This window comes from Carettochelys insculpta, chromosome 17 (genome assembly GCF_033958435.1).
Source record: "Carettochelys insculpta isolate YL-2023 chromosome 17, ASM3395843v1, whole genome shotgun sequence".
NCBI lineage: Eukaryota > Metazoa > Chordata > Testudines > Carettochelyidae > Carettochelys > Carettochelys insculpta.
Genome location: NC_134153.1, coordinates 31,033,989 through 31,306,896, shown reverse-complemented (window position 1 = coordinate 31,306,896; position 272,908 = coordinate 31,033,989). Strand labels below are relative to the sequence as shown.

The 272,908-nt window shown below is 52.3% G+C and overlaps 6 protein-coding genes and 2 long non-coding RNA genes across 18 annotated transcripts; 4 read left to right on the top strand and 4 right to left on the bottom strand.

Moving 5' to 3' along the window:
* Positions 1–17,088: 17,088 nt before the first annotated feature.
* Positions 17,089–79,359, top strand: ACSS2 (acyl-CoA synthetase short chain family member 2). 6 transcript variants are annotated; one of them, XM_075011721.1, is made up of 20 exons: positions 17,089–17,268; positions 19,595–19,790; positions 20,378–20,464; positions 61,267–61,358; positions 62,341–62,444; positions 62,824–62,896; positions 63,697–63,772; positions 65,023–65,140; positions 67,695–67,733; positions 70,914–71,051; positions 71,441–71,611; positions 72,587–72,720; positions 73,479–73,611; positions 73,915–73,971; positions 74,319–74,399; positions 75,285–75,393; positions 75,587–75,655; positions 75,955–76,131; positions 76,854–76,928; positions 77,145–79,358. In XM_075011721.1, exons 1-20 carry the CDS (start codon positions 17,142–17,144, stop codon positions 77,270–77,272), a joined length of 2,184 nt encoding a protein of 727 aa, XP_074867822.1. In that variant the 5' UTR covers positions 17,089–17,141; the 3' UTR covers positions 77,273–79,358. The 6 variants fall into 6 exon arrangements, with proteins under 6 accessions (XP_074867822.1, XP_074867824.1, XP_074867823.1 ...); XM_075011723.1 differs by lacking the exon at positions 75,587–75,655 and having other exon boundaries at positions 77,145–79,359; XM_075011722.1 differs by lacking the exon at positions 67,695–67,733.
* A 2,773-nt stretch (positions 79,360–82,132) lies between these two features.
* GSS (glutathione synthetase) lies at positions 82,133–100,234 on the bottom strand. 2 transcript variants are annotated; one of them, XM_075012079.1, is made up of 13 exons: positions 99,948–100,234; positions 95,303–95,455; positions 93,257–93,402; positions 92,578–92,653; positions 91,645–91,784; positions 91,319–91,435; positions 90,005–90,085; positions 88,878–88,955; positions 86,979–87,045; positions 86,201–86,395; positions 85,837–85,918; positions 84,951–85,140; positions 82,133–83,566 (listed from the first exon to the last, which is right to left on the bottom strand). In XM_075012079.1, the coding sequence occupies exons 2-13, from the start codon at positions 95,438–95,440 to the stop codon at positions 83,443–83,445; spliced, it is 1,434 nt and encodes a 477-aa protein (XP_074868180.1). In that variant the 5' UTR covers positions 95,441–95,455; positions 99,948–100,234; the 3' UTR covers positions 82,133–83,442. The 2 variants fall into 2 exon arrangements, with proteins under 2 accessions (XP_074868180.1, XP_074868179.1); XM_075012078.1 differs by lacking the exon at positions 99,948–100,234 and adding an exon at positions 96,637–96,703.
* Positions 100,235–100,533: 299 nt separating this feature from the next.
* Positions 100,534–110,023, top strand: LOC142022336 (uncharacterized). Its single transcript, XR_012647930.1, has 3 exons — positions 100,534–100,792; positions 103,714–106,496; positions 109,827–110,023. It is a non-coding gene; the product is annotated as an uncharacterized LOC142022336 (long non-coding RNA).
* A 3,264-nt stretch (positions 110,024–113,287) lies between these two features.
* On the bottom strand, positions 113,288–125,587 carry LOC142022337 (uncharacterized). The gene is made up of 3 exons (XR_012647931.1): positions 125,440–125,587; positions 124,911–124,969; positions 113,288–114,060 (listed from the first exon to the last, which is right to left on the bottom strand). It is a non-coding gene; the product is annotated as an uncharacterized LOC142022337 (long non-coding RNA).
* Positions 125,588–128,041: 2,454 nt separating this feature from the next.
* LOC142022335 (myosin-7B-like) lies at positions 128,042–136,789 on the top strand. Its single transcript, XM_075012080.1, has 6 exons — positions 128,042–128,089; positions 128,409–128,568; positions 129,416–129,519; positions 134,068–134,211; positions 134,937–135,093; positions 136,758–136,789. The coding sequence occupies exons 1-6, from the start codon at positions 128,057–128,059 to the stop codon at positions 136,787–136,789; spliced, it is 630 nt and encodes a 209-aa protein (XP_074868181.1). The 5' UTR covers positions 128,042–128,056.
* Positions 136,790–137,781: 992 nt separating this feature from the next.
* On the top strand, positions 137,782–174,554 carry MYH7B (myosin heavy chain 7B). Of its 2 annotated transcripts, XM_075012072.1 has the most exons (37): positions 137,784–138,394; positions 139,176–139,199; positions 143,196–143,288; positions 144,762–144,825; positions 144,943–145,041; positions 146,325–146,428; positions 147,968–148,106; positions 149,569–149,687; positions 150,682–150,831; positions 151,043–151,213; positions 151,764–151,943; positions 152,033–152,165; positions 152,916–152,992; positions 154,323–154,410; positions 154,832–154,949; positions 155,469–155,592; positions 156,125–156,261; positions 157,410–157,665; positions 158,439–158,681; positions 159,198–159,374; positions 159,537–159,682; positions 160,189–160,279; positions 161,143–161,532; positions 163,953–164,079; positions 166,459–166,577; positions 167,091–167,287; positions 167,669–168,018; positions 168,526–168,650; positions 168,934–169,049; positions 169,201–169,393; positions 169,578–169,781; positions 170,660–170,785; positions 172,157–172,327; positions 172,783–172,887; positions 173,628–173,723; positions 174,011–174,148; positions 174,435–174,554. In XM_075012072.1, the coding sequence occupies exons 1-37, from the start codon at positions 137,855–137,857 to the stop codon at positions 174,444–174,446; spliced, it is 5,742 nt and encodes a 1,913-aa protein (XP_074868173.1). In that variant the 5' UTR covers positions 137,784–137,854; the 3' UTR covers positions 174,447–174,554. The 2 variants fall into 2 exon arrangements, with proteins under 2 accessions (XP_074868172.1, XP_074868173.1); XM_075012071.1 differs by lacking the exon at positions 174,435–174,554 and having other exon boundaries at positions 137,782–138,394; positions 174,011–174,428.
* Positions 174,555–178,173: 3,619 nt separating this feature from the next.
* On the bottom strand, positions 178,174–239,728 carry TRPC4AP (transient receptor potential cation channel subfamily C member 4 associated protein). Of its 4 annotated transcripts, none has more exons than XM_075012073.1 (20): positions 239,597–239,728; positions 224,127–224,255; positions 223,760–223,879; positions 218,325–218,382; positions 211,245–211,300; positions 206,636–206,764; positions 204,850–205,051; positions 203,745–203,933; positions 198,409–198,462; positions 197,806–197,948; positions 194,410–194,541; positions 193,944–194,002; positions 184,152–184,253; positions 182,438–182,521; positions 182,062–182,152; positions 181,408–181,548; positions 180,518–180,626; positions 180,279–180,391; positions 179,846–180,052; positions 178,174–179,066 (listed from the first exon to the last, which is right to left on the bottom strand). In XM_075012073.1, the coding sequence occupies exons 1-20, from the start codon at positions 239,723–239,725 to the stop codon at positions 178,929–178,931; spliced, it is 2,385 nt and encodes a 794-aa protein (XP_074868174.1). In that variant the 5' UTR covers positions 239,726–239,728; the 3' UTR covers positions 178,174–178,928. The 4 variants fall into 4 exon arrangements, with proteins under 4 accessions (XP_074868174.1, XP_074868178.1, XP_074868175.1 ...); XM_075012077.1 differs by lacking the exon at positions 239,597–239,728 and adding an exon at positions 238,920–238,938; XM_075012074.1 differs by lacking the exon at positions 198,409–198,462.
* A 3,966-nt stretch (positions 239,729–243,694) lies between these two features.
* On the bottom strand, positions 243,695–259,627 carry EDEM2 (ER degradation enhancing alpha-mannosidase like protein 2). Its single transcript, XM_075011818.1, has 11 exons — positions 259,487–259,627; positions 259,202–259,312; positions 257,945–257,984; positions 257,360–257,465; positions 256,202–256,327; positions 255,017–255,228; positions 253,704–253,845; positions 253,082–253,206; positions 250,409–250,553; positions 247,893–248,014; positions 243,695–246,973 (listed from the first exon to the last, which is right to left on the bottom strand). Exons 1-11 carry the CDS (start codon positions 259,594–259,596, stop codon positions 246,473–246,475), a joined length of 1,740 nt encoding a protein of 579 aa, XP_074867919.1. The 5' UTR covers positions 259,597–259,627; the 3' UTR covers positions 243,695–246,472.
* Positions 259,628–272,908: the final 13,281 nt, after the last annotated feature.

Below are 272,908 nucleotides of genomic sequence, written 5' to 3'. Positions count from 1 at the left end.
TACCCCATTGCACCCCACAGCTCCCTCCTTTTACCCCATCTCCCCGTCACACCTTACAGCCCTCTCCTGCTACGCCATTGCACCCCACAGCCCCCTCCTTTTACCCCATCTCCCCGTCACACCTTACAGCCCTCTCCTGCTACGCCATTGCACCCCACAGCCCCCTCCTTTTACCCCATCTCCCCGTCACACCTTACAGCCCTCTCCTGCTACCCCATTGCACCCCACAGCCCTCTCCTGCTACCCCATCTCCTTGTCACACCTTACAGCCCTCTCTTGCTACCCCATCGCACCCCACAGCCCCCTCCTTTTACCCCATCTCCCCGTCACACCTTACAGCCCCCTCCTGCTTCCCCATCGCACCCTACAGCCCCCTCCTTTTACCCCATCTCCCCGTCACACCTTACAGCCCTCTCCTGCTACCCCATCACACCCCACAGCCCCCTCCTGCTACCATCTCCCCGTCACACCTTACAGCCCTCTCCTGCTACCCCATCACACCCCACAGCCCCCTCCTGCTACCATCTCCCCGTCACACCCCACAGCCCCCTCTGCTTCCCCATCTCCCCATTGCACCCCACAGGCCCTTCTTGCTACCCCATCTCCCTGTCACACCTTACAGCCCCCTCCTGCTACCCCATCGCACCCCACAGCCCCCTCCTTTTACCACATCTCCCCGTCACACCTTACAGCCTTCTCCTGCTTCCCCATCGCACCCCACAGCCCCCTCTGCTTCCCCATCTCCCCATTGCACCCCACAGCCCCTTCTCGCTACCCCATCTCCCTGTCACACCTTACAGCCCCCTCCTGCTTCCCCATCACACCGTACAGCCCTCTCCTGCTACCCCAGCTCCCCATCACACCTTACAGCCCTCTCCTGCTACCCCATTGCACCCCACAGCCCTCTCCTGCTACCCCATCTCCTTGTCACACCTTACAGCCCTCTCCTGCTACCCCATCGCACCCCACAGCCCCCTCCTTTTACCCCATCTCCCCGTCACACCTTACAGCCCCCTCCTGCTTCCCCATCGCACCCTACAGCCCCCTCCTTTTACCCCATCTCCCCGTCACACCTTACAGCCCTCTCCTGCTACCCCATCACACCCCACAGCCCCCTCCTGCTACCATCTCCCCGTCACACCTTACAGCCCTCTCCTGCTACCCCATCACACCCCACAGCCCCCTCCTGCTACCATCTCCCCGTCACACCCCACAGCCCCCTCTGCTTCCCCATCTCCCCATTGCACCCCACAGGCCCTTCTTGCTACCCCATCTCCCTGTCACACCTTACAGCCCCCTCCTGCTACCCCATCGCACCCCACAGCCCCCTCCTTTTACCACATCTCCCCGTCACACCTTACAGCCTTCTCCTGCTTCCCCATCGCACCCCACAGCCCCCTCTGCTTCCCCATCTCCCCATTGCACCCCACAGCCCCTTCTCGCTACCCCATCTCCCTGTCACACCTTACAGCCCCCTCCTGCTTCCCCATCACACCGTACAGCCCTCTCCTGCTACCCCAGCTCCCCATCACACCTTACAGCCCTCTCCTGCTTCCCCATCGCACCCCACAGCCCCCTCTGCTTCCCCATCTCCCCATTGCACCCCACAGGCCCTTCTCGCTACCCCATCTCCCTGTCACACCTTACAGCCCCCTCCTGCTTCCCCATCACACCTTACAGCCCTCTCCTGCTACCCCAGCTCCCCATCACACCTTACAGCCCTCTCCTGCTACCCCATCACACCCCACAGCCCTCTCCTGCTACCCCATCTCCCCATCACACCTTACAGCCCTCTCCCACTACCCCATCACACCCCACAGCCCTCTCCCGCTTCCCCATCTCCCCATTGCACCCCACAGCCCCTTCTTGCTACTGCATCTCCCTGTCACATCTTACAGCCCCCTCCTGCATCTCCCTGTCACACCTTACAGCCCTCTCATGCTACCCCTTCTCCCCATCACACCTTACAGCCCTCTCCCACTACCCCGTCACACCCCACAGCCCCCTCCTGCTTCCCCATCTCCCCGTCACACCCCACAGCCCTCTCCCGCTACCCCATTTCACCGTCTCACCTTACAGCCCCCTCCCCCATCTCCCCATCACACCCTACAGCCCCCTCCTGCTTCCCCATCTCCCCACCATACCCCACAGCCCCCTTCTACTACCCCATCTCCCCATCACACCTCACAGCCCTCTCCCGCTACCCCATCACACCCCTCTCCCGCTTCCCCATCTCCCCGTTGCACCCCACAGCCCTCTCCTGCTACCCCATCACACCCCTCTCCCGCTTCCCCATCTCCCCATTGCACTCCACAGCCCCTTCTCACTACCCCATCTCCCCGTCACACCCCACAGCCCTCTCCCGCCACCCCATCTCACCGTCACACCTTACAGCCCCCTCCCCCTACTCCATTGCACACCACAGACCCTTCCCCCTACCCCATCTCCCCATCACACCTCACAGCCCTCCCCTGCTACCCCATCTCTCCGTCACACCTTACAGCCCTCTCCCGCTATCCCATCACACCCCTCTCCTGCTTCCCCATCTCCCCATTGCACTCCACAGCCCCTTCTCACTAGCCCATCTCCCCATCACACCTTACAGCCCTCTCCCACTACCCCATCACACCCCACAGCCACCTCCCGCTACCCCATCTCAGCGTCACACCTTACAGCCCCCTCCCCCTACTCCATCGCATACCACAGACCCTTCCCCCTACCCCATCTCCCCATCACACCCTACAGCCCTGTCTCCTACCCCATCTCCCTGCATTACACCCTAGAGCCCTCTCCCGCTACTCCATCTCCCCACTGCACCCTACAGCCCTCTCCTAGTCCATCTCCCCATTGCACTTTACGGCCCTGTCTCCTACCCCATCTCCCTCCGTTACATCCCACAGCCCCCCCCCACTACCCCATCTCCCCATTGCACTCCACAGCCCTCTCCTGCTTCCCCATCACACCCTACAGCCCCCTCCCACTACCCCATCTCTCTCCATTACACACCACAGCCCCCTCCTGCTACCCCATCGCACCTTACAGCCCTCCCCCACTTCCCCATCACAACCCACAGCCCCCTCCTGCTACCCCATCTCCCTCCATCACACCCTACAGCCCTTCCCCATCACACCTCACAGCCCTGTTGCCTACTCCATCTCCCTGCATTACACCTAAGAGCCCTCTCCTGATACTCCATCTCCCCATTGCACCCTACAGCCCTCTCTCCTATCCCATCTCCCTCCATTACACCCCACGGCCCCCTCCCATTTCCCCATTGCACCCCACAGCCCTCTCCCACTTCCCCATCTCCCCTGCACACCTACAGCTCTCTCTCCTACCCCATCTCCCTCCATCGCACCCCAGGGCCCTCTCCTGCCACCATTGTCTCATTCTCGCCTTGTGCTTCCCCGTCTCCCACCATTGTCTCACTCTTGCCTCGTGCTTCCCCGTCTCCCACCATCACCTCACTCCTGCCTCGTGCTTCCCCGTCTCCCACCATCGCCTCACTCCTGCCTCGTGCTTCCCCGTCTCCCACCATTGCCTCATGCTTCCCCACCTCCCACCATCGCCTCACTCCTGCCTTGTGCTTCCCCACCTCCCACCATCACCTCACTCTTGCCTCGTGCTTCCCCGTCTCCCACCATCGCCTCATTCCCTCTTCGTGCTTCCCCGTCTCCCACCATTGCCTCATGCTTCCCCGTCTCCCACCATCACCTCACTCCTGCCTCATGCTTCCCCGTCTCCCACCATCGCCTCACTCCTGCCTCGTGCTTCCCTGTCTCCCACCATCATTTCACTCTTGCCTCGTGCTTCCCCGTCTCCCACCATCGCCTCATTCCCTCTTCGTGCTTCCCCGTCTCCCACCATTGCCTCGTGCTTCCCCATCTCCCACCATCGCCTCACTCCTGCCTCGTGCTTCCCTGTCTCCCACCATTGCCTCATGCTTCCCCACCTCCCACCATCGCCTCACTCCTGCCTCGTGCTTCCCCACCTCCCACCATCGCCTCACTCCTGCCTCGTGCTTCCCCACCTCCCACCATCACCTCACTCTTGCCTCGTGCTTCCCCGTCTCCCACCATCACCTCATTCCCTCTTCGTGCTTCCTCGTCTCCCACCATTGCCTCATGCTTCCCCGTCTCCCACCATCGCCTCACTCCTGCCTCGTGCTTCCCCATCTCCCACCATCGCCTCACTCCTGCCTCGTGCTTCCCCATCTCCCACCATCACCTCATTCCTGCCTCGTGCTTCCCCGTCTCCCACCATTGCCTCATGCTTCCCCACCTCCCACCATCGCCTCACTCCTGCCTCGTGCTTCCCCGTCTCCCACCATCGCCTCACTCTTGCCTCGTGCTTCCCCGTCTCCCACCATCGCCTCATTCCCTCTTCGTGCTTCCCTGTCTCCCACCATTGCCTCATGCTTCCCTGTCTCCCACCATCATCTCATTCCCAGCTTGTGCTTCCTCATCTCCCACCATTGTCTCATTCCCACCTCGTGCTTCCCCATCTCCCATCATTGCCTCCTGCTTCCCCGTCTCCCACCATCATCTCATTCCTGCCTCGTGCTTCCCCATCTCCCCTCATTGCCTCCTGCTTCCCCGTCTCATTCCTGCCTCGTGCTTCCCCATCTTCCCCCATTGCCTCATGCTTCTCTGCCTCCCACCACCGCCTCACTCCTGCCTCGTGCTTCCCCATCTTCCACCATCGCCTCCTGCTTCCCCGTCTCCCACCATCGCCTCACTCCTGCCTTGTGCTTCCCCATCTTCCACCATCGCCTCACTCTTGCCTCGTGCTTCCCCGTCTCCCACCATCACCTCATTCCCTCTTCGTGCTTCCCCGTCTCCCACCATTGCCTCATGCTTCCCCATCTCCCACCATTGCCTCGTGCTTCCCCGTCTCCCACCATCGCCTCCTGCTTCCCCGTCTCCCACCATCGCCTCACTCCTGCCTTGTGCTTCCCCATCTTCCACCATCGCCTCACTCTTGCCTCGTGCTTCCCCGTCTCCCACCATCACCTCATTCCCTCTTCGTGCTTCCCCGTCTCCCACCATTGCCTCGTGCTTCCCCGTCTCCCACCATCGCCTCCTGCTTCCCTGTCTCCCACCATCATCTCATTCCCACCTCGTGCTTCCCTGTCTCCCACCATTGTCTCATTGCCACCTCGTGCTTCCCCGTCTCCCACCATTGTCTCATTCCCACCTCGTGCTTCCCCATCTCCCATCATTGCCTCCTGCTTCCCCGTCTCCCACCATCATCTCATTCCTGCCTCGTGCTTCCCCATCTCCCCCCATTGCCTCCTGCTTCCCCGTCTCATTCCTGCCTCGTGCTTCCCCATCTCCCCCCATTGCCTCATGCTTCTCTGCCTCCCACCACCGCCTCACTCCTGCCTCGTGCTTCCCCATCTTCCACCATCGCCTCCTGCTTCCCCATCTCCCACCGTCTCACTCCTGCCTCGTGCTTCCCCGTCTCCCACCACATCTCATTCCCACCTCATGCTTCCCTGTCTCTCACCATTGCCTTACGCTTCCCCATCTCCCACCATCGCCTCATTCCCGCCTCGTGCTTCCCCATCGCCCACCATTGCCTCACTCCCGCCTCGTGCTTCCCCGTCTCCCACCATCACCTCGTGCTTCCCCGTCTCGTGCTTCTGTGTCTCCCACCATCACCCTATCCGATCATGACACCCCCACTTGCTGCTTCATCCGTCAGCAGCCTTCACCCTTATTCATTTCCCTTCTGTGCCTCCCCAGCCTTCCCCCCCGCCCCGCATCCCCACTCCCAACAGCCCCTCGTGCTATTTCTGCTGCTCATCCCCAGGGCTTCCTGGCCTCAGCTCGGCCCATTTCCTCATCTGCTGCACTTGCTCCTGGGGCTCCCTTAATACAGCCCCATTGCACCTGCTGAGTAAGCCTGTGTCATGGCATTGCTCTCCATGTGTCCTCTGCACCCACAGCTGCCCACCTACTCATGTCACACATCATGGCCTCCTGCTCCCATGTGCCGCCGGCTGTGCTGCCTTCACACCTTGCTTGCCAGCCCCCGACTGCCTCAGTGCCACCTCCACCCGCTGGCTGTGGCTGCAGCCATCCCTCCTCTGTGTCTCTTCCCTGCCCTCCCCTTTGCTGTCTATTGCTCCTGCCTGCCTCGCCCTCAAACACCCTCATTCCCCAGCCAGACCTCTGCCCACCCGGCTCAGCCCTGCCACATGCTTCGTCCCGTCCCTCTCCAGGGACTCTCAGACCACCAGGACCGGAAGGGCCCTTGGGAGGTCACCGAGTCCAGTCCCTGCCCTCACAGCAGGACCAGGTACCACCGCTGTTACCCTGAGCAGCATCTGTCCAAGCTGCTCTGAAATCTCGCCAGTAATGGAGACTGCGCCCCTCTGCTGCTACCGCTTCTCGTTCATCTTTAAGTTCCCTGACACCAACCCTCCCCCTCAGTCCCAAGAGGGCTGCTCACAAGCCAACACCTTAAGGCTTCCTCAGCTCCCCTCAGTGCCAGCAGCCCCTTGACCCTTGGTTGTCTTGTAAGCCGTTCCCCCAGCGTTCCCCACTTCAGGTGTCTGACTGCCAACCTGGCCCCTTAGCCTTCCTCATCTCCTCACTCGACCCCCCATTTCCTCTCTCGTACCTTCGCACGCTACCGGCCCCTGCCCTTCTGTTAACTCTTCTTCCACCTCCCACAGCCGCCAGAGCCCAAGGCCGAGGCCAGAGTCTGCAGCCAGTGGGGCTGAATGAAGTGTGGCTGTAGTGAGTGGCTGGAAGCACTTCGCTCCTGCTTGGGAAGTGAGTGCGCGGCCTCTCCCTGCAGCTTAGTGGCCCCAACAGCATCTCCTCAGCCTGGCCTGGGCTGTGCCCTTATCAATTACCCTGTTGACACACTAATTGGCAGGATCGCACTTTTCCCCTGGCTTGAAGATTGGTACCACATTCCTATTGTCAAGCGTCCCAGACATCCCTTTTCTCCATGATGCACCAGGTTAGGCTGGGTCAGTCCCTGACTTCCTTCCCCTGCTGTGTCCCAGCTGGTGCTCCCCTGAACCCCCAGTGTTTCTCCTCTGCCTCTGCTCCCCTCATGCTCCGGCACAGCCACACCCCCCGTCCCAGTTCCAGTCCCTAGCGCTCAGCGTGAGCACTGCCTGTGAGCTGCACCTCTCATGGCGCGAGCTGTCAGGCCGGGGTTCCTCGCCTGCATTTCACCTCAGGCACACTTTCAGTGCCAGCCCCCCAGGGAGTGGCTGGCCCACAAGGGGCTTTGTGCCAAGAACTCCCCCTCAGCCAAAGCAGCACAGTGACAAGTCCTGCCTCTCAAAGCCATGCACCTGTACAGCAGCTGCCCTGCCGAACCTGCTCACTCGCTGGGGTGCCTCAGCCGCCTGCCCAGGGCTGCGTGACAAGCTGCCCGGGACAATCTCGCCAACGTGAGGCCTGGGCAGCGAGAGGCAGCTGGGGCTCATCTGATTGCAGAGGCGTGCGCTTGATTCTCGGGCCCTGCTGTGGCACCCCTAGCAGGGAGCAGCTCCGAGCTGGTGCCAGGAGAGACAAGGGGCGTGGGGACACCTGCCAGCCGGCACACGTAGGTATAGCCCCCAGCTGGGGCAATGGTGCTGTAACTAACCCCCCGCCCCTGGTGGTGGCCTTGCTCTGCTGCAGCCAGTGTTACAGCAGCTGCCAAGCCCTTCATGCCCATTCTGTGCCAGTGCCTGGGGTGTGGGGATTCGCTGTGGGCGCAGTGCGGGGCGGGCGCCCCAGGGGAACAAGGCTCTCCCCGCCCGGCTGTGATCTGCCTCCTGCTGGGCCATAGGCCACCCCTCGGCTGCTCTCCTTCTTGCTGCTCCCGGGAAGGCCACGCTGAGCAAGTGCCAGCTGAGCCCAGGCCAGGAAGCCAGTCGTGTGCCAAGTGCAGCTTTGGGCACAAGGCCCTGCGCAGGTAAAGCCCTTTCTGGGGGGAGGTACCCGCTTGCTTATTGCCCTGGGGCTGTTTCACCACACGTAGCAGATGGCACCCACCTGGCGATGGCAGGTAAGTCTGATGACAAGTTTACGAGGCTACCTGCAATCCTGGGGCCTTTCGGGAGAAGGGAGAATGCTTGTGGAACCAGTAACAGGCTGGGGGAGCAGCCGGCTGTCCGGCCCCCTTCCCCTGCCCTGGGGATGTGTCCCAAGAGAGGAGCCTGCTGTAAATATGTACTGGAGGTGGCTGGACTCTGGCGGGGGCTCCCCGGCTGGTGTGGCGCTTGTTGCTTTCCGGGTTAGTTCTTATGGGTTTCTCCACCAGTGGTGTTAGGCAATGACCCTGGGCACCACGCGGTCGCCCTGAGCTGGATTTCTTATTCCAAATTGTCAAACCGCTGTGTACAGAACGGGGACTTTTTACACCGCATTTCTGTAGAAAAGACAAAGCTAAACAAAGGCTGTTACAAGAGCCATTAAAAATTACTTTCAAAGCTCTGGCTCCTCGTCCCCTTCTTCCCACAGTGCCAGCGCACAGCAGGGCCTCTGACACGCACGCCTCCCTGGCACACTGGTGCCCACTGGCCCTGGGGCACTGCAGTATCTGCAGGGGTTGGGTTTGCATGTCCTCCAAGACCCCCAGGGAGAAGGAGTCAATGTTCCTGCCCTGATACTGGCTTGTCTGCCAAGCACTGGAGCCCGCTCTGTGAGGTGTGGTGCCCCTGCAGCTCCCCAGGCTCTTGGGCTGGCCTAATGCTGGCTCCGTAAACAGCCAGCAGGGCAGGGCAGCTGTTCCCACCAGCGCGGGGCAGCACACGCCCTGGCTCGCGGGGAGGGCGAAGCTGACAGTCGCTCTCTTCGGTTCCCAGGTGTCTCTGCCTTGGCAGGCCAGCCTGAGGCCGTTTGGCGGGACGGCGAGGCTGTGGCAGCTGGGAGGTGGGGCCGGGGGGTGAGCGTGCCCTGATGTGCCAGTGCCAGCCTGGGCTGTGGCTGGAGCGAGGGCTCAGGCTCCTAGTCTAGCAGTAATGGCATGCCAAGTCCTGGGCCCAGCAGGAAGGGGGCATCAGGCCCAGTGCCCCCCAGTGCTGGGTAGAGTCAGTGGGAGGGCTGCAGGATGCTCACAGCTCTTCTAGGACTGCCTGGAGGGGTTGATGCAGCATGGGGCGCTGAGGGGCTAGGCCAGGGGCCAGCAGTGTCAGTAAGCAGGGCCCCAGTGCCCCATGCTGGGCTGCTCTGGTCAGAGCTGCCTGGGCTGCTTGGCTGCAGGAGGAGAGGGGGCCGCCTTGGCTGGGCCCTGGGGCTCTCCTGCAGGCCGCCAGGCAGGGCAAAGGGGGCTGGCTGGGTCCCTCCCATCTGTCCAGGATGGCCCCAGCCCCCACCTGGGCTGGAGCCACCCTCCGCCATGCCTGTTAGGATGCTGCACCAGATGGGTGATGCCTCAGCCCCAGAAGGTGAACTGCTCGGGTCTCAGTGCCCCTGGGGAACTCACAGCCAAGAGCCTGGCTCCCACGGGCCGAGCGCCGCTCAGCCCCAGCTCCAGCTGTGGGTGCACTGCGGGGTGGCCATGCTGGCGCGCCCTACGCCCCGGGGCAGTCCCTGGGCCGCGAGGGAGGGCAGTGCTGGGCCAGCTCCCGCAAGGGTCTGCTCTGCGCCTCGGCGGGGCACAGCCTGGCAAGAGAGGCTCTGCTTTGCTCCTGCAAAGTTGGCCGGTCACCCGTAGAGGGCAGGCGATGCCATGGGTTCTGCTGCAGCTGCCGGCCCCAGCCCATGGCACCGCCCGCGCTGGGGCTGGGTGCGTGCCCAGGCGCTGGCACCTGGCCGTGGCCCATGGGGAATGCTGGCAAGGAGCTGGGGGGGGGGGGGGCGGGGCTGGGCACGTCTCAGGCTGCAACGTGAGCCCATCAGCTGGGGTCAGCCTGAGCCACAGGGCACAGCTGCAGCACCGTTACTCCCAGCCAGCCCCACACCTGCCCGCTGCAGGGCGCGCGGGTAGCTCACTGGCAGGCCGTGGAGGGGCCTCAGGCTCCACAGGAGCAAGCCGGCCTCACCTGGCTGACGGCAGCAGCTACCGCTGGTCACCGGCACTCAGGTGCTGCCTCCTGCCTCACTGGGAGACTAGTTCTCAGGCTTCCACTCTCCGGCCGTGTGTGTGCCGCTTTCCCAGGGCAGGCAGGGCCCCAGGCCTGCCCACAACACCCCCTCCTGTCCAGGGACCTGTGCCTAGCAGCCACTGCCAGCTCTTGCACCAGCTCTGACCCCCAGACCCTGGCCCACCTCGCGGCCTTCTCCTCTGGGTTACTATGGGCGCTTCCGTCCACACCCCAGTTACTACCTGCTCTGTGGCCTGCCAAGGGCCAACCCCAGGGACTGCTGTTCCCCACTAGAGCCCTCTTTGTACTCTGTCAACTGTCCGCCGGGTGTGGGTGTGTATGTTGCTCACCTGGAGGCCACACCATCTGGCCTGGAGACACGTCCACCCTGGCCCTCGAGCTGCCACTGGGCAGTGGTGGGAGACTGGTCTGCCCTGCCCTGCCCTCCTCTGCTCTGCACGTACAGCGGCTTTGCACGGCGCCTGGAAGCAGGCCCACCAGGGGGGCGCTGCACACTGCCCCACCCCACAAGCTGGCTCTGCAGTGCGCACTGTCTGGGAACCTTGGCCAATGGAAGCTGCAGGGGCCGTGCCTATGGACAGGGCAGCTGCAGGGCCACAGCAGGGACAGGCCACTGCTTCTAGGACCAGCTGCAGGTAAGTGCCACCTGGACAATATGCCCAGAGGCCCACCTGCAGCCCATCCCCCTTCCCCACCCTAAATCCCAACCCCCCCCAGCATACCCTCCTGCACCCCAATACCCTCCTCCCCAGCCTAATCCCAGAGCCTGCACCCGCAGCACCCCAACTCCTTGGTCCCAGCGTGGCACCCCTGCCCCTGAACGCCTCATTGCTGGCCCCACTCTGGAGCCTGCCCCCCCCCCCCCCCCCCCCGGCCAGAGCCCTCCTCCCCGATTCTGAGCATTTGTCTGTTACCGTTGCCTGCGCTAGGGACAGAACAGGTTTGCAAGGCCCTGCCTGGGGGCTCCAAAACGCTGTTGTCTGAATAGCAAGACCCTGTGGAAGGGGAACTCAAACCCCTTCCGCAGGAGCGTCGGCTTCGGCCAAGAAGTGGGGACGCCATCCGCTGGGTGGTCCTCCCTGAACTGAGAGAGGAGCCCCGCAGCTGCGCTTCGCTGCACACCCCTTTGTGCTGCATGGTGGAAGCTCTCACCTGGAAATGGCTGAGCATCTAGCTCATATGCTGGGGGGAGAAACATCCTGACCTGACACGCGGCACCTGCAGGCAGGCACCCTCGAGCGGGGAGGTGTGGTAGGCACCCTCAGGGGAGGGCTGGCTCTGGGTGCTGATAATGAGACTTGGCTGCTGTCAGGGACCACTGCCTCCCAGGAAGTGATGCCTTTTAACTGCCCAATGACCTGTACAGGTGCTGAACAGCAGCTATGGCCCCTCCCCCAGAGATGCGTTGAGAGCTACATGGGAACGCGGCCCAGGGCCCCCAAAGGATTCTGCACTGTACTGTTGTGACTTGTTAAACCCAAGTCAGTCCTGGGAGACCTGCTGGCTCAGACGACATTGGTACCAGCTGTCATCTGGCTCGGAAGAGCCATTAATACCCGTCAGTTCTAAGAAGCGAGCAGGCTTTTATAAGCTTAATGGTCCCAATCCAGGGAAAAGGTTGTTCCTGGTCTGGATCATGTGTAATGTGGCCGCTCAGCTTGATGATTTGCATGTATATCTGTGACACCTTTACTAGCCCAGCTGGCTGGTAAATGATTATGCACACATCGCTTTTCCTGGGCAGAGGGATAAGGTGACAGCCCCTGATATTTACTGCCATTTTCACTGTCAGATGAACCACAGCCAAGTTCTGTGGTCTTCCTCATGGCAGCAGCAAAGCCCAGGAGGCCACCCTGACCCCCGAGGGGCTGAGCGCCTTTATCACATGGCTGTATTTTCATTCCTTCCAGGTCTTAGCTGCCAGGTGCTGCTGTGGGGGAGCAGGCTAGCAGAGGTGAAGCGCTCACGCTGGGGTGCAGCTGGCTGGTGGGGTGAAGAGCTGGGATGAGCTCTTTAAGGGAAGGAAAGCACAACAGGGTCATAGATGCTGCTGCTCAGGGCTGGCCGTCAGGTGGAGTAGTTGTGTTTGCAAACAAGGGAGTGACGGAACTGCCAGCAGGAACGGTGCAGCCTTTGGTCGAGTACAAGGCTGACAATTCCTCTGAAGCGCCCAGGACTGGCTGCGGTTGGAGCCAGGGCTGCCTGGCAGGCTGGAGCAGAGGATTGCTTCCCTGATGGCGGGTGGGTATGTCATGCTCACGCCATCGAATTGAGTTGACACGTTTGGGGTCAGGAAGTTGTCAGCAGTGGACAGCTGCTAGCAGCAGCAGGGAATAGCCTGTCTAATCAGTGCCCCGCAATGGTAGGGGGTCTCAGGCCCTGGGGCAGCAGAGGTGCTTGGCCTTTGTGGCCCACAGTTTGGTCTCAAGGGGACTTACATGCTTCAGTCTTACAAAACCTGTGGGGTCCCTGGGTGAAAACTAGTGGCCGTTGGTACACAGAGCCCTGCAAATCTACTTCTAGCCACAGGTCTCTGCGGCCACAGCTGTCAGTGTGGACATCCACCACTCAAGTTTGCAGCTACAGATGTGGATGCAGAACACACTTTGTAGCTGCCCAAGGCTCTAGATGTACAGGAAGTCGGCACACATGCTGTAATGGGCCCTTCTGGCCTCCAGTTTCCAAAGCACACTTCCCTGCCACTCATCCTAGGAAACTCTCCTTTATTTGTAAGAGTATAGGGCCTGTGACCCACAGCATATGTCTGCACTGCAGTGCTAACTGAGCCAGTGTCGGGGTGGCCACAGCACAAAGGTCGGATGGGAGGATGTCGGGTGCTGCACTCTCTGAGAGTTGCGGGGGACACAGCCCTTCGTCCTTTGTGCTGCAATGACCTGGGCTGCTCTGAGTCTTTCACGGGGTATTGAGGGAGAACGTCAGGTGAGGGAGGGAATCATGGGAAGGCACTGGAGGACTATCACCCCTCCAGAGGCTTAGTCTACAGCCTCCCTCTAAGGCGGGAGGGTTTCTGGCCTGAGGGCCAGCAGCCACAAGCAGCCTGTGTGTGCAGCAGCACCACACTGGGACAGGTGGTTGTGTTTGGATGGGAGCTGGGGTAAGGGCAATACCTGCGTCAAGGGTGGGGGGAAGAGAGGGGCCCAGCTGAGCAATGGTGACAGAGGGAACTGCTGTGCATGCGGGTGCACACGCACACCACACAAGCACCCTGGTTTTCCAGGCGTCTCCAGCTCACCAGCAGTGGGACTTGTCACCAGCCCCCAGGATGCACCAGGGCACCTTGTAGCAAGGGAGTGCGGCTGACGTGCCTTGTGCAGAACTGCTTCTCTCTCCCTCTGCCTTTCCCTGGACACCCACCTTGTGTGTGCTCGCTGGGCATGGCTCTCCCTGTGCCCATTAGCTACCCGGCTTGTGCACTCAATGGCATCACAGAATCTTCCTCTGCAGCTGGGGCTTGTCTGCATGGGCCGTTGATCAGCAGAGTTATTCGGGAATAACCACGATGGGATAATTCTGGAATAACTCCTGTGTGGACAGAACAGCCCAGAATAAAAGGGATGCTCAGAAACAGAGTCATTAGTTCAGAGTAAAAGGGACTTAATGGCAGAACAAAGTGTCCACACGGTACAATCCTGCAGTATTTATTGCAGACAAATTACTGCAAAATAGTTCCGCTGATGAATTGTCCCCCGTAGATAAGCCCTCACTTCTTGTCAGTAGAAATGGCTTACCTCTCACATAAGCCACGTGCAGAATGCACCAGAAGCCGCACACTACACTCTGAGCTGGCTCCCAGCTAAAATCCAGGATGTGCCCAGGCCTGGGGAGATCCACTCGGCCCATGGCAGGCCTGCGGAAAGCCCTCCGCTCAGACACTTTCTGATATGGCAGGTGGCCAGCGTCGGGGGGACCTGCCAGGGGGGAACTGGCAAGGCAAGTGCATTCTAACCTAACTAACCTTGACAGCGTCCTTTTAGCTGCGCTCTCCAAGCGGTAAAGTAACACTGTCTCCCAGAGACTTGCACCATGGTGCCTGGAGCTTCCTGGCCAGCAGCCGTCTGCAGCATTTGTTGTTGTCATTCCGAGTTTCTTCCAGTTCCCTTGTTCTTTTGTGCCTCATCTCCGTTCTGTCCTATTTCCTGCTTCTCTTCAAGCCTCCACTGGGGGGTGGGGGCATCCCTCCTCTTGCTCTGAGATGCTCTAAGAAAGTCCCGCAGATGCTGCTGGTAGGGCAGTGCAGTCCCTGTGGGCGTTTGCTTTGGAGAGATGCTCATCAAAGCCCATAGCCGCAGTCCCAATTCCCCCCCACCGAATGTGCCCGTAACCATAGAAACGGACCGGGGGCTGACCCTAGGGCTTCCTGCCTGTGATGTTACCAAGCCAGCGTCTCGGCCTGGCCCGGCCTGGCCCGGCCCAGCCCAGCTCAGCAGCTCTGCTAGGACAGTTTGCAGAGGAGGGTCTGTGCTCTGCACGCACACACAGCATAACCTTCCGCCCTGGGCTGCCTGTGAGCTCAGTGTGCAGCAGGGAGGCCTCGCTTGCTGCTGTTCTTGCCCTCCTCTGGGTCACTCAGTGAGCTGCTCAACTGGCGGCCTGCAAACAGGCCCAGGCTACCTCTGAGCTGCACAGTGGCCGTCTGCGTTGATTAGCAGTGTGAAGGACCCCGGGTGGGCGCAGCTGAGCTGACAGAAGAGAGCTTCTGCCAGCCTGGGCAGCCTGCTGGGAGCATCTGCGTGTGAACTGCAGGTGCACAGCAATGCAGTGGGGGGCGGTCAGTGCCCAGCGCTTGTGGCAGCACAGCGAGTAAGGGCTGCTCTCAGACCAGCTCACTCCCTGCATGCTGGGGCTACTCTAGGGGCAGTGCCGGGGCATAGTTCATGGGCAGACTTAGCAAGAAAACGCTTTCCATTAAACAAAATTAACAGGGGGTGGCTCACCCAGCTGCCGCCAAGTGGCTCAGCATGGCACCTCCTACCCCGGGTCCCTCGCCCACTCCAAACCGCTGGTTCCACCTCCCTGCACACAGTGTTCCTGCCACTGCCCAGGTCCACAAGCAGCTCTTACACTCACGTACCTATTCCAGGGACAGGTGCTCTTCCCTCCCAGGGGCGCTAGCCTGCTCCAGTGCCTGGTGGAGACGCAGTGGTACCAGCTGACAGTTACTTCAGGGCTCGACTGGCTGTGAAAGTTGCACAGCTGTAACGCTGCATGCGGACACCGCCCACACTGACAGCCGGGGGTCTCCTGCCACTGTCATCCACTGGAGTTGTGAACGGCTTACCTACCACGCTTCGGGCTTCATCTAGGTTTCCAGTGCAGACACTGCCCCATCCAGTTGGGACCAAGGGTACTCTGCACTGGGAAGTCACAGTGGCCTATACCTGTGTGCTGTACAACTGAGTCTGGACTGGAGAGTCTCTAGAGCTGAAGCAGGGGTCTCCATGAAAGCTTATCACCTGCTAAGTCGTGGTGTTGGTCTCGGAAGCGCTGCAGGACTGCTGGCTTGGTTTGCCTGGTTAGAATACAGACTGGCAGGGCGACCTCGGTTAGTGGCATACGCCCTGTCACTCAGGCTTGTCAACCCTCTGGGATCGTCCCAGAGTCGCCCCCTTTACTTCTGTCAGGTGATGAGACTTCCCGGAACACAGGCAGCCAGCGGGACCGGCAAGCCCGGAGGTGGCAATACCGCCTCTCCATTGCGGGTTTCACCCCGCCACACTGCAGAGCGTCAGGTCCGGCCACCCCCAGGGCCATGCTGTGCACGCAGCCAGGAACCCCACTCGCAAGCGGGGCGCGCTCCTGCTGTAACGACGAGTTCCCCTCCTTTCCCCTCCTTTCCCGGGCAGGTCCGCGGGGGGCTGCAGCGCGCCCCGCGTGCCGGGGGACAGCGGGGTTGTACAGAAGCCGGAGGCAGACGCTGCCCGGGATCTCATGCTCGCTGCAGAGGAGTGAGACGTTTGGCTCTTTCCCGAGGCCTGGGGTGAGTCAGCAGCGAGCCGCACTCCCTGGCGCCGAGCCCCGGGCCTGCGCTCAGCGGCCAGGTGGCACGCGAGCCGGCTCAGGGCAGCCGCGTGCACGGGGCCACCCGGGGCCAAGGGCCGAGGTTCGCACGGGGGCTCCGGGAAGCCGCTCACGGGCTGGGCACGGGGCTCTGCCCTGCCGCTGGCCAGGCACACCGCGGCCGCGCTCGCTGCCGGGGCTCCGCGTGGCGGGGGCTGTGCGGACGTTGCTGGCCCCGAGAGCTGGAGCGACAGCTCCGCACGCAGGCGGGGCCCTGGGGCGCGAGTACCGAGTCGGCTCCCGAGGGCCGTGACCGCCGGGGGGCAGCAGGGCCGAGGCCTGGAGTGGGTTGGCGGTGGCGCGGGGCGGTGCTGGGGCAGGCGGGCGGTGGCGGCGCGGGGCGGGGCCTGGAGCGGGCGGGGGGGGCGGCGCTGGGTCAGGCGGGCGGTGGCGGCGCGGGGCGGGGCCTGGAGCGGGCGGGGGGGGCGGTGCTGGGGCGGGGCCTGGAGCGGGTGGGGGCGGGGCGGCGCTGGGGCAGGCGGGCGGCGGCGGCGGCGCGGGGCGGGGCCTGGAGCGGGTGGGGGCGGGGCGGCGCTGGGTCAGGCGGGCGGCGGCCGCGGCGCGGGGCGGGGCCTGGAGCGGGCGGGGGGGGCGGCGCTGGGTCAGGCGGGCGGCGGCGGCGCCTGGAGCTGGCGGGGGGGTCGGCGCTGGGGCGGGGCCTGGAGCGGGTGGGGGCGGGCGGCGGCGGCGCGGGGCGGGGCCTGGAGCGGGCGGGGGGGGCGGTGCTGGGGCGTGGCCTGGAGCGGGTGGGGGCGGGGCGGCGCTGGGGCAGGCGGGCGGTGGCGGCGGCGCGGGGCGGGGCCTGGAGCGGGTGGGGGCGGGGCGGCGCTGGGTCAGGCGGGCGGCGGCGGCGCGGGGCGGGGCCTGGAGCGGGTGGGGGCGGGGCGGCGCTGGGGCAGGCGGGCGGCGGCGGCGGCGCGGGGCGGGGCCTGGAGCGGGTGGGGGCGGGGCGGCGCTGGGGCAGGCGGGCGGCGGCGGCGCGGGCCGCGCAGTGCCGCGGAGGATGGCGCTGCCGGGAGCCGAGGGCCAGGGGCTGTTCTTGCCGCCGCCGAGCCTGGCGCGCGAGGCCCACGTGCCCAGCCTGGCCGCCTACCGGGAGCGCTACCGCCGCTCGGTGGAGGAGCCGCAGGGTGAGCGCCCGGCGGGGGACGGGGCTGGAGCGAAGGACGCGCCGCGCTGCGGCCCCGAGCGGCGCTGGGGGGACCGGGAAGCCGGGCGGGGCGCGGCTGCCAGCGGGTCCCCTGAGTTACCTCGCCTCGCTCGCCCCCCGCGGGGGTCGGGCCGGGCCGGCTCCCCGGGGTGGCAGCGCCGTTCCCTGGACCGGCGCGGAGCTCGCGCGCTCCCCCGTGCTGCGGGCGGGGAGCGCGCTCGGCACACGGCCCGGCCCCGCGGCGGAGCACAGCTGCGGGCGGGTGCACGGAGAGGGCGGCCCGCTGCCTTCCGCCCTCCCCGGCCCCAGCCGAGCCCGGCGGCCCCCGAGGAGGGGTCCGGCCCCGGGGCGCCGCGCCCAGGACATGCGGTGGTCCCCAGGGCATCCAGGCCGCTCGTTGTCGGGCGGCGACAGGGACCCGGCTGGGGGCAGCTGCGGCCCGTCCCGCGCGCCAGGGGCTGTCCCGGGAGGGTCTGGGCCGGGCTGGGGTGCGGGGTCAGGGTGGCCGCCGAGCCCCTGGGGCCGATGGTCTCGGCCGCCGGGAGGCGGGGCTGCGGCGGTGTTTGCTGGCAGAGCTAGGCTGGCTCCCAGTGCCTCTGCGGGCCACTTCTCCCCGGCCCCCAGGCGGGCGGCCCTGCCGCCGGGCTGGTTCTGTGTGAGCGCCGCAAGGTGCAGAGGGGTTTTGTCATCAGATCTGCGCGCCTTGTGTCCGTGCGTCCGCGCCTGTGCGCCAGGGCACTGCCAGCCAGTCCCCAGTAAGGGCGCCTTTTCCGAAGGCACAGGGACCCCTCATGTTCCCAAGAACTACTTCTGGGTGGCTGGACGCTCGGAGTGGGACAGTGGAAAAATCTGCTGCTTGAGAGAGGCAGGTTGTATTTAGGCTGCCAGGGCATGGTACAAAATCAGCATGGCGTGTGCATACAGCTGGCGAGGGAGCTCTGGAACATTAGAGGAAGCTGGAAGGCTGAAAGATAACTACTCTGCCCAGATTTTGGAAGGCGATGCAGCACTTTCACTCACTTGAGGAATAGGTTAGTGGCAGCTGCTCTATGTCCTTTAATCTCAGTTGAACCAGTTTTGCACAAGGTGGGTGGTGCAGCACTGGAATGCGTTGCCTAGAGAGGTGGTGGCTTCTCCATCCCTTGAAGTTTAAGTCCCAGCTGGACAAGGTCCTGGCTGGGATGACTTAGTGGGGGTTGATCCTGCTTGAAGCAGGGGGCTGGACTCGATGACCTCCTGAGGTCCCTTCCAGCCCTGTGATTCCGTGAAGTGTGAGTGTTAATTCTTCCACTCTGCTCTGTGCTGATTAGGCCTCAGCTGGAGATCTGTATCCAGTTCAGGTCCCCATGTTTCAGGAAAGATGTGGAGAAATTGGGAAAAGTTCAGAGAAGAGCAACAAAACCGGTTAAAGGTGCAGAGAACGTGAGCTGTGAGCGAGGAGTGAACAAATTAGGGTTAGTCTGGAAAAGAGAAGACTGAGAAGGGGCATAACACTGTTCACTCACCTAAAGGGGTGTTACAAGGAGGAGAGAGAAAAAATTCTCCTTAACTTCTGATGGTAAGAAGCAATGGGCTTAAACTGCAGCAAGGGAGGTTTAGGCTGGACGTTGGGAAAAACTTCCTAACAGTCAGGGTGGTTAAACACTGGAATGAATTGCCTAGGGAGGTTGTGGAATCTCCATCATTAGAGATGTCCAAGAACAGGTTAGACAAGCACCTCTCAGTGATGGCTTAGAGCAGGGTGAGCAAACTTTTTGCATCAGGTCCCATTTTCCATCCCTGCAATTAGCAGGGCCCTTACAACCAGTCTAATGTAATTGAAACTGACAGAAATGTCAGGTATGTTCATATGGGAAAAAACCCTTTCAGCAGGTGCAAGACAATAAGCACGTAGAATGTATCGGTGTGAATACACACACAAAGCTGATAACATATTTCAACACGTTTAGTGAGATGGATGAGCTTGAGGACCAGCTTCCAGTTGTGTTGCACCCATGCTTACAATATTTCACCATCCCCCACTTCCTACACCCCGGTCTAGATGGTGCTTTGTCCTGCCATGAGCTCAGGGGACTGGACTGGATGAACTTTCAAGGTTCTTTGCAGTTCTCGGGCTCTGTTATTAGAGGGGCACTTGCTGGGGGTGGTAAAAGTTTCTTTTAAAAGATGCCTTAGCCCATACGAACTTTCATTGTGTGAAATGTAGCAGGTTTGCAGCTGCCACTGAATATGAGTCTGTTTCCAAGCTGGGGACGTTGCATTTATCCATTTTGGTCACTTAAAGTTTGACTGTGTTGCTTTTGCAGAATTTTGGGGTGACATTGCTAAGGAGTTTTACTGGAGGAGCCAGCACCCTGGACTGTTTCTGAAATACAACTTTGATGTGACAAAAGGGAAAATCTTTACTGAATGCATGAAAGGGGCTACAACCAACATCTGCTACAACCTGTTGGATAGGAATGTCAATGAAAAGAAACTTGGGGACAAAATTGCTTTTTACTGGTAATTATCTGCTTTTATTATAATGTAGAAAATGTTGGCATGTAATCCTGGAGAAGTGGTTCTCAACCTGTGGTCCATGGACCTGTGGGAGTCTGCAGACTGTCCAAGGGGTCTCTAGAAGTTGACAGAGAAAATAAACTGTGAGATCCCAGAAAAGTCTTTTAGTTTTTCTGATCAATCAAAAGTATGTGAATATCCCCACCTTCAAATCCCAGACATGCAGAAGGCCACGATTTTAGTGTTTTTTCTTGCACAACCCACACAATTGCATTCTTTTCCATTTTCAGTCTAAGACTTCTATGGTGGGGGTCTGCAGACATCAGTTTGAATTTCCAGGGGCTCTGCTCCTCTACTGAAAATTTGTAGGGGTCTGCAGATGATGAAAGGTTGAAAGCCATGGTCCTGGAGTAAAGCGTATAACTGACACTGACTTCTGTTAAGGTACATATTAAGCACTCAGTCCTGGAGGAATCTGCAATTTTAGTGTGGCTCCAAATGCCACAATTGCAGAATTCCCCAGGACACACCCCTAATGTCCTGAGTGGTAAATGATGGGGCGATTCCTCTCTTGCCATGGTTACCTTTAGCGTTAGCTTCCCAACTGAAGCTGGCTGTGAAACCTCCTCTGACTTCTTCAAAGTCCCAGGAGATAAAACAAGCAAAACCAAGAACTGGTGAGACGCACACCACATGTTTTAACTTTAACTGTTGGCTTGTGAGAATTGCAAAATAGCCTGGCCTGAACTGAGCATGTCTTCTAGGGCGCTTGCAGGCAGCAGATGCAGATTTTTGAGCTAACGTCAAAGCTGTGTGAAGAAAGTGGTGCATTTCTAGATGCCTTATGGTCTATAGGAAAAAGTGTTGGGGTGTTATGCAGGGCTGCCTACCTCTGTCCCATGTCAGTCACTGACTGATAGCACCTGCGTACCCTTGTGAGGCAGGTAAATATAACTTTACCAATGAGGATATGGAGGGTTGGATATAAGCTTCTGTGAAGTCGCAAAGCTCAGAAGTGTCAGAATGAGTTACGCCCCGTTCCCAGTTCTGGTCTTGGACAGTTTGACAAGGCTTTAGGCTCCAGGTGAGAACATCTGAATTTCATTGCAAACACAGAATCATACGTGGATATGCCTGTGCAGTTGACTCCACCTGACTTCTGTGCCTTCTTATTAAAGGGTTGGCTGGTTTGCTTTTATTCCATTTAGGGGAAAGTCAGAAAGCAGAGGCCAGTAACAGTTCTGAAAACGCCTTTAGTAAAGTCATTTACTCCTGGAGTCCCATCCTGAACCACAGTACTAATTGCTGGAAACCCTAACTGCAGAATACTCCCTCTGGGAGTCCCAGAATGTAGTACTTTGCCTTCCTTGCTTGTATTGAAGGTGTCGCCTACTGTTGTATGGCTTGAACTGAACCGTATCTGTTCTCCGCACCTGTTCCCAGGGCTCCTGGTTTCTTTAGGGTCACATACAGTCCACTGAAAAACATGTACTTTGCTTTACAAAAGCCGGGCGTGGTCATTCCACACTGCCTGTCAAGACACCACCAACAGATACGGGACACCACCAACAGGTCTTCAAGCACAGTGTCTTTAATTATGGGGCTTATCTGATAAAACCAGTGATAGCCCTGGATGGCAGCTGCACGGCTGTGAGTGTCCTGCTGTAGTTGAGTGGTAGAGCCCTCCAGGCTGCAGGCAGTTCTGTCAGCATCAGGCCATGTCCACCTCCCCCCCCACTTCCCCCGGAGTGCTTTGCAGAGTAGAGTCTGCTGAGAAGGGTGTGCATTTCTTACACACCTCTGAACACAAGAGAGCTCTACTGGTATAACTATGTCCTTACTAGGAGCTTCTGCTGGCATAGCTAAGCCAATTGGTGAATCACATTTCTTCATATAGACCGATAGACCTATGCTGTAGAACTCTGTAGTGTAGAGGTGGCCCCAGTAGAAAGGCACATAACTGGTATAACTGCTCCTGCATGGAGAGGAGACTGGTGTAACAGCTGTAGCCACACACAAGCTTTAAAGGACGTAACTTCATGAAAAAGCACTGCTCTAAGGAAGTTGGGTAAATTCTTGTGCATTTAGACAGGCCTATATGTTGGTGAAAAGTATTTGTCCACGTGCACACTGAATAAATTCTGCAGCTTTCCTGAATTTAAGATGACTCTCTGAATTCCACGTGTAAACTTTTGTAACTCTGCACCTTATAACCTCTGTCTGGCAGGCTGGCGTTTGTGCCAGGAGTTCGGTGTGCATGTGCGCACAGAGGTGCTGGAACGAGGGCCCCTGAGGGGGTGACAGCTTGTTGTGATGGTCACTGTATACAGGGTTTACATTTTTCCCCAGTGTTCTCAGCACTCCTAGAAAAGTTGTTCCATCCCCCATCAGTGCATATTTTGTTTATTCAGACAGGATAGCTGGACTTGCCTCTAGAAGTCTGACAGTCAGTCAGTGAGTTACAGTTACAACCCCCAGTCAGTGTAAGCTGTTGGCTGCCTAAAATTCTTTACATTTGATTTGACAGGATTTGTAAGAGTGTTTGTGATACTGGAGAAATCCATGGTGGTGGGTGTGAGAGGGGTAAATATTTGTTCTGGACAGAGTTGGCAGTGGGGTTTGTTGCAGGGGTAGGTTAGTGTTCTGTGGTGTGGTGTGTGGCTGGTCGGTGAGTGTTTGCTTCAGACTGAGGGGATGTCTTTAGGCGAGGCCTGGCCTGTCTCCCAGGGTCTGTGGGAGAGGGGGATTGTTTTCCACGATAGACTGTAGATGGTCGGTGATGCTCTGGACTAGCGGTGTTTTAGCTGGGTTAGGTAGAAGCCAGTGGCGCGCTCTCTACATAACCATACAAGTGACTGCATCACAGGACATAACCACATCAGCCACACCATCAGGGGCTTATCTGCATGCATATCTACGAATGTGATATGTGCAGCCGTGTGCCTGCAGTGCCCTTCTGCCATGGACTTTGGACAAACCGGACAGTCTCTGTGCCAAAGGAGAAGCAGACACAGATCAGGCATCAAGAAAGATAACATTAAACAGTAGGAGACCACTTCAACCTCCCTGCACACTCAGGAGCCTCTGTAAAAGTAGCCAGCCTTTTAGGAAAAATGTCAAAATCAGACTACAGGGAGAAGCAGATTTAACACAGTCCAGTTAGGATGGACTAAGGCTTTAGAAAGGTATTCTCACTACACAGGCAATTTTCCCTGGCTTGGTAGTCGCACTTCCCCACCAGGTGGTGGGGGAGAGCCACCTTCACCCTGACTGAATTGACCTGTTAACGCTGGTCCTACGCTTGCCAAGGAGCTCCTGTCCTACCTCTGCGATTTCCATGCCAGGCATCTGGCAGTGGGCTTTTGCCCAGAAAAGCTAGTGCCCAGTAAATAAATCTGCCAGTCTTTAAGGTACTACAGGGTTCCTTGTTTCTGCAGATACAGGCTAACACAACTACTCCTCTGAGACTTGTAATGGTAGACAGAATGGTTCAGGAAATGTGTGTTAACAAATAGGTTCCTTGCTAGGCCTGTTAGCACACAACTCTGAGGATTAATGCATTTAAACTGCTGCACAGGACTGCGTTTCTCTCATGCCCAGAAGCAGTTGTAAAGGTCTGGGGGTGTCGGGGGTAATGGAGGAGCTCAGAGGGAGGGACTCTGGGCAGCAGCTGGCGGGTGATCATAGGGCGTTGGTGGGTGTGGATGAGAGAAGTACAAACGGAGGGGACAGAGGAGGTGTTAGGGAGTTGGAAAGCTCGTGGTCCCATGCGGACCCTGGCTCTCCCATTCCGTCGGCACATCTGCCCTCTGAGGCACACGTAGGCCAGCTGAGAAAGTTCACTGGTTAAAGGATTAAAACGTTTAGCTGGTCAACTGTGAGCCACGGCTGCTCTGGCTGAGTCCCACTGGCCGCCAGGCCTAATGGTTCAGGTCTGGTTATCGGTGAACCTAATGCTTACTGGGTAACCGTTCAGCCTTTACATCCTGGTCCCCTGTTCCCATGTGCACCCCCATCCCCTGTGGCCCTGCAGCTGCACCTCAGCCCTGTGTAACCCCAGTCTGTGACCCCGAGCAGCTGTGTGCTCTGCTCTGTCTGTCCCCTGCTCCTTCGCACCTGGCCCCATGGGCTGTGGAGAATGCAGCCTCTCCTCCCCCTCTCTGCAGCTGGCTGCGGTGGCTGGCAAACCAGCTGGCCTCTGTTCTGCTGCGACAGCAGCCTTGGGCAGGCGAGCCGGGGCCTCTGGCAGAATGTTTTCAGAGGGGCACACGCAGCCTGCGGGAAACCTGAATCCCGCAAATGTGCAGTGGGCCGAATTCCCTCAGCAGCAAATGGTGCAATGACCAGGAGGCACATCCGGCTACCGGCGGGGGGAGAGTAGGGCGCAGCAGGAGGCTGGGGGTGTCGCATGGAGGGCTCTGTCGTTGGGAGCATGTGCACAACTTCAAGTACTTTACGGTGACTGTTCCCTGTGCTGGCTCCACCCCCCTGCGCTACAGGTGTGAACGGGTGGAGCCACTTCTGGGCTATGGCGCCAAAAGACACCCTCCTGTGGGTCCACCCCGGGCGGAGCTGGGCGGTGTGGTGGGGCATTGCCTTCCAAGCTGTGCACATTAGCCAAGTGGCGACGGCCCTGCCCAAGGCCAGAGGAGCCACTACGGGTGGGAAGAGTGGCAGCGTCTCCCATGGCAGCCATAGGAGGCTGGAAGGTTTGTGGCCGCCCCACACCCCAGCGGCTGCAGCCTGTGATGTGTGGCTGTGAGCCCCCGAACGTCAGCTCGCAGCCTTCCAGGGATCATGGCTTTGGGTTGGGTGATTTGCACTGTCCAGGCAATGGCTGGGCCCCACCGGGGCGCCTGTCTCCACACAGCTCTGATGTGTCTCAGGCAGGTGGTACCTGTGAGATGCACCTGAGTGCTGGGCAGGTCATTGGGTCAGGCTGCCACGTGAGCAGCTCCTGGCACTCAGCAAGCTGTACCGGGGAGGGTGTCAGCAGTCCCTGGTGTGGCATCTGCCTGGCTCCCTGGTGCTCCAGCTGGCCCCTGTTCCTGGTGAGGGGCCACGTACATCCTTAACGGAAACGTGTTAATAGTAGGCCACCCTGCCTATTGCAGCTGCACAGCTGGGCCACAGGGAGGAAGTTTGGGGAAGTCGCACACAATCACAGAATCCTGGGGCTGGAAGGGACCTCAGGAGGTCATCTAGTCCAGCCCCCTGACTAAAGCAGGACCAACCCCCACTAAGTCATCCTAGCCAGGACCTTGTCAAGCCGGGACTTAAAAACCTCTAGGGTTGGCGAATCCACCACCTCTCTAGGCAATACGTTCCAATGCTTCACCACCCTTCTGGTGAAGTAGTTTTTCCTAATATCTAACCTACACCTCTCCCTCTTCAACTTCAGACCATTACTCCTTGTTCTGCCATCTGACACCACTGAGAACAGTTTCTCACCCTCCTCTTCAGAGCTCCCCTTCAGGAAGTTGAAGGCTGCTATTAAATCACCCCTCAGTCTTCTGTTCTGTAAACTAAGCAAGCCCAAATCCCTCAGCCTCTCCTCATAAGTCTTGTGTTCCAGGCCCTTAATCATTTTTTTTGCCCTCCGCTGAACCTGCTCCAGCAAATCCACATCCTTTTTATACTGGGGGGCCCAAAACTGGACACAATATTCAAGATATGGCTTCACCAGTGCCAAATAGAGGGGAATAACTACTTCTCTAGATCTGCTAGAAGTGCTCCTCCTAATGCACCCTAGTATGCTCTTAGCCTTCTTGGCTACAAGGGCACACTGTTTACTTATATCCAGCCTTTCATCCGCCATAACCCCTAGGTCCCTTTCCATTGTACTGCTGCTGAGCCAGTCGGTCCCCAGCCTATAACAATGTTTGGGATTCTTCCACCCCAGGTGCAGGGCTCTACAATTCTCCTTATTGAACCGCATCAGATTTCTTTTGGCCCAGTCCTCCAGTTTCTCCAGATCACTCTGGATTCTCGCTCTACCCTCCAACATATCTTCCTCTCCCCCTAGTTTTGTGTCATCCGCAAACTTGTGGAGGGTGCAATCCAGGTCATTAATAAAGATGTTGAATAACACCAGCCCCAGAACCGAGCCTTGCAGCACTCCACTTGAAACAAACCACCATCCAGATATTGAGCCATTGACCACTACCCGTTGGGCCCAACCCTCAAGCCAGCTTTCTATCCATCTTATAGTCCAAGGATCCAATCCATATTTTCTTAACTTATGGACAAGAATGTTGTGGGAGACTGTATCAAAAGCTTTGCTGAAGTCAAGGTATATCACATCCACTGACTTCGCCATGTCCACAGAGCTTGTTACCTCATCAAAGAAGCTAATCGGATTGGTCAGGCAGAACGTGCCCCTGGTGAATCCATGTTGGCTACTTTTGATCACTCTCCTCTCTTCCAAGTGCTCCAAAATGGATTCCTTGAGGAGTCCCTCCATTATTTTCCCAGGGATTGAGGTAAGGCTGACGGGTCTATAGTTCCCTGGATTGTCCTTCCATCCTTTTATAAAGATGAGCACTATGTTTGCCTTTTTCCAGTCATCTGGTATCTCCCCCGATCTCGAAGAGTCTTCAAAGATAATGGCCAAAGGCTCAGCAATGACCTCTGCCAATTCCCTCAGTACCCTCGGGTGCATTAAATCCAGACCCATGGATTTGTGTACATCTAGTTTTTCTAGATAGCTTAGAACTTGTTCCTTCCCCACCAAGGTCTGCCCTCCACCTTCCCCTACTGCATTGTTTAGGACCGTCATGTGGAACTTAACTTTGTCTGTGAAGACTGAGGCAAAAAAGCATTGAGTACTTCAGCTTTTTATACATCATCTGTCACTAGGTTACCTCCCTCATCCAGTAACAGCCCCACACCTTCTCTGATAACCTGTTTATTGTTAATATGCCTGTAGAAACCCTTCTCGTTACCCTTCACATCCCTTGCCAGCTGCAGTTCCAGTTGTGCTTTCACTTTCCTGATTACTGCCCATTCTCCAGCCGTATGTTTATACTCCTCCTTAGTCAACTGTCCACATTTCCATTTCTTGTATGCATCCTTTCTGAATTTAAGCTGACTAAGGATTTCCCCATTAAGGCAAGCTGATTGCCTACCATGTTTGCATTCCTTACTCTGCAACAGGATGGTTTGTTCCTGTGCCTTCAGTAAGACTTCTTTTTAAATACTGCCAGTTCTCTTGAACTCTTTTCCCCTTCATCTTCGTTTCCCAAGGGATCCTGCTCATCTATTCTCTCATGGAGTTGAAGTTTGCTCTTTTGAAATCAAGGGCCTGTATGTTACTGCTCACCTTTCTTCCTTTTGTCCGGATCCTGAAATCTACCATCTCCTGGTCACTGCAGCCCAGGTTGCCACCAACTTCTATTTCTCCTACTAGTTCTTCCCTGTTTGTGAACAGCAGGTCAAGTTGCGCACGGCCCCTGATTGGTTCCTTCAGCACTTGTACCAAGAAGTTATCGCCAACATTCTGCAAAAACTTCCTGGATTGTCTGTGTGCCGATATATTGGTCTCCCAGCAAATGTCCAGATGGTTAAAGTCTCCCATAAGAACCAGGGCCTGTGATTTGGAAGCTTCACTTAGCTGCCTGAAGAAATCCTCATCTATCTCATCTCCGTGATGTGGTGGTCTATAATAGACACCAACTACAACATCACCTCTGTTACTTCCACCCCTAAGCTTAACCCAAAGACACTCAACTGGATTTTCTCCTTGCTCATACTGGAGCTTTGAGCAGTCGTACTGGCCCCTCACACGGATCGCAACTCCTCCTCCTTTTCTCCCGTCTGTCCTTCCTGAACAATTTATAACCTTCCATGTCCGTGCTCCAGTTATGTGAATTGTCCCACCAAGTCTCCGTTATTCCAACCACCTCATACTTTGACTGTGCCAGGGCCTCCAATTCTTCCTGTTTGTTCCCCAGGCTTCTGGCCTTAGTGTACAAGCATCTTAGAGAAGGGGCCGATTGGCCCACTTTCTCCTCTTCTCCCAGGAAACCTGCTTGATTGTTCCCTCCTCCTTCTCCACTTACCTCCAGGCTTGTGTCACCGTCCCCCGATGAACCCAGTTTAAAGCCCTCCTCCCTAGGTTTGCAAGCCTGCCTGCAAAAATGCTCTTTCCTCTCTGTGTGAGATGGATTCCATCTCTTCCCAGCAATCCCTGTTCACGTGAGAGAATCCCATGGTCAAAGAAACCAAATCCTTCCCTGCTACACCACCTACGCAACCACGTGTTCACCTCTGCGATTTGACGATCCCTACCCGGCCCCTTCCTCCCCCAGGGAGCATAGACGAGAACACCACTTGTGCTCCGTATTCCTTGAAGTCTAGTGCCCCTAGATGGGGAACCACCTTGGCTAATGTCCTGCACACTTGCCATCGATCTCCTGAGCTGGGAAGGCTCTTTTCAGGCGCATTTGCAGGCAGGTGGTTATGTTCGGACAAGTTGCCTGGAGGAGGGTTACAGCTCATGGTGGAATCTAGGTGACCAGTTTGGGAAGAGTGGTTAGCTCCAGAAGGTGGTGCAGAGCCGTAGCCTGGGTGAGTGGGTCCATTCTCGAAAGCAGCTGTTGGCAGGGAGGTCTTGAGCCTGATTTCCTTCCCGGGTCTGGCTGAGAGTGCTGCTGCGCCCTGGATGCACCGGCATGAAAGAGAGGAGGGCCATGTCTCCTTGCATCACTCAGAGCCTGCTGGTGGGGTGACATGGCACAGTTCATTGTCCCCCCCCAGAGGGACCCTGTGCAGTTGACTCCCACTGAAGTTTGTAACAGGTAGTTGTAAAGTGGGCAGAGCTGCTGGGGGTGGCAATGGAAGACCAGAGCAGAGCTGCTGGCGTGGTGGTGTGACCCGTTCAGAACCGCTGGCAACAGCGTGACTGTTGCCTGCATGGGTTTGCTTTTTCATCGTGTAAGGCAGCAGATTTCTTCTGATCTCCAGAGTCAGTCAAGAAGTTTCCGGTTTCTTCTTGGGCATTTCCCATGCAGGATCATTTGAAAGTACTTTTCTCTGCTGTCCCTACCACTTCTGAGTCCCCTTCCTGCAACTGGTGTTGCTGCCACCATCTAATAAGCAACAGTAGACCATGAAATGTGCCCTGCGTAATTCCATCTGTCTGCAGTAAAAGTCCTTTGTCTTAACCACAGCATTGCAGTTAGTTACCTGGTGCTGAGGCTTCTGTTATGTCCAGGGTTACGTCACTGCCCTGGTATTTCGAGGCATTAAAACAGTAAACCATTTAGGAGGGTTAAAAGGCAAAACTGTAGTTACCTGACACTGGCCTGACCTCTAAATCCAGAGGCAGACGGGTGCCCTTCCACCCATTGCACAAGTCTGCTTTGCTGCAGGTGTGTGACACCAAATGCACTGGGAGCAGATTCATCTTGACCAGTAGCAGTTGATGCAGTGTGGGGAAGTAACTTTTTTAAAACCCTGGTCTGGGTGTAGCAGAGCCTCTTGCACATCGCTGGGTGACAGAGAACTCCTGCCCGTTACACAGTTGCAGCGATGGCCATGGGGAGTCTGGGGACGTGTTCGGGGAGTTTGGGATTGCAGCCCATGAGGACCAAGGGTGGTAAGCTGAGCAAGGAGGCGTGCCGAGGGCTGGCGGCGTTTGCATGCTGCTGGCAGTGGGGCAGTGGCAGAGTTCAGAGGGCGCCTAGCGCCTGCTGGCTCTGCTCATTGTAAGACAGTTTGGTTACTCACGTTCTAGAGCACTGGATATGAATCATCTATAAAAAAGGGAAGTGAAGATTGTAACACATTCTGGCGGTTTTACTGTAGCTCTTTTTTTTTTTTAAAGCGGATATGAGAGCTAATGGGCTTGCCAAGTCTGAGTCTGGGGTAAACATACAGTGCTGTGTTAAGAAGCAGCAAATATGAGGATGAATTGTAGAGGGAGAAAAAGCATCTGGTATGATTGCTGCTGCTTCAGCTGATAGTGAGTGTCTGGGCTTTTATTCCCGAATGTTTCAAATGTGTCTGTCTGGGAGAGAGGCAGTAAAATGGATTGGATTTAGAAATTGCTGCTAGGTGGTGGCAATAGGGATTGGACCAGGAGGTAGTTATTTAGTTATTTAACACAGCCTGGCGCAGTAGAAGACCCTGGATGTGGGCATATACAAAGTGGGAGGACTTAGGGCTTTCTGCATGTTCCAAAGTTCTCCAGAATCTGAGCTTGAATTGAAACCCAGCATTTGGCCCAGCTGAGGGCCACAGTGGCAAATTGTCAGGAGCGTAAACTGGAATATATTGTCAGCTGGTTGAGTTGTCCCTGGAAACCACGAGCACATTTCACGCTGGTGGGCATCTCTGTCTGAGCAGCCTGGTGTACAGCCTAGGTGGAGAGCTGCAGGTGGTCTCCAGGGCCTGTGTCGCCATACGAATATGATGGCAGCTGTAGACTGGGTTTTTGGCATCCCAGTGTCTTTAAAATTCTTGCCCTGTCTAACTTCAGAACACCTCCATCCTGTCCACTGCCGAAGAGCTTTTGCCTTTGCTTCTGGGCATGCTTCCCCCGCTCTCCCATCAGGGGTGTTTGTGAGCTGAGTTTGAGCCCAAGTCATGGCAGCTGTGTCTCTGCCGCCAGTTCCAGGCAGGCTTTGGGCAAGGTGTCGCTGTGGGTTTACAGAGCACACTTACCTTTGCTCTCGCTATGGGCTGTTGCAATGCCCGTTTGTCTTCAGTGGGGCAGAGGTGCTAGGCCATTGGTGGGCCCCTTTGCAACTCCCCTTTGGTCTCCCTTTGGCAGGTGGTGAATTCTGGTTCCTTATGGCTTCACTTTAATATCTCCAACTGCTCAGCCTCGCTAGACATGCCTGTCTTGGTGCAGGCCCAGCCCAGCTGACCCGGTGCTTGTTAAGAGAAATAATGCCCCTTGGGCATTGGGAAGAGTTTCGTGTTTAGTAAGAGCTCTGTTGGAATAAACGACATCTCTTTCTGCCTGCGAGGCTCTAGCGAGCACAGCAACTGTGGCCAACTAGCTTGTACCAAACCGGTGTGCACTGTGCTGCTGTTTCTGCCTGCAGCCCCGTTACCATTCCTGTGCTCCCCACCCTGCCAGAACCAGCCCGCTACTGTGCTGCCGAGTGGCTGGGCAAGAGCTTCAGGCAGTAAAACACATGAGACGCATTTGAGTAACTCAGACATTTGTGGCGCTTGTTTCCACCAAACAGACAGGGTGGTAGCCTGGCAGTGCAGCCTCAGGCCCACTCTCCAGGGGTTTCTGTGAAGCTCGGCACAGCTGCATTGCAAGCCTGACAGTCCCTGAATTTTGCTAGACTACTTCCCTGCCTCACAGCTGGGGAGGGAGGGTGAACCCATTAATGTGTGCGAGCTGCTGGGTATGACATGGGTGGGAGCCCCAGGACACAGCTGGGTGTTAACCACGAAGCTGAGGGAAGCCTTTATGTTGTTGAAACAAAAAAGCAGTCAAGTAGCACTTTAAAGGCTAACAAAATAATTTATTAGGTGAGCTTTCGCGGGACAGACCCACTTCTTCAGGCCATAGCCAGACCAGAACAGACTCAATATTTAAGGCACAGAGAACCAAAAACAGTAATCAAGGCTGACAAATCAGAAAAAGATGATCAAGGTGAGCAAATCAGAGAGCGGAGGGGAGGCAAGAATTAGATGAAGACAAGTATGCAAAAGAGCCCCTGCAGTGTCCCAGAAAATTTGCATCCCGGTTCAAACCACGTGTTAATGTGTCGAATTTGAATATGAAAGAGAGTTCAGCAGCCTCTCTTTCCAAAGCAGAGTGAAAATTCTTCTTCAAGAAGATGCAAACTCTTAAGTCATTAACAGAATGGCCCACTCCATTACAATGTAGACTAACTGGTTTGTGGATCGGGACTGTTTTGATGTCTGTTTTGTGCCCATTAACTCTTTTGTCTTAGAGAGTTTGAAGTCTGTCCAATATACAAAGCATCTGGGCATTGTTGGCGCATGATGGCATGTATGATGTTAGTTGAGGAACATGAGAATGTGCCTGTGATTCTGTGACTGACCTGGTTAGGTCCAGTGATGGTATTTCCAGAGAAGATATGTGGACAAAGCTGGCAGCGGGCTTTGTTGCAGGGAAAGGTTCCAGGACTGGTGTTCCTGGGGTATAGACTGTGGCTGTTAGTAAGGATCCTCATGAGGTTGGGAGGTTGTCTGTAGGAGAGAACAGGCATGTCACCCAGGGCCTTCTGGAGTGTGGCATCCTGATTAAGAATAGGTTGTAGGTCTTTAATAATTCGCTGCAGTGGTCTGAGTTGGGGCTGTAGGTGATGACCAGTGGTGTTCTGTTCTTGGCTTTTTTAGGCCTATCTTGGAGTAGCTGGTCTCTGGGTATGCGTCTGGCCCTGTCGATTTGTTTTTTTACTTCTCCTGGTGGGTAATTCAGGTTTATGAATATCTGGTAAAGATCTTGTAGTTTTCGCTCTCTGTCAGTAGGATCAGAGCAAATGCGACTGTACCTAAGGGCCTGACTGTTGTTGGTGAGACTTCGTTGCCATCTGGGTGGGGCTGGTTTCCGGCAGTCACTCTTAACAACTGGGCGCCTTTTGAAGAGGGACAAGCAGGAAATAAGAAAATGTTCAGCCTCTTGAGGATCCTGAAAGAAAATGACTCTCCAGGCTGTGACCAAGCAAACGGGGCAAATGGAGCATGTGAGGGAGGCAGCTGAGAGGGCCCAGCCCTGGGGAGTCCCTCAGCATGTCCCTGCCTGGGTCTCCGAGCATGGGGTTTGCAGACATGTTGTGTGCCTGGAAGACGCTCCTAGCTTGCTTTCCAAGAGGCCAGTTTCCTGTGTGCTCTTACTGAAAAGCCTTCTGCACTCTGAGGTGAACAGGAAAGGGATCTTGGAGTTATAGTGGATAGTTCTCTGAAGACATCCACGCAGTGTGCAGCGGCAGTTAGTAAAGCAAATAGGATGTTAGGAATTATTAAAAAAGGGATAGATAATAAGACAAAAGATATCATACTTCCCCTATATAAAACTATGGTACGCCCACATCTTGAGTACTGTGTGCAGATGTGGTCTCCTCACCTCAAAAAAGATATATTGGCATTAGAAAAGGTTCAGAAAAGGGCGACCAAGATGATTAGGGGTTTGGAACGGGTCCCATATGGGGAGAGGCTAGAGAGACTGGGACTTTTCAGTTTGGAAAAGAGGCGATTGAGGGGCGATATGATAGAGGTATATAAAATCATGAATGGTGTGGAGAAAGTGAATATAGAAAAATTATTTACCTTTTCCCATAGTACAAGAACTAGGGGACACCAAATGAAATTGATGGGTAGTAGGTTCAAAACTAATAAAAGGAAATTTTTCTTCACACAGCGCACAGTCAACCTGTGGAACTCCTTGCCCGAGGAGGCTGTGAAGGCCAGGACTCTATTAGGGTTTAAAAAAGAGCTTGATAAATTTTTGCAGGTTAGGTCCATAAATGGCTATTAGCCAGGGGTAAAGTATGGTGCCCTAGCCTTCAGTACAAGGGCAGGAGATGGATGGCAGGAGATAAATCACTTGATCATTGTCTTCTGTTCTCCTTCTCTGGGGCACCCGGCATTGGCCACTGTTGGCAGACGGGATACTGGGCTGGATGGACCTTTGGTCTGACCCAGTATGGCCATTCTTATGTTCTTATGTAACACCCTCGGCACAGGAAATGTCCCAGGAGGGAGAGCATCCGTGCCAGCCAGACTCCCAAGGCACTCAGTGCATGCTGCCAGCTGAGAAGCCCACGAGCTGCCTGAGCCTGGGGCAAGCCTACATTTGCGGCGTGTCCCAGCCAGTGCACAGACGCTGGCCTTAAAATCTAGCGTGGACACCTGGGTGTGACTGGCCCCGTGGCCCTGTACGGTAGAGCCCAGGAGTAGGGGGATTGGGAGTGTCCGCCTGAGGTCAGGCTCTGGAGCGACAGCGCTTTCGCTGCGTTGGGATGCTGCACCTCAGCTGGGTTTGCCCTCGGCCGTGCAGTGCTCATGCACGTCTCGCTCTGTGGAGAGGCCTCATTTCGTATCATGCCAGCATCATGCGCTCGCTCTGAGGGGCTTCCGCTCTTGGACACTGAGTAAAGCCAGATGCAGGAGGGCAGGGGACTAGGCGTGGTGGTCCCTTCCAGTGCTGGTATTCTGAGTCTAGGCTGAACTTTTTGTGGTCCTGGTGCCCATCCCTGCATGGCATGACTGTTGTCTCCTAGCTGAGTCCCAGGAGGCCTTCAGCCTTGGCAGCTGTAAGGTTGCAAGAGGGCTCTTCCCCACTTTGGGCTCTGAGGTGCCACTGGTTAATGGGGGGGAGTGGGGTGTAAAATTTGGGGGATGGCTTCCCAGCTGTCTTTGGATGCTGCAGAGGCGGAGAACTGCTGTTTGTGTTGGATATTTATACTACAAGCTGAAAGGACTGGAGGAGAGCTTGAAGCGAATGTGGTGTGTGTTCTTGGAGTGAAGGTCTCTGGTTAGATCCACTGCAGGGAGCTGTTAGCCAGTAGGGTGTGGGAGCTAATCTGTTTGCAATTTAAAGCTAGCGTAAGAAAAGGAGATTAGCTTTTGATAAATGCTGCTGCTGTGGAGATGGGAACTAGGCGAGGCTCTTGGCTGCAGGACTCTGCATTGTGTAATGGTTCCAGACCCTGTTGGTTTGGTCTAAGGGGGATGATGGGTAGGCCCAGAACAGTTGCTAGTGTCTGAAAATGGTTTCCAGGGGCACTTTTCCAGATCGGGTTGGGGTCTGGTGCCCACTGAACTCCCTCCAGCCCAGGAGTGAGACATAGAACTCGGCTGCCTTGAGACATGTTCATGTTTGAAGCGTCAGAATTCTGGCTGATATTGAAGGAATGGCTTGTGACAATCCAGTCTGGGGCTGAATCGTCAACTCTACTGCATTTCTGGGGAGGTGGCTGGGCAGTGTGTGTGACAGCTCAGAACTGCATCAGACCAGTACGACTGCCTGGCCAGTTCAGCACAGTCTGTAGCAGCCCAGATGATGGTGTAGGTGACCTGTGCTCCACACGGAGTACAGGGGTTGAAGTCGAGTAGCAGCCCAGTGACAGGCGTGATTCATTATGATCCTCAGAGCAGAGCACTTCAGAGGCAGATTTATGGGGTTTAGGACGCCCTGGCTCACTTGCCCAACCAGACCAGACTCTGGGACCCAGACGGACGACCAGCAGTGTCGTTGGTTCCGGGAAATTGCGTTTTTTTGCTTCTGAAGTGGAGTGACGTCTGTGCACTAGGAGTTGGCTGCAAGGGCACAGAGGCGTGCCAGGAAGGGCTTCTCTTGGGTCTGCAGCACTGAGGAGCGAGTGTGCTGAACATGCACGTTGGCCACCAGCGCGCTTGTTGCTGGGACTCTAGTGTCTGTCAGACTGAGATGTCCCTGGCATCAGTGCTGAGGAACACGTGCAGACAATAGCTGGCACCAGGACAGCAAGCTTCTTGCTTTAATGGAGAGGAAGGGTGGGCTTGGATGTGAACCAGAGCATCTCCATGTAGAAGTGAACTCCTGACCAGGATGCTTGTCCACAGAACTGTCTCCGGGCTTCTCACAAGGCAGTGACCACTCCTTGGTCACCGCTCCTCAGTGACCTTGGATAATGCGGAACTGGCTGGCAACGGGTATGGAGACCTGCAGAGCTCGCCATATGCCAAGACTCAAGGCTGGGACAACTTTGTCTGCAAACGGTTGGCTTCTCGAACATCTAGAAGTGTGGCAAGGAATCCTGACGCTGCTTCGAAATGTTAGTGGGGCCACCGGCTGTAGCCAGCAAAGTCCAGGCACTTGGCGGGAAAGAGAGGGAGGAGAATTTCTCAAACTTATGAAACCAGGAGAGAGACAGTACAGTCTAAGCCAGTGAGTCTGAACAAATGGGCAGCAGTTCCTTCATCTTCATAGAATCCTAGGGCTGGAAGAGACCTCAGGAGGCCACTGAGCCCAGCCCCCTTCCCAAAGCAGGATCAACTCAAATAAATCTTCTCAGCCAGGGCTTTGTCAAGCCAGGACTTAATAACCTCTTGGGATGGAGATTCCACCACCTGTCTAGGTAACGCATTCCAGTGCTTCACCACCCTCCGGGTGAAATAGTTCTTTCTAATATCCAACCTACACCTCTTCCTCTGTAACTTCAGACCATTGCTCCTTGTTCGGTCATCTGTCACCACTGAGAACAGCCTCTTTCCATCCTCTTTAGAACTCCCACCCTTAAAGTAGTTGAAGGTTGCTTCAGATCCTCCTCCGCTCTTCTGTAGACTAAATAAACCTAAATCCCTCAGCCTCTCCCATAAATCGAGTGCTTCAGTCCCCTAACCATTTTTGTTGCTCTCCACTGGTCTCTCTCCAGTGCGTTCACATCTTTTCTGTAATGGGGGGTCCAGAATTAGATGCAATTCTGGTCTCCCCGTTTTAAAAATATTGTCCTGTTTGTTGAACAATAGCTGAAACTTTACCCCAGGCAAGGATGGAGCCCACAGATTCAGAGCCTCTGTGGCACCAGGTTGAGACGCAAGAGCTGCCCCGGCATGGAAGCTGAATGCAAGATGGCCTCTGCACGGAATTAACGGAGGCTCCACTCCTTTCCTAGGATGCAGGCACCCTGGGAGCTGGGAGCCTACATGGGCATGTTCTTCTTCGAGTGTCCCCGTGGGTGCTCCACATTAGGTGTCGGGCTCGCCCGGCGCCGCAGATCGGATCTTCCAAGCAGTTTCTGCCGGACCGCGCATGCGCCGGCGCGCGCCGCTCCCTTGCGCGCTCCTGGCCACGTGCGCGATCCGGTCCCCGCCAGTTCCTCTTAACCGCCGTCGGCTGCAGACGGAATCCGACTAGGCTACGGCCAAGTTAACGTATTCAATGGTTTTAACTGTTTTTCTTTAAAGTTTTCAAGTTCTTAGGCTACTGTTAAGTTAGCCAGTTGTTATTTTCAAAAAAAAAGAAACAACAAGCGGGACGGCATTCAGTCCAGTCCTAGTAACAAGCGGAGCACGGGAGGCCAGGAGCCTAGGGCCATTAGCCCTCCTGCTGCGGCAGGCTATCGGAGAGGGGGAAAACAGCACAGAGAAGGTGCTAAGTACCCCATTAACAACTGAAAGACTCACCAACAATGTCCTCTTCAGGATTCAAGAAATGTGAGTCTTGCCGAGAGGCAATGCCAGCATCTGATGGGCACAGGCACTGCATAAGGTGCCTGGGGGAGTCCCATGTCACGCAGAAATGCTCCTTCTATGCAAAATTAACAGCCAGAGCAAGGAAGGACAGGGAGATGTGGCTTAAAATGCTGCTATTCGACAAGGCCCTCCAGCCAGACGTGCCGGAGCGGCCGCAGCAGGAGGGACCCTCCAGGGCCCATAAAAGGAAAGCTGCCTCCCTCACCCCATCAGCGCAAAAACGGAGGAAAGTCTCCCCAGCCCGATCCCTGCCGGCAGCAACAGCGAGCGGGACGGGAGGAGCGCACAGCCCCCAGCTGCAGCAACAGCTGATCGGCGGAGGCACGGAGAGCCACGTGGAGGCGGCTCAGCCTCTGATAATCAAACAGCCGCCCCACACCACAGGCAGGGCAGCGGCTAAACAAGCGCTGGTACCGGCAGCACCGCAAGCAGCGGCACCGACCCCCGGGGAACCGGTGGTGCACAGCGCGCAGGCACGCAGCCTGCAGGCACTGGAGGACACCGCCCGTGCGGCACCGCCCATAAGGGTGCCGAGCACGGCGCGGACGGGGCCAAGATCCCCTACACGTCAGGGGGCGGAGCTACCCCCTCAAGGGAGGGGGAAGGCTGCACACAAAACAAGGCACCGCAGCCCCTCTCCAGACAGGGCTGCAGAGTTGCTTTCTCTCAGCCCTCCGCTCATGCTGCAGACTCCAACTAGGAGGCAGGGTCCCCCCCTAGCCTACCCGGAGCCCCTGCCTCCATTTTTACAACCAGTCTCGCCCTGGCTGGGACCACCTTCACCCTTACTGGGGTTTGAGCTGCTGGAGTACTACCACAAATCGCTCTCTCCAGTGTCCCAGGTCTCTCGACGATCTCGCTTCCCCAGACGCAGAGGGTACGCACCAAGGGAGTGGTCCAGGTCACCTTCCCAAGAACAGTGCCCATGCTGCCATGGTCGTCCCTATCACATGGGGCATAGACACCACCGGCAGTCTACCAGGGAAAGATCCCCACAGACGGTCCCGTATCCCCGAGGGCAATCGCGAATGGGGACAGAGACTCAAGTATCTCAGGGGGGACTGGTTATGGAACCCCGAGATTTTCCCTTGCAAGCTTCCAGCGAGCGGATGTACCATCACCAACAGGAACCGGAAGGGTCCAGAGAGGCGTATCCTAGTGGTTCCTCGCTCTCCTCCCCGGACGAGGCTACGGCCCGGGGGGACGTCCATCCTCCGGACGATCTCAAACAGTTTCAAGAGCTGTTTAAGAGGGTGGCCTTCACGCAAGGCATCCAGACAGCAGAGGTGCAAGAGAAACACCATAAGCTCCTCAAAAATCTGAGACCTCCGGCCTCCTCCAAAATAGCAATACCGCTTGATGAAGCAATCTTGGAGTCCGCCACTATGATATGGCAGACCCCTGCGACTATTCCGCCTGTCCACAAGAGAGCAGATAAGAAATACTTCGTGCCGGCGAAGGGCATGGAGTTCCTGTTCAGCCACCCACAACCAAATTCCTTGGCGGTGGAGTCGTCGCAACAAAGATCAAAGACATCTCAATTCAAGACGGGGGAACAGACAAAGATGCCAAGAAGCTAGAGCTGTTCGGCAGAAAGGTCTACTCCTCTTCCACTCTACTGTTGCGAATGGCAAATTACGCAGCGCATCTAGCGAACCATAATTTCGACAACTACACTAGGCTAACCTCCCTCATGGACTCGCTTCCAGAGGACAAGAAACCGGTGCTCAAGGCCATCGTGCAAGAAGGCTACATGGCCTCGAGGACGGGAGTTCAGATCGCCCTGGATGTTGCGGACACAGCAGCACGCTCCAGAGCTACGGCAGTGGTGATACGAAGGGAGTCCTGGTTCCAGACTTCGGGTATACCGAGGGACCTGCAGGCAAAGATCGTCGATCTTCCCTTCGACACGCAGAAGCTGTTTGCTGAATCAACTGACTCGGTCCTTCATTCCAGTAAAGATTCAAGAGCCACACTTAGGACCCTGGGGATTTACACCCCTCCATACAGAAAGAAAAAGTACTACCCTCAACAAAGACGGTACCAGTACCAGCAACAGCGCCCCCAGTACCACAGGGGTTACGAGCAAGGGCGACATCAACGGCACCAGAAGTACAGAACTCCCAGGCGACGTTCCCAACAGAGCCGTGCGTCCTCGGGGCAGCGCCAAAGGCCACAAGTTTGACACACAGATCCAGGGCTGCGCCATCACTACCATCGCACAAGGTCATCCGAAGCGGTTATTCCACCATCGCCTCCGACCATTCTACGACCAGTGGCAAAGGATCACCACAGACAAATGGGTGCTGGAGATCATAGCCACGGGTACGCCATCCCCTTCCAGTCTCTCCCACCGCCACGACCTCCACCCAGGCCCCACCTCCAGGAGGCCTCCCACGTAGCGAGGCTCAAGCAGGAGGTAGACCATCTCATGCTCATAGGGGCAGTGGAAAGAGTGCCGGAGCAACTGCAAGGGAAAGGGTTCTACTCGAGGTACTTCCTCACGGAGAAAAAGACAGGAGGCTGGAGGCCCATCTTAGATCTTGGAGGCCTCAACCGATACCTGCGCAAGCAATGCTTTCGGATGATCACAATTGCCTCCATCCTTACGGCACTGGATGATGGAGATTGGTTCGCAGCCCTCGACTTACAAGACGTGTATTTTCACATAACTATCCATCTGGCTCACCGACGATTCCTCCGGTTCATGGTAGGCAAAGAACATTTTCAATACAAGGTCCTACCGTTTGGCCTCTCCTCGGCCCCCAGAGTCTTCACCAAGACCTTGGCAGTGGTGTCAGCCTACCTGCACAGACAGGGGGTATTTATATTCCCGTATCTGGACGACTGCCTACTCAAAGGGGCCTCGAAGGAGGAGGTACTACGCATGATACGCGTCACAGCAGGCACGTTCTCTTCGCTCGGCCTGGTTATCAATCTGGCAAAATCAAAGATAGACCCCACACAGGACATAGAGTTCATAGGGGCACGCATAAATTCTATTACAGCGAGAGTGTATCTACCAGAGACTTGCTTTCGGGCCATCGGCTCCCTCGTGCAAGTCATCACCTTCAGCCCTACAGTGCCGGTCCTGACGTGCTTACAGCTGCTGGGCCACATGGCAGCGGCGACGTTCGTAGTACAGAACGCCAGGTTACACATGCGCAGCATGCAGCACTGGCTGGCGAGCGTATACAAACCGGCAGCACACACCGTTCACAGGGTGGTGTCGCCCACAGCAGAGGTGCGCAAATCCCTGCAATGGTGGGTAAACCCCAAGAACTTGCCAACGGGGTACCCTTCCACCAACCACAAATATCGGTTTTTCTTAGTACAGATGCCTCCCTCATAGGGTGGGGAGCACACATGGGCGAAGAGGTGACGCAAGAGCTGTGGTCCTCCACGGAGCAGTCACTGCACATAAATATACTGGAGCTCAGAGCAGTGTTCAATGCCTGCAGACACATTCGAGACCATATACAAGGCAAAGTAGTCGGGATCAGTACAGACAATATCTCTACCATGTTTTATATAAATCGGCAAGGAGGAGCTCGGTCCCGTGCCTTATGTGCGGAAGCAGTCCGGTTATGGAACTGGTGCATCGCCAACAATATAATCTTGAAAGCCTCATACTTACCAGGCGCTCACAACGTGAAGGCAGACCAGCTGAGCAGGCGTTTCGCACTCACGCACGAGTGGCAGATCCGTCCCGATCTGCTACGACCGATTTTCCACGCATGGGGTTTTCCCCAGATAGACCTGTTTGCCACTCAACACAACAAGAAGTGCGCACGATTCTGCTCCAGGGCAGGACTGGGACGGGGGTCCCTGGGAGACGCATTCGCGATCTCGTGGAGGGGCCCCCTGCTTTACGCTTTTCCTCCCACAGTGCTGATCCACAAAGTCTTGCAGAAAGCCAGGATGGAAGGAGCCCGAATGATCCTGATAGTCCCAATGTGGGATCGACAGCAATGGTTCCCCCTACTCCTGCGCATGTCGGGACGTCCACCGATGCCCCTTCCGGTGGCGCCGGATCTGCTCACGCAAGCCCAGGGGTCCATAGTGCATCCGCACCCCCAAGGCCTGCGACTACAAGCGTGGTTAATCCATGGCTCAGCTCCCTAGAGAGCATATGTACGGAGGAAGTGCAACAAGTCCTAGAAAGTAGCAGGAGGACTTCCACCAGGAAGACCTACAAGCAGAAATAGACTCGCTTCACAGCATGGTGTTCTACCAAACAGCTGGCCCCCCTTTCGGTGCCTATACCTGTAATATTAGAGTATTTACTGGACCTCAAGAGAGGAGGACTCTCACTATCCTCGTTAAAGGTCCACCTTGCCGCCATTTCGGCGTTCAGACACGAAGAGGAAGGGCACACGGTGTTCACCCACCCCATGGTTACCAGGTTCCTCAAAGGGTTGGTACACCTATACCCCCCTCGGAAACCGCTTCCACCTTCGTGGAACTTGGACCTGGTGCTTAATGTGCTAACGGGACCACCGTTCGAGCCTTTGGCCACGGTTTCCCTCCGCCTCCTTACGATAAAGACGACCTTTCTTCTCGCAATCACGTCAGCTCGCAGGGTGAGCGAGCTTGCGGCAGTTATGGCAACGCCCCCCTGCACTGTTTTTTCCAAGGAGGCGGTAACCATACGGCTGCATCCAGCCTTTGTTCCTAAAGTTTCTTCTGAGTTTCACGTTAACGAACCTATTGTTTTACCCTCGTTTTATCCAAAGCCTCATAACTCTAACAAAGAGGCGCGCCTACACCTCTTGGACGTGAGGAGGGTGCTAGCCTTCTATATAGACAGGACCAAGTCCTTGCGGAAAACGGATAGACTCCTACTCTCTCTCGCTCCCAAATTGAAAGGAGAAGGTCTCTCTTCGCAGAGAATCTCGAAGCACATCGTATCCTGCATAAAAATGTGCTACGAACTCAAAAAGACTCCTTTGCTGGCCACGCCCAGGGCTCACTCCACTAGGGCGGTGGCGGCATCAACAGCCTTTTTCAAGGGCGTTGCGCTAAAAGACATTTGCAGAGCGGCGACCTGGTCATCCTATGATACCTTCGCCAAACATTACGCCCTTCACAGGGTATTCCAAGAGGATACCCGTCTCTCGACAGCGGTCCTCTCGGGGACAAGCTGCACATAATCCGATTACCCACCTCCTATCTTGGGTTACTGCTGGGTAGTCACCTAATGTGGAGCACCCACGGGGACACTCGAAGAAGAAAGAAAGGTTACTCACCGTAGTAACGGTGGTTCTTCGAGATGTGTCCCCGTGGGTGCTCCACTACCCACCCATCCTCCCCGCTTCGGATCTCTGTTTAGTGTTTTTCAGAGCATCCGAGGCGGTTGGTCAAGGAACTGGCGGGGACCGGATCGCGCACGTGGCCGGGAGCGCGCGGGGGAGCGGCGCGCACCGGCGCATGCGCGGTCCGGCAGAAACTGCTTGGAAGATCCGATCTGCGGCGCCGGGCGAGCCTGACACCTAATGTGGAGCACCCACGGGGACACATCTCGAAGAACCACTGTTACTACGGTGAGTAACCTTTCTTTTCCCTCCATTGCTCCCCAGTGCTGTTTGTCTTCCTTCTCTGTGTCTGGAAGTGGCTTGGGATGGTGCTGCCCCCAGATGCTGAGTACACAGGACCACGTAGGAGGAGGCCAGAAGGGAACAGGCAGGGGCTGCTCCATCTCTTTTTGCCTGCGTGTTCCTTTCACTCAAGGTTTGAATACACATGCAGCTGTTCAGAAAGAGCTGGCCGTGAACAGCTCCATGGAGAGATAGTCCCCAAACACTCACCGAAGAACAGAGCTGGGTCCTCACCTGATGGTCCCCTTTTAGCAAAAGGTCCCTGAGGTAACATTCACCCATGTTCACTGGCAGCACAGTTGACTGGGAACTCCCACGCACAAGGCATAAACTAACAGCTCAGCAAACTACCTGAGTTTGGGCAGGAGCTCCCTGGTTGGGTTACTCCAAAGGTGATCCCTCAGAGTCCTTTTTCACCCTCTCCTTGAAGCATTGTGTTATCTTGGGCGGGGATTCAGGAGACTGGAGCTGAGTGAGTTTAAGCTGCTGCACCAGTTTTTCTTTCCTAAATCTGATTACAATCTGCAGGGTTTGGTTTATGTGCCTTGCTTGGCATCCATTCACTCTGTCCCGGTTGGGTGCGTCAAACATATGGGCTTTTGCAAGATTTCTTTCATGAAATTGCGATGCAGGAGCAGTGACATATCTCTTGGGATAGTAGCTGAGTAAGAAGCCAGACTGCTTAATGCAATATGGTCGGGAAACCAGATTACGGGTGCTGTGATTCAGTTTGGTGGACCAGCTCAATTAATGGAGGCTTAGATGAGGGAAACCACTTCTCTATTAGGAGAGACCTTTTGATAGTTAGTGTTAGAATATGACATTGCAGACACCTGTGGAAATAAAACTAGCTTGTTTTGTTGTGCTGAATGGACATCAGAATCCAAGAGCTACAGGTGGAGCTGTGGTAGGGAGGGAGTTGGGGTTCTGTCTGATGGTTATGAAGGCTGGGAAGAGTGGTGTATTCTTTACACCTTTAGGGGTCAGCAACTGGTTCTTGTAACTCAGGCAAAATCATAGAACACTAGCACACTTCCCATTCTGTATGTGTGCAAATGATTGTTCCTCCTTAAGTGGAGCACTTTGCAATTGTCCTTATTGAACTGCATCCTGTTTGCCTCAAACCATTTCTCCAGTTTGTCCAGATCATTTTAAATTCTGACCCTCTCCTTCAGAGCACTTGCAACCCCTCCCAGCTTGGCATCATCCACAACCTTGATAAGCGCACTCTCTGTGCCATTACCTAACTTATTGATGAAAATATTGAAGAGAACTGGCCCAAAACTGCCCCCTGCAGGACTCCTCTTGTTGTTCCCTTCCAGCATGACTGTGAACCGTTAACTACTTCTCTCCATGAATGGTTATCCAACCAGTTCCACACCTGCCTCAGAGTAGCCCCATCTCCATTGCATATTCCTCGTTTACTAATAAGGAGGTCATGCAGTACTGTATCAAATGCTTTAAAGTCTGGGAATATCACATTCACTGCTTCTCCTTTGTCCACAGTGCTTGTTATCCTAGCAAAGAAGGCTGTCAGATTGGTTCAAGATGATCTGCTCTTGATAAGTCTGTGCTGACTGTTACCTGTCACCTTATCTTCCAGATGTTTGCAGAGGGATTTCTTAATTATTTGCTCCATCTTTCCTGGCACTGAAGTTTAGCAGACTGGTCTGTAATTTCCTGGATTGTTCCTACTTCCCTTTGTATAGATAGGAACTATATTGACTCTTTTCCATTCTTCTGGATGTGGAGAAATTGGAGAAGGTCCAGAGAAGAGCAACAAGAGTGATTAAACGTCTGGAGAATGTGGCTACGAGAGAAGACTGAAAGAACTGGGTTTGTTTAGTTTAGAAAAGAGAAGACTTGGAGGGGACATGATAGTGGTTTTCAAGTACCTTAAAGAGGGTTACAGATGGGAGGGAGAAAAATTGTTCTCCTTGGCCTGTGAGGATAGGACAAGAAGCAATGGGAGTAAGGGAGGTTTAGGTTGGACATTAGGAAAAACTTCCTAACTATCAGGGTGGTCAAACACTGGAACGAATTACCTAGGGAGGCTGTGGAATCTCCATCCCTGGAGATTTTTAAGAGCAGGTTAGATGGGCTCCTATTGAGGATGGTCTAGATGGTGTTTGGTCCTGCCAAGAGGGCAGGGAACCAGACTCGATGACCTCTCGATGTCCCTTCCAGTTCCAGTGTTCAGGGATTATTCTTGCGTTTTATGAAGGGTACATAACACTTCCATACTCGCTTTCTCCAGACTTTCTATGATTTTATAGCAGTGATTCACGTGCCCATGGAGTTTTTTCCCTTTAATCTCTCCGTGTATGGAAGCTGTTCCAAACAGCTCATCGTTTTTGTTCTCCTTCTTGGTTGCTCTTTTGCAATTGTAGTGTGTCTTTGAACGTGGGTAGAGCAGAACTGCACACAGTGGGGAAGGTATTCGTCGTTTTACACGGCAGCGTTGTATCTGTCTGTTTACTATCGCTCTTTTCTAATGGCTGCTAACATTGTTAGCTTTTTTGATGGCTGCTGCACATGGTGTGTGCGAAGAAGGGTACTGAAGTTCTACTCATTGTGACTTCCATTCCTGTTGATTTCAGTGGCTTCAAGGGTGCTCATCACAACCGTAGCATCAGGGCTGTGACAGGTGTCCCCCACCATCCCCGCCTGGAACTGGGGCACTAATGAGCCTCCCTGACCCTCCAACATGGGCTCTGTATTGCTGTGACCAGACTGCCTGCGCTTTGCCAGCACATGCACAGCAGGGATGTACCCAGATGCTGTGATCAGCTCTGCACAGGGAGGCACAGGTAGGGCACCACCCAGTTCCTAAGGTGCTCGCCTCCCTCTTGCGTGTAAACCCAAAATTATACTGCCTTGCACTGCACAGCGTGAGCTCGTTAAGTTCCTGCCCCTCCCCCCGACATGGAGAGGAACATACGCAGCTTTCTGCCCCAAGGTAGCACTTCACACAATGGCTCTGGGCAAAACAAAATCAAGTTTATTAACTCCAAACGAGAGATTTGAGTGATTATAAGAGATTGCCTGGCAAATAAAATGAGCACTCGGTCTAAGGTTAATATGCTAAAGAGATTGGGATAGAGTTACATGGGCAACCAAAGTGTTCAGCCAAGAGCCTTTTGTTGTCCCTATGCAAAAAATAGAGTTTGGAGGTGGGAAATAACCTCCTGGAGAGGGAAGGAGAGTCCCTGTATGACCTTCTGGGGGCTTGGAGATCATGGGGAGGAGGCCGTTCTCTTTGGAGTACTGGCCTCAATCCCACGGAAATAGGTGGAAGATTCAGAGTGAACTGTCAGTTTGCCAAACCAGCTGTTTTAATAATGGCGGAGTACTGACGAAGCCCTTCATTTTCCCACCTCCGCTGTGCTTACTCAGAAACTCCCAGAAAGCTGGGGTGAATGAGGTTAGTGGCTCAGACCTCCAGGGCGGAGCTGATGGAAATCCAGCGATGCAGAAACAGCCTGTCTCACTAGCCGTCTGTGTTCTCACTTGGGACAGACACGTGTCTGTGGGTCCTGACGTTTGGGTGTACTGCACTGTAGCAGCCAGTGTCCATTAGTGGCTATACAAGCATCAGTGGGGAGGGTAGGGCTGGACTCAGTGTCCCAGTGTGTTGGTGGTGCAGTGAGTAGCTCAGAGAATGCAGGTCTTATAACTAAATTGGTTGGACTGCTACCTCTGATGGTGTCTTTCTCAGAGCACCAAGGGAGGAGAGCAGGGGCCAGAGAGCGAGCCAGAGAAGTCCGGTGCTTGAGAACTGGAAGCCTGTAAGGTAATCCTGAGGCAGCGAGAAGGAATTCCTACTCTCTGCATGATTCTGCTTTGGAAGGTGTTTGGTTATCCACAACTCACTGTTTGTCGTTTGGCTGTCGTGATAACACCGCAGTAGATTATATTGTTTATCGAAGATTTTTTTAAAAGTTGGGTGAAAGTAGAAGCGCAGCCACTGGATGAGCAGCCAGAGTGCGTCTGACAGGCACACGCAGATGTGGCTGACTTTCTCTCTTGCTTTCAAGGAGTTTTTCTGTGGCAAGGATAGACGTGAATTGCCTCTCTGCTGTCGGCATGGATTTTTGCCAGGCTTTTAAGTGATTAAACTCTATTTCTGTGGCTGGCTAAAGCTCATTCCAATTACTCTTTGTCCTCATTATGAAATTAACCTTGGACAGAAAACAGATACAGATCTCTCAGATGAAATTATTCTGGGCAGACGAGAGCCATAAGTTAATATACTTACTAAGAGAGGAAAGGCATATGTACCACCTTAGCTACTGCAATGCAGTCTAGATTCTTGTAATGTCACAAATATGCCTGCAAAGTGAGCAGTACATTTTAGTGCGGTGGGTTTCTGTTGGGTATTGTCGGAAAAAAAAATCTGCAGCAAATCCCCAGTGACACAATAATGGCTACATCAGGATTTTTGCTTCGCATCCTTGGAGCGCTTCCCTTCCTGCGTTTTGGATGTCTCAGTGAGAAAATTGTGTGGCGGCTGGTGACAGTTATGTCAGTAGCATTTTCCTGGTGCCAGCAGAATGAAAAGGGTTCCATATTCGAATACACATCATTTTTTTGCTGGTACTGCCCCAGGAGCCTAGTTATGCAAAATATAAAGCTGCTGTAATGACCATCATCCTTTGCTGGGCATGCACCTTGGGAAGTAAGGAGGGGAGCGTGGGGTGGGGCTGGAGCCTGGGAACAGTGAAAACGCCCCAAACAGGGCTTAAAAATATAAGCAAACATTTTCATCTCCTGCAGGGCAGCTGTGTTTGTATAGGAAGACTTTAAACCAGGAGCAAATAGTCACCGATGGACAGGAGTTGAAAAATGCCCATTACCCCTAATTGTCCTAGGAATAAACCTGCTGTTCTTGACAAAAGCTTACCTGCACTGCCATGTTCCTGACATTTGAACAGTTCTTGCTACTCGCTGTGTAAGTGTGTAGTATTTCATTGATTGTGCGAAGGGCGTCCGTTCCCCACCCTAACGTACTACCAGGACTGGTCAGAGAGCAGGAGAGATGATGTCATTGGCTGTATCTGAGCAATTTCACTTCTCCTGTGCTCATCTCTTTCCTTTCGGCATCCCAGGATTTTGCCTTTAACAGAACATGATACAGCCCTTCCTGGGTTGCCTTCACCCTCTGATGTTTTCCAAAATTTTTCCCACCTTCTGTTGCCAATTTTTTTTCTTTTGCTTTCCCCTAAATCTTTCCAACTGCTGTATTTCTCCTCTCCGACCCTTCCAGCCTCCCCCATTCAGGTAGTCACCCAGATCTTGGGAACTTTACCAGACATGCAGTAGCCAAAGGACTAAACCTACTAGCCACAGCAGTGTGGATGCCTCACCAAACGGACAGAGCATTGGCAAGATGGCATCTCCTGACCCCCCGCTGCCTGTGGTGATCAAGCCACTGCTGCCAATCTTCCTGCACTCTGGGGTTGCCCGCCACCCAGTCCTGCAGGGCCAGACCCTCTGGTCTCCCCCATTCACCACACAGGGGTGGGCTTACTGCCCCTCTGCAGAACAAAACCAACACTGAATCAGCTGCGCCCTGGAGGGACTCAGTTCTAAAGGCTGTTGGCAGCACCCAAGTTCTCAGCCCCCAAAAGGGACCAAACCCCCAAATAAATCCACCTTACCCCAGGGACAGCTTTTACACAGAGAGCGCTGTTGAAGATGCTCACCCCCTTCGTCAATGAAAGAGAGCTGCAGATTGGCTGCTTCCACAGATAAGTTATTTGCACTGGGCTTGATAATGAACAAAAGTGGTTTTGTTAAGTGTAAAAAGTGGGATTTAAGTAGTTGCAAGTGAAAGTGGATAGATGAAAGTAAGTTACTGACCCAAACCATGTCAGCTAATTCCAATGCACTAACAAACTTGTTACACGCAAATTCTTACCCTAAACAGCATCTGAAGAAGTGAGTCTGTGCTCACGAAAGCTCATGCTCAAAACTTTTCTGTTAGTCTATAAGGTGCCACAGGACCCTTCGTTGCTGTTACCCTAAACAGTTACTCTTATTTCAGACTGGAGTTGATCATCTTCTGGCCTGGGCTTTGTTTTCACCATTTTGTAACAGATTTTTGTTTTTAGCTTTCTCCATATGTATTCTCTTATGGTGGGGGGTCAGTTTCAAAAGCCAGCTGAAGACAAAGGCTTGATTGCTTTTCATTCCTTAAATGACTTTCCTCTAGGATGGGAACCCTTTGTTCAGTCTCCCCATCCCCATCCAAAAATACCAGATTCAAGATGGATTCTAGCACCAGGTGGCGTGGTTGCATGTCTTTCTAGGACAAACCACAGTCTGGGTTTACAGGAAAAAATGAAACCATTCATGAGGGTTATTGGTTAGCGTACTGAGCCATTAAGTTCGCAGCATATCAGTAATGGCCCTCATTAGCACATTTAGAATTATAAACAGAGCCACACTTGATATCTCTAATTTCACATTCAAGAGTGATACACATACAAGAATAGGATGTAAACATTCAGCTGATCATACCTTTCAAAAATCACAGGTTCGGTGCCCCATTTTATATAAAGCACCTGAGTGATGCATATTTGTAAGTCAGTTTTCATAAAGCCCGGGGGGATGACAGACTTTCTCGTACGTTATCTTGGTGTTTGATGAGCATCAAGGTCCATTTCTTTATCCATCTCAATATCGTACCCTGCTTATTTTCTCTCAGCTTCTGGTTTCTGTGCAGGTGCTACACCTCACCTCCCTCAGCCTCCTGGTGGCTGCAAGGGGGTAGGGGGAGGAAAGTGGTCCTCCAGCTTGAGTTTTGGGCTCCAATTTTGATTCCTTTCCCCGGAGAAGAGTTGCCAGACCTGCCTCTGCTGCTGTTCGGAATGTTGTTATGTTTGGATGAAACTGACCTGACGTGTCAACTTCAGGGCTGCCCGCCTGCACCTGAAAAGCCCATTGTTAACTTGACAAGAGCGGCTGGTTTTTGCTCATGTGGCTTGTGGAATGAGTGGCACTGGAGCAATCTGCCTGCAGTGCAGGCTGAACAGTTGCATTGGTTTAATATGGGTTTGTGGCTGGAGCGTTATCTTTGTAACTGTAAAGGCTGGAAGCTTTTGTACAGAATTTGAACTTATTTTAAAGTTAGCACTTCCCTTCCTATAGGTTCTGGGCAAGAGGCTTCTAAATCCTGCAGTGAATGGCTCCAAAGCACAAAAGAGACAAATAAAATCCTCTTTTTGTGGCCCTCCACGCTCGTCATTTGTACATACTAGGCCTTGGACTGATACCTTGTCACAGGGTGTACCTGCTGCTGGAAGCTATGTAAATAATGCAAAAAGTAACACAGGCATCAGGGAGACCATCATTTGTGTAGCACACAGTGCTAAGGAGACAATTCTTTTGGAGCAGGTGCTTGGCTGTACCTGGACCTTACTGCAAAGATTCCCGGGTTCTGGGAGAAAATTACAGACACTCTGGTAGATCAGTCCTTTCTAATTTCACTCCCGTGTGTAAGGACTGTGCAATATTCTGGGTGGTGCACAGATCACGTGCTATTCCAGGGTTGATGTGAGGCTCAGGCCTAGTTAAGAACATTCTTAGAGAGACGTCTCCTGCTCTTTAGTGCTCTGGGGACACAGCAGGGAAAGGAGTGTGTTGCCTGCCGAATCTCGAGTGTCCCACTGCTGCTGTGGTGGGGGTTTTACATCGTCCTCTAAAGACGTCAACTCAGACCTCAGTGGTTCAGGAGCCAGATGGTTGAACTTGGCCAGAGAGAGCCCCAGCGGTGTGAATTCAGTGTTGAATTTACTGCAGCACTGTATATCCATCACTGAGGCTATGTCTACACTAGCCCCCCCTTCGAAAGGGGGATGCTAATGAGACACTTCATGGTCAGAAGTTGAAGAGGGAAAGGTGTAGGTTAGATATTAGGAAAAACTTCTTCACCAGGTGGGTGGTGAGGCATTGGAACGCGTTGCCTAGAGAGGTGGTGGATTCTCCATCCCCTGAGGTTAAGTCCCTGCTGGACAAAGTCCTGGCTGGGATGACTTAGTAGGGGTTGATCCTGCTTGAAGCAGGGGGCTGGACTAGATGAGCTGCTGAGGTCCCTTCCAGCCCTGTGATTCTGTATGCTAATGAGGCGCTGCAATGAATATGCACCTCATTAGCATAAATGCAGCCGCAGTACTTCAAAAGTGATGCTTTCGATCGTGTGCGGTTTGTCTACATGGGATCCTTTTTGAAAGCACCCTGCACATGTTGAAATCACCTTATTCGTATGACTGTTTTTTTTCCTGTAAACCCAAACTGTGGTTGGTCCTAGAAAGACATGTGACCACGCCACCTGGTGCTAGAATCCATCTTGAATGTAACCTATAACTGAATAAGGAATAATGCTGGGTAATGGAAGTTATCAGACGAGCGTTCCGGATTAGAGAGGTTGAACTGGTATCCTTTTGCTTGTCCATTTGTAAAATACCTAATCCAAAAGTATTGGCTGCTTGATTTTGACTAATCCAAGGAGCATTTTTCTTATGTTACATGAAAACTGGTAATACACTGGCAGTTCAAATCAATGTGAAAATGTGCCTATAAACACAGTATGAAGAATTGCTAATGCTTTACTGATGTGCTTTCAAATTTGTAACCAAAAAAGGAGAAACCAGTGTTCTTTCAGACAGGAGAGATCATTTTGTATCTCCCTGCTGCTTATGTAAATTAAGCATTTTGAAATCAACGTGCAGGAGACAGCCTGCTGGGCAGCGTCTGTGAGTGTCTTCGTCAAATGCATCTGAGGAAGCGGGTCTTTGCCCACAAAAGCTTACGGTCCAAAAAATCTGTTAGTCTGTAAGGTGCCACAGGACTTCTCTTTTTGGTTTTGTGTGTACAGACTAACATGGCCACCCCTGCTGATACTTGTCACTCAGAGTTATGAAAGTGGGAGACAGAAACTTGTATATAGAAGCAAAACTGTGAAACTGTTTTATGACTGCAGAGCAGTTTGCAAGTGGTTTGTTGACTTAAACATTTTTCACCTGCACACGTGTTCTTTGCTGGACGAAATACAGAAGTGTAGCAGGAAGGATTCCTGTCAGGGGTCTTTAATGGATATCTCACCCTTAGAGAAGGTAGAACTTAACTGAGCCTCCCCCCTGTCTCTGGAGGAAAAGGCGGTGAAGCAAAACATGTGTCAGTTTGCGGCACTAATGTGTGTGTGTCGGCTGCTTGCTGGGGTGTGCAGATTGACCGTGCAGTCACTAATTGAGCTGTGTTCACTGGGGAGAAGACTGTGTGTGATGACTGCATCGGAGGTGACCAGGCAGAGGTACACAGTCCAGCAAAATGGGATGATTGCAGGTGCAATGATTTCACACAGCTGGAAGCTCGTTAGGCAATCTGTTCATTTTGCAGGGGGTGGATTCTGGGCTGCAGAGCAGTGAGCAATGTCTGGTCTGAAAAGAACAAGTGTAATTTGCTTCAAAGTGCCTGGCGGCAGTTCCTCAGGTTCTGAGAGGTTGTGAGTAAGGTGAGTTGCTCGCAGTGTACCGCCTTGCTTTAATCCTTAGACTGAATGTCCAGAAGGCACCATAGTGATGCGGGGCTGAATGTGGCACAGGAGGTGAGAGCTGCCTGCTTGGTTTGTCTGGGCACAGACAGGTCCTGCTTGTTGCTGATGACTGTCGCTTGCATTTAACACGGGGGGAAGTGTTACGCCTAAAGGCAGCACCAAGGGCCTTTGCAAGTGATAGAAATTGTCGCAGCTTTAGAGAGGAGATGGAAACATTTAAAAAATTCCTGGCTGAGGTTTATCCAGGGGGCTCTGCATGGGCTTGAGTGAGTCTGTGCAGATCTGATCACGGAGCTGGGCCAAGATTTTAAAAAACCAAACGTGCTTTTGACGTTTAACGCAAGCCCACGAAGCCCTGTTTGAACAGCGCCGAGCCGGGCAGAATGGAACAGGCCATGGGAATGGAAGGCAGTGTGGACTCAAGGGTAGCCTGGGACTCAAGAGACCCTGTTTGGGTCCCAGCTCTGCCACTGGCCTTCTGGGTAACGGACGACAAAACTGCTCAGGGCCCCCATCTGCAAACGGGGGCTAATGGTCATGAGCACCCTGTGAAGCACTTTGAGATCTGCTGCTGAAGTGTGCCCTGTTGAGCAGCGAGTCCGTATGGGTCTCTCTCATCCCCTGTTTGTCATAACTGCTCAGACACCTGGGAAGCCCATATCCTGCCCTGGGTCGGGTAACCGGGTTCTTGGCTCTGGGACGATTGGAAAGGAGTGAAACCCCACCACTGGCCTGGCTAACGCGTGGTTGATGCACAGTGTCACCCGTGGCTGCAGCTCCCAGGCAGAGCAGGGTTTGGTGGGTCAGTTTGTGCTCCCAGTGCAGCTGCAGGCTACACAGAGGCTGCGCGTCAGCGGGAGGGTCTTGGCTTGTTACAGGTCAGGGTGAGCTGGACCTTGGTCCTCTCTGTGTCTGTAGTTGCTTTTCCTGTCCCCCGAGTGCAGCCCTGTGCCTGGCCCCACCTCTGGCCTGGATTGACCAGGTGAGCAGCTGTGTCCCTGCAGCTGCTCAAAGGTGCCTCTTCGGGAGCTTGTGAAGTCTCAGTGACTCGGCAGCTGTGGACGCGTTGTCTGAGGAAGACAGCGTTTCTCAGTCTGGGCCTGGGCTGGGGGAGTAGACCTGGGCAGCTTCTGCCTCCACCGGCCTGGCCCCTCAGCCACGTGGGTCGCAGCTCAGCCACGTGGGTCACAGCTCGCAAGAGGTCTCCTATCCTTGTCAAAGTCTGTCCTGCAGCACTTGTACCTGCTCAGCCTGCAGCTTGGGCCAGCCAGGCCACTGGTCCAGGAGAGTGCTGGGTTGCTGCTGTTAAAGGAGCTGATTGGGGGTTAACTGTCTGTCTTCCTGCAACCCTACAGGGCCCACCAGGGCCGAGTTCTCCCTGGGTCTTCCACAGGGCGTCACCCACCCCGACCTGAGCAAATAACAGGGCTCCCACATTCTCATCTTTGCCTTGCTCACCCAGAGTTGGAGGAAAGAGGCTCTGTCCGTATTACTGTGCAACCCTTCTGGGGGGCCAGGGAGAGGCTGTCACTTGGAGTCCCAGCACTTTGGGCTGGAGGTCTGGAAATATGGAGCTATACCTGTGTCATTCGTAGAGCTGAAAGGGACCTACGTGGTCCCCTCGAGAATTGAGCTTGCAACCTTTGGTTTAGCAGGACAGTGCTCTAACCACTGAGCTATCCCTCTCCTGTCCTCAGGTGGTTGTCTCTGCACCTCAGGAGTGGCCTTCCCTGTCTCTCGTTTCAGCCTCAGGCTGGTAGGGCTGGTCCCTTGAGGAATTTTGGGTAACTCTCCCAAGACCTTTTCCACCAGAGCTCTGAGGGGCTACGTTAGGGGTCCAAAGCAGGGAGTCATGTCCGCTGACCCTGCTTGCTCAGGGTGGGAGAACAACGGACTTAAAAGCCCTACTGAGCTCAGTTCAAATGGCTGCCAGGCCTAGTGGCGTCACCAACCCGCCCGCTGGCCCCCAGCCCACCAAGCCGAGGAGAATAAAGTGCCTGCGGCTGCCCCCAGGGACTGGCCCCCGGTGCCCTACGCAGGTACGTCTGCTGCCACCACTTCATTGTGGAAGTTGTCACCTCAGCCTGACCCACAGTGAACCCCGCTGGCTGCCGAGGCCTGGGGTGCACGCAGACCAGCCTGACGTCTGGCGGACCTGCCCCGGGTCCGTGTGTAGGCCGGGCCTGACGCTGCTTAGTGAAATCCTGCTGGTGTGAGCCCACGGGAGGGCGTTGCCTGGACTGACGGGGGTTTAGGGCCCGTCTGGGTAAGCGGTGCTGTTTGTGTGGGCAGCTCAGGCTGAGCGCTGCTGGGCGGCTTTCTGCTGCTCTGCTGGCACCGACGTTCAGCCAGTAAAAGCGCTGCCAAATCAGTGTCAACGCCTGGTAACTGTGTTTGTGCCAAACCCGCCTGGGCTCCCCTACAAATCGTGGTGTTTGACGAGGGACTAGGGTGTCAGGCTGCCTGCTGGGCTGAGGTGAGCCCCTGGTGAGAAGGGCTCCCTCCCGGTGTCAGCGTGAGAGCTTGGAGCCCGCGGGCGCCTGCTGAAGTCCCCGATGCTGGCGAGAGGCAGGCGATGTGGAACCTCTGCGTTAGTCCATGAGGCAGTGGGAGGCTCTCCCCAGTACACAGTGGCTCTTATGAGTCACATTAGTCATGTACGACTCTCGTCTGCCACACCCACTTCTCAGAGAGAGCTTCCGCCTCAGAGAGGCCATCTCCATGGCACGTGTCCAGCACGCCGGTCAATCTGCTCCGTCTCCGGTTACGCCCTGCGTGGCCATCTGTGAACAGGGGTGTGGGCCCACGAAACGCTAGTCTCCCTCCAGCACGACCGTGAGCCTGGCTGTTCCTGCAGCTCTCGGCCAGCTGGGTGGGGGAAATGGCGTCTTGAGCAGCTTCGCTTGCTCGTTGGAGTCCCTGAGTCGCAGCTCTGGAGAGTGGGCTGGCGAAAGCTGTTCTGACCCCCGGGGCCGGATACGTGTCCCTCAGAGCAATCAGGTCTGGCTCAGGGAACGCCGCAGGGCTTACACCCTGGCCTGCAGTGCGAGGGGTTGAATCCAGCTTCTCTGCGCCGCTTGTGCCAGTGTTCCAGCGCGGGTCCCTGGGGAGAGCAGAGTGGTGACCAGCTGTGCTCCTGCCGCAGGCCCAGCTGCAGAGGGTTTGCCAGTTACCACATTGACTTGATTATTCAGTTTCCCGAGTGCCAGCCAACCTTCCTGTGCCTGCGCAGCTGAGTCCCCTCGCAGGCCGCTGTTGGCCTTCTGGCATCCTTGTGCACTGGTGTGCCTCAGGCCTCTGGCAGCATTTCCTGTCCAGAGGCTGCGTACATCCCTCTGCACTTGTACCTGGGTTGTGTTTTCCATGGCGTGCCTTGGGCAGTGTCTGTAGCCCACTCCAGGGGCGCTGTCAGAAGAGGGCTTGCCCCCTCGGAAAGCTGGCTGTCTCCGTTTCCCCAGCTGGTTCATGCTGGGCTTTGCACAGCCTTGGGCACACGCAGACCGGCTGCTTCCCTGCAGAACTTGCCTGTGCTGTCCCCAGTGCCAGGGGTGAGACGTGTTGCAATCAGATCTTCCTGCGTTGGGCAGTGGCGAGATTCAGGTAGCGGCAGCAGCTAAACCCTGTGCTTGCAGGCTAACTTGCCATGCCTCCAAGCGCTGTTTCAGCAGCCCCGAATAACGGCCTTCGTGGCTGCCCAGAGCACAGGCAAGATTCCTGTTGGCCTCTTGGAATGTTGGGTTGGTGACTCCATCTACGCAAGCTGTGCGTGGCCAACCTTGCCACACAGCCTGGGGACGGGACTTCCCTCTCCCTGGTTCTGTGTAGCTAGGGGTGCTTCCTGACCTGGGAGCTCGCCTTCCCCCCATCCCTTCTGCCCTTGTCCCCACCACCCCCGGTTTGATGGTGTCTCCCTAGGAGGGGCCTCGCTTAGCTAGGATGGAGATGAGGGAGTGGGCCTGGCATTGCCTGGTCCTGTGCCTCTAGCTAGAGTGTGCCACATTGTACCCCCTTGTGCTGTTGGCCAAGGGGAGATGGGGGTGTTACTCGTGTAAAGGCTCAGTCCGGCTGCTCTGTGCTCACACTGGCTTCTCGCAGTGCCCTCCCCGCCCATGGCTGGTCTTCGGGCTGCTGCGCCTTGGTGGGAGACTGACTGGTCTGCAGCCTGCACATCTCCCTGCCAGGAAACTGGTCCTTTGCTCAGCTTTGCCCTCTTCCTCCTCAGCCTCCCCCCGCCCAGCCTGAAGCATCCTCGCTCCTCACGCCTGCTGGGCGGCCACGTCTCTCCAACTGACCACTGAGGACAGCTCTGGCTGCTCCGGGGCTTTGACCACTGCCCAGGTTGGCTGCACAGACAGGCGCGTGTGAGGAGCTGGCCATGCGGAGGTGTTGACCTTTAGTCCTGTGGCTCGTTCAGGGGCCAGTCCTACGCTGTTGGCGGGAGTGAGCAGCAAGCAGGTGCTGGGTGAGGCTGGAGGTCCAGTGCTCGTCTTCCCACGCCACCTTGTCTCATACACCACGGACCCTTTCGGATGCCTCCCTGTCTCGTTTGTCGCATGCCCTGCTGACTGGCGCCGGTGAAGCCGGCACTCAGCTGTGTGGGGAGCAGGGACTGCCCTGGGGCTGCGCTGAAGGGAGACGGGTATCGAACACTAACAGCTTTGCTGGCCTGCGTCGCTCTTTGCAAACGTTCAGAGGTCGTCTGAACCTCCCTTCCCATCAGACCTGGGTCTCTGGGGCTGGGATGCTGCATGTGTCAAGTTAACAGAGCTCTTCACTCCTCCAGCTCCAGGGCTCTACAGCCGATTGTGAAACCTCGGCTAATCAACCTAGCCCCTGTCCCATCATGAGATCTCCCAGACTCCTGCAGTTCATTTTTTTTTTTTTTATAACGGATCCTCCTTTGGGCCTTGGTCCAGGGCTGGTTCTCCCCACCGGTGCTGGGGCCGGCAGCCATTCTTGAGCATCTCTTGCCCCCTGCTGGCCACATCTCACCCACTGGATTGGCCCTATTCTGCTGCACTGGTACCTCAGGCATTGAGCTTTCCCTCGTCTTGTGGCAGAGTGCCTGGGGTTGGCTGCTGCATTACAGCGGCTCAGAACTGCGTGGCTAACTTGCCGAGTTGGGTTAGCTGCAGGGAGTACGTTGCAGGCATGTGCCATAGAGCCTTCCGGCGTCCTCTGCACTTAAACATCTGGAGAGAATGCTCTAGGGTCCTCTGCAGTTCGCACCAGTACCTGAGCCCTGCCTGGTACGTTGTTTGCCCTGGGGATGTGCTCTGCCTGAGGGGCCCTTTCGCTGGAATGCCTTGGGCTTCAAAAATCAGTTTCTCTTCTGGAAACTGGAGTTCAGAGCTAGTGCAAAGCTGACTTGCGCCCCTGAGCTGCTGTGTGAACATGACTGGGGCTCACAGGTCAGTCTTGCATGTTTCTAGGGTTGGTTCTCGGCCCTCTGCTCTTTGTCATTTTTATTAACGGCTTGGAATAAAAGACAAAATCATCCCTGGTAAGGTTGGCGGGTGAAACATGGATTGGGGAAGTGGCTAACAGGTCCCTGATAGAGCCCTTGCGATCACTGGATGAGCTGGGCCCAAGCAAACAGTACGCGTCTGTATGGCGAAGTGTGTCCGTCTAGCAGCAAAGTGGTGTAGACCCTCTTCAGACAGCAAGGGGTTCTGTGCTGGTGAGTAGCACCTCGGAGTGAATCCGGCTTTCACGGGCGATAGTTGCATGTGAGCGCTGTGACCGGACGGGCTAATGCAACCGGCTCTCTTGGGCAGGAGCAGAGAAGTTCTAGTAGCTTGGCTTGGTGCCTCCGCGACTGCGGCTGTGTCCAGGTCTGGTGTCCCTGTTGGGAGAGGATTTAGAGACGAGCCACAAGAATGTGGAAGGGGCTAGAAAACAGCCCTTGTGGTAACAGACTGGGAGCTTGGTCCAGCTAACAAAGCAGGTTCAAGGTGGCTTGAATCGCCATCTGCAAGTACCTGCCTGGGGAACAAAGATTTAAGGCAGGTCGGACCTCCCTGGTCCGGTTCCCTCAGAGCCTGAACCTCCCTTGCCCCCGGCCCCCAAATCCACCACCTGCTAATGGCAGGCTATTGCCCCAGTGGGCACCCAGCCTCCCCATCCCCCGCACCCCTGCCTGGCTGAGCTGTTCACCCAGCAGCTGCTGGCTGCCTGGGCTGTGGTGGAGTCTCCACGAGGGCAGTCGCCAGGTGAAGGCGGGCTGCTTTCCTCCCAGGGATGACTGCGGCGAAGGTCTGTGGCTGAGCGGTGCAGGAGAGGTCAGCCGGGGCCGTCCCTGCAGTCCCTTCTGACCTGGGGATCTCTGAACGGGTTTCCCAAGTCCGGCCTTGGAGCTGCCAGCCCAGGAGTGGTCTGTCTCCTAGTGCGCCGACCCTCGGCAGAGCACGGCGTGGGAGGCGTCCTCTCTTCTCATTGGCTGCTGCGTGGGTGTTGCGATCAGCTCATCTTACCAGCAGACGCAGCCCTCGCCTGAAGCAAACAGGCTCCTCTGGCCTTCGCTGCTGGGGAGCGAGCGGGTGGACGGGGACTGCTGGTGCAATAGCTGTCAGCATGCCTGGGTTAGGTGAAGCCAAGTCTCACTGGAGGCAGGGAGCCAAGCCGCCCGGGCGCAGCTCCAGTAAGCACTGAGGTTCAGGAGCTATTGAGGGGGAGCCTGGGGCTTTACTGGCTTGCTGGGCTGACTGCCCCTGCTTCCTGGTAGGCAGCATTGGGGCACACGTCCCCCCAGACAGCCTGGGGCCGGCCAGCAGACATGCTGCTTACTGTGTCCTTGGCCAGAGCAAACCTGACCCTGGCCAGGCCAGCATTCTGCTGGCACTGGAACCTGCGGCTTGCCTGAGCACCCAGCAAGCACGCGGCACCTGTGCTCTGGGCACGCGCCCTCCTCGTGCACGGTGCCCCCAGAGGGGTGTCATGTGCTGGACGGGTCCAGGCAGTCACACTTAGCAGAGGACTGGCTTCACGCTAGTCACGGAAATGCCCTGGCAGGCCCAAGAGTGGGGAAGCCAGGGCAGCTCCTACAGGCCGGTAAGTAGCATCGGCGTTACCCCAGCTCTGACAAGTTCCCCGAGCCTCTGCTGACCCTGAAATGCTGGTCGCATAGGGTCGCGCTCCCATTGCCAAGTCCATCTGTTGGAGTTGGCGACGCTGCGTGCTCTACTGCCTGTGGGTTGCTGTTCCCTGCCAAGGTTACACCTCCTGTCGCTCCAAGCCGGTCTCGCTACACAGGGGTTCCCAGTGCTCCTTACGGGTGCAGAGCTGAGGTGGAAAGTGTCTGAAGACTGTCTCTCAGGTCCACAGGGCCCACGCCTGCTGCACTCACCATAGGTCATGTCCCACTCTTTGTTTTACGCTCTGTGCCCTGGGCCCTGCTGGCATCTGCCATCAAGATGTGAAAACAGCCACACTGGGTGGGACCAAAGGTCCCTCTTGCCCAGTGTCCTGTCTTCCTACGCGGGCCAATGCCAGCTGCCCCAGAGGGAGAGAACCGAACAGGGAATCATCGTGGTACCTCCCCTGTCATCCATTCCCAGCTTCTGACGGGCAGAGGCGCCACTCCTACCCGCCCTGGTTAATAGCCACTGATGGACCAAACCGCCATGATTTTATCTAGCTCTTGTTTGAACCCTCTTGACCTTCACAGCATCCTCTGGCGAGTTGTTCCACAGGTTGACTGTGGACTGTGTGAAGTCCTGCCTTTAGTTCGCTCAAACCTACTGCCTATTGATTTCATTTGGTGACCCCGGCTCTTCTGTTGAGCGAAGGAGGAGCTATAACTCTTCTTTATTCACTTTCCTGCACCAGTCACAGTTGCATAGGCCTCTGCCATATGCCCTGTTTCCAAGCGGAAGAGCCCATCCTTTTAATCTTGCCCGATGTGCCAGCCATTCCATACGCCGCGGCCTCTTTGCTGCCTTTTTCAGACTGCGACCCCGGCTGCTCGCCATGCTGAAGCTGTGGGTTTGTGCACATGCAATAAGGTCGCTGTCTCTTTCTCTATCCCTTTCTTACTGATTCCCAACACTGTTGCCTTTTTTTGCCTGCCGCCACACACAGGAGTGGAGAACTATCCACACTGGCTCCCAGATCTCTCAAGTCATTTAGTCCCCATCATTTTACACGTGCCATTGGGATTGTGTTCTCCAGTTTGCATTACTTTGCACTTATCAGCGCTGAATTTTATCCACCCGACAGAAATCCGTTTGCAGTGGCTGTTGATTGAAAGAGCTGTTGCCTGTTGCATGCCTGTGTGCCAGTAGACATAGTACTTGGGCAGTGTGTGGGCGTGTGCACACAGCTCTGTTGGTGCAGCTCTTGCTTCCTGGTAGGTATGGGGGTACAGGGCCCTGCTTGAGCTAGGACTCAGCAGTTGCTTTTCAGTTGCTTAAACAAACTGCTGGGTTTGTGCTCCCACGTAAAGTGACTCTTCGCTCACCATGGCCATGCCAGCCGTGTGGCTTGGGCAGCGTCTGTCAGAGGGGAGAGTTTCCCAGGAGGGCTCTGCTGCCCTGTGCAGGGGACAACCTGCGGGGATGGTTCTGCCTACTCCAGGGCAGCAGTACCTGGCTCCTCTGCTGCTGGCTGGAGCCATTTCAGGGCCGTGCTGGACGTCGAAGGGAAGGAGCCTTACGATTTGAGGAGACAATGACTGCAGCTTGTGTGCTGGCAGGGCCTGGTAGCCGGGCGCTGCCCTGTCGGATGGGACCTATCTGTTCTATCCCTTTCCCTGGGCACTCGCTCCCCTCCACAGGCTGGGAAGTCTGCCGGCTGGCATTGCTTGCACTAACCAGGAGCCGTGCCCCTTGCACCTCGCAGGGTGGGTGTGTAGCATGTCATCAAATGAAAAGCAAACCCCTTGGTGTCTTGCTGCCCTGACTGCATGGTGGCGCTTCCCTGGAGTGCAGCGTTTCTCTGGGTGACAGCTCTCGACTTTCTGCCCATCAGCGTGCCTGGTGCTAGTCGTGGCGTGTGTGTGGTGAGCCGTGAGTGTGCCTGGCCGGTGCACGGAACACTCGTGTGGGGCAGTTCAGGCCCAGTGGGGGTGATAGGCCACGCTGAGAGCTGCACTGACCCTGCCCAGGTACTGCGTGTCCTTGGAACCCACCCTGAATAACCCTGATCTCTGTTCTTGCAGGGAAGGGAATGAGCCCGGGGATTCCGCCAAGATCTCATACCGTGAGTTGCTGCAGAAGGTCTGCCAGTTTGCCAATGTCCTCCGGGAACAAGGTACCTGACTCAGCCCGCTCTGCTGCTGCTCTGAGGTGGGAAGTGGGCTTTCCTCTAGGGGCCAGGGACCAGCTTGGGACCTGGCTTCCCAGCCCTGCTGGTGCTCTCTGCACTGGTTTCCAGCGCTCCAAACAGGGTCAAAGATGCTGACCTCTGCAGAGGCTTTGCGGGTTGCTGCTAAGTGGTGTTAGCAGATAGACGGGTGTTACTAGCTCCATCCCTGTGTTTAGTTAGGGGGCAACAGGTGCCTTGCTGGTGTAACCACCCGGAGGCAGACTCGACCCTGGGACCTCTGGAGCTTGGTGCAGGAGCTGCCTGCACAGTTTGCGCTAAAAGCCAGCTGGCTCTCAGCGAAGACTGTACAGGACGCTCATTCTCCCACCAAGTGGCCTAGGTGCCACTGTGTCCGGCAGCGACCCCCACCCCAAGGTGTGTGGGTCCTGCTGGGAACTTCCAGGAGGCTTTGGTGACAGCGCTGGCAGCTGGCACCGCTCTGGGGCGTTGCACACAGTGGCACCCTGGCAAGGTTACCATTCCAGGTGCCTTACCAAGAACTTCAGCGCTTCCAAGAGCCACTGATGTGGCTCGCGGATCCCTGCCCTGCCCTGCTGTCGCCGTTGCACTGTAGAAGGTTGTACGCACTTTCGGTTCTTTGGCTCTCTGACAATGCCAGCAGCTGTGACTCTCCAAGTTAATGTCACTGGATAGCCTCGGCGGGGCCTGGCATCCCTATCAAATGCATGAAGGCACACAGGGTTAAATGTGCAACCTGTGCACGGAGCTTGAAACTGCCAGCTCGGGTTCACTTACCTGGTGCTGATTAACATTCTGCCAGCTTGTGGCTTTCTCTCTGGTTTCTGTGCTGTGTTTGTCTCCCCTGCGTCCTCCAGGAGCAGCAAGGCAGAGGTCTTGATAGCCCCATGTCACTGAAGTCGTAGCTCTTCTGCCAGCCTGGGGAATAGCTTTGGTGTCTCTTTCGCAGGCGTAAAGAAAGGAGACAGAGTTTCTATCTACATGCCGATGATTATTGAGCTGGTCGTCGCCATGCTGGCCTGTGCCAGGATTGGAGCTCTGCACTCCATTGTGGTAGGAGATGCGCTAAATGCAGCGTCGCTGCTGGGGGCGGAGTGGCAGCGTGGTGGGAAGGGCTGGAAAGCTGGGCAGAGGGCAGGAGAGATGGGTGGCAGCTAAAATGGAGGTGCGGGTTCCTGTCCCACTTGCTCTCGCTAAAAGCCTGCCTTGAAAAAGTAGAGCGGGTTTCCGCAGTGCTCTGCCAGCTGTTCCATGGCAGCTGCCTGGAAGGAGCCATCACCCCCTTGCCCTTCTCCAAAGGAAGGCTCTGGGCATGAGTGGTGGGGCTCAGGCACCTCCGGGCGCTCTGGCAGTATCCGGCAGTGCCTGATGCTCTCGGATGCCGGTTTGAGCCCTTTCGCGGCTGAGCTGAACGATCGTGTTCTTCTGTCAGTTTGCAGGTTTCTCAGCTGAATCCCTTTGTGAGCGGATTCTCGATTCCAATTGTTCTCTCCTCATTACAGCAGGTAACACATCCCCCTGCACCTTGCAGGTCCATACCAACCCCTTTAATATTAGCTCAGGGAAATCAGTTCCTGTCAGTGGGGTCTTCTGCTCAGGTGGGGTGGAGGAAGGAGCCGGTTCTGGGCCACATTCCTCCTGAGTAACAGTTTCCCCTTGCCTGATAAACATGGTGGAGTGTCACAACAGCTTGGGCACTTTGCAGCCCGCTCTTTGTAGCCACTGTGTTTGCAAAGCCTCGCCTCGTGCCCGAGTCTCTCGTGGAAAGCAGTCGGCTGCTCTGTGAGGCCGTTCCGTGTCACTCGCCTGCTGCCCTCTAGCCAGCGGCAGCGTTTTGAAGCATCTGATGCTGTGAAGCTGCACAGCTTTACTTGCAAGACAGCAGCTCACCTGGAGTGCTGCGAGATTTGCAGATTAGTCCCTGGCTTTCCCCAGACATGTTCTCTGTGGCAGTGGTGATGCCATAGAGAATAGACAGGAGAGCCGGGGAAGAAAGGCCTCGTCCATCATGCAGTCTGCTTTCTGTCAGCCGAGGGCACATTTCCAAGTGTTCTGGGCAACCTCGGTTTGAACCTCTTCCAAGGAGGGACTTCTCCAGTCCCTCGGAGAAGTTTTCTGTAGTGTTAACTGCTCATTAGGCAACCTCTCCTGACACCTGTGCAAATATTCTTTTCCATTCATTGAATCTCATCCAGTCATGCCTTCAGGAACCATCTGTTCCCTTCCTCCCTACCAGTGACCTTCAAGTACCTCTAGGCTGCCCTGGCTAATGAGCCCCTTTAATGAGTCACTTACTCTTTTATAGATGCCTTTTATAGAGGTGATAAGCTGATCAACCTGAAGCAGATCGCGGACGAGGCCCTGCAGAAATGTAAAGAGAAGTAAGTTCCTGTTCTGGAATGAGGGGTTTCCTGCTACAATACACTGCGTAATTGCAACTGACCGCTAACCACGGCAGCGGCTGCAGGCACCGGACAGCCACGGAAATCATCCTCAGCGTAGGCGTGCTCAGCTCAGGAGATGTGCTTGGAAATCTTTTCTCTGGCCCTCTTTGACCTGAAGGCTCTCAGAGCGAATACAGCGTAAACTGTAAAGGGAGGTTGCTCGATGCTGCCCGGCTGGTTAGGCCAGAGGGTGAGGATAACGCCTTCCAGTCAAGGCTGTGGAGTGTGGGGAGTTGGAGGCTGCGTGTGCTTACCTGAAACGCTGGGGGCCAGTCTGACAGCGGGCCACGACGACTTTTGCTTGGCACCAAACAAACTGACAGCCCTGTAATACAGGTTTGAAAACTGCCCAGCCAGCTGTGGTGGCTAATGCCCTGTGGGATAACACCGGCAGTGTGCCTGTGCCCCATTGGCAGAGGCACAGCTAAGGAGTTGGCGGTTCTGTAGCCCCTTCCATTAGGTCGCCCAGCTTCTCACTAATATCAGGGCGCTCATTTTCACAGCCCGCTGGCAGAGAGCCTGGTTCATTAGCCCTGGTGTTGGTGGGCAGACAGTGAGATAAGTGAAGCCAGTCTTGCCTGATATCCTCTCGCTGTCTGGCAAGGAAAGCCCAAGCTAAGCCCCACACCCAGAGACTTGGCTGAAGGATTCCCTTGCCCGTGGCCTGGGAAAGCTCCTTCCCTGCGCGGCTGGGAAATGCAGCCGGGAAGTGGCGGTGACAGAGGAAGGTGATGGGAGAAGGGCAAGGGCAGGCATGCAGGGCTCTCGCCAGCGGTGGGGTAATGCTGCATGCTAAGCTGTCGGCTGGTGGGAGCCGTTCGGTTTCATGTTGGTGCTGAGTGCTCAGGAGAGTCGCGGGGTAAATCCGGTATGACACTGTGTCTCTGCACTGTGCTCTGCCGGCGGCGGGGGAGCGGCAGGCCCGCCTTGCCGCTCGCGTGCTGTTGGTGACCGTTTGCTGTCTGCAGTAACTAGTGGTGCACATGCTGCTCGTGGGCCTGAGCAGGGGGGCAGCACCGTGGTTGGGGTTGCACTAAGGGCTGACTGCCTTTAGCCCTGCCCCTTCTGCCTTTGGCTCCACCCTCCCACCTTGCCCTGGGCCCTGCTGATGGCCTTAGAGAACGGGGCCCCAGCTAGCCTAGCAACTGGGCGCAGGCTGATGGCTCTTGCGCTCCTCTGCTTCGCAGGGACTCCCCCCTGAGGAGCTGCATTGTGGTCAAGCACTTGGGGCGGGAGGAGGAGCTGGTGTCGGACGGGCCGTGCAGCACGTCGCCCCCTCTGAAGCGGCTCTGCCAGGATGTGCAGGTGGGTTCCCACGGGACGCTGGGCGGGATTTCCTTGTAGCTCTGGGTGTGAGCCCAACCAATGCACCAGTACAAGCACCGGCGCCAGGCTGCTGGGGCGTTCCTGTTCGCAGCCCTCCCCGCCAGTCCCTCCCCTTTGGACTAGGCGTGAGAGGACCTCTCCGCAGCCAGCCGCCCACTATGCTGGCTGGCTGCTTTCCCGGCGCTCTGCTGGGGCCTGGCTGGCAGCTCCCCAGGAGGAGGTGCTGGGGCAGGATTCCACAAGCCGGAACAAGACACCTCCTCTCCTCAGCACAGGTGTTCTCCTTCTTAATGAGAGCTCTCTGCCCAGGAAGTGCCCATAGCCCTGGCAGCCACACACGGTCCCCAGCCTTGCCTGTCTCCCTGCTGCCAGCGTGGGGTGGGGCGGGTGGCTCAGTCAGCTGAGCTGCAGGGTGATGGGAGCCTTCACTGGGCCACCTGCAGGCCAACCTCGCACAGTGTTGCCGGAGCTGACTGGAAAGGGCAGTTGCTGGGCACTTGACGTTTGCTCATTCAGGCAGAGCACAGGGTCTTGTTTTCCTGGTAAGAGTCCGTCAATCTTGGGGCAGCCAGGCTGTCCCCAGACCAGAGAAACCAGCTGCCTGTGAAATGGTTTCCAAGACCCCAGGGCAAGTGTCCTCTCCCCTTGCAGCCTGGCAGGGTTGGGCAGTGGGATTCTTTATGGGATTAGCGACTTCCTTACGTTCCCAAAGAGAGCTGGTCCCTCTGGGTGCAGGACCGGCCCGGGCTGGTAGGTTCCTCGTTAGGGAGGTCGGACCCGAGACTTCTGCCCTCCAGGATTTCAGTCATTTTCAGCGTGTTCCTGAGTGCGGGCTTGTCTTTTCCCAGTGCGGCCTCGCTGTGCCTGACGGCTGGCTGGGATTCTCCAGCCAAGGGAGAAGGCTTCCAGCCAGGGAGGGGACAAGCCAGCGAAGAGCTGGAGGTTGCCAAAGGGGGAGGTGCTCTGGCCAGGGTGTGAGACACGCTGCCCATCCCTGCTGCCTCTCGCTGGAGGGAGGCCGCAGCCCATTGTTGGGGCAGGATCCCTCCTTGCCACTTGCTTGATTGGGAAAGCTCCTGTCAGTGCCCTGAGGCTGCTCCGGCTGCCCCGGGCTAGCACAAACCCTGGCCTGTGCTGTGTCCCGTGCGTGGTGGGGAATCCAGCAGTTCCAAATGGGCTGAGCGGCCGGGGAGCTGCTGTGGCGTGAGGCTGGCCGAGGGGTGGAGCCCTGCGGAGTGGCGGGTGTCTGCTTTCTGTGGTGGGTGCGCTCATGTGCGCAGCCGGTAGTGGGGCTGTTTTTGCAGCTGAAGATGCGGATGCTGATTTTGGACCCGCGCAGGGCTCCAGTGAGCGTGTTTGCGCCTCCAGGGTGGGTTTGGGCTGCCCTAGGGTCACCGAACTGCACCGCTGGAAAGCACCTCAAGAGGTCTTCGGGTCCAGGAGCGTGGCAGGGCCAAGCGCCGTCTAGACCGGGGGCGACCGCGCGGCCGTTGCCCGTGTGCGGGGTGCTGGATGCTGCAGGCTTTTCCTGCCAGCGTTTCAAAGGGACGCGTGCTGGCGGCCTGGCGTGCTGCACGGTGAGGAGCGTGCTGACTGAGAGCTGTGCCGCCCTCGGCAGCCAGCGCACCCTGCGACCTCGAGGGGCGCCGGCACAGTGAGCAGTGCCGCCCTGTCCTGGGAGACCATCGTGGTCACCCCCGCCACGCCGCCTGCTGCTCCACGGAGGGCCGCCAATGCAGCCTGCTCGCTAGCCTGGCGTGCCCCTTTGATCTGGCCCATCTCGTGCGCCAGCTGGAGAGCTCGGGGAACTGCGCTTCAGACGGTTCCCTGGGGACGTTTTCAAGGTTTGGGTCCGTGGGCACCGTTACAAGCCCTGTTTGCAGCAGACGGGCGCTGCCCGCCTGGAGGTGCAGCTCTGGGGGGCCCTGAGCACTCTTGGGTAGGGGCCAGCACATCCCCCCTTCTGCTTGCCAGTCTGGCCCTGAACACTGGCCTCTGCTCTGACTTGGGCCCGGGAGCAATGCTGGGCAGCGCTAAGTACAGGGACAGTCGTGGGCGCTTGTAACTTGAAACCAGTAGGTTGGCTGTGGTCTGGCCACTGTGTGCTCCCCTGGGCTGTGGGCCCTCGGCTGTGGGCTGGCCTTTCTCTGGCAGCGGCAGGGCTGCCTTCGCCGGGGTCAGTGTTGTCAGCGCGAGCTAGGGCTGAGTTACCCTTCATCCAGGCTCAACGGTGCTGTTCGTTGCTCACCACCTACTCCTGGTAAATCCTGTTACACGCTCCCTGGCTCAGCACTTGCTGCTCCCGCACAGAGCGCACCAGGCGAGGTGACCCCGCCGGGCTTGGCGGAAGAGGTGCATCTCTCGGCAGCAAAGGGCAGGTGGGGGGTCAGTCAGAGTGCGCCTCCTGGCTTAGGATTCTCCCTGCCGCCTGCTGAGCCCAGAGCCTCCCCAGCCTGCACAGCACTGGCCAGCGTGGCCCCAGGCTGCTCCTCCACTTCTCAACTCACCCTCCCTCTTTGTGGCTTTTTAACAGGGAAAAGAGACTGAGAGCTCAAAGAGATCCCGTCCCAAGGTATTTACATCCAGCAGCAGCTTTCTCCTCCCGTCACCTCTCCCCTGTGCTTCCCTGTCCGTCTTGCGCCCTCTAACAGCTCTGTCTCTGCACCACCACGTATGTCGTCCTAATCAGGTCACCAGCATTTGCATGTTAGCGAGAGCCTCACCGTGCCGTGTCTCTCGGCTGCAGCCCCCCGGGGGCCTCGGGCTGACTCCCCAGGGATGGAGTAGGGCAGTCACCTTGCGGCGTTAACATCGGAGGAATCTTCTGTAGTAGCTTACATGTACAGAGGCGCAGGTGGCGAAAGGAACTCAGACTCTTACGCTGTGGGCTGGGGCTTTTTTGCCGGTGACAGCCCTTCCCGGTGCCTTTGGCAAAGGGCTGGTGCCACAGCCCTGGCTTTCTCCTGCGGCAGGGTGGTGTAGACAGAGCAGCACAGGAGGCACCGTGCTCCCGGCAGAGGGGCGAGCCACACACCCAGGATCTGGTGCCATTTAATCCGTTTACCTTCACAGACAGTTCTTAACGTTAACCGCCTGTTGGGGGGAAGTTGGCGCTAATGGATGTTAACTTTCCAATGGCTGCTCTGTGTGTGGAGAACTCTGCCACTAACCCCGCCCCCCCTCCCCAAAACGCCACGGTCATGCTCCCCTTCCAGCATCACGTGTTTGCTAGCTGCTCAGGTGTCGACACAGGTAAGCCGTGTCTTCTCCTGCAGCTTTCACGCCTGACCTCTGTGACAAGGGGCTCCCGTGGGCTCCAGCTGGCTGCAGGCGGCTCTTGGGGAAGCGTCCTGCAGGGTAACAGAGGCAGTGTGCCTGAGGCCGTGTTCGTCAGTAGCCGTGTCTGAACAGTCAGGACTTGGCACCAGTTCCTGGAATGCCGTCTCTTATCAGTTCCCAAGGGCGTGTGCTCTCCTGTGATAAGCTGTTTGCCTTGTGGTACCACCCGGATTAACACAGCAGGGGACTGGACCCAGCTGGTTCTTCCAACCTCTCTGCTGTGCTGGTGAGCCCGAGCAGCATGCTGACGTGGGCAGGAAGGCGCACAGCCTGGCTCCAGCTGGACGGATATCCTGGTACACTGGGTGTGGACCATGCACACCTGCTTTCCAGGAGCTGAGGTTTGCCCAGCTGTTAGGCTGGGGGACTCAGGCGCTCACGTTGGTCAGAGTTTGGTGCCGACTGCCCTGAGGCCCGCGTGCAAATCCCACCCTTGCTTTGCGAAGGCCGCCACCGCCGCCTACTCGTCTCACCCTGATTGCTGCCCAGCATTCTGCCTGTGGGATTAGCAGACGGCCCCGGCCCCGGCCCCGGGTCAGAAGCCAAGATAGTTGGAACTAATTTCTAGAGCAGTTCCCAGCCTGGGGCCTGCGGGGGCAGGGAAGAACCGAGATGAATAAAAATGTCATCGTTTTATTTAGTTCTGAATAAACAGCAAAGTTACAATCGATCATTTTTCAACGGAACCTCTTCCGATGGTGTCATCACTGGCTGGCTGAAGCCTCTGGGGTGGTTTCCTTTTTCACGGAATGAAGTGTACATAGGGGCTGGAACTGGCTTCGGGCGGGGGCCCTGAACGGTTTGGGGGGCAGCTGGGGCGGTTGGGAACCCCTGTTCAGGAGGGCGGTTGAGCAGAGGCTCCCCTGGAGTTGGTCTGAAGTGACACCCAGGAGCTGGCTTTGCTGGGTCCTGTCGCCCCCCTTAGTTGGAGCCATGTCAGTCCCATGATGTGCAGAGACCAGAGGTGGCTGCTCCACCGGATGCCGCGCCCTTGCCCACCTTGTGTTTCCCACGGGCAGGCGAGTGGTGAGTGGGGACGCTCTTCTCAGCTGTGCTCAACAGGACCAAACTGCCGTGGAGAGAAACCCTCCGGCTTCGGCAAGTTAGGCCGAAGCTTCGCCGTAGGAATTGGTGCAAATCCTATGTCCCTCCCCCCAGCAGCCTGAAGGTGCTGTCGCCCGGCCGTGGGGGCTGCTGCAGCTGGGCAGAGCAGCCGGGCGGAGAGAGAATTCTTGGGTTAGTTTTGAACGTGGTTGGTCAATCAAATCCTGCAGGGGCTGGATGGGCGCACCTGTCTGGAGCCCGTTTGGGATCCGAAAGGGGAACCCAAAGGGGGTGGGGAGGCGCTGCAGGGCTGTCCAGAGAGCGCTGGGGGCAGTCACGACCATCCCACGGCAGAAGGGGAAACCCCTCCCGGCCGTGCTCAGGACTGCGCTGAGCCTGCCAGGTGAGGGGAGGTGGTGGCTGAAGGAGACCCCAGTGCAGCTGGGAGGCCTGCCCCCCCTCGCAGGGGAGGGAGATGAGGGATGAGTGTGGCACTGGCGTGCTGCCTCCGTGCCCCCAGGCCTGGAGGGGGCTCAGAGCGCAGCCACAGCCTGGAAGGGTCTGTTCCTCAGGATAAGCTACATACAGCTGAAGCCAGCAATGCGGGGGGGAGTGGGGCCGAACTTCCCTAGCGCAGGATCCTCATACCCTGCGGCAGCTTAGGGCTGGGCTGAACGAGTGCCAGAGTGCGGTGCTGCCAGCAGCGAGCTTTGCCAGGTGGGGCTGTCTGGCTGGATGGCCGGGGGAGCATGGAGGGGCTGTGTGCAGGGCTGGCTTGCTGCCCCTTCTCCTGCAGGCTAGCCAGCACCGTGTGTGCTGTGCAGAGCCGGCTAGTACAGCCTCTCCTGGCCCCGCCTGGCTGGGAGGGGATGGTGCTCGCAAGTGGGGGACCAGCAGCTGAGGTTAGTGGCGACTGGCTTCCCCCAGCCCGGCGCTGATGGCCGGGAATCCTCCAGGCACGTTGCTGCTGACCCCTCCCACAGCAGGCAGGACCAAATTCTGCAGCACGGCCCCAGCTCTGGCTTCCACGCAGCACCCCTGGGCTGGGACCTGTCACGCTACTCCGCCTGCCAGGAGTGTCGCCTGCTGGCAGCCTTGAGCTGCCGGGGCTGCACCTCAGCGGTTTGGGTCATGCTTCAGAGGATTTCTCAGTGGGGCCGTGGGCGGAGGGGGATGACACGCTGGTTTGACGGAGACCGTGGTTCTGACACGTGGTTGTGCAGCAGCCAGGGGCTCGGGGCAGCTCCTGTGGCCAGGGGATGTGCCACGCGCACCATGTGCCCAGCTGATGGGCCTTCTGCAACAGCACGTTGGCTCGTCCAGCCCGGCTGCTGGTGGGTCATGTCTTCCACCTCCCACTCTCCTGCAGACCCCGTGGAGCGCCGGGGTGGACCTGTGGTGGCACGAGCTGATGAAGAACGCCAGCAAGGAGTGTGAGCCCGAGTGGTGTGACGCAGAAGATGAACTGTTCATTCTGTACACCAGTGGATCAACCGGGAAGCCCAAGGTATTCCTCACAATGGCTAACTCCTTCCCTGGCCTCGGGGACGCCGGCACCGGTCGCTGGGCCGTGGGGCTCGGGGACGCCGGAAGGGCATCCTGTGGCAGATTAACATAAGGGAAGTTGCCCCAGGACCCCCAGGTGTGAGGGTCCCAACGCTCCATAACTGCATTTGGTTTAAACAAGTGGTATGAGCAGAGCACAGGCGAGGGTTCGGGTCGGCCATTGGTTGAAGTTCGGTAACGGTGCTGTGCAGCGAGTACTCGTGAGTGTGGCCGGATTTGAAAGGCTCAGTGATGACGTGACGTTATGTTTGAGTCCCTGGGGGGCTGTCCTGTGACTTGTCTCAGGGCCTGGCCCGGGAGCTGCCCTGCTGAGCCCGTGTTTTGTTGCAGGGCATTGTGCACACGGTGGGCGGATACATGATTTTTGCTGCCACTACTTTTAAGTACGTGTTTGACCACCACCCTGCGGACGTGTACTGGTGCACGGCTGACATTGGCTGGATAACCGGCCACTCCTACCTCACTTACGGGCCTCTGGCAAATGGGGCAACCAGTGTTTTGGTGAGTTCCATGGGGGCCCTCGGGCGCCGCTTCTGTGGTGTGCCCAAGCCCTGGTGACCCGCCCTTTCTGGGCGCTGGCTGGCGCGTGCTTGGCAGTCACCAAGCTATGCAGGCTGCAGTGCTGCCCTGCCCTGCCCTGTCCGGAGGGTGAGGGTGAGCCTGAAGCCGAGGCGACTGGCACCCACTGCTCTCGCAGCTGGGTTTCGTTTGTCCTCAGGCCGGGCCGTGCAGCTGTGGGGCTGGGAGAGCGACTGCGCCAGGGTTGGTCTTGCTGCTGGGACGCTTTGTTGGCACATTCCTTCCCAGAGCTGGGAGGATGGCTGGGGAGAGGCTGGCAGCACCCAGACTCCCTGAGCGACCCCAGCAAGTCGGGGTGGGAGGGAGGGAGGGAGGACGTCTGGCCTCTTTCACCCCAAGCTGCATGGCAGGGCTGCAGGCCTCATGTTACCTGTGCGGGGCCCCGGGCGTGCGCTGCCATCCTGGTTCCCACAGCCTGGGCTAGCTGGGCAGAGCCAGCCCCGCCTTCTGGCTGAGCACCCCTCAGCCTGTGTCGGGGTGAGCGCCAGGACCTGCACTGAGCAGGCGCTGTGCTGTGTCGGCTCCCAGCAGGGACCACCTGGCACGAAGAGCCGTGGAGTCCAGCAGCCGGTGGCTGGAGCAGCGTCTGCTGAGGGCATGCAGGGGAGCTCTCCCTGGAGTGGGGCCAGAGGGTCAGGGCTTGGCACTGGAAGACCCTTAGGGTTTGTCGGTGCGGTGAGGAGAGCTTAGATCCCTGCCTTTGTCCTGCTCTTGTTCTTTCCTGCTCAGTGCCGCCCAGAGCCAGAGAGCGACTTGCTCTGGCCCGGCAGCCCCAGGCCTAGAGCGAGGTGGGCTCCTGGCCATCCCTGCACTCAGCCCCGGCTGGCCAGGCTTTGGGGCCGGGGCCAGACGTTCCCCAGGCAGGTGGGGGCTGTGCTGATGCACTGTCTCTTGCAGTTTGAAGGTCTGCCCATCTATCCGGACGTCGGCCGCATGTGGAGCATCATCGACAAGTACCAAGTGACCAAGTTCTACACGGCGCCCACAGCCATCCGGCTACTCATGAAGTACGGCGAGGAGCCTGTCCAAAAGTGAGCCCAGTTCTGTGGCAGTGGGGACCTGGAGCCTGGCTCTGGGCGGGGAGCTCGGTAGCTCTGCGGAAGTAAGGACCTGGAGCCTGGGATTGTCCTGGGGCTCGTGGCCTGAGAGCTGCTGTCCCTCCTTGAAGAGGTGGTTGTGGTTTCCCAGTTCCAGCTGTGCGGGTCTGGCCCAGCTGGCTGCACCCAGCAGAGAAGTGCTGGAGGAGAGGGGCGTGGGGCTGTCTTCAACCGCAAGCAGGAAGCGTCTCTGCTAGTTGGCGATGGGGCATTGCCAGGGGGTGAGTTAGTGCAGGGAATTCTTTGCAGGCTGCTGGGTCTGGCCCAATCACCGTACTGGGGATTGGGAAGGAATCCCCCTGTCAGGCGGGCAGAGACCAGGGCTCCCTGTGAGCTGAGGGCTCGGGCGGCTGTCCAGGAGAGAGTCAGCCGCCAGCAGCGTTTGCTTCCATTGGTGGTGCACCTCACCCGTACCTCAGTGCATGTAACAAAACTTATTCCTCCCACAGCTGGGCAGGATTAGCAGGAACACTGTCAGGGAGCCTGGCTGTGCCATGTGGAGCATGGGCCATTTTCAGCTAGTGCCAATGTGGGGCGTACCAAGGGGCTGGCTCCCATCGGCTCCACATACCCTGCCCTGCTTCTCTGTAACCCCCAACAGTCTGTGCCGACATGGGTCTCTGGGACAGTCCCTTGCCGGCACCCCAGGGCGCGGCTCTGCCCTGCGTGAAACCTGCCACGTCCCACTGCAGGTACAGCCGGAAGTCCCTGAAGGTGCTGGGGACGGTCGGGGAGCCTATCAACCCTGAAGCCTGGCTGTGGTACTACTGGGTGGTGGGAGAAGGGCGGTGTCCCATCGTCGATACCTTCTGGCAGACAGAGACGGTGAGTTCCTCTGGCCAGCTCTGCTCCGACCACTCCCTGCCCCTCAGGGGACCCCGGGGGCACAGGGTACGTCCCCGATCAGTCCCAGCCAGGCCTGCCCCCAAGCCCGGGGCACGGGGAAGGGCTGCTCTTACTTCCCGGCCCAGCGTCTCTGCTGAGAGGCTCTGCCTCTCTTCTGGGGCCTGCCCGACGGACAGACTCACCTGCCGCTCCCTCCCCTCCCGGTCTGCGTGGTGTGGGGTGGGGGGGTCGGTGAGGGGTCAGGCAGTGCAACTGGCTGATCTCTGTGGCTTCCTCCCGCAGGGTGGCCACGTGCTGACTCCGCTGCCTGCTGCCACGCCCATGAAGCCAGGCTCCGCGGTGAGTAGAAGCCGTCAGGGCTCTGGCTGGGGATTTCCCTGTGGCCAGTGACTCTGGGGTGGGGTGTGTGCTCAGTGACACCTGTCAGGCCCCTCTGAACTCGCTGGGGTGGGTGTGGGTGTGTGTGTGTAGAGAGTTTCCTTCCCTGGAGCACTGATGGGGTGAATCCCGGGGGGGTGCCTGGCACTACTGGAGTCTGAGACAAAGTGCCCCCCCCCCAACCTGCGTAGCCAGGCTGGGCCACAATCCCTCCCCAGAGCCAGGTGCACCTCACCCCGCCTTGGTCTGGGGCATGGGGTTGCAATTCTCACTGTTCACCCTTCTCTGGCCATGACTGGCCCCTGCAGACGTTTCCATTCTTCGGCGTGGTCCCGGCCATCCTGAACGAGTGTGGGGAGGAGCTGGAGGGAGAAGCTGAGGGCTACCTGGTAAGGTCCTGTGCTCAGCCTGAGCCCTGTCAGTTACGGCAGGCTGCAGGGATGTCCTGAGTGACTGCCATCTCTGCTGGGGAGCGGAGGGCCGTGTGCACGGGGTGCCAAGCCAGGTTGCCCTGCACAGGCGTGGCTGGGTACACCTGCAAGCTGCCCTGTGCTGGTAGCGGTGCTGCTGGAAGAAGGCCAGGGCGGGGCTGTCCCTGAGCTGCTCCTTGCTTTAGGGAGTTTGTGATGGAATGTGCCAGGCCTGGGGACAGCCCTCGGTGGGAATTGCTGCCCTGGGGGGGGATCTTCCTTGTGTCTTTTGTAGCAGGGGGATGATTCCATCTACCCCTGGGGCCCTGGGCATTCTCCAGCGCTGACAGCTTTTAACCGGAGCTTGGAGGTTTCCTGACAGGGTGGGTGGGGATCATTCTGGGGGGTTCTTGGCCATGATCGGGAACTGGGGGCTCACCTGCTTCTTTTGGAGCTGTCCAACGTGCTATAAGAAGGCCACGGCTCAGCTGTGCCACCACCACTGGCTTGCTGCGCAGCCATGCCAAGGGTGCCCTTGACAGGTAGCCTGGGCCCTGTGCTGCTGATCTCCTGGATGTGGGTAGCAGTGCTCCCTTCTGGCCTTGGGATGGGCGGATTCGCCGCAAGGGGCAAAATGCATTGGGTGCAGCTGGGGGTGGGGGCGCGGAAGAAGTGGCATGGCCCTGTGGGTGCTGGGCTCTGAGGCTTGGCTTAATCTGCTGGCACTTCCTGCTCCTGCCAGCTGCAATGGGGCCTGCAGCCAGGGCAGCGTGGGGCTGAGCTAGCGAACGGGCCCAGGGGAGACGGCAGCCAAGGGCTCGTGCTGCTTTAGGGCTGTCTGATGCCTGGCTCTGCACCCCCCAGGTATTCAAGCAGCCCTGGCCTGGAATAATGCGCACTCTCTATGGGAACCACCAGCGATTTGAGACCACCTACTTCAAGAAGTTCCCGGGGTACTATGTGACGGGGGATGGTGAGTCTTCGGTCGGCAGCCTGGGCCCGGGACGGCGTGGCCTCCGAAGCACCCCTGCATGCTGGGTGGCGGGGGCTAATCTGCTGGCTGGGAGTTACGGGGTGGGGCAGGCAGAGCCTTCCAGTGTCCCCTGCAGGCTCGGAGGCATTGAGTTGTGCGCTCTCATCTCACGCTGGCGGCTGGCTCTTTGTAGGCTGCAAGAGAGACAAGGATGGCTACTACTGGATCACGGGGCGCATTGACGACATGCTCAACGTCTCTGGTGAGAACAGAGCCTCCAGCTGCAGGGGCAGGTTAAAAATCCCAGCTGGGCCCGCCCAGAGACCCCGGGCTTCTCCCTGTGTTGTGCGAAGCTCCTGTCCCTTGTCGAGTGCCCGGGTCTGGGCCATGCGGCGCACTGCCCTCTCCCCAGCACGCAGGGGCAGCTCTGAGCAGTCTCCCAGCAGGCCCTCGTACTGCACGCGGACAGGCCACCTGCCCAGAGCTCGGCAGCGAGCCCTCCCGGGGAAGGGGAGCCGGATGCTGCTGCTGGGCTCAGCACAGCGCCGTCTGTCCCTCCAGGCCACTTGCTGAGCACGGCGGAGGTGGAGTCGGCCCTGGTGGAGCATGCTGCCGTTGCTGAGGCTGCGGTGGTGAGTCGGCCCCACCCGGTGAAGGGCGAGTGTCTCTACTGCTTTGTGACCTTGAGGGATGGCAGCGAGTTCACCAAGGCCCTGATGCAGGAGCTGAGAAAGCAAGGTACCGGAGGCAGAGCTGGTGTCCCCGGCCCGGTGAATGGGGGAGGACCCAGCTCCACTCGCTGGGGGTGGGGGAGGCAGGCGTGGGACTGCCCTGGGGCCAGGACCCTCCAGGTGCTGTTATCGCTGCTGCCTTTGAACTGTTCTGCTCGGGGTCCAGGGCCTTGGTTTCCCAGAGGGGAAGGGGATGTCAGTGGGGGTCTCGTGCCTGCCTCGGGGCCTGCCAAGCCCACTCCCGCTGCCAGCGCCGGACACACAGAGTCCTCAGCCGCTGCAAACCCCACGCTGGCCCAAAATGGGGCAGGGGCTGTGATGCCTGCCTGCAGCTTGGTGGGGGTGGGGATCGTAGTGGCTCCCGCCTGCAAGTGGGAGTCCAGCTAGCCTGACGTGAGCTCCTCTGACGCCCAGAGGCTGGGCTGCCTGCTGCTCCGGGGAGCCCCGTGTGCTGTGGAGTGGGCACAGAGCCCAGGGACGCGCCTGATGTGCCTCCTCTGGAGTGAGGAGAGCAGGGGGCAGATCTCTCCCCTGCAGCCGTTGAACGTGTTTGTGGGAGGCCAGGAGCTCGCTTCTCGCCGTGCAGGGACCCCCCCACTTTCCTGGCACCACAGCCCTGCTTGGCCCACTTGTCCCTCTTGCTGCTCACGGGGTCCAGCTCCCCCAGGGTCACTTCGGCTTAAAAATTGCTCAAGCTTCATAATGACCTGGCCCATCTCTGTTTTGTAGTCCGAGAAAAAATTGGCCCGATAGCAACCCCCGACTACATCCAGCACGCGCCCAGTCTGCCCAAGACCCGCTCAGGTAAGGTGCCTGGTTTGCTGTCGGCGCTGTTCCATTGGCTGCTGGCTGGCCAGTCCCTGTCCCCATGGGGTCATTACAACAGGCTTTGGTGGGGCCCTGGGAACGGTCTGGGGTGGCCCAGCGCCCTGGGGTGTCTAGGCTTGGACGAAATGGCTCCGATTCACGGTGGGACTCTCCGGACACTCCCAGCCAATCAGCACAGCTCTTTGTTGGCAGGTAAAATCATGAGGCGCATATTACGGAAGATTGCAAAGAATGACCGAGAGCTGGGAGATATCTCAACAGTGGCGGACCCAGCCGTTATAACCCACCTGTTCAGCAACAGGTGCGAGACTGTGCTGTAGCACAAGCCCATCCTCCAGACTAGAGGCGCCAGAGCCCCGAGTCCCAGGGCCGTGTGGTGCACTCGCTGGGGGAGAGAAGACGTGACCTGCTGAGGGACTGTGACAGGCCGGCCACCAGAAGAGGGGCTTGTGGTGTACCTCGCTGTGCACACTCTAGAGACGGGTGCCTTGAACTGCAGATTGGCAATACACATCTGCAGTCAAGCTGCTGTCACTCAACGCCCCGTTTGCTTTTCTGTGCTTTTAGCCCTGTTTTAAATGACTGTTGTGTAACGGATGGGGCCTGGCTTCCTGCCCAGCCTGGGAGTTGGAGGGCTGCTCCCGAAGGGAGTTATGTGCCTTGAGCTCCAGCGGATTCCTGCCCTCATCTCACTGACCGGCTGTGGGAGTCCTCTGCCTGCGCCCCAGAGCCAGTACACTTCTTGTGCTGTCTCTGTCTGTCTGTCTGTCTGTCGGGGGGGAGGCTGCTGGGAGTTCGGAAGTGCAGTAACGCAGCAGCTGCGCAAGCCTTTGTCTTTCCACCGAATGAGTTGAGTCTGAGCTGGGCGTTAGCTGAGCACCAGGGCCTCTGTGGGCTGAGGCCTTGCACACTAGTGAGGTTTAGATGATGCCTTTGGTACCCAAGTTTTCTGAGGGGAAGCGCTTGGCCCCAGGCATGGGCTTCTCTCCAGGAGCAGTGGGTGCACTGGGCCACCACAGTTTGGAGAGGCTAAGTTCAAAGCAGGCCCTGTCCTCCCTGTCCAGTCGCTGGGCTGAAAGCTTGGACCACTGGCACTTGCCCATGGGCATGGCTCATCTGGGTGCCCTGGGGGGGTGGGGCACTATGCCTACCAAAAACCAGAGGATGGCCTGCCCCCCAGGCAGGGGAGCAGGACCCAGAGGTGCCTGCTTCAGCCGGAAACCTGAGTGCCAGGTGTTTAAATTGTTTGTTTCACAGGGCTGGGTCTGGGCAGGGCAAGGCAAGAAATCCCTCTGCCAGCTGGACCATCTCCACCACCCCTGCAGCAGCAGGCACCGATGGGTTTTTGGTGTGAGTCAGTGTCCATGCTGCTTACCCCCAGGTGCTGCTCTGGCCAGGTGAGCCTCCTGCTCTGGGGTAGAAGGGGCCCATGGCCCCTTGCTAATCAACATGTGCAAAGGCAGAGAAAATAAGCTTTCACTGCTGGGCCCTGCAGGGCTGGGGTGGGGAGGGGGCGTGTCCTTACTATTGTGCGGCACTTGGCTGGGCCATGAGCTCAAAGCTCTGCCCCACAGCCAAGTCCTGATGGTGCCTGTCTAGGTCACCTGTTGTCTTGCTGCTAAGTCGCTCCCATGTTCCCACCAGTGGTCTGTAGCCTCTCTGTGTCTGTCTGCCTGGTGCACTCTGCAGCGGGGCCCTGGCTCGCTACCGTCTGTTCAGAGGAATTGTTGGAGCCTGCTGTTGTCTTCTTCTAACCTGGGGTCTGTGTAATGTTGGGTGGAAAGTGACTGAATCCTGGTGGAGCTGGAATAAAAATGAAAGCGGGGGCCTGTGCTCACTTTTGGGGGTGAGCAACGGGGGTGGTTGGTAAATGTGGATGCTGTGTGCTGGCTGATTGTTGGTGCAGCTCTGAAGCGGTGATGGCAGCCCCTGTCAACACGCAGCTGCTGCAGAAAGCAACAGGCACGTGAACTTCTGCGGTCACCCTGAGCTCTGCCTGGGGGGCAGCTGAATGGGCACGAGCTTCCTGGCTGGGTGCCAGTGACCACTTTGCACTGCCAGCGACTGGGCTCCTTGCTGGGGCTGGGTCTCCAGATCAGAGGCAGGTGGGAGAGCTACAGCTGCTGTGGGGCACTAGGAGAGGAGTTAGTGCCCCACAGCATGTTTCTAGGGGTGGGGCACATCATGGAATTTATTCCACCCCTGCTGGAAAAAAACAAGAGGAAACCAGGCTAGACTCCCCAGTGACCTGCAGGGTGGCAGGGAACCCATTGTCCTCTGGTCATGGATTTCACAGCTCTGGGAAGCTCTGCTGAGCCCCACTACTTTTAGCCTGCTATGCTAAGTAGCCACCAGCCTATACAACCCAGCTCTTGGAGAGGGCAGCAAGCCCCCAGCCTCTGCCTGAGAGTTGGTGCAGAGGCCAAGGGACTGGCTGTGGAAGCTGGGCCCTGGCAGAGCTTGCTGGGCCATGCAGCCTGGCCTGTGGGGTTGTGGCAGGGGTGGTAACTGAGGGGGCTTTGGGTGGGGGGAGGGAGTCAGGAACACAGCATGTTTGGAAGTACCTGGGCCAGCCCATTAAGTGGGAGCTCCCCCCCCACCCCCATCTAAGGGGCTCAGGCAGCAGCCATGGGGCACTTGTGCTGTCAGCTAAACACCTGGTCCGTGCTCCCTGCCTGCATGGGTGGAGCTGCTGCTTCCCTGTACCCTCTACCAGGAAGCTGCAGGCAACCCAAACACAGGCATTGGTCACACAGCTGATGCTGCCTCAGCAGTGAGGGGCAGTGCTCCTGCTGGGCTTGGGGATGATGGCACTGCTCGGGGGGAGGGGCAAGAACTACACCTGCACTGCCGCTGCCATGTGGCACAGCTGGCTGGCAGAAGTTGGGCCAAGCCCAGGCTTTAGCAGGGTCCAGGGTGTTTCAGTCCTGCAGCAGCCAGGCAGCATCAGCTGGGGCTGGAAATGGGTGACAGGTGAGGGCCACTCACTGGTGCCCTGGTTTGTTCACTCCCCTGGGGGCTGGAGAGGCTGCAACCAAACTAGGGAGATGAGCCATTGTTTTGTGGGTTAGTTCCAAAAGCAATCCTCCAAGAGCCGCAGAGCTGTGCACCCCAGCCTGGCCGGGGGTAGTGACATTGAACCCAGCATGCTTGTAACCTGCTTGCAGAACAGCACCAGCCAGCGTGGTGTTACATCACCCCAGACTGGAGCCAAGAAGGCAAAGGAAAAGGTTGTGCCTGGGGCTAGGCTCACACTGGTTGCAGCACCCTGCTACCCCTGCCTGCATTCCCAGCCCCCCCGTTGGCCCCAGGCGTAACCTCTCTGTGGATGTGCTCCAGCATCATGTGCCACCACCCCCTCCTCAGAGGTGGTCCTGTGCAGAGCCAGCTGGGGCAGCTCTCCTGGGGGCTTAGCGCACTCCCCTCCCTGGCTGCACAGGTGGCTGCTGGCCCTGCCCCCCAAGAAATACTGGAACTAAATGCAGTGTAGGGGCTGGATTCCTGGCACCTGGTAAACCAATTAAGTGGTGTTCCATGGTGGCAGCAGTAGCAAGCACCTGGTGCTGCTCATTAGCCAGGCCCCTGGCCTAGCTGGACTTTTCATCTGATGCAGTCTGGCCCTCCTGCCCCTCCCTGCAGTTTGCACCAGTGCTGGTAAGTGGAAACACGCCCCCCCCACCCCACCCCACCCCGCTTTGCAGCTAGGCATGTGCATATCCTGGCCGCAGGCGCTGTTTTGCTCGGGCTGCAGTGTATTACCACACGCTCAAGCAGCAAGGGCCCTTGGCACTGGGCATAGCCTGTCAGAATGCAGTGGCCTGCCCACTCAGGTGTGCTCTCTCTCTGTCACCCCAGCTAGCCTGCAGCACTGGACAGCTGCTCTCACCTGAGCTCTCCCACCAAGACAAACGTGCTGGCAGGCACTGGGGGCAGGGGGGAAGATGGCTTCCATCTCCAAAGGAACCTGTACCTCACCCTCAGCTGGGCCTAGACACTCACCTGCATAAATCTGGTGGACTCACCGTCATTGCCTGCGCAGATGCTTATTGCAGCACTGTACCCCTGAACAGCCACCCCCAGCTCCCTCTGTTGGCCACATCAGCCATGCTAAGCCAGTCTGAGCCACCATCGAATTAGCTCCATGAACAACAAGCAGAACCCAAGGTTCATATAGCAGGAGCATGCACTCGGCCCCTGCCCTTCCATGTTTATGACGGGACTGGGCCCTTCTCTTATGTTGTGGTTTTCAGACTTAGGACCCATGGGAAGGAGGCTCTTGAAGAGTTCCATGCTGATTTCAACAGTTTCCACCCCCACCATGAACCTTAGCCCGGTCTAGTCCACACAAGAGATCCACTTCCTGGACACTCCTGTGCAAATAAGCAATGGTCACAAAAATACCACCCTATACCGAAAACTCACAGACCGCTATGCTTATCTACATGCCTCCAGCTTCCATCCAGGGCATACAACACAATCCATTGTTTACAGCCAGGCACTAAGGTACAACCGTATTTGCTCGGACCCATCAGACAGAGACAAACATCTGTAAGACCTTTACCAAGCTTTCCTCAAACTACAATACCCACCTAAGGAAGTGAGGAAACAGATTGACAGAGCCAGACAGGTACCCAAAAGCCACCTGCTACAAGACAGGCCTTGCACAGAAAACAAGAGAACACCACTGGCCATCACATACAGCCCCTACCTAAGGCCTCTCCAGCGCATCAGCAGTGATCTGCAACCCATCCTGAACACTGATCTTTCACTCTCGCAGACCTTGGGAGGCAGGCCTGCCAACCTTAAACAAATCCTCACCAGCCACTACAAATCACAAACCAGTGACTCTAGGCCTGGAACCAGCCCCTGCAACGGTCCCTGCTGCCAACTCTCCTCACATATCTACACCAGTGACATCATCACAAAACCTAACACCAACTATACCATCAGGGGCTCCTTTACCTGCATATCTATTAATATAATATATGCCATCAAGTTCCAGCAATGCCCCACTGCAATTTACATTGGACAGCCTCTCCATAAAAGAATAAATGGACATAAATCAGACATCAGAAACAGTAATGTACAGAAGCCTGTGGGGGAACACTTCAATCTCCCTGGACACACAGTGGCAGATTTAAGGGCGACAGTCCTGAAACAAAAACATTTCAAAACTCAAATGGAGAGAGCAATCTCTGAGCTGCAATTTATTTGCAAATTTGACTCCATTAACCAAGGATTAAACAGCAACTGGGAGTGGCTCACCCCTTACAAAAGCAGCTTCTCAGCCCTGGGTGTTAATAGCTCCTCAGACTCTGACAATGGGCCTCCCTGATCTGACTTGTTTTTCCCTCTTTTGATACATACTACTGATAATGGGCCATTTCTACATTGCTGAATAGACCTTGTCAGCTCTGGCCCTCCCTTTTACTGGGACCCCACTCTTTAAATACCCCCTCTGGAACCCCCCCCTCCCCCCACATCCTGCCACTCATGCATCTGATGAAGCAGGTCTTTGCCCACAAAAGCTTATGCTCCATAATATCTGTTAGTCTATAAGATGACACAAACTTCTTGTTGTTCTCGAAGATACAGACTAACATGGCTGTCTCTGACTCCTGCCATAGTTCATTACTAACCCTAAGTCTGGTACCTACCACTTTGAACAAAACCTACCCCTCCACTATTCCACCCTCCTCTCCTTGTACTATTTGGAGGCAGTGTGCTTCAGATCCACCCCTCAGGACTGCATTTACACCATAACTCTACAGTGGGTGTACCTGCCTGGGTCTTGGGGAATGGGCTTAGGTTCATGCCCTGGAATGCAAATTATGCTTTGGCCAAGTTCATGTTCCACATTCTTACACATATGATGGGATCTGCCTTTCACTCATTGCCTGGTTGTTGCTGAGTTTTGTTCAGGTCTTGCGCCAGGGCCCACGTGCAGGCTTTTTCACTACTAAATTCAGCTCCCCTCACTTCTGTTCTCCATCTTCCCTTTATTTAGCACAAAAAGCAGAAGCCGTCAGTGGCAGAATGAGAAGCAGAGAGCAGGGAAGAGCGCAAGCACTGAGTCTTTCTGGAAATCAGGCACTTAAGACATGACTGGGCAGCTGTTAGTACCATGAACATTGGTTCATCTGGAAATCCCACATTCAAGTTCTGAAACACAGACTAGCCTCGTTCCCAAGCCTGCAGCTGTCGTTGGCACAACTCAGAGCACTACATTCACACGGGGCTGCCCAGAGCAAAGGTGGCAACAGCGTGGTGGGGTAGGTAGTGTGAAGTGTCAAAAAGATCAAATCAGACCCCTGTCTTTCTAAGGGAAGAACGGATTTGGCACAAGACTGCCTGCATGTGCCAGGCCCATTCCTGTGCCCGGAGGGGGACAGCCTCAGGTCCTCATTACAGACACTGGTCAATCAAATCCAAAAGGAAATCACAGCTCTTCAGGCAGCACAGCTAGAGCCGGCTGTGGCAGATGTCCTCTTCAGATTATATAGGGAGTATCCAGCACAGCCACGCCAGCTGCCACCCCACCATCCGCATGCTCCACCGCCTTGGTTCGCAGGAGGTGACCAACGTGCTTATTCACTACAATGTCCTTCCCTTGCCTGCAATGACAGGTTAAAGTGAGCAGCTGAAAAGTTTAAAGCTTTATGCAACGTCTGGCATTCCTAATGATCCTAGCTTTGGACAGTTCCAGCCTCCACCACAGCCCTGGCCAAAAGGACCACGTGCAAAACCACTATGGGCTAATGGTAAAGCTTCTCTTCTGGCCGCAACCGACTGGAATGACTGAAATGTCTAGAAGCTGCAGTCTTGGGCCAGAAGTCCACTGTACTGGTGATGCATAAGCAAAGAAAACGGCCCTGCTCCAGCTAGGGAACAATGCGATAATAGCCCCTTCACAACCACTATCCCTGCTCACAGCCCCAGAAAAAGTTATACTGGCACATCAGGACATTTGTTAGACCTGGTGCCGTCATGCATGGCAGAGAAGTGAGAAGCAACCAGGCTTGCCTGCCTGAGGTTACTGCAGTCAGTCAAGAAAGATTTTTTTTTCCCCCCCAAAACCAAAACCAAACACTGAAGTTGAAGTATTTAAAACTAAGACATTTCCTGTGGCACTGGGTCTGTTTCTTTTTAAAAACAAAACAAAACAAAACAAAAACAAAAAAAACCAACTAAAGTTTCTCTTGCTCTAGGCATGCTGACTACTGTTTGCATTGGGCTTGCACACAGGCTAGTCACTTCACTTTAGTTCTTCACTGGCCTAGGTGGCAAGAATTGGGCTGGAAGTACTGCTGGGAGAGGTTTGTCATTCAAACTGGATACAATGGGTTTCTATTTTGAGCTCATGGTAACGTTTCTAGTGGCCCTGAGGGGGGCTGGGTTTTTCCTTAAACAAAAAGATGCTGGGGAGTCAAAGCATCAGCTGACATGGCACTAAAATACAGAGTACAGGAAAACTGTGCTGTAAGCAGTACTCCTCAGCTGCACAGTCCAGTCAGTGAAAGCCCCTGGCCTGGAATACATTTGAAGCTGCTGCAAAGCTCAGCACCACAGGGTTGATGGAGACCTGCCAATACCAGCCTATTCCTCTGTGGCCCCCAGGCTTCTGAAATTGCCACTGGTCCTAAGATCCTGGGGATGATGCCCTTGGAAATCAAGTTTCTAACCCCTTTTTTTTTTTTTAATTTTAGTTTTGGGCAGCTTACATTCCAGTCGGTGGCATGAATTCTAGTGGCATCTTGAACCGCTATGGTCTGAAGCTAACTGGGAGTGCAACTGTACCACTGTGTGGTATGCATGTGACATGCACAGAAAGCTACTGACAGCTGATGTTGGAACAGCTGCATTTGTTACACACACCTATTTCCACTCACTTGTCTGGTCGGCACAGCTTCATTGTCATGCAGCCTCTCAGAGCTGCTGTAATTGACCAGAACTGAGGGGCTGGCTGAGAGCTGCACACAGAGAAAGTCAACTTCTCACCTGACGTAAACACCAAAAACCCCCAACTCAGAGATACACTCAGATATCTTCAGAGGACTCTGAGCCCTGAGCAAGTAATTCATCGATGGCTGAGGCACAATCTTATCCATCAGGATATAGGAGGTCCTCTCAGGACTGTCTTTAATCCTCTCCAAAAGTTGCTTGAGCTCTTCACCATAGAGATTATTCCCTGATAATGTACAATCACAACAAAGCACAGTTGAATTAATGGTCCTGAAGAAACTCCAAAATGTGCAGAATGTGAACAGCTACCCCCTAAGCAACCTAGATGAATGCAATCATCCTGCCTGGGGAACCTGCACTAGCTCCCCATGGAACTTCACATACCATTTTATGGGCCTAGTTCTCATTGGTTGGGGTGTTGGTATCCCTCAGTGATCATACATCCCAACAGGTACAATCATCAGCACTGTTAATGAGGGTGCTTCACAGGGGCTGGCCTGATGCATTCTCTCTGCCAGAGGCCCGGCCCATAGCTACAAAACAGCTGGCACCTACAGGCACGAATTACCGGGGTAGGAGAAAAGGGAAACCACAGCAGCATAGGCTGCTGGGAGAGAGGAAGGTGCTGGCAGTGTGGGAGGGAGGGCACATAAGATAAAGTAAACTTGCTGGGTATGATTTTGTGCTATGCTCCCCTCAAGAGGTGCAGCACAGAACAGAGCTACGATGGCTTTAAATCAGCTCTGTGCCTGTCTAATGCTGCCATGGCTGGTAAGAGGAAAGCAGAAGTATTACATACACTGACTACGGGGTCATTGCCCTTTCCAGGCATCTCACATGCAATGAAAATGCAAAAGAAGTAGCCCAGAGAAATGCAAAGGCTGCTGCAGCTCCCAAATCCCATCTGAGGGAAGCTGAGTACCTCCGCCTTCCCGCTGAGGCTTCAGCACAAATCGTTCTGGATCAGCGATTGCCACTGCAGCCATCTCATCCCCTTCCTTGCCCTAGTGGGAGAAAGAGCAAAAGCCCAACAGTATTCCTGTCCCTGCTGGCACCTGGAAGAAGCAGCTGCTTTGCGTTGTGATGCTAAGAAACAATACCACACTCCATCCAGCCAACTCCTTAAAAACATGGCCTCAAGTCTCACATCTGACAGCGGTTTAAAAGTGTTTTTCACTATCCTCGTACTGCGCTGTAGTTTTTAACTGACAGGTAGCACAGTCAAATCGAGACAGGTGTGACGACGGAAGTGCTGCTTTATGCATCGCACAAAGGAGCTGACTTACCAGATCCAGGGAATAGAGGCCAGCAAACGTCGCCCTTATTCGAGCAACTGCCTCGGCGTGGTTGGACAGCAAGTGCTCCAAGGCTCCAGGCTGGCTCAGCTCCTGCTGAACTTTTTTGGTCCCAGCAAGTTGGGTAGCAATGTCAGGACACTTTACTGCTTTGGACCTTTCAATCAACAACCGCGCCTCCCAGTTCTAGAAGGGAGACGTAGCAGGAGTCACTTGATTGAGTCGAGGTTCCCTGATCCCCAGCATGTGCGCCGTGTCCTGCAGCTCAACCTCCTACTGCAGCCTTAGTGGGCAGGGACCAAGCACACAGAAGGCATGCAGAGCCAGCCCCATGGGGGTCCCTTGAAGCTGCTGGGAGAAGCACTAGCAAAGGTCAGCCTGGATACTCTCCTCTGGATTGGCCCAGACAGACAACTCGGCTCTGGTAATGGTGATTAAGTTCTAAGCTTCGGTGCTGATCTGGAAGTATCTGACCGTCTAAAGGCTCTTAAACACTACAATTCATTTCAGTCCACGTGTGCGTCCTACATGGCCCTAATGCAGTACGCCCAGCCAGGCACTACTTCAATATGGTTCTGGCAGACGTGTCTGCTTCAGCTTAACAAAAGCACTGAACTATTGCTATAAAACATAATGATGTGCAGCAGAGAACTCTTGTGCAAGGAAATCTGTTCACAGGTCCCAGATAGTCCCAGAACTAGCATTACCCATCGCATGCAGGGCAACTGCACTTGTGTTTGCTTTTTCCATATAAGCAACTAGTACTCACCTGCTGGTTATAGTTCGCTGGCATGTAACCATTTCTGTAGTACACCACTGCAACCTCTTGGCCTTCCCTAGAATGAAGACAATCACAATCACAGCAATCCATCCTCCTCTAGCCCCCAGGCTATAACAGGGATGGCTCTCTTTCCAGGTCCTGAAGGTGAGTGTCAGTGAATGGTGGGTACCTAGACAGCTTAACTAAAGGAACAAGCACTGAACTGGGGAGCCAGCTGTGTATAGTGCATACATGCAGCTGGTCACAGAAGAGTAGCTGGAAGCCTCCGTTTATGCATCAGAATAGCAGCACTTTGAGTAATGGAGCATTCAGAACACAATCAGTCAGACACAGACTCCTCCTAGAGCAGCACATACACAGGTTTTTAAAGAACATCTCCCCTCCTCATTGTTGTCGCACAACATCCCTATGGCTACTGCAGCAAATGCTTCCATGGAGAAGTGAGGCTAGGAAAGTATTTGTAACCACATTCAATACCATCAGTCTCCTGTTCTCAATCACATCAAAAGCTAGTCATAGTCTGGGCGAAACCCTGTCTCTGCAGAAATTAACGATAAACTCCCATTGACTTTAGCGGACCCAAGATTTCACCCACTGTCACATTCTGCTCTTCTGGACATCCCACCCTCTTGCCTGTGCTCTTCTGCTATTAGCTCCTCCTTTCAGCTCTGCTGCACACACTTCTCTGCTGGCTGCTCCCCTCTCTACTGTGAATGCATGTACCCTAAAATCCAAAGCAATCATTGTGATCATTAGATTAACCTCCTGGACAATCTGAGCCAAAGAACTTCGCTCAGCAGCTATCAAAAGACCAAGCTCTGGCCTCATCAACTCTGTACGTGATCAGTGAGTAACAGCTGGAGAAGCCAGTTACTACCAGGAATGATTTAATGGGATTCAGTCAGTTAGAAAGGAGGAATTCCTGGAGGAATGTGTACACTGTTTGATGTGATAACTTTGACTAAAAAGTCAGGGGGTCAAATCATAACTGCAGAAACTTCAAATGTGAAGCTGGCGAAAAATGAATGTAGCCACATAACTAAACTTTGGGACTGGGCTTGCTCCTTTTAAAGTCGGGCAGCACAGTCAAGGATCCACCCAACTATACAACAATAAGCACTGATTCTGGAATGTCTCACTATGGTTTCAACAGTCTGACCTGCGTCAGGACTCCTGGAGAATGAACAGAACATAACAAGACCATCTCTCCAACTACGGAATAAGCTGGAAGCTACAAAACCTGAGTACAGTAAGGAAAGAGTGCTTCCTACGGTGGTACCAACAATCATACAATAAAGTTCTCCTGGTAATTTACATTCCCACAAGCTAGGCTTACCAGCAGCATGACACAAAAGAGTCCTCTTTGGGGCACACTCTAGAGCAGCGTTTCTCAACAACCCATCCCTGGGGTGGTGTCATCACTGAGAGTTCCCTGACAGTTTAAGAAGGCAGCAAGCTCTTCCCTAGTATCCAAAACCTTGAGAAGAACTTGCTTTAGAACAGCTAAGCTGTTTTGACACACATGTAAAAGAAACATGCCACCCTCCAGGGTCCTCAGGGCTTGGCTGGGACAAGGGAATATCTGCCTCCGTGTAGACTAATTTATGTATGCTCCCCCTACGCCTCAAAAAACCTAACACAAACCTGCAAACTGAAACATCTAAAAACTATTCAGTTCCAGTGAACTTTCTTACTGAAGAGGCTAAAAATGTAAAAGCTACTAAATCTCAGAGGATTAGGCCACCAGTTTGGATTGAAAGTTGCTATTTACTCAGTGTGATGTAAAACTGTCACAGATCCACCTCTCTGCATCGGGGCTCACATTTGTGCCCAATGCCCGTTAAAGAACACAGCAGAATGATGTGCAGGGCCTTGGCAAGTACTTACATGTACAGCCGTCTGTCATTATCCAAAGAGGCCTTTTCAAACACATCTTTAAACTGTCTCCGGATCACCCGGATATTCCTTTAAGAGAGGAGAGAGAATCATTAAACTTGACAGGGAGACTGATACCTGTGGGGGAAACCATAAATTTCCCCCCCTCCCCCAACAGCTTTAGATTCCTAGAGGAAAAGGGTAAGGCTTGCTGGCTCCCTTCCTTCCGCAGTAACTCAACTCTAAGGTTGTGTCAAGGTTGCCAAGAACTGTCGGCAAGAGAGACACAAATTGTGCACCTCATTTGCATATCTCTTGCTGACAGCTCTCTCATGAGAGGCTTCCTTGACATTTGGAGCGTTCTCACTGGGCCAAAAGCCAGGAAAACCCCCTCTTCTGAGACATCCCTTCTGCCCCATGGAGTGAGGAAAAGAGATGTTGGCAGACTGCTCCCAACATGGCAGACTTCAGTCGAGAGACCTCCAGTGTCCTGAAAGAGGCCTTCAGTCTAACAGATCACCACTCACAGGAAAAAAATACAGGTTAGGAGGCAGGGAAATGAATACAGCTGGCCCATAATCACATGTCCTCTCTCCATTAGCCACACTGTCCTCACCACACCTGTTCCCATAATTCCTGCCCAGCTGAATAAGATACACAGCACAAAACAGCTGAAAAAGCAGAAGATATATCCCCATGTTTTCATACCACTGTAGGAGCCCATGAGAAGTCACTAGGAAAGATAAAAAATTGCGACAGTCTTAGCTCCCAAGCTGGATTTGAAAGTGGGGAGGAGGATAAAAGTGGAAGCAGTGTTCAACCCAGCCAATTATGAAGAGAAATATTCCCCTACATGGTTCTGAGTCCCAGCCATAACAGCATGGCTCTAATACAGAAAGACCAGAAAGCAACAGGTATACTCTTTCCTCATAGTCTAAGCGTCCCACCTGAAATGGGGAGTAACCCTACGCCAAGTGGCTAAAAGCGCACTAGGTATTAAAAGCAAGCATTTAAAAAAGCTAAGACACTACTACTGTGAAGAGAGGAAAGATTTAGTTTGTTTGAATAAATGAGTTATGTGATCTGAATCTTTGTAAAGTGGGGTTAAATTATTTGGTCCTAAAATGTTCAGCAGTTACCTGGTCCACACCTCATTTTCTATGCAGCGCTGGTCAAAAATATTCCTTTGGACATCTTCAACTATGAACATCACCACAGCTCTGAAAGATACATTCAAAGAACTGCACTGTAGCCAGACAATGGCCTGAAATGTAAGCCCTTGTATCACAGGCCTGATGTGCGGCCGGGGGTTTTGCTAATACAAACCAAACTGAAGCTGTGAGCAAGAGGCAAGCCCCGCTCTCACAACTTGGCATGAACAGGTACTAGGCACAGGTCGAAAATACATACCCAAGGGATGGTAACAACGCCTCATTAAGAAGAGCCGAAGTACCCACACACTCTCCACAGATAACAGGCAAATACCAACCCAGGTTCAGGACAGGGTCTAAAATGACACTGTGATGGATAGAGATGTTTTGGTCAAACCACCAGGTGTCAGGTGATGGGTGGGATCTAAACAACAGAGGGTGATACCCTGATACGTCAGGAGTGATGTGTAACTTGTTTGTACCTGTGTATAAAAATGTATCTTGGAGGGGCTGTCTTTGCACGGCCTGGGAGGCAGGGACGAATCCCATGTCATTGACTGAGCAGAGTCCATTGTCGGGGGTACACACGTGTAGTGGTTCAGTAAAGTCTGCTGACAACTATCACTGTACTTTGACAATAAACCTGGCCTAGTGCCTTCAGTCCTCATCTGATTTTGTGGTACTGGGCAGCTCTCAGAGTCTGCTGTGCTGCCTACTTGTGCTAAGCCAGCGCAGCGCACAGGAGCACATGCATGTAGCTGATGGTTATCATTGGACAGAAAGAGACCAGTCAGGACACCATAATGGTGATTTCTGATCCACACGCATCAGCACCTGAAATACACCACACCTAGAATTCTACGCTTCTAGCTAAAGAGGTCAGTTCCCTGGGATGGTGTTTTTTGCAATGGTTTTCAACTGATGATTTTGCTAGTAAGTAATCCATTTCTGAATGGCAGTGCCACCTGTTGTATTCTTACTAAAAAAGCAGCTCTCGGCAAGAGCACAATAGGAGGATTCCAGGATGGCTACAAAACTTTTCAGGTAGGACAAGTCTATTCACATGCTTTTGGGAGCACCTGTGAGCAGCTGGACACGAATTTTAAAGAAACCAGTGTATGGCCAACCAACCCATTGACCCTGCGCTCCGAAGAACAGGAGTCCTTCATCTCTGGGATGGCAGGGACAAGAGCACGACAGTGTTTAAAAGTGGTGGTGTTTGTATTAAGTAGACATGTTGTTAAGAGAGTGGTTAGAAAAATAAATGTGCTCATCTTGACATCTTCCACAGGCTACCCTTACCTGGCTGAGCCGTAGAGCTCCCATGCTTTCACAATGCCCAAGGCAATCCCTCGTGCTGGATTATTGTCTAGTAACTTGGAAGCTTCCTTGGACTTCCCCAAAACATTCAGTATGTGCCTGTGACATAAGAGAAATTACAAACTCACACGAGGGTCCTAGCTGACCGAGGATTTATAAAACAGAACTCAGGGTTTGTGCAGATTCAGAGGTCACAAGAGCACATTCAGCAGAAGAGAATAGATTGCATAGTGGTTTGCTGAAATCACCTCACTGGCTAAGCAATGAAGTGTCCTGGCCTGCTTTTTGTTTCAAAGAGGTTCCCTTACCGATGCACAGCAGTGGTTCTTGAGGTAAGACCCCCAAAGCTGGCAGCAATGGTGTTTATTTCGATTTGCTTCAGTGCTGGAGTGCTACCGGCACCACGGTCCACCATATAATCAGAGCGATTTATTCCTAGGAACACTGACTGCATGAGAGAAAAAATAAAATGCAAAACATAGAGCACTGTGATTCCCCCTTCCCTTCACTAACAACAGGCCACACTGACATCTTACAAACCTCCTTTTCAGGGCTGGACCAATAACCACTGGCATCAAGGGGAGTTTAGGCAGAGTAAAAGCTCTAGTTTGGCTACTTAGCCTATTTCCTGCATTTATTTTGCCAGACCTCAGGTGAAGTCCTTGTCATTCCCCTCTTGCCTCAGTTACGGCACCTGCCTTGAGACACACGTAACTATGGTACAAAATAAACCTAACAGCACAGGAAAGTGCCTAAATAGTACTTCTGATACAGCTACAGTGAAAGCCCATCAGAAAAACAAGCACTTCTGTAGCACCTTAAAAAGACTAACAATTTTATTTATTAGGTAATGAGGTTTCATGGATAAGACCCGGGGGTGGGGTGGGGGGGGTGTCACAAGCCAACATACCAGGTGTCTATAATCATGGTCAGACTCTTTCATACAAAGTTAGTCTCTGTTTCCAGCAGTACCCACTAAGGATTTTAAGAGGCATATTTGCTGAATGATCTTTTCCATGGGACAAGTTACTCTTATGGTATAAATGGCCAAAATACCATAACCAAGAGAGCAACCCCACACATCCTCCTACTGACTGAACAATTCAGAAACAACTCATGTGAGAGCTTGTTCAAATAACCAACACCCTCCCTTCTGCCCCAGCCAAACTTCCTTTACGAAAGAAAGGAGAAGGGACTGGCTACCAGTGGGATGGGGAGAACAGAGACTTCCTCTTGGATACCTGAGCCAATCCTTCTTTCAGGACTTGCTTGTAGATTTTAAAGAGTTGAGCCGTGAAGTCATCTGCTTTGATGGTGCTGGAGAAAAAGAAAGAGCATGCTAATCACCTTACCTTGTCATGAGGGAGATAAATAATAAACAAAACCCTTACCTAAAGCAATCTATTACACTGTGGATGCTAAAGGATACATTCTCCAGCATAATGCAGTGTGCTTGTGGCCAGATCATGCTCTTGAGCATTAGTAAGAGCTGCATGAGTTAAAGCCTCACCTAGGGCATTGACAGGGTAGCTTTGAGCATCAGGCAACAGTTTCAAGTGGTCAGATAAACCCTTATTCCCACAGCACGTAGCTGTAAGGCAGACAAACCCGGACGTACCCCAGATGAAAGACATGCACCTCTCTCCTGGCTGTGCCCACTGGAGGAACAACGGCCATGAAGAGATGATTCTCACCTGGCCCCAAGCTGCAAAGGTGAGAGAGGGCTGGGGTAGTCCTCTCTCCATGGGGCAACCTGGAGACTGAACTCCTCATCCCCAGCCCTTGCCCAGGGCAATGACATAAATACAGCATACACATTTCATTTTATTTTGCAAAAAACAAAAATTCACTTAAGTACCCAAACAACACAAGGTACATTGTCAAGTTTAAAATATCTGTGTAGTTAACATATATAAATACCTAGCAAGAGCATGCTCCAGGAATTCCACGTTCTGGCTAATTGTATCCACAAGTAGGTTAAAATCCTGCTGAACAGCATAGGCTTGTTCAAAAACGGTGCTTGGTATTACAGACGGCAGCAATGTGAAGGGAGCGTAACTCACCACCTGCAGAAATGGGTCCAACGAAGGAGAAAGTTAGCTATTTCCTCACATTTCCTTTCCTTGACAAGCTGGGCTGTAACTCTCTGAAAGGGTAGCCCTGACAGTCTCAACTTCTATCAAAACAAAAAGGCAGTCATGTAGCATTTTAAAGACTAACAAAACAATTTATTAGGTGATGGGTTTCGTGAGACAGACCCACTTCTTCAGATCATAGCCATACCAGAACAGACTCAGTATATCAAGTACAGAGGTCCAAAAATTATCATCAAGGTTGATATATATGTATTGAGTCTGTCCTGGTACGGCTATGATCTGAAGAAATGGGTCTGTCCCACGAAAGCTCACCACCTAATAAATTATTTTGTTAGTCTTTAAAGTGCTACATGACTGCTTTTTTGCTTTGACAGAATACAGACTAATACAGCTATCTCTCTGTCACTATTCAACTTCTATTAAGTCAGTCTCAAAATTAAAAGACAGACAGACATATTCTAGGCTAGGACCTTACTTCATTTGTCCTAGAACAGACTTTTCCTCAATAGGTCACAGAGCACATTGACCTGAAATTTGGCATTTCAGGATTTTTAATGCTTCACTTTACAAAACTTAATCTAATGGAATTTGGATCAGGAGACCTCAGTAGCAACTCCATTGTGACAGTTGTGTTGACCTTGTCATTTAAAAAGGTGGAAAATCTCTGTTCTTGCTTCAATGACAAAATGTAATCTCTAGATTTATCAAAAGTTCTGTTCAGAAAATGAATTTTCTCATATACCCAGTTCTGAAATTCATCCCTGATTGTCTCGTTATTTTTGACTCACTTCATATACTCAACTCTAGTCACTGCAAATTCCAAACTTCACACCACATATCAGTCATAAACCATTTTGAAAACAGCAATTTTGTACAAGACAAGTTATTCTCCTTGTTCGTCGTAGCTGTGTGTGTAAGTGCATACTCATGCAAAGACAAGCCAAGGCCTTTCTGGTGCTACTGCGGACAGCTATGCTGAAAGGCTGCCTCCCTACTCCTCAGAGTCAAATCCTAGAATTCCCTAGGCAGATGCTGATCTTAGGGAGACAGACAGGACGGCAGAACTAGCATCAGCACACAAATATGCATGGCAGAGATGTACTCCACAGCATCACTGCCAGTTATGTCCTCAGTCTTCTTCCAGTCTGCTCATGGACATGCCAGACAACTAGTCAGCCTTCAGCCAACACTCAGTCCTCTCCCTCACAGGCTGCTGGTGGATCAGATCCATATGCAGCATCCTGGTCAAACAGAACCCGCTTATAACACCAGAGCTCTCCTCCAACAAGTCACATTCAACAAGGGGAGAAGTTGCCTCCCAAGCAGAGCTGGTGTCTCTGCTTTTAAGTCCACACCATTTCAGGTGACACTATCCTTTTCTCTTTGTTCAGTTACAGTAGCCGTTGACCCTTCTCTGAAAAACCTGGGATTCAAGAGAGAGGAGCTCTGCACAGGCAAAGGAGAACATGTTCATCACACCAGGACTTCCCAAGAGAGTAAACATGCAACACCAATATCCAGCGCTCAGCCACCAGGCCCTAACTTACATTTTCTCATGAATAAATAAAGCAGACATTCATAATGGAGATAGCCCTCTCAGTAAAATGTCTTGGTCTGACCACCATTGGTGGCAAGAGAGTCGTGGAAGCTTACCCTGCTACTGTCGCAACCCTGTTTAGTCTCATGTGGAGCTGTGCAGTTATTAAAAATATTGCAGATTTCATGATGACTCAAACAAGCCACGTCACCTGCGACCATCTCCATCCCATGAGCTCATTGGGGACAGAAATCTTGGAGAGTCATTCGATCCTTTTCTAAGGATGCACTATTTCTATGCAATAAAAGTCATAGTTAAATAAGGTGAGCTTACATCAGATGAATTGGTATCCTCTTTGGTCCTCATCAGAACTCCTTCAAGCAGCGCTGTATCCACAGCAAGTGCAGCTACCTCCTGAATGACCTGCTCATTGTGCAAAACATCATCCCATAGGGTATGGTGGGCAGTCATTTCAGATGCTGAAGACTGAAAAGAAGTCAGAGTCCATTGCTCTTTACCAATGCATGGCTTAACCTTTCCTGCTTAAGTATCAGAGGGGTAGCCGTGTTAGTCTGGATCTGTAACAGCAACGAAGGGTCCTGTGGCACCTTACAGGCTAACAGAAAAGTTTTGAGCATGAGCTTTCGTGAGCACAGACTCATCTGCATGCATGATGCATCTGATGAAGTGAGTCTGTGCTCATGAAAGCTCATGCTCAAAACTTTTCTGTTAGCCTATAAGGTGCCACAGGACCCTTCGCTGCTCTTTCCTGCTTAGTAGGTGATGTCCACAGGCCAGCTGCTATTAAAAAAATGGTTACCTACCTCTCACAGGCCTAGGTGAGGAGTTATTGAAGCCAGGCCCCAACTGATTACTTGGCAGAAGGTAATAAGACAGGGGTGGCATTACGGGTTACATGTTCAAAAAGAGGGAATCAGAGGGGGACACCGAGCAGAGAGTCCAGGACAGCGCCCACCGCTCTTCAAAGCGGTCTAGGGAGCCAGTGGGTGCTGCCCAGAGGAACTCTGCCCAGACACATGAGACAAGCGAGGGTGGAAAGAAGCTCCCCCGTTGCAATGCACCCCTCGGCCAGCACCCTCCTGCTGGCGGCACGGAGGGGCACAGCTGGTGAGGGCCAGGAGGCGGCTGACGAGGAGGTCTGGCGGTTTTGTGGGGCCTCAGATGGGGAGTGCAAGTGCAGCCAGGGGAGGGGAGAAGTGCAGCCAGGACCTCAGGAGAAGCTGCTGGAGGGGCCAGACGACGGGCTGCAGCCCGGCCCACCGGGGGCAGCGCGCGCCAGGTTCTCCCCCCTGCCGCACACGGGGCAGGCGCCGCGGAGCCGCGCCAGGTACAGGCCCGGGGGGAGCCGCCCCCTGGGGACCAGCGTGGAGCGGCGCCTGGCGCGCGGCCGGGCTCTCCCCTCCCCGCTGGGTGGCGGCGGAGCGCGTGGGGCAGGAGTCCCCGAGCGCGGCTGGGGCTGGGGCTGGGGCTGGGAGGCCGGCGGGGCGCTCGGAACGGGGCACGGCGGGGCCGGGCCGGGGTAGTGCTGGGGGCGTCTCTGGCGGGGCGGGACCGGACCCACAGGGAGCCGCTGCTCCGGCCCCTCCGAATGGGGCTCTGAGGGCTGCCGGCCCGCGGCCCCGGCTGGCCCGTCCCGCTCCCCGTACCTGGCCCGGCGCCTCGTCCGGCGGCGACCCCCCGGCGCTCTCCTGTCCCCGAGAAATTTGCTCCCGCTCCGCTCGCGCGACGATTGGACACACCTACAGCCAATCAGCGCCTTTTGCCGTGACTGGCAGGGGAGCGAGCCAGTCCTGGTGAAGTGCGGGCGTGAGGTCGGAAGCATCAGTCAGTAGCGGAGGGATGCCCCGCCTCTCCCCTTTGCCCACAACGGCCCGTCAATGCGCCTGCGCACGGGTGGTGTCGCCCCGGAGCCGCGCGCTCCGCCTGGGCGGGGTGTCCCTGACGTGCCACGACGCTGTCGGGAGCGACGCCCTGCGCGCGTGCCCGCCCCGGCCGGGCTGAGACATCGCTGCGTGTGCCGCGCCGCCCCTGCGGTCACCGGCGCTCCCCGCGGGACTGCGAGTGGCCGCCGGGCAGCGCGAGCCCGGCCCGGCCCGGCCCGGCCCGGCCCGGCCGAGAGCTGGGGCTGGTTCGCCAGTGCCGGGAGTGCCAAGGAGCGGAGCTCTCCGAGCGGCTCCCCTGCGCTCTGTGCAGCTGGGGAGCAGCCGCCCTCACACCCACCGGCCGGGCCGGGGCTCCCCAGCAAGGAGCGCTGCGCCAGGGAGGGGAGCACGCGCTCAATAGGGGTCAGCGGTGCCCGGCTCTGCAAAAAAGCAAACCTGAGTCTGGGCTGCGCTGCCAGACAGCAGGGGCAAGCAGCACACGGGGGCTACTCTACACGTGCACGCTACCTCGAAGTAGCTTATTTCAATGTAGCGACATCGAAATAGGCTATTTCGATGAATAACATCTAACACGTCCTCCAGGGCTCGCAACGTCGACGTTCAACTTCGACCTTGGGCAGCACCACATCGAAGTAGGCGCTGCGAGGGAACGTCTACACGCCAAAGTAGCACACATCGAAATAAGGGTGCCAGGCACAGCTGCAGACAGGGTCACAGGGCGGACTCAACAGCAAGCCGCTCCCTTAAAGGGCCCCTCCCAGACACAGTTGCACTAAACAACACAAGAGCCACAGAGCCGACAACTGGTTGCAGACCCTGTGCCTGCAGCATGGATCCCCAGCTGCAGCAGCAGCAGCCAGAAGCCCTGGGCTAAGGGCTGCTGCACACGGTGACCATAGAGCCCCGCAGGGGCTGGAGAGAGAGCGTCTCTCAACCCCTCAGCTGATGGCCGCCATGGCGGACCCCGCTATTTCAATGTTGCGGGACACGGATCGTCTACACGTGCCCTACTTCGACGTTCAACTTCGAAGTAGGGCACTATTCCCATCCCCTCATGGGGTTAGCGACTTCGACATCTCGCCACCTAACGTTGATTTCAACTTCGAAATAGCGCCCAACACGTGTAGCCGTGACGGGAGCTATTTTGAAGTTGGCGCTGCTACTTCGAAGTAGTGTGCACGTGTAGACACGGCCGGGGAGTCCATCTCCCGCTCTGCTCTGCTCTGCGCTCATTAGCCCCCACGGGAGCTGTGTGTCCAGGTCTGAGCCCTGCATTTAGCAAAGATGAAAAGAGATTGGAGATAATGTGACCTGTAAGAGAGGACTGAGAGAACTGGGTTTGTTTCATTCGGAAAAGAGAAGGTGGAGAGGGAACATGCTGGCAGCTTTCATGTACCTACAAGGGTGTTACAAGGAAGGGGGAGAAAAATTACTCTCCTTAGCCTCTGATAGGACAGGAAGCAATGGGCCTAAATTGCAGCAAGGGAGGTTTAAGTTGGATAGTAGGAAACATTTCCTGTCAGAGTGGTTATTTACTGGAATTGCCTAGGGTGGTTGTAGAATCTCCAACATTGGAGATATTCAAGAACAGGCTGGATACACTTTTAACAGGTATCAGAGAGGTATCCATGTTAGTCTGTAGCTTCGAGAACAACAAAGTCTTGTGGCACCTTATAGATTAACAGATATTTTGGAGCATAAGCTTTTGTGGGCAAAGACCTGCTTCATCACATGCATGGGGGGGTTTCAGAGGGGTATTTAAAGAGTGGGGTCCCAGTAAGAGGGAGGGCCAGAGCTGACAAGGTCTATTCAGCAAGGTGGAAATGGCCCAGTATCAACAGCACTCATCAAAAGAGGTAAAAACAAGTCAGATCAGACAGGGATGCGAGCCTTTTAACAGGGATAATCTAGACAGCAGAGAACTGGACTTCTTGAGGTCCCTTCCACTACTAGTATTCTATAATTCTATGCTCATCTCACATAAAATACTAATAGTTTTCTATATACTCGGTTTAAATTTGCTGACACTAGAGGCTGCACAAAGTTGTGCTGACAGTGGGGTAGCTTTAAGCACAAGCAAATTCCTAATGTAATGCTTCACCACTGGTATGCTTTTGTGCATGCAATGTCACATCTAGCCTGCCTAGTAGAAAGCTTTAATTTGGAATTGCGTAAGCATGCAACACTAACCTTTGAAATATTCTAAAACTAGCTTTTAATTGTTACACTTGTGCACAGGACAATTTTAGTGTTAGATATAATACACAGCTTTATAATAGGCTTCAATCAAAATACTCACTAAACAAAAATGACAGGTTTCAAATGGCCAAGCGGTTTTGTATAATACCACTTCGCTCCTTCAGTCTGAAATAGCCAAAATGAAAATGAAAGCCCCAGAATATTATACAAAGCAAGGTGATTGTTGTTTAGAGAAGTAATCTATTTTTGTGCCCAAGTGGTGCAGGAATTTGTCCATTGGTTGATGAATAAAAAGGCATATAATTTTTCCAGCAATTAGTGTCATTTTAAAAGACAGAAAAGATGCCCTCAATTGCAAAGCACATAGAATTTAACAGCTCCCAAAATTAACACATAAGCTTTGCTACAGAACTACACCATGAGTCTTAGCTTTGCAATTCAATTGTCAGGCATCCCTTCACTAATTTTTATCAATTACAATAGACTGAGGCAATTCATCACTAGTGCTGCAAAAACTGAAGTAGACTCCAGGGGTGTGTGTCCCTTTCAAATGGAATTGTACCACTCTGGGCAGATAGAAATCTTATCCATGAAGGAGGCAATATAATCAAAAGAAGGACCGTGAATGGAAAATATCACCAAAGCTTGGGGGAAAATGTCACTCTACACAGGCAGGTTCTCTTATGCAGCATTTGAAAAGCTTACAAAATTGACTCTGTCAGTACCCAGAATAATCTTCCCCGCTCAGAACTATGTACATACCAAGAGACTAAAGACTGTGGTGGCCAACAGTGATGAGGTTGAGTAGAGACATCACCAGTGCTATTACATTTCAAGTTATGCCTCTATGCCATTATTATCAGCTTTTGTTTTACCTTTTAGATTATTGTGATGCATTTGAGGTTAAAAGGATCCGAGAGGTCGCTGAGTTAGTCTGTATCTTCAAAAACAACAAGCAGTCCTGTGGCACCTACAGCCTAACAGATATTTGTGGAGTTTAAGTTCTCCTGGTATGATGAAGTGGGTCTTTGCCCACCAAAGCCTGTAGACTAACACATTTTGGAGCACAAGGTGCCACAGGACTTCTTGTGCGTTTCTTTTTACCATAAAAAACAACATTTTTGCCTTGAACCAATTCTTTACAGTGACAGCAACCAGCGCAAACATTTCAGAGTGGCCACTGCAGCGCGCTGCTCACGCGATCATCCCAGGTTTGACGACAAGGACACCCCTTGACAGCTCCGCACTCCACCTCGGCTTCACAATCAGCGCTCTGCCGACGCGCGTGTGCAGCGAGGGTCCTAAGACGGCCAAATCCGCAGCTGCTTTGCGGCTGTCCAGCCCCCCGCAGCAGCAGCGTAACTAAAGCCCCTGCGCGGCGTCTCAGGCTGCGCCGGGCCCGGCTACACCACGCGCCTCGCTGCCGCTGCCGCTGCCACCCCCGCGTGTGCTGGGCCGGCCACAGCAGCGCCTGCCGGGAGCGCGTCCTCCCGGGAGCCCCCCGCACGCGCCGGGCAGGCCGGAAGTGCCGCTGGGGCCCGGCGCGGCGAGGGAGGGGGCCGCCGGAGCAGGCTGGCGCGCGGCACCGCGAGCCGCTGACGCCGGAACGTCACCGAGTGCGCTGTGACGTGTGCTTGCGTCAAGCAAATCCCCTGGGCACCCGGAAGCGGCGGAGGAGACGGGTCGAGGCCATGAGCTGCGGGAGGGGCGGAGCCTGCGGGTGAGAGGGGCGGAGCCAGCCCTCAGGGGGCAGGGCCTGGGCAGCTCTCCCCATGGGGCTGGTGGGGGTCGAGTTTCACAGGGCATGGCTCTCCCCATGGGGCTGGCGGGGGGTCAGGGTGCATAGGGCAGAGCTCTCCCCATGGGGCTGGCGGGGGGTCAGGGTGCATAGGGCACAGCTCTCCCCGTGGGGCTGGCAGGGGGTCAGGGTGCATAGGGCAGAGCTCTCCCCATGGGGCTGGCGGGGGGTCAGGGTGCATAGGGCAGAGCTCTCCCCATGGAGTGGTGGGAGTCAGGGTGCGTAGGGCACAGCTCTCCCCATGGGGCTGGCGGGGGGTCAGGGTGCATAGGGCACAGCTCTCCCCGTGGGGCTGGCAGGGGGTCAGGGTGCATAGGGCACAGCTCTACCCTTGGGGCTGGCAGGGGGTCAGGGTGCATAGGGCACAGCTCTCCCCGTGGGGCTGGCAGGGGGTCAGGGTGCATAGGGCACAGCTCTACCCTTGGGGCTGGCAGGGGGTCAGGGTGCATAGGGCACAGCTCTCCCCGTGGGGCTGGCAGGGGGTCAGGGTGCATAGGGCACAGCTCTACCCTTGGGGCTGGTGGGAGTCAGGGTGCAGCATAGGGTACAGCTCTCCCTTGTCAGGCTAGCAGGAGTTGGGGTGTACAGTGTGTACAAGGTCACGCTGGTTAGGGCAGAGCAGTGTGCCCTCCATTATGGTGTTGCCCATCTGATAACTGAACAAAACTACACCGGGTTTTGCCTCGGCCGAGGGACAGGCAGTACAAAAGCAGGCCTGAGCGGTCTGAAACTGGATGAGTGGCCTGCCTATTTGCAGAGCAGGAAAAGGTTGCTTTGTAATTGTGCCAGATTGCAGAGGCACACATTTTTAGCACTGTCTTCCCAAAGCTGCTGCTCCAAGATTAGAATCAACTCCTCATTTTTTTCAGTCTGAATATAGATTAATTCTCTCATCTGAGTATTATTATTTCACCTGTCTTTAAAAGGGAAGTGCTGGTGATTCACTGCACTAGATGACCACATCTTTTCCATGGCTCTATGAATAGCTGTGTGGTGATGTAGTAGTCTGTGAATCCTCTGCCAGATCTCTGTCAGAGGGGCAGCCAAGTTAGTCTTTGTCCTCAAAACCAACAAGAAGTCCCGTGGCATCTTATAGACTGACAGGTATCAGAGAGGTTGCCGTGTTAGTCTGTAGCTTTGAGAACAACAAAAAGTCTTGTGGCTCACATCCCCCTGTCTGATCTGACTTGTTTTTTCCTCTTTTGATAAGTACTGTTGATACTGGGCCATTTCCACCTTGCTGAATAGACCTTGTCAGCTCTGGCCCTCCCCCTTTACTGGGACCCCACTCGCTAAATACCCCTCTGAAACCACCCCACCCACTCATGCATCTGATGAAGCGGGTCTTTGCCCACAAAAGCTTATGCTCCAAAATATCTGTTAGTCTATAAGTTGCCACAAGACTTTTTGTTGTTCTCTGTAGACTAACAGATATTTTGAGCATAGGCTTTCATGGGCAAAGACCTGCTTCGTCAGATGCATGAGTGGGGGTTCCAGAGAAGGGTCTAAATTTATAAGCTCTTGAGTTGATAATTCGTAGACACAGAGTTGACAAGGTCAATTCAGTCACAGAGGACTTGTTAACTCTTGACTGGGACTCCCTCCTTTTCATGAGCCTATAAATTTAGAACCTCCTTCTGGAACCTCCACTCTTGCATCTGGCGAAGTGGGTCTTTGCCCATGAAAGCTCATGCTCCAAAATATCCGTTAATATATAAGGTGCCACAGAACTTCTTGTTGTTTTTGCCACATCTCTGCATCTCTGACAACCCAATGGTGATAGTAGTAGTATTTGTTTTCTTTTGCCAACAATAAAAGAACTCTAGCTCTTTAGGGCAGACATACTTGTGTTGTGTTTGTCCAGCCCACTGGGGTCCTAGTCCACTACCGCTAGCAAAATAAAAGTTAACAATCATAAGAATATCAGTAGTCTCTGGAAAGCTACTATAAATAGACACAGAGCCATATTCTGTACAAAAGAGGTGCCCCAAGGGCTCCAACTCTCTTTCCAAATAATCATAGAAACCCTAGTGGATACGTTCTGAGGAACAGATGAAATAGTTAGGAATCTTGTTTAATTATTTTGAAACCCCTATAAAAAGATTTTTTTTCCACCAGTGGCATCAACCTCCCTGTTCCAAAGAGTTATTTTTTCAAAGCCTCTTCTAATATGTTTCCATTTTAGGTGCTATGTCCAACCACAACTCAGCATGGTGTGACGTTGCAAATGAATCTGATTTTTATTCTTGTTCCTGGGAGGCAAGCTTTTCTCATAGTCATTGTAGCTGCAAAGGTAAAATGAATGTAAGGCTACAATAACTGGTAGACGTTTTCAGGAGTGTTTTGGATTGAACAATAAAGAGTGAATTATTAAATAATTTAATAGGAATCAGTTTCTCTCTGGTGAGTTTGTTGCTGGTACTTTATAACAAGGGTTGGCAACCTCCCACACGTGAGGTGGGAGCACAGCCACACCCTCCTCCCCTATGCAGCGAGGAGCTTACTCAAAACCATGCTGCTTGTGGATTATCAAAAGACTATCTAATGCTACCACCCACCGCATAAATGGCGAAGCTCTGCATCTTTATTTATTAATGACACTGTTGTAAGTAGGACTATTAGTGACTTTAAAAAGTATCACTGGCACTTGGACTGTACACAGAGGTCAAAAGGTCAGATGTTGGCATTCTGCCTAGGAAAGGTTGCTGACATCTGCTTTATAGTAATATATTGTGCCATTGGTTAATACGGTGATTAATGATTCCTTGTGATATATTTTATAATTGTTTTATGGCAAAGAATCATTTTGAGTTGAAAATAACTTTTAAATGTTCCCTCTTTAGCTTTAACTGGCTCCGACAGTGAAAGTGATCTTCAGGCTTACATTGATACAAAGGGTCAGTGCCGCTCTCTGGCGGAAGAGAGGGAAAGAAACAAAAGAACCGATGACCTGACAGAAATTCTGGCCTCAGAAAACAATCAAACCAGCAGAAAAAGTAACTCTAGGGACTGTCTTCTACTAAGAGGAAACAGATCACAACACTCGAGGGGGAGCCAAAGAGAAAAGGTTCCAGAATCTACCCCACCTTCTAGTTTTAACAGAAATCAGATAATTGATCCCCCCTCTGCATATTGTTCAGCCAGAGTGCAGCAGTCAAGATCTGCCTTATCATCTCAAAAGGATTCGCTTTCCAAAAGCGCCCACCCCCGGCTGCTCCATACTCAGCAACCAACAGAGGAGCCAGTGTTTTTTACAATTAAGAAAGCTTACATAGTCAATAAGCTACATCGAAAGCACCGGTCAGCTGATTCTCCTGCAACCTCAAAGTGCAATAAAGCTGTGCAGACTTCTTTTGCTTGTAGAGGGGAGGACCTTGGTGAACGTATTGTCTGTGAATGTTTAAACCAGTCATCGTTAAAGGAAGAGAGAAACAAAACACGGTACAAGAAGAAAGTTGCTGCATTTCATAACTTTGAAAGTAGTGCCAATCAAGATTTATCATCTGGTAAACTGGTGAGTGGATATTTGCATTGTCCTTTGGAAGCAGTGACTGATATACCTGTCAAACCACATCCCTCCAAGCACTGGTGTTTGCCCATTAGTTCATCAACTCTTGTTATATCTTTAGCATTGGAAGCGGATTACTCAGTTCCATCTGTTCCATTAGCAGGAGCTGAAGCAAAATACATTAGTTCTTCCAGGGTTAGGAAAGTCAGAGGGGATGCAGGTGGACCTGCTTTAGCTTTCAAATTTAAAGAACCAGAGCTTAATCAATATTTTAACAGGTTGTGTATTTCTATTGTTCCAAAACCTGCACACTTAGATACTGACACACAAAACCAAGCTCTTATGTTCACTGGGCACATAGGACACCAACAAGTCCCAGGTCCAGAAGCCAACCAACCTCTGGAAACTCAGACAGATTCATCTGATTCTGACATTCCTGGAGTTCAAATACAACAAGCATCTTCTGTATTTAAACCCCCATCTGCCAAGCAATTCTTTGTGTCCTCTGAAGACACACAGGATACAGTTTGTCCTTCTACTTCTTATAGCGTTCAAAAAATTCCACACAGAGAAGGGATATCCATTAAAGAGCCCTCTGAAGAGCAGAAACATCAGCTAAAAGCCTGCAGAGCCATAAGACATCCTATTGTGTCTACTAAACCCAGAGAAGCTGAAAGAGATCTAAGATTTATCAACAAACCACGCATCTCTTCCAACCTTGATAACACAAAGGCTTTGGATATTAAGCCTTTCAAGCAAAGACCTGGTCACTACAAAACTGTGAAAGAAACAGATACATTGAATAAGGTGCCCTTATCAGAAGCTGTTAAGTGCCACTGCAGCCCTCTATCTAACTTGAGTGTCAACCTGTATCCAAAGCGGAGATATCCTGGCAGTGAGAAATCCCTACGCATTAGTAGAAAACCATCCAAAAGAGGTGGTGTAACACACAGATTTTCTGCACAGTCTCTGTTAAGTGATAGAGACAGTACTGAAGAGACCCAATACGTGTCTCCTGCCAAAAGGAAAAAGGATTTGAAGATGCAGAGCATTCTGAACTTTTGTTTTGGGTGGCCTGGGGCACAAAAAAAACCTGAGTGGCCAGTAAGTGAAGGGGAGATCCCTTCCATGGCAGATGATCTACTAACAAAAGAAGAATGTCTTTTGAGCCCACCTTTACCACCTGAGAGAAGGAGTCTGCCTGCCCCATTTCTCCAAGGTGAGAGAGAGAGTCAGAGTACTGTGGATAGGACATTACATCCAGAAGATAATGTGGGTACCTTGAATGATCCTTATCCTGGGAATGTCAGTAATTTAGTGCTACCACCAGAGTGCAGGAGTATGTTTAAGACTGACGATAATATACCCTTGGAGAAACTGGACTCAGAATCTGCCCCTGCTCCTTCTGGAGACTCCATCCTGAAGAAACTGATGTTTTGCAAATGTGGACAGATGCCACAACGTGGACTCTTCCCAAATGGAGATATTTTTCAGTCAGTTACTGAGGAGACCAGAAGCAGGCCTGCTACTGGTATGGGATCCTGCAAACCAGAGCCAGCAAAGGACTGCTGCCACAGAGATCTGAATGAACCATACTGGTACAACAACAGAGCTGTATTTCCAACTCATTTGTCTTTGGAAAACATACGTCAGCAAGAAGCCACAAGAGGGCAGTTCAAGAACGCACAGTCTTATTTTGAGACCAGTGCTCCAGCAAAGACTGTGACAGATGGACTCCTAAAAGAAGGGAAGGGAATAGATGTGGTCGAATTCGGGGCACCTGGCATGTATTCTGCAACCCCTTCTGTGGTTGGTGGAAGAGAGAAAACACAACCAGAGTCTTCCATATATCACCCTAACTGTTTCTCACCCTGCCAGCCCAAAACTACCCCAAAACGTGGCATTGCAGGTGACTATTACAACTGCTTCAAATCAAAGCAGGAAGAACCTGAGAATGACTTGCACATAGAAAGAGAGTGTACAGCTGATCCTTGCCTGGGGAATAGGAGCCAATGCAGATGTTCTCAAGAAATCCCCTTTCCCTATCTGGAACAAAGTACTGTGCATGGGGAGAGCAGAGGTACACTTCCAAAGAGAAATGACCGAGACCTAATTCAGGTTTGTACCAGCTCAAAATAACATTGTTAAGACATGCAAATGTTCAGTGGGATAATGTCAATGATCTTATTCAGTACCCCAAAAATCAGAGGATTCCCCCAATACACGTACCTTGCTCATGTCTGAAGATCTATACAAGTTAGAGGTGGAAAAGCCAACCTGCTGAAGCTCCAGCAAGGGGAGGATTGTTTCTTAGGGGACAGCTGCGCTACCTGGGAGGTTGACCCGGTCAGTGTTGCTCTTCCAGGGTTCAATTTTGCACATTTAGTGAAGCTGTGCAAAATTGAACTATCAGGGCTCGACAGCCAACCTCTGCACTCCTCAATATTGCAAGCAGTAAGGGTAGGGAGAGTTTCTTCCGTCAATCTCCCTCAGTGAGGACGGCCAGGGAAGTCCATTGCAGATAAGTCCATTCCAGGTAGGCAATTGTCGTAGCTGGGATTGCGTATCTACAGTCGACTTTGAGGTCTAGTGTAGACCAAGCCTTAGTATAATGCATTTTCAAGTAAGTGTTTGTCACCTCCCAGCTGCTGGGGCAGGCACTGCACCAGATAGCACAGTTCAAAGAGTGGGGAGCTCTGGCTCGGTAGGGAAGGGGGTGCAGTGATTCATCATTTCCCCCCTGAACTGCCTCCATTGCCAAGGCACCTCTCGAGTTCTTGTTGGAGAATAAAGCTGTGAGAGTCTTGCCTTCCTGTGGGTTGAATGCCCTCTCACTTGTAATGCGATCAGTCACATACAGCCAGTTATTCTCAAAGTAACATAGTGTAAAAGGCAGTGTTGTAGCTAGGTTGATCCCAGGATATGTGAGACACAAAGCTGGTCCTCACCTCCCCTACCTTTTCTCTCTCATAATAAACATTTGCAGCCAAGATCATTTGCTGCAATGTGAAAGGAATGTTTGAATGGCAGTGATATGATTTTCTAACATCTGTACTGAGAATGGAACAAAACTAAAAAGTTGCCTCAAAAAGAACTTCTGCTAAAAGGAAATACCAGGACATGAAAAACCACCCCCTGCCTGTAGGCACACATTTGTAAAAAGTTTCTGAGCTAATGCAACGTTCCCCTCATGATTGTGTATACATTAAAAATACCTTCTTCCTCCTTTGTTTGTTCAGAGTTGTACATACCACTGCCCAAAAGAGCCTGCTCTGAACTCCCTGGGCAGATCTTAGAAATATATTGAGAAAAGTAAATAGACTCCAGAGATTACCTGCAGAAAATGTAGGCCCAGCAGCAGCAGAAATAGAACGAAGATAGATAATCACTGGGGCTCTCCCAGCCTCATCTACCTCCATACACTGGCATAGGTGCTTAGTGAAATCAACTTGTTGCAGTACTTATGATGCACTTCTCACAGGGCATTTATGAGGTGAACAAGTAAGGCTCACTGACCTTATCCCAACTTCTAAAGGAAATGAATGTAACTGTTAGAACACATGAACACAACTGTGGTTTGTAACCTGAAATGTGTATGTGTAATGTTGGGAAACAACCTGAAAAGAGGCTTACAAATAAAGACGGGCTGCAGTGCATTTCTTGGGTCCCTTTAACATAACTCTTTGAATGGCACTTACCACACTTACCTGGGCTTCAGTTCCTTTTGAAACAGCACAAGTATAAATTAGCGCTGTCAAGCAATTTAAAAAAATTAATTGCAATTAATCATGCAATTAAATATCATCTTAACTAATAATAGAATACCATTTATGTAAATATTTTGGGTGTTTTTCATATTTTCAAACATAGATTTCAATTACAGTATAGAATACAAAATATGCAGTACTCACTTTGTTTATTATAAATATTTGCACTGTTGAAATAAATAGTATTTTTCAGTTTGATTAATACAAGTACAATAGTACTGTCTCTTCATCATGAAAGTTGAATTTACAAATGTAGAATTATGTACAAAAATAATTTCATTCCAAAAATCACGATCACCTGCAAGTCCACTAAGTCCTACTTCTTGTTCAGTCAGTTGTTCAGAGACACAGGTTTATAATTTGCAGGAGACAATGCCGTCTGATTCTTGCTTGTAATGTCAACTGAACTAAGACAAGGCATTTGATTGGCACTGTCGTATTTGTCATTGCAAGATGTTTATAGGCTAGATGCACTTTAAGATTCATATGTCCGTTCATGCTTCGGCATGGATGCATGTCCCCTGGAATGGTGTTGATGATGGGTTCTGCTCAATAATGCTCCAAAGCCGTACAGCCCGATACCTGTTCATTTTCATCATGTGTGTCAGATGCCACCAGCAGGAGGTTAATTTTCTTTTCTGGTTGTTCAGGTTGTATAGTTTCCATGTAGGGGGGTTGCTCTGTTACGATTGCTGAGAGCGTGCTTCATGCTCCACCCTTTTCACATTTTGGGTGGCACTTCACAGTCTTAAACCTTGTGTCATGTACTGTAGCCATCTTTAGAATTCTTTACATTTTTGTCAGATCTGCCATGAAAGTGCTCTTAAAACACACGCCTGCTTTTTCATCATCCACAATGGCTATAACATGAGATAGGCAGCAGAACATGGGTAAAACACAGCAGGGCCCATATAATTCTCCCCCAAAGAGTTCAGTCACAAATTTAATTACTGGTTTTTAACCCATGTTATCAGCTTTGTAAACACGTCCCCTGCCAAAACTTGAAGGGGCATAGAAATGTTTAGCCAATCTGGCATGTAAATATCTTGGAATGCCAGCTACAGCTACACCAGTTCTCTTATTCCAATGACATTGTAAGTAAGAAGCAGGCAGCATTATCTCTCATAACACAAATCGGCTGGGTCTACACTTGACCCCAACTTCAACGGGGACATGTTAATCAGGGTGACCGGAGATTACTAATGAAGTGCTGCGGTGAATACACAGCACTTGGCTAATTCTCTCCTGCGGCAACTTTGAAGTGTCAAACTTCGAAGTACCAGCATGCCGTGTAGTCGCAGGCACTTCAGTGTGCCCTCGCTACTTTGAAGCGCCTTTACTCCTCAAAATTTTGGGGAGTAAAAGCATGTCAAAGTGCCCACAGCTACACGCATGCTGGCACTTTGAAGTTGCTGTGGGGGAGTATTCGCCTAACAAAGTGCTGCGTATTCACCACAGCGCTTCATTAGGGATCTCCCGTTACTCTGATTAATGTGCCCTCTTTGCAGTTGGGGGCAAGTGTGGACAAGCCCACAGACTTGTTACTCTTAGCGATTGGCTGAACAAGACGTAGGACTGAGTGGACTTGTAGCCATATCTGCTGGAGCTGAAGGATGTTCCCTCTGGACCCTTTCCCTACCTGCTGTTCACTCTTCTCACTGACTCACTCTCTTGTCTTTAGGATTCTTCACCAAGCCAGGGTGCCTGGAAAAGAGCAGAGGAACCAGCTGGCTGGCTGGGCCAGCAAAGCTCAGTGCAGCCTGCTGGAGGGAGTGTCGCCGAGTGAAAAGAAGGAGGAAGAGCTCAGAGTGGCGGAAATGACTATTTATGCCCAAGCCCCAGAGCCCCTTAAACTCAGACTATCCAATAAAATGTGCAGAAAAGCTGCTTATCTCTTGGTGACGCAGTGGAATGTGATGGCCCGAACGTGAGAGGACACAACTCATTGATACTGATATGTAAAACCAATGGTTCCCAGCCTCCCAGTCGGCTGTGCGTGATTAGCCTACGTAGCATCCTGTCCCATTGCTGGTACCCTTGTTTGCGCCTCCCGTTGCTGGACTCTCAGCAGGGCTTGTTTTCATGAGCCTCTGAGCTCCCTGAGAAGTGAGCCCCCATTCAGATGTAGTCCCTGGGTAATGCTAAGTGCCCTCTGCAGCAGCAGGGCTTGGGCTTTTGGTGCAGCCAGCAGGGTTGCGAGCAGACAGTGGCACCAGGCTCAGCCTCTGGCATTTGGGGAGCACCTCTCCAGCTCCATCCCTGTGTGCGGAGGCGCTGGGGAGGTGCGGCTTGTGTGATTTTTTGCCCAAGCCCCCAGAGCCCTTTGGGAATGGAGGTCTGGAGGAATTCAGTGTTAAAGTTACCATTGGTAACACACAAGAGGGGCCAGTGGAGTTGTTGGTACCCATGTGTATCTGGGATGGGCAGTGGGCGGAACATTTTGAAAGCTGAACCTCTTTTCTGGTATGCACTGTGCCACCGCTGTCCTGGGAAGCATTCTGTAGCAGTGGAGCTGAAAGGGGCTGTTGCAGGCCCCATCGACAGTTGTCAGAGGGCCACTGGCCCTTCCGTGCTGACAGTCTCTGCTGAAGGCCAAGCCCTTTTGCTACGCCTGCCCCATAAATGAGTCAGGAATGGGGAATGAAGACTCTGGGTGAACTGCCGTGGGTGCAGTAGCATGGAGGCGGGTCCAGGCACCCTCAGCAGTCTAGATCATGGTGGAGAATAGGTGGCCCATGGGCCAGATGTGGTGGGCCACCAGAAGCTTTACTTACCTGAGTGTCTAGGTATGGCCGCTTACGGTTCTGTTGCTGCGGTTCACTGTTCCCAGCCCAGGAGCTGCAAGTGGCCATACCTGGGACACTCAGGTAAATGAAATATTTGGCAGCCTTCCAGCAACAAACCCTGATGACCCGTTTCCAGATGGCTGGCCACTTATTGCCCACCCTGGTGTAGGGTGCTGTAGCATAGGGCTTCCGGCATTAACAGCTGGGGATGGGACGTACTGCCACCCCCGTGATGGCTGGCAAGGGAGCGTGGGCTCACCCATCACCAGCACATCCCAGCCCAGGGCTCTCTCAGCATCGGAGACATCTGCCCTTGCCTCAGCAAGGGTCCCACCGCAACACGCCATCTGCAAATCAGGGAGACCCGGAGTCAGACAGTGGGTGACTCCCCTGGGCTCAGTCCCATACTCTCCGTCACTCATACTCCCACCCACTAGTTGTCCTCAGTGTCTTTGGGGTCGTAGGTGAGAGGCAGTCCTGGCCGTTCCTCGATTCGGGTGTCCTTGGATGGCCGAGAGCCTGAGCTGTGCCCCTCCTTCGCCTCAGGGGACTGTAGCAACCTGCTCATTACCTAATAAATAAAGGTGCTACAGGACAGCTTGTTTGTTGTGAAGCTACTGACTAACATGGCCACCCCTCTGAGAAGCTCTGGCACGGTGCATGCTACTTAAAGGGCTTGTCTACACTTGCCCGCAACTCTGAAGGGGGCGTGTTAATCAGGGTGATGGGAAGTTACTAACGAAGTGCTGCAGTGAATACGCAGCACTTCATTAGGCTAATTCTGCCCCGGGGCAACTTCGAAGCTTCAAACTTCGAAGTGCCGGTGTGTGAGCAGCCACAGGCACTTTGGAGCGCGCACGCTACTGCAAAGTCCCTGCGCAAAATGTGGAGGAGTAAAGGGACTCAGAAGTAGCACAGGCACTTTGAAATGTCCATGGCTACACACTTGCTTGCACTTCAGAGTTGTTGCCGGGAAGAACTAGCTGAAGGAAGTGCTGCGTATTCACTGCAGCAGTTCATTGGTAATCTCCTGTGAGATCAGAAATGGCTATATTTTATTTCATGTTCTACTGTGTCACTGTTTGCACCAACACAGAGGCATTAGTAACCATAAGCGTAATGCAACAAAGCCGGAAAGAAAAGACTGACACACAGTGATTTTCACAGTACTGCGTAATTAACCGCCCGTAGAACTCTGGAGAAAAGGAAAAGGCCTTCCCCTGGCTCTGCTGGAGGAGTCTTTTCAAGGGGCTTCCTCAGGCGGTGGAGGGACCAGGTTTGTCTACAGGGCAATGGAATGACAAAGCTTTTGTCATGCACAGGTGCCCAATGTTCCTGCTGCAGGGAAAAAAGCAGCAGATCTGCAGGGAAGGAGTAGTGTAATCAGTGCTGTGCGGCCCGAGCGCTCATAGGACATGGACGTTTTAGTTGGTCACATGGCTGCAGTGACATGTCCGTGGTGCTAACAGCGGTGTAGAGCAGACATCCCTGGAATCTTTCCCAACCAGCTTTTCTCCCCACTGTTTGTCAGGAATTAGAATATCAGAGCAAAGAGGAAGTGGTAAATTGTGTAACCCAGGCAATTACTTATGCCTCCTCCTAGTTCCTCCCTTTCACTTCCTTGCTGCTTGTGAGCTCACTGATCCATCCGCTTGTCACTCACCCTGAGAGTCAGCCGGAGAAACAGGGTTGCTCAGACAGTCAGAACAAGGCAGAGCCCTCTACCCAGTTTTGTACCCTATGCCACCCCCTTCCTTCCAGCCTTCTCTCCCCACCCTAACATAGTCTCAGAGTAGCCCCGTGTTAGTCTGTATCTGCAGAGGCAACGAGGAGCCCTGTGGCTCCTAAAAGACTGACACATTGATTTGGGCAGAAGCTCTTTGTGGGTAAAACCCATTTCATCAGATGCATCGGACAAAGTGGTTTATCCCCGTAAAAGCTTCTGCCCAAATAAATCTGTAAATCTTTAAGGTTCCATAGGCTCCTTGCAGGTTTTTCACCCCAACATAGTAAGAGAGGGCCCCATCTGCTCTCCCTAGTAGTAAGTACCTTTAGCACATGCAGAGCCGTCTGAACTGCCCCAGCCCACGTTTTATCAAAACGGAACCAGCTTTTGCACCAAAAACTCCATCTGTCTCTTGTAATTCCCCCCAGTCCCCGGCCTCCCCCTCGGGACTGAAACCATTTGTTCTGTAATCCTGGGCTGCTGGCAGGGATCTTCTCATGAACCCAGCCCCTAATCTCCATTACACCCGCAGCGGGCTGCAGAATAGCTCCGGGAAGGTTAAATGATAAACAAATATGGCAGACATGGAAAGCATTTGGCACGCATCTGCAACAAAAGATGAACAACAGCAACTGTGACATTATCTTTATTCACTAAAAATAGCACCCAGCAAAGTGTTAAAAGCAGTACATTGTGCTGGTTCACCTCTCCTCTGTGTGCTAATGCGCCTTGCTAGCCAGGCTGTGTGGCAAAAGCCTGCACTATCCGCTTCCAAGGGCCTCCCAGTGCGCAGACACGGGACGCTCAAGGCGATGTGGGCAGCAATGGGGAAGGAATCAGTAGCCGTCACGTGACCCCACTTGTCTTAAGTACCATAGCCCGATGGGTGGGTGTGAGCTTTGCCATATTCACATGCCACCCTGCAGCACAGAGGGTGGCCCTGACAATCCCAACACTCAGTCATGCACAATCTGAGCAAACAGCTCATCAAAGACATTGCCAAGGTCTGCCAAGGCCACAGGACCTGACAGGTGTCTCTTGCTGGGTGATGACCAGAAGATTCCTTCTTTCAGTTGGTGACACGCACACGGCACAGGATGCCGCCTGCAGCCAAAATCCCCCATAAAGGAAAATGCACATCCCAGCAAAAAGAAACAACCCTCTGCTTCAGGAGACAGAGCTCTGCAATGGCCATTCCTCTGATGGCTCAGCACCGGCTGTCAGATATTAAAGTGGAAGATATTTGGGACTCTAAGGGTTTGATGAGAAACTCGTTAGCTTGCTTGCAGAGCTGGAGAGGATGACATCATGTTTGACACCAGCTAAATAAAGCCAAAACAATTGGGCTGGTTTTGTAGGAGAGGTTGCATATCAATCCACAGGGAGCCAGAGCTTTGAGAGGCCTGAAATGCAAAAGACAAGCACACAAAAGTGCGCACATTCTGAGCGCTGCTTTGTGTAATACCAGCTTGATGGAGGGCATGAAAAGAACCTTATTGTCGCTAGCCTGCATTTCAGCGTGAAATGCTCTTGTAAGGCCAGCAATCTTCAACCGCGAATGCGTGTGCCTATTGTTTGAAGTGCAGGACAACAATTGGAGGGTGGTCTAATGAGCTAAAGATAGAACGACAGCTGGTGCTGTCCGTTTCCCAGTAACTGAGGATAAAACAATGCCCAAGTATTGTCTGCATTACTGGAGCAGTGACATTGGAAACTCTGCCAACAGAGCAGCTAAAAGATCAATGAAACCTGAGTTATTTATAAACGGGGCATGTCATTTCTTCCCCAAAGTAATTTCGTTTCCTTAGCCTTTTCCATCAGTCCTGTGCTGTGACATTAACACGCAATGAGACCTGTGGCAAAGTATAAATAGAATGGAGAGGGGAGAGAGACTGGGATTGCGACCAAACAAATAAAGCTTCCCAAACCATGCTCTGGTTCAGCTGATCCTTCACTTGCACTGTGTGGTTCTAGCTACCTGCATTCCCTGGCAGGACACGGATAGCCTCACCTAGAGCACTGCATTTCAATAACAAAATGGCTTTACTTGCTTGGAGGTGACTAAAATTATTAGGGGGTGGGAACACTCAAGAGGCTGCAGCATTTGGGCTTATTTAGTTTGCAGAAGAGAAGACTGAGGGGTGATTTAATAGCAGCCTTCAACTTCCTGAAAGGGGGCTCTAAAGAGGAAGGAGTGAGGCTGTTCTCATTGGTGACAGATAGCAGAACAAAGAGCAATGGTCTGAAGTTACAGAAGGAGAGGAGTAGGTTGGATATTAGGAAAAAGTACTTCCCCAGGAGTGAGGTGAAGCACTGGAATGCATTATCTGGGAAGGTGGTGGAATCTCCATCCCTAGAGGTTTTTAAGTCCTGGCTGGGATGATTTAGTTGGGATTGGTCCCGCTTTGAGCAGGGGGTTGGACTTGATGAACACCTGAAGTCACTTCCAAACCTATGATTCTACAGATTGGAGGCAGCCACGGTCTAGGCCTTGGGTGCTTGTTGAGACTTGGTGCTCATCTGAGTTCTGCCACTGTCTCTCTCTGGGACAGGCCTCAGCATCTCCAGCTGTATTATGAGGTTAGTGGTATTTAAGAACAGCCTTGTCTAATGGCAGAGCCATTACTAGGATGCTCCCCAAGTGTCTGAAGCAGTGACACCAGGTCATATCAAGACAATGTGGCAGCCTGTGACATTGTACCCCCATATTCTTTATGGAAATATGCTTATGAATAGGAATACGAGTAACTTGAATATGTATTATGTGAAATATTGCTTGTAACCTAGCACAAGAGAGCTCATAGCCTCCTGTGGGTATATAGTCTATTGGTGTGCACGTCTTGTTCCTCCACTCGAAGTTACAACTACCAAGTTGTACTATTGAACTATTTACTACTCTAGACAGGCAAAGCGGTTGGGGGGGCCCACAAGTGATACTTAAGGAATTTAGTGGCCCTGTGTTTGGGATAACAAACTGTCAGTAGCCTTGCTTCTCCTGTGAGCTTGAGCTATGGTTGGTCCTACAAAGGTGTGTGACCAGACCACCTAATGCAGGGGCCCATTTTGGACACTGTACATTTCCACTCAAACACAAAGCCCCTGGGGCAATATCTACACAAAGGCTCGAAACCAAACAGTAGAGGTTGCTGCCGGATGCCAAGAGACCCTGGCTACCATTGAAGATGATTGCTGAAAATATCTAAGACTGAACTGGAGGAAGGATCAGGCCAAGCTAGGAGGCTGCCTAGCATATAAGAGAAGGTGATGAGAACTACTGTTAAGGTAAGAATATTCAGGCTTAGCTGGTGTGTTTTGTTTTATTTGTGTAGTAACTTACTTTGATCTGTCTGTTATTACTTGCAACCACCTCAGTCCTTTCAGGCTTAAAAAAATCACTTTTGTTATTACTAAGCCCACTGTAAATAATTGCTGCCCCAGAGCCAGGGGCACACAACATATCTCTGTCATTGATAAAGGGGGCAAACAATTTAAAAGCCCTCTCTGTAAAACTTGTTTGCAGAGTACGATGGATTTCTCTGGGGTTCAGGTCCCACTGGGACTGTGCACCTAGGTGCTGAGGTAAGTCCCTATGACTGTGCCTTCCCACAGCTGTGGTGATCTCAGTGTCTGTGCCGCTCAGCTGTGGGCTACGACCCCAACTCTGCGCCTTTGCCTGGGGAGAATGGAGGTTCTGGCTCAGTGACGGGGTGCCCAAAGAGCAGGTAGGTGGGCACAGAGGTATTTTCTGCACTCCAAGTGGTGGTCTCAAGGGATCTCTGTGATCAAATACATCACTGCCCACGCGCTCATTGAATAATGTGCATAATACGGCCCAGGCCAGGCGGCTGCAGCTCGCCATGTAACCCTTGGATGCACCCCATCACTTGCCTCCTCACTCAGCACAAAGCACCAAAGGTGGGGAGAGGAGTCCCCCACCCCTTTGTGCTCCCACCTAGGCCTGGGCACCTCCTGGGGCACTGCGATCTGCAGGCAAGTGTTTGTGTGAGTGTGTGCGAGAGTCAGTCACAACTTGCTCATCTAGGAGGCTGGTTGAGCAGAGCAGGGGTTGTAGCAGAACAAAGCCTACCCCTGTGCCGGCTGGGCAGCCCCGCCTCGGCATTGCAAGCGTGATAATCTACAACAACTGTACGTTTTACACGGCTGACATGCGGGTGCACTCCTGGAATCTGACACAGGCAGCTAGTCTAAATAACTCTGGAGAATGGAGACCTTAGAATAACTGAGGCTCTTCAGAACAACAAGGAGCTCCAGCTGCATGTGTCTGCAGCACAGGCCTTAAGTACACTGTCCAGACAGGACAATAAGGTGCTTAGCTGCGGCTCCCTAATCAGCAATGAGGCGCATCAGCGGCTTTCATTCTCTATCACTCCTTAAAATAAAGCAGGTTGACCCCGGCCTGAATTCCTCGCATCCCCTGGCTCTCTGGGTGTCTGGCCGTGGTGCAAGGCTCCCCTACCCCCCGTCTACTTGAATTTGATACAGTGTAGAGTGGAGTATCCCTTTCACTAAGCTGACAGACCCTTGGGCAAATCATATGAGCTAGAGCAGTGCCAGAACCTGAGCATCACGGGCTCCAGCCAAAGGCTGAGCTGCACCAAACGACTCCCACAGATACAGCCATCGTCTTCCTCTCCTAGCTCCAAAAGGCGGATGTTGTACGCAAGGGACTGAACGTAAAACCTGTTACACTCAACATCCTACACCGATCGCAGGGAGAGACTGTGCCACGCGCCGGCCAAGGAATTGAGGAACCACCTCATCAGTACCCACAGGAGAGGCTCCAGTACAACCTCTCTGACCTAGCAGCCGGGCAAAAGCCTCTGCCACAAGAAACTTCTTCGTACAGCCCACAATTCTCAGCACTCAAAAGCAGTGTCAAGAGACACTGTCCGTTTGGAATGTAATCAGCCATTTCGACACCGACCCCCTGCCTGTGGGCGGCCCTGCTGAGCTTTGGGCTTCTGCAATCACAGGTCTGCATCTTTCAAAATGCTTCTTGCCTTCCCTTCTGTGACAGCCCCATCCAAAATCCCCCCACCTCCCACCACATGAGTATCTGCCTGGCTGTAGGGAAGCAGTGACACTGAGAGCACACACCCAATGCTGTCCAGAGCACAGAGTAAAGTAGCTGGAAAGACCAGAGTCACAGAGTGTCTTTTTCCTTGTCTTGGAGATACACTGCTGATCCTCAGCAGCTGCAATTCAAACAGGCTCTCTCCATTGTAGTGGTCTTGTAACAGGAGCTGCTAACAAACACTTCTGACAAACAGTAACAGAGAGGGAGCCGTGCTAGTCTATACACTATCGACACAAAAAGCAGTCAAGTAGCACTTTAAAGACTGGCAAAATGGTTTATTAGGTGAGCTTTCGTGGGACAGACCCACTTCTTGAGACCACAGCCAGACCAGAACATGGTCTGAAGAAGTGGGTCTGTCCCACGAAAGCTCACCTAATAAACTATTTTGCTAGTCTTTAAAGTGCTACTTGACTGCTTTTTGTTCTGACAAATAGTGACAGAGAGATAGCTGTGTTAGTCTTTCAAGTGCTACTGGACTGCTTTTTTGTTTTGATAGAATACAGACTAACAAAATAATTTATTAGGTGATGAGCTTTCGAGGGACAGACCCACTTCTTCAGACCACAGCCAGACCAGAACAGACTCAATGTATAAAGCACAGAGTTCCAAAACTTGTTATCAAGGTTGACAAATCAGAAAAACTGTTACCAAAGTTGGCAAATCAGAAGAGCAGAGGGGCGGCAGGAAAGGGGTGTGGGGTGGGGAAATTAAGATTTAGATAAAACAAAGTATGTAAAAGAGTCTTATAATGGGCCAGGTAGCTGTTGTCCCAGGTTCAAATCACGTTAATGTGTCAAATTTGAATATAAATGATAGTTCTGAGCGTTCTCTCTGTAAATGGTTGTTAAAATTCCTTTTCAGTAAAACACAGACTTTCAGGTCATTAACAGAATTGCCCACTCCATTAAAGTGCTGGCTGGCAGGTTTGTATATTAGGACACAAAACAGACATAAAAAAACTCCAGATACACAAACCTGCCAGCCAGCACTTTAATGGAGCGGGCCATTCTATTAATGACTGGAAGTCTGTGTTTTACTGAAAAGGAACTTTAAGAACTGTTTACAGGAGGGAATGCTCAGAACTGTCATTTATATTCAAATTCGACACATTAACATGTGGTTTGAATCAAGCAATTACCTGGCCTTTTATAAGGACTCTTTTACATACTTTGTTTTATCTAACTCTTAATTTCCCCACACCACACCACACCCCTCTCCTGCTGCCCCTCTGCTCTTCTGATTTGCCAACCTTGATAACAAGCTTTGGACCTCTGTGCTTTACATATTGAGTCTGGTCTGGTCTGGCTGTGATCTGAAGAAGTGGGTCTGTCCCACGAAAGCTCATCACCTAATAAAGTATTCTGTTAGTCTTAAAAGTGCTACAGGACTGCTTCTTTACTTCTGACAAATGCGTTTTAAACTCAGTTTAACTTCATAATTTCATTCCCTGGGAAAAACAGCTCATGAACCCGGATGCTGTATTAATGTGTTATACTATAACTAATGCACCTGAGAATGATGTGAGTGGGTGGGTATTGGATACAGATCCACTCCCTCTTGGAGGTGTCCTCTTTTCTGCAAGTTCAAATATGGTAACCCAGTGTGATGCTGGTGTCTCATTGTTAGCTGAGCGCAGCGTTGGGGCAGCAGGACAGGACTGTGTTGGCCTTGAAGTGGGCACTCTTACTAAATGGAAACATGCCTGAAATAGCCCTGCCACAGATTGGGCCTATCTAATCAGCAGCCTTAGCATGTGCTTGCAACGCACTGCAGGGCAGCTGACAGCAGCGGCGTGTGAAGTGTGGCACTCTTCACCCAACTGCGTCTTCCTGCCACTAATCAGAGACAGCCGATGGGAACTACGTCCCCAGCATGGGCTGGGGTGCAGGCGCCGGCGCCGGCTCAAGGGCGCCCTGGGAATTTCATGGGAGAAGTCATTCTTATTCCTGTCACAGGCCAAAGTCCTTCAGACACCCACTCTCACAGGGGCATCAAAGCTATTTTGGGGCTTGGGGGAAGTGAGTTGATACTGCCCTCCCCCCCTCCCCGGGAGCCTTGTTCAGCAGGGGCCTGGCTGGCTATAGCAGAAGCTGGCCTTTTTTGGGAGGAGAGGGTTGTGGGCCAGGCCCTGTCTGGAACCAGCCAGGTCACACTCCTGTCAGCATCATAAACCAAAAGGCTAAGCCATCGCCAAGCAGCTCCCGGGGCCAGGGCCGTTGGCCAAGATGCAGGGGCACTAGAGTTGCTGAGAGGCAGCTCTTATCTTGTGCTCGTCCCCAGGAACGAGCACAATACCCCAAGTTCCTCTCCCCAGACCCAGAAACAATGGGCCAGCTTCCCCTCTGCACGACCCCAGCCTCACTCCAGGGACCCAGCCCTGGTGCAGCTGTGTGTGTGGCAGCAGCAGCTGCCCCTGCACCAGCCCTTCCCCTGCCTTGGTGGCAGGCCCTCCAGCAGCCAGCCAGTGACAGCCCAGGCCTGCTTTGCACGGCTTGGGGGTCTGAGCCTTTTCTGGCTGTGTGGCCCTGAGTTGCCCACAGTGCCCAAGCCACAGGGCGCCCTGCAGCTTGGTCAGGCCTGAAGCTGAAGGGATTCCCCCCAACGTAGCTGCTGGAGTCCCTTCCCCTTTCCTCCTTCTTCCGGGGGCCCAAGAGAGGGGCTGGCTGTGGGGAAGGAACGAGCATAGGTCCTGAATCCCAAAGCAAGCCAGCCTTAGGGCTAAAGCTGCGGCAGAATGGTGGGGGAAGTGCATGGGCTGGGCTGGCTATGCCGCCTCACGAGCAGCATGTGTGTCCCTTTTACCCCAGCCCTCAGCTGCCATGCAAGGCTGAGTGTCCCCTGCCCACGCTGCCCCCCCAGGCAGGCTGGCTACAGGAGTTCACACTGGGACAGCCCTTCTTGACCCCAGGTTTTCAAGTGGTGTTGATAGGCTCAGCCATCCCTGGGATGTTGGTGCCTAAGCCTCTTGCGAAAACAAGCTTTAAGCTCCTAAATCAGTTGGGCATTGCAAGGCTGAGCACAGCAACACCCAAGTGCCTTTAGGGATCTGGGCCTATGGCTGAATAGGACTCGATTCTCCAGGCTAACTTCAGAGGTGTCTCTCCCGTGCCCTGCCAAGGGGATGGATCATCACGGCCAGCCCAGCAGGGCACCCTGCCAAGGCTGTCTGTGAACCGGGAAGGCGGAGAGGCAGAAGTCCCTTACCACGGAGACAGGCACCCTCCCCACCGTCTCCCAGAGATGCCAGCAGGCTGGGCCTCAGGTCTGTGGCTTTCTGATAAAACCATGGTCCTCACCCAGGGTAGGGATGAACATTATGAACATTGGTGAGCGGGTAAAGCCAGGCTCTGTGCTGTTGCTGCCCCAGCACAGGGTCAAATAATTATCATAGGGCTCCAGGAGGGGAAATCAAGGCACAGGAAAACAGTAACTTGCCAATGTCACCCCACAGCCCAGCCAGGATCAGAGCTAAGCACTAGCCAGGCGGCCACGCTGCATGCCTGGGAAGAAGGCCAGACACTCTCCCAGGCAACACCAGAGCACTGAACACGTTCAGCTAGGGAAGGAGGTTCTGCGAGCCATGAACAAGCTCCCAAGCGAGCAGCTTCTTCTGGGCCCTGTTGCGAACACTTGGAAGCCCGGGAAGGGGGCAGGATGGAGCAGTTGGCATCGGAGGAGGCGGGGGTAGAGCCAGTGAAACTAGCCTATAAATCCTGTACGTGACGGAAGCCACTTCACGCCATGGGGTGCGGCAGACCCACCCCCAGCACCTCTCATTGCAGCACCTTCGGCTGGAAGACAGAAGTACCTGGGAGATGAAGGCCAGGCCTTTCCCCCACCCTGCTGGGTATATTCTGGTGCTAGCCAAGGTCCCGTATCTGTTAGAAAAGCCACTGGAGCCCAGTCCAGCTGGAGGGAACGGGAATCGTTTCCAGCTCTGGCCACCCTCCACAATGGAAGCAGCGCACATTTCCTAAAGGCTCAGAGGCCGTGCAGCCCGGGCTGCGACACTGCCAACAGCCCAAGCTGGCACAGGAAGAAAATCAACTGGAAGAGCCGCAGGCTGTGAGAGAAGGACAGAAAGATGGGGGCTGGGGCCAGTGGGGAACTAGAGCGCCAGCCAGCCTAGGGAAAGTGGTGAGAAAAGAATCTCACACTGATGTGTCCCTTGGGGGCATCTGGCATTTGCCACTGGCAGGAGACCAGAGGGTCCTTTGGTCTGACCCAGTCTGGCCATTCTTAAGTTCTAACGCACCAAAGCAAAGGTGTTAAAACCAGCCCAGCCCCCTAAATGCTAAATGCTGCCAGCCCCACCCACCACAGCCATGTGTCCCTGGGCCACTCCCCCAGGCAGGGCAGAGAGGGGAAGCCTGTGGGTTGCCCTGCCAGGAGCTCACCACGGGGCCCCATTGTTTTACTGTCAAAGTCCAGAAACAAATTCTGGCCTGGTCTGAGGTTGGGATCAAATCTAGCAGACGGCGCTAGCTCCAGCACTGTGGGGCCCGGGGCCCCAGGATGCAGAGAGGTGCAGAGCTGGTGGATTGGATCCCTATGCTCCATGGCTCCAGGCAGCCCAGACCCACAGGACTGGATCATAAGAACATAGCCCAGTATCCTCTCTCAGAGCAGCCAATGCCCACTGCTTCTGCCATTTGGAGGTTCACAGATGTCTGGAGCATGGGATTGCATCCATGAGCCTCCTGGTTTATAGCCAGCGATGGACCTGTCTTCCATGACCTTAACTTTTTTAACCAGTTGTACTTTTGACCTTTACAACATCCCCTGGCAATGAGTTCTGCAGGTTGTCTGTGCACTGTGTGAAGAAATACAGGGTCCTTCCAGCCCTAGTCCTCTAGGATTGTGTGACAAACTTTCCAGCATACAGCAGAGCCAGCCTCTGTTGTGGTATGGAAGCTGAAGGTCTTGGGGAAGGAGAGCCTCAGACTGCAGTGGAGAGAAACACTACCATGTTTGGGATCGTCCTTCCAGATGATGTCATGGTATCCTCTTGTATTGAAGTCACGCTTCCGGGAGAAGAGACCTCAGTTATTAGGAAGAGCCACATAATAGTAATGGAGGATTCAGTTATTAGGTAGCTAGGTGTACAAAGACAGGCAAGTCGGCATGTGGTTCTCTATCAGGTGAAAAGCTTAGCAATCCTTGTGGGATCTGTAGACAGAATTGTGGAGTGATGGAGAAGCCACTGATTGTTGTATATGTAGGTAGCAGTAACTTTGGCTCCTGGAAGCCAAATTTCGGCTGTTAGGTAAACGATTGAAGACCAGGACTTCAATGACAGCATCCTGTGAAATATTTTTGATTCCACATGCTAGCCCAGTTAGACAGGCAAGCCTGCAGAGTTTCACTGTGTGGAGGAGGGCTTAGATTTATTAGGAACTGGGGAGCCTTTTGGGAAAGGGCGGGGAAGCTTATACAGGAGGAATGGGCTCCACCCAAACCAAGCCTGTAACGTTAAAAAGGTTGTAGAGGATTTTTTAAGTTAAGCACTGGGGGAAAGCTGACAAGGTGCGGAGAGCACACAGTTTGGGCAGGATTTACTAAGGAGGACTCTAGCCTAGTAAAGAGGGCAGGAAAGAAGCTGCTTAAGTGCAAGGAGCTAGTAAGGAAGCATGAAATATAAGATAGGCCCACTGAAATGTAACAGATGAAGGAAGCAACTGGCCATTGACAAAATGTATGAATGCTAGAAATCAAATACTAAGATGGGTGAACGAGAGGGGCTGGTAAGAAATGAGGATATTGATAAACAGGCATTGTGGAAGCTTGGCAGAATGAGGATAATCATTTTGTTACAATACTAGGGTACAAAATACACAGAAAGCACAGAGTAGTTTGTGCTGGTGAGGGAGTGGCACCATATGTTAGAATGGCACAGAGTCTAAGATCTTAAGGCAAAAATCTTATATGAAACCAAGCACACCACAGCATCTCTGGGGATAGAAATTCCAGGCTGGTAACCATGATTGTGGAATACTAAGGAGATTAAAGCAGCTGCAGAGAGGCCCCTCCAGGTCTAGCACCCCAGATATGCAAAATTACTAAGCAGCTTGGACTTTGCCACCCATAATCAGTTACAGGCACAGACCATGGGAAGTCCTGCCCCCAAGAGCTCTGACAGACAGCCGCCTCATGGCTGCTGATTGGCTCCCTGCCCTATATAAAACCAAGGGCATTCCAGGTAACAGCGTAGCTCTCTTGCAGCTGTTATGATAATGCCTGCTCCTGGCTTTGAGTTGGACTTTGCCTCCATACTGGACCCTGGCTCGGACACTTGGTATTGACCATGGCCTGGACCCTGACTATGAACTTTTCTGCTACTCTCAGCTTCAGATTTGAACGGCTTTGACGGTTGGTTCCAACTGCCCTGTCAGGGTCCTGACAGCTACAAAAGAAGCAGAAACTGCAGTGATAATGGGTCACATCAGCTTGTTGGTAATGACTGAGTAAATCTCAGCTCACGGAGGGATGCAGAGTTAAAAGTTCTACATAGCATGAATGACTGCAGCTTGCCCCAGAACCCACCAGGGAGGGGCAATTCCTGAGTTAGTTCTAAGCAACGTGCAGGGTTTGTGCCAAGCGGTCACTTCATAGCAGAACTGCTCGACAATAGTGAAAACATAATTAAACAGAACCACCTTTTAGAGGGGAAAATACCAAAGAAACCCACCACAGGAGCATTTAACGTTCAAAAAGGGAATACACCTAAATGAGGGAGCTAGTTACACAGTAATTAAAATAACAGTCACAAGAGTGAAATGCTTGCAAGCTGCATGGGTATGATTTAAAGACTCCATAACAGAGGCTCAAACTAAATGTACTCATGACATAAAAAACTGCAAGAAGACAAAAAAAAATTGCCACCTAAACATTGTCCTCTGCTGTTTAGCACACAAGGGCATCCTTTGATAAGGGGAAGTCAAATTTGAGTGAGGAAAATAGAAAGGAGCACAAACTCTGGCAAATCAATTGTGAAAGGATCATGAGGCAGGCCAGAAAGCATTTGAAGAGAAGGTAGCTAGGGGCACACGAACTAGCAACCCCCCTCCCCACAATCCCTAAGTACATAAGAAGCAGGGAGCCTCCCAAACAGTCAATGGGGCTCAAGCTGCTAAAAAGATGTCACCCTTCAACTACCTGGAGGAGAGTTCCAAAGGGGACGCAGCCAGGCTGTTCTCCAGGATGGCCAGGGAAGTCTGTGAAAAAGAGCAAAAATTGGCCTGTCCATAAAATTGTTTAGATACCGTCAAAAAACAACCAAGCTTTGCAGTGGAGCTGAGGAGTCCTTCTCCCTTGGTCCCAGGTGAGCGCCACACCATGGGGCAGGTCCAGGGGTCTACAATTCCCAGGGCAGGGACAGCAAGGGGAATTCTCCTGGTGGGGACTGTCCTGTGACCTGCTGCTGTCTGATGGGAGCTGCTCTTCTCCGCCTTGAGCGTCCAGCTGTTCTTTGGCATCACTACCTGCAGCAGCATGGCAATGGTTGGTGAGCATGCATGCAGCACACGCCCCTCTGGGGAGAGTGTGCAGCAGGTCAGGCGGAGCAGCTTCCCACCCGAAAGTCACAGAGGGACAGCATGACAGGGCCCACCCACACTTGAGCACCCCTCTGCAGCTAAGGGTACTGCATTCAGTCTTGCCTGTTGTCTTCTGGGATCTGACTCACCCTGTCCAGGGTGCTGTCAGGTCCTCTAGTAGGTTTGTGGCCAGTCTCTGACCAAAGGGCCTGGGTCTTGCCCAGGTCTAAGGTCAGCTCACACTCAGGGCTGCTCAAGTGCTGCTGGGCTCCCCAAAAGCATAGCAATCTGCCTGGATCAAGCTCCTGAATGGAACTGCCTGTCCCTAGACCAGAAGCTTCTTTTATATTGGCCTGCTGGGCCCTGATTGGCTGCTGCAGAAACAGTTGGTCTATCCTCTCTGGAGGACGTCTTGTCTGCTCCCCTTTCTGGGAAGGGGTGTGGCAGAGTCACTCGCTTCCTGTCGAGGGCATCAGGGCTTCGTTCACCCCATCACAGGTGGTCATTTAGACACAAGAAATAAACTGTCCTCTCCTAAGAGGGAAGGATTCTTGACTGTCAGAAATGAGTCAAGAACTTCTACTATGAAATTCAGGGTGACTGAGGTCCAGGCAGGATGCTTGATTTAAATTCCAGCTTGGCAAAGCTCTGGCTAGGATGAGTTAGTTAGGGTTGGTCCTGCTTTGGGCAAGGGGCTGGACTAGATGGTCTCCTCAGATCTCTTCCAACCCTAGGATTCTATAAAAAGAGCTCTCAGGAAAGACAAAGCTGCTGCAGAGAAGATAAATGAATTCTTTGTGTTAGTCTCTGCAGACCTGAGAGAGAGATCCCCACACTTGTGCCATTAATCGTAGGTGACAACCTGAGGACCTGCCCCACACTGAAGTATCAGTAGAGGAGGTTTTGGACCAAGTAGATAAAGTTAAACTGTATTAAGCCACCAGGTCAGATGTTACTCGCCCAAGAGTTTCAGAAGGAGCTCAAACGAGAAACTGCAGGAATACTAACTATACTCTAGGGCTTAAGTCAGCCTCTGTCCCAGAGACCTGGAGGGCAGCTAATGCATTTCCAATTGTTTTCAAAAGGCTCCCAAGATGATCCTGGCAGTTACAGACCAATAGACACATGGCAAGCAGGCAAGCCCACAGCAGAGAAACTGCAGCACTCAGCCCACGGATCAGAGAGTCCCTCCTCCTTCACCTGCAACTCATGCTTGTTGCCTTGTTCACTAGTTCCTGACACCCCACAGCTCAGGGAATCCTTGACCTGGAGACTGGTCTTACCCATCCCTTTTATTTCCACTTGATATTTTTGGGCCAGTGCAGCGACTGAGCTGCTCTCATTTGTGCAGCTACCCTGTTGTGTGTCCAGTGTCAGATCCTGGCTTGTTAGTTGCCAGGTAACTTATTATTAGGGAATCACCCAAGAAGCCTCTGGGTTGGGAGATTGCCATTTCTATCAGCACCATCTGGCCATGCAGGAGACCCCCAGCCACCTCTGCAGGCTGCAGATGCCCAGCTGCCTTTCACAGCTGACCACTGTATGGCTATATTGCCCAACCAGCTCGCTGAGCCCATCACTATCAAGTGTTCACACTGGGGTGCAGGGTTCAAGGCTGCAGAGAGCCTCTGAGCGCCTGGGGCTTGCATTCAGGTAGCCTCACTGGACTCAGCCGGGTTGCCAGGGCATGATGGGGGATTTGGTCCCTTTCTCTTTCAAATATCACTTAGGGTGATTCTGCGCCAGCAAGAGAAAAAAGCTCTTGGGTGTCTGACCCGGGGACCAGCTGCTCCAGAGGCCAGTCAGAGTCACATGAGAAAACCTACCGGGGCAGCGCCACACTCCTGCCCTGGGTCTATGGCCTTTGAAATGAGTGGGTACTTGGCCAGGGAAGTGCAGAAGAGGCTCAGTGTGTTTGTGGCTTTGGGTGCAGCATGGGAGGTGCTGTGCCCTCCCTGGCAGTACTTCTGCTGGCACTGGGATGGGGCGAGAGGCAAACAATCAGGTGAAGGCAGAGGAGTGGGATAGAGTCCTTGTCCTGCTCCCCTGCAGCTCAGCAGAGCACAGACTGGCTTGGAGAGCAGGGCTGATTCCCAAGCCTGGAGCCTCCCTCTGCCTTTGTACTGGCCTGACAATACAGGAGTAAAAATAACCCGCCTGCACTCGCAGCGAGATAAAAGCGAGGTTTGCCTTTTGTGTCTCTCTGGGCAGGAGCAGAGCAGCACCAATGGAGCTGCGTGGACGTGACACATGGGAATTTCTGACATATCTCTTCCCACTCTGACCTTGACAAGCACAATAAAAAGGGGGCTTTGCTGCACACCCACATCCAGTCAGTCCTATAGCCAAGGTTGGTAATTAAGAGCATGTCTTCTCTGTGTGGCTAACCCGCTGCCCTGCCAGCAGGACAGGCGCTCCAGAGGGGACGGCTGGGAACTAACTGGGGCTGTGGGAAGGGAGGCGGGAGCAGCCTGACTCAGAGATAGGGATGCGCATTTCATGGGAGCTGGGAAGTCACTGGTGCTGGTGCTAGTGACAAAATGCTTGTATTGCTGTGGCGTGTCTTGGTTCTGCGGCGTGATACCTTGTTGTAGGGGGTAATGCACAGTGTGGCTCGGCAGTGCAGCTACTCCAACACCTGTTCAGAAGGCACAAAAGCGCTTTCAGGGGTTAACGCTCTCACCTCCTTTTTCCCATTCTCCAACCCTAACTTTGGAGCAGGGCCCCTTGCATTTGTCTGGGCTTGCAGAAGAGAGGCTCGCTTCCATGGGGTACAGAACAGGTACTGCGCTGGCAGAGGTGATTGCTACCAGCAAGTTTTCTCTGCCGCCTTCGCTGCTGATGGAAATCTGTGTGCAGCAGGTGGATTTCAGCAGGCTCAGGATGGAAGCTCAGTTTCCAGGTGCTAAGAGAGACAGCCAAGAGACGCACTGCAGTGTAGATGGCGGGAGTAGTGTAGGGGGAAAAGATAGTGGTAGAGCTGTTACTCTTACTGCTGTTATTCTCCGGGGCCTTCTTACTTTTGTGGTGCCTTTGGCATCTGTTCCCTGGAAGCAACCTGTGGATGGGCATTGTCTCCCTGGACTGACTCCTTGTCTCTGCTTTCCCTCCTTTCCAGTGCTCACAAATCGTTGGTTTCTTCTCTTTGCTGTTGCCCAGTCTTCTCCCTCCGGCAGGCGAGATGGCTATGATGGACATGAATGAGTTTGGGGAGGCTGCTGACTATCTCCGGAAGAGCTACACAGAGCAGCTCAAACTTCAAACCATCCCATTTGATGGTAAGACCAGCAGCAGCTTTCAGTCTCTTGTGCTGCTCACAGGGGTTCCCCACAGCTATGGCATGGTTCCTTCCCAGTCTGGTACTGCCTGGTAGGGTTTTATAGTAGCCTTTGTCCCATATGCTCCTGCAGCAGTGCAATCCCTTACCTGCAGCCCTGCCCTTGCGTGCCTGGCTAGGAAGTCAGAGGACCTGAATTACTCAGCCTTTGTGAAAGGTGGCAGCTGCTTTTGTCAGTCACTGGGCTTCTCTGTGTGGAGGGTAACAAGCTGGCTGTTTAGCTGCGCCTAGGTAATGTCCCCAGAAGGACTAAGGGACACAGCAACGTCTGCTCCATGCAAACTGATCTTTCTGGAGAGCCCTGGCTCTGCAAAGCTGTCTTCCCATTTCACTTTGGTGATGAACAGGGCTTGTGGTAGATTTGGGTGACGGATACTTCATGTTGTCTGTCCACATGTTCCATTATCATGTTCCATCACCATTGCCACAGAACTAGGGTGTGCCAGGCATAAAAAGCCCCTGGGTTCTTGCCAGGATAAACTGGGAAGGCCGGGGGAGGGGCTAATAAATAATAGGGGGAGGGTGAGCATTTTATATTTCCTTAATGTGAGTCTTCAAATGATGCAAACAATAGACCAAAATCAATATTAGTAGGAACTGGGACAAGTTAAACAAGCATCCAGTATGAAAAGGCCCAAGCAATCCTGGGACCAAAAACACTGAAAGGAAAACACATGCCCCTTAATGTGGCTGGTTGTGGTTCTTGCTGATTCCTGAAAGCTATTGCCAAGAGCAATCTGCTCCCTTCACTTCAACTGAGATTTTTCTTTTTAATTTTGGACCTGAAGGAAAGAAGCGTGCTTGGATCCCAGATGACAAGGAAGCCTATATTGAGGTTGAAATCAAAGAATCCTCCGGTGGCAAAGTCACTGTGGAAACCAAAAATAAAGACGTAAGCAAAACAATCTTTCTAAAGTTTGGGTTTCAAAGAAGAGCCATAGGAACGGGGAAAGAAGCAGAGAGGTGAAGAATGCATGGGTGGGGGAGCCCTTGTGTGAAGAGGTCAGATATGAAGCTAGACAAGTTCTTACTGTAAATGATCAACCTGCAGCTAGCTCTGTAGTGTGAGTGGCTTTTGTTACACTCTGATGTCCTAGGAAACAATGTGCTATTTGACTTGCCAGACATGCCGAGGTGTCAACAAACCAGCATCAAAGGTTCAGTTCCAAAAAGTCCTCTGTAAATGACAGTGTAAGAATGACAGTAAAGCTTCCCCAGCCCAAGTGATCAGCTGGCACCTAAACAGCTGTGACAATAGCCTACAGGAGAGAGCCAGTTGCTTCCTTGGTCAAAATTATTCAGCTAAGCCTGAGAGGAAAACCACTGAAAGCAGGAAATAAGGGAAACGGGTATAAATCTGGAGTCATCCTGAATTTACACCAGTACTCATTATTCAGAGGGGGCCCCATAGCACCCATCGACACAGTATCTGGGTACCTCAGCTTCATTAGTTTGAGATACATCTGACTCAAAAGTTAGTCTTTTCTGAATAAGCATTGGTTGTTTTACACAGAGAGCCAGATTCTGAACTCTGTGCATGCCAGTCCCCTGGGCCTGATCTTATTTACACCAGTGTGAAATTAGGACTAAGTCAGTCCCCACAAATCACTGCAAATATACCACTGTAGGTAGCTGGAAAATCAGAGTGAGACCCATGGAACTCCAAGATCTTACCTGTGTAAGATCAGAATCCGCTCTAGTCAATTTGTATTTACCAAAATAATACCTAGCAAAAACGATTGATGGGTGGGATTCTCCACCCCTCTGGAACAGTTTAATGCCAGTGTAATATCACAGGAGTAACTGAATGGAGAAGCATGTCCTTGGTACAGTGAACTATGTATTGCTCCAAATTGCTATGGGACTCGTCAATGTAATGAGCAACAGATTATCTCTGTTGGAATCTTGAATGGGAAAGAGATTTTCTGCGCAAGGAAAAAACTTGTGATTTCAAAACAACTCTGCTTTGAATTCGAACAAAAAGCCCAAACCTTGAACTATTTCATGGAATGAAATCCCCAGGGCAACCGAAACATTTCATTTCAATAAAGTCAAAGTTCCACTCAACTTTAATCCTTTTTGATGTTTTTAAAATATAAGATAAGTAGATTTACCTGGCTGGGGAGAATGAGGGCAGTATGCAGGCTGCTCCGGGGAAAGAGGATGACCCCAGTCCTCTTTCATTGCAGCAGCTTGGGGCCGGGTGAGAAGCACCCCTCTTTGGCCGCTGCACCTGCAGTAGGTGCAGCTGTGGGAGGAGAGCATGTTCTTCATCTGGGGCAGGACCAGGTTTGTCTGTCCCTGTGCCCCCCAGCCAGACTGAGGAATGCAGCAAACTGTGCACTTTCTCCTCACTTCTTGATGAAGGGGAACAGCCAGCAAAGTCTCCATAGGAAGTGTGTGTGTGGAGGGACAGCTACAGCCCCCCTCACTAAAGGGCACCTGGGGGGGTCATCTGGGGCTGGGGCAGTCCCAGAAGGGAGGTGGTGCTGCCAGCCAGCCCCTTTCACCTGCCTGCTGAGTCTGTCTCTTTTCTGTTTGGTTTTCGAGAAAATCCCACTCCAGGCAGATCCCATTTTCCTGGCTCAACCAAACCCGTATGTTGCTTTAAGTCTATGGTGTCCAACCAGTTCTGAAGCAAACTAGCCACATTATTCTGAACATATATTTATTGTTCAACCCATCCAGCCACACCATAAACCTGCCAAACAGCCAGATGTGGCTCGTGTGTTGGACACCACAGCTTTACGTTATGATAAGAGGAAGCTGTACACTGAATTTGGTGGTCCTAGCTCTTAATGTTTAGAATGAGTTCTTGAACAAACCGATAGACAAGCTCACTCAAATCTATAGCAGAAGTAAAATTCCGTACAAGTCATTTCAAAAGGACGAATTGTAATGGGAATATTTTGGTGTTTTCAAAACTTTCGTTTCCTTTTTTCCCCCCTCACTGAAATATTATCCAAATTGATACAATAGTGGCAGCAGCAACAACAACAAATACAAATCTGTTGCATTGCAATAGAAAACTGTTGCGACTAAATTTTTCAAACAAAGTCCATCTAAATCAGACCTAGTCTAAGCCAGCCTAAATTCTGCTTTCAGGTAAGAAAGTTCTGCACCATTAACTACAGTGGGATTACACCAGTATATTTGAGAGTAAAAGTACAAAGGGCCCAGTTCTGATCTTGATTACCCTGGTTTTACATTAGCGTCATTACACTGTCTCTGCTGGAGTTAACCCTGACTTATACCAGAATAAAGTGGAGACTTAGTCTCATGGTCTCCTTTCGAATGATTGAGGAACTGTGTCACTTCACCAGGCTGGGAAATCAGTAGCTAAGATTAGCCCCATTTTATAGCTAGTGAGACTGAGGCACAGGGAGGTTAAAAACAGTCTGACCGGAACTCAACACAGAGTCAAGGACAGAGCTTAGATGAGAACACAGGAGCCCTGAGGCCCAGTTCCCTGCTTTGATTACTAGACTCTCTCCCTCAAGTCTTATTAACGCTGGCCTGTGCTAAATTCACTTTCTCGCAATCAGGGATGGCTGTGTAATGTCATAGGGTTAGGTAAATCCCGTGACGAGGGGTGGACAGGACATATGGACTGTTTGACACTCCCTGCACCATACTGTTTGGGAGGACACATGTCCAGACAGCCCCTTGGCCTTGCTGCTCCAGAGGGGAGTAACGTGCACAGCGGCAAGACCATTCAGCACTGAACTGCAGTGAGAGCAGCTGGGTGATGCTCTGGAGCCAGGGCAGACCCATGTCAGACTGCACGCTAAGCCTCCCTGAGAAGCAAGGAGTGCATGTCTCGGGATGGGTGGGGATATGGGCAATTTTGGCAGGTGGTAGAGGGTCTGGCTGGGTGCTCCTCACGGGGGGTATGGGCATGCTCAGCAGCTGGGAGGTGTGGCCAGCAGTGCATGGCCCAGGGAAGATGGCCAGCAGCTGCAGCAAGCCTGCTTTCCGCTGACAAGCAGAGTGGCTTGAGAGCCAGTAGGGAAAATGCTGATTGCTCCTGGCCCGTGCACAGTGCGCAGCCCGGCAGGAGCTGCCCATGGGGCTGTGGCTGGTTGCTCCTCTGGAAGAACCCTGCAGGGAGGCTCATGTTTTACTGCTCAGTGCACCAACAAACAAGCCTCTGCTCAGCCCTGCAGGCTGGGAGCCTGCTGGTTTATTTAGCGGCAGAGCAGGGGGAAGTCCCATTGGCTACATGGGCAGTAAGGCAAAGGCGGCGCATGGCTGCACTCATAATACATCAAATAATCCACTGACCCTGTCAGGCCACTTCCTTACAGCTGGGCCGGGAGACGGGGTGAGCGTGTGGGCCCTGGCAGTTAGGGGCAGCACTCCATGCCAGGGGAGCGAATTACACAGCTCTAATGGGTTTGGCGCTTGGTCTCCTGCTGAAAATCTTGCCCATTTTTTGGATGTGCCAGTCCTGGGCCAGCCCTTTTCTTCCGACCTATCACCCCCCTAATTCTGCCCTGGCGCCACTGGCTCTGCATGGCTGTCTCTGAGCCGCATGGTGCAAGCAGCTCTGGGGCTGTTGCCCAGCATGACTGGCCTGCGGCTGTGCAGGACAAATGGAGCAGACAGCCGTGACTGTCCCATTTGGTCAGACCGCGGCTGTGGGGCGCATTCGCCCAGCAGTGCTGCAAAAGCTGAAGTGGCAGGAGCTCATGCCAGGGGCAAGTCTCCGCTGCCACTTCTGGGTGCAAAGACCCCGGCGTAACTCACGTTCCAGCCACACAAGCACAGCCCACATTGGCGCTGTGTTGATGAGATGCTCTCCTGCCCACATAGCTTCCACCTGGGGGAGGGGCAGTAATTGCAGAGGGAGTGAGCTAAGGGCATCTTCCCCAAAGGCACTGCAGGGACACTGCCACACCTAGACTTGCCTGCAGACGCCAGCACGGCTGTCTCCTGCTGATGCCAGGCAGTCCCCTTACGCCCTAACCGTCCCCAGGTCACTCAGATCTTCCGCCCTGTGACAGGGCCAAACCATCCTTTTCCAAACAGCCACTGCAATGTAGTCAGGCGCTGTGCCTCCCCCAGCCTGGGGCGCCCTGGCCAGCTGAGCAGAGCTGGCTCACTGCCCACCCTCGGGAGGGAAGTGGGAATGGAAACCATGCTGGGGCAGGGGGATAGCATCCATGATCTGTACTCTTCTTAGCTACTGCCGGGGCAGCTGGAATCTGGTCTGGGAGACACACAGGCAGGGAGGAGACCCAGACTGGAGACTCAACTGAATGCTGCATCCCTGTACGCTGGAGTGCTCCCACCAGCAGGGCGTCCCCACTTGTAAAGAGATAAGATTCAAGCCCTTTGCAAACAGTGTGGGGCCCTGGGGAGGCTCCTGGGACTGTGAGGCCTGGTCCTGGCAGGCGGGAACCTGGGACAGACTCAGGCTCCTGTTTTGTTTGTGCAGATTCGGGTGGTCAAGGAGGACGACATCCAGCAGATGAACCCGCCCAAGTTCGACATGATTGAGGACATGGCCATGCTCACGCACCTCAATGAGGCCTCGGTGCTGTACAACCTGAAGCGCCGCTACGCTCACTGGATGATCTATGTGAGTGAAGCTGGTGCAGGGCAGGAGGGGGCCGGGCACAACCTGGTGCTAGCAGTCAGCACTGCTTTCCAATGGCAATACCACGACGACAGGCTGTTCCCTGTGACTCTCCCAGGTGACTGGCTGTCCCAGCCCCCGCAGGGCATGTCCAGTCAGGACAGCGATTAGACCCTGCTCCAGTCAGTATGCCTCGTAACAAGGCATTGCATGGATGCACTACAGATCTCCAGGCAGACTGGGGCAGGCAGAGGGGGTAGATTTCTGTGCACTGATTAGACTCACTTGGTGAATGGACTGAAGAGAATTACACCTCTGGGCTGATCTTGAGAGGTCTGTGGAAGAGACCCACTCACCAGGGCATCTGCACAACAAAACACAATTCAAAATGTGCCCCCAAGTTCCTAGCGCAGCACTGGAGGGTTTGCAGTGACTGGCAAAGCTGGCAGTGCTGGGGACCTCCAAGGCAGCGTTGCTGGAGGGCTGTTGCTGGGAAAGGCCAGTTGCCTGGGTGCAGGGGTGGGATAGTGATCGCGGCTGAGAACCGAGCAGCCCATGGGTGAGGGAGGAACATTACCATTAAGGTAAGGTGGTGAGCAGCCTCAGCCGGTTGCACCCCTGTTCTGTAATAGCCTAAGGAAGCAGCATGGGGCGCCAGGTCTGGGGAGCTTGGAATCCTCGTTGTTCTGCTGCCCCACACTACTCACCTGACCCCTCTCTGCTCTCAGACCTATTCAGGCTTGTTCTGTGTCACCATAAACCCATACAAGTGGCTGCCAGTCTACACGGCCCCTGTGGTGGCGGCCTATAAGGGCAAGCGGAGGTCAGAGGCCCCGCCCCACATCTACTCCATCGCGGACAATGCGTACAACGACATGTTGCGCAGTAAGTCTCTCCCTTTGTCCCTCTCCTCTCCTGCTAGCGCCCTGCACAGAGTGGTCCGTGCTTGGTGGGAGGGAGCAGGCGGGGGCACTGGGGCATCCCCTCCTCAGAGGAACCAGCACAGCAGCAGAGAGGGCCTGAGTCACAGCCGGCTCCAGGCACATCCACCATGTGGGCCCAGACTGGGCATGGAGCACAGGGCAGGGAGGTGAAGGGGGAAGAGCTGCGGTCAGTGACTGGCCGGGGGGTGAAGGGGAAGAGCCGCGGTCAGTGACTGGCCAGGGGGGTGAAGGGGGAAGAGCCGCAGTCAGTGACTGGTCGGGGGGTGAAGGGCGAAGAGCCGCAGTCAGTGACTGGTCGGGGGGTGAAGGGGGAAGAGCCGCGGTCAGTGACTGGCCAGGGGGGTGTAGGGGGAAGAGCCGCAGTCAGTGACTGGCCAGGGGGGTGTAGGGGGAAGAGCCACGGTCAGTGACTGGTCGGGGGGTGAAGGGGAAGAGCCGCGGTCAGTGACTGGCCAGGGGGGTGTAGGGGAAGAGCCGCAGTCAGTGACTGGCCAGGGGGGTGTAGGGGAAGAGCCGCAGTCAGTGACTGGCCAGGGGGGTGAAGGGGGAAGAGCCGCAGTCAGTGACTGGCCGGGGGGGTGTAGGGGAAGAGCCGCAGTCAGTGACTGGCCAGGGGGGTGAAGGGGGAAGAGCCGCAGTCAGTGACTGGCCGGGGGGTGAAGGGGAAGAGCCGCGGTCAGTGACTGGCCAGGGGGGTGAAGGGGGAAGAGCCGCAGTCAGTGACTGGCCAGGGGGGTGAAGGGGGAAGAGCCGCAGTCAGTGACTGGCCAGGGGGGTGAAGGGGGAAGAGCCGCGGTCAGTGACTGGCCAGGGGGGTGAAGGGGGAAGAGCTGCAGTCAGTGACTGGCCAGGGGGGTGTAGGGGGAAGAGCTGCAGTCAGTGACTGGCCGGGGGGTGAAGGGGAAGAGCCGCGGTCAGTGACTGGCCAGGGGGGTGAAGGGGGAAGAGCCGCAGTCAGTGACTGGCCAGGGGGGTGAAGGGGGAAGAGCCGCAGTCAGTGACTGGCCGGGGGGTGAAGGGGAAGAGCCGCGGTCAGTGACTGGCCAGGGGGGTGAAGGGGGAAGAGCCGCAGTCAGTGACTGGCCAGGGGGGTGTAGGGGGAAGAGCCACGGTCAGTGACTGGCCAGGGGGGTGTAGGGGGAAGAGCCACGGTCAGTGACTGGTCGGGGGGTGAAGGGGAAGAGCCGCGGTCAGTGACTGGCCAGGGGGGTGTAGGGGGAAGAGCCGCGGTCAGTGACTGGCCAGGGGGGTGTAGGGGGAAGAGCCGCGGTCAGTGACTGGCCAGGGGGGTGTAGGGGAAGAGCCGCGGTCAGTGACTGGCCAGGGGGGTGTAGGGGAAGAGCCGCGGTCAGTGACTGGCCAGGGGCGTGAAGGGGGAAGAGCCGCGGTCAGTGACTGGCCAGGGGGGTGTAGGGGGAAGAGCTGCAGTCAGTGACTGGCCAGGGGGGTGAAGGGGGAAGAGCCGCGGTCAGTGACTGGCCAGGGGGGTGAAGGGGGAAGAGCCACGGTCAGTGGCTGGATGGGGTGGGTGGGGTGAAGGGGGAGACCCAGGCTCCAAGCCGTCATGGGTGTGCCTCAGTCCAACATTGGTTCTTTCTTCTCCAGACCGCGAGAACCAGTCCATGCTCATCACGTAAGTGACTCACGCTGGCTGCCCGGGCTGGTCCATGCTTCCGGGGTGGGCTCCTGGGCCTCAGCCTCGCACCCCCCATTGCGGGATACACGTTGTCTTGGGGGTCCCTGGCAGCCTTTGACTTTCACCTACCTGTTGGCTTTCCCCTGCAGGATGCGCCGCCCCCACTGCATCCCATCCCCACCCAGCTGGCCCATCACGAGTCCCTGCCCCACTACCATTGCCCCAGACAAGTCTCCAGGGCAGCCCATGTGGGGTGGGTGCTTGTTGGTGCTGGTGTTCCAGGGCAGGAATCTTCCAGGTGGGTCCCCTGGGGCTGGTCAGGCTCTGGGGCTCTGGATGAAGATGGAATCCCCATATTCAGGCCTTGCCCCAGGAGGACCAGGCATGGTGCTCTGGCATGGGACTGGTGGGCAGAGGGGGCAGCCAGGGCCAGGTGGGTCGTGGGGGAGGGGCAGACCAAGGCCGGGTGGGACGGTAGGGGAGCCAGCAGGCTGAGGCCGGGTGGGGTAGTGGGGGAGGAGGCAGGCCAGGGTAAGTTCAAGTGACATATAGCTGAAGGCTATATAAAGTTCTCTGCAGGGCCCTACCCTGCTGCCACGAGCCACTGACATTTTTAGCCTCAGCCATGACCTAATTAGGTAACGCAGGGGCTGAGGCGGGAGGTGCTTGGCTCTTGTCCTGCGCTGCTCCCCCTCCCTCTTCTGCTCTTTGTGATCTGGGATTACAATAGAAGAGCAGCTAACTCGAGGGATGAAACCACTGCAAGGCCTTGGGAGCCTGTGCCAGCAGGGTGGGGTGGCTCAGCCTACCTGCCCAGGAAGCCAGCCCCTGGGTCTCAGCTGGCCGGGGGCGGGGAAGGGCAGAGCACATCCCACTGCCTGTAGGAGTCCCTCTCCAGCTCTCCCCGGGGAACTGGGGTGGGTGGGTGACAGGGTCAAGGCCTGACCTCCAGTGTGGGGTGGGGAGGCTGTCTCCTTGCTGAGCCCCCAGGGAGCTGACGTGCAACAGGCCAGAGGGGAGCCTGGGGAAGGGGAGATGACTCTGGCACTTTGTGGAGTCACTGGCCATGCCTGCAGCGGTGATTTGCCCTGTGTCAGCCTCAGGGGGCTGCCCTGGAAAAGCTGTCCCATTACAAGCCCCTGACATAGCCAGGCACAGCCCCAGTGGGCAGTGGTGCGGCTTGCACTGGGTTCATGCCAGGGGAAGGAGGCACTCGCTCCCGCTGCAAAGCCGATTGGTGCAAGCCGTTGGGCCAGTGCAGTACCGGGGGCGGGGTCTGAGCTTGACGGCTGAACCCCCCGCTTGCTCCCCAAGCAGAGCGCTAGCCCGTGGGAAGGGGCCACAGGCTGCACAGGGCCATGCAGAGCTGGACTCCTCCCTGGGTGTTTTCCTCTCCCGTGATGCCCTGGGTGGGTGGCTGGGCCATAGCCCTGGCTTCTGGAGGCTCCGTGTAAAGGGTCATCTGTCTCTGCCTTGGTATCTTGATCTGTGTATTTCTGTTACCCTAAGCGGAGAATCTGGTGCTGGTAAGACTGTAAACACCAAGCGAGTCATTCAGTACTTTGCCATTGTCGCAGCCCTGGGCGACGCGCCGGGCAAGAAAGGAGTAAGAGCCTCATGGGGAACCCACTTTGGCTTGTTTCTTTTTCTTTTTTCTTTTCTTGTTCTTTTTGTAACTTTTTGCATTTGGAAGCGTGTTTGGCTCTGGGCCCTCGTGGACTTGCTTTTCCTTTGACTTTTGAACAAGCAAGGCTTGAAACAACCAATCTTGGGGAAATGGAGCTTTTAAGTGGCTCACCAAACCAGGGCCTTCTGGGCCCATCTTTTCCTTTACCACAACATTTTCTTTTTCATGTTTTCTGCTTTAAAGAGGACAGACCACGCCCCATTTCCACCCCTCTCTTTTAAGCCTTGCTTTTTGCTATCCCTTGTTTTCTCTTTTTTTCTCTTTTGTTCATTTTGATCCTTTTCCATCTTGTGCTTTTTCTTGCTCTTGTTTTTATTTTTTCCCGCATTTCTTCGGGGTTGGTTATTTTTGAGATTCCTTGCAATTGCTTATTTCTTTGGGGTACTTGTTGCTCTGGCCTGCTTTCCTTAGCAGAAGCAGACTGGCTGCTTCAGGTATCAGATAAGCAATTCTCCAGCATTGTTTTCCTTCCCTCTTCCCTGGGTTTGGATTTAACTGTTCCTGCTTTTTGATGCTTTTCTTCTTTTTCTTGAGCTAATCTCTTTAACATTTTTAGTGGTTTTTTTTTAAATTTAATCCTTCCATTTTTGGGACCGTTTCAGTAACCAAATGTTAACGCCCTGCTTTTTGATTGATGCGTTCTGTGATTTTGATTGGTCCTTTCTGGAATTCTCAAGGCAGTTTTCTTTCCTTTCTCTAGCAATCTCCTGCCACTAAAACTGGGGTAAGTGTTCTGTGGCAGAGGGGCCAATCCTGACGCATGCTGCTCGTTAACTCCTATTAGGGGTGGGGAGGTGTTGGACCCGTTCTGAGCTCACTTATGTGGGTGCCAGTCAGAAGTATTTGTAATGTTGTCAATGGAGCAGTAGCACTGTGAAACTGATGCGAGATCCGAACCAGACCCCCATGTACACGGCTGTGCCTTTGGCCGGTTTGTGTGTAGAAATGGCTCTTGCGCAGGTGCAGGGAGGCTGCCGTCTTCCTATAGAGCAGCTTCTCCCAGTGGAGGGCTTGCTGTCACCAGGGCGATGATCTGCACATGGCAGTGCATTGAGTCAGGCTGGGATTTGCTATCCAATGCCTTGGCTGAGGACGGAATTTCATTAGCTCTGAGTTCATTGCAAGCCTGTCCAGCTGCTTCAGTGGGAGGGGGCCAGTGGCTGTGGCCCAGCTGTGGCTCCCTTGCAAACCAGAACTGGCTACAGAGGGTCCATTACTCAGAGTCTAGTCAGGCTTCTTGTGGACCTCCTCAGGCACTGCCCTGAGTGCTGCAGCAGTACCAGCCCTTTTGAGGCCAAGTGGCAGTGGCTGTGTGGTGTGGGAGGGACTGTTAAACATGGGGGATGCGTGGATTCCCCTTCTCTAGGAGCCTAGCTTCACTCTGCCAGGGCCCTAGGCACATCCCCTGCTCTCCACCTGGATAAGTTGAGTCTGAGAGAGAGCAACAACATGTCTCTCATGGCAGCAAGCAGCAGTCCCCCCAGGGCTGCTGGGGGAGGGTAGCGAGGAGGAGCTGGGGAGCTGCATCCCCAGTGCTGGTGCTGATCATAGCAGCACAGCTCATGTGGCTTCAGAAGCCCAGGTGGCACCGTGTGTAACTCCTGCTCCCAGGGCACGCCTGCATAATGGCCCAGTGTCTGCGCTCAGGGTGCCGCGTCTGGAGGTCCGCATTCCAGGGCCCAGAGCTTGTGAATAACAGCCACATGCGCAAAGAGCAGCAAGCCATGGAGGGCTTCTGACAGCACAGTCAACAAGGCTGGCTGGATCCAGCCAGTAGGAACTGCCCTGAACCCAAGCCCACCTTTGCCCCTTCCCTCCCAAGGGAACAAGCCCCTCACTCCCGTGCCATGTCCTGTCAAAGACAACCCGTGTTGCATCTGTTCCAGTGTTACCAGCCAGCGGTCTTGGCTGCAGCATGATCTCAGAGTCACACAGAGGGATGGGAGGGGGTTATAGCACTCCCAGCAAGGAGCTTGGCAAGATGGCAGATAACTGGGATTAGTGACCTCATTAAAATCACCTTCCCAGAACACTGCACTTACCAGAACCTTCGGCAGTTGGTGACAGGCCAACCCCCTGCAAGATGCTGTGCAGGCTGGGTGCTGGGCAGAGGTGCGTCACTGGCCCCCTCGCTGCTAGCTGACATTCCCCTCTGGAAGTCAGTGATTGGCCCAAGCACCTCAAGACCTTGGGGTTTCATCTCTGAGGCATGGGAGGGTACCTAGCCCAGCTGCAGTGAGACAAGGATTCAGGGTCTCTGCTGGCTGCCTGTGGCATCTAAAGGGGGGAATGTCCCGGCTGGGGCGGGAGAGGAGTGTGTGGGTCTGGCCAAGCAAGTGCTGGCGCGGTCTTGGCATGCGCACGAAGGGAGAGGGGCGGGATGTTGCAGGTGGTGCCAGGCAGGGAGGAGGCCTGGAGGTAGTGGGTTACTGGTAGAGCTCAGCAGAGATTTTAAACAGCTACTGATGCGTTTGTCTGGGCGTTTCCTTTGGGGTTGTGTCTTTCCCATGATGTGCCTTATCACTGGCTTGGAACACCAGGTGGACTGGTCCCGGTGTGACACCAGTTCCCCCCATGCCCCCTCAAACAAAGCTGTCTTTCTGCCACGCTCCCCAGCGCACATGGGCTGCAGCCTGGCTGCTCAGGGCAGGTGGCGCAGCGAGGCTGCAGGCAGGGGGTTAGACTCCCCTGCGCAGTCCTGCGCCCTCTCCTCGCAGGGGCACCACCGATGCTGTGCAAAGCAGGAAATCACTCACCAGCCAGTCTGCCTTCCTGCAGCCCTGGGCCCAGTGTCCTAATGAACGCCGAGTTCTCCAAGCGAGCGTTGCCCGCGTGGGGCTCAGGACGCCTGAGTCACTCGGCTCGAGCAGCACTGCTCCGGGTTCCCTGTAAGCTGAGCACCTGGGCAGCCGCCCAGGAGAGATTCAGGTGCTGCCCAGCTGATCAGCAGTGCGCCCACAGCTGGCAGCATGTGGGTCTATTGGTGCGCACAGCTGCACTTGCTTATGCACACAGCGAGCTTTACTCCATCCAGGGATGGCAGAAGAGGGACACTTGTGCTGGTTAATAATAATTAACAAGGGCTCCACAGCTCCACATGGACAATAAAGCACATGTGTGGGAAAGCTGGGAACAGGCCAGCCAAGTGGCTAGGGCCCAGGCCTCTGATCAGTCCACTGCAGCAGCTGGGGCTTGGCCCAGTGGTCGTGGCTCAGCACCAGGGGATTGCAGGGTCAGACCAGCTAGAGGCTAAGAGCCTTTGAAATCATGTCTGGGGTGTAGCTGAGTAACGCACCCTCACGTACAAACCCCAGCCCCTGCACTTGCAGGTCAGAGCTGGCCCAGGGACCCTTCTGGCTTGTACAGGCGCTGCCCTCCCCCGCTGTCAGCTGGTTCTGCTCAGAGTGGGTGAAATGGAAGCTAGTGGCAGCCTTGAGTCCGGACAGCCAGCTGCTGCTCGCTGATGCATTCAGCGCTGTAGCTCCTGGCCCACCCTGCCACCAGGGGAAGGTGCAGCAGGAGCTCACCAGTCTGGCCTCAGACAGCTGAAGGCACAGTGATGAAAACCACCAGCACTGTCTCCACCATGGCAGGTGGCTCTGGTGGGGCAGCCCCAGTGGAGAATTCCGTGTCCTGTTTTCCAGGCGTAAGCAAAACCCTGCATCCCTTTGGCACGAACAGGGCAATGTGATGGCCTGAGTTGCGATACACCTGGGACAGGTAGTGTCCTGCTTGGCTGTATCTGATGCAGGCAGAGGATGGCTAGAATAACTGGGCTGTAGTTTTGTGGCAGGCACACCAGCCTGTCCAGAGCCAGGGCCTACGGCACAATGGTGTGATGTGGTACCAGCCTGTAATGCCGTAGTCTAATTGCTGGGACTCTGGGCTCTGAGGCAGGAGGTGGGAGTGCTAGTCCTAGGTCTGCTTTCTCTAGGACTTCACCCCTGTGCCTCAGTTTCCTCTCCCGTGTTTTGTCTGGCGTGCTGGGTTAGGTGTAAGCTCGTGGGGCAGGCGTGGTCTCTGCTGTGCTGGTACAGTGCCAGGCCCACTGGTTGCTTCAGTGCTACAGTCATGCAAATGTCACACCAAGAAAGCAAGCTTGGGGCTGCAGCACTGCTGTGACAAAGCCAGGGGGTTCTGCGGCCCCCTGTCCAGTGTCTAACACCGGCCCACAGCCTGGGTAGGCCGGTTCTGACCTGTTAAGGGAAAACTCACTGGGAACGTTTCGGGGCGTTGTCAGTGTCTCTTCCTGGGCTACATCCTGTCCCCTTCCCTTCACTTCCAGAGGCCTGTTTTCTCCATGCCAGGAGCCTCCTCTCCAGGCCTTGAGGACAGCAGGAAATCCCTAACCTGCAGTCCCCGCAAGCACCCTGCCCAGCCCCTGGCTTGCACTGGCTGCTATGGCCCCCTGCCTGAGGGCTGCTCTGTGCAGCAGAGCTATTGGCCTGCACCTTTCGCAGGAGCACTCGCAGGGGGCTGGGAGATGGCCACCAAATTCATGGCCTCAGAGCCCAGCTCTGCTCCCTCCGTGTTAACAGCACAACTGAGACGTGCCAGGTCGGAAGGTGCCGCCCTGACCCTGCTGGAGCCAGAGCCTTGGGGGAAGCTGAGAAGGGGACCCACAGCACTTCCCCTGCCTGCATCCTGATGCCCCCTAGCCACATCGGAGCCACCAGTGCCCCAGGCACAAGCTGACCTGTGCTTTGGCTGCGTTTTCTAGGGTACCCTCGAGGATCAAATCATTGAGGCCAACCCTGCCATGGAGGCCTTTGGCAATGCCAAGACCCTGCGAAACGACAACTCCTCGCGCTTTGTAAGTATGTTACCCACGGACAGGTCCCCGGCCAGCCCCGCAGGGCCCCGCACCTCCTGGCGGTCGCTGGCGCGCCTCAGGCTCCTGGCGGCCCTCGTGCTGCCCTGGGCCATTCTAAAGGGCAGGGCCCTGCTCACCGGCCATTTGTATCACAGCCGAGTCCCAGCGGTGGGGAACAAGGCCCCCTTCAGCACATTTGGACGCTGCTGTCTTCCCAGTAGGGCAGCCCCCCAGGGGGATGGTGGGGGGAGCCTAGGCCCACCTACTACTCTGAGCTCTGGCAGAGGGACACCCTGAGCGAGAGGCAGCTGCTGGGGCTTTTCCCATGCCCCAAGCAAGTGGCCTTTCCTTGGGCCACTGCTCCCCACCGCTTCCCCCGTACCTGGCTGCACCACCACCTCCAGCCTCTATTCCTTATGCGCCTCTCAACTCCTTCCCCCTTCAGCCTGAGGGAAGCCTTTTATAGGGAGCCCAGAGGCCTTAACTGGCAACAGCTGCCTGTTTAGCCTCTGTTGCAGGCTGACTCCTAGTGGGTGCCAGCTGCTTGCCTGGGCTGCCGGGCTGCACACTCTGTGAGCCTAGGAGAGGAACAAACAGGCATTGCTCCAGCTCCCCAGATACTTTCCGTGTGCCAGGCTCCTGCCATATGCAGCCTGTGGGCTGCCAAGCCAAGCTGGGTTCCTTAGTACGCAGGCGTGTGCCTGTCGCAGCGACAGCTCCCAAATGATCCGCCCCCCTAACCAGCAGCGTGCTCTGCTAGAGCCTTTGCTCCTGGAAAGCCACTCCACGCCCCTGGTAACTGACCAGGCTGCCGCACTAACCTGTGCCCTTTAAGTGCACCAGCTGAGGATCTGGCCCTAAAAGGGGAGGCTGGAGTTAGGGTTGCCAAAGTCCTGCTCAGCTTAGGTCAGGCTGTGAGGCCGACGGGCAGCACCAGGCAGGAGCCTGGCTCAAAGGGAGAGGAGCCATCCCAGTGCTGGGCGGTGCCCCCTGCAGCGAACGCTGGCCGCTGTCTGGCTCCCACTGAGCTCCACAGGAATGTGGTGCAGGTGGAGGAGGTCACAGTGGCGTTCGTGGTCCTCCCTGGCCTCTCCAACACACCGGGGCCTGGGGATGTCAGGGGTCTGCTGAGCTCGAGCAGTGGTTGCAGCTCGAGCTCTGCAGGTGGTTTGTACTGCAGCCCCCAGTAGCAGGCAGCTCTGCCCAGGAGCCAGGGCAGCCGGGGCCATCCCCACAGGCTCCGAGTGCCACATGAATGCAGGGGACAACCCCTGGGCTGAGCCGAATTCCTAGTGCCTGTGGCTGGAAGGGACCAGCCCAGGCCAGACTTGCACCTGCTCCCCTTGAGTCGAGTCCCTCCAGTGCGTGAGCCGAGCACAGGCCCTGAGCCCTCCCCAGCTGCCGGAGTCATAAGAGCTGCCCATGCTGGTGTACTGCCTTGGTCCAGCCTCTGCATTTTCCTGCCTCCTTTAGGGCAAGTTCATCCGAATCCATTTTGGCCCCTCTGGGAAGCTGGCCTCTGCCGACATCGATATCTGTGAGTAGGCAGCCTTGTGCAGCAGGCCTCTGCAGCTGGCCACTGCACGCAGTCTTTGTGCCCTGACACCTGCTCAGGTCCAGGGAAACCCAGTCTGTTCTTCCTGCTCGTTTCCAGACTTGCTGGAAAAATCGAGAGTGATTTTCCAGCAACCCGGCGAGAGGAGTTACCACATCTACTACCAGATCGTATCGGGCAAGAAACCTGAGCTCCAAGGTAAGTGGCTTCCAAGCACCCCCGGGGGAAACCCTGGTGTAAACACATCCGCGCACGGCCCATGGGGGAGCCCTTCCAGGGGCAGAGGTGGCGTTTCTCAGCACTGCCCTCTGGGATCTCATCCCTGAGAAGATCCCAGCTGGCCCTACCAGGTGCTGCCCTGAGCAGGCTGGGATCCAGGTGCCTTTCCGCACTGGAGAGATGCTTGGCAGAGCCCCTGGCGCGATCAGCTTCTTGGCTGAGCCTGCTGCTAGCTGGCGAGCAGGACCTTATTAGGCAGGTCTGGAGAGCCAGGGAGCAGGAATCTTATCTGGGCTCAGGCGGGTTTGCTGGGCCACTTCTAAATCAGGCTCCAGCCGTGGGTGTCCCAAGATAGCAGAGCGGAGCTGGAGCGGCAGGCGAGAAGGGCCTTGCGAAGGGCCTCTGGAGTCCGACCCATAAGCCAGGTCCGTCCCGGGAGCCAGCGCTGAGGCAACAGAGCAGAGGGAGCTTGGGGTCCCCCAGTGATGCTTCCCTCTTCTGCTCGGGCAGTTACCTTCTGAGGCCTGAGACACCCCGGCCTGCCCTGCCCACAGCAGCACCAGAGTGAGCTGCCAGTCACTCGCCCTGGCTGGGGGAGCTGGGCACCAGCAGTATGGGGCCAGCGCTGCCACCAGGGGGCTGTACCCACAGTACTGTGAAGGGCACTGTGTGACGTTAACGAGGGTGTCGGCAATGAGGTCGGGAGGGGGAGTGACCAGGCCCTGGCGCACATGGGCATCACTGGCACTGATGGCACAGCAGAGCAGCTTTCCACTGGCCCTTTGGCCCAGGCTACTGAGCAGGCTGCTGTGATGGCTGCGCCTGGCCAGGGAGCCCCAGCTGAGCTGGCCTAGGCGCGGTGGGTTGGACGGTGTGCACATACTGGGCTGTGAGCGAGGCTCAGGGAGCCCCAGCGGCACCAAACAGCCCTCGGCACTTGGCCCCCCCCCGGAGCGCCGCCATCCAATCCCCCCAGCGGCTGGTGTGTGTGCTGAGGGACCAGGCTCCACCCAGTCTCCAGTCACCACTCAATGCTTTGGGTACCCACCTGGGAGCCCAGCCCACCAGGGCTGCTGGCCCAGAGCTCTGCTAAGGGAGGGCCTGTCCCCCAGCACAGCCCCCGGCCGCACTGGGCCTTCGGGCTGATTCCTGGGTAGAACATTAGCCCCTGCAGTCCTGCCCCAGCTTTTCCAGCAGCGTTTGCTGGCCAGCATGTGAGGAGCTGCCCATGCCTCATGCCCTCGCTCTCCCTCCTGCTCCAGACATGCTGCTGCTCTCTCTCAACCCCTATGACTACCACTTCTGCTCGCAAGGCGTGACAACGGTGGACAACCTGGATGACGGCGAGGAGCTCATGGCTACAGACGTACGTAAGGGCCTGCGAGGCAGAGCCGGGTGAGGCCTGGGGAGACACGGCCCCAGCCAGCTTTGCTTACACCCGCTGGGTTCTGCTGGTGGTCTGTTATCAGTTGCCCTGCATAGATCTCCAGCCCCTGCACCAGCAGCGCTCCCAAGGTTTGCAGCCCCCCACCCCACCCCCACAACGGCGTTCCCTGGCCACGAGGCAGAGCACGTTCTCTGCCCCCGTGGGCTGGCCAGCAGGGCGCGGGGGCCGGGGGGTGGGGGGCAGGCTGGGCCTGGCCTGGCCACGTGTGCTGTTCCCATGACTGCACACCCAGCGGGGTCATGCCAGGCAGCTGGCCAGGGAGATGCAGGATACTACATGCAGCCCTGAGAATTACACGCTCTCCACCCGTGGCCTTAAGCAGCTCAGTTTGAAAATTGCAGTGAGCGTCCTGGCCCCCCAGCCTGCTTCCCTGCACCCCAGCCGCTGCTGCACGCCTGCTCATTTCAGGAATGACTCACGGGGCTGCCTCATCCAGCTGGGAACGGGGTGGGAAAGCCCAGTGCCCCAGTGAGTGGCCACTGGCAGCGGAGTGAGCTCTGCTGCTGGGGCAGAAGCCCGAGCCATTGCCTGGGGAAAGGCACCAGCTCCCCCTGGGAAGGGCCTGACAGAAGGAAGAGAACCCAGAGCACCTGCCAAGCATGCCCCAGGGCTGGGCTCCAGAAACAGCCCCAGGGCTGAAAGCGCAGGCAGCAGCAGAGCAGCAGCCGGGGAGCAGCTACCCAGCTCATTACACGCCAGGCGCCAGGCAGCATTACCAGCCTTGGGGGCAGAAGGCTCACGTGAGCCATGCCAGAGGCAAGGCCGTCCCTGGGGCCTGCAGGGTCCGGACAATATGTTCCTCCATCGGAGGCCGTGCCACCACACTGCTCCTTCCCCCAGGCCCTACTCTGCTTCTGCCTCACTCCCCACTGGCCCACAGTTCTCACTGGCCTCTTCCCAGCTTCCGCCCGCAGGGTGGAGCAGGACAGGTAGGGCTGCCGGCATCAAGCCCCCTGCCATCCTGGACCCTGTGCTCCTCAATGCGCAGGACCGCCCGACGCATGGCCCTGAGCAGGACAGCGCTGCCAGGAGGCCAGAGTGTCTGCTCTGGAGGGGCAAAGGGAGCCAGAGATGGATGGCGGAGAGTCCCCCCTTCTGTCTGACAGCCCCGTGCTGCCCAGGAGGATAAAAGGCTCAGGTTAGGGCACATCAGGCAGGAAACGATCCCACAGCTGAGAGCCAGATGCCAGCTCGTCCTGGTATCCCCAGGGAACCGCAGTCATTAGGAAGTACAGGAAATTTAGTGTTGGTCAATAACGCGCATGGGAAGAAATAACCCAGCTGCACCCATTGGGAAGGGGCGGGTGACCATGAAGAGCCTGTGGCACAGGGGAGTCCTACAGAGTTGGGAGGGCCCCTGCTGAGCACAGGTCAGGCTGCCAGGCTCAGGCCCCTGTTGGCTGGGGCAGGGGGCTGCTGTGCCAAGGGCTAGCCTTACCCCCTGCTTGTCTCCCCCAGCATGCCATGGACATCCTGGGCTTCAGCAACGAGGAGAAGTACGGCTGCTACAAAATAGTGGGCGCCATCATGCACTTCGGCAACATGAAGTTCAAGCAGAAGCAGCGGGAGGAGCAGGCGGAGGCCGAGGGCACTGAAAGTGAGTGTGCTGCATGTCCGAGGAGGGCTGGGAAAGCGGTGCTGAGCCCAACCAGGCCCAAGCTCTCCTGCTGCATCGACACCACCCCTTCCTGCCTCTCCTTCTGCTCCCGCCAGCCCTTCCCCTCCCACCTTCCGCCGGCGTCAGCCTGTCCCACTGCGCACAGAGCACCACTGACCTGGAGCACCCACACAACCCCTTCCTGCTTCTTCCCCTCCCACCTTCCGCCGGCGTCAGCCTGCCCCACTGCGCACAGAGCACCACTGACCTGGAGCACCCACACAACCCCTTCCTGCTTCTTCCCCTCCCACCTTCCGCCGGCGTCAGCCTGCCCCACTGCGCACAGAGCACCACTGGCCTGGAGCACCCACACACCCCCTTCCTGCTTCTTCCCCTCCCACCTTCCGCCAGCGTCAGCCTGCCCCACTGCGCACAGAGCACCACTGGCCTGGAGCACCCACACACCCCCTTCCTGCTTCTTCCCCTCCCACCTTCCGCCGGCGTCAGCCTGCCCCACTGCGCACAGAGCACCACTGGCCTGGAGCACCCACACACCCCCTTCCTGCTTCTTCCCCTCCCACCTTCCGCCGGCGTCAGCCTGCCCCACTGCGCACAGAGCACCACTGGCCTGGAGCACCCACACACCCCCTTCCTGCTTCTTCCCCTCCCACCTTCCGCCGGCGTCAGCCTGCCCCACTGCGCGCAGAGCACCACTGACCTGGAGCACCCACACAACCCCTTCCTGCTTCTTCCCCTCCCACCTTCCGCCGGCGTCAGCCTGCCCCACTGCGCACAGAGCACCACTGACCTGGAGCACCCACACACCCCCTTCCTGCTTCTTCCCCTCCCACCTTCCGCCGGCGTTAGCCTGCCCCACTGCGCACAGAGCTCCTGTGCAATCTGCCGCGCTGTGCAATGGGCTCTGATGCTCTGCCCTGGTGACGCACAAGAGGGCAGAGACAGAGCCATGCAGGGAATCTCAGTGTGGGCAGCTCCCATATTTGAGCTCAGCACTCAGCGAGCCTCCGCAGGGCAGGATACATCCAGGGGCTGCTGCTGCTGCACTGGCCAAGGGAACATTGCTCTAACAGGAAATGGTTTAGCCGGGGCTGGTCCTGCTTTGAGCAGGGGTTGGACTCGATGACTTTCTGAGGTCAGTGCGAAACCTAATCTTCTGCCATTCTCTGGTGGGTCTATGGGTTAAGAGGGCTCAGATCTTCCTAGGCAGAGAGTCTCTGGGTTTGTAGTACCTCAGGGAGGAATGGAGCAGAAACCTGCCGCTGCCAAAAGCCCCTCCAGCACCTCACACCCTGGAGAACATAAAGCAGACACGGCCTGGGGAGGAGGTGCTTGGCTAGCGTGTTTCCGGGCAAGGGAAAGCCAGCAGGCTTAGGACATCATCATTTGTCTTGAGTTTGCTCAACCCTGTGCTGGTTCCTCATGGTTCAGTGATGTATTGCAGGTGCTGACAAGGCCGCCTACCTCATGGGAATCAGCTCAGCTGACCTCATCAAAGGGCTGCTCCACCCCCGCGTGAAAGTAGGAAATGAGTACGTGACCAAAGGTCAGAATGTGGAACAGGTGAGTGTGCTGGGAGGCTGGTCTCACGCCTGCATTGCTACCTGGAAACGCTTGGCTTGGTGCTCTGCAGGAGTTATGGAGGCTGGAGGCTGGGGGCATGCCCAGCGCAGGGCCCTGAGCGCCAGAGTTCTGCTTCACTGGTGGCCCCACAAAGTCTGAGCTGAGGACCCCAGGGCACAGTGCAAGCTGATCCTGCGGGGGTTAGCTTGGAGCAGCTGCTGGGGGTTTTCATGGGTAGCGTGACATGGAAGCAGGGAGGTGCTGGCTTGATGGCCAGATAGATAGGGCCATTGCATTTTACAATGATGGGCCGAGGCTGGAATTTCAATGCGAACCCCTTCAATCTGTGGAGGGTTTGGGTTCAAATCCGTGGGCAGGGGTGTTTGGCCTGGGCTGGATCCAAACTCAAGCAGGGCCTAATTTCTGTGGGGCTTGCACCCATGGCAGCTCCTGTCTCACGAGAGCCTTGGCTCAAGCTGCTGGCAACCACCTGGGACAGCAGCTTCTGCTCGAGCCCCAGGGGCGAGGATGGGACTATTGTACACAGTGCTCAGGAGGTTTCCACCCCCTCAACCACATGGCCAAAGCCTGGCCTGCCCCCCACCTTGCACATCAGTTTAGGAGTCACAGTGAGTGAGCCTACCGCCCCTCCAGCAGCCAGCGAAGCACTAGGGAACGGGAGTCAGCCAGGTCCTGGGACACAGGATCTTACGGCACAGGAGCACTTTGAACACTTCCCAGCCCGTGCTCCCCAGGCTGCCCCAGCCTGCAGCCACCTCCAGCAGCAGAGAAGGGTGCAGAAACTGGCGGCTACCTGCTCGCAAACACCCGCACTAATTCAGTAGCTGAGAGCGTGAAGGGCCTGTGGTGGGCACAGCAATGCCCCTGGCACTGCCCTGCTCTGGGCAGGGCAGAACCTCAGCCGGGTGCAGCTTGAACAGGACCACCTGGAGAAAGTGCTGATGTCACAAGCCCTTTGGGGTTACATTGGCAGGTGGTGTACGCCGTCGGGGCCTTGGCTAAAGCCACCTATGATCGCATGTTCAAGTGGCTGGTGTTGCGTATCAACAAAACCCTGGACACCAAGCTGGCCAGGCAGTTCTTCATCGGCGTGCTGGACATCGCAGGCTTTGAGATCTTTGAGGTGGGTTGCAGGGTGCCTCAGTGCCCATGGCCTCCATTCCTGTACCCAGAGCACAGCCCCTGGGAGTTGCTGTGCTGGTGCTGAGGCTCAGATTCACTCCCCGTTGAGCTCCTTTGTGCCTGATCTGCAGTGGGCTCCCCCCAGGCCAGCCCACAGCTGGCACCCCCGCCTGCGCTCCTGGCTGACCTACAGGTTGGATTTGTGCCCACAGTATAACAGCTTTGAGCAGCTGTGCATCAACTTCACCAATGAGAAACTGCAACAGTTTTTCAACCACCACATGTTCGTCCTGGAGCAAGAAGAATACAAGAAAGAAGGCATCGAATGGGTCTTCATCGACTTCGGCCTGGACCTGCAGGCCTGCATTGACCTGATTGAGAAGGTGAAGCCTGAGGCACTGTGGGGTGGGAGTGGGCTGCATAGGGCTCTGGTGAACCTTTGTAACCAAGCAGGCAGCTGAACAATACCAGTGGGTGGAGGCTTTTATGACAGGAGTAGGCTAGTTGGCTGCCACCACACTGAGCTGTAAGGTGACCATCCTACCTGACTTGCTGAGTCCTCCATGCGGTCTGCACTTCAGCCTGCCCCTGGCTGCTCCAGTGGGAAATGAAACGTGGGGGTGAGTAGGGCAGCCTCAGGGTGCAGGGACAATCCCCTGATGTTCTAGGTTAGGGGCACCCCAGACGGCAGTGGCCTCAAGTAAGCGGGGGGGCGTCTACACAACAGTTCACCCTCTCCCTTTCGAGGAGGGACAGATTGTGCCAGGGGCAGGCTCTCCCAGCACCTCTGCTGTCTCCCTGGCCAGGCATAGCCCTAGCCACACACAGAGCTTGGGGGCTCAGAGTGATGCACGTGTGCCTTGGCTCTGTCTAGAGTGGGGATGGGGTGGGCTGTCCTGGTGTTCTCTCCCTCACGCGTGGCTTGTCCTGCAGCCGCTGGGCATCCTCTCCATCCTGGAGGAGGAGTGCATGTTCCCAAAAGCCTCTGACATGTCCTTCAAGGCCAAGCTGTACGACAACCACATAGGGAAGTCGCCCAATTTCCAGAAGCCACGGCCGGACAAGAAGCGCAAATATGAGGCACACTTTGAGCTGGTGCACTATGCGGGTGTGGTACGTCCCTGGCCAGGTCCCCTCCTCCCTGGGCCTGCAGGGCCTGCTGAGCTGAGCTGAGCTGACCCCCGTGTGCTCTGCGCTGACAGGTGCCCTACAACATCATTGGCTGGCTGGATAAGAACAAGGACCCCCTGAATGAGACAGTGGTGGGGGTCTTCCAGAAATCCCAGAACAAGCTCTTGGCCAGCTTATACGAGAACTACGTGAGCTCCTCCACAGGTGAGCCCCAGCCTGCCGTCCTGCTCCCTGCCGGCCCCCCGCCTTGCCTGCGCAGGCTGCAGGAGCTCTCTGCCGGCAGCACAGTCGGGGGCAGCTACGTGGCCCTGATTCCTGGCAGGCCTGGGGGCAGTTCTAACACGCGTCTCTCTTGCCCGGGGCAGCAGGGAGGTGCAGCTGAGGAGCTTGGGGGTCCCAGAGAAGGGCAGGCTCTGGGGAGGGGGAAGCCCAGCTGGGAAGCTGCGCAGACTGGAAGGAGCAGAGGGTTGCTCTGGCTGCAGGTGGGTCCAGGGTAGTGGTGCCATTTCCCCTTGGAGAGGCCTGGCAGGGTGCTAAGTTCTGCATGAGGAGGACTTGTGGCCAGGCCAGGACTGCACTGCCCCCGGGGCACAGAGAGGGGGACGGCTGTAGCACTTCTCCATTAACGTGCTCACCCAGCCGACACATATGTCCCTCCCTGTTCTCGCACATGCAGGCCGCCTACCACCGCCTCGGGGCCTGACCGTTCCCTCCTGGCCTCCCCTAACAGCCCCCTCCTTCCACCTCCACTCTTGGCCCAACACACCTATATCTCCAGGCTCACACACCCTTCTCTGCCTCCAGCCTTGCACGCTCGTTCTTCCAGCCTCACACATGGCCAAGCCCAGAGCTGGTGGTGGCTCATTGAGCGACACCAGCATGGGCCCCAGAAGCAATAGACCCTAGCGCAGCACTTCACTGGCATGGTGACTGTGCCTTGTTTCCCTCCACCAGACGAGCCGCCCAAGTCAGGGGTCAAGGAGAAGCGTAAGAAGGCAGCTTCCTTCCAGACAGTGTCCCAGCTCCATAAGGTAAGCGTGAGACCCAGGCTCAGGCTGCCCTCTGCCAATCTGCCCCAGCTCCTCACTTGGCCTGGGGGGTCTCTCATGAGCCCCTCGGGGGTTGGGGGTACATGCTGCGTGGGTGGGGGACAGCCTCAGCCCTAGAGCAGGTGCTAGCTCTGTGCCGGGGCAGGAGCCCCTGCCGCTAGCCCCTCTCCGCGCTCCGCTCACTCAGCGAAGGACCCGCGGTCCCACACTGAGAGAACACGCCCCTTGGCGGTGGGGCTCGCGCCACTGCTGACCCCGCGACGGCCAGGCCGCCCGGCCGCGTCCCCGCCCTGGGAGAGCGGCAGTTAAGACTTGCAGTGATGTTTAGATAATGTATTACATGAACATCACTTTAAGTCTGTGCTACCTCTCTCCTCACGCTTGACTGCGGGAAGGACGGCCCTGGGCAGAAGACAATGACGGTGGATCCTACGGGGCGCGGTGCAGGCAGCCCTGCAGCTCTCCTGCCTGGAGATGGCCAGAGCAGAGCGTGAGCCCTGAACCCTTTCACAGCACTCACCCAGGGCTGTGGGGGGCATGGCCGAGAACCAGCCCAGCCCCAGCCCCAGCGGGGAAGCTGCCCTGCTGTGGGGGGAGTGATGCCAGGGGCGGCTTTCAGAGCTGAGGGCCCCCGGCTCATTCAACCACTGCGGGTTGCCGGCCTCCTTCCCCCATGCCTGGGGGAGGCCTCCGCCTTCAAGCCACGCTGCTGCTGCAGGGGCTGCCTGGCCCAGCACAGGGAAGGACAGGACTTCCCAGGGAAGCCCCAGCAGCAGGCACGCTGCACCACCCCTGCGCTCTCCCCTGGCTACGCGCCGTCCTGGCACTCCTCACAAGAGCATGGCTGGTGCTGGGCATGCCAGCTGAGCCGCTGGGCTGGCTCTTGGCAAATCTGTCAGCAAGCGGCCAGGGAACGGTGCCTGGCGCACCCCTGGGGAGAGCCCCGCAGCAGGCTGTGCTGAGCCCCCGCGCTCAGAGGTCGGGGCAGGGGCTTGGCAGACGAGGGCTGGGCGAGCAGGTGGCTGCTGGTGGCATGGAGGGCATGAGCAGGTGCTTGGCCTGGCTCAGCTCCTCCTGTCACCCACCCTAAACTCACTGCCCAGTTCCGCAGCACAGGGGCGTGTGACGCCAGCGCAGCCCGTCTGAGCTCAGACTGGTGCTGGCGTCTGGCCAGAGGCCCGGCCCCAGCAGTGGGGCCGCAGAGGTGGGGAGGGGACTCTTATTGATGAGGGCAGGAGGGTGCGAGGGGAGCGCTGACGCCAAGCAGGGCCCAGGCAGCACGTTCCGCCTCACCGGCCTGTCTGCCCCGCAGGAGAACCTCAACAAGCTCATGACCAACCTGCGCGCCACCCAGCCTCACTTCGTCCGCTGCATCATCCCCAACGAGACCAAGACCCCAGGTACACAGATGCAGGGCGGGGGGCTGGCAGCCCATCAACATCTCCTCGGGGCTGCGGGAGTGGGGATGGCCCCTGTGCCCTGAGAGCGCCGAAGAGCCCATCCCCCATTGCTAGTCACTGCTTGCCAGCTGGGGAGGCCTGACAGGCCCCTCTCTGGCCAGGGCCGCCTTGAGAGAAGCAGCACCCAGGGGAGGTGAACAGTCCATAGACATGCGCCAGCCTGTGTTCTGCCAGTGCACAGGAGACCCTCCAGAGAGCCAGGGGCAGGCCACAGCACTGGGCTCAGGCCAGAAGACAGGCCCAGCTGCAGAGGGAATTTCAGCTGTCTGCGCCCCAGCCCTGCTGGCCAGGGGAGTTTGGTTGGGGCCTGAACCTGCTCACCATGGGCCCCACTGACATCACTGCCTTCTCTCCTCTGCAGGAGCCATGGATGCCTTCCTGGTGCTGCACCAGCTGCGCTGCAACGGTGTGCTGGAAGGCATTCGTATCTGCCGCAAAGGCTTCCCCAATCGGATCCTCTATGCTGATTTCAAGCAGCGGTAACGCCTCCCCTTCCTCTCGCCCGTTCGGTCGGGCAGATCACCCTGGGTTCCGAGCTGCAGCGCGGCACTCGCCCCTGCCACGGGCCCTGCTGCGCAAAACGCCGCTCCCGTGCGTCTCCGGGCAAAGCTGCCCGAGGCCCCTCCATGCACCTGGGCTAAGGTGGACACAGCGGGTGCCGTGCAGCCCTCGCCCAAAAGGTGGACGCGGGTGGGCTAAGGAGGCCAATCACCCCATCCGCTGCACAGAGTTCAGCCCAATTCCTTCCTGCCCCAGAGCTGGTGGGGGAGATGCTGGTGTACGAGTCAGGCCCAGGCGCACTGCGGCCTGCTGGCCGTTCGGCCCCTGGGGTGCTTTTAGTCTGCAGGGCCCAGACCTGCTGGGCACCAGCACACAAGGCAGTGCAGGGCCTGCGCCACGGCGCGCCTGTGTGCAGCGTTTCCTGGCTGGGTGCCTCGGTGTGGGGAAAGGCGGAGCTGCCGGCGTGGCGCTAGGACACCTCTGCTGTGTCTGTGCAGCTATCGGATCCTGAACCCTACCGCCATTCCCGACGACAAGTTTGTGGACAGCCGAAAGGCCACAGAGAAGCTGCTGAATTCCCTGGACCTGGACCACTCCCAGTACAAGTTCGGTCACACCAAGGTGGGGGGAGCCGGGCTGCGGGCGTTACCCGGACTGCCCCTCGGCGAGCTGCGCGGCTCCCCCGGGGCACTTCCCAGGGCTCTTTGCCTCAGTCTAGCTCCAAATGCCGCCAGTGCTGCCTGGGCCAGGACTCCCCTTGGCGGGGAGGAAGGAGAGTCCTGGTGAGGGGGTGGCCCTGGCAGGGGCTCTCTTTCCCCAGGGCATGCTGGGTATTTGAGGTGCCGGGTGATGCCAGCTCGCAGCTGTGCCCAGCCCTGGCAACGAGGGCACCTGTGCACCAGTGGGCTGGTGCTGGGAGGCCGAACCTAGATGCACTAATGACACGCGCAGGAGCTAGCGTCAAATCACTGCAGAGCTTGTGCACGTCCCTCCGCCGGGGGAAAGGTGCTGCCCTGCGCAGAGCAGAGAGGCTGCAGCTTGTCCGAGCAGCCATCGGGTCTGGGAGCAGCCCCGAGTCATGTCCAGCCGGGGCCGCTCAGATTGCAGGGTTGGTTCCCTCCCCTAGGCTCTGCTCTCCTTCCCTTGCTCACAGGTGTTTTTCAAAGCTGGTTTGCTGGGCCACTTGGAGGAGATGAGAGATGAGCGCCTGGCCAAGGTCCTGACGATGCTGCAGGCCAGAATCCGGGGGCGGCTGATGCGCATTGAGTATCAGAAGATAATCAGCCGGAGGTAGAGCGGAGGGGTTACCATTGCCAGACAGTCGCATGGGGGTGATGGGCAGAGCTGGATACAGTTCCAAAGGGACCTCTCTCCTGGCGCTTTGCCACTTAACCAGAATGGAAATGTGGGGCAGACACGGCTCCATTGCGCCAGCAGAGCCACTCTGGCTGCAGATCAGCGTGTCCACACAGCTCCTAAGCTGCCGGCGTAGGGGTTGATGGGCAGCCGAGAGTCTGGCTCCCAAGCTTGTGGATCCAGGCAGCTCCACCCAGCAGTCTGCCTGCAGCTCCGTTCCCTTTTCTGGAGAATTTCATTCCAAAGCAGAGTAATTCTTGCATTGTGCTCTGCACTGATTGGGCCTCACCTGGAGTTTTGTGTCCGGTTCTGCGCACCGTATTCCAGCAGAGAGGTGGAGAAATTGGAGAGGGTCCAGAGAAGAGCAACAGGAATGATTAAAGGTCTAGAGAGCGTGACCTCTGAGGGAAGATTGAAAGAACTGGGCTTGTTTAGTTTGGAAAAGAGAAGACAGAGGACATGATAGCAGCTTTCAAGTACTTAAAAGGATGTTCCAAGGAGGAGGGAGAAAAAAAATATTCTCCTTAACCTCCGAGGATACGACAAGAAGCAATGGGCTTAGATTGCAGCAAGGGAGGTTTCGGTTGGATATTAGGAAAAGCTTCCCAATTGTCACGGTGATTAAACCCTGGAATAAATTGCCTTGGGTGGTTGTAGAATCTCCATCATTGGAGATATTTAAGAGTGGGTTAGAAAAACGTCTGTCAGGGCTGGTCTAGATAGTGACTGTTCCTGCCGTGAGGGCAGGGGCCTGGACTCAATGACCTCTTGAGGTCCCGCCCAGTTCTACTGTTCCATGGAATCCAATTCTGCAATATCGCATTTCTCTGGGGGACAGAGTGCCCTGACTCCTGCCCTGCCCTGCCCTGCCCATGGTCCCTTCTCCCACTGCATTCTGGGCCATTGGTGACCCCAGGCAATGGCATGGCTGTCACAGCCAAGAGATTAGCCCGTGGCATGCAGCCAATATGTTGAGCTGTTGTGGAAAGCTCTCTGCTCTGGGTCGGCTCAGGAGAAGGTAGTTGTGGAGCGGGGTCTCTGCTCATCACTGTGTGACTGAACCTGCCTCCCTTGTGCCTCAGGGATGCGCTTTATACCATCCAGTGGAATATCCGTGCTTTCAATGCTGTCAAGAACTGGTCCTGGATGAAGCTTTTCTTCAAGATCAAGCCTCTCCTGCGGTCGGCGCAGACGGAGAAGGAGATGGCTACCTTGAAAGAGGAGTTCCAGAAGCTGAAGGAAGCTCTGGAGAAGTCAGAGGCCAAGAGGAAGGAGCTTGAAGAGAAGCAGATTACCATGATCCAGGAGAAGAATGACCTGTCTCTCCAGCTTCAAGCAGTAAGCCCTGTGTGCCGCTCCGGGGCAGGGGCAATGTGTGCACTGCTGGTGCGGGCAGTGAGGGTACCCACTGGACAGGCCAAACATACTACCATGAGCCAGAGTGCCCACTTCAATGGAAACCTCTGTCCTTCTGGCCCCTTGCACCACAGAGAGCTCCGAGAAGGCCCCAACACTGGGCACAGAATGGCACAAAGGAGCAAGTCAGGAATGAACTTCTAGGTCACTGGTCAGCCTGGTGTAGGGCAGCAATGGCTCAGGAACATCAGCCTGGCCATTCAGTGGCCGGTGCAGAGTGAAATGGGAGGCCATAGTTCACTGCTGAGTGGATGCCCGTATCACAAGAAGTCCCTTTGTGACTGGGAACCCTAGTGTCAGGGCAGAGAGGGAGGAACAAATGGGATGCTCAGCTAAGGTGATCCCTCCAGAACAGGCAGCAGCACATGGGCGAGAGGCATGGGTGACTGCTGGCTAAGCCGTGCCTGCTCCCTGCCCATCCAGCACTTCCTCCTGCTCCAGGCATTTGAAGCCAAGGAGTGGGATCAGCAGCTCCCCCACTCCCCTTTGGGTTGGGAAGAGAAAGGGTGGGAAGGTGCCAGAGCGAAACACAAGCTTCATTCCAACCACTTGGACGGCTTGTGCTGGCTCTCTACACGATGTGAGGAGAATCAGTAGCTGGTGTCCCAGAGGATGAGGGTGAAGTGGGCTATGCCGGGGCAGGGAGCCCCACCTTGCGGAAATGCAGGAACACCTGCTCCTTGTGCCCTCTCCAGGAACAAGACAACCTAGCTGATGCTGAGGAGCGCTGTGACCTGCTGATCAAAGCCAAGATCCAGCTGGAGGCCAAGGTGAAGGAGCTGACGGAGCGTCTGGAGGACGAGGAGGAGATGAACGCAGACCTGACCTCCAAGAAACGCAAGCTGGAAGATGAGTGTGCGGAGCTGAAGAAGGACATTGATGACTTGGAGATCACACTGGCCAAGGTGGAGAAGGAGAAGCACGCCACAGAGAACAAGGTAACCGCACTGTGTGTGCCACTGCCGCTGCCTTTTACGGGGGGCACCGCAGAGCTCTGGAGCCAGGCAACTGATGCTTCCCCTAAACACCAGGACTGGCGTAGGAGCGCTGGGTCTAGGGCGCGAGAGGTGGAGTTGAATCTCACACAGGACTGCACATAGTGAAGCCAGGCTCTGTAGAAGTTAGTATCTGAACTTGCAAAAACCTTGGCCCCAGTGCATTGCACAGTCTGTGCAGCAAGAAGTGAGGCTGTGGGTAATTCCACCATTTTCTTCAGCTTTGCCTGGTGTGTGTACTGGAACGAGAAGCCCTGTCAGACCTGCATAAGCAACAGGACAAAGGCAGAAATGGGTACAGGGATGGTGAGAGTGCAGGTCACAGTGGGGGTGAAGGCAGCGGAGGCCATGCTGGTGATGGTGAGGAAGCTGGTGAGGGTGATGTCACATTCTAGGGTTTAGCTTTCCCCCCAAAAGTCCCACGGGGAGCTGAGGTCCCTATTTCGTCTCCTGGCTTAGGTTAAAAACCTGATTGAGGAGATGGCAGCCCTGGATGAGATCATTGCCAAGCTGACGAAGGAGAAGAAGGCACTGCAGGAGGCCCATCAGCAGGCCCTGGATGACCTGCAGGCTGAGGAGGACAAAGTCAACACGCTGACCAAGGCCAAAGTCAAACTGGAGCAGCAAGTGGATGACGTGAGTAAAACACGAATGCAAAGACCAGTGACAGCAACTCCATTGTCTGGGTGGGGCTGTGTGCCCCCCACCGAAGGGACCCCTTGGATGCCACACTCTGTCTCTGCCAGTGACAGAGACGGACCTCTTGCCAGGACATCTGTATTTCTTCTTTCTCCCCAGCTGGAAAGTTCCCTGGAGCAGGAGAAGAAGATCCGAATGGACCTGGAGCGAGCCAAGCGCAAGCTGGAAGGAGATCTGAAGCTGACGCAGGAGTCGGTGATGGATCTGGAGAACGACAAGCAGCAACTGGAGGAGAAACTCAAGAAGTGAGTGTAGCCAGCACCGGTGAAATGCCCCACAGCTGACTGCAGCTGGCAGAGGCAGGAACTGAGACAACTCTGCCAAGTTGTGGTCAGAAGTCCATGAACCAGATCAAACTCCTTCCTGGTGCTGCAGGTTTGGGGAGCCCAGAAGAGCGCCCACAGCTCTAAGATTAGCTGCCGTGCAGAGCTGTCACCAGCACCACCAGGGGCTGTAAATAGAGCCAGCAAGTCAGCAGGGCTGAGAGCATCTGCTGCTTCCCAGTTCAGGGCTGGGCCATGGGCCCCCTGGGGAACTGCCCTGCCACAGGGACGGGGTTAGGGGCTCTGCTGGAGCTCTCCAAGCAGTACGGGTATGAGTACAGGTTCATTCATGCTTTGGCACATGACAAAGCACAAGTCAGTGGCCTGCAGGGAAGTCTCCTGCACTGGCCTTGGCGGCGGGGACAGGCTGGGATGGGCCTGGCAGACGTTTTGTGCCTAACCTTGGGCCCGTGCCGGGCTCCGCGCAGGAAGGAGTTTGAGATGAGCCAGCTGAATTCGAGGATTGAAGATGAGCAAGTTCTTGGGGCCCAGCTGCAGAAGAAGATCAAAGAGCTGCAGGTAGATGGGCGTGGGGTGGAGACTGCCCAGAGTCAACCAAAGACCCAGCTGGCCCTGCTGAGCAGGCATTGTGCAGCCTCCTCCCTGCACCTGCTGTCCTCTGCCAGGAGTGGCCAGGGCTCTGCTTTCCGGCTGGGCAGCCTGAGCTAGTGTCTCCACGGCCCTCTCGCCAGACATGATCCTGCTTCTCCTGGCTGCCCCGCCAGCCCACCAGCTCCTTACATGCATGACCCTGTGGCGGGGGGCCTGTTACTCCAGCCAGGAGAGCAGCACGTGAGGGGCAGAGCCGCCCTTTGAGTGCTGACTCATGGCAGGAGCCTGGGGAACAAGCCAAGCCGGCACAGTGGGGCTGGTGAACTCCTATCAATGCCAGGCAGGAGCTGCAAGGGCAGAGGTTAAATGGGGGGTCAGGCATGGGGCTTGAGTGAAAGCCACCAGCCCAAGCTCCTGGCCTAGGGCACCACTAGAGCCCTAAGGCTTTGCCCATGCCTCAGAACGCAAATCCACCCCCAGCGTCACAGGCCAGGCTCTGGTCTTAGAGGGCCAGGCCAGAGGCCTGCGGCCAGCCTGCCCTTGCTGGGCGGGGGCTGGGCTGGGCTGGGCTGGGGAGCCACCGGCTTTGCTGGATCCACACTTGGGGGGCTGAGGCCCAGCTCTCCCGCCCAGCCAGGGCTCAGCAGAGCCAGCCTGGGGCTGCTGGGGGATGTTCTCCCCGCCCGTGTGCCTGCCGGCTGGGAGCGTGCCCCAGTGAGCTGGCCTGGGGCTGCAGGGGAGCTCTGGCTCCAGCTGTGGGGGCGAGGGTGCCGGTGCTGCCAGCGCCTTGCCCGGCCCCACGGCTCCCGGCCCGCTTTATGCCCCGGCAGGCCCGCATCGAGGAGCTGGAGGAGGAGCTGGAGGCCGAGCGAGCGGCGCGGGCCAAGGTGGAGAAGCAGCGTGCAGAAGTGGCGCGGGAGCTGGAGGAGCTGAGCGAGAGGCTGGAGGAGGCAGGCGGCGCCACAGCTGCCCAGCTGGAGATGAACAAGAAGCGGGAGGCGGAGTTCCTGAAGCTGCGCCGGGACCTGGAGGAGGCCACGCTGCAGCACGAGTCCACGGCCGCGGCACTGCGCAAGAAACACGCCGACACCGTGGCCGAGCTGGGCGAGCAGATCGACAATCTGATGAGGGTCAAGCAGAAGCTGGAGAAGGAGAAGAGCGAGTTGAAGATGGAGGTGGATGATCTGTCCTCCAACATCGACTATCTCACCAAGAACAAGGTGAGGGACGTGGGAGGCTGCAAGCAGGGCCACCCTGCCACTCGGGGTGGCTCAAGGCTGCTGGGGTGTAGGACTTAGGGTACCCAGAGTGGGCAGTGGTCAAGGCAGACTAAGGAGGCACGGAGGAGCCAGGGGCTCTGAGCCCAGCTCTGCTGGTCACTTGGCCAGGGCAGCGACTGCCCTGGCTGCAGCTGCACACGGAGACGACGGGGCAGAGCAGCTCTGCTGTGGAGGCGAGAGCACAGGCTGCAGCGGCTGGCACCAAAAGCCCAGGGCTCCCATCCGAGCTGCTGCACAGCGCAGATGCCCAGCTGAGCCGGCTGTATTGCTGGCAGCTGCAGACCAGAGCGCAGATTCCAAGGCCAGAGGGGACTGCTGGGCTCAGCCAAGTCCGACCTCCTGCGTCACACAGGCCGGCGACCTGCCCCAAGTCATCCCTTGTAGAGAAACGTCCGCCCTCAAATTCAAAATCCCCCGATGGCAAGATCCATCGGGTCTCTCCAGTGGCTGCAGCCATGGTTAATTACACTTGGGGTGACAAGTCTACACCTTGTTTCCAGTTGGAGCTCATCTGGCTTCAACTTCCTGCTGCTGGACGGGATTACGCATTCCTCTGCTAGGCCAAGGAGCCCAGGAGCAGATGTGTGCGAGTCCCCGGCCATCAAGGCACCGTTTTGCCTTCTCTTTATGCCGAGGGACTTCCTGCAGCCCGCCGCTCACCTGTGCGGGGCAGGGACAGACGCTGCCGACGCTGGTGGCAGCCACTTAGTTCACTCCCACTGGCTGAGCTGTACAGGAGATATTTCCACAAGAGCGTAAGCAGAGGTGACTGGTGCAGGGATTGCAGTGGAGGTCGCTGGCCCAGCCCCTGCTCCTCCTGTGCCCTGCCTCTTCCCCTCCCCTCCTGTCCCAGCTCCTCCCATGCTCCGCACCCATCCACCACTTCTGGTGCTAGTGGGGCGCACCCCCACCCGGAGTGGCCTGGCCTAGGATGCTGGCACTGCTCTCATACTGCTCTGTTCTGGGGGAGGCTCCCACCCGCATCACACGTAGCTCAATGCAGTGCTGAGGGTGACTGCCCCACATGCACTCCCATGCGTCACCTATGAGCATAAGGCAGGACAATGCTAAGGACAGCTAGCTACCTGTTCCGCGGGTGATAGGAGCTGTCAATGTGCAAACAGCAGCAAGCCTCAACAGCGCTAAGGACATGAACTGTCCCTTTAAATCAGGAGAACATCATCTGTGACCCCTGAACATGCTAACTGAAGCCTTCGCTCATCCAGGGAAATCTCACCAGCTACAGTTTTATTCTGGGGCTGCTCAATTAACTAGTGTTAACTCAAGCAATGGGTGCAAAACAAACCAGCCAGATTTACAGTGACATTGATTGTGGTTTTCGTCACCCTGCCAGACACCTACAGAACAGTGATTTAAACTCATTAGAAATGTCCCTGGACATTTTTCTGCATTTTCACATATCCTGACTTCAGCCGCAGCAAAAATACAGAGTGACCAGGGCTCAGCCCTGATTAGGTCCATTACAACTATCTGCACTTAAAAAAAAAAAAAAGAAGAGTCAAAAACACCCCACGAATAATTAGTGTTTTTCAAACCTCATGCAAGTAATGTAGTGAAATGCCTTTCTTGTGAAGGCACAAGGTACAAATTTAGGTTTTTTTTGTTTTTTTTTGAAAATACTGCACTCAGAATCAAAACAATGTGATGCTTTACAGGCTACAAGGCCACTCAGTCCTACTTCTTGTTTAGTCACTTGTTCAGGCGACAAGTTTGTTTACATTTATGGGAGATAAGTGCAAAAAAGAAGTGAACAATACTTTCATGTAAAAGTAAGACTAGACCTTTGCATGGCATTGCTGTAGTGAGCGCTGCAAGGTTTGTAACAGCCAGGCACGTTAAACGTTCAGCTGCCCCTTCATGCTCTGACTTGTAGATTGCACTCACTTTTTCACAGCACAAATATTGGTTATCAAAAATGTAAAAAGTGAGCCCTGCCCAGCCTGAGCCCTGTGCTGCAACTGAAATTGACACGTGGGAAAAATGTAGAAAAAACCCAAAACCATTAATACGTTCAATGTGGCAGGCCGCTATTGGCAGTCAACAGTGAGATGAAAACTGCAATCATCTGAACCATTTCCTGACTCTCGTGATAAAGTGTGATTTTTCCTCTCCTGAGATGGTCCCTTACTGGCTGGGCTCTGTGAGAGGCTAATTGAAATCCTGTTATGGCTCACCCAGCTGAAAGCAGGTCAAAGAAAGGGGATCCCCCCACTCTCAAACCGTGGGCTGGCAGGCATGACAGTCCCTGGGCCGGCATACTCAGCAGCTGGTCCTGTTTGGAAGAAAAAAGCTGTCTTGCTCAGGGTGGTGGCTGACGCTGACCTGGCTGCTTGCTGCAGGCAAACGCAGAGAAGCTGTGCCGGACCTACGAGGACCAGCTGAGTGAGGCCAAGTCCAAAGTGGATGAGCTGCAGCGCCAGCTGGCCGAAGTGAGCACCCAGCGTGGCCGGCTGCAGACTGAGAACGGTAGGTGTGGCACGTGCTGCTAGGCTCTGGGTGAGGCTGGGGAGCCCTGAGGCTGTCTTGCTAACCCGTGGGCCTGGGCTCAGCTGCCAGTGGTTTGGTCGGCTGCTTGGAGCGGTCAGTGTGCTGGTCAGGCCGGGAGCAGGTCACTGACTGTCAAACTAGCTACAGGCATAAAGGGAAACAAGAAGGCTTTTTTATAAATATATTAGAAACAAGAGGAAGACAGACAGGGTAGGGCCATTGCTCAGTGAGGAGGGAGAAACAGTAATAGGGAACTTGGAAGTGGCAGAGATGCTTAATGACTTCTTTGTTTTCATCTTCACTGAGAAGTCTGATGAAGGAATGCCCAACATAGTGAATGCTAGTGGGAAAGGGGTAGGGTTAGAAATTGAAATAAAAAAAGAACAAGTTAAAAATCACTTAGGAAAATTAGATGTCTGCAAGTCACCAGGGCCTGATGAAATGCACCCTAGAATATTCAAGGAGCTGATAGAGGAGGTATCTGAGCCTTTAGCTATCATCTTTGGAAAATCATGGGAGACAGATTCCAGAAGACTGGAAAAGGGCAAATATAGTGCCCATCTACAAAAAGGGAAATAAGAATAACCCAGGAAACTACAGGCCAGTCAGCTTAACTTCAGTGCAAGGAAAGATAATGGAGCAGGTAATTAAAGAAATCATCTGCAAGCACTTGGAAGGCAGTAAGGTAATAGGAAACAGCCAGCATTGGTTTGTAAAGAATAAATCTTGTCAAACTAATCTGATAGCTTTCTTTGATAGGATAAAGAGCCTTGTGGATAGGAGAGAAGCGGTAGATGTGGTATAGCTAGACTTTAGTAAAGAATTTGTTATGATCTTTCTTGATATTCTTATAAAAAACTAGGCAAATAGAATTTAGATGAGGCTATTATAACGTGGGTGCATAACTGGCTGGATAACCGTACCCAGAGAGTAGTTCTTAATGGTTCTCAATCCTACTGGAAAAGTATAAAAAGTGGGGTTCCGCAGGGGTCTGTGTTAGGACTGGTTCTGTTCAATGTCTTCATCAATGATTTAGATATTGGCATAGAAAGTACGCTTAAGTTTGCAGCTGATACCAAGTTGGGAGGGGTTGCAACAGCTTTGGAGGATAGGGTCATAAGTCAAAATGATCTGGATAAATTGGAGAAATGGTCTGAGGTAAACAAGATGAAGTTTAATAAGGACAAATGCAAAGTGCTCCACTTAGGAAGGAACAATCAGTGTCACACATACAGAATGGGGAGAGACTGTCTAGGAACGACTACAGCAGAAAGGGATCTAGGGATTATAGTGGACCACAAGCTAAATATGAGTCAACAGTGTGGTGCTGTTGCAAAAAAAGCAAACATGATTCTGGGATGCACTAGCAGGTGTGTTGTGAACAAGACATGAGAAGTCATTCTTCCGCTCTACTCTGCGCTGGTTAGACCTTAGCTGGAGTATTGTGTCCAGTTCTGGGCACCGCAGTTCAAGAAGGATGTGGAGAAATTAGAGAGGGCCCGGAAAAGAGCAACAAAAATGATTAAAGGTCTAGAGAACGTGACCTATGAAAAAAGGTTGAAAACCGCTATCATGTCTCCCCTCAATCTTCTCTTTTCCAAACTAAACAAGCCCAATTCTTTCAGGTATCTAAAAGGGAGTCATAAGGAGGAAGGAGAAAACTTGTTCTTCTTGGCCTCTGAGGACAGAGCAAGAGGCAACGGGTGTAAACTGCAGCAAGGGAGGTTTAGGTTGGACATTAGGAGAAAGTTCCTAACTGTCAGGGTGGTCAAACAGTGGAATAAATTGCCAAGGGAGGTTGTGGAATCTCCATCGCTGGAGATATTTAAGAACAGGTTAGACAGTCGTCTATCAGGGATGGTTTAGACAGTACTTGGTCCTGCCATTGGGGCAGGGGGCTGGACTTGGTGACCTCTCGAGGTCCTTTCCAGTCCTAGTGTTCTATGCTTCTATGTGACAATAACCAAAGATCCTTGCAGCCCCACTTGGAAGGGGAGAGCCCCTGGCATGAGGGGCAACAGGCCCACGGTTCAGGCCAGCAGCAAGCCAGGTTCTGCCCTCCAAGGCCAGGCTGGGACCATCCAGACCAGCGGCCGGCTCTTCGCAGCTTGGCGAGGCCCAGTGCTCGGGGGCTGGGAAGTGCTAGATTTACCCATTTTGTTTGATGCCAAGCCAGTCATTGCCAGGCCAGGTCCAGACTCCCCCCAGGGCTGTGGGCATTTGGGGGCACATGGTCCCCCCCTTGGGGCCCCTGGAACTGTAGGCAGTCGGGGGTGGTTCTGGCCCCAGGGAGCTGAATGACACGAGCGAAGGACTTTGGCCAGTTCCGTCAGGGCTGTTTGCCTTTGTCTACGCCAGGGGAGCTCAGTCGGCTGCTGGAGGAGAAGGAGTCATTCATAAACCAGCTGAGCCGTGGCAAGAGCTCCTTTACCCAGACTATTGAGGAGCTCAAGAGGCAGTTGGAGGAAGAGACCAAGGTAAGGCTGTGGGAGAGGGCAACGGCTCCCCAGGCCTTTTCTGTGGGAGGGAGGCTTGCGGGCCAGCGAGGGAGGGAGCCAGGGAGCCCAGCAGTGAGAGTTTGTACCTTGGCCAGACTGACACCGGGCCTGGCCCCATTCGTGGGCTCCCAGTCCAGCCAAGCCCGAGTCTGTGCTGAGCAGGAAAAATGTGCCATGGAGGATAGTGCTGCAGAGGGCCTTGGTGGGCCCCAGCCCCAGCTGGCCATGAGCAGCAGCCCAGCTGCAGCAGCAGCCGCCATCTAGAGCCTGGTGTGAAGGGAGCTGGGCGTCGGACGGTCTTCCAGCGTGCCACCCCGCCACCGCAGCTGAGCTCCCAGCCACAGACCAGGCCAGCCCCAGGCTGGCACTCCCCTGCTTCCGCTGGAGCAGCCCTGCCTGCCCGTGCGGAGGGGCTAAGCGTGCAGGCTGACTCCCAGCCCGGGTGTGGGGAGCCCCCTGTCCACCTTGGCTCTCCGGCCCTCCCCTCTGCAGTCCAAGAACGCCTTGGCCCACGCCCTGCAAGCCTCGCGCCATGACTGCGACCTGCTGAGGGAGCAGTATGAGGAGGAGATAGAGGCCAAGGGGGAGCTGCAGAGGACCCTGTCGAAGGCCAATGCTGAGGTGGCCCAGTGGAGGACCAAGTATGAGACTGATGCCATTCAGAGGACAGAGGAGCTGGAGGAAGCCAAGTAAGTTCCAGCCAGGGGCACGCATTGGGCACTGGCTGTCCAGCCTCCTGCGAGCAGACCTCCCATGGGGCCGCAGGTCTGCAGAGGGACAGGACACCTGCTCTGCAGGCGCTGCCATGGGTGGCTGCAGAGATGTCTCTGCGTTCCCAGGGAGACATGCAGGGAACGTGCATGCAGGGCTCTCTGTCCCTAGCTGCCAGCCACCAGCACCGCTCTGGCAGGGGCTCTGTGTGTGGGCCAGCGTGGCTGAGTGCCCAGTGGGTGGGCATTGGTTGCCCCCAGTTGCTGTGGGCTGGGGATCTGGCCCCCTGCTGGTTAGGGGGCCCGAGGTAGGCCCAGGGCACGGCCCAGCCCCTGGTGACACACAGTGGCTGCCGGCAGGAAGAAGCTGGCCATTCGGCTGCAGGAGGCGGAGGAGGCGGTGGAGGCGGCACATGCCAAGTGCTCCTCCCTGGAGAAGACCAAGCACCGGCTGCAGACTGAGATTGAAGACCTGTCCATCGACCTGGAGAGAGCCAACTCTGCCGCTGCCGCGCTGGACAAGAAGCAGCGCAACTTCGACCGCATCCTCGCCGAATGGAAGCAGAAGTATGAGGAGACCCAGGCCGAGCTGGAGGCCTCGCAGAAGGAGTCCCGCGGCCTGAGCACGGAGCTCTTCAAACTCAAGAACGCCTACGAGGAGTCACTGGACAACCTGGAAACGCTCAAACGCGAGAACAAGAACCTCCAAGGTACAGCAGCCAGCCCCAAGCATCCCGACCCTGGGGCTGGGCACAACTGAGCTCCGGTGCTCACATGCCTGTCCCTGGGGCTGGGCACAGCCTGGCTCTGGCAGCCAGTGCCACGCCCCTGAGGCTGCCCCAGACTGGGTGCTGGACATGGGGGCCTCCAGCTGCTTTGCTTGTCTGCTCTCGGCAGTTGTTCGTCTAAGGCGCCTTGTGTCACGGCATCATGGGCGCCCCCAGGCCAGCGCTGTGCTCAGCAGGCAGGGGCACAACCTCTCCACTGGGCCCACGGGCCAGCAGGGTGTGTGGGGGGGAAGGGAGGTTGCAGAACCCCTGCCTGGCCTCTTGGCCCAAATGGCCCACCTCAGGGAGGCCCCAATGTGGCGAGGCACAGCAGCCCCCGTGCCCGAGGCTGGGCAGTTGCCCTTGGCCAGGCAGGCCCAGGGCAGTAAAGCTGGAGGCAGCTGGGAGAGCACAGCCCACTGCCAGTTCCCCCCTTGCCCTCCCACCCAGAGGAGATCGCTGACCTGACCGACCAGATCAGCCTGAGCGGCAAGACCATCCACGAGCTGGAGAAGGTGAAGAAGGCCCTGGAGAGCGAGAAGTGCGAGGTCCAGGCGGCACTGGAGGAGGCAGAGGTGGGCTGGGGCTGCCCTGGGGGAGTGAGGGTGTGACACCAGCCAGCGCCCCATCCCACAGCCCTGTGCAGAGCGCTTGGGCTTGGCCCCCTCCTGCTGGGGCTCAGAGCGCGCCTCAGCCTGGGGGTCAGCCTGCCAGTGCTGGGGGGGCGGGGGAGACCACCTCTGCCCCTTGGGCTGCCCAGCGCAGGCCGGCTCCCTCCCACGACCCCTCAGTGCAGCCAGCGGGCAGGAGCTGGGCCAGCCCGGCGAGGCGCTAAGGGTGCTCTGCGGCTGCCTGCAGGGCGCCCTGGAGCACGAGGAGAGCAAGACCCTGCGCATCCAGCTGGAGCTGTCCCAGACCAAGGCCGACGTGGAGCGGAAGCTGGCCGAGAAGGACGAGGAGTTTGAGAACCTCAGGTGGGGGTGCTGGGGGGCAGCGCCTGCCTGTGCCCACCTCCGGGTGAAGCCAGCCCGCGGCGGGAGCCGGCCGCTTGCCCACAGGCAAGGCAGAGCCGCCCCCGCCGTTAGCTGCGTCCGCTGACCCCCTGCTCTGCACTCTCCTCCGCAGGCGTAACCACCAGCGCGCCATGGACTCCATGCAGGCCACGCTGGACGCCGAGGCCAAGGCCAGGAACGAGGCCATCCGGCTGCGGAAGAAGATGGAAGGGGACTTGAACGAGATGGAAATCCAGCTGAGCCACGCCAACCGCCAAGCAGCCGAGTCCCAGAAGCTGCTCCGGCAGCTCCAGGCCCAGCTCAAGGTCAGTGCTGCCCCACACCTGGGGCGGGGCCCGCTGCTGTGCTGGGGAGTGGGGCGACGTCTCTGGGGAGCTGCCTGCGCCCCAGCTGAGGGCAGGGCAGAGTCAGCGTCAGGCCTCCCTGGGGCTGCATCTGCTCCCCTCCCCCGGCTCTCACCCCATGGCTCTGCTCGGCTGCTGCGGGCAGGACTTGCAGATCGAGCTGGACGACACCCTGCGCCACAACGACGACCTGAAGGAGCAGGCGGCCGCCATGGAGAGGCGCAACAACCTGCTGGTGGCAGAGGTGGAGGAGCTGCGGGCAGCGCTGGAGCAGGCTGAGCGGGGCAGGAAGCTGGCGGAGCAGGAGCTGCTGGAGGCCACCGAGAGAGTTAACCTGCTGCACTCCCAGGTGGGCAGGAGCCAGCGCAGGCCCAGGGGAGCCCATGGGGCCCTGGCCAGGCGAAGCGGCTGCTGGGAGATGCAGCTTCCCAGCCTGTGGCCACACCCAGCCTCTTCCCCTTCTCTGCCCAGTCCCCCACCTCCCGCTCACCGCGCCAGCCAAATCCCCAGGCTGTAGAAAGGAGCAGGTTTTCCAGGGCTGGCCAGGAAGTGGCTCATCAACCTGCCACAAGCGGGGCCAGGCGCTGGGCTACCTGCAAAGACAGGGGCGCTGCCCCCTTGGGGGCCCTCTTCAGCAGGGCTGGCCGGAAAGGGGCAGGCAGGAAGGCGTTGTGTTGGAGGGGTTCTGCCAACGCTCCCGCCCTTTCCGGCTACAAGTGCAGCCACACAACCGGCGCGGGCTGAAGGGCCAGGCGAGGACTGCGCAGTCTTCAGCCCCGGAATGGAATCAAGCGATACCCAGCTGGTTGTGTCAGTAAATCCGGAACTGACCACCGCGGCCTCCGGGTTAGCACTGCGTGGCTGTTTCCCAGGGGCACTGCCGTGCTCATTGGCCAGCCACGCTGGAAGGCTTTCCACTTACTGGCAGCGGCTGGGGGGCTTGAAGGGTCGGACTAGAGCTAGGAAGAGCGGAGGGGTTGAGCGCTAAGACCCAGAGAATTCATTGCCTCTCACACCCACCACCCCTGCCTGGGGGTGATTTTCTGGGCCCCTACGCCCTGGGCCGCGGAGCTGGGAGGGCTGAGCCCGAGGCCTTTCTGTGCTGTGAGGACAGACGCTGGAGGGCATTTGAACCAGCCAGAGTACTGGCCCAGCCTGGCCCCAGCAGGGCCCCCCCGTGCCAGCCCAGCCCTGCGTGTGAGTAACCCTGGGCTGGTGCTGCTCTAGAACACAGGCCTGATTAACCACAAGAAGAAGATGGAGGCGGACATCGCCCAGCTGAGCACAGAGGTGGAGGAGGCCGTGCAGGAGTGCCGCAACGCTGAGGAGAAGGCCAAAAAAGCCATCACGGACGTAAGTGACGCATCGCAATGCCATGGGGCCAGCGGGATGGGGTCAGCACCCTGGCGCTGGTGGCTGGCGTTCGCAGGGTCCATGGCCAGCAGGGGTCACAGCGCCGCCCTGGTGAGAACTCCTAGGGCCTGTCCTACAGAGCAGAGTGTGCGGCAGAACCAAGCTCAGGGCCCTGGTGCACGCTACAGGGGGAAGTACCCCCCTGCGTACGACCAGCACTGAGGGCCTGCTCAGGGCAAAGTGCTTAGAGACGGGGCGCCTTCCCGCTAAAGCGCACCGAACCGGCCAACCACAAGTCATACGCGCAATTCCCTTCAGCCAACCAGCTCGCCCGTACCACTGCGTGACCTCCGGGCTCCACGCCCAGTCCACCCACCCTTCTCCCCCACCCCACCGGCAAACAACGCTGCACCTTCCAAGGAGTACGCTGTGCCAGGCCGAAAGGGTGTCAGAGCGGCTGAGGATGCAAACGACACCAGTCACACAGCTCTTGGTGCAGGCCTTCAGCAGAGCTGGACCCCCCACCCCGCTGTCTGACATCACAGCTCTGGAATACGTGCGCTGTTGGCCTATAGCCCCAGTCCCTTTTCCAAGCTTCAGCTCGTAGCAAAGATCCACCAGAGGCGTTGATGACAAAACGGAGGAACCTCCAGGGGCCCTGTGTGTCCTCAGCCATGCGGAGGGACTCCCACGGTGCTGTGCAAAATACAGCTGGAAAAGGGAGCTTGTCACATGAGCAAGTCCATGCGGGACTCCGGTCTGTGCAGGCGGGAGCCAGGCGCACAGCCGGCTGGAAGGTTTGCAGGGCAGTCCTGTCAGAGCAGCTGGTACCTCCCGGGGTGGTTGTTCCTTGACAGGCCAGTCAAGCTGCATCCCCTTCTCGGACAGGGTGACTCACTGTGCGGTGGGCGTGACGCCAGGAGCGGGCGTTTGAAATAGACCCAGCCAATGTTCAGAGCTTCAGGTACAGCAGAGATACAGCCTCCCCAGTACCACACTAGCCAGCGCCCAGAGCCCACTGTGTGTTACTCTCCCCTAGCCACACCCTGGGCTGCAGTTCTACGTGGGGGTGGCGCTTGCTTCGTGGCCGGCCAGCCAGTCTTCCTTGGCTGGCCTGGAGAGCCCTGGGCTATGTACGGCTCCCACGGCAGGTACTTGCTGACAGCTCAAACCCCACTCAGCCACGCTCCTGGCGACAGCGTTCCACCTGCGTGAGGAGTAAGTGGGGTGCCGAGGCCTGTGCGGAGGCGCACCACCACCACCAGCCAGCGAGCTGCTGTCCCTCCCGTGCACGGCCAGCTGCCCTTGTGATGGCCCGAAGGCTGGCTGGGGGCCACACTGAGCTCTCCCCTCCCCTTTGGGTCCCGCCAGGCGGCCATGATGGCGGAGGAGCTGAAGAAGGAGCAGGACACAAGCGCGCACCTGGAGCGGATGAAGAAGAACATGGAGCAGACCATCAAGGACCTGCAGATGCGCCTGGACGAGGCCGAGCAGATCGCCCTGAAGGGGGGCAAGAAACAGATCCAGAAGCTGGAGGGCCGGGTATGTGCTGGCAGTGCCAGGGCAGCAGCAGCTCTCTCGTGTCCCTCGCAGGGCCCTGTGCCTGCTCCTAGGGCAGGGCTGGCTGCTGCCAGGGCCCCAGGATCTGGGGTTTAATCACCTGAGCAGAGCCTAGCTCAAGCCCCAGTCACCCCCAGAGTCCCCCCCCATGCGCACGGGGCAGCCCCTCCTTCCCTTGCACCAAGGCCACGCTCTGCCCCAGCTGGGCCCAGGCAGCCCTTCAGCCTGTGGGCAGTGCTGGCAGGGAGAGAGCCTGCAGCAGCGACTGGGCGCCTGTGCCCGTCCCTCCCCTTGTGCCCCCACCCCACAGGACAGGGCCCCAGAGCAGCCTGGTAACTGCAGCGAGGCCCCAGGGCAGAGGGGCGTCCTGCACCGGCTCCTGCCCAACCAGGCCGGGTAGCAGGGAGCCACAGCCAACTGCCCGGCCTCTGCCGCAGGTGCGTGAGCTGGAGGGGGAGCTGGACATCGAGCAGAAGAAAACGGCCGAGACGCAGAAAGGCATCCGCAAGTACGAGCGGAGGGTCAAGGAGCTGACCTACCAGGTACAGCCAGGATGGGCGACCAGCCCTCCTCCCCGCCACCCGCCCGCTTCCTACTCCTCCCCCTCCAGTCTCCCAGCCCCACACCTTTCTCTGCACAGGGCCGCCCCCAGCTTCCCTGCCCCACATGCTGGGCTCCAAGCTCCTCCCTGCCCCACACTCCTACTTCTTCAGCCTGCTGCAGTCTCCCAGACCCACAGCTGTCCTGGTACCGGGCTCCTGGCCTCTGGAGCTGTACCTACCCCATGCCCAGCCATGGTCCCTTTAATTCATGGCCAAGTACTTTTTACATGCACCGATACATGTGCAGACATGCGCTACCCAGGACAAACACTGCTGGCTGGGGGCGCTCTGCTAGTCAGCTGCCCAAGCACTCAGCTGCCAAGGACCACTGGTGCCAAGCCTCAGCCCTGCAGGAGGCCACAGGGAGACCCATCCCCTCCCCTCCCATCCCATGCCCAGCAGGTCACATGCAGGGAACCTCCTGGACTCTCCCAGCCTGGTCCAGGGCAACACAGGGCTGCTGGCCTTGTCCCATCCCCAGCTTCTCCTGCTGCCCTGGGCTCTGCAGGAGGCAGCTGTGTTGGGGGTGGGGGGCCTGTTTTAGTGACGCTTCACTGGGGCCTGGGGGGGCGGGGGGTGGGATCTGCCTGCAAAGTGCAGGCAGCAGCTTGGCCAGGGAATGGGGCAGGCCAGGTGGCAGGGCGGACGGCTCACCTGAAGCCCCACGGGGGCTCTTTCAGACCGAGGAGGACAGGAAGAACCTGGCACGGATGCAGGAGCTGATTGACAAACTGCAGAGCAAGGTCAAGAGCTACAAGCGCCAGTTCGAGGAGGCGGTAAGTGCCGGGCCAGGTTTAGCGCACTCCTGCCCTCCCGCCAAGGCACACCTGGCCCCACCCTGTCAGCCCTGGAATAGCCTGGGGTCCCCTTCGCTCAGCATGGGAGCCCGAGCGATCTCCCAGGCCTGAGTCAGCCAGACACGTGCACTGCTCGCCTGGGGGTGAGCCCCATGACTCTTACCATTGCTGCCCAGCCCTGCTGAGGGAGCTGCCAGGAAGGGCACAGCCAGCCCCTCGGTCCTGGCTGCAGCTGGTCTCTGCTGAGCCTGTGCATGGCCCCACAGGAGCAGCAGGCCAACTCCAACCTGGTGAAGTACCGCAAGGTGCAGCATGAGCTGGACGATGCGGAGGAGCGGGCCGACACTGCCGAGACGCAGGTCAACAAGCTGCGCTCCCGCACCAGGGATGTCATCACCTCCAAGGTAAGCAGGGCTCCACGGGCCGCCGCCCGCTGACGGGAGGGGACAGCCCACAGGCAGCTCCGCCTTGGCACCAGCACCAGGGCCGTGGCCCACAGCTGCCAGCTCTGATAATGGGTCGACATGGGAGGCCCCTGGGGCTAGGGCAAGACTAACCCTCTGCTCCAGGGAGCTGTGGCCATACACAGGAAGGGCAGCTGCCCCCAGGGGTGAGCCCTGCCCCCAGGCTCTCCCCTGCAGCGCTCCTCCTGTTTGGCCGCTGGCCTGAGGCTCTCTTCTCTGTTGGCAGCACGAGGAGTAGGAGCCACAGCGCTCCCTGCCGCCACCGCCCGCCTGCTGTGCTGAAGCTGCAACTGGCTGCAACAGTCATTGCTGAGTCCGTCCTGAGTAATAAAGACACTTGGGAAGAGCATGGGCTCCTTGCCGTCCTTGGGGGTAGGGGCAGGTAGCCCCAGCAGAGCTCTGCATGGCCAGGCTCCCATCAGCCGGGGCGGCTCTGGACCGACCGTTCACACTGGCCTGGAAGTGCCCAAGCCAGCTCCTGAACCCAGGTTTGGCTGGGGAACAAACCCAAGCCCCCGATTAGCCCCTGAGAGGCGCTGGCAGGGAAGGTGCAGCCCTCTGCAGTCTAACCAGCTTCCCAGCACAGGGCCTCAGCCCTGCTCGAAGGACCGTGCTGAGGAGGGGCATGCGCGTGCTCTCTCCATACACCGCTCCCCTGGGGAAGAGCTGCTATTACCTCGCCCCAACCCACCGAGGACACAGGCAGCAACTGGGGCAACCTTCTAGTGTCAAACCTGTGACCCACATTTGCCTCTGCGACTGTTTCTGGCCGCAAGCCCAGCCTAGCAGCTCTGGGGGCAGGAGGGGGCGTCAACCCTCTGGCCCAGGAGAAGGCAGGGCTGCCCAGGTCCCTGGGCTGCAATTCCAGCCACAACAGTGGTGGAAGGGGAGGTCCTGCAGATCTGGTGCCCGGGCTTTAGCTCACTGAGTGAGGAGTCTGAACAGGCCCTTTCCCCTGGGGCCGTGTGGACAAACCAGAGCAGGGGTCTGGCTGTGGTGCAGGAACCCCCTGCAACTGGCCCAGGCAGCTGACACCCCCTCATACTGCTGGAATAGCACAGCAGAAACATCGGGCTGGTCCTACGGGACTCGCCCACTGCTGGGGCTGGAAGCTGACAGGCCAGCATGGCAGCTAGGGGTGTTAATGGCTAGCTGGGAAACCTCTCCCTGAACACAGGGTTAGCTGGTGGAGCTGGAGCAGATCCATGGGACCCACCCTGGGCAGACCACTCCAGGCCAGCTGGGGCAGCCTTCATCCATTCCTAATTGTGGCATAGACGTGCCCTGCAAGAGCTGGGCTCTGGTCTCCCTGCCTGTGGGGACCTCCCACAGAGGCAGCGCTCTAAGGCATTCAAACCCAGAGAAACAAAGGGTGACACAAGAGCCCTCCTTCCCCTGCCTGCGAGGCAGCCTCCTACTCCTGGCTCCTCACTCGCAGTGGCTTACCTCCCCCATCTCCTGCCCCAGAGCGTGCTCCCTACTGTTCGCAGCTGGCAGCAGCACGTCAGACCAAGCTTTCTGAGGTCACCAACCTGGGCCTCGCACAGTGTCCTTGGGTTGCTGTAAAATAAGGGCACCGCACATGGCCCTGCCCACCAGTGGGTCAGGAACCAGGCAGGCTCGACTGCAGCCCAGCTGTTCTGCACTGGCTTAAGTTTAGGTAACTTGTGCACAGCCAGCTTGTGTGGGGGACCAGCCTCACCTGCCATCCAGCCGAGAGCGTCCCTAAGGCTGGGATGTGGGCCCCAGAGAGCAGAATGCCAGTCAGCCCACAGCCCAAGGGGATACCCCACTTAGGCAGGGAAGGGGCAGAGCCTAGTGCCAGGCTAGGCAAGAAAGACACCTTGCCACTTGTTTCTTTTAAAATAGAGTCTTTAATCATTTCCATGGAACACGCTCGTTTGCAGTTAGTAAATGGGCAGTAACGCAGGCAGCACACATCTCAGCAATGCGTTTGGGATAGCGCAGAACTCCAGGGACATGAACCAGCTGGGAGCCCACCGCCCCACCCTGCCAGGGCCCAGTGCCAGGGCTGCTCTCTGTGGTCCCTCGCGTTAACACTCCTGCCCTCGCACCATCCTTGAACAAGAGATTGCCACCACATTGAGTGAAGGACTGAGCCACTTGCAGGGTAGCTTTGTTTGAGCAGCTAATGAAGGAAGTTCCCTGGAAGCTGTGAGCCTGAGCTTTCATCCCAATCTATTCAGCGCCTTAAAACAAAGCTAAACAATTCTTCAAAACCTCAGCTTCTGAAGGATCCTCTGTCCCGTCACCTAACCCAGAGCTGTCCCCTCCAGGGAGGCCAGACCAGCTCCTTGGTGGGAGGGGAGACTGCTTCCTAACACCTCCCTGCAGCACACCAGATCCATCAGAACCAGGTGATAAAGAGCTGGATCCAAGACCAGGCCCGGAGCTGCCTGCAGTCATGACAAGCCAAAACCCACAGAGAGAGGGTGTCCCAAGCCAGTTTCCCTGGGCGTTGGGACACTTTAGCTGCTGCCTGCCAAGGGCAAACACAGCTTGGCCCCTATCTGTGCGTTCTAGAAATACACAGAAAGATATGAGTAAAATGGAGTCTCCGCAGGTTTGTAGCATCCATCTTGAGAAGCAACAGTTAGCTGGATGAGGGGACGTATTCTTGTCATTTAAAAGCCTTTTCGTTTGAAGCACTTATTTGAAAGTGTACATCTATTACAAGTAAGAATAAGCAGAGTCACCAATCCCACAAGTAGCCTAGGAGAAACACAAAGGGGGAGAGGCAAAAAAAAAAGTTGCTCCTGAGGAACACCCGATAAGGAGAGTTGGGGCTGCCATGGCATTAGGTTCTCCCAAAGTGCTGACCCCTTTGGGGGAAGGCGTCTACTGATACCGGGTGTAAGTCTCCACAGGGGAAGGAAATTCTGCAAGGAGAGACATTAAAAGCCCCTTCACACTCCAGCTGGACGCACTGGGTCAGCATCTGCGGAACTTGTCTGCCCTGGCGCTCCACTCCCTGCTTTACCCATCAGTGCACGGGGGACACCAGCATGTGGATTAAGACGAACATGGACACTGTTGGACTTCCCAGTTCTAACAGCACAGCTAGATACAGAGGTCAACGCTCTCCAGAGCCACAGCTCTTCAGATGGTGCAATCCAATGGCAGGGACTGAGCAGCCGCCCTACCTGTGCCACCCTGCTTCAAGGAGCCAAAGACTTTCATGCCTTCTACTGGCAAAGGTCCCACATCTCGAGAGCTCCACTGTGTGCTTGGCCCAAGCTGGCCAGGCAGGAGTTGCTCGCTCTCCCTCCCTTCTGCGCTCAGATGAAGTCTGAGGAAGGAGGTGCCAGTCGAGGAAGGGGAGGACGCTGCCAGGCAGAGGTACCCTCACACCACAATGTATTTGAGGGCTATGCCCAGGAACTGTCTGACCTAACAAGCATTAGTGTAAACTTAAAATCTAAACAATTAAAATGCACCTGTGCAGTGTGGGACCAGTGGTCTCAATGTCAGCCACAAGATGCCAGAGACTTGCTTTGAAAGCAGAGGCTCAGCAATGCCCTGATGTACTTCATCCCAAACACTCTTGGGCCACATCCATCACCTAGTCTCGGAGCGATGGGTTCTGGTGCTGGTGATGAGGAGGACATGCAAGCTCAGGCCAAGCAACCAGAATTTTGCCAAAACCTTTTCTTAAACATACTTCACAAAGTGATTTTGAGCAGAGATGTTTGTTCCCAGCACTGTTATGCTGCTTAGAACAAAGACAAGAAACACCCAAACCTCCAAGTAAACATTGCACTTCAAAATTAATGCTGTTGTGTTAGTTTAGGGTGCTGAAGACAGCAAGCTTAGACTCCAGGGTTGGGGTTCCAGGCACAGCACAGTGGCATGAGCTGTGCCAGGGCAGAGAACCTTGCAGCAAAAGCAGCGCTCCTCAAGGCCATTTTAAAACCAGATTAGTAACCCAAGAAGGGACAAGCCACAAGTTTAAAAATCAGTCATTTTAATCTGTTAATGCCCGAGCAAAGCTAGGCCCCGGACTGCAATTTCATCCTGAAGCATCGCTGCTCTCTGCAGCCTGCCTTCCAACAGGAAGGCTCTGCTAGAAGGAGAGCAGGAGTCAAGGTTTCCTCCGAATGACACAGCACAGGTGTGGGCTGAACGGATTTATCCCCAAAAGCCAAAAAAGAGATGGCAGAAAGGTGACTGGAGCTACAGCATTCAGGAATTCAAACATGCACACTCCAACCCCCCGCCCCCGGTGCTGCTAACCCTGCAAAGGCTGCTCCTGGCAGACGCACACGGGGCAGCTGCATGTGCTTGGGTGTCAGATTGTGGTTTGGACACTTGGGGCCTGTTCTGTGCTTTTTAACCTCTTATTTCAGGTGGCCACAAGGAGAAGCCACAGCTCACGTGGAGTATTTTTGTCTACCAATGGAGCAGGCTGGCACTAACCACACTGCACCAGAGGGACCAGGAAAAAGGCCAGTTTTTGCAGGTGATTATTGTTATCCCCAAACAAGAGAAGATCCATCGCTGAACACGCTGCCCGGAAGCTTACAAAGTCCTGTCCTTCAGAGATTGGAGGGGTAGGGGAGGGAGGGACAGAGGGTCTTCAACAAAGCAGTAACATCCACGGTGCCAAGCTGGTGCACGCACGCTACGCAGCGTATCCCTGAAAAGCCACCATTGGCCAGACACCCTCCCAGCGCTGTCCATTCGAAGCCCGTCCGAAGGGTCACTCCTCAGTAAAATCTCTGTCAATGTCCATATACGCCTCGTCGATGTAGCTAACTATGGCACAGGGTGACGTCCGGTCGGGACTAAGCAGTATAGATACAGTCTCTTTCCAGTAGGTAAAACTAATACAGGAACTCTGGGGGAAGAGAGAGAGAGAGACACACACAGATACATCAGGTGACAGGCTCGGAGTAACCCTCCCTGAGTTGCCCCCAACCAAGAGCTACAAACATGACCCTGATTCCCCCAAAAGCAGAGAAAGCTGAAGGGCATTTTCAGCCAGGTTGGATTTTCCCATCAGGCTTACACTGTAACCGCCCAGGTACCGTTAACCCAACTCCACGTCAGCAGAGCTGCCCCATACAACGGATGTACAAGCTGGACATGGCTGCATGCACAGAAGCCAGCCTGCCCCAGTCCACTTGTTCATGGAGGAGATTCAGATGGGGAGCAGTATGGCATCTGAGAGCCCACACCCCACAAAGCTCTTCCTTTCTTGCTGCAAACGGGATGAGACTATTTACTACAGCCAACGGCCTGACAAGAGTAGAGGGGATTCAGGCAAGGACAGGGCAGAGCTGCAGCTGAGCATTCCACAGGTGAATGACAAGGAGAACCAACCCACACCCAGGCCCTACATGTAGGTGGCATTCAGGGGGTGGGTGGGTGGTTACACTCTTGCCACCCTTCTGGACAGAGTGCCATCGCCATTGTGAGCAGAGGACAGAATGGATTCAAGCCCTACACCTGCCTCACACACTTCTGACGACGTGTGCCCAGGCACTGGGCTGGTGAGACACTAAATCGGCACTTGAGAAAGCTGCATTTCTTTACTCCCCTCACTGCCCCATCCGCGTGAGCAGGGACACAAGCAATACCACAGGTCTCCCCCAGGGCAGCAGGGGTCAAACACACATTTTCTAAGCAGGTGCTGTCTTTGTCTTTGTTGAGGTAATGCTGTTGCCAGAATCGCAGAAGACTATGGAAGTTGTTCAGGATGAATCCTGGGTATTTCTGCGTATACTCCATCTCTTGCAGGGTGTGCAGGTAGAAGGGGAGCTTGTCCTTCCTTCGGGCCAGCATTAAGATAACTAAGCTTGTGTTCAAACAACTGACATTTTCCTACAGGGAAGGAGACATGGTAAATCAAATTACAGAAGAATGGCACGACCAAGTATCCCACGAAACTAAAGCAGAATTCGTGCAAGGACCAAACCTATCAACGAGAAATGCCTCTAACACTTAGCACACAGGAAAGACAAGGATGTCTTAAGAGGTCAGACCCCGAGCCCCATTCATACCCATAATGAACGATTACAGCAGTAATATTTTAATGTCAGCTCTTTACCTGTGTGAGGGTCTGTACATGAATAATATTAATGAGGCGGAAAAGGAAGGACATTCTCATGGTCATCTGAGACATGTATGATAACAGGCGGCACTCAGACAAGACTTCGGCAACTACAGGGAAGACAACCAAAATATTAGGTTTACAGAATTCAGGTTAAACACATGGGCCAAGCTACACTCCTGGTAGGATTTTAAAGCCTGATCGCAGTCTCTCACCGAACTGCCAAGTCCTTTTACCTTTAATATCAGACAGGTTCTCAAATCGGTCCAGAGACAATGTAATGCAGCGAACCAACATGTTTGAGTCAACCAGTGAACTATTGATCTGATTCAAGAAGATCTGAAACTGAAGACCAACATTTTAGTGCTATGTTTGAGTGATGTACTCCAGACAGACAGGAACAAGCACTTATGCAGCAGGGCTTCAGACATTTTGTGACTGTTAACCAGCTATACATGATGCCTGCCATGAACAGTTATTAAGCGTAATTGCCCACTGCAGGGAGGGCAGCAGAGAAGGCCCTGCGATGAATTCACAAACAGCCTTTGGAAAAGTTTCTGCAGAACTGTGTTCCACCATCGGTGCTTTTGTTTACAAGGGTTCAGTCTTGGGCCAGGCTGCTTACAATTGTGCCATTTCACTTTCCAAACATGGCTTATGCGTCCGTGTGCGTCGATTACCTGAAGCAGTGCCTCCGAGGTGCCAATGCCCCACTCCTTTCACAGGTAGCCAGGAAGCCTAACTGCCATGTTTGAAGTGATGGCATGATAACGTTTCACATTCCAAGCAGCTCGCCTCTCACAAACAGTAAGGGGCCCAATAAAAGATATTAACAGACCCAACTTTGCCCCTCTAATGTCCTCGGACCAACACCACTCTATCACCACAGCATATTCCCTACTGGTCATGTTAGCACAAGCAGCCAGCTGGTGCGCTTCTCTACAGCTCTAGTGCTAGATGTTCACTTAGTTGCTGTCAGCAACAAGGAGTTTGAGCCCCCAGCACCAACTTATGATTGACTTTTGCTCTTATCCAGAAAAAGGGGCAAATTAACTCATACACACCACAGCACTGTACACGTTATCTGGCACAGAGCAGGGGAGTTGTTTTTTTGGAAGAGATTTACCTTTTCATCTGTGTTGATATATTTGTTGAACCTCTTGAACGCATCAATGTTGAATTTCATCAGTTCTCCAAGCAAATCAAAGTAACTCTGAAGCACATCCCGGGATTTGCACTCGCTGTCAACAATGCAGTAGAGAATATGCTGGCAGCAAAGGAAAGAGCATTAGCACCATATTTTAGCCTAAGCTACCAGTGACTCAGATTCTTATGCTTGCGATTCAAACCCTGCTTCAAAAAGTTCATCCACAATTCATTCTTTTTAAAGTAAGCCAGGAGACTCTTTTCTACAGCACCTGCAATGGCATAGTGAAGACCTGAATCTAAGGTAGGTACCAATCACGTGGTATCTGGCTAGCGCCAGTAAGTGCCCTAGTTCCCAGCTTCAGATTAAATTCCACTTACCAACTATGCTCACATTACAACATTTTAGGTCCTTATCATAGCTTTCCCAAACACGATCACCCCCTAATTTATTTTGTTGTTGAAAACAAAGCTCTGCTTCCCAAAGGTGTTGTATTAAGAGCTGCTTATTGTTGTAGTGAATTCTAGCACTCATTTTGTAAGTTTCCTGAATTTTTAAAAAAAAATTAAACACACCAATCCCCAGGGAGATACATACTAAGTTTGTTACAGTGTACCTGTGCTAGATTATTACCTCCAAGAGTCCTCTCTTTAGCAGGAACATCTGGTCTGCATAGGAAGTGGCACCTCGTAGAAAACTTTCCACTGCCCTGGCCTGCCAAAACCTGAAAACAATACACAAATGAAGCTCTGCTAACTCAGTATGCATCGCTGGGGGAAGTTCTCCCCCATACGTCTCAGGCTAGGTCAAGTTCCCCTGTCCATTTAGTTTCAGCACACAAGAGGTGGAAACCGATTCTACTGAAGTCACAATTCCACACAATGGGAGAAACCAAATCAAAGGATTCAAACTCTTCTCAGAATGGATAAATTCTGAGCTGTGGAACTCTGGAGACTAGCAAGCTTTCCCATCCACCAAAGATGGGCACAGCCCAGGGTACAGGACCCACCTGAATGAGGACTCAGCTGGTTCCTTCTTCATGACCTGTAGCAGCCTGGTTAACAAACCTCTTTTCCCATCGCAGACTAGACTTCTAAAGTATGGAGAAAAAGATATTGGAAATATTAGCAAATACCAAAGAAACATGAGTGCCGTGATCAGGAGCAGCAGGCCCGACAGCCCCGAGTGGGAATGGGCTGTGAGTTCTTGCTGCACCTTTGTGGAAGGGAGCCTTTGGTTGAGAAATCACAGCATTTTAGTACTGGAATTCAGACCCAAACGAATGAATACCAAACTGAAGCACAGAGCCAGTCACAGCACCTTGACAAATGGGAAGAATCCCATTTATTTGGAGAGGGCGTGGCTCCCGAAGCCAGCAAGGGCAGGAAATGCAGCCCGAGCCATGAAGCGAATGGTACGTCCATGTGCTTACACCATGAGCCAAACAGCAGCGGTAAGGCAGGACAATTTAGGGAAGGGATTCTCTTTGCTACTGTGCAGGATGCAGCCTGGAGCCTGCAGAGCAAAGCTTTCCACAAAGGAGGGCACTGGCTAAGGGAGAACTTAGTGCAATCAGAAAAATAGGGGAAGGCTCCTTGCAGCTTACACAGGCTGGAAAAGTTTCCCTGCCTCCCCTATCTAACACAGCTGCAACACAGGCCAGTAGTGTCCTCTGGGCAGCTGAAGGAGGGCCACAATGGCAGCAGTGCTCGAAGGAGAGAGTTTGGTCAACAAGAGTGCAGGTTTCTCACCAATAAGGCACACAAGGAGTTGGTGATGTTTAAGACCTGGGGCAGCCCATTGTGTGCCAAAGACTCCTTTATAAGTCAATGGCGCCTACCTCCTCACACGAGATGTCTGGTCTGAAACATTAGCTGCGCGGTTTATTGACCCGACTGCTTTTGCTGGCTGTGTCTTCCCAGCCCAGCAGAGGGCAGGGGCTGCATTCATGTGTCTTGCACATGACCTGAACTGTTTAGTGAGGACTTGTCTTCGTAAGTCACATGGATTTAACCTGAATTAGTATCACAGAACCAACCCCTGTGGGGACTCCAATGGGTTTTCACATTGTCAGTTTAACTTCTTTTGCTATTAGCCACTCAACCCGCTTTGCAGGTACTCAGATCTAGTTCACTAAACTGATCCAGAAACCAGATTCAGGTAAACAGATGTAATGTGTGGGCAGCCCAGGCCTAAATCCAAACTCAGAAATAGTACTGGTGGTATTCACAAGCTAGGAAGAGTCCAGCTTGCTTCCCACCGCTCAGTTTGAGAGGCTGGCAGTTAGAAAAGCCAGGTCTGCTGCTCAGCTGACCATGTAACATGGAGAGCACAGAGAACCGTTAAAATCCACATGCCATTGTCAGAGTTGCTTTTTAGAGTGTAAGTGCACCTTAAAAGGCGAGTGAGTCATTGCTATGACAAGGGTAGCAGTTTCTTCCTTTGAGGAATCTGTCTCTTCCCCTGGCAGTTTGATGGCCTGACAGAGCAATGCTGTTCCATAGGAATGTGGCATTTTCTACTAGCTTCTTTCACATGAGAGAGCTGGAAATAAGTCTCCGCATTTCCATAGTTTCCTAATGGTTATGCTGCTGCAACCCACTGCTGAAGTTAAGGGAATGAGGCTTTGTGAAGTACTTCAAACAGCAGATTGAGAAAACTAATGTAAGCAGCTACCACACTTTCAGGGTTTAAGAAAACAAGAACTACCACTTCCTTCCTACCTGTCTGTGTTGACAACAGCTTCCACTTCAGGGATGTTGGCTTTGAGGGAGATTGCACTCAATTCATTAAGTTCTTGGCTGTTTAACAGAAGATACTTGTTCCTGAAAACAATCACGGAGAGAAAAGGGAAAATGAAGCTGAGCACACTCATACATCTCCTTAATTTATGATGTATGTAATGCTGCAGATGCAGCATGCATAACTAGCAAGCAGCAACCCAAGACCATGCATCTAAGTTATCTGTGAAACCGGAAAGATAGGAACAGACATTTAGGCAGGGTAAAAGCCTGTTAGCTGGCTGCATTGATAAGAGTGCATGCTAGTTCACACTGCCCACCCTCCCAAAAGGCAAGCCTTGCCACTATTCATTGGAAAAAAGCAGTGCTGTGCTTCTTACCCTTCTCTTTTCTATTACATCACAACCAATGAAAAGCAAACTAGAGCCAATGATACCATGCAATAAGGGCACCCAGTCAGTTCCTATAAACCAGCAATTTCACCTACAATAGCAGCTCCAAAGACAGAAAAGGCCAGGATACAGAGATGGGGGATGTGAAGTGCTACTCTCATCACTGTGTCCCTTTTCTTTGTCTCTTCAGCATCACAGGAAGTGAGTTGTATCTCACAAAAGCTTATTCCCAATACATGAGTAAATGTGCTGGTTTTTAAAGCGTCACTGCACTCCTTGTTCTTTCTGAACCAGACTAACATGGCTACCTTCTGAGAGCTGTCACTACATTACACAAAGCACTCAACTTTTCCTGTACTCAATTACAATTTCTTTGACTATGTTATTACCCCATTCGAGGAAAGATCTGAAAGACATCAGGAAATAAACTAGAAAATAGGGATGGTTGTAACAAAGAACTCACACAATAAAATGCTTAGCCTAGTAACACAAGAGAAAGCCTTTTTCCAATGTCAGTCAAAGAAACCTGGATTTGCCATTCACCATTTTTGAGAGAGCAAAAATCATCATCTATCTACAATATTCATCGTGAAAAGTTTTGAGTCAACAGAAATGCAGTACAAGAACTATTCTTTAACATGAACCATACCCATTTTGGCTGTAAATTACAACTTTACTCTGTTTTATTTATTTTAACTATAAACATAGCCTTCTGGTCTTCGTTATCAGGGTGACTTCCAAGACTACATGAGCTTTCCTTTTATACCTCTAAGTACAGTTTACCATCTGCCCACACTTCTATTTTAAGATTATGGGCCAAGACCAAGGGAGGGGAAAAAAACCAAACACACAAAAAAAAAAACAAAACAAAAAAAAAAACCAAAAAAAAAACCACACACAAAAAAACCAATTTTCTCCTTTGATGGCCTACTGTTTTCAACACCTCACCCTCCTGATTAGCATCAGCTGGAGTTATCACATGGTATCTGTTTCCTTCCAGGTCAACAGGGTTCTACAATGGAATTCTAATATCTGTAATCCTTAGTCAGTAAACTCGGGGGTTTGGCTGAGCTCTCTCTCCTGTCACCAGCTGAACTCAAGCATTAAAGCTCTTTCTTCCATCTGGTTGTCAGGTAAAGCAAAGCATCAGTCATTTTACATGCCTTAACAGAGACTTCACTTCACTATTACTTAACTTTAATAATCCATTTGCTTAAGCATTTGTTTTCGATCCCACACTTTTCCTTCAGTTTCAGTGGGTTCCAATCTTCATGATACTCAACTGTTTTAGCAGTTTATTATTTGTTTCAATCTTTGCATAGGGTTCACCTGAGGAGACTTACTGTTGTTGCTGTGCTAACAGCAGATGCAGAGGAAAAGTTTTTGATGGGCTGAGAGCCAGGTGCCAGAATCATGGCATGAGAGCTCTCAGTTTTGGTCTGGCCATCGTAAGACAAAGACAAATGTGACACTTTTCTAGGACGAGAATTGGCATAAGAGCATTATTTACTTTCTAGACCAAGCGTCTGGAAGTGAAAGAAAGAGACCAGCATATGGGTTCTTTTCATCTACCCCATTTCAGACCTGTGCTCCTGCAGCCTGTGGAAGGCATGCACATTCAGGATGGCTTGGCTGTTTTCTATTCTTTCCCTGAAAGATTACAAACAATTCAGTGTTATCTGGGTGACTTACACTGCTCCTTGAAATGGGAATTACCTGCACAAGTCTATGTTTAGATGTGAGCATTTATTCTTTTCAGAATTAGTTCTGGTTAGAGTGCTACACCAGGCAACACTTCCCCTCCTGGTCCTTATTTTCAGGAAATAGTGAAGTGTCTCACAGAAAGCCACGTTACAAACTGCAGATTGACATTTTCCATGCAGTGGGAATGTTTCTTGGCAAGGTCTCAGAATGTAATTGTCAAACTGTCAGATACGCCATTAAAGTTAATCTTCTCCAGGTAGGTGTATTTTGGCTTTTCGCATATGTTAATGATCTACACTCATAATTGGTAATTTCTGGTAGCTGTGCAGTTTGTTCCATAACCACGTAGGTTGTTGTCTTAAGCACCCAGTCCAAAGTCTTGTGTGTGTTAATTGCCATTCATAAAAGCTACAAAGCAAATGACATTTGCTACAGCTGATACAATCCAGAGAAAACATCCTATTCAGCTAGTCATACAGGATGGTTACGTTAATGTCTCATGGCCAGAACTGTAGTGCTGACAAAGATAATGGCTACAGTCAGACAGAAATAAACGTCAATGCCAAAAGTGAAAAGATGTACCATGGGAAGAAACATTACCTGCCCTATGAAATGAGAACACCAGAAAAGCTTTAAGAATGAAAAAAGTCTAGATTCTGCAAGCTATAATTCAGACAAAATACACAGTAGCAAAATGCGTACTCTCCCCTCAAGCTGTATCATTAAGAAATCTTTGCACGAGCCTGTAGCTCTGGCAGAAAACAAGGCTCTGAAATGTTCTATTCACATGTGAGTTACCACCTAACAATTTTATTAGTGCTTTAATATTCCTAAATTGGTGCATTTCAGGACCAAAGGGCCATTGTAATCACCCTCTTCATGAAAGACAACACACTCCCCCAGTGACGTTCTGCATACAGTGCACAAAGAGAAGTTACTCACCTGTATTAACGATGGTTCTTCAAGATGTGTCCCCGTGGGTGCTCCACAATAGGTGTCGGGCTCGCCCGGTGCCGCAGATTGGAAATCTTCCAGCAGTTTCTCCTGGATCCCGCATGCGCCAGCGCGCGCTGCCCCCCCTGCGCGCCCCCGCCCGCGTGCACGATCCGGTCCCCGCCAGTTCCTTGACCAACCGCCTCAGATGCTCCTGAAAAACACTAGACAGAGATCCGAAGTGGGGAGGATGGGCGGGTGGTGGAGCACCCACGGGGACACATCTCAAAGAACCATCATCGTTACTACAGGTGAGTAACTTCTCTTTTTTCTTCGAGTGGTCCCCATGGGTGCTCCACAATAGGTGGCTACCCAGCAGTAACCCAAGTAAGGAGGTGAGTAATCAGTTTATGTGCAGCTTGCCCCCGAGAGGACTGCTGTCGACAGATGGGTATCCTCTTCGAATACCCGAGGCAGGGCATAATGCTTGGCAAAGGTGTCATAGGATGACCAGGTCGCCGCTCTACAGATGTCTGTTAACGCGATGCCCTTGAAGAAGGCAGATGCCGCCACCGCCCTGGTGGAGCGAGCCCTGGGCGGGGCCAGCAAAGGAGTCTTTCGAAGTTCGAAGCACATTTTTATACAGGACACAATGTGCTTTGAGATTCTCTGGGAAGAGAGACCTTCTCCTTTAGACCCAGGAGCAAGAGAGACTAGAAGCCTGTCTGTTTTCTGGAAGGACTTAGTTCTGTCTGTGTAGAAGGCCAACGCCCTCCTCACATCTAGGAGACGCAGGCGTGCCTCCTTGCCGGAGCTGTGAGGCTTCGGGTAAAACGAGGGTAAAATTATTGGCTCGTTAAGATTGGACTCCGAAGAGACTTTTGGAACAAAGGCTGGGCGCAGCCTTAAGGTTACTGCCTCCTTTGAGGATACTGTGCAGTGCGGCGTTGCCATCACTGCCGTGAGCTCACTCACCCTGCGGGCTGACGTAGTTGCAAGGAGGAAGGTTGTTTTTATCATAAGGAGACATATGGGAACTGTGGCTAATGGGTCAAAAAGGTGGACCTGATAGCGTGCTGAGCACCAAGTCCAAACTCCACGATAGTGGAAGCGGTTTCTGAGGGGTGGGGTACGGGTTTACCAGCCCCTTCAAGAACCTGGTAACGATAGGATGGGCGAATACCGTGGGCCCTTCCTCTGTATGCCGAAAGGCTGATATAGCGGCGAAGTGGACCTTTAGCGGGGATAGAGAAAGCCCGCCTCTCGAGGTCCAATAAGTATTCTAGTATTACAGGTATAGGAACGTCAAGGGGAGCTAATTGCTTGGCGGAACACCAGGCTGTGAATCGAGTCCATTTCTGCTTGTAAGTCCTCCTGGTGGAGGTCCTTCGGCTACATTCCAGGACTTGTTGTGCTCCCTCCGTACATGTGCTCTTTAAGGAGCTGAGCCATGGATTAGCCATGCTTGTAGGTGCAGACCCGAGGGTGCGGGTGCACTATGGATCCTTGAGCCCGCGTGAGTAAGTCCGGCGCCACCAGTAGAGGGAGCGGTGGGCAGTCCGACATGCGCAGAAGCAAGGGAAACCATTGCTGCCGATCCCAAGCGGGACTATGAGTATCATGCGAGCTCTCTCCCTTCTGGCTTTGTGCAAGACCTTGCGGATAAGCGCTGCAGGGGAAACGCATAATGTAGGGAGCCCTTCCATGAAAACATGACCAGGGACCCCCGCCCCACTCCTGCCCTGGAGCAGTACTGGGGACACTTTTTTTTTTTTTTTTGTTGTACTGGGTGGCAAACAGATTGATCTGGGGAAAACCCCCATGTATGAAAAATGCGCTGTAGCAGATTGGAGCGGATCTGCCATTCGTGCACGATTGCGAAGCGCCTGCTCAGCTGATCTGCATTCACGTTGTGAGCGCCCGGCAAGTGCGAGGCTTTCAACGTTATGTTATTGGCGATGCACCGATTCCACAATCGGAAGTGCTTCCACACACACGGCACAGGATTGTGCTCCTCCTTGTCGACTGATGTAGAAACATAGTGGAGGTATTGAATCCCGACTACTTTGCCATGTAGGTAATCTCGAAAATGTCTGCAGGTGTTGAACGCTGCTCTGAGCTCCCGTATGGATATGTGCAGTGTCTGTTCCGCACAGGACCATAGCCCTTGCGTTACCTCGTCGCCGATGTGCGCTCCCCATCCCATGTGGAAGGTGTCGGTAGTAAGAAAAATAGAAATTTGTGGTTGGTGAAAAGGCACCCCCTTTAGCAGATTCTCGGGGTTTTCCCACCACGCCAGGGATCTGTGCACCTCTGCTGTGGGCGACACCACCCTGTGGACAGTGTGGGATGCTGGTTTGTAAACGCTTGCCAGCCAATGCTACAGGCTTGACATGTGCAACCTGGCATTCCGTACCACAAACGTTGCTGCCGCCATGTGGCCCAGCAGCCGTAGGCACGTTAAGACCAGCACCGTGGGGCTGTATGTAATGACTTGCACCAGCGAACTGATTGCGCGGAAGCGGGCGTCGGGTAGGTACACCCTTGTGGTGAGAGAGTTTATGCGTGCCCCTATGAACTCTGTATGTTGTGTGGGTTTGGACTTCGACTTTGCGAGGTTGATGGCTAGGCCCAGCGAAGAAACGTGTCTGCTGTGATGAGTATCATGCGTGAGACCTCTGCCTTCGAGGTCCCTTTCAGCAGGCAGTCGCCCAGATATACGAAAATAAACACCCCTTGTCTGTGCAGGTAGGCTGACACCACTGCCAGGGTTTTGGTAAAGACTCTGGGGGCCAAGGAGAGGCCAAACGGAAGAACCCTGTGCTGGAAGCACTCCTGGCCAACCGTGAAGCAGTGGAAGCGTCTGTGTGCCGGGTCGAGTGCTGCAACCCAGTCTCCATCGTCCAGTGCCGTGAGTATCAAGGCAACTGTGATCATCTGAAACCACTGCTGCGCAAGTAATGGTTGAGGCCCCGAAGATCTAAGATGGCCTCCGGTGTCCTGTTTTCTTCCCTGATAGGAAGTAGCATGAATAAAAACCTTCCCCTGGAATTATTCCGGCACTCTTTCCACCGCCCTTATGAACATAAAGGTGAGTCACCTTCTGCTTGAGCCTCGCCTCATGGTAGCGTCCCTGAGGTGAGGCCTGGTGGGAGGCTTTGTCGGTGGAAGCGACTGGGAAGGGATCGCGTAACCCGTGGCTATGATCTCCAGCACCCATATGTCTGTGGTGATCTTTTGCCATTGGGAGTGGAACGGTCTGAGGTGATGATGGAACATGAGATGAGAGTGGCATTGAGCGAGGGTATTGATAGTGCAGCCCCCGACATACCCATCAAACTTGTTGCCTTTGGGCCTGACCCGAGGGCGTACGGCTTTGTTGAGAACGTCGCCTAGGAGTTCTGTACTGTTGCCGCTATTGATAGCGCCCTTGGCCGTAGCCCTGTTGATATTGAGCACGCTGTGGTTGTAAGTGTAGCGTCTTTGCTGAGGATAAAATTTTTCCCTCCTGTATGGGGGAGTATAAATGCCCGAGGTTCTAAGTGTAGCTCTCGAGTCCTTACTGGAGTGAGGGACTGAGTTGGTTGAGTCTGCAAACAGCTTTTGTGTATCAAAGGGAAGGTCCACGATCTTCGCCTGTAGTTCCCGAGATACCCGATGTCTGGGGCCAGGATTCTCTACGCATGACCACTGCTGTAGCCGTTGAACGTGCCGCCGTGTTCGCCACGCCCAGGGCAATCTGGACTCCCGTCCGTGATGCTGCGTAGCCCTCTTGAACAATCGCCTTTAACACGGGCTTTTTATCTTCCGGAAGTGGATCCATGAGGGGAGTAAGCCCGGAGTAATTATCAAAATTATGGTTTGCTAGGTGTGCCCATAATTTGCCACTCTCAATAGCAGGATAGGAGAGGTATACACCTTCCTGCCAAACAGCTCTAGCTTCTTAGCATCTTTGTCCGACCCCCCGATTTGTACTGAGAAGCCTTTGACCTCTGCTGGGACGACCCGACCACCAAAGAATTTGGTTGTGGGTGACAGAAGAGGAACTCCATGCCCTTTGCCGGGACGAAGTATTTCTTATCCGCTCTCTTGTTCGTAGGCGGGATAGAGGCCGGAGTCTGCCATGTGGTAGTGGCTGACTCCAGAATGGCTTCATCCAGCGGAATAGCACTTTTGGATGAAGCCAGGGGTCTCAAATTTTTCAGGAGTTTGTGATGTTTCTCCTGCACCTCTGCCATTTGAATGTCTTGCGTGAAAGCCACCCTTTAAAACAGCTCCTCAAACTGTTTCAGGTCATCCGGGGGAGAGACATCCCCGGGGGCCACAGCCTCATCTGGGGAGGATGAGGAGGAACCACTAAAGGTAAACCTCCCTCGAACCCTTGGGTTCCTGCGGTCGATGATACACTTGCTCGCTGGAGGATTGTGAAGGAAAGTCTTGGGGTTCTAAAATTAACTCCCCTTGAGACAACTGTGTTTCCGTCCCCAATCGGGAGTGCCCACGGGGGTATTGAGCGGCCGGGGGGGACCTGCCCCTGGATGTAGGCCTGTGGTTTGTCTGTGTCCAGCATAAGGACGACCATGGCAGCATGGGCAAGGGTCCGGGGATGGAGACCTGGACCACTCACGGGGTGTGTACCCCCGATGTCTGGGAGAGTGAGACCTCCACGACAATACAGATAGAGGTGAAACTGGTTTGTGGTAGTACTCCAGGGGATCCAATCCCAGAAATGGCGAAGGTGGCCCAAGCCATGGTGACATTGGTTGGAGGAACGAAGGAGGTGGTTCTGGATAAACCGGTGGAGACACAGGCCTTTGGTGCGCCGTGTGTATCACAGGGGGAGGGCTTGGTGCTAACAGCAGCGCAGCCCTGTCCGGAGATGGACTGCAGTGCCGCGTTTTTGATGTTGCCTTGCCCCTCCGCTGCGGGGCCGGCACTGCCCCCTCCCGTGCTGGGGATCTTGGCCCCGCTGTCAGCGCCACGCTTGGCACCGTCAGCTGCGGTGCCGCGTGGGTATCCCCCTCCAGTGCCTTCAGGCTCCATGCCTGGCGCCCCTGCACCGCTGGTGCCGTGGGGGTCTGTGCCGCCTGTGGCGGTGCCGCCGGTTCCGGCGCTTGCTTGGCTGACGCTCTAGGTGCCGCGCGTGCCGGCTGTTGTATAACCGGAGGCTCAGCCTCTGCCACGTGCGCTGCCGCTTGCCTGAGTATGCGGCTGGTGGCTGTGTGCTCCGCTTGTTCTGCTCGCTGCAAACACATGGCAACGATTGAGCCAGGGAGAGTTTCCTCCATTTCTGCACTGAGGGGGTCAGCAAAAAACTGCCCTCCTCTTATGCAACCCAGAGGGCCGTTCTGGGTGAGGCTCCTCCGGCAAGGTAGCCTGTAATTCCCCCAAGGCATCGGCTGCCTTCGCTATGCCCCACGGAGGCCGGCATAGCTTCACGGCATGACTCCCGCTTTGTAAAACCTGAAGAGGCCATTGCGGCGAGCCCTTTAATTGTTAATAGGGTACTGAGCACTTAATCCTTGCCCTTCCACCCCAAATAGTGATCACCGGCCTGCGACAGCGGGCGGCCTAAATGGCCTCCACGTCCGCTCTTCTCTTCTCCGCTCCTCTCTTTTTCCTTTTTTTTTTTCCTGATATTCTTTGTCTTTGCTTTCTCTCCCTTTTTTTGTTTAATAACTGAAAACGACAAATTACACGTGGAAAAAAACCACTAAGTAATCTGACTCTGGCCTTAGCCTGAGTGGATTCCATCTGCAGTCGATGGCGGTTGAGAAGGAACTGGCGGGGACCGGATCGTGCACGTGGCCGGGGGCACGCAGGGGGGCGGTGCACGCTGGCGCATGCGCGATCCAGGAGAAACTGCTGGAAGATTTCCGATCTGCGGTGCCAGGTGAGCCAGACACCTATTGTGGAGCACCCACGGGGACCACTCGAAGAACTCCTGGTTATGCTCCAGCATATGGCTACACAGCCATCAAAACCCTGTGGCTGGCCCATGCCAGCTGACTCGTGCTCAGAGGCCATTGAGTTCAGGCTCCAGCTGCAGCCTGGGTTTGGACCACCTTTGCTGGGAGGAGAGATCCCAGAGCTCAGATGCTAACCTCAGCCCAAACAGCAGTCAAACAAGTCAGATGGCATGTGCCAGTGGGGCATGGCTAACTGCACGCTGGGGACACTCTAAGGAAGACTTTTTTTTTTTTTTTTTTTTTTTTTTTTTTAAAAGCCATCCAATACGCAATTACTTGTATACGGAGGCCTTCTTCAGCCACTTTTGAGAAACAGAACCTGAAATAGTACTTTCAGGGTGGGGTACAATGAACAGTTTATCAATTTAAGCCACTGGAAGAAATTTAGGAGGATTAAACATGATTCCCAAGCCCGAGTTTTATCAGGACTAAACCCCCACTTGAAGAGTTCCACAGGGTCCTTAACCATCACAAGTTGCCTGGACCTTGATTTTGCAATTTAATAAGAGCAGCAGCAAAACCCAGGTGCCGCCCTTCTGCACTGACTCAGTACTCGCTCACTCTGAGGGAGGAGAGCCACCTGCGGATTTGGGAAACTACTTTCACACTGTTCTCGCTTACCAAAGGCTCTTCGCAACAGGAGCACGACACTGAAATACAACAGTTCAGGGCAAAGCAACTATATACGTTTGCAGGTTCCTGGTAGCTGGTTAGAACAGAGCAAGAGAGGTCGCTTTAGGCAAATTTACTGCAAGCAGAGAGTTTTTCATACTTACTCATGGTGATCACTGAAACTTTGAAGAAGCCTCAAAAACTGTATCTTTAAAGTAATGTCCTACAAAAGAGGGTGAACAAATTTTGCCTTTAACATATGTATTATGCATATCACAGAACCGTCAGTAATGATGAACAGAGAGAAATAGGCACCTCAAGCTAGGCTGGAGCAGGAAATGTTTCAAGATGGAAAAAGCATTTACAGCAGCCTGAGAAGGGCAAGCAGAGGATGGACTGGCCACACTTCTTGAGCTCCCCAAAGCAGAGCGCATGCCAGTGTGCGCTTTAACAATAAGCTACATTTACTGCCTCCCCACAAACCAAAGCTGAGTTTACCTCCAAGTTCCCATATCTGGTGTCACAACTCTCGATCAATAGATTATAGCAACTCCAAGGGAAAAAATAATCAATTTTACAATGACTGTAGCATCAAACTTACCATGCAAAATGTGAAATTAGGGTACTCACTGGACTACAGTCACAATTCTGATTATGCCCATGCAGAACTAGGGCTGTTGCTGAATGCTTCCTCCAGATCAGTTTGTCGAACAGGTTATTAAGACCTGGAATCAGTTTGAATTCTGCTATCATTTTGTGAACCTGGACAAGGAAAAAAAAAAAAAAAAAATTTAGTTTGCCTTGTCGTCTTGGAGGGCTTTGTAATGGGGAAAAAGGCAATTCAGACCACACAGTGGCATGGCTACATTAGCTCCTGCTGGCAGAGACACTGAAATGCTTTACTGAACAATATGAATTTTTACTCCTGGCACAAGAGATGGTGAATCCCAAGGGGAAGACTTCAGTCTCCTCCAAGAATTAATTGCGTCCATTTCCCTTGAACAGAACATTCGATCCTGTTTCTTTGGGGATGGCCTAAGTGGATGACTGAATTTACCAGAGCTCCTCCGAAGAAGGGAGGACTCGGGGGAACTGTGTATTCGGGAAGAAGAATGTTAGCACATGGAAGGTAAAGGGACACTTAACCATTTACCTATTCAGCAGTTCTTCCTGTAACTTTCAGTGCCAGCTCCCCAGGTGTTTTCTACTGCTCCTAGGCCAGGACGCTGATTTGAAGGTGGCTCTCTGCAGGCAGCATTGAAAAATGCCACAGGCATTATTTTCAAGTGTCCTAGTGGGTGATGCTGGCTGCTGTGGAGGGCATTGTCCTGTAGCACTAGCAGGGAACTGCTCTGCACCGCACAAGCCATGCACTCCATAGCCAGCATGCTCCCCGCACGTCTTTTTAAAAAAGAAACTGCAGCTCACTTGGACATGGGGCTGGGCAGGAACCTGAGCCAGCTGTGTCACTCCAGCTCCCACTAACAGGGCCCTGTGGGGATGTAAAATGTGAATCTGCACCCATCGCTGCAGACTCGCAGGGCTCTGCCCACTAAGGGAGATGCATTGGAGCTGGAAAGAGAAACCTGCACCTGACTGGTGAGCGAGAAACTGCTCCCAGCCTAACTATCCGGGCGGCTACACAGCCCAGAAGAAAGAAGTGGGGTGGGGAAGGGCAGCTCTTCCCTCCTGGGTGTGGAAGCCAAGGCATCCTTACGGCTGGACACCCGAGTGATGCATGTGAAGAAGTGGTGGCAGCACATGCTGTAAACAAACTGCGCTGGTGACTGCTGAGCCCAGGGTCTCGGAGTGGTTTTTGAATGCTCGGAGGCAGGCACAGAGCGGGCCCTGCTGCAGTCACTGGCTCTGGAGCACACCTCTTAGGCTGCCAAGGTGCCATGTGAAACCCAAACCGAGGGGCAGAACTGCCGTGGGAGCCTCCACTCCTGGCGTAAGGGGTTTGGCAGGGGAGGGAGGTGGCCAGGTGTCTGTGGAATGCGGGAAGCCTTGGGACTAAGCTGAGCAACGCCCCTGGAGGTGACGCACAATTCAGGGAGGCTGACTCCCAGGCCTGAAGAGGGAAGTCTTGGCTCCAGAGAGCCCTCCCCTACCAATGCCAGGCACCCTTGGGACGCATATCGCCAACTCTTGCAGAGTGCTCAGTATCTGTTACTAAAGACTGCAGACACTGCAAATGATAACCATTAAGTATTAGAGAGGTCCACGAGGGCTCTATTGTGGATCATTTAAATACAGAGGAGTTGACAGCGTATTTTTTGTTTTTTTTAAAATCTCTCATTTGGGTCATCTTTCCTCAAACAGTTCAGCCACTTAGACCCACCCAAGCGGAGTTTATTCCATATTTCCGACTTGTACTCCTGTCAATCATTTCCATAGCTGGCATTCTGTTTAGCTGTCACAGTAACGAGATCCAGGGACTGCCTGCAGCCCCATTTTCACAGGGCCACTCAGTCAATCAGGCAGTGAATGAGGGCTCCTGCTTTTGAATCAGTTTTTTAGCACCACATGAAGCCTAATTTGGCAATCCCAGAAAGCGGAATCCTCTCAACACTATATTTACGCCGTCCGACACATTAGTGAGACTTTACCCACCCCACCCGCACAGAGCAAAAGGCTCTTCCAATGGTTGCCGTTGCGGCTACCTGTCAGCAGAAAGTACTCTGGATGCTCTAGCCCCTCGCAGTGGCCAGTATGTGAACATGCAGAATGTGCAGGGGAAACAAGCAACCTTCATGGTTTTAACAGGAATCAGACCCTATCACACCCAGTGCCTGTGTGTCCTGTGCCAGCCAATACACACCCAGACACTCTCCTCTCTTCTTAACGTTAATCTGCTGAACTGGAAGACCAAAATGGTTAAGCTCCGCAAGCTACCACACCCATAAACCAAAAGGGTTGCCTTTGAATTTTATTGTCCCTCCTGCAGGCCTCATCTGAATAGCAGCTACGTAGTTCAGATTCATGCCAGAAAGAAACCTGCTTTACACTACACAAGTCAAACACTTTCTGCCATCTTCCCACGACTTATTAAAACTGCTTCCCGATCTCTAGCACCTCATTATGCAAAACCCCATCATACTTCCTCTTAACATGTGCAGCTTGGTTCCCCAAGGAAGAAGCAGGCAGGGCAGCAGAGTGACTCTCACCACTGAATTAGAAGTAGCCTATATCAGACAACCCACAGAAATACATCAAGTGGTTAGATGAGGGTGAGGTTATAAATCAGTGTATTAAACCCCAAGAAATACAGTAAAGTGCCACTTCACTGGCTTGTTGGGATGATCACATCCCAGCAGAGAAGCATTGTAACTGACCCACTTCTAGCACAATAAAGAATTGAGCTGTGTTCCACATAATGAGGAGGAGAACTTAGAGAGAAGGTTCAGTGCCACAAAATTTAGTTTACCAAAAAGTTCCCTTAATGAAAAATAAGATGCCCATTCCATTTCTTCTCAAACACCAGCGATCCAAAGAGTTTTGTGATCTGAGACAATAATGTAATTCTTCCTGGATTTCTTTGGTTGCCCAAATTGAAAGACTTGAGGTCAGAAATCTATGACCTTTTAACGCCCAAGTGAAATAGTGATACTGGCAAGTACACACAAGAGGGCTGTGAAATGCGGTTTAATTAGCTAACCAGTTTAACCAGTTAACTGATTAAACAGGGTTGGGGGGCAGGCATCACTGCCTGCAGCACTCCTGTGCGTATCCATATGCAGGTTTATAACACTCTGGTTATTTGTGCTGATAAATGTACATTTAAGCACAATTCTGTTTGCGGAACTCTCTAAATACAAAGTTCAGAAACCATAGTATGAGGACTAGAAGTGAAGGAACACTATCTGGAAAGTACTGAGGCGTTTCTAACCAGTTAGCTCAGTAGAGCTTCACTAAACAAAAAGTTGAAGCTCACTGTGGTGAGTTTGGGTAGGATAAACTGAATGCTTGGATTTAAGCAGACAGCGAGTGTTCCAGGCACACCTGAACATTTAGGTAGACACTCACCTGATTCCTCTGTCTCCCCATCAGCAGTACACAGAGAACATACAACACTTCCAGCTTGTACATGATCTCATGCATGATCTTCATGGACTGTGGAAGCTGAGTTCTCGCTGAGGTGTTGGCTAATCCACTTTCATCTGAAGATTCTAAAGGAGAGGTTGGAGACATGAGCCCGATGAAGTCCCAACATGAAAGGATCAGTTATGGCTTTATGTAACAGCAAATGCTATAACTCTGCATATATATATTTAAAAAAAAATCAGTACAATTGCATGAAGACCTTCCTAGCAAAAATTAAGATGCATCATGAGATTGAAATAAGCAGTTACAAGTTAACCACAACTTTCTCAACGAGAAAAATGCACCACTAGGGCTTACATCAGAATATTGGATCCTTCATTAGATTGTGTAGCTCAAGTGTAGTTCTAAATAACTCACCTTCTGATAAGAAGCCAAATAGCATTACACACACAAAACTGAGGATTACAAATGTTAAGTGCTTGATGACATCATGTCACTTTTACCAACGCACTCTTCTTTGTGCACAGGAAATCACAAATTTGGGGTGGGATTTTCAGGAAAAAAAAATATTTAGCTTTGGCCTACCTCTCTGCCAGCTATCTCCAGTGGGGGTTACAGCTAGGCCAATGTTCTCTGCGTCTGCAAATCCATTCCAGAAGTATAGTGGTGAAAGACAGAGCAAAGAATATAACAAGCTTGGGATGCAACGGAAGCCACTATTTGGAAGGGACACCAATTATTTAGCTCACAAAAGGGATGCATGAGAAACAAACAGCTAGGATTACAAGTTAGACTCATCAGCCGCATCTACAGGAGCTGGCTACTTCGAAGTAGCCACGCCAACTTCGAAACAGTGCCCGCCACGTCTACACGTGGCGAGTGCTATTTCGAAGTTGAAATCGACGTAAGGCGGCGAGACATCAAAGTCGCTATCCCCAACAGGAGATGGGAATAGCGCCCTACTTCGACGTTGAACACCTAAGTAGGGCACGTGTAGACGATCCGCATCCTGCAACATCGAAATAGCAGGGTCCGCCATGGCGGCTATATGGTCACCTTGTGCAGCAGCCCTTAGCCCAGGGCTTCTGGCTGCTGCTGCTGCAGCTGGGGATCCATGCTGCATGCACAGGGTCTGCAACCAGTTGTCGGCTCTGTGGATCTTGTGCTGTTTAGTGCAAGTGTGTCTGGGAGGGGCCCTTTAAGGGAGCAGCTTGCTGTTGCCCCGGAAGTGCTAGTCCGCCCTGTGACCCTGTCTGCAGCTGTTCCTGGCACCCTTATTTCGATGTGGGCCGCTTTGGTGTGTAGACGCTCCCCAGCAGCGCCTACTTTGATGTAGTGCTGCCCAACGTTGATGGCACCAGCCCTGGAGGACGTGTAGACGCTAATCATCGAAATAGCCTATAAGTGAAACCATCATGATAGCTACATCTGCACGGGGATGCTGCATCAAAATAGCTTATTTCAATGTAGCGAAATCGAAATAAGCTATGTCTACACTAGCCCCAAACATCGAAATGGCCACGCAAATGGCCATTTTGAAGTTTGGGGCTAGTGTAGACATGGCCATAGAGGTACAAGTTATGCTGTCCCATATATTTCATTTTTGTGAACTGGTTAACTAAATACTCATGAGTGCTGGGTGGCATGCACCCAAAGCCAGAGAGATGCTAGGGAGGGTGGAACATTCATGGGAGAGTAGCTCACAACCTGTGTTTTCCAAGTGACTGAACTAATATGATCAGAATGGCTTCTACTGGCCTTATAACCTATGGATTATCACAGCGAAGGCAGGCGAGAGTCATTTTCATGACAATATTTCAGGGTTTACATAACATCTTTAAACAAAGACTGGAGGGATGGATAGCTCAGTGGTTAGAGCACTAGCCTTGTAAACCCAGGGTTGAGAACTCAGTCCTTGAGAGCGCTTTTCAAGGTTTTGGGGCAGGTTAGATTAAAAAAGTTTGTTGGACAGCGACAGGCCCTGCTGTGAGTGCAGGGGACTGGACTCTATGACCACTTAAGGTTCTTTCAGCTCTGAGACATGTAAGATAAAAAGGGGGAAGGAATGTAAATCCAAACAGAGAAAGAATGGGTTAAAAGAATCTCAATAAATTAGACATATTCAAGTCAGCAGACCTGATGAAACTCACCCTGAGGTACTTGCTGAAGCACTCATCAGCAATTATCTTTGAGAGAACACATGGAGGATGGCGAGGTCCCAGGGGACTGGATAAGGGCAAAACACAGCACCTGTCTTTAAAGGGACAATAGAAGGCCCAAGGAATTACAGACCAGCCAGCCTAAGTTGGATACCTGGAAAGAGGCAGGTGTAATAAGAGAGCCTAAGACATAAGCCTTTGCATCAGAGCCTGGTACAAGGCAGGACCTGGCTCACAGAAGTGGGCAAGAACAGGGCTGATATTTCAGAAATACACATTCCTAAGATGTGCTAGTTATGCAGTACTCAAGCATACATCCCAATACCAAGTGCTACCACAACATCCTAATGGGATGAGGACAATGTATGCCTGGATGCCACATACGCCCTGTAGGACTTGTGGGATCAAAGGTATGGGTGGGAAGGCAGAAAGGAGTGATGTGCCTCACTTAATGAGAAAGACACGCCCCAGCAATCTGTGTTTGGATCCTGCTCTGGAGCAGAATCGGGGTATCTGCGACTTTCAAACTGGGAAGAGGTTGAGCCAAGGGTACCCCATTTCTGCAATATCAGCTTGAGGAGGATGGGGTTTATCTCCTATTTGTGTTGCTCTGAGAAGTGATGTCTGAGGCTACCTGCTGCAATGTTTTGGGAGTCCGGCGGGGAGGGGAGGGTAATGAAGCAGTTGGGGTTACATTGTGCTCTTGTACAGATTGCCAGGGAAGCTCTTATTTTGGAGAATTCAGGTAGAAAATGAAGAGGCTCACTTCCTGGAGCTGCTGGAAGTCTGAGTCTTGTCTTTGTTGGAGGTTTCAGTAAGACCTTGTAGACAGAGTCTCTTCAGAGGACCATAGTTATTTTTTCCAACTGTATCATCTTCAGGCAGAGCTCTCTGTTCTACCTGGTTCTTCTTCTTTTGAGGTTATTACAATGCAAGCATTTCTGTGGGATGCGGAGATCCCCAGGCTTTGGGGCTGAGCGACTATTGGAGAGTGGCATGGCCTCTCACAAAGCGTCACACTTTTTGAAGCTGGGAGAGCCTGGCACAATGCCTGTCAAATGGAGTAATCTGAGCGCTTAGTATAGGAAGACGGGGTTGTGATGCGACAATTTTTAAATTGGACATGGAAGCCATTTGTCACCATTGTACATAGTGTCACCAAATCTAGTGCAGGTGACCCAAGTGAGATATCTAATGAAAGCTGGTGATGCCTTGAATTGCCATGTTACTTGTATGTCTGTGCCATGTTTGTAGGTAAAGTTATAGATTTTGGCTCTGTAGCTGTATTAGAAATGTTCAAAGCCAAGAGTACAAAATAGGAGGTGTAATCACCACCACAGCCAGCATGAATGGACTAAAACAAAGGCTCAGACATTGAAAACGCATCTCCAGATGTCTCAGGACTCTACGACTGTCACCTGGGATGCATCCAATCACATACTGCCACAGCAGCCTACCTGAGTCAGATGACCTTGACTCTCCAGTGCCTGATGGGAAGGAGCAAGGACTTTCCCTTCCTCTTGGAAAACAGTAAGAGGGGCCCAGGGAAGGTCCATCTTGGTTCTTTCAGCCACCATGAACTGAGCCTGTCTGGACCAAGGGCCCATCCCTCAAAAGGATGCTTGCGAAGACTTAAGAATCAGCATATAACATTGCTATCGTGCATTAATACCTGTAACTGATGCATGTAAAAGTACCACTAAATTTCTCCCTCTCATCCTGCTCTTTCTTGGTTAAACCTTTACATTTTTAGATCCAAAGGACTGGCAATCAGTGTGGTGATTTGTGTAAGATCCAAGTATATATTGACCTGAGACTGTGGCTGGACCTTTTGGGGCCTGGAAGAATCTGTGTGGCATTGGCGAAATCGGTTTTAAGAAACTCTCACCCGAGCACAGGGCTGTTGGTATGAGCTAGTGCAGCAGCTGGAGAATCTGTGGGTTTGCTTGTGTGGCTTCTGGCTGGCCAGTGGGGCTGGCAGAGGTACTTTTGTGGCTGGTTGGATGTGCCTTAGTGAGAAGGAAATCCCAGTGTGGGGCTGTAAGTGGCTTGGTTTTAAGTAAAGAAAACCTGGACTGATTTCCTTAGCTGTGCCCAGAAATCCCAACATATTACAGTGGTTAAAACCTCCCACTATACCCTCCCTCCCACGCCCCCCTTTTTCTTAAAAAAAAAAAAAAGGAACAAAAAAACCTGAGGATGTTAGGTGAAGGGAATAACTAATTTTAAGGTTGTTTATCAAATTTCAGGGTGAAGGAGTCAGTCCCTTGTCACTCCCTCTGATGCTGAGGATGACAGAGAAGGAACTGAGGGGACTATGTCATGTGCATGAGAAGCAGCTGCCAATGGCACCATGAGATAAATACTACGCATGCATGGCACAGCTAGACACTGCAAACAAGGATCTCTGCTTGCCAGCCAAGGATGCACAGCCACCTAGAGTGGGCACCCACAGGGACAGCAGTAGAAAAATAATTTCTCTGTATCCACTGAAGGTGGGCCAAGAAATGAGCTTAATCTAAAGCAAGGATGACTTATGTTAGATATTAAGAACAGGTTTCTAACAACCAGGGTATTTAAGCTCTGGAATTGGCTTCCAAAGAAAGAATGATGGAAAAATCAGTGAGATTTAAGAACAGGTTGGACAAACACTTATCAAGAATGGTTGAGGTTTACAGTAAACCCTCAAATTATGTGGGAGTTGTGTTCCTGCAACCCAGGTGTTACTCACATTTTCATGGCGGGGGGGGGGGGGGGAAGAGGAGAAAGAGAAACAGGACCTACCGGGGCTGGTCAGTTTCCTGGCTTCCAGAGTGGCAGGGAGGTGGGAACCAGAGGGCAGCCTGGTTCCACTTGCAGGACCTGGGAACCAGACAACAGTCTGGCTCCCCTCCCCTTGCAGAGCCAAAAAACTGGCTAGGGCAGCAGCCTTGGTCAGTTTCCCATCTGCAGCCAGTGGAGGGGAGCCAGGCTGCCACCAGGTTCCCAGCTCCCCACCACTCCCGGGATCAAGAAACCACTCCTGTCAGGGCCAACAGCCAAGAGCGAGGCTGCTGCCCCAACAGGAGCAGTTTCTCCATTCCTGTCAGAGACAGCAGTCACGTTAACCAGAGACAAGTGCAATTTGGCTCTGTCTGCGTGTGTGTCTCAACTGTTTACTGCACTTGGTTCTGTCCCACCACAGGGGCTGAACTTGATGACCCCTCTAGGTCTCTTCAAGCTCTACGTCTGTATAAGTCATTCAACTGGGGATAGCAGGTAAGTAATTTGTTAGAACAATTAACAGTTGATCCAAATTAGCTCTCTTGGCATGAAGAGGAATTTGAGTTGCTTAAGCATGGTGCAGAATACAAGGCTGCTTGGGTTCTAACCTCAAAGCCACAGTGAATTTGAAGATTTTGAGCACACGACATCACACACACCACCGTTTCCCTCATCTGTAAAACAGAAATAAACGCTCCTAACTGCAGTGGAAGAAGGATTCGGAGGACTGTAGGCATAACTCTATACAAGGAGCTCTGTGGACAGCTGAAAGGATACACCGTTTGCTACAAAAATCCACTCAATCACAGAGGCATAAAATAGGAGCTAGATCTAAGTCTTTAAGGTACTACAGGATTGCTGGTAATTTGTTATGATCAGTGTGGTTGTTCTTTTTTTTGGGAGGGGATTTGTGGGAGAGAAGGAAAACCCAGCTGTTCTACAAGTCAAAATAAAATTTTAGATTAGCAAATAATGGGTAAAGAGATTCAAGACAGATACCTGTGCTGCTCTGCTCTGCCTCCTCATTTGCTACTCGCATCAAGGCGTCAAGAACAAGTGCATTATCCAGCCAGGTATACCATTCCTCTAGCTCCTGGAGAAAATTTGAAGTACTTGTTGTTTCAGATACTTTCCTTGTTGCCAGTTTGCACAATCGTTCAACAAAGCCTGGAATATTCAGGAGTGTAGCTACAACCGATAAAAACAAAACAAGTTAACCAACCAACCAACCAACCAAAAAACCCCAACTCTATGCTAGACAGCAAATTCACTTTTCAAAATGCTCCTAACAGTTTACACAACTATTCTACATAGCTGATAAGGGCCAAATACTGGCTGTCCAGAGCTCTCAACAGTAGCTAGAGGCAGTCCCTATAGCTAGGCACAACAGGTTGGGCTTTTTTGGGCAGTGGGTGGAGTTAAGTGAGTATGAAGTGATGGAAACAGCTGCAAGCACAGCTGAGAGCTCTTTTTCTTCAGAATACCAAACTTCATCATTTCTGGGATTCAGTATGTTACTATCCCATTTTTACGTTGCTCAGCTATTTGGACTTAATGAATTACACCCATGTGACAGCAAGGGCTTTCAGCTACTGGTTTAAAATTAACAGATTGTTGTAATTTACGTTTATAGTAAATTTTAAGGCTTAAACTATTGACTTAAATGATTTTAGTAAACAACATCTGCCACCTTAAGAATCCTAGTTGATTTTGAATTAAAAATAACCCAACTCTGTCTTTATTCAGCAGCTAATTAATGGCAATAATTTCACCAATTGTATGAGGAAGACTGCAGAGAGACTAGATTACCTAGCTCAACTGCTAAAATTCTTCAAAATTGTCCACACCATGACAACAGTACATGCAAACAGCCTTAAACACCATCTCATGCACTGTAGCAATCTTTCCATGTTAGGCACCTGTAAAAAAGTGACCTCTCCCCCAGGACAAAGCAGAACTAGAAGAATAGGTAGCATAAATGAAGAAAGGCCACAGTATCACAATACAGAAACCTCAGACTCTTGACAGGATGGAGATGACTTTACTTTTTTTGACTCCTGTGGACTTGTGTTTTGAATACAACAATTCTATTGGGAAACTTCACCTTGATTAACTTCAGCTCGAGAAGGACCCAAATTCTTTTTTTGCTGTGCGTTTTTAGCAAGAAGTGTATGTTTGTCGTCACTTCCTGTGTCAAGCTCTGAAATTGTGACAGCAAGGATCCTACAGAAATTAGCAAGCTGCTGTTGATCAAAACTGGACACTAGACTTGCAAGATTGGGAATGTCATCCAACTGTATCATTTCCTATAAAAGGGAAAACAATGCATTGATTGTATGATGTAATAAAGCCAGTCTTTTCACTACAACCAATGATAACAGACCAAACGTAAAAATGAAACACCTTTCCACAATACGACTAAATTGTTTAAAAATTTACTCATACACAAGGGTAGAGTGGTAACAGAAGTTGCATAGCATTTGAAAGGGGCTGTGAATCCCAACTGAAGGCTAAGATCTCATGTGTCATTAGTTAGGGCTACCACTTAGAATTTACAAAAAGAGTAGATTAGACATTTTAAATATTAGAAGTTTGGGAATTAGCAAGTCTCACTCCAAGGCTACGTCTACAATGAGCCTTCCGGAAGATGCTAATGAGGCGTGAATGTAAATTTCCCATGCCTCATGAGTATATGGGCATGTGGTTCAGTGTCCGGAAGCAGCTCTTCTGGACTCCAAAATACACATGTAGACATGTGGCCCATGGGGATCTTCCGGAAGGAAGCCCTCCTTCCGGAAGCCCCTTCCTTCCTCAAAATTTTGAGATATATAATTCTGAAGAAGGGTTTCCTTCCAGAAGACCTCTGCGGGCTGTGCATCTGCATGTGTATTTTGGAGCCCAGAAGAGCTTCTTCTGGACTCTGAACCACATGCCCATATTCTCATGACGTGTGGGAAATTTATGTCCATGCCTCATTAGCATCTTCCGGACAGCTCATCATCACGCTGCTTCCGGAAGAAGTGGCACATGTAGAGGTAGCCCAAGAGACATGGAGTTAAACTGGCAAGAATATTTTCATAGTGCAATGTACAGTAGGGTCTTGACATTCACGTGTGCCACATTCACAAATTCAATTATTCGCAAGTGGCCTTGAGCCTGCAGCTGCTGAGCTTCCCTGGGGCTCCAAGCCACCCCCATAACAGCCACGTTTGCGAAAATCAACATTTGTGAGAGTTCTGAACACAGAACCCTCGCAAACATTGAGAGCTTACTGTATGATCTATGCTGTTTCAACTTTAATAAAAGCTTCCTAATACATGGCAGCTTGGCTACCATTTTTTAAAAAAGTTTTGCATCCTTTTAAGGCAGAACCTATTGTTCTTATACCCAGCGCACAAAATCCTGAATGTTAAGTTAAAGCACACTAACTGCCACTACATGACAATCTCTAGCAAAAAAAAAAATTCCTTTTAAGAGAATCTGGAAGGCAGTTTAGTCTGACAAGCGCTTTCTTCAGTCCTTAGTGATGAGAAAAATTCCCAAAGTTAAGACAAAGAAGAAATCTACCTTACAAATACAACAGTGCCAAGAGATCAATTTACAATTTTGGTCCCCGACACGTAGATAAGACCTCACAAGTATCCTGTTCTAGGTTTTGCAATGATTACATAATCGCCAAAAATATTTTATTTGTAACATTAAACACAGTAATGAATGGCAAACCTTCTTTAATGCCTGTTTACAAAAATACTATTAACATAAAACTTACTTTTCCCCTCTAGCCCACAACCTTGGGCACCTTTGCTCATCTTTAAGGTGCCGCATGACTGCTTGTTATTGGAGACACCTGAACAGTTACACAACCACAATTATGAGGAATGTCCACAGACCTTTTTAACTCCTAGGATATCTTCAATAAGCGTTGCTGTTTGCAAAAATGTCTTTTTGTTTGTCATCAATGTAAACAGGAACAACACAAAATCATTTCTTTCAGCCAATCGTTTAGTGACCCCTTCAGTCTAGAAGAAAGCAAGGCGTTGGTTAAAACGTACACCCAGCAATGGCAGGTGGCTGCACTGGCCAGTCAGATATGCACATGCAGAAAGCCAGTTTCACAAACACTCTTGGTTACCTATTCCACAAGTCTGAGAACTTGGTGAAATGCTGTTCAGGGAGATCACTAGTTCAGTTAATCCTCCTATGCAGTGAGCATGGGGGCCTGCTGCAGTTACAGGTCCCAGCATAAAAAGCTCTATTTGGGCTTGGATTGTTTGCTTGTCTGGAACAAGATCAAGTGTTGCCAGCTGACCCCTGTGTTGCCTGTACCCTGTATTGGAACTCATAGCAGTCAACCTACATTTTACGGAAGTTAGATGTGGTGCTCAGTCTCCTGTCCAACTGCTAACCTAGTTGAATAGTAGCAGAGGTAGCCGTGTTAGTCTATATTCTAACAAAATAAACCAGCAGTCCTGTAGCACTTCAAAGACTAACACAATGATTTGTTAGGTGATGAGCTCTCGTGGGACAGACCCACTTCTTCAGGTCTACAGAATTTCCTGTCCAGACTCAGTTATGCAGCACAGAGGTCCAAAAAAGCTGCATTAAACTGACAAATACATCGAACTGAAGGAAGGGGGTGAGGGATGTTAAGTGTCTTGCCTGAGATAATTACGAATATCTCAGCCAACATTATCTCAGGCAAGACACTTAACATCCCTCACCCCCTTCCTTCAGTTCGATGCATTTGTCAGTTTAATGCAATTTTTTTTGGACCTCTGTGCTGCATAACTGAGTCTGGACAGGAAATTCAGTAGACCTGAAGTGGGACTAACCAAACCTTCACCATGCAGAAAAGGAGAGGAAAAAAGATCTGCAATGCTGTCATTAGTACATGATCAGTCTTGGTGAACTCTGAACAGACAGTTTTTCCTGCAGTTGATAGCATTTTCTGGAATTAAAAGTACTGAACTAAATCAAAGAGCAACTTTATTCCAGCCTGTGATCAGGGTGACATCTTGGCCTCTGAAGTCAGTGGAAGCTTTGAGCAGTCTGTTTGACTGACAACTAGGTTAGCAAACCTTCACCATGTCTCACAGGAGTTTTAGAACACTATTTTTAAAAACTTCTATGAATACGGTATTGATCAAATGGATTAGATATGGGGAGAATTAATCTAGAACAGTACCTAGACTTTAGACAGTCTTACAAACCAAATAATTCAAGTATGCAAGGGCAAAGTTAGAAAGGCCACAGCACAAAAACTTGCTAAAGATATAAAAGGGTAATAACACATTCCATAAATATATTAGAAGAGAAAAGATCCAGAATAGGGAAGGCCTAGTGCTCAATGAAGAGGGAAAACCAGTAACAGAAAATGTGGAAATGGCAGAGATGTTCAATGAATTTTGTTGGTGTTCACCAAGCCTGACTGTGATTAAAGCCTAACAGAGTGAATGTCAGTGGAAAATGGAGTAGGTTCAGAAGTCAGAATAGGAAAAAGAACAAGTTAAAGTTACCTAGATGTCTTAAAGTCACCAGAGCCTGATGAAATGTATCCTAGAGTACTCAACCTCCTGACAGAGATACCAGTGCCTTTAGCTATTATCTCTGGAAAGGCATGGAAAACAGGGAGAGATCTCAGAAGACTGGAGAAGGGCAATTATAGTGCCCATGGAAATAAGCACAACCCACAGAATTACAGACCAGTTGGCTTAACTTCTGCCCCAGGAAAGCTAATGCAGCAAATTAAGGAACCCATCTGCAAAAATCTAAAAAAAGATAGTAAGATGTGTAACAGGCAGCATGGATTTGTGAAAAACAAAATCAACCCAACAGCTTTCTTTGACAGAACAACAAGCCTTACGGATAAGGAGAAGTGGTAGATGTAGCATATGTAGACTTTAGGAAAGCATTCGATACAGTCTCACATGACCTCTAACACACTAGGGAAATACAACCTAGCTGGAGTTACTGCAAGATGGGCGCAGATGTAGCTGGATGGCCATTCCAGAGAGTAATCATCAGTGGCTCACAGTCATGCTGGAAGGGCACAAAAAAGCAGGGTTCCAAAAGGAACAATTTTGGGACCGGTTCTGTTCACTATCTTTGTGCCATTATCTAAATCATTGATGGAGTACACCTTTAAAGTTTGTGGCTAATACCAAGCCGGGAGAGGTTGCAAGTGCTTTGGAGTATAGGGTCATAGTTCAAAATCACCTTGACAAACAGGAAACAAGGTCTAAGGGAAACCAGAAGAAGTTCAAAGCAGGACAAATGCAAAGTACTCCACTTAGGAAGGCACAACCTGTTGCACACACAGGCTGCATTTACACTACAGCCATCTTTCGAAAGATGACCTTCCACAAGATCATCTTTCGAAAGAATGTTTCCACACACAAAAATGTGGACTGAAAGATCAACCCACTCTTTTGATAGAGAGCACCCACACTGTCCCCACTCTTTTGAAAGAATGAGCCAGGGGATCGAAAAATCCAGTGCCAAGAGGACTGCTTTTTCAAAAAAGGGCCAACAGAACATCTATACACGCTGTTCTTTGAAAGAAGCTTCCAAAAGGCAGCGCTCTTTCCGATCCAGGAGTGGAAGTCAGGTTTTGGAAGAAGAGTCGCATTCTTTCAGTTTCAGATCTAAAGTGCGCATTTTGTACTTAGAGGTGCCATGTGTTCTTTCAAAAAGAACTTGCTAGCATAGATGCAGCCATCTAAAATGAAGTGACTGGTTAGGAAGAGTTACTACAGAAAGAAATGTAGTTGTCATAGTAGACCACAAACTAAATATGAATAAACATTGTGACACTGTTCTAAAAAGAGGAAACATTCTAGGATGTATTAACAGGAGTGTTGTAAATCCAGACGAGACAATTTGTAAGCATAATCAGCACAGAGTAGAGTGGGCAAGGACAAGGGAGGAAAAAAACAACAAACCATTCTCTTAACCTCTGATGACAGGACAAGTGACAATATGGTTAAAACTCAGCAAGAGCACTTTAAGGGTGGACATTAGGAAAAGTTTCCCAATGGTCAGGGTGGTTAAACATTAGAATAAATTGCTTGGAGATGTTGTAGAATTTCCATCATTGAAGATATTTAAGAGCAAATTATATAAACATGTCAGGTGCTTGGTCCTGCCTTAAGTGTGGTGGACTGGACTTGACCTCTCAGAGTGCCTTCCAGTTGTTTAACTCCATGGAGGAAACCTCCATTCAAAACTATTACCATAATCCAGACAGGGTACCACAACGGAAATGAATTAATTCAATCAGCAGCTATTCTATGGAATGTAAATGGGATGGTCTTTAAACCAAATGCTGCTATCACAAACTACCTATACCACCAGCAGATCAACACAAGACCTTGCCACTTTGTAAAAGTTTCTCTATTGTTTTCAAAACACTTTTGTAACCTTAAGATAAGTCAGTTTCCCTAAAATGGTTCCCACCCAGTGATTACACCCAGCATTTCATTAAAACTGCACTATTTTACAAGTGCCCTTAGGCTGGAGATCTTTTGCCCCCAGAAGGGTTATGACTAAACTCTACAATACCGAAAATGTGTTACTGTCGGATATGCATTTTAGGCCTCAATTTTTGAGCCAAGCTCTCTTTAGACTTCTAACCAGCAGCTCTTCCTTAGCATTCCGACTCTCCTGATTGACCAAGGATGTTCTGCAGCTCAACTGTCTGCTGGACCAGACCCCTAACACTCTTATTGAATTATTTACATAATGGTGCTCAGGTGGAGATGCTCAGGGTAAGATATGGGCACACTTTTTTTAGCTGATGTTTCCATTTTTAAATGCAGGACCTGAAAATAGCTATTGGATGGGAACCTGAACATGCAGACAAATAACCATAACAGCATGTCAGAATTGCAGGGCACTCATCTGCTGCAGTGGTACCTTACAGAAACGCCTGGAAATAAAAACGCTACTCAGATAAATGCCCAAATGCAGAGAGTGCCTGAATACAGTAGGTCCCAATCCATAAACACACTTTGAAAAATCTTGCAAACTAGAGGAGCAGTATGTTCGCAAATTGTTTTTAAGCAAATATGTTTTTACTTGCTTACTGAAGTACGTGCAGCCAATGCCAAAGCATGGAACATGTTTATTTGCCAATAAGAGGAACGAACATACAGTAAACTCTTTCATATCTGGCAGCCCCCAGGACTGGGACGTTGCCAAATATTCAGATATTCTGGATAAGAGAGAGGTATACCTAGCAATGCATAACACTAAAGAAAAATAAGGTTAGATCTGAACAAACCAAAATGTATGCAGAGTAAATGTTATTTACCAACAGTAGTAGTATACACTGTAAACTTATGTTGTATTTGCTATATTTATTCATATTCACTTTCCTATACTGTACTTATGGAAACATGTAATTAGAATTTGTTTATGGTTAGAATGCCAGTTATTTGAAAATTTCAGACTGCTGGATATGAAAGTCTTCTGGACATATTTTAGAAAGGTGATACTTACACATATGCAAGTGTTGTACAGGATGCTTAGGCAGTCCTTTATCAGGTCATCACTTACTACAAAGCAAAAATAAAACAGCAATTGATTACACAGTTTCCAGATCACTTCCCTTCTATGAAGCACAGAGCATTAGGTATGAAATTTTACATATTCAGTTAAATAGCTAAATAAATATACAAAAAATTAAGCTGCAATAAAGCAAGCAGACAGAAATAGACACCCAACTAGTATAGCCCAAAACTTAATGGTATGAGGACTTGTTATAGGGAAGGCTAGCTCTGACCTATAAACAAATGTCAATCTTCAGGTGTTCCCTTCCTCAGAGTCACCATCACCAGCTAATATGGTTTCAAACATGGCATATTTTCTCAGTGTAAACAAAACCTTTGACAGATTTTATCTTGATATTTCACCTGGGAATCTCAGTTTCTTCACTTGAGAAGTGGGGAGGGTATCATTCTACCTTCCAGCAGTACTTCAAGCACCAGACAGTGTTGAGGTAGATATAGAAGATCAAAAATACAAATATAAAATCTACTGAGCTGCTCCAGCAGAGAAAATGCTATTCTGAAGCAACTAGAGAGTTCTCTTTGGCACACTCTATTATGACTTAGGAAATGACTATTCATTATATCTCTGGAAAAATACAATTTTGCTTCTGACTCACTCAACTGCTCTGTACTCAAGAGATAATCTGGAGGGACTGAACAAGGCATTACTTAGCCACCAGTAAGTTCACTGGAAGTTTCTAACATTCATGGACAGGCCAACAACAGAAAAAAGAAAGGTTACTCACCGTAGTAACGGTGGTTCTTCCAGATGCCCCCCTGTGGGTGCTCCACATTAGGTGTCGGGCTCGCCCGGCGCTGCAGATCGGATCTTCCAAGCAGTTTCTGCCGGACCGCGCATGCGCCGGTGCGCGCCGCTCCCTTGCGCGCTCCTGGCCACATGTGCGATCCGGTCCCCGCCAGTTCCTTGACCAACCGCCTCGGATGCTCCTGCAAAACACTAAACAGAGATCCGGAGCGGGGAGGATGGGCAGGTAGTGGAGCACCCATGGCGACACATCTTGAAGAACCACCGTTACTACGGTGAGTAACCTTTCTTTCTTCGAGTGTCCCTGTTGGTGCTCCACATTAGGTGACTACCCAGCAGTAACCCAAGATAGGAGGTGGGTAATTGGATTATGTGCAGCTTGTCCCCAAGAGGACCGCTGTCGAGAGACGAGTATCCTCTTGGAATACCCTGTAAAGGGCGTAATGTTTGGCAAAGGTGTCATAGGATGACCAGGTCGCCGCTCTGCAAATGTCTTTTAGCGCAACGCCCTTGAAAAAGGCTGTTGATGCTGCCACCGCCCTAGTGGAATGAGCCCTGGGCATGGCCAGTAAAGGAGTCTTTTTGAGTTCATAGCACATTTTTATGCAAGATACGATGTGCTTCGAGATTCTCTGCGAAGAGACATATTCTCCTTTTGATTTGGGAGCGAGAGAGACTAGGAGTCTATCCGTTTTCCGGAAGGACTTGGTCCTGTCTATATAGAAAGCTAGCGCCCTCCTCACGTCCAGGAGGTGTAGGCACGCCTCTGTTAGAGTTATGAGGCGTTGGATAAAACGAGGGTAAAACGATAGGTTCATTAATATGAAACTCAGAAGAACCTTTAGGAACAAAGGCTGGATGCAGCTGTATGGTTACCGCCTCCTTGGAAAAAACAGCGCAGGGTGGAGTTGCCATAACTGCCGCAAGCTCGCTCACCCTGCAAGCTGACGTGATTGCGAGAAGAAAGGTCGTCTTTATCGTAAGGAGGCGGAGGGAAACCGTGGCCAAAGGCTCGAACGGTGGTCCCGTTTTCGCATTAAGCACCAGGTCCAAGTTCCACGAAGGTGGAAGCGGTTTCCGAGGGGGGTATAGGTTTACCAACCCTTTGAGGAACCTGGTAACTATGGGATGGGCGAACACCATGTGCCCTTCCTCTTCGTGTCTGAACGCCGAAATGGCGGCAAGGTGGACCTTTAATGAGGATAGCGAGAGTCCTCCTCTCTTGAGGTCCAGTAAATACTCTAATATCACAGGTATAGGCACCGAAAGGGGGGCTAGCTGTTTGGTAGAACACCATGCCGTGAAACGAGTCCATTTCTGCTTATAGGTCTTCCTGGTGGAAGTCCTCCTGCTACTTTCTAGGACTTGCTGCACTTCCTCCGTACATGTGCTCTCTAGGGAGCTGAGCCATGGATTAACCACGCTTGTAGTCGCAGGCCTTGGGGGTGTGGATGCACTATGGACCCCTGGACTTGCGTGAGCAGATCCGGCGCCACTGGAAGGGGCATCGGCGGACGGTCTGACATGGGCAGGAGTAGGGGGAACCATGGCTGTCGATCCCACGTTGGGACTATCAGGATCATTCAGGCTCCTTCCCTCCTGGCTTTCTGCAACACTTTGTGGATGAGCACCATGGGAGGGAAAGCGTAAAGCAGGGGGCCCCTCCAGGAGATCACAAATGCATCCCCCAGGGACCCCCGTCCCAGTCCTGCCCTGGAGCAGAATCATGGGCACTTCTTGTTGTGTTGAGTAGCAAACAGGTCTATCTGGGGAAAAACCCCATGCGTGAAAAATTGGTCGCAGCAGATCAGGACAGATCTGCCACTCGTGCGTGAGTGCGAAATGCCTGCTCAGCTGGTCTGCCTTCACATTGTGAGCGCCTGGTAAGTACGAGGCTTTCAAGGTTATATTGTTGGCGATGCAGCAGTTCCACAACCGGACTGCTTCCGCACATAAGGCACGGGACCGAGCTCCTCCTTGCTGATTTATATAAAACATGGTGGAGGTATTGTCTGTACTGTTCCCGACTACTTTGCCTCGTATATGGTCTCGAAAGTGTCTGCAGGCGTTGAACACTGCTCTGAGCTCCAGTATATTTATGTGCAGTGACTGCTCCGCGGAGGACCACAGCCCTTGCGTCACCTCTTCGCCCATGTGTGCTCCCCACCCTATGAGGGAGGCATCTGCAGTAAGAAAAAACCAATGTGTGGTTGGTGGAAGGGTACCCCTGTTAGCAGGTTCTTGGGGTTTACCCACCATTGCAGGGATTTGCGCACCTCTGTTGTGGGCGACGCCACCCTGTGAACGGTGTGTGCTGCCGGTTTGTATACGCTCGCCAGCCAGTGCTGCATGCTGCACATGTGTAACCTGGCGTTCTGTACTACGAATGTCGCCGCTGCCATGTGGCCCAGCAGCTGTAAGCACGTCAGAACTGGCACCGTAGGGCTGAAGGTGATGACTTGCACGAGGGAGCCGATGGCCCGAAAGCGAGTCTCTGGTAGGTACACTCTCGCTGTAATAGAATTTATGCGTGCCCCTATGAACTCTATGTCCTGTGTGGGGTCTATCTTTGATTTTGCCAGATTGATAACCAGGCCGAGCGAAGAGAACGTGCCTGCTGTGACGCGTTATCATGCATAGTACCTCCTCCTTCGAGGCCCCTTTGAGTAGGCAGTCGTCCAGATACGGGAATATAAATACCCCCTGTCTGTGCAGGTAGGCTGACACCACTGCCAAGGTCTTGGTGAAGACTCTGGGGGCCGAGGAGAGGCCAAACGGTAGGACCTTGTATTGAAAATGTTCTTTGCCTACCATGAAACCGGAGGAATCATCGGTGAGCCGGATGGATAGTTATGTGAAAATACACGTCTTGTAAGTCGAGGGCTGCGAACCAATCTCCATCGTCCAGTGCCGTAAGGATGGAGGCAATTGTGATCATCCGAAAGCGTTGCTTGCGCAGGTACCAGTTGAGGCCTCGAAGATATAAGATGGGCCTCCAGCCTCCTGTCTTCTTCTCCATGAGGAAGTACCTCGAGTAGAACCCTTTCCCTTGCAGTTGCTCCGGCGCTCTTTCCACTGACCCTATGAGCATGAGATGGTCCACCTCCTGCTTGAGCCTCGCTACGTGGGAGGCCTCCTGGAGGTGGGGCCTGGGTGGAGGTCGTGGCGGTGGGAGCGACTGGAAGGGGATGGCGTACCCCGTGGCTATGATCTCCAGCACCCATTTGTCTGCGGTGATCCTTTGCCACTGGATTATAGAATGGTCGGAGGCGATGGTGGAATAACTGCTTCGGATGACCTTGTGCGATGGTAGTGATGGCGCAGCTCTGGATCTGTGTGTCAAACTTGTGGCCTTTGGCCCTGCCCCGAGGACACACGGCTCTGTTGGGAACGTCGCCTGGAGTTCTGTACTGCTGGTAATGTTGATGTCGCCCTTGCTCGTAACCCCTGTGGTACTGGTACCGTCTTTGTTGAGGGTAGTACTTTTTCCCTCTCTATGGAGGGGTGTAAATCCCCAGGGTCCTAAGTGTGGCTCTTGAATCTTTACTGGAATGAAGGACCGAGTCAGTTGATTCAGCAAACAGCTTCTGCGAGTCGAAGGGAAGATCGACTATCTTTGCCTGCAGATCCCTCGGTATGCCCGAAGTCTGGAGCCAGGACTCCCTTCGCATCACCGCTGCCGTAGCTGTGGAGCGTGCTGCTGGGTCCGCAACATCCAGGGCGATCTGAACTCCCGTCCTCGAGGCCGCGTAGCCTTCTTGCACGATGGCCTTGAGCACCGGTTTCTTGCCCTCTGGAAACGAGTCCATGAGGGAGGTTAACCTAATGTGGTTGTCGAAATTATGGTTCGCTAGATGCGCTGTGTAATTTGCCATTCGCAACAGTAGAGTGGAAGAGGAGTAGACCTTTCTGCTGAACAGCTCTAGCTTCTTGGCATCTTTGTCTGTTCCCCCGTGCTGGGACGACTCCGCCACCAAGGAATTTGGTTGTGGGTGGCTGAACAGGAACTCCATGCCCTTCGCCGGCACGAAGTTTTTTTGTTTTTGTTTTTTTTAAATCCGCTCTCTTGTGGACAGGCGGAATAGTCGCAGGGGTCTGCCATATCATAGTGGCGGACTCCAAGATTGCGTCATCAAATGGTATTGCTATTTTGGAGGAGGCCGGAGGCCTCAGATTTTTGAGGAGCTTATGGTGTTTCTCTTGCACCTTTGCTGTCTGGATGCCTTGCGTGAAGGCCACCCTCTTAAAACAGCTCTTGGAACTGTTTGAGATCCTCCGGAGGATGGACGTCCCCCGGGGCCGTAGCCTCGTCCGGGGAGGAGAGCGAGGAACCACTAGGGTACGCCTCTCTGGACCCTTCCGGTTCCTGTTGGTGATGGTACATCCACTCGCTGGAAGCTTGCAAGGGAAAAATCTCGGGGTTCCATAACCAGTTCCCCTGAGATACTTGAGTCTCTGTCCCCGTTCGCGATTGCCCTCGGGAATACGGGACCGTCTGTGGGGATCTTTCCCTGTTAGACTGCTGGTGGTGTCTATGCCCCGCATGATAGGGACGACTATGGCAGCATGGGCACTGTTCTTGGGAAGGTGACCTAGACCACTCCCTTGGTGCATACCCTCTGCGTCTGGGGGAGCGAGATCGTCGAGAGACCTGGGACACTGGAGAGAGTGATTTGTGGTAGTACTCCAGCGGCTCAAACCCCAGGAAGGGTGAAGGTGGTCCCAGCCAGGGCGAGGCTGGTTGTAAAAATGGAGGCAGGGGCTCCGGGTAGGCTAGGGGGGGACCCTGCCTCCTAGTTGGAGTCTGCAGCATGAGCGGAGGGCTGAGAGAAAGCAACTCTGCAGCCCTGTCTGGAGAGGGGCTGCGGTGCCTTGTTTTGTGTGCAGCCTTCCCCCTCCCTTGAGGGGGTAGCTCCGCCCCCTGACGTGTAGGGGATCTCGGCCCTGTCCGCACCGTGCTCGGCACGCTTATGGGCGGTGCCGCACGGGCGGTGCCCTCCGGTGCCTGCAGGCTGCGTGCCTGCGTGCTCTGCACCGCTGGTTCCCCGGGGTCGGTGCCGCTGCTTGCGGTGCTGCCGGTACCGGCGCTTGTTTAGCCGCCGCCCTGCCTGTGGTGCAGGGCGGCTGTTTGATTATCGGAGGCTGAGCCGCCTTCACGTGGCTCTCCGTGCCTCCGCCGATCAGCTGCTGCTGCGGCTGGGGGCTTTGCGCTCCTCTCGTCCCGCTCCCTGTTGCTGCCGGCAGGGATCAGGCTGGGGAGAGACTTTCCTCCGTTTTTGCGCTGATGGGGTGAGGGAGGCGGCTTTCCTTTTATGGGCCCCGGAGGGTCCCTCCTGCTGCGGCCGCTCCAGCACGTCTGGCTGGAGGGCCTTGTCGAAGAGCAGCATTTCAAGCTGCATCTCCCTGTCCTTCCTTACTCTGGCTGTTAATTTTGCACAGAAGGAGCATTTCTGCGTGACATAGGACTCCCCCGGGCACCTTATGCAGTGACTGTGCCCATCAGACGCTGGCACTGCCTCTCGGCAAGACTCACATTTCTTGAATCCTGAATAGGACATTGTTGGTGAGTCTTTCAGTTGTTAATGGGGTACTTAGCACCTTCTCTGTGCTGTGTTCCTCCTCTCCGATAGCCTGCCGCGGCAGGAGGGCTAATGGCCCTAGGCTCCTGGCCTCCCGTGCTCCGCTTGTTACTAGGACTGGACTGAATGCCGTCCCGCTTGTTGTTTCTTTTTTTTTTTGAAAATAACAACTGGCTAACTTAACAGTAGCCTAAGAACTTGAAAACTTTAAAGAAAAACAGTTAAAACCATTGAATACGCTAACTTGGCCGTAGCCTAGTCGGATTCCGTCTGCAGCCGACGGCGGTTAAGAGGAACTGGTGGGGACTGGATCACGCACGTGGCCAGGAGCACGCAAGGGAGCGGCGCGCACCAGCGCATGCGCGGTCCGGCAGAAACTGCTTGGAAGATCTGATCTGCGGCGCCGGGCGAGCCTGACACCTAATGTGGAGCACCCACGGGGACACTCGAAGAAGAACCTAATTTAGTCACTCAAAATATAGACACTAACCAACTATGCCTTAAACACATCCACACTATACTTTACCCCTTCGTAAATTAGCATCACAAAGAGTGACAGACAATTTTTCTATTTCAGTAAAAACGAAATCTTTGTTTAGCAGAGAAAGGTGAAAGATATAAATAAATGGAGGCAGAAACAAGATACCGAAAAACAGCTATTTAATCTTAAACCTCATCTACTTACTTTTCTGTTTCTTTTTCTGCGTAATAAGAGTTGGTCTCATAAGAATTTCCACTAGAAGCTGTGAAAATAAGAACACACAGAAGTGTGGAGTCATTTTAAAACAGGCTCATAAAGTCACTCACGATGCATGGGTTTTATCTCAAATTTTATCCCAAATCAGTGATTCCCTAAACAGCTGTAGACAAGTGAGTGAATCAATAAAAACAGGGCTGCCTCAATTTACTTCCTTTCTGGCTGCATGAAATATCATGTGACCTAACCTGAGCTCTTGCTTGTTTTGAAGCAAGTCAGGCACTGCAGATGTCCCTGTAACACTCCACACATTCATGCATGTTACACTTTCCAAGAACTAGCAGAGATCACACAGTGAGGTCCCATTTGGGTTGGCCCTTTGGAACTGAGGTAATGAACATTAGATGAAATATTTCAAACTTACCAAACTGATTTTTTGAGCCAAGTGCCCTTTTCCACCCACTAAAAGCAATCCTTGTAATGGCTATTCAAGGTCACAGGAATAAACACCAAACCCACCAGATTTTAGCATCATTTCAATCCTACAGGCAATCACCAACAGTCACTGTCCTTGCAACCAGAAGCAAAGAGTTTTAGATTAAAATAGTCCCTAATTATGATAGGTAGAGCAAGCTGATTCTCCTAACAAACAAGCAAATAATTGGAAAGATTTGAGGAAGTTTAGAGAAGGAGCGACAGCCTTTCCTTCCAGGGTCACCACTTGAGCTATCGAGCTGCTTAGCAATACAACAGTGGTGGTGACCTGCTAAACATGTGTCATGTTTTTTCCTGTCTGACAACAGATGGGATTTCCTGTGCATGAAATGCAAGTTGGTGGCTGTGCTGAATGAGACTACTTTTGGACTGGCATGAGAAGTAGAAATGTTACTGAGAAACAGAACAGCTGAGGAGTTCCTAGTCAGTTAGGTTTACAAAACATCAGTACTCCAGGTTCAGAAGAGGAGCTCAATACCAAAGAGTCAGAGAGAGGAAGTCTGTGAGAAGGTCTCCCAGTTCATAACCACCAGATACAACAGGTCATGGCAGCATTCTGCAAGCCTGGAGGTGGGAAAGCGGGGGACAGCCAAGTGAAGACAAATAGGATGAAGTCCACAGCTAAAAATTTCCAACTGATGGTGTGTCCTCAACATGGAAACTGTGGATGATCTCTCTCAAGCACCAAACGGGTCCAAAAGAAAGGAAAACAGTACAAGACACACCTGTGAATGGCAACTCAACCCAACCTGTGTGGAAAGAAAAAAATCAAGCTTGTGCAAAAATACTTCAACTGCCCAGGGAGGATGGGTGGTGCTTATCAGGAATTCAATACTCAGAGGGGGAAAAAAAATCCGAAAAACATCCTGAAAGAGATGGGCAGGCAACAGGACAGGGTGCTTCTTTCCAAGAACCAAGATTCAACATTAGATAGGGTTTTGAAGTCAACAAGAAAGGATCCACTGGTGATGGTTCATATATCCATCAGTAACACTGCATTACAGGACACCTGTGACAGTAGATGAATTTGAAGAACTCAAGCATGCTGAAGTAGCATGTCAAGCAATCTTCTGTGAGATCCTGCCCATTTCTGAGTAAAGAAAAACAGAAGGCAGAAGATTCTGGAAGTGAATCACTGGCTAAAAGTGGTGGGGGAATTTGACTTTGAAGGTAGACCAATGTTTCTCAAAGGAGAACAAGGGCTCTATTGTTTGGAGGACCTCAGCCTTGGTAGAAGGGCAACCAGTCTTCTTGGAGACAAATTAGATAGCGCTGTTAGAAGCAGGGTTAAACTAATAACAAAAAGGGAACATATGAGCACTCACACCATCTTCCAAGCAACTGAAGGACAAAAAGAAAAATAATTTAATTACCAATGGTACTAACCTGGGTAACAAACAAAAGTAATTGGAATTACTCATTTGTGTGAATTTCATCTGGCTGGCATAATTGAAACCAGGTAGAATGATTTGTACAATTGGTATGTTTAAAAAAAAAAAAATCAATTATACTTTAAGGAACGATGTCAAAAATGGCATTACCTGGTTTTGAGACACCGATAACTGGGAAGGAAGTTATCTTAAAATGTTTACAGGTTAAAGTATTAACCTATAAAGGACAAGACAGGTATTAGTGTCTGCTACAGACTGCCAATCTTCTTTGGAAAAAGGAAGATTGCTCCTTAAGCATCTACCTGCTATGTGGAAGGGGGAAAAAAAAAAAAAAAAAAAGTGTACAGTTATGGGGGACTTCAATTTGAATGACATGCTGGAGGTTGCTGTCTGCCAGTACTAAAACAGCTTTAGAATTTCTAAACTTTATCATACATAAATTTCCTAACTCAAAGTGGAAGAATTTCTATATTCGATCTATTGTGGACTGAGAGAAACTGATCACAGAAATAAAAATAGTTGTACTTAAGTGTAAGTGATCAAGAATTTATCACATTTATAATGTCCAAGCATAATAAAGTCCAGACCAGTTATATACATACTAGGTGCTTTAAAATAGCCACTTTCACAAACTTTAAAAACAAAAGCCAGATCATCCGGAAGAAAACTGAAAAATTGGGAATTGTTCAAAGATACTTTGCTAGATGCCCAAAAAGCTACAATGATCAAAAAAACATGATCTTGTGTAGTGAGGAAGTGCAGGCAGCTAGAACTGCCCCTCCATCCCTCCCTCAACAAACAGAAGAAAGGGGAAATTGGTATTAATCAGAAATTCAGAATTGTAGAAAATTGTTAAGGGAAGCTAAAAGGACAAAGAGAGACTTCTAGAATTAGCAAAGCTAAGGACGATAAGGAGTTTAAATATATTATGAACAAAAAGAATCCTGAAAATAATATTTGTTTATTATATGAAAAATGGTAGAATCAATAAGTGTTTTTTTTGTGCCGGCACATCAGCAGCACTGCAGGATGTTGAACAGCAGCTACTGAAGTGAAATATTTTAAAATCAGCAGGTCTAGATAACGTGCCACAAACAGTTTTGAAAGAGCTGGGTGAGGAGCTCACTGGATCATAAAGGTTGATTTGCACTAAGTCTTGCAGCACTAGTGAAATTCCAAGAAGACTGAAAGAACGCTAGAGAGGTTGGCATGACATTAAACGGTAAACAAGATTACCTGTCCTGTAGCACCTTAAAAGACTAACATTATTCATTAGGCGATGAGATTTCATGTGACAGACCCACGTCAGATCTGGAGAATTCTGGACTGCTTTTGTTTTCTTTTGTGAAGATACAGACTAAAACAGCTACCTTTCTAAGATGACCTGAGTAATCACAGGTCTGTCACTAGTATCCCCTGTAAGTTGTGTACTTGTGCGACTACTCAGGAAAGATTCAAATGCCACGCAGCTGACTAGCAAAGCACCCACAGCTAGGTTTTGTTTCTACTTAGAGTGCACATAAAAATTTACTCTGCACACTGATGGAAAAGATTAGAGGGAACATTGACTCTTGGCCTTACATCATCTTAGGTAAGATAACTGAATAACTGATTCAGGACTCTATTAAACCCATTAAAGGAGAATATAATTAAATGCCTATCAACAATAACTTACAGAAAATAGAGCCTGTATAACTTTTTTCTGACAAATTTACAAGTTTGATTGTAATCAAGCTATGACATGACAGATTTCTGTGATGCGTTTAACTTGGTCTTGTATGAGATTATGATTAAAAACTAGAGAAGGATAGGAAATTAATGTAAATTAAATGGATGAAAAGCTGGCTAAGCGATGGGTCTCGAATGTAACTATAAATAAGGAATTTTTATTTAGGATCTGGAAGATAACAAAATCACCACAGATAAATGAAGACTGGAGGTTTCTTCTAGACGATCTGCTTCTCCCAGAGTTCTGTGGTTTATTTTATACAGGAGATAAGACTAGATATCACAATGGTCCTTTCCGGACTTTGTGTCAATTAATTAGACTCTTTCCCTTCCTTATTTGCCATCCTACCTAACGGCCAACTCTGCTGTCTGCTAAATGCTTGCACATCATGGGAGTGACACAGTAAACAACATGGTATCATGTGAGCTTTAAGCTTGGAATGGAAGCCACAGCTCAGAAGGCTGATGGGATAGGGAAGGTATGGTAAGATGATAACAGTATGCACAACCTCTGTAGGCAGACAAAAGGAGCAAAAGTTTCTGAAGACCAGGAGAGTTCAAAGAGGCCAAACTCCTCCGATACCTTTGAAGGCACATGTGAATTAAACCAATTGCTAGCCACTCAGCTGTTTGGAACCAAAAACTTAACTACCTCTCCAGGAAATCACTGAAGGAGTCACCCCGATGTATACTGAAGAGATTAGTTCTATTTGGGTTACAGATTTCATTTATTTTTAATATTATGCATATTCAGCAATACAAAGCTACATTTAAGCTGTTGACAGAGACCACATTTTTGCAGAAGGTGGCCCTTCTAAAGGCAGCATATATAGCAAGAGAGTTTATTTGCCCAGGCGTGATATCTGTGCAAATGAGGCACTTCTTGAAGCATGAGCCAGGCATACCTCATTAGGAACATGAAAAAAGAGGGGGAGGAGAGTTGCAGAAAATGAAAATGTTTAGTTTGTTTTCAAAAAGAAAAAACAATTAGGATTGAAGGAGAGCTTCTAAAAATGTTAAAGAAGTTAATCACAAATACACTGATCATGGCTCTGTCTCTAGCAGGGCAACTGAGAAGAAATTGAGAAAGGTTAGCCCCGTGTGCTGTTAGCCTTGTGGCAGGGCATGAGGAGACTGTGTGGCAAGTCTAGCTGCTACCAAGAGGTCTCTGATCAGTGTTGTATGGGCACAAGCACACCTGCAGCAGAGCAGCCACAGTGACGCTGCTCAAAGAACTTCTGTGTCTGAACATCCAATCCTGAGATCCGCAACCTCCCCAAGAGCTCCTTGGACAGCAGGCACTCGAGGAGTTCCCAGTATCATTTGATTAGTTTGAGAAAGAAAAAAGTTCAGCAGAAACTTACTATTAGTACTTTGGATACTTATTTTTCTTTTATAAACAGTGACATTTGCCTCTTCATGTTACACAAATTAGGTCATCAGAAAGCACGTTTCTTTAACGGTCTGGTATCTGCTCATCATTTTTAAGAATTTAGCTATTTTCTTAAGACTCTACCGAAACATCAGGCATTAGTGTAAAAGAATACCATCTTTGTTCTGTGCTCCAGAACCAGAAGAGAATCTTACCAAGACTAATTTACCACATGGAAAGTCTCTTCTGAACAGGAAATATCTTGGAAAATACTTGCACGCCAAACTGAGAGTAGACAATCTATAGGGATACTTCTATGAAACCAAACGTGACAATACCAAAGCTCCTAATCATACATCATGGTTCTATGGTTTACTCTCAAAAGCCTCAGAGGTTACTCAACTGTAGCTATGTTTCACAAAAGCCCAAACACTTACATCTACTCCTCCAAACAAGTCAAATGTATATGTGTTTGGGAAAGTGGATTCTTGAGCAGGTTTTCTATTATCTTCTGTGACAAACGCCATAGCCTCCATTGACAGGAGTGGAGAAATTTCCTGAGAAGGAAAAACAATCACCATTCAGTCAGCACTTGAGCAATGTACAATTTCCATAACTGCCCTAGAATAACTGGATAATCGACTGCTGCCTGGCTGTGATCACATGCATTTTTATGTACTCCACAGATGGGCAGCACCATATGCCCAATTCCAAGGATTGAAGCTATGAAGTCAAGTTTTCTAGAATGCAACACGAAGAGCTAGAGGGGTATTTCAACACGATAAGCAACTGATGATATATTACCTTGAGGATGCTTTGGCATTGAGAGAAGTCACTGTTTGGATGGCTGTTCTCATACAGTTTCTGCAACAGCAGGGGAATTCCATTCCATTTAGCTTGTTTATCCCTTTCTTTTAACAAGGCTTCTGTGATCTACAACAAGGGAGAACACCGTTGACTTTTGGACTAACTTTTTCATGCTCCTTCCCCATACTGCATGCCACCGTCAGGTGACCTCATGACTCACCGCTCTGCCACATTGATGAGCTTAACCACTGAATGTGTCCATATGACACAAAGGACAAACTGAACAGGTTCTCTAATTTTAACCTAAATTAATCATAAAAAGGATCTATATTTGGGTACCAAATAAGATTAGCCCAGCACAAGACAGAAAACATCAGTATCAAAATACCCAATAGCACAGATCAGAATTTCTTGTCTGAAATCATTGGTCCAGAACCTGTGGCACCTTAAGGACTAACAGATTAATTTAGGCATAAACCCACTTTGTCAGGTGCATGGACTGGTAATTACAGAGACAGGCATAAATATACTAGCACATGAAAAGACCAGTGCTAATAAGACCAATTCAGTCCGGGTGGATGTGGCCCACTTCCATTAATACATGAGAAGGTGTGAATACCAAGAGAGAAAATTGCTTTCATAGTGAGTCAGCCAGTCCTATTTAATTCCAGATTAGTAGCATAAAGTTTACAAATGGATTGTAGCTCTGCAATTCCTCTTTAAAGTCTGTTTAAGTGTTTGGGATTTTTTGTTTTTGGTTTGGGGTTTGTGTTTGTTTTGGTTGTTAAGGGACAGCCACTTTTAAATCTGCAACAACCTCCAAGGAGAGGACATGCTCTAACAGTCTGTATCAGAGGGGTGGCCATGTTAGTCTGTATCTGCAAAAACAACAAGAAGTCCTGTGGCACCTTACAGACTAAGATTTTTTGGAGCATAAAGCTTTTGTTGGTAAAGATCACTCATATGACTCTATACACTACAGATGATGCATCTGATGAAGTGGGTCCTTTGTCCATGAAAGCTTATGCTCCAAAAAATCCGTTAGTCTGTAAGGTGCCAGAGGACATCTTGTTTCTACCAGTTTACGTACCTTAACACTCTTTACATCTGATGTGTCTATTTTTTTTTGTATATAGATGGTCTGGTTAGGCCAACGTACATGGCAGAGGGGCACTGCTGGCACATATAACATTAGCAGAGGTGCAGATAAATGAGCCCCAATGGTGTGGCTGACTTAGTCAGGTCCTATGATGGCGCTGGACTGAGCTGGCAACAGGATTTGTTGTACGGATTGGTTCCTGGGTTATTGTTTTTGGTGTGTAGCTGCTGGTTTTCCTCAGGTTGGTGAAGTGTCTAAGAGAGGACTGGCCTGTCTCCCAAGGTCTAAGAGACAGACTGTTCTCCATGATAGCTTTTAGATCACTGATAACGTGCTGGAGAAGTTTTTGCTGGGGACAATAAGTGATGGCTGATATTGTACTATTGTGATATCCACCTGTATAAGAGGAGAGGAAACAGCCAGATGGGTATCCAGAAGTCACCTAAGCCCAAAAAAGAAAACAGAACCCCACTGGCAGTCACGTACAGCCTCTGATAATGGACGAGGACCAGCCTCTGAGTAACCTTACTGGTCCAGGAAGTATACCGATTTGCCAAGCCGTTGCAAGCATTTTAAAATCTGACTGTGGAGGTGGGACGGACTGGTGCAGGCACCAGCATCGTCAGTGCCAAGGGTGTGGATAATGACGCAGGGGACATCAGCTGATTCAGCAGAAGGAAGGAAGCTGATGCCACCAATGCTGAATGGGATTCAGGGTCCTGCCCTGGACTTGGTGAAAGGCCCATGGGCAGGGTTCTGCCTCTGCAGTGGCCAGTGCTCCAGCTAGAATTTCTTCTGGCTCCATGAGGAAGAGTAACTGCTCCCATGGCAGCTGTGCACCAGACAGAAGTCGGACTCAGGACACCTCTGAGTCAGAGGACCAGAGTGGACCTGTGCCCTGGAAAACCAGAGTCAGGAGTCCAGCAATCTGCTCCTGTGCCCAGAACTCTGAGCCATGGGCTGATGGTGCCATGGTGAGGAGGAACAGTGTGACATCACCACCAGTTTACCCAGGAGCAGAATGGGCAAGGTGCCAGAGACTTTGGTGCTGTCTCATTCTGGGTAGCGAGAAAGGCTGTCAGTGGAAGGATGTTCTCAGTCGCTTGCTTGAAATGCCTCCAGAGTCAGTGGGAGTGGCAGACTCTCAGACACTGTTGACGAGCGTGCATAGCCAGACTCAACCACCCAATCCCTCCCTCAGGGGGGAATGGAAGTGGCTGCATCATGTGCACCTGCACCAAGGCCTGACTGAAGCACCACTGGTATTCAGACTCTTAGGGTGATGGGCTGAAGAACTGTCAAATAGTAGAATGGTTCCAGGAAGTGCCACGATAGTGCCACAGCTCCTTGGTGAGGTCTTTTTTTGGTGCCTGGTCACTCAGAAGGGACAGGTGCACTACACACTGAGGAAGATGCATTCAGGGACACTGCTGCAGCACCAGAGTCCCACCGAGGTCAGAGTGCAGTCTCCACCAGGAGACTTTTTAGCTGACGCTCACTCTTAAGAGTCCTTGGACGGAATTCCCAACAGATCTTGCAGCTGTCTTTCTAGTGACCTTCACCCAGACACCCCAGGAAGAAAGTGGGGGAAGATTCCTTTTTGGCCCCTGCTTCGCACAGTCCTTTGTTTCTATGAATCTAGAAATATGCTTTACCTGCCCCCATACGTCGCTCTCATTCTTTAGTGAACAAACACGTTCCTGTTCGTGTGGTACAAGATTGAGCATTAACTGCGCTGCAGTGAATACAAAAAGGGCCTGCTTATGAAATCAAGTTTCTTCAGGGATATAAGCCTTTTCTTAGTAGTTCCTTTTTAGCTGGCTATGGCAGGAGAAGCCACTCTCAATAAGAAAAAGCCGGATAGTGCTGATCGGACCAAAGTTGCCAACTTTCCATACTAGGAAACCCTAAAGAGCACTGTAACCAGCTGCACTTAAGTCAGTTTACAATAGCGTATAGCGGTTCATCCAAAACAGAAAAAAGTGCTGTCAAAAATTGAGCCTTATTTAAAAACCTTTATCCCAGCAAACCATAAGTGAAAAAGGAGTGGGAGAAGAAGGGGGTCGTGTGGGGATAGACTTTCAAGATCAAGATATTAAACGAAAGTCTCAAAGGCAGGCATGTTAGTCTGGAGCTTCACAAAACAAAACAAGCAGTCCTGTAGCACCTTGAAGACTAACTGTCTTATTATGTAAACCTCATTATCTAATAAATAAAACTGTTAGTCTAAGGTGCTACAGGAATGTGGTCTGTTTCAGATTCCACTAGAAATGCTCAGCCGCAGAGAAGAGACAGATCTTTCCCAACACGGACTACTTCCTATAGCGAATGACAGGGAGAGGGGGAAGTCCTTGGCAGGCTGTGTGGGGGCTTTAAGAGGACAATGCCTCAAAATTACACACACAAGAACAAAGTTCTTTTAATTTAAATTGCAATGGAGGAGGAATTTCAAGAGTGTTTAGATACCTCACAAAGCAGGACCTGAAGAGTGTGGGGAGGGAAAGGTATGCTAAAACGCATGTATAACCTGCACCAAGTGCTCCTGCAGTAACGGCACAGATCTATGCTCACTATGCAAAGTCTTCTGTGGGGTCATTTCCAAGTCTTCCAATTCCATGAGCAGCATACTCCACAACAAAAAGCATTTGCCAGAGAACTGGGTATGGAAAGAACCTCAATTCAACTCAACATAACAAGCAATTTGTTTTCAAGAGAATACCCAGAGCCCTTCTGATATTACTAAGAAGGAACTAGGTCACAAAAAGAATGGGACACAAAACTTCATAGAACTTAGTAGTGGAAGCCATTCAGTGCCATCCATGCCAATATAGTCTATGGATTACACCAGGCAATTTATTTTATTTTATTTTTTTTTTAATTGGAGATATACCCATCTCCTAGAACTGGAGGGGACCCCTCACGAGGGCATCTAGTTGAGTTCCCTGCACTCTCAGCAGGGCCAGGCACCATCCCTGGCATCTGTTTGCCCCAATTCCCTAAAGGGCCTCCTCAAGGATTGAGTGCTCAATCCCTGGGTTAGCAAGCCAATGCTCAAACCACGGAGCTATCCCTCTCCCTCCAAACTGCTATATTGAGCACTTTTATACTGCAATGCCTGTTACTCCATTTTTTTAAAATACAAAACCTACATTAAACTCTACCATAAAAAGAAAATTACAGTTGCTATTTCAAGTACTCAAGTTAACTGAATTCTGGAATTTCTTCTCCCATGAAACCTTCATTTGGCTCCCTTGTGTGTACGTGTTATGGCACACTCATTACAGAATTATATTCTGTTTTCCCCCTATTGTCTCATTCAAGATGGACTTTGTTCAGAGACTTCCAACCTTCCAATACTTATGCTCAACTTTGGGATAACTGGGCCCATAAAGTTGCCCCAACTGATGGGGAAAGTGTGTAAGTGAGACATGAAAAACTGAATTAGTCCAAACCAAAAGGCCTACAGATGTAATTCAAGAACTGTATTATGGCTAGCAAATCAGTAAACAAACCTAAACAAAAATCAGATCAAAACAAATCAGTAAACCAGAAGTGTTGGAAAACGCCTGACAGACAGGTAGACACAATGGTAAGTGGTCTGAGCAGGGAGCACTACTGTTTAGGACCCATAAAACGACTTTGGAGAGAAAAACTGACTACTGAAGCAAGCAATCACCACTATGACTCCCTCCTCCATTATCTCCTCGGACTCAAGGCCTTTGTCATACCAGACCATGCCAGAAAGAGGACATAGAAGACACTGCTACCTCTACCAACACTGGCTCAATCCCAATTACTACCTGTGATGAGATAATTTCATTGCTTCCCTCAACATCCTTCTCCTCTCTCTCACTCTCTCTAGTAAGAATCTGATTTAGTCACCCAAGACTATGTTTTACAACACTGTGACCAGAAAGAGGCAACTAAAAGCGATGTCCTAAACAGCCCCATCCTGATACAAGTTTGCCAGGTCTCAGTGTGCCCATCCTTCACACTACAGGAGTAGTCCTACTGATATCCCTGCCAAATTTTAAATCTATTACAAAGCTAGAGCTTCTCAACAGAATGGTTGTAAGATGCTTTTCCCGAGCCTCATTGTGAGATAAAAGAGGAACTGTTTTTGCTGAAGTTTTCAAAAAATTCAGCATGAAGCAAACTTCTGGGATGGAAAATTCCAGGCCAAATGTTTTCAGTTTAAGCAACGGAAAATGTGGCCTTACAATAAAAGAGGCTGAGCAAACTTAACTAGGGGTTTCACTATCAACATGACCCAGGGACAGGAAGAACACTACAACACTATACAGCTAAGAGTTGCTGAAACTGAGTGTTGGACGCTGCATGCCCACAAAATTACTAGTGGAAGGAGTTCTGCTTGCAAGATATGCTGATTTCACAACACTGCTATGGGGCAAAGGCTTACAGTGTGTTAGGTAATTACAACCATGTAATTGTCACACAACTACTTCCTGCACCACCCTTCCTGGCTGTTCACAATCTAAGGCCAAGTCTACACACCAGTGTTGCTTCTACCCAGGCACATCCCCGAGTGATGTAATTATTGCAGCCTAACTCCTGGTGCAGATAGTGCTATGATAGCAGAATTCCTTCACTGAGCTAGCTAGCATTGCTGTAAAGCTACAGGAGAACCCCTCCCCATTGTGGTAATGAATGTCTACATTGCAATGCTGCTGCTGTGCCATTCTGTTGGTTTAGGATATGGTCAATGCTATACAGCAGGCACTGGGAACCCCGAGCCTGCAGTCCCGGTCCAGTCCCCTTGGCTCGCTTCCCCAGCATCCAGCCAGTGGCAAGGTAGGATGTCTGGAGCCCCAAGTCTCATGGTCCAGAATCAGGCAAGATGGAACCAACTCTGGCTCATGGGCTCTGCCTTGTGGAGACAGAAAGTGGGGGTGGCAGCACTACTGCTCCACCCCCTCCCCCAGCTGGGAAAATAGCAGCAAGCTGCTGTCTGGAGAGGCGTTTTTTCCACCACTCCCAGGCACCATCCCTGCTACTCTGATTGGCTAGAATTTCAGCCAATCAGAGCAATGGGGCAGTGCCTTGGAGAAGTGAAGAGAAAAACCCCTTGGGAACGTTTCTCCATGCTGCCGTTCCCCCAGTTGGGCGAGGCAGCAGTGGTGCACTGAGGTACGTTCTCCATCACATAGACCACTGACCCTCACTGCCAGGCTGCTCCTGCACACACCCCCAGGCCCCACACTTGTACCCTAGGAGTTACCTCCTGCAAAGTGAACCCTGTCCCCCACCCTTTTTTGTCCCACCCCAGGCTCCCAGAGAGTTTACCTGCTCTGGGGAAAGCCCTGAACCCCAGTCACCCCCTTTTCCATGCTCCTGCTCATGACCTACCACACTAAAGCATAAAGCTTAGGCCAATATCAAAGAAGGAGCCTGCAGAAAGGGAATGGTCTTTGGACCTGATTCAGAGACAGAAGGCCACCTTCTGGTTCAAGAGCAGGATGTTACAAGGATGCCTAGCTTAACTCAAAATACAGTACCATCCACACAGGCAAGCCAAGTGCTGCAAGGCATAGAGACAGATACCTCTGTGAATGCATCTACCCAGGCCAGGGTTTTAATGAGCAAGAGGTTTTAACTTTGTGTCCATTACTTACTACTGTTTTCTGCTTCAGAGGCAGAATGCTACAAAGGCTTTGGGTAATCAACTTCTCATCCCCTCCGGGCACAAAAAATGGCAAGTTAGCATATAAGAACGATCATACTGGGTCATACAGTCCCTCTAGCCAGTCTACTGATTTCTAACAACAGCCAATGCAAGAGGCAATGAATAGGGGAACTGTCTAGTGAACTGCACCATGTCATCCAGCCCCGGAGCCTGGCAACACAAGGTACTTTCTACTAATTTGCACAAACCTCTATAGTACAACCTCAATATTTTAAAGAGAAGAGAAAGAAAAATGTGTCATCCTCACTGGGTTTGAAAATCTAAAGTATATTGAACTGCCTAACTATTTTACAGTCCATTAGTCTGTATTTGTTTGCCTCTACCTCAGGTTTGCATATTTCCACTAAGGTACTATCACCTACTAACACACAGATTTGGTACAAGCACCTGTACCAATCCAGATTGCCAGCTGGTTCTTCTTTGCAGTTGTGTTGGTTAAGGTCCTGGTCTTGTGATTTTGGTTGTAGACTCTGGTTAATGGATTTCTAGTAAACGTGAAGTCATCTTCCTTCCCCTGCTCCTTCTTTGGGCTGTAGGGAGAAGAAGACCTCTCTAAGGCAACAGCCTACAGTACAGAACAACTAGCAGATGTTAGTAACACAAAAGAGAACACTACCTCTGCTCTTGTCTCCCTTTACACTTATTATCAGAAGGTTCAATCCACCACTGCTCTACAAGGACCGTTCCCCCACCCCTTTGGTTGTTGACCTATACTGGGTTGGAACCATGCACATCTGACGTATAGCTTGAGGAAAGGTCTTGCACAGCAAGTGAATGCTGCTTCTCAGGGAAATAACTTGGTAAGATAGTGTCCATTAAACTAGAGTCCATTTCTCAGTTACAGGAGCAATGACCATCACATTCTTTAACTGACATCACGGAGGAAAAATTTAACTGAAGGGGAAGTGTAACTACACTAGATGAAAGTGAGACACATCCACTCCCCATAATCACCAAGTTTTAGAACCCCTAAATGCTTGTTTCTATTTTAACTGCTTGGTTAAGGTGAAGAAGTTTTGAAGGTTCTCTCTCAAGGTGCCATTTTGTTTTACTTTAGACTTTACAAATCTTGACTGTATATGAAATTTTCATCTTTCATGTTCTTCATATTCTACAGAGGATTTCAACCAGACAAGACAATCTGCACTGTCTATACTTTAAGTATGAAGGATGCCCAACTAACCTGCACACACCAGGCTAAAGAAATTCAGAGTTATCAGTTTTTATTGCCAGCTGGCTGTATGCTGCTCTGCATGCCATGCCTAATCAGATATTAGGCACTGTTTCCAAACAGCATGAAACTGAAAGCACAGAAGTACAGCTTGGTTTAAAGCCAACAAGCTGCATATATTTACAGAAGAAGGTAGTTAAACACAGATCTATAAAATACCTCCAAGTCATCCTGTCACACGCTAGCAACCTCTTCCAGAGGTCTGTCTAGTCTAGATTGGCGTGTCCCAGGTGACAAGGGTTATAAATTCGAGGTCATTCCAAAACCTAATCTCAGCCAAAGCTTTCCCCTCCCCACTGTCTAAATAAGCCTATTTCTGCATTTTAATTTCTAAACTATGTTCAGAAACTCGTGTACTTTCAAAACAAGCTTTTTAAAACAAAGTTATATATTTCCTTTTAGTGTCACCTCATTCTTCCTATTTATAATAACCCAATCACTACAACTTGCAGTTTGAGGATCTGAAGCAGCCCAGCCTTAAGATATTTACTCAGAGCAAGCCCTTCAGGAGCTTTGTTCCTCTTTTCAGCACTCACTCCAACTTGCCAATGCATTTGTTAACATGCCCAAAACAGACGCTGTATTCCAGGTGTAAACTGTCATCTGGGGGGGATTAACCCATCCTCTACTCAATGACGGGGGCCATTGTCTTTACACTTAAAGATGTACTCTCTCTGCCAATACATTTATCGGATTGACTGACTACTGGCACACTGAAGTCTCTCTCAGCCATTCCTGCTTCCCACATTCATCCCTTTCAAGGGTGAATCTTCGCAGATTATCCCTGCAACGTCCAAGGTATGTCAACTGGCATAACCTCTAGCTGTAATCTCATTTCTTATCCCTGCTTCTAGTTCCCAAGAGCTATATGAGATTCAGGAACTGCCATGTTGATTAGGCTCTATCAGACCCGCAGGGAACGCCCTCCTAGGGTCCAAGATCTATTTCAGCATAGCCAACTACACAGCCTCATTCTACCACCACCAGTCGCACCTTGACAGCTGGTGTATTCAAAGGCACTACACAGGCTACCAAACTTCTGTGATTTAAGGCATTTGATTGCTCTTGTGCCCACATAATAGATGTCTCAGGTCTTCCAGGGTGGATTAATTTAAATCACTGATTTAAATTTCACCTGTCCCTCCCCCCCCGCAAAAAAACAATGATTTAAAATTAGGTTACCAGAAAAAGCTCAAACTGACTGCATGTAGAATGTACTTAATTTTGGAGTTTGTTCCATTGAACTCACTAGCACTTCTGTTTGAGAAAATAAGTATAAAATGTGCTTCTCTTGGAAAAGTTATCCTGAAGTGAAATAAGGAATTGACCTATGGCATCCCCATTACGGTCTACGGTCACACTAAAAAGGGAGCATGTATTATATAATATAAAATATGAAAATGACACTCAGTGGTAACTGGCATCTCTAGATTTCCTTATTGCAGCTTTCTGCAATAAGCTGGGTGACCAATTCTAAAAACTTAGATAACTAATTAAAACAAGCCACAGAGATGCTAAACTGTTTTTCTAGCAACATCCAACACATTAAACAATTTTGGAATTTACTTGTCAAACCACACTTACACTAAAAGACAGTTTTGAAGAATGATGCATTGCAAAGTCAATTATTTAAGTTACTAACCAGCTGATCCACCCAGCCATATCCACATCTTCATCCACATTTTCTTCCAATAAGCAGTTTTCCTTTTGCTACTTCACTCTTTCATTCTTGCAACTAGGCCCTGGATCATCACCTAGCACTGCTTACACTCTACAAAGTTTCCTTTAACTCCCTTCAGACAGCAAATTTCTTCAGAAATACACCCAGAAGCCACAACGGTTTTTCCTGTGATAAAAGCGTGGGGAATATAAGTAGCTCTGCTTGTGTTCTGAGTAACACCTTCCCTTTTTCTTTATGATCCACTCCACTGTGTTTCTGTGCTGCTCTGTTCTTTCCTATATATTGTCTTTTTTTTTTAAAAAAAAGACAAGTTCTCTGCCATGCTTGGCTGTCATCAACTCTTAAGCCCTGAAACAAAAACCATCCTATCCAGCTTGTGTTTTCTCTGCAAGCTTGTGTTTTAGCAGCCTAAAAAGTAAACTGAAAACCCAAAACTTTCAAGCAACAAGACACAGTACTTCAGCTGGACAGACTAGAGCCATGAGACTGTATGCCTTTGTGTAACTTATCTGTAATAGGATTTAACTCTAACTTACTTTTAAAATTTACATTGCATCTGACAAAGCAGGTCTTTGCCCATGAAAGCTTATGCTCCAAAACATCTCTCAGCCCATAAAATGCCACAGGAATTCTCATTTTTGCAGATGTATTTCATAATTCATTTTATTTTATTGGATTTTAAAAGTCAATTTTTAAAAAAAGTGTTCATTTTTATCTACCCTGGATCTTCCATCCGCTGCAGTCTTTTCCTGTGGCTTGCTGTCTTTCTCTAGATACCAGCTGGTGCAATGCCAGCCAGCAAGTACCAGCTAGCCTTTGGTGTTGGCTTTAAACATTGTTATTCTACAACTGTCATTCAGACGAGAATCTAAACTTCTCAGTATGGCTGGATCATTCCCCACACTGGACATGCATACTCTGCTATGGAGTAGCGCAATGCAATAGCAGCAGTTCACTATGTGGACTGGCTCCTCCCAATGGAGGATGTTGACAGGGGTGCCTTGAAACTGGCTAAAAGTTTCCCCTTTTTACTCAGAGTACTAACATTCAGCACTTACTTCACAGCACTTCTAGGAGGATGGTATAGCCATCAGGCATGCTCTCACCTCTGCCACACATAAGCACATCCCCGGCGCTTACTGTGCTAACAATCAGGAAGAGGCAGAAGTCTCCCAATAGTAAGTGCACTGATGGTCAGCCAGTGCCTGAAAAGGAAGCTGTCAGAGGCTTGAAGCTACAGCCAAGCAAGACTGGAAGGGAGGCATAGGGGCTCCAGCATCTGTAGCCTTCTCTCTCCTTTTTGCATGAACTTGTGTGAGGTGGTTGATTTGCAAGAGCAATTGTGCTTTTTAAATTGGTGATACGGATGTGAAGAAACTTCCCTTTTTTAAAAGGTCCAATACTAGAACAGAGGGAAAAAAATCCTGGGTGATGCTGGGAGGAAGAAATTTGTACAGAGCATGTAGATAGATGTTGAGAGTGTTTGCTTTGGCCATATATGTTTTATTTATGCATAATTTGAAGAATTAAATATTTTCTTCTGGAGTGAAGGATTTAACATGCACATGAAAATTCATTCCCTTTAGCAGCAGATCATATGGCATGGGTAGAGGACAAGCTTTCTCTGAACCTCATTCCAACAGTTTCAGCTAGGCATTGGCAGTCCTACAGAGTTTGAAATCAGTTTGATAGATTGCTCTCAGAGTCTGCTGAGGGAATGTAATTTCTATGTTGCTAACAGACCACCATGAATGGCCTGGTTGGATTTTCCTCAAATAATGGGGAAAAAAATTCATTGTAAAGGCCTGTAAGCAGCCCCACTCCTTAATTCACCCTCATATTGCGCTAGTCTTTACAGATAACGTGCACCACATGAAAGAAGTGGAGAGGCTATTAAAACACTGGTGAGGGAGTCACATTTTGAGTTTGATCAGTTGCAACAAAATGTTCCAGGTCTTAGTCCATGACTCTACAAATGGCAAATAAAGGTATACTAGCAGGAGTGATGGCGGTGCCAAAGTTTCTTGGAACTGTCCTGGTTGGTTGATAGTTTAAGTTCCATTGCTAGCATTCACTTGAAGAAAGTTTGTTTCAGACAGATGCAAGACTTGAGAAGACAAACATGAGCCTTTTCTGTCTGAGTTTCCAGCACTTCTGCGCTCTCTCGCACTCGCTCTCATTCATGCAACATGGTGGATTGACCTAGTCTCTTACTGGCAAGTGGTGCCTGCCTGGATGAGGGCTAACTCGCTGCATCTTAACCCAGATAAAATTGAGAGAATGCCAGCAGATTTGAGACACAGCAAAGATTCTTGCTGAGAGAATGTGCCAACTATTTATTATAGATTGGCCATAGTTAGGGGTCTACCAAAATATAAACTATTGCTAGAGATTAAGATACCAGCTGCAGCCAAAACCAGGTCTTCCCATCTGTTCCTGGTAAGAGCAGAACCAATGTACCTTGCAGATGCAGACCTTGCAACATTTATTTATGCCTTTATCACTTTAAGCCTAGGTCACTATGTTGTTGCTCATGTGGAACTCCATCTTGAAATTGTCCCCTAACTGAAACTAGTGCGGAATATAAGAAACCATTTCTAATTATAGCTGCATGTTGACAGCCATTACAAGATACCCAAGGAAGGTTACTGATTTCCATCTAGACACTGGAAGCTATCAGGGGTGCTGGGCTTTGGCCTGTGTAACTCTAAATGGTTCAGGCAGCCATGTCCTGAAGTACTGTCCCCTGGGTGCGCTGCCTCACCCTCAGACAGTTGCACAAAGCACTTCTGTGTCAAGAAGAGGGAAAGAAGAGCATAGAAAACATTCTCTTTGATAATAGCATGTATCTCCTTCCTCAGGTTACCAGAGCCCAGCTCTGTTAGCCTTCCATATACCCGCCAAGCCAGCTGTTAACTCTCGGCATGAGCAGATGATCTTGGGTGAGCAGAGGACAGCTGAGAAGCCTGCTCTGAGGAAGACTAAAGAACCAAATGCATTAGCCTACTGAGAAATGTTATACTTTAATAATGTGAAATATTGATTATAAAAAGGCACCTAAATATTTTTTATAAGCACTAAACTGTCCAAACAGAAGTCACACCCAAGTGCTTTATACACAAACTTCCCACACAAAGAGGAGAAACTCTCACACCACCACCACCACACGGCACATTTGTACCTCCCTCCCTCCTCCTCATGCAGGTTAACTGTTTGGTGAAGTTTTTCCAAAGAATTTGAAAACAGCAGCAACATTTGCCACAATACAAAAGAAATACGTGCCAGGTAGATAAGACCACACTTGCTTCAATATTGCCCAGCTCCAAGCAAATGTATACAGATATGACATTTAACACTGCACCACTAAAATTTTTAAAGCATAGTTGTTCTAATCCTGTGCCATTTATACAGTTCGTAACTTGTCTGGCAATTAAATTGTTCCTTAATCCAAATAATTTAATGAAGAAGTGTTCCTGTGGCACTTAAGCATTGGGAACTTTCAGCCACTCAATGCAGCAAAGTCACAGGTGAGTTTTACAAACATCAGCTAGCAGAAAGGTTTTAACCAACTACCATGAGTAATTATACAAGTTTAGTCACACGCATTACACAAATTTAACAGTATTGACAAAGATACACCCAAGCAGTCACCTGCTCTTCTCAGGTATGTGTAGAGACTAGACAAAGTGAAAGTGTACAGACATCTAAAGCGAATGCAGAGCAAGGCGTTCTCTCTCATTACATACTTGTTTGATCATTTACTTAAATCTGCAAAACGTAAGATTAAAATTATGGTAACATAATATAGATGCAAAACAATCTGTGGAAACAAAAATGTATTTTAAAGAGGCCACGCAGAGGTTAAATTCAAGTTAACAAAATATAAAGAAAAGCAAAACGTGGTGAAAAATCATTTTACTTAGAACAACGTCCTGGTCAGGTCAAAAGTGCTTAAATACAAATACTCTCATTTCCACTGAAACTGTCCTTTGCCCTAACCCCCACCCAACAGCAAGAAAGTTAAGTGTAGAGGTCAATTCTCATGAACTAAAACTCAGTGAAAACTGTAGAGAAGTAGCCATGTTACTCTATCTTCAAAAACAATAAGATGATGCGTCTGACGAAGCAGGTCTTTGCCCACAAAGGCTTATGCTCCCAAATATCTGTTAGGCTATCAGGTGCCACAGGACTTGTTGTTGTTAGCGAAAACAGTGAACTTTTTTTTTTTTTTCCCTTTTGCACTGGTATTTCTACAGGGCAGGAAAGAGGATTGCTATAGTAATATAGCAAAGTCTACTTTCTGTCTGCAAAATCCAGATAATGCTTCATATTTTTCCACCAAAATAAATGCTCCAGTATTTTCTTCATATTAATAGCAGATGGAAGCCTGGCACCCATGCACAGCTACCAAGACTAGATACATGACAAAGAGTGGCAGGCAAGAAACAGACTTTATTCTCAATAGTCCTTGCAACTTAACAGTGAAAAGTGTGATTTCAGTTATGAGCAATACTATTTTAGAGACAGCACAGAAACACGCCTCCTACTCAGCAGGCGTACAACCAGAGTTTTACTTAGCATTAAAGTCATGCGTGCAACTGACTCAATGATCTTAACATACTGGGTTAAGTCAAAATTCAATGCTGGGCTTCATTCTTCTAAAGAATGGAGAGCTACCCATCCCCACACCAATCAAACTGAAACCTCATAATAGCCCATCTACGCTGCTCTTCTGCTCCAGTCTTTTTACATACATACTTTGGTGGCAGGCAAAACAAGTCACAAAAAAAAAGTTTATTCTTGCTATAACTGATGTTGAAGGCAGTTCTTTGTAGCGCTGCTGGATGGCAGTGGTAGATGGACCCAGAAAGCAGGTTGACAAGGAGGGGAAAGAACAGGACATCTAGTGTCTGAAAGGCCCAAAAAGTGGTTGAGTGGTGAGTCACTTCCTCAGTTGCTGTCACCTGATGAAGTGGGTCTTTGCCCACGAAAGCCCACGCGCCAACATATCTGTTAGTCTACAAGGTGCCAGAGAACTTCTTGTTGTTTTTGCAGATACACACTAACTCGCCTACCTCTCCCACACTTATCACCACACGGGAACTCAGCTATGATCCTCCTGCTCAGTCGTTTTGAGTCTTCCTCTAGCTCCCGCACAGAGCCACTAGCGCAGCTGTACGGAGCCCCTCCAGCACTGCTGCAGTTCGTTGCTCACTGGATCAACTTCTGTTGCGGGGCACACAAGCTCTCAACCCCCCCCGCCCCGCCCGCCCGCCCGCACACCCACCGAAGAGCCCAGCGGGGACAGAACCGGAGACCTCCCAGCCAGGCCAGAGGCTTCCAAGCGGGAGACGGGAAGCCCCAGAACAGGCGCTGAGCCCCCGCAGCGCTGGCGATCGCAGCTCTGAGCCGCGCATCCAGCAGGAATCGAGCCGAGCCGAGCCGAGCTCCTCTGCGGCCGCCAGAAAACTGGGGCGCGACGTCCGGCCGCTGCCAGCCGCGGCGGGGGCTGCGGACTCCCCTGCCCGCCCACAAGGGGCGAGGGCTCGAGGCCCAGCAGGAGCGAGCCGAGGCCAGCGGCCCAGCCCGCACCAGGCCGCCCCCTGCGCCGAGGGCAGCTCCAGACAGGGGCTCGGCCGCCCCCTCGGACAGGCCGCAGCGGCGCCCCCCGCCGACCCCCGCCCGGCCGGCCGGCCCGCGCGAGGCCCCAGGGCTCCCCCCGCCCCGCCCCGCCCCGCCCCGGCCGCGGTACCTGCGCCCCCCGGGTCAGGCCCCGGCCGCTGAGCTGCGCGTGCCGGAGCTGGGCCAGGATGTTGGCGGCCCCCCGGCGAGCTCCGCGCCGGCCGCCCCCGCCGGGCCCCGGGCCCCCCGCCGCCGCCATGGCCGCCGCCGCTCGCTCGCTCTCGCGCGGAGAGAAACAGGAAGAGGCGCCCCCTCCCCCCGCGCTTTGTACGGAGCGGCGCAGGGGCTGTGCCGCAGCGCCACCCACCGGCAGCGAGGGGGAGCGCCCGCCCGCCCGGGGCCCTCTGGGAAATGTAGTCCCGACTCACGCGGGCGGGGCGCGGAGCGCATGCGCGGCGGGAGCGGCCGGCCCCAGCACGTGGTGCGACGCGCAGGGCCGCAGAGAGCGCTGGGGGCCCCGTAGGACCGCCCTGCCTGCACCCAGCCGTGCCGCGGGGGAGTCACTGCGCCGCTCTGCAGTGCGGCACTGCCCGAGAGTCACCGCCCCGGCCTGCCGCCCCTTGCGCGGCAGCATCGGCTGCACGAGGCGCTGCAGCAGGCGCAGCCCGACGCTGCATTAGTGCAGTGCGCCGCAGCGCCTCGGCCTGCACTACAGGGCGCAAGTGCTGCACACCCCCGCACCGCCGCCGCGCTGGGCGGGAGGGGCCAGGGCTCTGAAGTGGCACCCGGCGCCCTTTCTGCCACGTGCTCAGCCGGCTGGGTCGTGCCCGTGTTCTCCCCGGCGGCGAGGGGCGGACGGCAGAGGAGGAATTGCACCCCAGGCAGGTGGGCAGTGACCGCTGGGGGTTTGCCTTCCCTTGCAGCACGAGTGCGGGTCCCTTTCCAGGAGAATCGGGTAGATCACATTCGGTCATCCCCCAGCAGCCCCAGAGACTTTGGACACTGGTGAACTTCAGCCGCTTGGGGCACATCACAGCGCATTCCTCTGTGCGTGTCATTTGCTTTGATCTCGCTTCGGCTGTTGGGCTTCGCGTGCAGGCGCAGGGTGGTGCTGATGGTTTGACAGCAGGTCAGAACTAGATGATCAAGAGCACTTTATTAGCTTTAGGCTGCTAAGATTCTATGACTTGCCACCCCACAGCACCTAAAGTAAGTCGGGAGTTCGAGGGACACCTGGTGTCACCAGTGTGGTTAGACAGGGCCACATCACCTGTACCAATGCTGCTCCTGTCTCCTCCACCTCTAGCCAGATAGATCACCTGAATTACCCAGACCCTGTGATTTTGTAGAGACTGTGGCTTGCGTTTCCCACTCTTGGAAATCCAGGCTAGGGGGACCATACTGCGTGAAAGGTGCCTGCAGGTGGAACGTCTCAGAAGTTGTTAGGCTGAGGAGCATCTGTGCTCATGAGGAATTCCTTGAGTGGATTCACATGGAGCCATCCAAGGCTGAGGAAGCTATCCCACTACGGGGAGCTGCTGGCACACCACTGGGGGAGGAGATGGCTCTGTCTCAGGGAGGACAATGGCAGCTGATTAGTTCTGGCAGCAGGCAGTGCTCCACCGCAGCTCCTAATCCACTCATCGTGGTTCTGGAGGAATCACCCCTTGAGCAGGAGGAGAAGCTGTGCACCTCCAAGGCTGGGAGGTCTGTCTTCAGCCACCACCCGCAAGAGGAAATACAAGGTAGTATTGGTGGTTGGGGATTTTCTTCTAAGGGGATGAGGCACCCATCTATCACCCTGCCATGACACCTTGGGAGGTATGCTCCCTGCCAGAGGCTGTATTTGAGTCATTACAGCTAGATTGCCACTACACTACCCTATCACTCATCCATGTGGGCGCCAGTTAATATCAGAAAGGTACAATTCAGTTCCACTTTGTTAGTCACACACTGCTACACTCTCTCATTGACTGCAAATATACCTGTAGTATTATGTAAATAGTAACTGCTTCTGTTTGCTGAACTGATCATCTTCTTAATAAAGTGTAACTATCATTCAAAGTGGACCCGCACTAAATACATTTTCTGTGACCAATCCGGAGACTCGAATCAAATCTGAACACCAATTAGAGTTTTATTGTACTCTTATTTTAGCTTCACATTCATTGGGAACATTTCACAGACAGGTTTTAATGCTTTACACAGACTCTAATTGCAAGATCTTATGTGTTAGTTTTTACAGTCCTTCCAGCTCATTTGGTGCACTGGATGGACAATGCTCAGGGACATACAGGGAATGAGGTTCCTGTTGCTATGATGGCCCTGCTTCCTGCATTCTAAAAGTTAGCAGGTGTACAGCACCCAAGGCAAAGGCTGCAGGAAGAGAAAGGATGATTTTGGAGTTGCAGCAAATTACTTACCCAGGAAAACCCAATTGCCTCCCTGCTATGCCAAAACTCTTGTAGGAGGCAAAGCAGAGATAGGGACTTACTAGTCCATCCTGAACTGGGCTCGGGGTCCTTAGCTGATGGGCAGGGGACTGGCTCTGGGCACCAGAAAGAACATGGGCTTGGGCAGAAGGGGGCAGATTCCCCCAGCCAGTCCTTCATGACTGTCTGGTCCAGGAGCCCTGGGGCTGTAATGTTGTAAGCAGAGAGGCCTGGGGCTCCAGAGTGATTTTAAGACAGCATTCAGGAGCCCCGAGCCTTTTTAAATCACTCTTGGACATAGAAGAGTACTCTGAAAAAACAAGCTTGGCATGCTGCAAGCATTCAGACATCGAAGATTAGTACAGACTTTTGCAGTTTTGGCCTTAATTTTGTTGTGCCACAGTTCCCCGTCTGCAACGTAAAGAGAACATGCTGATGGGAGAAATGAAGAGAAAAACAAAGCAAGCCTTGCCTAGTGGTTAGGGCACTTGGGAAAGCTGCATTAATTCTCTGCTCTGCCATAAACTTCCCATAGGGTTAGGCATGTCACTTGGCCTCAGTCCCTGCGTCTTTACAATGGAGATAATAGCACAGTGTGGCTGGGAAGAGAAATAAACCAAATATAGCTGCAGGACACTTTCAAATGCTGGAGGCAGGGATGCAAGCTGTTTGGAAATCAGTAGTGAGCCATTACGAGTGCAGCTGTGGCCTGTGATTATGTGAACCCCACCCCAGCGTCTACTCTGAAAGGGTATCTAGTCTGGCCACCTCTTACCCAGGCATACGGAGACTCTGCCATACACTGACTCTCATTCAGGGCTGATCTACACAAGAAGGAATATTTGACTTAAGTTACGCATCCTAGAGTAGGTTGAATTTCTGGCACTGCCCTGCTGCAGGAGGTCAACAGGAGAAATCCTAAATCATACCCAGGAAGATTGATTGCGGTTGCATCCAACTTTCCCTTAGTGCAGAGATACCCTCAGTAACAGACCTAGGAGACCTGACGAAACCTGGCAACTTCCTAGCTACTCCAGCACTGGGCACCAAGGCGGTAACAGCATTCAGTACCTCACCTTCTAGAGCCAGGGTCATGCTCTGACAGCTGGAAAAGAGGATAGCAGTGGAAGCAGACTGAAAAATTGCAGCTCACATGCCCTTCTCCCACACCTGGGCTGCACATGTGGCTTTCAGGAACGACTCCAGGAAAAGCATCATTATGGGTAGCAAAGGAGGTAGCTGTGGCGTAAACCGTGGCTTGTAAGGGGCAGGAAGTTCCATGTTACCTCTATGTGACTTCTAGTTATTGTAATCCAACCTATGGCTCAGAGAAGTTCCCATAGAAGTTCTACTGCTCTGGGGCTGCAGCCAGGAAGCCTGACCATCATGTTAATTTTCACCCCAAACAGCCAATTTGGAACCCCCACAAGACAGTCTTATTGATGCTGATTCCAGCTGGCTTGGCGTGAACACAGGTGACATACAATTATCTCCGCTCTCTATTTCAAACTCTTTACTCTTTATGGCAGCAACGAAGGGTCCTGTGGCACCTTATAGACTAACAGAAAAGTTTAGAGCATGAGCTTTCGTGAGTTAACTCACTTCTTCAGATGCTTCTTCAGAAGTGAGTTAACTCACGAAAGCTCATGCTCTAAACTTTTCTGTTAGTCTGTAAGGTGCCACAGGACCCTTCGTTGCTGCTACAGATCCAGACTAACACGGCTACCCCTCTGATACTTTACTCTTTATGGGTGGCTCTCCTAGGAACACTTTGTACAGTCATCACATAGGTTAGAGAACGCTCAGAGCCACAAAATGCCCACAAGTGGAGAAAGTTTATAGGCATACAGAGAGGATTCCTTTGTGTTTGCAGTGCGAGTCAGAAAGTGCAACCTCACTGAAGGCTTCTAAGAAAGCTCTTTAGGACAGAGACTGCAGCTTCATATGACTCTACACCACCCTGGAGGCTGTGGCATTGATGTAAAAGGAAAATACAGGCTAAAGATAGTAACACAGCAGTTCCCACACTGGGTTAGGACCCCCAATGGAGCTGTGGCACCAGCAGGTGGGTCATGGGACCACAGGGCCAGATCTGGCTTGACAGGTGATGCCACATTATGCTGTGTCCAGACCTGCTCTACACATGCCACACCAGCACACTGCCATTTTGACTTACAGAATAGCACCTTTCTTGCAGTGTGACGTCCCACGTACCATCTGGCCTTGCATGGATGGGGCAGTTTTCCAAAACGCTCCATTCTGTCTTCGTGCCCCTCTTTGAAAAACTGTATGAAGACCTGGGGGCCAGTCAGGTCTATTGTTCCAAATGGAATCTCATTAGTTCTCAAGATGAAAAGTGCTGGGATGATTTTCTGAACTGAGAGATGTGCCTGTGTGAAAGACTATTACTTTTCTGTGTGCCCAAAGGAAGAGGTACCCTCTTGCCTTTGTCACAGATATATTTGGGAATCTGAAGAAATTCAATACAGGTCTGCAAGGAAAAATACACTCCCACCCTTCAGATGAGTGACTCTAAAATCACAGGACTCGAACTGTTTTCTGGAACTTTAATCTATTGAAGACAAACTACAAATTCTTCCTTCAGCATTGCAAGTTCCTCACTGACAACGAAATTGCTCAGTCTAGTGCACAGGTGTTGGGTGAGCATATCAGCCAGCTGGAGGAACAATTTACACCTTTTTCCTGAGCTGGATGTGACAAAATGTGAGCAGGTGTGAAACTCCTTTCAGTACAAGGCTGATTCCAGGGAGTTGCTGGCAGATGAAACTGAACAGCTCATGGAACCTTCCTGTGATAGAAGATCCCTTGCAAGAATCTCTCTGGGAGTTTGGCTCACTGTCGCAAGTGTCCTGCACGATGGTGCCATGGGCAAGCCTGTAGCTGTGTGAAGCTGGTTTCAGTGTCTATGGTTGACATAAAAACTGGAAATTAGATGTGAAATTTCTACCATGCTACCACACTCCAAGAAGCTGCATCACACCATGCAAGTCCAATTGTCACAGAGAGCATTAAACAACGTATTTAGTGTGCAAATTCCTTGGTTGCTGTGGAGTCACTGGAGACAGTGAGTCTCAAAAATGAGACACTGCAGGCAAAAAGTTTGTAAACCCCTCCATTAACCTAATTTAGTTACTGTCTGACATTAAAGGATGTTTGGGGCTTGGTGTACAGAAAGCTGAGCCTTCCTAGCACTATGGCAAAGATGCCAGTAAAAATCATTTGAACCTTTTATTAAAAATAAAGAACAAATAGTTACAACCATGTGGAACGTAAAGTACTAAGCCTTTCTCCCTGAAGCTAGAGAGAGTTTTTAGAAGGAAAACACTCTTGTCCGAGTCTCCTGGCTGCTATCAAAGACAGCAATAACTGTCCTTTTGGGAAAAATACCATTGTTAAAGTCCGATTCCATGTCACCCCAGCTAGTACCTGGATGCAGCTGAAGCAGTTCAGGTGGTGGTGTCAGCCAGGTACCTTTCTGGTCATCTGTTGAGAACATCCCTCAGAACGTTGAAGGACCAGGGTCCCAGGTGGTGGGGGTGGCAACCATGACAGTGAAGTGCCTCCAGTAGTCTCTGGACATCGTCCTGTATCCCCCTCCGACCCCCAAGTGCCTGTAAGGATGCCCTCCTCCCCCCATTTCTTAGCCAATGGGAGCTGTGGGGGATGGTGCTTAACATGCAGGTGCAGCGTGCTGAGACTCCTGCCCCACCACACAGGCTCCTTGTGGGAATAGACCAGCAAGCCAAGTGTCAATCACAACCAAATGGGAGACTCCCCAGGATCGACTGCTGGTGACCTCAGCTGTAAAGGAATGTGTAATGAGGAACTGTATGAAACAAAAGAACACATTTCCTGGCCCTCGACAGACCCTTCCACCTTGGGTTCCCCCTACCGCCAGATGTACAGTTCACTCATCCAACCACCAAGCATGGAACTGAGCTGTTATTTGGAACAAAGGGGAACCTGGAACCGTCGCCAATGTGGGTGCTCTGGATATACAAGCCTGGGCCCCTGTGGCCCCTGGAACCACCAGTAAAACAGAAGGCTAATCCTAGAGCACATCTGCACTTTGCGGGGGAAGAGCAGTTGCTGCTAGTAATTAGCTGCTCATGTTACTTCAGCCAAATAGCTCAACTTATATTCTTACGTTCTTATAACTTCCCTCTTTTCTTAAGCAATGGAGGCCCTGGGGACTCTGCCTCTGGTCGAGGCTTTGATGGCCTCAGAGCATTAACCACAGAGGCAAACGAAACAGCAAACTTCACACAGGCCCAGGCTGCAGGCCTTTCCATCATGGGTTGCAGCCTTCCGAACCGCTGAGTCGCTCTGATGGACCACTTTCAGGTGTATTAACACCAAGCTGTAATCCTGATTCACTCAGTGCTGACAGCAAGAAGGCAATGGACTAACAAGAAGGTGTTTTACAGACCACCGGAAATCCTCTTGTGCACTTCATTCCGCCACTGAAAAATATTCCCCGTGGAATAAAAAGGGCTGCAGTCTGCAAATCCAAGCAGGTTTATTAACTTCAACAAATGGGGCTTGTCATGGAGTCACGTGTTGTCTAGAAAGACCTGTCCGAGAATGGCAAGCCTGGAGGTAAAGGGCTGACTAGGGCAGCTCAGGAGAGGGGGTTGCCTTCTGGTGATCTTCTCTGGGTCTGTTTCCCTTCTGCTGCTTTGCGAGGTGGCATCGGCTGAGGCTGCCTGGCTTTCCCTCCCACTGCGATCTGCTGCTTGCCTGAGTGGGGGCTTTCTGCTTCTCTTCGGAAAGAGAAGCTCTCTCATTAAGTCTTGTACTTCCCATTGCTCTTCCTTCTGCTTCCTACAGCAATGTAGGGCAGCAGGATCTATCGGGTGAGCTTCTGTGTTAAAGACGTATCCACCAGCACCCAGGATGCACTCCCCATGCGGCACGGGTACCACATCAAAGGTTGAGCCATCATTATGAATGAAGTTATCTGGGTCGAACAGAAGATACAAGTATTTCACTGTTTCAGCCAAGAAGAAGGATTCCATACGATTATCCAGTCGGTGATCCCTCAGGTCTTTGATCTGTAAGAGAGCACAGCAAATGGATTGAATCTATCTTGCACCCAGAACCTCAGAGGTCATGAACCTGGGAAACCAGTCAGCTTGGAATTCATCCCTTTGGCTCAGCAATCCAGGGACTTGGCAGCCCATTCCTGAGCCTCATCCAGAAGAGCCATCATTTGGCCTGATGGTGCACTACAGTTAAGATTACTTACTTCTATCAGCTCCTTCTTGGTGGTTTTATCCAGCTCCAATGCCTAGCAGCTACAGCAAGTGAATGCAGACCAGGGCAGACGAGTCCTAAGCTAAGGACTTCCTGTGTGACTTGCCCACCACCTCCCAACCTCTACAACAGCGACTTCTCTGTTTCAGAGTTGGGAGGATCATTCTCAGGGTTTGTGCACTGGTCATTCATTGTGATGGTGTGAGAGCAGCATTGAGCGGCAGGTGTTAGAGAAGCGCAAAGACACCTCTCCTACAGGCTAAGTTGTATCTGATCAGCACAAGCTTGTGTCAGGGCAATGCAGACCTTCACCATTCCGGCAAAGGCTGAGAGGTGCAGAGCCCCACATGTCCTTGGCATGCAGAGGGTACATGCCCTGGCCCTGCTGCCTCTGCAATCCCTCATACCTGCCAAGGTGCTAGGAAGAAGGAAGCCCTGTGTGGAGGGCAGAGGGAGGCTTTTCTGTGCCCTCCTCTGCTCTGGATACCCACACAGTAGGGAGGCACAATATGGCCCTAACTTCCCTTCTGGTCTGGCAGTGGAGTTACACCCTCAAGCATGAGTAGGATTACAGTACTGAGTTTTCCAAGGAACTGTTTGATCTGCCTTTAAAATAAAGGAAATTGATCCCCTACCCCCCACCAAGAGATCAGCCAGCCTCCAATCACCCCCTCCTTAGCAAACGAATAAGGGCACCATTTTTCAGCACACACTTACTGTTGCAAATCCACACTCGACCTTACTGGTTTTCTCTATGGACTCCACAGCATCTCTCCCCAGTTCTAAGAGGGTGGGATCTCGTGTGGCATGGTACAGATACATGGCACTCTCAATCAGCTCTGCAAAACCCAGCAGCAAAGATCTTGTTGAGTTGCAAAGAAGACACTGCTATAATTTACACAGATTCATCGGTACAATTCAAGAGGATCAGATCCTTGGCCCTATACGCTGCCTCTGGTTTACGCTGCAGGCACCCATCCATCCTGAAGACAAGCCAATTCTGAAGTTACACAGTTGAAACTGAGACGACATGTTAACTATGCTTTCCCTGCCTTACATCTAGGGGATGGGAATGAAATTAAAATTTAACTCTCTAAAAAACTAGCTTAGAAAATTGCTAAATTTTTTTAGATGCCAATTCTGCATCAGAAATTCCAGCCCCACTAACAAAACCAAAACCCGAAGTTTGATATTATTTTACAAGTGACTGAAGGATAGCATTTCCCGAAGTTTAGATATGGTGATGGACAACATGGAAGCAGCCATGACATACATCAGGCACGTGTTCTTTTTCTTTCTACTATGCAATACACACAAAGAAAACAATTGTTGTGGAGAATTTTTGGTACAAAAGTCCATTTTACATGCTGCCTGGAGAATGTTGTAATGCTGCTGCAGCTGCAGCTCAGGGAGCTCAAATTAACAAAAACTCCTTTGCAGATCTACATGATTCAGGTGCTCAAGAAATGAAGTAGAACAATGTGTGTTGTAAGAAACAGGGGAAGCGGGGGGGGGGGGGGGGTGGAAAATCAATGACTGTATAACAGAAAAGAACAAAGGAACAAGGGAGGAAAAGTCACTTTCTAGTTTAAAGAGAGGATCTTACATCACAGGATTATTTGTGTTACTCAAATGCAGCGATGTTTATCAAAATCAGAGGACTAGCAAAAGTCTGTTTTACTTTATGCACTTCATTCAGCAAAACTAGACTGATCTGTTTATAGTCAATTTCAGTTTCTAGTTACACTACTACAGAATTGGTGTGTGCAAGTGAACACTCACATTAAAATAACCTTGTACTGACTTAGAATTTAAGAACACAAACCTACATCTGATGCATCTTTTTCAATAGCACAAACCTTGCATTTTGGGCCTAATCCATTTGACAGGAGTCCTTTAAGAAGTGGGACAATGGTTACCTCTTCCTACAGGGGAAGTCAGGTGTCTTGCAGGAAATGCAAATACTAATGGGAGCATCACACTACCCCCATCCCTCCGTTTTGTGAAAACTGGCTTATGAACATGCATAACAAAGATGCGCTACGTAAAATGCATTATGCAACATCAATTTTCAAGTTACAACCTACTGAATGTATATATCTTATTTTTGTGCGCGTATCATTCATGTATGTGAGATTAGAAATAAATGTGAATCTGGTTTTAAATCTAAATGTACCAATGAGGGTCATCAGTGCTACTCTGGAAATTAATGACCCAGTACAGTACTCAAACCAACAACCTGCAAAGGATTTTCTTTTTCCACTAAGCCCAAACTGTAGCTGGTCCTAGCAAGACACGGATTTCAGTACTACATGGCATGGTCACATTTTGAATCTACTCCCCCCACCCCCGCATGGGGTGGGGAGACTGAACAAAGGAACAAAGAGTTCCTGCCCTGGGGGGAGAGTCTATTTAAAGAATAGAAAGCAATCAGATCTTTGTCTTCAACTGGTTTTTGGAAATTCTCTCTCCAGTTTAAGAGAACACACATGAAGAGATCTGGAAACAAAACACATACAGCAAAAGAGTGAAGGCAAAGCTGCTGGGCCCAAGTCAGAAAAAGATCAGCTCTGGCCTGAGATAAAAGAACAGCTGTTTAGATAAATCATTTGCACATAAACACATTTCCTAGTTTATCAGAATTAGCTGGCTACTTTTGTTTATTTTGTCTCCATTTATTTTGCTCTGTTTTCATGTGCAACCACTTAAATCCCACTTCTTTATACTTAATAAAAACACTTATTTATACTGGCCTTGAGAATAAACAATTGTTACCTGGAGGGAAGCAACCAATGTGCAGATCTTCCTTTCACTGATAAAGGGGGCAGACCTCTTTGAGGGCTTTCTCTGTGTAAAAACTTGTACGCAGAGTAAGACAGAATTATTTGGGGGTTGAGTTTTTGGGAGTCCTCACAGAGGTGAGCTGGTTTAGTGTCTGTGCTGCTCTGCAGGGAGGCAGTAACTCCAACTCTGTGCCTGGGCTGTAGAGACTAGAGCTTCTGGCCCAACAGGACAGGATGGCAGGTAGCCCAGCTCAGTGGCGTGATCAGCACACCAGGTGACAACACCAAGGGGACCTCTGTGATCCAGCCCATTTCAGGGAGTGCACTGGGAATGACGTTATTATGGCACTAGCACAGATTATGTAGGCTAGAGGGTATGTAACATTTAACTGCTACACCAGAGTAAAAGCAGGACTCAAGATCAGTAGGTCTGGTACTTGCTCAGTTTACCAGGTCTCAGCGGGTATCCTTCTCGCTTCTCCACTGTATAGCCTTGCGGAATGTTGTAAAACTCAGGCAGCCCACCAAACTGTTTCCAAACTGTGTAATAGTTGAGGATTGTTCGCATGGCACTATTGATGTCTCCTATCAAAGTCTGGGGGAGGCGGGGAGGACAGAGAAAAAAACAAAACAGAAAACCCTGTAGTGAAGCACGATTCACCCGAGAAAGAACTAGACAAGACTTACCAAAAAAATTCTCCCTTACAGTCACTAAATGAGAAGTCAATGGACTTGTTCACAGAGTTTGAACAACTAGCCATATTCAGACAAGGTACCCTAAGAATAGTGGGCACTAAAGAGGAAGCAGGTGACACTTCTCCGTTGGATACTATTGCACATGATCTCTGAAGTTAAGCCAACTTTTCTACTTCCTTCTGACTGATGTGGGTCTCAGAACAGTCATTCTAGAACTTCCCTGACTCATTCCTTTCACTTAGCAGCAGACAGGCTGCTGTTGTACAGTCAATTACAGGACACTACTCGATAAGGATCCTGACAAAAGGAAGAAAGGAGAGCTGCAGAGTACAGACCCTGGACTTTGGAAAAGCAGACTGACTCTCACGGAACTGAGAGGCAGGATCAGGGAGGCTAGTCTGTGGGAGAAGGGGAAAGAAGTCCAGGAGAGCTGGCTGTATTTTAAAGAAGCCTTACTGAAGGTGCAGGAACAAAACAATTCCAGTGTGCAGAAAGAATAACAAATATAGCTTAACAGCAAAATCGTCAGTGAGCTAAAATACAAAAAGGGAGCTGACGTGAAGTGGAAACTTGGGAGAGGTGATTGGGGAGAAGGACAAAAACAGTGTTCAGGTATGCAGGGTTGTAGTTAGGAAGGCCAAAGCTCATTTGGGGTTCAGGCTAGCAAGGATGGGAAGAGTAACAAGAAGGGTTTCTACAGGTATGTTAGCAACAAGGTGGTGGTCAGGGAACTGAATGGGGGAGGTGACCTAGTGGCAGCTGAGGTGGAAAAAAATGAAGTACTCTATGCTTTTTTGCCTGTCTTCACAGACAAAGTCACCTCCCAGACTACTACACTGGGCAGCACAGTGTGGGAAGGAGGGGAGAAGCCTTCATTAGTGAAAGAACAGGTTAAGGGCTATTTAGAAAAAGCTGAACATGCACAAGTCTACAGGGCTAGATCTACTGCATCTGAAGGCGCTGAGAGAGTTAACTGATGCAACTGCAGAGCCACTGGCCATTATCTTTGAAAGCTCTTGGTGACAGACAGATCTCAAATGATTGCAAAAAGGCAACAGGTAGTGCCCATATTCAAAAAAGGAGGATCCAGGGACCTAAAGACCATCAGCCTAATCTTAGTCCCAGCAAAATCATGGATCAGGTTCTCAAGGAATCCATTTTGAAACACTTAGAGGTGAGGAAAGTCATCAGGAGCAGTCAACATGGATTCACCAAGCAGAAGTCATGACTGGCCAACCTGAATGCCTTCTATAAGAAGTCAACTGGCTCTGTGGAAATGGAGGAAGTGGTGGATGTGACATACCTTGACTTTAGCAATTCTTTTGATATGCTCTCCCATATTACTCTTGCTGGCAAGTTAAAGTAGCACAGCCTGGATGAATGGACTAAAAGGTGGATAGAAAGCTGGCTACATTGTTGGATTCAATGAGCGACAGTCAACAACTTGATGTCCAGTTGGCAGCTGGTATCAGAGTACCCCAGGGTCAGTCCTGGGGCTGGTATTGTTCAATACCTTCATTAATGTACCCTCAACAAGTTGGTGGATGACACTAAGATGGGGAGAGGTAGATAGAGTAGAAAGAGAGTGTAGAGACAGGGTCCAGAGAGAGTAGGGATAGGGCCCAGAGTGACTTAAACAACTGGAAGATTGAACCCCATTAGATTTCTTTTAGGCCAAAGTGCAGAGTCCTACCACTAGCATGAAAGAAGCTCACGCACTGTCACAGGCTGGGGACTGACTGGCTAGGCAGCCATTGTAGAAAAGAGGTCCAGGGGGTTACTGTAGATGAGAAGCAGGATATGAGTCAACAGTGAGCCCTTGTTCCCAGGAAGGCTAATGCCTTAACTGGCTGCATTAGTAGAAGCATTGCCACCGTACAAAAGGAAGTGATTATTTCCCTCTGTTTGGCACTGGTGAAGCACTGGAACGGGTTACTTAGGGAAGTCATGGAACCTCCACCTTTAGAGGAGTTTATGGCCAGGCGTGACAAAGCCCTGGCTGGGATGAGTTAGTTGGGGTTTGCTCAACTTTGAGGAGAGGGTGGGACTAGGTGACTCCTGAGGTCTCTTCCAACCATATTCCTCTGTTTCTTCCAGTGAGAATTGCTATCATAAACTCAAAACATGGAAAGTGCTCATGATGAAATGGGGAAGGGGTTTGTTCTCTTTTCTTTGTCCCTCAACTGATAACAACGGTCTTAGGGAAGCAGGTGACAATATGACTTAATATACAGTTCTGTATGAAGCACTGCTGGAATCTAATTCAGCTCTACCAAAGGCTGCGGCAGGTGAAGTCCATCTACACTACACAGGAAAGCCAGGCTTTAACCAGGACAAAATCATCACATGCCCTACTATTGTATTTGTGGTACAGATGGACCCAAGATTGAGAGGAACAAGGCTAGTGTATATTATTTCTCTTTTTACCTGTAAGCCTGGCCAGTAGGCCTCCAGGGACTGAAAGACAGGCATGGACACTGTCCCTTTGTACATCTGAACCCACAGGTACCAGTCATCGAATTTGGTGTAGTTCTTAATGGCTTTGTTATAGTCTAAAAAGAGCAGTGGAGAATAATTTAAACACAATCAAATATGTACATAGTGGCAGAAATGCCCACTTTCCACTGTGATCTAGTCAAATTAACACTAAGAACATTCATTCCTCCCCATGCATTAAGTGTTGTACAGAACACTCACAAATATTACTAGGCATTATTGGTAACAAAAATTATCCCACACGAAATAGTCTAGAAATGAGTTGTGTCAAACTTCTAGCATCTTCTTGCTAAACAAAAGAGTATAACAGACTAAAAGTTGGAAAAAAGAGAAATTTAGCTTCAAAAAATACACGGGCACTAGCCTGGATCTAATGAGATCTGTGGGAAACCAGAATTTCAACTACACTTCTGACAACTTGTCAGCTCTAAGTCTGCACCACGGAGATGCTTATGGTTACATTTCCTGGGGTTTCTCTCTGCACATACAGATACCTGCTCGGAGAGTGCCTCCTAAATGCACGTGCAATCATCCGGGGGAAAAAAGGTCTCACCTAGGAACATTGACATTAGCTCTTCATCATGCAGCAGAATGGCTCCTTTAACAAGATACTCAAAGTAGGAATCTACCCCAGCCCCAATGCCAGCATCCTGGGCTACCCATTTGGCAGTTACGACATCAATGTGGTTACCAACCTGTGGGAGAAGGAAGATTTTAAAGAACAGCCAAGCTCACTGTTAATACCAGATTCCAAAGAGGATCATGTCTTTCTACAGTGGTTTTCAAATAAATAAATGCTAAAACATTTGGCATACTTTCTTAAGACACTTTCAGCAACACACTGCGAGCGTTGCTGTCCTGATTTTATTATGAATTAGCAACATTCAAGTTGAATTAACAGTTTTCTGCATTTCAAAACTATTCTTGGTTTGTTAAGAGGGAGATATAAACAATGCTATGGGAACCATTACTTTGCATCTGTAATTTGCAACATTATTGATTACAATTCCATAAAGTGCAGCTTTATTAGGGATAAAGTTTAACTTAATCTGACCAGAACTCTAGGACTAGAGATTAGTGCAACTGCATTTTCTGAATCTCCAGATGGTTTTAAGATAGGAGACTCTTTAAATACAAGTAAAAAATCCTGTTTGTGGCACTCAAGTTCTATAGTGTAGCATTATGGATTTGGGCCAGACCATAACTATATGTTTAGAGATTTTTATCTGTCACACTGTGGAAAGAGATTTATGTTTTATTTTACTTAAATTTGCAAACTTCCTCACTGAGATCTAGGTACTTGTGGAGATGAACATTTTTAAACTTCAAAAATTTTCATGTTTTGTGTACAAAATGTAGGTGTCAGGGAGAATGCGTGTGTGTTAAATTTGAGGAAATTATGTTCCAACCTTCCCCTCCAAGGCTTAAACCACAAACATGTGAAGTGAGCGGTGTCATTAAAAAAATTTCATTACAGACTAATCTTGGAGTTCCACTGCTAAAGCAGCATTTTAAGGATGCTATGAACCACTAATGATGTAATCATAAGGAAAGCAGCATTATAAAAACTATAAAACTGTGAAAACTACAACATATCTGCCCATATTTGTTCTGGATGCAATAAAAGAACTATAACATATCTGAGGTGTATAACGTCTTTAGCTGATGTTAGACCTGTTCTGGAACAGTACCTATGCACCACCTATTACACGATTACTGGTATTGCACTTATAGCTTGTGGTGTTCCATGAGGTATCAGTCAAAGCTAACACTTGTCCTCTATCCGGGCTTACTTAGTACTACCCCCCACGCACTGTATACAAGAAGGATGGAAACATAACACAAAGAGTATTTCTCCTCACTCACCAATCCAATATCTGAGCGATTTTTCCACAGTGCCTTAAGGGCTTTTCTAGCGACATTCTCAAACACTGGATCACCCGTCAGATGGCTTAACGTGGCAAATTCTACTATGAAAGTACCAATACCAGCAGTACATGTAACCGGAGTCTCTCCAGGATTTACTCCATGCAGCAAGTTCACTGTTCCATATGGCATGCCAGTAGGTGTCTGAAAAGCTGAAACATTGCAATCATGATTCAAGGGAGAATGTTTGGCATCCGTCACCTGACAGCATATAACAGGTTGACTGTTACTGCCTGTGCCTCTCATTCAACCTCATGATTGCCAGCAAGAGGCAAGGACTGGGGTAGCCCCAACAAGCACACAGAAATAAAGGGGTGGTAGCACCTTAGCCCAATATGGGGGGGAAAGAGGAAGGCTAGACAAGAGGTGCTGGACATTAATTGTGGAGACCTATCACTAATTTGAGCGTACAACTGCCTCACTGCAGAAATGATGATCTCTGTGAGGATACAAATATTAAACATCCCCTCGCTCCATTAACAGAACAGTCAAGCACTCTGGATAAGGCACATAACAATAACACTACAGCTCATGGACTGATGTATCTCAGTGGAAGCCCACGATAGGGCAGAGTTGAGTTTGCACATTTCAGCCTCTAAAGATCATCACCTGACAGCCTTAAATGTTCTAATTTTTTTCTGTGTGGAGTCACCTTATACATGGTGGTAGGCACCCCTTGTGACTGACCATGCTATGTTCTGGGTGCTTCCTGCAAGCATTACAAACACATAATTGTGTCATGATAGAATGACACTCACATCTCTTAGGGTACTTTATCTCAGGTGACCCATCAGAGTCCTGCATTCTGCTCCCAACCACCATCCCACAGCTATTTTGGAAGCATCAGAGATTTCTATGGAGATTGGAAAGGATGTAAGAAGGCCTTGGCTCATTCCCCCAGAATTCAGTACCAACATAATACTACGATATCAATGAAGCACTGACCAAAATATGGCTGTTTAATATAACTAATGAGCCCTCCTCCACATGACTTCCAGTGATCCAGGGACTATTTTACATGCTGAAGTGATGCCACTTGAGCTACTACTAGCTAATTAACTCAGCATCTACCAAGCAGAAGAGTGCAAAGAGAAGTCAGATCTACAGCTCTGGAAAGGTTTTTACCTGGCAGGAGTTTACGAGCAGCTTCTTCAGCCATCCTCAGAAGAGGCCCTGAGCATGGCCATCCTGCTTCCACTTCAACACCAGCTTTCTTAGACAGCAAGTGAGCAGACAGGAGACCACCTACCACTGGAACAGCACAAAACAAAGGGCTCACTAGCAAGTGCAGAGTTTTATCCACAAACTACCTCCCCTCCACCCAAATCAGCAGCATTTGGTTGTGTAGTTAGGAACGTGTGGGTGGGATGGGCAAGACAGAGGTCTTATTTGTAGTGCCTAAGAAGGTGCTAACAAAGATGCTTTGCAAAGACTAAAAGTTGGCTTTATCTGTATCCTTGCTTCCTTGTGCTTCTAGTTCTCTTTACGATTGTTCACTTCTTTCACTTCATTGCATTAATAACAGCAAATCTCACCATGCCCGCATAGCTGTCCTACTCTACAGACAATGAAGAACGTCTCGGATTATGACATCAGAATACAGTACAAGTAACTGAAAGGGAAAAGAACGTGTGGGATTTTTTGTATTTTAAATGAGCGTCTGGAATTGCTAAACACAGCAACCCTACATCAAAGGCTGTTAATGTATAAAATAGTTTAGCAGAAACCGTCCCAGGGGGCAGAAACTGGCAGAGCAATGCTGGCCAGGAAAATCAGAGTAAGTATAGCACTCAGCTTTCTTGCCTGAAAACGTTGTTTAGATGGAGGATATGGGAGGGGTAAGACACACAAACAGGGCTGAAGGTCCTCAAGATCTTTCCATGAGGAAGAGGACTTTAAACAGTAGTTTCTTAAATAGATTACTCACTCTCCATTCTAGAACACCATCTGCCTCAAGAGACACGAGAAACTTATTCTTTTAAAATAAGAGCAGATCTGATGTGTAAAGGTATAACTTCAACATGAAAACTCTCCGAATTTCAAAACTAATTTTGAACAAACACACAAACTGTAGCATGTATAGTTTACCTAGGAAGCACTCAAAAGAGGACTGGGAGGTAATACACAGTGAAGAAAGGTTTATTTTTTTTCTGTTTAGTTTGTACAAATTCAATTCAAACGGTTGCTCTGCATTGCACTTCTGTACTATATATAAATTATGACTCCACAAAGACTGACACACAAACAATTTCCAGGTTAACTCTACTCCAGCACTCAGCTCACCTCGGATGTTGGTTTCAAAGACAGATGCATTTACATCAATATCAAAATCCACCCCATCCTGCAGCACATTAACAACTCTCTGGAACTCAGAAATATTTCCCAGAATCTGGAAAAGAAATCAGGGCAAATGGAGGAAGACTCATGCGGCAGTAAATGACAAAGAAGCAATGACAAGGAACACATGACATAACAGCCACTTCACTGTAGGGTTAGGTGCTTTTTTGAATCTTTTTTGCTTGACCCTAGCTGGGAACACAGACTGCTGAGTCATAAAAGTGAGCTTATGGAAAATGAAAAGAAAATTATTCCTAATTGACTTCAAAGCTTTTGCAACATCATTCTGGGTCCTTATGCCATGTTTAGAAGGTGTCAAAGGCAGGCCACTGCAGCACTAAGAGGCAGGTAAATCAGTGCAGGCCTCATTCAGTTAATAAATTATTCTTAAGAGTAAGGAGTACCTGAAAGAAACAGAGGTAACTCTAGGTCTCCAATTCAGGATGTTTAAGAAGCGCAGAGAATAACATTTTATGAAACAAAACAGAGGAAAATTAACAAGAAAAGGTTGTAACTGAGTGAGGTACTTACAAGTAGAGTGTCCAAAGCATCAATCAGCGTGAGAGAAAAACTGAAAGAGAAGAGAAGACAGTGTAATAAAATACCAATGAGATAAACAGCAGCAAGGGTGACAGGCAGAAACAAATATAATGCTTGCTGTTAAATATCCAATCAACTGTCAACTACAAGTCCAGACACTGGGAGGCAAGAATGAGAGACAGCCTGAGGCCCTCTAAACTGTGTGTAGAGAAAATTGGTAATTCTATCCATGTGGCATTTATCTATTTGACACAAGCACGAAAGTACCCTGGTCAATCTGTCAGATCACAACCACTGCCAGTAATGCCATCTACACAAAATTATGACTCCACTGCAGGGTCACGCAACAGGTAGTGACGGAAAAAAATACTTCATTCCAACAGCAATACTTGCAACTTCAGCAGAAAAATACATCCCAATAATATTTTATTGCTGTCATCATTTTATTCTTTCTTATTTACAGAGCTGTTATAGCCATGTTAGTTCCAGGATATTAGACAACCAATAAAAGATATTTCCGTCCCCACCTCCTCTCTCATTTTTTCTTATACAGTGCTTTTTACTGGTAGGGGCCTGTCCTGCATGATATATGGTTTTCCCTTTCTCCAATACAATTCAAGGTAACGCAGTTTGTGACTCCATCTTTACCAAAGGACTTAACACAGTTACAGCCAAGACCATGACAGTCCCTAAAAAGCCAGAAGAGCTAGGGACCAAGATCTTTTAGAGCAGTGGTTGTTAACCCTTTCAGTAACACAGCACACTTCAGTGGAACAAACAATTCCATGGCACACTCACTTTTCCCAACCGAACAGACTGCTCATAAACAGTGCCTCTCCCCACCTGCCCGCTTGAGCTGGGACACAGCATTTAAACCACATCCCATCTCTAACAGGCCACCTCCCTCTCTTCCTCTGCCCTTGCCACAGCAGGAAGCAGGGATGGGCTCCCCCCAGCTTGTTCAGCTGCCTCCCAGCGTGAACCGGGTCCTGTGGGGTCAGAATTTCCCGTCAGGGCAGCTCTGCAAAGAGCCACAGTGGAGAAAAAACTGATGCATCCGGCCCCAGCTGTGACTCAGGGCGCCCTGCTGCTTGAGCCCCAGCCCACGAAGGGTCACCAGTTTCCCCGCAGGGGGCTATGCTGAGCCAGGACAAGGCGAAACTGACAACAATTCACAGCAGGCTTGGACGGTTCTCACAGCGCGCGGGCTGACACCACTGCCACAGGTGGCATGAGCCGCTCCAGTACCTTCCCCAGGTGTCCTGCCCATCGCACGTCAGGGGCCGCAGCTCGTCGTAGGGAAAGGCGTTCTCCAGGTAGTTGTCGTAGGCGTGGTAGAACATGGACCTGACTCGCTCTCTGCAAGACACAGGCCGATCAGAGCGCCGCCACCGCCGCACCGCACGCCGGGAGCGGGGCAGCGCGCCGCCCGGACGGACGTTCCCCCCTCCCGCCTCGGACCGGGCCCGGGGCCGCGCTGCCCGCCTGGGGGAGTCGCTCCCGGCCGGGGAACCGCACTGCCTCGCGCCTCACCGGTAGTGGGCGGTGTCTATCTCGCGGGCCGCCGCCGCTGCCGCCGCCTCCTGGGCGCCCGGCAGGCGCAGGGCCCAGAGGCAGCACAGCAGGTACCAGGAGCGGGCCATCGGAGGCGGCACTGGGACACACTTCCGGGTACCGCCGCTCTCACGGGATGGCCACGCCCCTTCCACGCTCGCCTCTGTCCCCCTAATTGGTGGCCTTTGCGGTAGACCTTCAGCGCACGCGCACAAGGCACTTCCGGCTTCCGTAGCGCACCCTCCTCAGTCTCTGCACACAGGAGCCATCGTGTCTCGGAACGAGGTTAGGTTCCCCTTCCGGGGCACGGGCTCAGCTCGTGCCCTCGGTGTCCCTTCCGGGGCTTGGTTTCCGTAGCAACGGCATCCCCGTCAACGCGGCGGCCCCGCCTCGCCCCGCTGCTGAGACCCGACGTCCCTCTTCTGCCAGCCCCAGTCGGGATAGCGTCAGCGGTGCTACTGAGCATGCGCCCTACAAGCCAGGCCGCTCTTCCCCTGGCTCCGGGGCCGCCGCCGCGGCAGGGAGGGCGCATGGCGAGGGGCAGGAGCCGCGCGTTGGGCGCACGTGCTTCCCGAGAACGGCGGCGTGGGGATCGCTGCGCTCTGGCGGGTCCCAGCAGCGAGCCGAGCGGAGCCCTTCGGGCTGTGCAGCCAGTGCCCTGCCCAGTGCCCCGGCAGCAGCGAGGAGGAGCGCTCAGCCCGGGAGCGCTGCGCAGCCTTTCGCCCATTCCCGGCCCTGGCGAGCGCAAGCTAGGACAGGCGTGGGCACAGTACAGCCCGCGGGCCACATCTGGCCCACTGAGGCCCTCATGAAGGTTCCCTGCCACGCAAAGCATCGGGCTGCTGAGGCCGCGTTGCTTCTCTGTGCTGCATGGCCTCTTGCTGGGGCCGCGGCTCCCGAGCTTTTTGGCCTCACGCCCCCCTTTTGATGCTGGAGAAACCCTCATGCCCCCCACCTCTTCTTTACGTCATCCACCCCCCTTTTAACAAAAAAACCCAATTCATAAGTTAAAATAAACACAAAATTAATATAAAAAGGCCCAAAAATTTAATCAAAATATAATTTAATATCAGAAACAGCAGAAACAAAATAAATTTAATGTGAAGGATGCTGCTGCATTTTTTCACACGTTGGGAAATCCTAGGTTTGAAAGATGAAAGTGTGCAACGTAAATCATTTTCGATATCCAGTCGTTTTCTTTGTTTTGTTTTTAAGGTTACTAGTCTTGAAAAGGTTTTTTTCCACAGAGTCATGTTGACAAAAATGGATGAATAAGACACAGTGCTTTTTTTCCAACTTTCGAGTACATTGGGAAATACTTTATCCAAAATTCTTCCAAGTTTGAGTTTTCAAAATTATCTTTTGCACTTGCGTCATATTTTATTTCGAGTGCTTCTTGCAATACTTGTGGCATTGTATTGACATCAACATTGAATGGGTTGTGTACTAATTTACGAAGAGGGTTGCCAGAAAAGTCTGGAAAATAGTGGATGAATTTGTCAGCAAGGCAGTCCAGACAAAAGACATTTTTGTTCTTCACATCCGTTCTTGGAAGCCTTCATTTTCAGCGATTGATGAAAATGTTGGAAAAGACAAAAGGTTAGGTGTCTGAGCTTGTGTTCGATGTTTCCAAAGCTGGAGTTTTTCCATAAACACTTTAATCTCATCGTGGTGCATCATCACATTTGCAGTGTTGTTTCCTTGCAGCTTCAAATTGAGGTTGTTCAAAGATTCAAAAAAAAAAAACTATGAAGTGTGCCAGTGAAAGTTGAAACATTTGGTCTATAAATGGATGATATGACTCTTCTCTCTTCTGTTGTTTGAGGAAAATTTCCACTTTGTCTTTCAGTTCAAATAATCTAGAAAGCATGTCACCTTTGGAAAGCCATTGTACCTGTGTGTGAAGTAAAAGAGTTTTATGATCTGCTCCCAAATTCATTCAAAGAGCAGCAAAAAGTCTTGTATCGAAAGCACTGTTCTTCACAAAATTGACAACTTTGATGGCCAAATTTAAACAGTCACATAGGTCACCTTGAAGGGTGTTAGCAGCCAATGCTTGTCTGTGTATGACACAGAGAGTTGTGTTTATGGCTGGATTTTTTTCTTTCACTAATGTCACAAATACGGAGCAAGAGCCCAGCATCAGTAGAGCACCGTCTGTGTATACACCAATCAGTTTTCCCTATGAAAGTCTATTTTCTTCAGAAAAATCAGAAATCGTTGTCATAACATCAGACACGTTTGATGTGGTTGTCAATTCCTTTGAAAAAAGAAGTTTTTTTCACAGTTCCATTGTTAATGAATTGCACGTAGACAAGGAACTGACAGCATTGTGCTACATCTGTGGTATTGTCACACTGAATTGCGAGAAAAGGAGAAGCCAACACTGCCTCCACAACTCGAAGTTTGAGATGATCTGGCAGATTATCGATGCAACGTTTCACAGAATTGTCAGAAAGCAAAATTTCCAATAGTTTTGTCTTGCTTTCGACTCCAAGCACAATATCAGCTGCTTTTAACAAGCAAGGCTTCACAAGAGTTTCTCCGATTACGTGCGCTTTCTTGGCTTTAGCGATGAGCAATGACAGTTCATAAGATGCTTGTACTGCTTTGGCTGATGCTTGATGGAAAGCTCCAGAAGTGTCCAGCTTCATGAATTTCAAATTTTGAAGTTCAGCAACAATCTTTTGGTTTGTCTGTCAAAGCACTGTGGTTTGTCAATTGTTGCCCAAGACAACTAGGTCTCAAGGCATCACTGCTGAGAACTGTGTGGCATACTATGCATTGAGGGTGATCGATCCCAATTTTTGCTATGACAGTGAAGCCATACTTGCTGTAGTCTTGATCGTATTTCCTTTTCTTAATTGCCGCCATAATATAATAAAAAAATCTATACAAATAATTTTCCTGATTAGAATAAATTTAATGGATTCAAGTTACTTTGATAAGTTATAACGTTTATTTACTTTTATTATGTATGGACGCATGCTGCTTTATACATAACTCCACCACTAGTAACCACACAAGACTGGCTACCTACTCGCGTGATAGAATAGTCCCAAACACTCCCGCAAGCGTGCTAGAAAGTTTGAAAAAGTTCCATTGCCTTCTACACCTTCCTCGGCCTCCCAGCACACTGAACCAGTACCCCTACACGTCAAAAGGCAAAACAAAAAATTAACATTTTGTGGTATGAAATTTGAAGTTTAAAAACTTTTAAAGGCAGTGGTCTCCAATATTTTTACACCCAAGATCACTTTTTAAATGTCAGGGCAAGCCCCAAGGTCCCACCCACTGCCCTCTCTGTTCCCCTATGGTTTGCCACATGACCCACCACCCCCTGCAGCCAGGCACCCTACTCCCCCAGCTCCCAGTCAGACACACTGCTTCCCAACCCCACAAACTGCCAGTGACTCAATGGAGCTGTGCTCCCTAGAGCTGCATGCCAACCACAGGAGCCTTAGTGCCCCACCAGCCCTGGGACCCCTTACCTCCTGCCAGGCCTTGACCCCTTCTGGGCCCCAGCCATGGGCTGCAAAGGCTGGTTCCAGCCGCATGCTGGATATGGCCTTGGCCACATGGGCTCCAGCTCTGCCTCAGTTTGGCTGCTGGCATGGCCCCAGAGCGGCAGGCGCAGCAGATCAGACACTGTGCCGGCCTCAGTCTGGAGGCCAATTGTGGACCGGCAAGGCTAACAGCACAGCCCCCACCTTGTGGGTGCCTGACGCGGGCCCAACTGGCCAGCCACCTGACCCCCTGCCAGCCACTAGAGCTGCCTGCCCGCCCACCCGCCCAAGCTGCCTGAGCCCCAGGCCAGCTGCCCAGGCCACCCACATGAGCAGCCAGGGACTCACACTGCTGGGGCCCTCAGTCCAAGCCCTGCGAGCCTCTGGCCTGAGCTGCCCAAGCCCTGGCCAGCCATCCAAGCCCCACCAGCCATGGCCCAGCTGCCTGTCCAAGATGCTCACTGCTAGGGCCAGACACCCAAGCCGCATGAGCCTCCAGCCTGAGTTGCTAGCTCACTGGTCCAAGCCACTGGAACTGTGGGCTTCCCGCCCAAGCCACCAGAGCCCCGCCAGCCACAGGCCCACTGACGGAGCCCAGCCAGCCACGGGCCTGCTGGCCCAAGCCGTGGGCCTGCAACCCGAACCACTGGAGCCCCACGAGCCGCAGGCCAGCTGCTGGAGCCCCGGCCAGCCACCCAAGCCCCAGCCAGCTGTGTGTCTGCTGCCCCCAGCCATGGGCCCACTGCCCTGAGCTGTTGGAACCCCGGCCAGCCACTTGAGCCCTGTCCGCTGCGGGCCCACCGCCCAAGCCACAGGAGCCCCACGAGCCACAGGCCAGCTGCTGGAGCCCTGGCCAGCCACCCAAGCCCCACCAGCTGTGTGTCTGCTGCTCCCAGCCATGGGCCCACTGCCCTGAGCTGCTGGAGTCCCGTGAGCCACAGGCCAGGTGCCCAGAGCCGCAGGCCTGCAACCTGAGCTGCTGGAGCCCCACGGGCCAGCTGCCAGAACCTTGGTCAGCTGCCCAAGACCCAGCCAGCTGCGGGCCTGCTACCCTGAGCCCCGGCTGCTGACCAGGCACCTGAGCCGCCAGCCCACTGCCCTGAATTACTGGAGTCCTGTGAGCTGCTGGTCAGCTGCTGGAACCCAGGCCAGCCTCCGGAGCCAAGGGCTAGTTGCCCACCAGAGCCAAGGGCCGCCCACTGCTGGGGCAAGCCATCCAAGCCCTGGGCCGCCAGAGCCCTGTGAGCCCCAGGCCAGCTTCCGGAGCCAGAGTCCCCCTGCCACAAGCCGCCCGCCAGCCATAGCCATCCCATGAGCCATGGTCCAGCTGCCTGAGCCCCTCCCCTTCCCTTTCCCCAACCAGACACCGCCAGCCCCCCCTTATCCCATTCCCCCATCCCACACTCACTCACCTTTGCAGGAGGGCAATATGTGTGTGGGTCTTTGCAGCCGTGTCCTTGTTATAGCGGCTGCAGGGTCGCCCACGTAAAACGGCAGGGGCTGCTCACAGTGCCCCTGCGCGCTGAAGAAAGGATTCAGTTGGTAGTTAGCCAGTTAAGTCCGTTGCTGTGAGCAGGCTCTTTCTTGGGGTGGGGGAATGAAGGAGGGAGCTGAGTCACCTCGCGCCTCCCCCTAGAAGTTCTTCACACCCCGCAGTTTGGGAACCCATGTGCTAGGGACGTACAGGGAGTCTTTGCATGCTGCCCTTGCCCACAGCACAACCTCACAGCTCCCATTGGCCAGAAAGTGGCCAATGGGAGCTTCCTGAGCTGTGCCCTGGGGCAAGTGTGCAGAGAGACCTTGTGGCCCCAGCAGCCAACCTCTTTGAGTGGCCTGGGGCTGTGGCAGGCAGGCAGGGAGCCTGCCTGAGGGTCCCGCCAGGCTGCTGACCAGAAGCAGCTAAGACAAGCACCTTGTGGACAGAGCCTGCATCTGGCACTCCACTTCTTGCACCCCAGCTCCATGTCCCAGGTCCCACACCCAAATTCCACCTCAAACCCCACACCCTCTCCTGCCCCTCAGTTCCCTACCTCTTTGCCACCCAACCTGTCCCCCAGACCCCACACCCCCACCACAGAAAAGTGTGGCCCTTCATCACTTACTGAAATCATGTGGTCCCCTATCAAAACTTATTGCCCACCCCTGTGCTAGGGACACCATCCGTGCTCATCCGTTTCATTCTTATCGGAATCCTCTTATAGTTTGGGCCTTTCCACGATCCACGAGTTGGGCAGGCAGGGGATGGGGGTTGCTGACTTGGCGCCATGCGCTCCAGCAGCAGGGAGAGCCTCCTGCCAGTGGTTTCCTGCACTGTTGTTCCCCCAGCCAGGGAGAAGGGGAGCAGGAACATGTGGAACTGCTTCCTTCTCCCACGAGCTGGATCCAAGCCGTGAGGCTCAGGGCTCCACCCACTCAGTGTGAAGCTAGTGCTGGTGCACCAACCACACTGGGCAAGGGAGGGGGATGCTGGAGCACCAGCGTGGGCTCTCCTCTGCAAGATGAAGGGGAAGCCTGCAGCCTGCAGCCCACCTGCACGGTGATTGCAGACCACTAGCACTTTGCCAGCCATTGATCTACATAGTTATCCTGGAAGTGAGTGGGCAGGCCCACAGTGAAGGAGTGTGGGCGGGCATGTGGGCAGGAAGTGATGGGAGGAAGGTGAAGGCATCGGGTGATCTAGATGCTGGCTGTACTCTGTGGAAACCAAACATATCCAGCAATTGGCTCTCAGCAGAGGGAAGAGAATGGCCAGCCTGAAAGCCAGCCATGTGTATCTATTGCACCTCATGTCATTGCCAGCTGGCACTTGCTAGCATGAAAGGTACTTTTAACTCTCAGTCTTTAAGATGATACATTTTTTCACACTCCCTGTGCGCAGTGCCCACCACACTGGGGAAAAGGGGTGATGGCTAATTTTGGTGTAGTCTTTTGCAAAATAGCGTTCTTTTAAAGAAAGTGGAAGGTTCCCAGACTGGTAAGTACCATGCTGGTGGGTTGGTGTCTTGGCTGGGTATAGGACCACTAGGTGTCCCTACAGGTTTGTGTACAAACAAAAAGTCACTGAATAATTTCCACAGACCCTTCTTTCACTGCGGTTGTAATTTAGATTTCTATGGCCATTTATCATAAAGCTGTCTGCTCTCTTATTCCATGGCTCAAGGCTGCTAGATTATGTCTCACTACGCTCCTGGAGAATCAAGGTATTGGAGTTGATGTCACTAAAAGCTGTCACAGCACATTATTGGACCACATTTTATTAAAGTTCATTTTCCAGACTTGAATTTAACAGTTTTCTAGACCACTGTCATTTACCATACAGTGGAACAGTAATTTCTCTATCAAAGTCAGTTATTGAATTCTGAAAGTTGACTGAAGTATTTTTTGAAACAGATAGAGTATGTGACTTGAAAGAAAAACAGGAGGAGAAGATAGCTAGCGCAGTAAAATGCTGAAGTATCTTTCACACAGCTCGATGCTGGAATCTGGGACACAGGACAGCAAGAGTGAGAGCACAAATAATGGGATATGAAAAAAGCAGATTCCGCGGGTGAAATGACACAACTCCCAATCAGAGCATGTTAATTACACATTGCACCCCTTTGGGCACCTACAAAATATGGTGGAAAAAATCTCATTCCTCCTTTGAGGAGTAAAGGGACTTGGAAGTGCCCTGGGTGCTTCGAAGTACCGGCGGCAGAGCTGTGGCTACACCTGAACCGGCACTTTGAAGTTTAAAACTTCAGAGTTGTTGAGGGGGGTGCGTGTGGAAATTTGCTTAATGACGTGCTGCATGTGCACCGCAGCACTGCATTAATAATGTCCCGACACCCTACTTACCATCCTCCCTTCGAAGTAAGGAGCTAGTGTAGACACAGCCGGTCTTAACAGCCCCTGTTTTGAAATAGGCACTATTCCTGGTAGAAGGAGGTTTACCAATTTCAGAACAAGCCAACCACTATTTCCAAAATTGTTCTGAAATAGTGGTTGTGTTGTGTAGTTCAAAATAACTTTGCTGTTAGACTTACCCTAACATGTCATACAGACAGTGACTTGTTTATTTTGCTGTATACAATGAAATGTAACTACAATACATATAACTTGGCTGATTTATAATTTTATGTAAAATGACAAAATAAGCAAATGTTTAGTCACAGCACAGTATTAAACAAATGAAAGTGTATGTCTGATTTTGTAAGTAAGTAGTTTTAAACTGACGTGAAAATGGGGGTACCCAAGACAAATCAGACTCTTGAAAGGATACAGGAGAGGGAAAAGGCTGACAGCCACTGCCCTACAGGGTTAGGCACACCCTAGAACATTGGAGAAGCAGATGGACCTGTATTGTGTGGGCGGAAGTGAAATAGCACTGGGACAACACATCATTGCTAAACTCATGGCAGGTCTCATCCCCCTGACTGCTTTGCCATTTAATCATGTTAGACATGGGGGAACCAAACTGCCGCTTTACCCAACATCCCATGGAAACAAGGAGTTTTCTGTAGTGCCATGCCCCTTATCACATGGGGTTTGGTTGCATTGCTATGAAGATGCCTGGCTCTGCATAGCTTGTGCTTCCAGAGCACTTTAGAGAAACTGAAATTGCATAATATTTGCCATTAGGACATATGAGCCGTGTCTACACGTGCACGCTACTTCGAAGTAGCAGCACTAACTTCGAAATAGCGCCCGTCACGGCTACACATGTTGGGCGCTATTTCGATGTTAACATCGACGTTAGGCGGCGAGACGTCGAAGCCGCTAACCCCATGAGGGGATGGGAATAGCGCCCTACTTCGACGTTCAACGTCGAAGTAGGGATCGTGTAGTTGTTGTGCGTCCCACAACTTTGAAATTGCGGGGTCCGCCATGGCAGCCATCAGCTGAGGGGTTGAGAGACGCTCTCTCTCCAGCCCCTGCGGGGCTCTATGGTCACCATGTGCAGCAGCCCTTAGCCCAGGGCTTCTGGCTGCTGCTGCTGCAGCTGGGGATCCATGCTGCATGCACAGGGTCTGCAACCAGTTGTCGGCTCTGTGGATCTTGTGTTGTTTAGTGCAACTGTGTCTGGGAGGGGCCCTTTAAGGGAGCGGCTTGCTGTTGAGTCCGCCCTGTGACCCTGTCTGCAGCTGTGCCTGGCACCCTTATTTCGATGTGTGCTACTTTGGCATGTAGACATTCCCTTGCAGCGCCTATTTCGATGTGGTGATGCGCAACGTCAATGTTGAACGTCGACGTTGCCAGCCCTGGAGGACGTGTAGACGTTATTCATCGAAATAGCCTATTTCGATGTCGCTACATTGAAATAAGCTACTTCGATGTAGGCTTCACGTGTAGACGTAGCCATGGTGAACACCAGGTAGTAGCCCAACTAGTAGCTTAATGTTAATAAACACAAATGTGCCCTGTTTAAACTGAAATACAGGGGAGAGAGGGAACCTGTTGGTTTGGCTATGGTGGAGTAACTCATCTATTCCTCTAGATCATACTTGTTACATACATCTGACTCCAGTGGATGCAGAAAGGAATGTTAAGAGCTGGGCTTTCAAATGGACATCATCCATTACTAAAATATTTAGGCCACATCAGGCTTAAGTGCTTCTTTAGCTATCTCACTATACAGCTCAGGAATTCAATCTCTCTCAAAAGAGCACTGGTGAAGTAATAGGAAGTTTCATTTGGCTGCAGAGGAGGGCATTCTCTAATTATTATGAGCGCGTTTAATGCTTTGGTTTATGAAATCCCTAAGCTGATGACTTGTTTACTACATCCTTTTACCATGAGTAGTTTTGTTGCCCTGCTTGCAGATCTGAAGCCTATTAAGATGGAAACTATGTAAATCAGGATCCCCCCATTAATATCTATAATTCATGCTGGAATGCAGGAGCTTGCTTATGACAAGAAGGAACCATAAACTGGAATTTTATGAACACTAAAAATTGTTTCAAAGGTGGTTCTCTTGGAATAATTTTTACTTGCAGGCTTACATCAATTCTTAATTTTAGTAGCATCCATGGCAGGATAGAAACGATGATTGATTTTTCTCCAAGTATTGCGGGCTGCCGCAGTTGAGATTTCACTATAAAAGACTAGACATTTCAATTGCTGTTCACACATGCAAAATTGATTTTATTTGCGAAGCCCAAGACTAAACTAATGAAGGAAAAAAAAAAAAAGAAGCACAGCGAAATGGTCTGTCTGACTGTACAAAAATACAGGGGGTCCCTGTTTTCTTTTCTTCTTTTGGGTGCTGTGAACCTGTCACCCTGCAGCTTAAAAAGAAAGAAGTATGAACACAGCTCCTCAGTTATGAATGACAGGACATCCTACCGCTGTGCTATAAAATCAGGTTGTCCGCTTGAGGGGGAAGGGGGACATTGTATATTCTTCGAGAGGACAGAAACAGATAGAAAGTATGTATGGGGAGCAGAGGTAGCTGTTTCAGCAATATCCCAGATTGGCATAAACAAACACACTCCATAGACTTCAGCTGTGCCTCCTCAAATCTCCTTTTGCTTTTTAATAAACATTGATGTTCAGAGATTGTCCACAGACAATACCCGGAGGAGGAAAAAAAAAAGGTTTTTCCCTCTATATTATAATACTGTAGTGAGGATTACAAAGAGCACTTTACAAATTGCAGGGTACAGTGTAATTGGTCATGGAGAGACTGTTTATGTGCATCTCCCAAACATTTATGGATCAGTACAGAATATGAATATTTTATGCAAGTCCAGTTTAGTGCTTTGGTTTTGGCAGGTGAGCTAGAAATATGGACGAGAGTTAATTGTCTTTTTAGAATGGGCGCTTCTGGTACTCGTGTTGTATAACTTCTGTAAAGCCCAGTGCTGCTACACATCTATGGATGGGGGTTTGGTTTTCCTTAGCCAAGTACTAGAGTTTTCTCAAAAGGATTATGATTTTAGTCATCTTTATCCGAGAAGACTTGGAGGACCCCAGACTCTATGGTGATGGGCACTATATGAGTACCTAAGTAGATCAACATGAAGCTAGGCTCCATGTTCATTGCACAGTATGTCTATAGTTGTCCAGGAGAGGTCCCAGACCCATGAGCCTCAGGCCCAATCCTGAAGGTGTATTGAGTCCCCTTTGAAGGCTACAGAGCATCTGTAGCCCCCCAGTGGCTCCAGCAGTGTTAGCACTTTGAAGGATTCGCCTTTGGCTGGATTGTACCTAGATGAAGTAGATGAGGTTTAGGATGTTCAGTCTCTCTATCCTAGCTGTGTGCTCCAGCTAGTGCAAAACTCGAGACTGGGCCCTAATCTGTTAGCCAACAGCTTGTTACAACTTGGCAAAAGGGCAGTTTAAGTTGCCTCCCCTCCAGGGCGGCAGGCTTTGGGTTGTAGCGCATGTTAGGGACCTCACTTCTGAGCTACAGTAGGGAATTCAGTGTTGAGAGCTGGAGGTTCCATCGGTGAAGGGTCCTCCCAGTCCACTGGAGGGCCAGATGTCCCTTTCACTATCGTGCACGTGTGAGGGAGGGTTGGTTTGTATTGGATGTGGGGAGCAGTCTGTAGCGTCTAGGTTGCAAGGTCACACTGCTGGCCTGCATGGGTTATTCCAGTTCTCCGGAAACTCATCTAGATTTCTGTTTGCTTTTTGGCCCTGTACGTTATTTGCCTCTCCCGGCTGTAAACTGAATCCCAAATGTGAGTGACAGCAAGCTGCCCACTGTTCCATCTGAGTCTGCAGACGGCCTGAAACAATGGTCCATGTGTAGGTGATTCATGTGGGAACAGAAGGACATTCACTTAGATCTCCCACCTGGTGTTTTTAATTAAAATTTTCCACTTTCCCAGGACAGGAAAACCACCTCCTGTCCAGCTCTGCTAGTTTGCTGGGCTTCATTTAAGAAGTGTGCTCCTTGTAGGCAGGAGGAACTCAACAATTGGTATAGTGGGGCTCTTGGGAGCTGTTGAACCAAACTAACTCCTGGTAGGGGGTGCTGCTGCAACCCCAGCACCTGCATGTGCAGGGGAGACACACCTTCTCCCACCCAATGTCTTTGGACCAGGGATGCTGTGGGGGTTCTTTTAGTGGATGGAAGTCTTGGACCCCATAGAATGTGCTACCTTCGAGCAATGCTCTGCACGGGAGAGCTAGGGAAGAGGAGTTGCCATGAGGAGTGACCTCCTACCCCATTGAAATCAACATGAGTTTTTGTCCCTAGCTTCAATGGAGCCACAACTGGATCCTAGATGTTTAAAGCCTTTGCATATGTCAACATGACCTTTCGTGACCACTTGGAATCACAGTGCGGTGGCCTGAGGTTACTGTGAAAATGGAACAGGAATGTTGGGATTATTTCTCCCTTGGCTGCCCCAGCTCACCCTTTGGATACAGAGAGCTGTGAGCTGGTAGGCTGGGACCATGTAAAATGAATTCATTGGGACTTGTCACAGAACAAGAATTTCCTTCTGTTAGTGAATGGTCGGAACAAAGGCTGGTTTCAAAGCAGGAGACAAACACTGTGCAGCAATGTGGTGTTTAACTGACTCTAACTTTTAAAGTTGTAGCTCCCATAGACAATGTCATTTTCCTCTGCACCCACTGGGAGCTACAGCCAGGAACCAGAGCAAGGAACAGGGCTGCTGTTGGGGCCAGACTGGTGGCTGGGATGGCACCAGGGCCAGAAATGGACTGGTAAGCAGAGCTGCGGCTGGGGCCAAAAAAAGGGGGTGGAGCGTAGGGGGGCACAGCCAGACTGTAGTCAGGAGTTGGGGACTAAGACCATGGCAGGGCTCAGGCTGGACCATAGATGGGGACAGGATGAGACAGGAGCCAGGTGAGTCTGGAGTTGAGTTGGGGGCAGAGCAGGACTCAGTGGCAACACCTTCTGGGTATTTAGCTTCTGTCCAAGACACATCACATGATCCATCATTTATAGTCAAGCCTTAAGATACAACCACGTCTGCTCCAATCCTACTGACAGAGACCAAAAACTTCAAGATCACTACAAGACATTTGTAAAACTTACCCACTGGGAGAAGTAATGAAACAGATTAACAGGGCCTGATGAATACTCAGAAGCCAGCTACTTCTAGATAGGCCCAAGAAGGTTAGTAACAGAACACCACTTGCCATCACCTATAGCCCTCAACTAAAATCCCGCCAACGCATTATTTATAATCTACAACATGTAGTGGAACATGATGCTTCACTCTCACACGTCCTAGGTGACAGGACTGTTCTCTCCTGCAAACAGCCACCTAATCTCAGGAAAATTCTCATTAGCAACCACATGCCATGCCACAGAAATACTAATCCTGGAACCTTTCCTTGCAACAAACCTCACTGCCAACTCTGTCCACATAGCTATACTAAAGACATCATCACTGGACCTAACCACGTCAGTCACCCAATCAGGGGCTCATATTCCTGAACTTCCACTAATGTGATATATGCCATCATTTGTCAGCAGTGCCCCTCTGTCATGTATGTTGGACAATCCCTTCTCTAAAGAATGAATGGACACAAATCAGACATGAATACACATAAATCGGTAAGTGAGCATTTCACCTTGGCAAGTCAGGCTATTGAAGACTTAATGATTTAAGATTTAAGACCAGATTACAAAGGGAGACATCTGAAATGGAATTTGTTTTCAAGTTTGATACCTATCACCATGGACTCAAAGATCTCAATTATCATACGCATTACAAGGCCAATTTCCCTACCTTTGATATTTGCAGTGATGGCAGGCCTCCCACTTCCCTTGGACACTTGTAGAGGATTTTTCCCTCCTCCCCCTTTTACTCCCTGCATCTAGCTGATTCGTCAGGTTTTTTCCTGTCTTCTTTAAAATTCTTTTTCTCCCAGTTATTCTCCAGATCTGAAGAAGTGGGTCTGTCCCATGAAAGCTCATCAACCAATATATACT

Bases quoted from the DNA above. Each gene is read 5' to 3' on its own strand.
- ACSS2 (XM_075011721.1), top strand. From the start codon at position 17,142: ATGGCGCTGCCGGGAGCCGAGGGCCAGGGGCTGTTCTTGCCGCCGCCG. The intron at 73,612-73,914 runs GTGAGTTCCTCT...TTCCTCCCGCAG, and splicing joins CCTTCTGGCAGACAGAGACG to GGTGGCCACGTGCTGACTCC. The intron at 75,656-75,954 runs GTGAGAACAGAG...CTGTCCCTCCAG, and splicing joins CGACATGCTCAACGTCTCTG to GCCACTTGCTGAGCACGGCG.
- GSS (XM_075012079.1), bottom strand. From the start codon at position 95,440: ATGACTGCCCACCATACCCTATGGGATGATGTTTTGCACAATGAGCAG. The intron at 88,956-90,004 runs GTAACTGCTGAA...CCTCTCTTAAAG, and splicing joins GAAAATGAGGTGTGGACCAG to GAATATCCGGGTGATCCGGA. The intron at 86,396-86,978 runs GTGAGTACTAGT...TCTCCCTTCTAG, and splicing joins CAGCGAACTATAACCAGCAG to AACTGGGAGGCGCGGTTGTT.
- LOC142022335 (XM_075012080.1), top strand. From the start codon at position 128,057: ATGGGGTACAGAACAGGTACTGCGCTGGCAGAG. The intron at 134,212-134,936 runs GTGAGTGAAGCT...CTCTGCTCTCAG, and splicing joins ACGCTCACTGGATGATCTAT to ACCTATTCAGGCTTGTTCTG. The intron at 135,094-136,757 runs GTAAGTCTCTCC...TTTCTTCTCCAG, and splicing joins GTACAACGACATGTTGCGCA to ACCGCGAGAACCAGTCCATG.
- MYH7B (XM_075012071.1), top strand. From the start codon at position 137,855: ATGCCTGCAGCGGTGATTTGCCCTGTGTCAGCCTCAGGGGGCTGCCCT. The intron at 139,200-143,195 runs GTAAGTGTTCTG...TGCGTTTTCTAG, and splicing joins CTCCTGCCACTAAAACTGGG to GGTACCCTCGAGGATCAAAT. The intron at 173,724-174,010 runs GTAAGTGCCGGG...ATGGCCCCACAG, and splicing joins AGCGCCAGTTCGAGGAGGCG to GAGCAGCAGGCCAACTCCAA.
- TRPC4AP (XM_075012073.1), bottom strand. From the start codon at position 239,725: ATGGCGGCGGCGGGGGGCCCGGGGCCCGGCGGGGGCGGCCGGCGCGGA. The intron at 197,949-198,408 runs GTAGGCCAAAGC...CCTCTCCTTTAG, and splicing joins TGGAGATAGCTGGCAGAGAG to AATCTTCAGATGAAAGTGGA. The intron at 181,549-182,061 runs GTAATAATCTAG...CTTTGCTGCCAG, and splicing joins TAAAGAGAGGACTCTTGGAG to CATATTCTCTACTGCATTGT.
- EDEM2 (XM_075011818.1), bottom strand. From the start codon at position 259,596: ATGGCCCGCTCCTGGTACCTGCTGTGCTGCCTCTGGGCCCTGCGCCTG. The intron at 248,015-250,408 runs GTAAACTGAGCA...TGGGTTTTGCAG, and splicing joins AGGATACCCGCTGAGACCTG to AGCTGATTGAGAGTGCCATG. The intron at 246,974-247,892 runs GTAAGTGTGTGC...GCTCTCTTACAG, and splicing joins TCGAGTGTGGATTTGCAACA to ATCAAAGACCTGAGGGATCA.